Genomic DNA, 288,358 nt, shown 5'->3' with positions numbered 1-288,358 from the left:
CTGGTCCTGCCTGCACACTCCAGTGCTCTGGAGCACAGGCCCTTGGCTGGCAGTTTGCCTAGAGGAAGAAAGGAAGGGGCTCAGGCACACAGGGCCTGCGGCAACTGCTCTTGCCTTCAGCCTGCTTTACGCTGAGCTCGGAGGCTGTGCTTGTGTTCTTCCCCAGTGACGGGTGGCTTAGGTGGACAAGGCACTTGAGCAAAAGAGGGGAGAGGTTCTAGGACGCTCCTGGCAAAGAAGCACGTCCATACCAGTGTGTGTCTTGGCCTTGCGGTCTGGACATCGCTGTCCAGACCTGCAGCTGCCAAAACCCCACTTCTCTCAGGCGTAGGCCAGAAGCACTCCAATCTTCTTGCCTTCACCACAGAGAGTGACCAAGAGCAGGGGCAGCCTGGAGCTGTCACTCTGCTCCTGCTACCTCACACAGCGGCAACAGATTGTGATGCCAATGGCTGTCAGTGACATCAGAGTAGAAAAGGCAGTGCCCTGTTCCCAGACCAAGCTCAAGCTGGCGGGAAGCAGAGGTGGTACTCCTCTTCACAAGAGCCAGTCCTCTGAAATCACGGCCTCTCCTACCAAGTAGAGAAGTCTTTGAAGTGCAGGCCAAGAGGGAGTTATTTGGCAGGCACCAGCAGCCTTGTCCACAGCTGGCTTTTGACACTCTGTTGCCCCACGGCCTTCCAAGCCAAGGCAAGGGAGCCATTGATGGGCAAGTAAAGAGTTGGCATGTGAAAATGCACAGAGATGTTAATGTAGCAAGGACACGGGTGGTGGAAACCACACGCACTTCCCCAAAAAGGCACGAAAAGGCAGGCGGGACGGTCTTGCAAAAACAAAGCGGTCCTGTCTTGCTGGCTGTGCAAGAAATAGCAAGTCTTATGGAACTCTGCTGGACATTCTGGAAGGATCACCCCCTAAGAATGAGCAGGCCGCAGGGACATGTTCCCGCCGTCCTGGTACAAAAGACAGGGTTCAGCACTGACGAGCTGAGCAGGGATCAGGAGCGACAGCTCGCCAGTTCCTCTGGCTGGACCATGAGCAACCCGAACCTGCCCCTCATCTGGGATGCTGGGCTAAGCTAAGCCCCAGTAAGGCGGAGAGTCCCCTGTACATCCAGGGAGAAGAAAGACACAGACATTTGTCAACCTCTTGCAAGGTTGAGAGCCCCCTGTACACTCAGGGGGAAGGAACGCTATAGCGTTTTTACTGGGTCAAGCAGCGTTCTCTAGTCCGTGAGCTAATTGCCAGTCGCTAATTACTGCGGCTATTCCCTACAATAATGGCACCAGTGGATAGTGGATGTTGTTATCACAACAATCTTGCGCTGGGGAATAAAGTTTATTGGTTGATGCCTCGTTGGATTATTTTACTGTCTCCCTTAACAAGCTAGCATGAGAGCAACCACCTCCATTCATCGGTTCTCTGCCACGGACTCAGCTTTCGAGTGCGGGGGCGGCTCTTTCCGCTTAGCCTGCAGAAGACACAATGCCGCAAGACAAGGGCTGAGCCTGCACGTTGGCTCTTGGTTGCTGCTTTGGGCACCGGGCTCTTCACTGCACAGGACACGGAATATGCTTAGTGGAGGGCTAGGCAGCATTCTTGACTCCGGCCGTGTTGCCTCTGTGTCGGCTTGCCAGGGCAGGCAGACACCCTGGAGACAAGGGAAGGGAAAGGGGCACTGTGGTGTCACTCCAGCGCAGCCAGGACAAGAATGGCTGCTGGTCACAGGCAGGGGCTACACAGGGACCCCGTAGCTTGAGCTCCTCTCCCAAGCGCCTGGAAGTCTTTGCGGCATCTGGCTGCACACCTCCACAGCCGAGAGCGGCTGTGCTGGCTGCTCTTTCCCGTACAGCATCCTGCCACAGAGTCAGGAGAACCCGCCAGGCTTGGCAGGCTGAAGCATATTGAGGCAGCAGCTGCTGCTCAGACCCACCAGCCGGAGACTTGAAGCAGCAGGACCCCTGCTGCCCTGAGCTGCTTCAGCTGAGGCCGTGGCACACAGGGCTTTGCGCAGAGACTGGCAGAGCCTCCAGGCACTCCAGAAGGAGGGCAACGCATGCTTTCCCTGTCCCCATCGCTATGCTGCGTGCTCCCGTCTACGAAAGGAGATGCAGGCCTTGGGCTCTCATGCTTCCCTGCTGCCCTGCAGTCTCGCAAAGCAATGATGCTGGCAGAGCTGGTTTCCTAGTGCCACTTGGAGGCAGTCTGTCCCCATGGTCTCACTTGGGTTTGTCCCAGGGCCAGTATCCAAATCAGCTAAATCAGCTTTCCATTAGCAAATTCAACTGCTCAACACGAGGCACTGGCACCCTGCTGTGGTGCCTGGCTGCAGTGCTGTGTCTGGGGAAATACTGAGAGCAGAGACAGGCAGCAGCATTGAGTCAGCCTGCCCCGCCGGTGGAGACGTGGGAGAGGGCTATTTGGGCTTCAGAGGGTGAGGACAGCCCTCCAGCATAAGAGGCGACGCTAGCAAAGGAGGTCGCCGTGGTGGTGGTTAGAAGAATAAGACCTTCAGAGCAGGGATGCCGTGCCAATTGCCAGGCACACGACCCGCTGTCGAGGAGCAGGAAAGGAGCCAAAGAAGGAGAAGGTTTGGAAGAACCCAGCAGGAGCAGGGCCTGTGTGGTGCAGAATCAGGACTTGAGAGCCGTGTACTACTTTTTCACACCATGAGGCTAAAGGAAGTGGGTGAGCGGTCGGAAGGCCTTGGCCAAAGGCAGGAGCACTTATCAGAGGGCCTGTCTGATGGCGAAGCGTTGGACGAGCCTACGAAGGAGGAAGTTGGAAGCCTGTGAGCATCTCCGAGATAGGATGAGAAGGCACCTCCTTAGATTGTTGGGGTCCCCTTTCCCCAGGAAAAGCCGTTAAAGGAGCTAAACACAGCACTGGAGGAGATGCCAGCCACACATCTTGCGCATCTTGCAACCGCTGTGTGCCAGCAGGGAAAAGGGCCTGGATGGGAGCTTAGAGGGTCTGCTGTGGCGAGGGGAGGGTTGAGGGTGACGGAGGAGGACAAAAAGCTTGGGGAACACTCTGATCTATGCTGTCCGTGCAAATAACCCCGAGAAGCTGGTGGGGAGCAGCGCAAGGACGGTGTTTGCCCACGTGCAGAGGGAGCCTCCTCCGGCCGCCAAGCTGCATCACCTCATGCAGCCGATAGGCAACCAGGGACAGCAGCTGCACGCTGGAATGGACTTGGCAAAACCCTGCTGTGCTCTCCCACTGTCCTGCGAGTCCACCCAAATGTTCCCCTTTCCATTTAAAGGAAAGCTCTCTTGCTTTCCCCGCTTTGCTCCTTCTTCAGCAACAGCCCATAGCTGTATGAGAAAAATGCTGGAAGGACTGTGGAAGGCCTACGCCCTGCAGGGCATGACATCTTAATTACGGGAAAAAGTCCATGAGAGGGCCAAGAACACTCTCAGGAGGTGCTGTCAAGGAGGGCGCAATTAGGGTTGGAAGGGGGCAGGAAAGGCGCACTAAGTAGCACATCACGGCAGCTGCTCAAATCTTGCAGGATTTATTCATTATAGACCGCTGCTTCCAGCAGAGTGCCCCCAGACTCCCTCCTCCTCTTAGGGTTCTTGCCCGTGGACCCTGACTCGGTAGAGGCATGTATATTCTGGGTGGCCCCAGTTGCTCAGGACCTCCAGCTTCACATAGCGCACTGAGTCCCAGCCCTCGTTCTGAAATGAGCAGAGAGGAGCTGTCTTTTTCTATCCCTCCCTCCCCAGGTTCTCCCCTGCCACCGCTATTTCTCCCTCCCCCTCTTACTCTCCAACACTTCTCATGCCTCTTTGTCACAGTACCTGCAGCCAGAAAGTCTGGAAAGGATGTTCTGCAGGGCTGTATGTGAACTCTCCTAGGAAGAGCCCCTGCTCCTCATTTTCTGCCTTCATCCCCTACCGAAGGACACAGGCGGAGAAAACAAAACAGTGAAGGAGAGAGCAGGAACACTCGGCTTCCCTTGGGGAACTAATGAAGCGGCCACAACCGAGGCCGAGGTGAATGTGCGGGGCAAGAGCAGTCTTTGAGTGTGCAGGGAAGAGAATTGGCGCCGAGGAGCAGAAAGCAAGCTGCAAGGGGCGTGCTGGTGAGCTGTGAGGAGCCGTGGCTGAGCCAGCGTGCCAGCCCCTGCAACCCAGGGCTCATTTACTACTGCCTGGCCCCTCAAATGGGAACCTTTGGTCCAAGCGTAGACCGCAAAGGGAAGGAGTGTAAAAGAAATGGGCTGACTCAAAGGAACTCCCTTTCGTCTCTAGGCTCGGAGGAAGTCACAGGCCCGAGAGAATCCTCCTACCACTGTGAGACCTCTATTCACACGCCCATGTCCTCCCTGCAAGGCTTAGAAATGCTCCTCACAACTCCCTGACTCTAGCGAAGGCACTTACATAGACAGCAAAGTCCTTTGGAGCACTGCTGATCTCTCCACGAGGGGACACACGCACTGCAATGTGTTCCAGCGTAACAGCGTGTGGAGAGATTGCTTTGGACAGTTTGATGAAGACGTGACCCTGACTCCCGGAGAAGGACCAGCAGTTTCCTGGTTGATTTTCAGTCTGAAAGAGCAGTAATGCACAGCGGCCATGTGGCAAAGGGAAACTCAAGAGCGTATCTGGTTCCCTCCCACCTTGGTGCTTCTCTGCTCCTTGGCACCCCTACCTCAAGGATAACGTCAGGGCTCTTCATGAAATGAAGTAGGGGGAGTCCAGACCAGAAGAGCATTCCCTTGGTCTTGAGAAAGGAGGCAGAGGTCTTCGAATGAATGATGGCAGCCCCTGAAACGTGAATGTCCCCATCAAGCACTGCTTCCCTGGAAGGCTGCCTCTGCTTAGAAGGTTGCCATCTATCTGCAGGAGCTCATGGACCACACACGCTGCAGACCCGTCCTCCGACAAGCAGCACAGGCACTCCCCTCTGTCAATTATTTCCATTCCCCACCTGGACAAACACCGTGGAGACTCAGAAACAAAAGGGCTTACTGAACGGCCCTCGTGTGTGTGAACGGTCACAGCCCTGGGACCTGCCTCCTTTCCCTCCGCTGGGACGGCCATGGATTCCATGTGGTGCTCTCCGAGGATGAATCAAGGGATGCACACATAGCTGTGTCTTACTGGACACTGCCACCAGGATGCCTGTTCCCCTGCACCGCCAACTTGAGAAAATGCCACTAAGTACTGCAAGCTTTCCAGCAGTGATACTGGCCTCCGACTTCCTTGCATGAGCCCCCCATGAAACATCGGGCAGTGACTCATTCAGCTATGCTAATGGGCCGTGGAAAATGAAAGCTAACATAGGCCGAAGCTTAGGCACAAAGCGCCCCGTCTCAGTTCTTCCTGTGCTGTAGCCGCACCTGACGATTTGCGGGCAAAATCCGGCATCTGGACCTGGTCGTATTCCAGCTTCTCCAGTGCTTCGCTGATTAAATTCTGAACATCCTGGGAAGGAAGAGAAAGAGAGCAGCTATGAGAGGCACATCCCAGCTCCTCTACTGGGCCAGCTGAGGTGAACACAGCGGTTGTCCTCTGGCCTAAGTAGCTGGGTGATTCCCTGGGAAGCTGCCAGGTCTGTTGGGCTCTGATGGAGCAGTCTCAGAATAGCGGAGCACTGGAATGAGCAGCAGGGCTTGGAGGGGGCTGAGCAAAGGGCTGAGGGAAGAGACGGAGGAGTTCCTGAACCACATGGGCTGCGCCTTTTCCAACTGCATTCCCAAGAGCAGGAGAGCAGGAAGCCTGGCTGTAACAGCAGCTTTCCTGTGCATGGGCCAGGCCAACATGAACCCCAGGCTCCCAGACGTGCTTCCGGGGACTGGCTTATAAGTTCTCCTGGAGAACTTGTGCCCGCACCAGCAGCACGTGTGAGCTTTGCTGGGCGGGCAGAGACTCTCCTTCCAGCTCCAACCACCTAGGTGCTAGCTAGACTGAGAGCAAGTGGAGCTGAAGACCAGCAAATCTCCCTTCATGGCCCTACAAGTAGAGTGCAGTGATAGCAGAAGCGACTGCAGGAAGCCAGGGTACTTGTTGAGGCAGCAGCTACAGCCCTTTGGTGTGCCAGGACAGGCAACTCTCCTAGGGTCCGTAGTACCCTAGCCTTAAAACTCCAGGTATGAGAAAAAGAGCTGTGCAGAGAGCTTTCTGCGGTGGTTTCTTACCAATCCGGTCATGTCTGGGAGCTCGATGTGCTTCAGGGCTTCGCCGAGAGCACGCCGGGCAATGTCTTTGGCACACCATTTCACGTGGTGCAGGACTTCCTGGAGCTCACGCAGCTCTCCTTGGAGGGTGTGGATTTGGTCAAGTGCTGCTCCTAGCCCTTCATCTGCTTGCCTAGAAAAAGCGTGCCACAGAGACCACTGTTCTTGCGGGCTGGTGCCGTGCCATGGCAATGGGAGTGAGGCAGCAAAGCTCCCTCGGGGGGCCAGGGAACATCAAGCGGCTGGACTCCAATCAGTGGCTGAGGGCCAGAGAAGCCACTGCAAGATGGGCACCCCGCTATGCCGCTTTTCAAGCAGCTGGAATGCAGACCTTCCAAGAGCCCAGCCCTAGGTGCCCGAGCACTGAGGTGCAGCTGACCACTAGAGAGCAAGGCAAGGCAGAAAGGCAGACGGGGCAGTGGGAAGAGCTTTAGAATTGTGTTGCCTGAGGCTGGTGTGACAGGGGTCTGGAGCTTCTCAAACCTCCCATCTAGTCAAGAGGAAGCGATTTTTACCTCTGTCTCTTCACGAGCACGGCAGAGAGAGGAAATTCCTCTTCCTACAGGGACAATAAGGGAGCATTCAGTAAAAAGAACAACAGAGCTGCTGCGGAAACGAAGGTGTGGCAAAAGCTATGCCTGTTACGGCGAAGGAGCAGCCATGTGGCTTAAGAAAGCCACCCTGGGTGCCCTGGAGTTTTAAGAGTGGCAGAAGTTGCCTTGATTTGACGCACTGCAGATGTCACCTGTTGGCAGACGGGTTTGAAATAGGAGAACACGTAGACCCTCAGAGCTGCTGTGCTGGTCCAGAAGCCTCCTGCGTCAAGCAGCCCCACGTAGTAAACACCTGTTAGTCACCAGAAGAGCTCTCTTTACACTTGGAACTTGCTCATGCCCAAAGAGCTGTGTGCAAGTCAGGCTGCAGGCCCTCCGGCAGGCACCCAGCTGACATTACAAAGCGTCAAGTGTGTTGGTGTGCCGCCAGAAGAAGACCGGCAGCAAGCGCTTGTGGGGCTAGAGACTACTGGGGATGGGGGACAACTGCATTGTGGGGATCTCCCTGAAGGAAGACTCTCTTCTTTCTGGAGCAAGCAGGCTAGCCACTGCCTGCTCCACAGGGCTTAGGAGGAGTGGCGTCAGCGCCAGGGAAAAGCGAGCCGAGTACCTCTGAGGCACGTGGAAGCGTTGCAGCCCTCTCTCAGGGACTGCCCGCTCCTCCTTGGGGCACAGTTGTGTACGTGCACCCAGGAGGGAGAAGGAAGTAATGGTCAGGAAGCACCATTACTTGCGGGCTCTACAGACACTCACCAAAAAGGGAGGAAAAGAGGACAAACAGCAGCAGGACAGCCGTCATCCTAGACTTCATTTGCCTACGGAGGAGCATGGAGGAAAAGAAGAATGAAGCTTGCTGGAGCTGTGCAGGCCCCAAGCAGACATGAGAGCAGTAGTGGTGACGGCAGCTCTTGCACCTGGCATGAGTGACTTGGGCAGTCTGTTGTGCTCCTGCACAAGCTCCAGTCAGTGGTCAAGCTTACACCCACTGGGACAAGGAGGCATTTGGGAGAGCAAGGATTAGGAATGCAGGGCCAGACGTGGAGGACTGACTTCAGGACAGCATGAGCCAACAAAAGTTAGGGGGATACTCCCTGCCTCTGGGAGTAGAGGCCATTCTCTGGAGAGGCAAAGGACATAATTCTCCCCTGTTTCTCCTGCCCTCCATGCATTTGGTATACTTGTGCCAAAACAGTTCTCCCCCCTACTCTCAAGAAACGAGAAGATTCCCCCTCAGCTCTACCTTGATGCGCTGCCCAAAGCCTGGAGCACCAAGCGCCGAGGATATGTTATGCTCAGCACCAGGTAGTGCAGGATGAGCCCCAAAACTCCTGAAAAAGAGTCAAGATGGAACAAGCCCAGTGAGCTTGTGCCCTCTTCTATGTTAGGTCTTCCACTGGTTATCTTTGTGTTGGCAGAAGGCAGGAGGCATTCTCCGCTTTTGGTCATTTGCTCCTGCTTCTCTCAGTGGCTGTGCGGCTGCAAGCAGCACAGGGGAAGGGAAATGCATTCCCTTCAGTCCAAGCAGAGCTGCCTTTCACGGTCCCCAGAACCGTGAGGCACAGCCTAAGGCTGGCCTTCTGGCAGCTCCTCCTCTGCCTCTGACAAGAATGGGAAACAGCTCTTCAACAGCTGCACAGAGTAGAGAGCAAGTTGCACCTGGACAAGGAAGCCTGCCCAGGAAGAGGGCAGGCAATCACTCAGTCTTTGAACCTTCCAGAAAATAAAAATGAAATAATAGTAATAACAATAAGAAAGCCTTCTATTGCCACATGAAGCCTGCGCATTTCATTCATGCCTTTGGATGGCTGAGCCATGCAGAACCAACAGCTCTCTTAAGGCACTTGTGCAGGTCTTTCTCATTGGCACTGTACAACAGATTTCTTCCATGAACACAGTCTGTACTTTAAATGGAAATAAGCCGAGGGAGCTGTGCTTAAGAATCGTGTCAGCTTACTTCTGCCATGATGCTGGCGCTGGTGCTGGTCCTGCCTGCACACTCCAGTGCTCTGGAGCACAGGCCCTTGGCTGGCAGTTTGCCTAGAGGAAGAAAGGAAGGGGCTCAGGCACACAGGGCCTGCGGCAACTGCTCTTGCCTTCAGCCTGCTTTACGCTGAGCTCGGAGGCTGTGCTTGTGTTCTTCCCCAGTGACGGGTGGCTTAGGTGGACAAGGCACTTGAGCAAAAGAGGGGAGAGGTTCTAGGACGCTCCTGGCAAAGAAGCACGTCCATACCAGTGTGTGTCTTGGCCTTGCGGTCTGGACATCGCTGTCCAGACCTGCAGCTGCCAAAACCCCACTTCTCTCAGGCGTAGGCCAGAAGCACTCCAATCTTCTTGCCTTCACCACAGAGAGTGACCAAGAGCAGGGGCAGCCTGGAGCTGTCACTCTGCTCCTGCTACCTCACACAGCGGCAACAGATTGTGATGCCAATGGCTGTCAGTGACATCAGAGTAGAAAAGGCAGTGCCCTGTTCCCAGACCAAGCTCAAGCTGGCGGGAAGCAGAGGTGGTACTCCTCTTCACAAGAGCCAGTCCTCTGAAATCACGGCCTCTTCTACCAAGTAGAGAAGTCTTTGAAGTGCAGGCCAAGAGGGAGTTATTTGGCAGGCACCAGCAGCCTTGTCCACAGCTGGCTTTTGACACTCTGTTGCCCCACGGCCTTCCAAGCCAAGGCAAGGGAGCCATTGATGGGCGAGTAAAGAGTTGGCATGTGAAAATGCACAGAGATGTTAATGTAGCAAGGACACGGGTGGTGGAAACCACACGCACTTCCCCAAAAAGGAACGAAAAGGCAGGCGGGACGGTCTTGCAAAAACAAAGCGGTCCTGTCTTGCTGGCTGTGCAAGAAATAGCAAGTCTTATGGAACTCTGCTGGACATTCTGGAAGGATCACCCCCTAAGAATGAGCAGGCCGCAGGGACATGTTCCCGCCGTCCTGGTACAAAAGACAGGGTTCAGCACTGACGAGCTGAGCAGGGATCAGGAGCGACAGCTCGCCAGTTCCTCTGGCTGGACCATGAGCAACCCGAACCTGCCCCTCATCTGGGATGCTGGGCTAAGCTAAGCCCCAGTAAGGCGGAGAGTCCCCTGTACATCCAGGGAGAAGAAAGACACAGACATTTGTCAACCTCTTGCAAGGTTGAGAGCCCCCTGTACACTCAGGGGGAAGGAACGCTATAGCGTTTTTACTGGGTCAAGCAGCGTTCTCTAGTCCGTGAGCTAATTGCCAGTCGCTAATTACTGCGGCTATTCCCTACAATAATGGCACCAGTGGATAGTGGATGTTGTTATCACAACAATCTTGCGCTGGGGAATAAAGTTTATTGGTTGATGCCTCGTTGGATTATTTTACTGTCTCCCTTAACAAGCTAGCATGAGAGCAACCACCTCCATTCATCGGTTCTCTGCCACGGACTCAGCTTTCGAGTGCGGGGGCGGCTCTTTCCGCTTAGCCTGCAGAAGACACAATGCCGCAAGACAAGGGCTGAGCCTGCACGTTGGCTCTTGGTTGCTGCTCTGGGCACCGGGCTCTTCACTGCACAGGACACGGAATATGCTTAGTGGAGGGCTAGGCAGCATTCTTGACTCCGGCCGTGTTGCCTCTGTGTCGGCTTGCCAGGGCAGGCAGACACCCTGGAGACAAGGGAAGGGAAAGGGGCACTGTGGTGTCACTCCAGCGCAGCCAGGACAAGAATGGCTGCTGGTCACAGGCAGGGGCTACACAGGGACCCCGTAGCTTGAGCTCCTCTCCCAAGCGCCTGGAAGTCTTTGCGGCATCTGGCTGCACACCTCCACAGCCGAGAGCGGCTGTGCTGGCTGCTCTTTCCCGTACAGCATCCTGCCACAGAGTCAGGAGAACCCGCCAGGCTTGGCAGGCTGAAGCATATTGAGGCAGCAGCTGCTGCTCAGACCCACCAGCCGGAGACTTGAAGCAGCAGGACCCCTGCTGCCCTGAGCTGCTTCAGCTGAGGCCGTGGCACACAGGGCTTTGCGCAGAGACTGGCAGAGCCTCCAGGCACTCCAGAAGGAGGGCAACGCATGCTTTCCCTGTCCCCATCGCTATGCTGCGTGCTCCCGTCTACGAAAGGAGATGCAGGCCTTGGGCTCTCATGCTTCCCTGCTGCCCTGCAGTCTCGCAAAGCAATGATGCTGGCAGAGCTGGTTTCCTAGTGCCACTTGGAGGCAGTCTGTCCCCATGGTCTCACTTGGGTTTGTCCCAGGGCCAGTATCCAAATCAGCTAAATCAGCTTTCCATTAGCAAATTCAACTGCTCAACACGAGGCACTGGCACCCTGCTGTGGTGCCTGGCTGCAGTGCTGTGTCTGGGGAAATACTGAGAGCAGAGACAGGCAGCAGCATTGAGTCAGCCTGCCCCGCCGGTGGAGACGTGGGAGAGGGCTATTTGGGCTTCAGAGGGTGAGGACAGCCCTCCAGCATAAGAGGCGACGCTAGCAAAGGAGGTCGCCGTGGTGGTGGTTAGAAGAATAAGACCTTCAGAGCAGGGATGCCGTGCCAATTGCCAGGCACACGACCCGCTGTCGAGGAGCAGGAAAGGAGCCAAAGAAGGAGAAGGTTTGGAAGAACCCAGCAGGAGCAGGGCCTGTGTGGTGCAGAATCAGGACTTGAGAGCCGTGTACTACTTTTTCACACCATGAGGCTAAAGGAAGTGGGTGAGCGGTCGGAAGGCCTTGGCCAAAGGCAGGAGCACTTATCAGAGGGCCTGTCTGATGGCGAAGCGTTGGACGAGCCTACGAAGGAGGAAGTTGGAAGCCTGTGAGCATCTCCGAGATAGGATGAGAAGGCACCTCCTTAGATTGTTGGGGTCCCCTTTCCCCAGGAAAAGCCGTTAAAGGAGCTAAACACAGCACTGGAGGAGATGCCAGCCACACATCTTGCGCATCTTGCAACCGCTGTGTGCCAGCAGGGAAAAGGGCCTGGATGGGAGCTTAGAGGGTCTGCTGTGGCGAGGGGAGGGTTGAGGGTGACGGAGGAGGACAAAAAGCTTGGGGAACACTCTGATCTATGCTGTCCGTGCAAATAACCCCGAGAAGCTGGTGGGGAGCAGCGCAAGGACGGTGTTTGCCCACGTGCAGAGGGAGCCTCCTCCGGCCGCCAAGCTGCATCACCTCATGCAGCCGATAGGCAACCAGGGACAGCAGCTGCACGCTGGAATGGACTTGGCAAAACCCTGCTGTGCTCTCCCACTGTCCTGCGAGTCCACCCAAATGTTCCCCTTTCCATTTAAAGGAAAGCTCTCTTGCTTTCCCCGCTTTGCTCCTTCTTCAGCAACAGCCCATAGCTGTATGAGAAAAATGCTGGAAGGACTGTGGAAGGCCTACGCCCTGCAGGGCATGACATCTTAATTACGGGAAAAAGTCCATGAGAGGGCCAAGAACACTCTCAGGAGGTGCTGTCAAGGAGGGCGCAATTAGGGTTGGAAGGGGGCAGGAAAGGCGCACTAAGTAGCACATCACGGCAGCTGCTCAAATCTTGCAGGATTTATTCATTATAGACCGCTGCTTCCAGCAGAGTGCCCCCAGACTCCCTCCTCCTCTTAGGGTTCTTGCCCGTGGACCCTGACTCGGTAGAGGCATGTATATTCTGGGTGGCCCCAGTTGCTCAGGACCTCCAGCTTCACATAGCGCACTGAGTCCCAGCCCTCGTTCTGAAATGAGCAGAGAGGAGCTGTCTTTTTCTATCCCTCCCTCCCCAGGTTCTCCCCTGCCACCGCTATTTCTCCCTCCCCCTCTTACTCTCCAACACTTCTCATGCCTCTTTGTCACAGTACCTGCAGCCAGAAAGTCTGGAAAGGATGTTCTGCAGGGCTGTATGTGAACTCTCCTAGGAAGAGCCCCTGCTCCTCATTTTCTGCCTTCATCCCCTACCGAAGGACACAGGCGGAGAAAACAAAACAGTGAAGGAGAGAGCAGGAACACTCGGCTTCCCTTGGGGAACTAATGAAGCGGCCACAACCGAGGCCGAGGTGAATGTGCGGGGCAAGAGCAGTCTTTGAGTGTGCAGGGAAGAGAATTGGCGCCGAGGAGCAGAAAGCAAGCTGCAAGGGGCGTGCTGGTGAGCTGTGAGGAGCCGTGGCTGAGCCAGCGTGCCAGCCCCTGCAACCCAGGGCTCATTTACTACTGCCTGGCCCCTCAAATGGGAACCTTTGGTCCAAGCGTAGACCGCAAAGGGAAGGAGTGTAAAAGAAATGGGCTGACTCAAAGGAACTCCCTTTCGTCTCTAGGCTCGGAGGAAGTCACAGGCCCGAGAGAATCCTCCTACCACTGTGAGACCTCTATTCACACGCCCATGTCCTCCCTGCAAGGCTTAGAAATGCTCCTCACAACTCCCTGACTCTAGCGAAGGCACTTACATAGACAGCAAAGTCCTTTGGAGCACTGCTGATCTCTCCACGAGGGGACACACGCACTGCAATGTGTTCCAGCGTAACAGCGTGTGGAGAGATTGCTTTGGACAGTTTGATGAAGACGTGACCCTGACTCCCGGAGAAGGACCAGCAGTTTCCTGGTTGATTTTCAGTCTGAAAGAGCAGCAGTGCACAGCGGCCATGTGGCAAAGGGAGACTCAAGAGCGCATCTGGTTCCCTCCCACCTTGGTGCTTCTCTGCTCCTTGGCACCCCTACCTCAAGGATAACGTCAGGGCTCTTCATGAAATGAAGTAGGGGGAGTCCAGACCAGAAGAGCATTCCCTTGGTCTTGAGAAAGGAGGCAGAGGTCTTCGAATGAATGATGGCAGCCCCTGAAATGTGAATGTCCCCATCAAGCACTGCTTCCCTGGAGGGCTGCCTCTGCTTAGAAGGTTGCCATCTATCTGCAGGAGCTCATGGACCACACACGCTGCAGACCCGTCCTCTGACAAGCAGCACAGGCACTCCCCTCTGTCAATTATTTCCATTCCCCACCTGGACAAACACCGTGGAGACTCAGAAACAAAAGGGCTTATTGAACGGCCCTCGTGTGTGTGAACGGTCACAGCCCTGGGACCTGCCTCCTTTCCCTCCGCTGGGACGGCCATGGATTCCATGTGGTGCTCCCCGAGGATGAATCAAGGGATGCACACATAGCTGTGTCTTACTGGACACTGCCACCAGGATGCCTGTTCCCCTGCACCGCCAACTTGAGAAAATGCCACTAAGTACTGCAAGCTTTCCAGCAGTGATACTGGCCTCCGACTTCCTTGCATGAGCCCCCCCTGAAACATCGGGCAGTGACTCATTCAGCTATGCTAATGGGCCGTGGAAAATGAAAGCTAACATAGGCCGAAGCTTAGGCACAAAGTGCCCTGTCTCGGCTCTTCCTGTGCTGTAGCCGCACCTGACGATTTGCGGGCAAAATCCGGCATCTGGACCTGGTCGTATTCCAGCTTCTCCAGTGCTTCGCTGATTAAATTCTGAACATCCTGGGAAGGAAGAGAAAGAGAGCAGCTATGAGAGGCACATCCCAGCTCCTCTACTGGGCCAGCTGAGGTGAACACAGCGGTTGCCCTCTGGCCTAAGGAGCTTGGTGATTCCCTGGGAAGCTGCCAGGTCTGTTGGGCTCTGATGGAGCAGTCTCAGAATAGCGGAGCACTGGAATGGGCAGCAGGGCTTGGAGGGGGCTGAGCAAAGGGCTGAGGGAAGAGACGGAGGAGTTCCTGAACCACGTGGGCTGCGCCTTTTCCAACTGCATTCCCAATGCACATGGCACACAGGACTTTGTGCAGAGACTGGCAGAGCCTCCAGGCACTCCAGATGGAGGGCAACGCGTGCCTTCCCTGTCCCCATCGCTATGTTGCTTGCTGCCGTCTACGAAAGGAGATTACAGTCTGTGGACAAAGATATAGTCAAGTTCACAAACAGTACGATTTATTCAAATGCAACATTTACAAAGCAGGTTTCTGATATCAGCACAATAAATTTTCTACTACAGCGTGGGGTTTTTCGCTAGCTGTGATGTTCAAATGTGCAATCATCACTCACCCCAGAAGATGGGAGAGGACGGTCAGTCTCAAGTCTTTTCAGGCGGCGTCCCAATCTGATGGGTTTTTACGATGGAATATTCCCTCTCACTTCTTAGTCTCCTCAGGCAGCGTTCCAGTCCGAGCGGAGTAAAGGGGGATTAGCCCGTAGACTGACCCAAGAGTTTTTATGGATTCTTCTCTCCTCCTTTTCATCCTGACTACTTTACTTTTAGCTGGAGCTTGAGTGACTAGAGTCATACTTAATATTGTTATTGATCAGTGAAAAAGTTTCTCGCTTTCATTTAAAGGTACCGTTAATTGAAAATCTATAGCGCATGCTCAGTGAGGGGTGGTCCCAACTTTTGGGATGGAGGTGTGTTTTGACATTATAACGAGCAAAGTTCAAGCAAAGTTCATCTGAAAGGAGTGATTTGACACCTTTGCTGGCTCAGCACCGGACATGTTATTGCGTATCTCCCACTGGAGAGCTACTGCGTGGCTTATCAGCAGCCCGGCACAGGGAGTGCAACAGAGTTTGGCCACAGTGTCTTCACTTTCCTCCATCCATCCTCCGTTACTCCCCTTTGCAGCTGCGAGGAGGGCAGATTGTGTTGCGTAGGGAACCGTGGAGGAGCTGAGTCCGTGCCTACCAACCCTCCTGGAAGTGGCAACTGTGTATCACCCCAAGCAAGCTTTTGTAATGCCAAAACTTCGGTTAGGCCCTAGTTTTCCTCTCAGTTGCAACTTTCAAACAATTCTTCCACACCCACGCCAAGCTGCCTTGGTCGGAGGGACCGGACCCGACCGGAGGGGGCGAGGGAGCCGGGCTCGCGGCAGCAGCACCAGCAGCGAACACGGCCGCGCCGCCCGCCGCGGGGCCCGGCCCAGCGCTCCTCCCCGCCGCCTTCCCTGGTGGCGCTGCTGCGTGGCCGCCGCCGCCTGCGTTGCCCGCGGCACCGCCGTCGCCATGGGGACGCGGGCGGTTCGGCGCGCGGAGCCGTTGCGTGTGGAGCGCGGAGCCGTTGCGCGTCCCTGCCTGTCCGGGGCTGGTGCCGCGCGGCGCTGGGGCGGGCGCTGCCCTCGCCGCCTGCCGTGCGCCCGCCGAGGCCCGTGGCCGGGATGAGGAGCGCCGTCGCGGAGCCGCCCCGCAGCCGCCGCCACGCCGCCTGCGGCAAGTACCGCGCCGCCCCCGGCCCCGCGCGTGGGGCTGCTGTGCCCCGTGCTCTCCCTAGGGCAGGTAGCGACGGTGGCCGTTTTCGGGAGACAGCGCCCGGTGTTCCCTGCGCCTGCAACCGTGCCAGGTTGCTCCTAAGAAACCTTTTCCCCATGCACAGCTCCCGGAGTTACGGGCACATTGCGCCCCCGTCAGTGAGTCACTCCGTGGACCTCGGCGCAAGCAGACCTCAGAGACCTCAGGCTGGAGGTTGCTGGGTATCAGGGCCGGGCAAAGTTTGTTGTTTTTTGTAATTCTGGAAACCAAATCTGAGAGGGTTTTGTTGGTGGTGGTGGTGGTAGTTGTGGGGTTTTTTGGGTGGGCTGTGGGGACATCTTAATGACCCAATGTGGAGCTGATTACTTGCCTTTTCTTAGCAGTGGTGGGATAGCCTCATTTTTAAACATTTCTGACGGGTTCCCACCTAACCTACCTCTTTTTTTTAAAGTATTTTCTGAGGTCTAAGCATTTGTGCCATGCCCAAATAATTTTAACACGTCTCTTGTATTTTAAGTTACGTCATTTGTCTGTTTTGCAGAGGTTCACTAGAAGATCATGTGGGAAGAAAATCCATCCTAAAACGCCTTTTATGCTAGTTAAATCCCAGTAGAGTTTAGCTTGTTAGATTGGGTTTACTGATCTCAAAACTTGCAGTCAGTTATTGGCATTTTCCATTGAAATATAAACTCTTCTCAGTCAAGTTACAACTTTTAAAAAACTCTCCTCAGTCTTAAGGTATGAAGTGATTTGGATTTCCAAGATGGTGGTAGCCTAGCAAATTGAATATGAACTTTAGAGATAATTAGGTAGAGTAGAGATAATTAGTCCTGATGGACTAATTAGAAAGTCTAGTGAAAGAAAACAGTCTAATATGTCTTTGCCTCCTGCCACAAAACAAAGTAGGTTTTTCCATTAGTAAGGTTTCAGCGTGGCTTGATAGGATAAGTTACTGTTAATAGGATAAGTACTGTTAATACTTGCACGTATATAACTGTGTGGCAGGTGGGCTCATTTCTGTGAGCTTTCTTTGTGTCTTTCATAGCAAAATTTTTTTTCTTGGCTGATACACTATTTTCACTTTTTTTTTTTTTGAACCCCAGAAGAAAGAGAAAGATTTTTTTTTCTACTAGTGAAGGCTGCAAACAGAAAAATCATAATGCTATTGTTACTCTTCTTAATAGATGAGGAAGAAAGAAAACAGAAGGTAGATGGCTTTATGTAGCTTAGTGCTTTTGGTGTCCTTGGTCTGATTTTCTTCATGAAACTACGTGATCCTGTGTATTAGAATACTTAGAGTGAAAACTTGAAATCTAATTCAAAATTTAAACAAAAGCATTGCTTAACTGCATCTGATCCTCTGAAAGCCTTGTGCACTATCAGCCCCGCACAATAAGTTCAAATGAACTCTCTTCAATCTTGAATAACAAAGTTTGTTACTTTTCTACCAGAGAAGGGATGTTAGCAGCAAAAGTTAAATGCTTTTTTTTCTCTTCTACTGTAGATTGGTACTATCACATGCCATTGAAACAGCCAGAGAAACCGGTGAACTCAGAAATCCCACTTCCTGCAACGTCCCAGATTCCAGGTCTGAGTGACCTTACAGAACCTCATGATGAAAAGATGTTTGGGAGCCGCAGGAAGTGGATCAAAGATACTGATTCAGAATATGTGAAGCTGGCAAAGCAAGGAGGCCGACCTGGTGAACACCTGCTTTTTTTATTATTATTGTTTGTTTGTTTTTCTTCTAGTTTGGTTTGGGGTAGTAAAAGCTTACAGATGTTTCATAAGAATACTCCGGAATTTTGAAAGTTAAACTATGGAAAAAGAGTTATAGATTGAAAAAAGCCAATCTTTGCTGTCTATTTTTAATTTAGCTACTCATTTCCAAAATCTGTGGTCTTGTACTGTCCAATCTACATCTAATCTAATGAGATCAGAACGACAGTTTAGCTACATTATAAAGAAGTCTTTTCAATTGAGATATACTTAAGTAATATTCTGGTAAATATGATCTCATCCCAAAAAGCATTATCAGAAAACTTTACACAGATGTATAAAATGTTTTGTTTGTAATGACATTCAGCACTGTATAGTTCTGTACATGCTCTGGTCTTTTACCAGGATTTTTCATGATTTACGTTACTGTTAAAAAGTGTTAACTCGAATAGGTGGCTTGCACATAAAGTTAGAGTAGAATGACCAATACAGGAAAATAAATTCTCAGGCACTGATATGTCAAAATATTTAAACCAATATACATGGTACAGTTGAAGCATGATGCTGAAAGGTGCTCATCATCCATTTTTATCGAGGAATATGAATAACATTGAATAGAAAAATCTCTCTTCCTGACAAAGCAGCAATCTGAAGATAAAGGTATGCTTTTATTACCAGACAGAAGTCAGACCATTAGCAGCTTTTATCTTTTTATCCTAAGACTTACTGAAGCACCACACTCCTGCTACAAGCAAGTCATCTCCAGTAGCATATGCTGCACCTGACTGGTACTCACACTGCTCTGATCCCTCAACAATCAATGAGCCACAGTAAGTCTGCTGAGATCCCACATAAGTTCTTAGGATTTCTATTCATCCATTGATGTTTCAGATGAATATTTTTAATAAAATGTTTGATAATAATCCATAGTGCCAATAACCATTAAATCTTTGTCTTCAGGAACTATGTTTCTACTATACCAGATTATATGATTCATAAAGAGTTTAAGGCTGGTGATCATCATAGTACTAACTACGAGACAAGAAGAGCACCGTTTGATTTCGATACGAAAAGTGTTTGGCAACGGGATGCTGAAGACAAGGAGAACACAGAGAAAAAAAAGGTATGAATGAGAGACATTTGGCAATGATGCTGCCTGTGTAGAGATTGAGAAGATGTTTCTGATTAACTTCCCTTTAGTAAGGACCAAAAAGTCTATAGTCCAATGCAATTTCTGTATTTCTGAAGCAATTTTCTATATTGAGGTTAGAGAATAATAACAAAATTACATTTTTCCTAAGTGCTCCAGGTAGAGCATATGAGCCAGAAATGCAATTTCCAATCACATTGTATGGTGCATGTGTTTAAGTGTGTATGAAAGTCAATAGTTCTCTGTCTTCTTATCTTTTATTTCCCCCCTGGCAATTTAGTTTATTTTGTCAGTGGAAATCTTGTTCAGTGGTCTTGGAGGAGGAAGAAAGAAGGGGAAAGAAGAAGGAACGGAAGACTGTTCAGAGAAGGGCTTTTGTTTTAGTTTAAGTTTAAAGATGCTCCTGAAAGATACTGCCCTATCAGTCTAAGAAAATGTAGGTAGCACAAAATAAATATAGCATAGGCTGCCGTTAGATAAAAAGGTCTGCGTGATCTCTTGGTTTCGTCCTGGAAACCTGTCTTTCAGCCTCTCTTTCCTCTTCCCATCCTCCCCATTTAGGTGTTTAAGCTTGATAGGTTTTGTTGATGTTGTTTTATTTTTTACCATGCCCTCTAATTTGTGTGCCTCAGTTAATGTAGTTCTTCAGAGCACCCATGGGAAGACTTTTGATATACTTGAACAACAGGAACTATCTTCAACTCAAATAAAAGTGAAAATGCTTGACTTTTTAAGAACATCATTTGCAGACGTAACTAATACAAGTTCAGGTCAATGGCCTACAGAAGTAGGTAGACCTCATTTCTCAGAACAGGCTTGGGAACGTCCTCTTTGTGTAAACAGTCAAACACACAATGTGTGCTTAAGCTATAATTTGCCTGATGTGACTAGGTGAAGCTTTATCTCTGTCAGAATCTTAAAGTACTGATAATAGAAATAAAAATTACTACAGAAACCCTTTACAGGGCTAGAACAGGAGAGAGCTGAATCACTATCCCTCTCTCTTGTAGTTAAGAACCCACTCTCCTTAGTGCTCTGAGTAGTCAAATTTGATTTTGACAAGATTAGATGAAATTCAGGTCTATGTGGTGGCTGTTAAAATGAGATTGAGATCTATCAGAGGTGGAGTTTGACCAACACCTAGTTTCACATACAGTCAGGGTAGGTTCCATTTGTTCTATAGCCACTATATACCCACTTTTTTCTATAAGCTAAGTTTCACCCAAGATGTTAAATACCAAGCCTGCCTCTTTCCGATCAGTTGCCTAAAAAACAGATTATCTGTGGATGATTCTGCCCCTTAGCTCCTTTTCCCCTACCAACATCTCTAAAATGGTTGTCCTCCTTGGTACCTTTCTTCTTGTACTGTCCTGAGAAGTATCACTTACACCTTGAAACATCATATGGGGCTTTTCTTTCACAGCTACTCCTAGTAGTTGTCTCTTGTTATAAGAGGTTTCTATCTTGTGTTTTGTTAAGAGCACTTCCCACAGGAATCTTTCACTCAGGAATCTTTCAGTAAGACAATCGAAGGCAAGTAAGTCCTCCAAACTAGAGAGGTATGATGGGGCAACCACGGAGCAGAATCTCAAAGGATGTCCTTAGGGACAAACACAAAAACATTTAAACCTCTAAGGGTAGCAGTTGTGCTCAGTTCAGTAAACATAGTTCCCAAGTGACTGTTGCTCTGGGTCTTTAAGATTTCATGCCACTCTTCTGAAATACTGAAATCTCCACCACTGCTCATATTAAAAATGTTTCTTATGTCTATAATTCTGCGTGGGAGGACTGGAGACCAGGAGGAAGCCACCATATTGTTCTCTATGCCTCAGCATTGGATCCAGTCTCTTCCTGATGCCTTAATTGCAAGCATTCTTCTTTCCTTGGGGAATTACATGAAGCAGCAAAGAATCGTCAGCATGTGAAGGATTCAACTTTCATCCTTATGCTGAAGTGACAAGTTACTAGCCCAAATGGAAACATCCTTTAGCGTACAGACCAAGTGGACCCTCCAGGGTGGGCTGAAAATGCTGAGAGAGACTGGCTACGTATAGGTGGGAGATCAGCTACAGGCAGTATCAGGGTTTCTGCCAGACCTGGGGATTCTTTCTGCTGCACTACTAACACTACTCCCTTGTGTGTGGAATCCTGTATCCTAGACAGTTGCATTGGAATTCACTTTTTTTGTTCAAGGATGCTTTTTTTTTCAGCAGTTGAAAGGAGGAACTTCTTAGACAGCGGTACTATTCATGTCCTAACAGTCAACATGCTTCTAGTAGTAGTGTGGGAAGTTCCCTGTTCATCATAGAATTCACCTTTCATTGCTGTTTTCGCTTTTTAATTGCTATCCTCCTGGGGACACAGGAAATACAAAACTAGATTGTATTATTAAAACTATTCCCAGCTCTGCCACTAGTCTGCTCCATTGGCTTGTGCAAGACACCTCATCTTGCTATATAAACAGAAGTAATAATATCAGAAGTAATACAAAACAGAGATAATGATAGGATTGCTTTTGTAAGGTGTCATGTATTTTTGCAACGCATACCTAGGTATATACTTATTGTCTCTCAGTAAGTGCCAAGTAATTTCATCTGGGTTTTGGTCTTGCTTTTTCTGCCCAGAAATTTTACGAGACCTGTGATGAATGGGCCTTTAGTTTCTATAGGAAATGTTTCAAAGCCTAGCGCTAAGAACTGCATCTGCTCCTTAATTCTGTAGTGTATTTTTATTTTTATCTGCTTTGGAATTTTCTTTTATTGATGTTTTCCTGTGAAATGTTTTATAATGTCTGCAATCCAATTACAGTTGCTCATTATGCATCTAACTTTTGTGCTCTGTTCCTGTATTTTTTAATCTGGTTAATGATATTGTGGTATGTGAGTCCGCTTAGGTTCAGGGTATCTTTATGCCTAATGTACTTTTTATAGCAATATAGCACTTCTAGTTATGCTTCTGATTTCTTCCTTTTAAGTTACTTGCCATCAGTATCTTTTTGTGCTATGGGGTGCTCTCCTGTTTCAGATGTTTAAAAGATAAAATGGTCAAAATAGTACTAATAAAACAATATAATATAGAAAAGGGTTTAAAAACACTTCATAGCATCTTCATTTTTTTCTTTTTTTATTAATTAAGGAAGGTGTAGGTAGCCTTTAACAACTTCGTGATTTACTTTAAACCTCAAATTTCTTCTCAATTATTTATGAAAAATATCTGGTATTAGTCGGGGATATTTTGTTTAACATTTTTGTTTGAAGGAAGTCTCACCCTTCAATAGTCATTGATGAGTGTTAAAACAGCTTTAGTAGCTGTTTAGAAAACAGCTTTCTGATGTTTCTCCATTACTTTTCAATTTTCTAACTTTCACTCCTAGACCTTGTAATGCCATTTTACTAGTTTCCTAGGTGCCTTCGTATCTGTTTACCTTATTGGGATCTTTCACTATAATCAAAGAAGTGAAATCTATAACTGCTAGTCAACACTGGGTTTCTTAACCTGTCCTTAACATCTAAAAAGATGATAAAAGTAATATTTAGTAACATATACTTCCATTGTAGGCTTTCCCTATATATCTGTGTTTGTTGGAATCTCAAACCCCAAATGAATGTAGTCCTATAGCTTTATTATTACATGGGTTATGGTTGCTTTTTACCCAAAAAGGTTGCTGTAATTAAACAAAATTTCTGATCATATTGACTTCAGAAAGACCAGAGTGTTTTCAGAGTTTGCATATGGACAACTGAGCCAAGATGAGAAGTTGCAATTGCTAAATTTGAATTCGAAACATAATTTTGAGAAGAAGCCTACAGCAAGAAAAAGGTCATGAATGACCATAGTCTAAATTATTGCTGGACAGACAGCAGACAGCTGATCTCATCTCAAATAAAGAAGTGCTGTATTACCTTTTAGTATTGCCTTATATTCTTACATGTCTACTGCTAGAAATAATATTCCTAAAATGGTAACACTGAAAGATTCTTAGCCTCTAATATGGCTCTTTCCACACCTCTTACTCATTTTTATCATAACTTACTTTACTAAATTAAGGTTTCTGTAACACAGGTAAAGCTTCCAGCTATAAATCCTAAATATCAAAGCAAAATTCAGAATGTTTCTACAAACAAGGAATTCAGTGGGAAAAATAAGCTTACCTTTCCACCTATGTAAGTCATATATTTATTAAATTCTTTAAATTCCTAATTCTGCAGCCATTTGTGCATATTAGTAATCCTATGAAATTGTATAGATCTAGATCTGTGAATGTATTTATGGAATTTGTGTGTCCTTATTGCCATTAAGCATGGTATCATCTGGAGTACTGAAATGGTTTTATAAACAACAGATATAACAGGCCTTCAGCTTACCTGGCAAAGATACTAAATAGGACTTGGCTTTATGAAAAGTAAGCATACAGTTGTATGGTAGAACTTCATGCAACTCAGTGTTTTTATCATATTCTAAATTGGTTTTGTTGTTCTCAATACCAGTAAACAGGTACCAACTGCTGTAAACTACGCTCAAAGACATAAGTGTGACATTTAAAAAAATCATATTAACTATTACCTAGCATAAGGTGAGGTACAACAAAAACATCTGGTAGTGAACACCTGGAAGATATAACATTTCTCTAAGCAAATGATTACACCATCAAGCTGTGTGCAACACTGTGTGCAAATTTTAAGTCTTACAAATATATTATACATGGACATCAGTAATCTCAGTTTGGTTTAGAAATGTGTTAATTTAGAAATGTGTTAGTGTAAACTAAGTGATTAAATTTGGAGATAAAATACCATCCACATAGCATTATAACAATACTATTATCAGTCCTTTTTACTCTCTCATTCTTCATTGAACTTCTTTATTTTTTCTAAGACCATAATTCTGTAATTATTATACATGTAAAATTCCAATAAAATGCGTGAAAGCATGACTCTCCTTATATAAAATTATACAACTGTGTTTTGTGAATCTGATCTAGATATGGTGTTTTTTTTATTAGATCGTTTATATATTGGTTTATATATTATATGATGTATTTATGCTTTTCCTCCCGATGTATTTTGTTGGCTTTACAGGCCTGCCCAGAGAAATGGTGAAGCAGTAAACTTCAGCAAATTAATTAGCAATGGTTATGGAGCTGACTGGATTCAGCAGCACACTGAAAGAGAAAAAAAGGTTCAACAAACATCAGAAAATAGTGAGGAGTTGAAAGGTATTTTTTTTTGGTCTTACATTATTATTAAGAATGAATATATCTATAGTGAAGAATGCTTTGTCTTCTTTGCAGAGCCTCTTTCTCCAGGTGAGTATACGAAGGAAGCAGGAGACCAAAAACCAAAGTGATGTTTTACCATTCAAAGGAAAACCTGCTACAAAACTAAAGGATGATCCTAGATTTTCTCTGAACCTGAAATAGGGCATCTAATCTGAGAAACTGCTCTTCAAAATCAGCTTCAGGATCCAATCTCTGATCATGCAGAAGATGCTGCCTTAAGAGAAATGAAGACTTTGTAGGTCAATCCAGAAATGCTTTTCCTTAACATGAATGAAGAAATTAGGACTCCTCTTTTGCCTTCAGAACCTATTTAACATTCTAGTGCACTGAAATTTCTCTTAATTAGATTCTCATTTTTGAAGCAAACCATTTGGGATTTGCCAAGCCTCCAAATAGGTTCACGTGGTTGTTGCTGATTTATTTAATGTGACATTTGGAAACAATGAAAACTGGAGATTTTTCAGGGTAATAGTTAAATTGGTTTGGTTATATCACTGAAGCAAAAACAGATAATGAAATGATGGGCAGACTGTGAATATTGGTGAAAAATGAATATGCTACATAGTTTGATATACAGATGCATTGTATTTTTGAAAACCTTTTCCTTCCCAAACTGCTAAAACAACATGTTTTTTTTTTTGTACTCTTCTGTCAACCACAGCTATTCAACCTGAGATGCATTATGTATCTCAGTGTTTAAAAAAGACAAAAAATTATTGCCCTGATCAGTGTCGTACTTGATACAGTTTTGACTTTAGCCTCTTCATGTGTTCAGGTGTGTGCTGAAGGCAGTGCTTGCACTTTCCTCAAGTTTTTCTTTCTTTTTTGCAGATTCAGAACCGTCACAGCCTGAAACAGCACCTGCAAGCAATGAGTGAATGCCACAGCTCCAGGAATGCTCCAGACTATTCGGAAAAGTAAAGCATCATAGGGTTTAGCTTTTGAAGTCCACTATTTATTTGCTAGATTGCATTTATCTGATAAGATTACATTTCTAGTTGAACTGCTCCTTTCTTGAGCGTTTCATCTCTGAACTTCATTGAGGCTCCGTCTCTGGAGATCTCCAAGGGCTGCCTGGACGCAGCCCTGTGCCACGTGCTCTAGGTGACCCTGCGTGTGCAAGGGGTTGGACTAGATGATCCCTGGAGGTCCCATCCAACCTTAAGGATTCTATGATTCTATGATTGTGCTTGATTACAGCAAGTTGTAAAGCATAGGCAACAGCTGTCAGTGTGTACACTTACACTTTTTCTTCATATAGTTTCAAGGAGCAAAACTGAAGTTATCTCTAATACGAGACTAATGCTCCTTTGCTGTTGTCACATAGGATTACCCTGTTGCTGCTCATCTGTACTATACATGAGTACTGTATCAGTATAGTTGATGAAAAACTTGCTGATTTGGATATAATTGTACTCATCATCTATCTCATAAAGATGAAGTGGAACTGTTTGGGACTAACTCTCATAGAAACTGATAAACTACTGAAACTGATAAAGCTACCTTGGGTAGAAAATGAAATCCTTCACTGGAAAGGTGGCATCTTAGTCCCCAAAGTAGATTTAGACCAGATACTCAGCTTGCATGATTCTTTCACTACACCTGCTGCATAAGAACTGGGCATAGTGTTTGGAATTAATGTATAACAATTATTTTGATATTCTGAAAGTTAGACACTGACATTTTAATGTTTACTCTTTTATCTATTTGAATGAGGAATTATCCCTGAAATCCTGTGAAAATAGAAATATTTTAAAGCCTGTTAAAATTCATCCATTTTCTAATAAGATTTGTTTATACTCAAAAAGTGAAGTTTTTAATAAATGAAATTGGTAATTTGGTAATTTTTCTTTTCAGAGTATGCTCTAAATACAGTCTACACCTTTGAATCCAGAGCTGAAGATTTTAATGTATTATTGAATCTGCATTTCTACAAACAGAATGTTAAGAGAGCTTGATTAAGCAATACATTTTTATTACAGTTTTGTTATGAAAATTGATTGGAAATGTATAAATCTGTTGCTAATCCTAAACCCCCAAAATTTCAGTGAAAGCTGATGCGAGTTTTACCATTGATAAAAAAGAGCCAGTATCTGAGTCTTTGCCATTCATTTTAACCAATAATTCAAGTGTATGAGTTGCATTTACAAAAATAAAGGGCTAAAACATATGGCAATGGCTAATGTGTGTTATTGATTAATCAGTACGTTTTTCCAAATATGAATAAATTTTAAATTGCATCAAGTGGTATCTGAGTAAGAAAATACAAAGAAATATTAACTGAAGTGAATTTCCCTTTAAAACCCTTAATTTTGGTTTGAAAGCAATGCTTATGATGAAATCTAATTCTCTAGGAGAGCTAAAACTGGAGTTTCTACTATTAGAACCTGATCAGTAGAAGAACTGTCATTATGGGGCAGCATTAAATAATATGTTTGTATGACAAAAGCGTATATTTATAACAGACAAATTGTTGATATTCACAGGATTTCAGCTATCAAATTTCAAAGTTAATGCAGTTAGCAGCAGTAGCTCTACAATATTTTCAGGTAAAATAAGTACCATTTTACGAGTTCTTCAGAATTACCCAGTCATATGAACCTCTCAAAGAATTCAGCTATGTTTTTGGTACAGTCTTTGGATAAGATTATAACATTTATTACTAAATGTCGTAGAGTCCTGTAGAGAGTGGGAATTGCTCTTCTGCTCAACAATGGTGAACTGCAACAGTAAAATGAGGGTTTACTGGAGCTTACTTAAATGTCATTTACTATAAGCAGTATTTTTTAGTCCCTTCTTATCTTCTGAAAATACAGAAGTACTTCCTGGGATATTTTACTGTAGGAAACACTGCTCCCTATTGCATGTTTTATTGATAAAAAGCAAAAGAGAAGTAAGTAGATGATGATAAAACTCCAGAGTTACATTGATTAAGACCACCATTTTTTTTTCATCAACTGAGTAGTAGGGGGTTTTTTTGTACTCTTAGATGTGTATAGAATCCATTTCTGTTTTTTTTTTTGTTTTGTTTTTGACTTGTCTTTAAGGTGTTCAGTACAAATTTATCAAAGAAGTTGAAGACAGTAATACTATGAAACAATAACAACACAAGTATTTAATTTTTTTTAAGTGTATGGCTCATTAATTCACACGGATCTAAAGGTGCATACTGTGTCAAAGTTGACTAAATCTGTTCCATAAAACATGATTTCTTATGTAGGTGTAACTCATAATTACTTCATAACTACTGCATAATACTGCTTATCTCCTGAGGAAAAAAATAATAATCCTGTTTTGTTATTTGTTTTTCTCAGGGTTTCCCAAACCAATTTTATTACTTTGAATTGTTTCATGATGAAATGCTCTTTGCTTCTGAACTCTTCCTCCATTTTGGAATTCTTATCCAAAGATGTTCGATTTTTGTTCCGTTTTCCTTTCTCTGAATTGTTAGAGAAAGGAAAACTGAGGTCTTAACTTGGACACTCATTACTGTTATCTTGCTTTACTATAGAAGTGATCTTAGTTCTTTTTTCTTTATTGTGTGGGCTTTCAGTGCACCATATCAGATTTCAACAATTGTCTCTCTTTTTTGCTTGATTCACCACTACTTACAGCCTACATGGCATTCCTCAAATTCTTAAAAGTTTGCTTGAAGTGACATTAATATATATTCAGTTTTTCTTAGTCAAGCCAAGGAGAGGTTTGATCTGAACTGTTAGCCAGCTGAGTCTTCATGCATTGAGTTTGAACACCATGAGATAGAACATTAACAACCTGAAGTGCTGCTTCAGGCTTTCCAGATTTCTCATTATAAGAGCACACAGAGAACCTTGGAATTTGTGTTTTTGTGGTCAGAATTAGAGAGCTACAGGAGAAGTGTTAGATAACAGTTGAGCGAAAGACATCAAACCAGAGTAGCTTATAAAAAAAAAAAAAAAAAAAAAAAAAAAGAAGCTTTAAAGCTTTAGGATGGAAATATTTTGCTTAAGTTGGCCTTATCCCAATAATTGTCTTTTGTTTTATGTACTTTTGAGTCTATGTGGTCATGGAATTGACAAGATTTTTAAACTTGTCAGCAGTTCCAAATCAAAAGTACTGGAAGCTGCTGGATCTACAAAACTCTTGATTTTGTTGGTATTGTTGTTTTGTTTTGTTTTCAGAGAGCACTAAAGTGAAAAGCTTCTAGCCTTTCTCATTTTAAATGCTTAAGCATTTATTTAGTTGTATTGTGTTTCATCTCTGAACCAAATAGCTTTAAATAGTAAATGAAATTATTATTTTTTTGGTATGGTTGTTTTGCAAGCCCATACCAAAAACCAAACTGCAGTTCAGTTTATAATTTACGTCCAAGCCTACTTAATATGCAAGTATCTTTAAAATAGAATTCCAGATACAGATTAATAAATAATTTGAAAGTTTATTTACCTAAGAATAATTTTCTTTTTATATTTCATTTAATTGCAGCAAAGCTGAATACTTTACAGTTTGACTGTTTGACTGTACTGTTTGACAGTTTGACTGAATGTCCTTTATCACTTATACCTTGCTAAAACAGAATTAAATATAAATGTCTTTTCAAAAATCGAGGGCTTAGATACATTAATTTTCTCTGCATAGCAATCTAAGCAAAATAGATTGAATTTGTCGATCCATTTCTTTAGCATCTAAAACATCATTGAATGTGTAGATTTGAGTAAGCAAAGAATGTAGAATGTAGGCTGAGGCTCTCTTTTTCTGTAAACAATAGTGTGGTATTCTAGTTTTGCAGTTGAGGGATGTGTGTGTATATACACATACGTATATCATGTAGTTATTTTGTAACAGCTTGTATACAAGAGAAATAAAGCTATAAAGGTCAGGTCTTTTTGCTTTCCTATTAATAATTTTAATGATACTAAACAACCTAAATGACTAGAGATTATATGAGTGTCTGAACGGAATTAATTGGTCAATTGACAATAAGAATTTTTGTGATGATCAAGAAGGGTCATTCCTTGAGGTATAAAAGACAGCTTTACTTTCCATAGATGCAAATTTCCACCCATGCAAAATAAAAACCTAAAAGGTAGGACAAACTGAAATTTTTGAAATTTCTTTTTGCTATAATGACAGCATGCACTGGTGTGTTTTTCACCTTTCCAAAATAACATTTTTGAACATACTTTGTGCTTTTACTAAATTATCTCTTTTCTAGTAATATAAAATGGATATAAAAGGACAAAGATAGTTATAAAAGCAAGAAGCTTAAAACCAAATTAAATTTTAATGTTTCCTAGAAGTGATTGAGAGCAAGGATTACTACAGTACTAGACTCAGAAATATATTATTTATTAAACCTTTCAGTCAGAGTATCTATGGTAACCTGATTGTACTTCATTTACAAATTAAGTCGTTTACACTGATGATTCTCCAAGCAGTTGAATGACAAACTTCTTGAAACGCAAAGCAGGTTTTTCAGCGGGCCCTGAGAGGAAGGGGTAATTATAAGTATTTAAAGGAACTGTTTCTTCCACAAAATTATTTGGGGTGAGATTAAAAAAAAAAAAAAAAAGAAAGAAAAAATAGGAGATTTGATGCTAAATGTCCCAGTACATGTGTTTGTGATAAATATATCAGTGTTGGGACTCTGTTGTGTTTGTTTGCCTCCAGATGTATAAATGCGAAGTACCTTGCGGGAAATGAAATTTTAGTCATCCTGTCCCCCGAGAATTCCCCACACGACAAACTGCCGCGCGGTTCCCGCGGGAAGCGCGACTTGCAGCCAAACACGCACAGCCCCGGAGCGGCGCCACCCGCCCCGGGCGCGTTCCCGCCCTCAGGGCCGCGGCGCGAGCGGCTCCGTGACCGCGGCGGGAGGCGGCGCCCGGGCCGCCCCGGCTCGAGCCCCTCCGCGCCCGCCACGGGCGCGCGGCCCCGCGGGCCTTGGCGCGGGCAGAGGCGCTGCAGGCGAGCGCGCACTTGCGTTTCCCGCCGCGCTCCTCCTCCCTCCTCCCCGGCTCGCTCCCTCCCCGCGCGGGCGGGTGAGCGGGGCGGGCGCTGCGCCCGGGTGCGTCTGGAGGCAGCACCTCGTGCTCGGCTGGGGCTAGGGGGGGCGCGGGGGCGTGTAGTCAGTGTGTGCTCAGGCACTGAGGTTGGTGGCTTGGTACGAGCTTTGTCTGTGAGCCGCCACCTACGTGCTGCAAGGGTCTGAACTGCCTCACGCTCCTCACGCTTTCTCTTTCCCTTTCCCCACCCTCTCCCTTTTTTTTTTTTTCTTGCCCAGACATCTCCTGCTGAGATCTCGCTCTTGGAGAGAGTACGCTGGACCCGCGGACTGCCAGAACTCGGTGCTACTCTCAGGTGTTTGAAGCGCATCGTTGCTTAGGTGAGCGAGACCCACAAATACGGCTAAAAAGCGTGTGGTTACTTATCACTGTGAATGAGAGACGAATATGCGCTTTGTGCGGAAGCACTTGTTCTCGACGTGCGTAAAAATCACTAGTAAAATATTAATTGTATTTTTGCTAATGTGGTAACTCGTGCTATTATAAATCATGGCATTCGGTTTTTGTTTAATTATTATTTTTAATAGTACCAGTTGAACAAATAGTATATTTTGCTCTATTACATATGTAATACAGTAGGATGAGTAATATCCTGTAGTATAAGAGTAATTTCCTATAGTAACTGACTGATCTTAACAACCACAGGGTTGCAAGAAGTCTTGTGTAATGACTCTTATGGTCTTATATGACTGTCTTTTAGTGTAGATTCTTGTATATATTTAAGTAACCCCAAATTTATTACATAGTAGGTAATAAGATTAAAAAAAAATCAATCTTCCTTATAATTTTGAATGCGTTTCCATTATTCAATGATTTTCAACATATGGACTTACGTTTTATTTCAAATGGTTTTCTGGTCCTTCTGTTCCTCTTTCAAAATACACTCATCTTGTAACTCTGTTGTAAAACTGGTTTCCCTGTAGAGTATGCCTAGGTTGACTTTCTTTTTAAGGATTACAATTCTATCTATGTAGTATGTATGTGCTGTCAAGCTCTTTGCTAGGGAGGGTAGGACGCAATTTTGTGATTCAAGACTTCCTGGAAGGGCATTCCCAGAAAATACTGACTTTTGCACGTAGCCTTAGTCAGTTCTGAAAAATAACAACGTATTAGTCATTCTTTAATTATAATTCTGTTACAGTATTGGCATTTGGTGATACATTTATCTATTTGTGAATTAAGGGGACATGTTGTGAAGTTTCATGAACTAGTTTAGGGGAATAGGTTAGAAAATGATGGATGACAGACTAGAATGCCTTAGGCTGCTGCCGACAAATGTGATGTTAAGGTCAGTAGGAGTTTAATGGAGGGGATGTTATGAATAAGATGCTTCTTATGGGGCTCAGATTTTAGGTGTATGACAGCTGGGGAGAACTTCAGAGAACTTCTGAGAGACAGAGGTAAAAGGGTAAAAAACAAGTTCAGTACCAATTGTCACTGTGAGGATACAGAAGATAAGGACTAGTTTGTTAGCTGTGAGTCTTTCCTCTGGCCTGTGAGCCAGGCATTCCTCATACTGAAGAATAAAACTCACGTGCTCATGTGTGTGTGGATGGTAGGAAGCAATTAGTTGAGATTGCACTGTATGGTGATATTTGGCCATAAAAATAGCAGGTGTTCTTTTTGTTAGAGTTAGAAGTGCTGTACCGAAGCTAGATAGATTTTTTTTTTTTTTCTGGTTTTAATATTCATGACAGTATTATCTACTTGGAAGGTTTGTATCACCTTTAATGACATTAGCTTTAGATATGGGACTACTCTGATGTAAATGGATATGTGACACATCTCTGCTGCATTTACATCTTGTTTTTAATACACTTCTAGATATAAGCACACATGGCTCCTGGTATCTCAAATGACAAGAAAACTGAAGATGAACAGTCTTCAAAGTAAGGTTCAAAAATCAATTAAATATTTTGTTCAAGTTTACACTTTTTCTGAAAACTCTAAAATCCTATACCATTCTTTATATGCTCATTTGATTTAGTGTAAACAGTGTGATACAAAAATCGAGTAGTGTAAGTAGATCTGTGCTGAAACAGTTGTTGAAATAACAATATAATTTAATGATAAGACTATTGCTAACCACAGTCCTTTAGCAGGTCACATACATTTAGCTGGGTATCTACTAGAAGCTCTTTTGACAAATTATCTGTGTTAACCATCCCAGCAGAAATGCCTCTTCTAGATAGCTATTTTGGTTTATCATATCTTATCATATCATAGTTTCTTTTAATTATTTTTATTCTTTTCAGTGGATTGATTAAATATTGACTTTGATTTCTACCTACAGCTAGATCCATCTGCTTCAAGATTTTGATCAAATATTTCAATCTGCTTGCCTCTTCCTGACTTCAGAATTTTTTCAATGAAACCACATGTATAGGATTATTCTCAGATATTAGTGTTCTGTATAAGTGAGAGCACAGAAGTTGAAGGTGCTTTAACAATCATGCGAGTTGAATAAATGTGAATAAATTTTCTTATCCTGAGAGATACAGCCCGAGATCTTTATCAGGCAAACTTTGCCTTTACTGTAAATACATGGCATTGGTCCTATGTACACACAATAACTTGCTCGAGTCTTTTTTTTATTCATTTAACCCTAGGGTCCAAGTCTGCAATTAGACTTGGATTGGCAGATAACAAGTGCCAGTTAGTGACAGCACATAACTGCAATGAGACTGTAGGTTGAAGAGTGTTACTGGTAGTGTATGAGATGAAAAAGGCAAACTGTAGACACAACTGAGGAAGGAAACTGTATTTAGGCCAGGCATGAGGACAGAGGTGTTGGCAAATGGCATGCGAATCTCATTGTGCTCTTAATATGGGCCTCGCCTTTTTCCAGTTTATTTCCGTGTGTCCAGGAGAGAAGCTCTTTGTTGCTGGTATGCTCTTAAAGGAAGTGCTTTTTGCTTGCCAGAGAACAAATTGTAAAATGATTTCCAAGCATACCCCATTTGTATCTAAAAGCCATGCCAGTAAACATTAGCAGAGCCAGCTATTCGATCTGCATTAGTAACATTAAGTAGAGGTTGAGATTCCCACAAAATCCAATGAGAATTAATTCAGAGGATGCAGCCTGAGGATTCTGCTCACATGAGCTGGCAATCTCCTAGGCCAGCTGTACCCAGAGGGAAGAGCAAAGGCAACCAGAGCATTTGGTTCCAGCGCAGACAGGATTTGAAAAAGGGAGGCAAATGGGAGATGAAAAGAATTTAAACTTGAAGGAGCAGACAAGTCACCTGCTTTGTTAGGCTGCTTTTTCAGTCACTCTTGCCTCAAATAGAAAATGTTTGTTAAATTTCATTCAGAGGAGTCTGGTCAAATCTTTCTTCCTTAGCTCCTCTTGCATCAGTAAGTTGCTTCTCCAGCAGAGACAATTGGCACCCTGGGATTCTCACATCACCAACCATTGCATGAAGTGTTCTGTGTGTGCCAAATCTAGACAAGTGATTTCTGCATTCAGCTCTTTCCCACCAGTGATTTAGTGCCCTTCTGTCTTTTTCTTTTCTTTACGTGTTTTTTTTTTGTTGTTTGTTTGTTTGTTTGTTTGTTTTGCTGTAGTATCTCACTGTGCTTTGTATGTATCTGTAATATGAGCAAGGCTGAAAAAACACCTCTTTTAATATTAGGTTTCCAATAACCTGGTTATCGCATGGATCCAGACTACGGCATATGTAGGCAGCAACTAAGGTGGTGTAATCAGGAAGACAGTAGTCTTTGGTGAGCAGGGCCAAATAGAGTGGAATAGAAACCAAGTGCTTTGGTTGTGCTTTGGCTGCTGGGCAGCTAATGACATGAGAAAATTTGAGGAACAGAAGCACTTGATATACTCAGAATGTTGGCTTTGTAACTATTTTCTTTGTTTTTGAGGAACAAGTTAGTGGCCTCAGTTTGGGCATCTAGGCCTGTAATCTACAGGAAAGTACTGCCCTTCTGCTTAGGCACTAGAAGACAGGCAAGGTAACAAGTATTTAAAACAATACTAAACTCCTAAATTTGGGGTACAGAGTTGTTCCTGAAAAATATTAAACATTTATTTTTTGCATAAACTCCAGCAAATTGTTTCTTTTTTTTTTTTTTCCTCTTCTGACGAAGCAGTTTGAATTTGCTGAGCCATAATGTGAATGCAGTCAGCCTTCATTAAGCTAATGCCATCTTCTTTTTCCTGGAAGATACGGGTTTCATCTCTTGGAAACTACTTTGAAGTATTTGGTTTAGCTTGTGGCTTTTAACTAGTGATTCTTGCCTGTTTTGACTGAACTTCAGACACCAAGCACAGAAGGCAGTTTTATGAATCATTTTGCTTTCCATTTCCATCACTAAATTTTCCGTGAAGGTGATCCCACATGTTAAAAATAGTTTATCATTTTCTCATTACCTTGACATTTCCTGGTTCTTCAGAAAGACTTTGTTTTGACCTATCCCTTTCTGACAGTAAATAGCACAAGGAGTATTTCTAAACAGTCTGATTTCATTTTATCTTTTTTGCCCCTTTTAGTTGCATTCTTTTCTGTGGTTTTCTCTTTGCTTCTGATGTCCATTTGCCTCTCTCGCCTAACATTTTTTTGGACATCTGTACTCTTGTTACTGTTTTTTTTGCCATGCCAGATTTTTTCCTTCCTGGCTGGTTGACACTGAGATACAGATGGAGCCAAACTACCAGAAAATCCCTCTGCACCTGTGTAAAAGCCCAACTCTTCCCACCCCTCAAGGTGCTAGGAGGATCAGTCAAAACCCAGCACAAGTTTTCTTTTTAACTCTGATAGGTTGTCTATGCTGTAAGGTGGTCTAATGAATATTCCATGAGCCTAATCCCATTGCTCTGCTCATCATAAATCCTCACCCTCTTTCAAACCATGATGTTATTAAAGGTCAAATTCATACTGTTGCAAATGCTTTCTATTAGCTGGTATTTATTCAGCGGTTTTATACTGGGAAGTGAATAGAACAGACAGTGCAAATTGTTTCAAGACTTAAGGTGGTTGTGGCATTTAGAATTTCCTTAACCTAATGCATAAGGAACCAAAATAAGGTAGTGCAGGCAGCCTGAAGTTGTTTTGTTTTCCAGATGTTGCTTTTTGGCTTTGCAAAAACGATGTCTGATTAATGTAGGCTTCTGTATATATTTAATATTTTCCATTATGCCATTCCAATAGAGAGAATTTTATTCATCTCTGCAACCCTCACCTCGAGAAAATGGAAGAAGACATCCTGTACCATTTTGCCCTTGGGACTGGTACCCATGATCTTCCTGCATTGTTTGGGGATGTAAAGGTAAGAAGCTTCAGTTCATTTAGCAAGTCTAAGTCTTTCTGGAGCAGACAAAAGTGTAACTGTGTCCCAGATGAGATTGAACATGTTAGCACACCATGAGTTGAGGAATGAAGAAAAGGGGTAAGCTTTGGCAGTGTCTTACTTGTTGCTGTCAACAGCAAGCAGAATTAGGGATAATTGTATCTGATTTCGTCCTTTCATGCAATAAAAGACAAATGCTGCAATGTCTATTCAGGTAGAACTTCTTTTTGGGGAGGTCCTGAAGTCAGTATTAGGCTTTTACTACTTCCCTCTTAAACCGGGAGAAGGCCTTTGAGTGATCTGTGTATTTATTCCTTTTGAATAAGCCATGTTCTCCATTCTCTTTGTGGCCTTTTAGAGAGATTATGAGAAGCACAGTTGAGAACATCATTTTTTATTAAATTAAGGCCTTTGCGTGCTTGTGTTTATATTCACCTGCTTTTCAATATACCAAGTCAAGAGATCGATTGTGTTTTATGGTCTGCTCTTTGTCTCAGTTTGTGTGTGTTGGAGGAAGTCCTTCGCGGATGAAGACCTTTATCACTTACATAGCTGACGAGCTGGGACTTGGAAGCCCGGGCTCCGAGCATCCGAACATCTGTGCGGGAACCGACCGTTACGCCATGTACAAAGTGGGGCCTGTCCTGTCAGTCAGTGTAAGTGACCATTCTGAAAGCAGAATCATAATGTGAAGATGTTGTCCTACTACACATCAAGTGTACAATTTAGTTATGGTGTTTGAAGTAGATGATATGAACACACACTTCCTTTTAAGGCCTAATAGATAGAGTCAGCTTGTAAGTCTGTTGCAGCCATATTCGAAGTAGTCCATTCCAGTGCAAGCTGAGGTGGACTTGCACTTGCCAGACTTTGTGCTTAAACCATGATGTCTGTGTTTCAAACAAATTTAGCTCCAGTACAGTTACCAGCACTTCAGGTTGGTAAAATCAGAGTGGGGTGGTTCTTGAGTGTAAGAAGAGTTTTGTGATGAAGCACAGTTGCAAGCTATTAGGAAATGGCACTGCTTATGCTTTTTAGAATGTTAGTAATTTTAAAGTCATAATTTGTGGGAATAATGAACTTTATTCATAACCAATCAAAGTTGGTGGGAGTCTTTCTGTTTACCTGCAGCAGCCTTCCAACAGGCCCATGGGTTAGGCCTTGTATAGGAATCAGTTGAGTGACTTTTGGAAAAAAGTATCATGAAAGAGCTACTGTTTAACTCTTTCCATATTATTTTGTATTGTTTATGAATATTAAATATGGATTTCATTCTTTTCAGCATGGTATGGGCATTCCTTCTATTTCGATCATGTTGCATGAGCTGATCAAACTGTTACATCACGCGAAATGTTCCAATGTAACCATTATTCGCATTGGCACCTCTGGTGGAATAGGTATTTCCCTGCTTAATTCTCTTCTTCTTCAAACAAAAAATAATCTCTATAGGAGAGTAAAACATTTCTGTGGAACTAAGCGATTGATGGCCAGAACTGTTTTCCCTCCTCTTTGCTCATAGCAGTAAATTGTTTCAATACACTCAGCCCTGTATATTTTCCTATTTTTTCCTGGGTCTTAATTAGCCACCCACATAGAAGAATTAATTATTTCATTTCTTCCATAATTTTGCAACAAAAGGCAATCTCTGCCTCTCTAGAGAGACAAAATATGCTTGAGATTTGAAAAACTGAGGAGAAGGCCACTCCTGCCCTGTATTAAGGTGTTTTAGCTAAGAAGGAATATACAATGAAAATTTTTGTTTGTTTTCCAATAAAAATTTTATAAGCTGAAACAGCTCAGCATGCACAAAAAAAAAGCTTCTGGTGAATTCAGGTGCAAAACTTAATGGCGTTTTAACAGGAGCAGGCTTTTGGCTGATGGTATGTGTATTAATGCTTCATTTCTGCACGCACATAAACTATGTTATGTAGCTGTCTCTGTTTCTTCTTACTGCAGGTCTGGAGCCAGGGTCGGTAGTGATAACTAGGCAGTCTGTAGATGCCACCTTCAAGCCTCAGTTTGAACAGGTTATTCTGGGAAAGACTGTAATTAGGAGTACAGACCTAGATGAACAGCTAGCTAAGGAGCTGATGCAATGCAGTAAAGAAATCAATGAATTCAATACAGTCATTGGGAACACTATGTGCACTTTGGATTTCTATGAAGGTAGGTGGACTAACAGAAGTATTTTGGTAAGCATTAATGGTTACATACGGGCTTGGATTTTAACACTTAAGACTGTAGTCCACTGAGAAGTGTGAGTTCCCATCCCAAACTTTGTCTTATTACCCATAATTGAGCTATTTTTCAAGCTATTTAATATGAAGAATTGTGCTAAGCATTTTGCTCTACTGATTTTGCTCCATGATTTACTGCAGCAACCTACTAGATTAGAGGAATGAGAATTATTCGTGGCTGTCTTCATTTTTTTGTACTAGTTTAGAAACTACAGTAAATCTTTCAGAAAATGCACACCCGCACACAAACGTGCGCAGGCAGTACTTCCATCCAGCTTCATATTGGAAATGGTGTCTTACATTTTTCCTGTTTATGAATTTGATAGATAAAGCTGGAGAACACAAATGCTTGTGATTTGCATTGTAACAAATGCAGGTAATTCATAAAAGCTCTAGTGGTAGCTAAGAATCATTTTGTTCTATTTATTTTGCATGTGAAGACAAAGAGCAGTAGTAAAAGCTGGAAGCTGTATAAAGGAAGCAGCAATAATCAGGTGTTTTAGAAACTGAATTTGTTCTGTGATTTCGTCAATCTGAAAACTTCTATAAATTGGCTTTGTAGGACAAGGCCGGTTAGATGGTGCAATCTGCTTATACACTGAAGAAGAGAAACTCCAATATTTGAGGGAAGCTTTTGATTCTGGAGTCCGAAACATTGAGATGGAATCATCTGTCTTTGCTGCAATATGTAATCTCAGTGGTGTTAAAGGTAAATTAGCTTAAAGCCACTTTATTGAAGCTGTGGTGTTTTCTACAATACAGGCTCTACCATACCAAAAAGCAAAAAGAGATGATATGCCTTCTGTGTGTGTGTATGTGTCAGCTCAGGATTGCATCACTTGTCATTTGTATTCAAAATTCATCTAAACTTCTTCATTTAATTCTTGTACAGTTTTAGTCCAGATCAGCTGCAATAACATAAACGTACCTAATTACCATATAGTGCTAATTTGTTTTCTTTAGTTAGTATTTACAAGAAACAACTAGTTAATTTAATCAGTCAGAAGATCACAGAATCATAGAATCACAGAATGCTTAAGGTTGGAAGGGACCTCTAGAGATCATCTAGTCCAACCCCCCTGCACACACAGGGTCACCTAGAGCACGTGGCACAGGACTGCATCCAAGCGGGTTTTGAAGATCTCCAGAAAAGGAGACTCCACAACCTCTCTGGGCAGCCTGTTCCAGTGCTCTGTCACCCGCACTCTTTTAAGAAATTTTTCCTTAAGCTGCTGTGGAACTTTGATGCTTTAGTTTCCGGCCGTTTCCTCTAGTTCTGTCGTATAGATATATGTGTGCATATATATAGTATGTATACATGTGTATACACACACACACACTCACTCTATATAGTATATAGTATGTATACATGTATATATATGTGAATGTATATATATGCATGTTAGATTATATATACACACGCACATATTCATGAAAACATCCATTTCTCGTGACAAGCAGTTCTGATTGTGTTCTGTTGGTGGCCACCACTGAAAAGAGGCCAGCACCATCCTTCTCACTGCCTCCCTTGAGGTACTTACAGATACTGATCAGGTCCCCTTCTCTTCTTCAGGCTGAACAGGCCCAGCTCTTTCAGTCTTTCTTCATAGGGCAGATGTTCCAGGCCCCTGATCATCCTCGTAGCCCTACACTCTAATCACTTTCTAAGCTTGCATATCAAATTAAAAAATGTATTTTATGTAGCCTTATGATTATAATTCTCACATAGTCAAAGTAATTAAGTAGTATTATGAAGAAGTTCCCCATAATGTATATAATTCCCTATAATGTTCCTCATAGTCTCTAACTTTCCTTGGCAAGACTTAGACAATGAACAAGATATTCAGTGAAAAAGATTTGGAATATTAGGGCAGTCTGAGAAACGTGAAACACCTTCAGTTCCTACTGACTTAACTGAGAGTAATTAAAAACTCACCCCATTATATCACTATGTCCTTAGGGAGCATGCTCTCTTTTGCTATCTGCACATTGTAGGTCTGTAATATACATATGTGTGTGTGTGCATATAAAAAATAATTGCAGAGTAATATATATAATATTATATACACTCTGCAAACTGTCACCAGATGCTTCAGATTTGAAAGGGAAGTGGAAGAGCTCAGTTTGAGTGAAAGGAAGGATTTTAGCTTTGGGGCTTTGACTATGTGAATGGCTGACAACCTGAGGATGGTCTAAGCGTTCTTCACTTACTTGCTCTGCTCAGCCTCTGTGAGTGGCAAAGCAGCTAATTTGTTGTGAACTCTGTCATTCAGGGTCCAACATAGAGGTTTGTTTGTATTGCAGAGACCAGTAACTGTCTAGTAGGACAGTGTTTATAATCATTTGTTTCCAGTTAGGATTTGGGATACTTGTGAAATATAATTCCTATTCAGGAAAAAAGCTGAAAATCAATGACATAATAAGGAATGTCTGCACATGCCTGAAAGCACTTGCTTTGTTAATGATTTTTCGCTTCCATTAAACTACTGGTAACTTTTCAGTATCATCCATTGCTGCTGTGTATTTTCTCCCACTTCCCCTCCCCGCCCCCCCTCCATATGTGCTAATATCCTGTCTGTTTGTTCAGGTTTGTGCTTCTGGATTGTAAGAGTACCAAAATGTCATTCCTAACTTAATACTGTCTTTCCCTTTCCAGCTGCAGTGGTGTGTGTCACTCTCCTGAATCGACTCAAAGGGGATCAGATTAGTAGCTCACATGATGTACTTGTGGAGTATCAACAAAGACCACAGAAATTAGTGGGTTATTTCATTAAGAAACGTCTCGGGAAAGTATGAAACGGTCATCTTTTGTTTCATAGGAGCAGAAGGCTGGTGTTTTTTCATAGCTGAGTCATGGTCACAAATCCTGTGCAATAAAGGTCATTTGCCTTAGAATAGCTTACAACACTCTATTTGTATGTGGAAGTTAATCATTTATATCAGTATACTCTGGGAACAGAATATCTTGAACAGATCTGAATTAAGATTAGCTTAGTTATGTGTAACGGGACTATAATGTTTTCACTTTTCTGTGGGTTGGAAAGTGGATCTGTTGTGAGGGACCTTCTTGCTGTAATGTATGAAAAAGCTTTGTTTAACCATGCTGTTAAGGAAAAACTAAGGAAAAACAAGTTTTATGCTAAGTATTTTAGACTCCCAAATTAAAATTAAGTTAAAGTACATTCCTTTCTCTTTGTTTAAAAATATATAAGTTATTATAAATGCCTTTGCTTCACTTTGTAAAGAAAACTTACAGTGAATTCATTTTATTTTCTGCAAACTTGGACAAATTGACAAATAAATAGTGCTATTTCCGTATATTTCATGAAATTTCAAAGTGTGTGACTGATTTTCCGAAGCATTAAGGACTTGACTCTGAGCTGTTGAATATCTGTGATTAGTTCTAGATACCAATCCAACACTGCTATTTGTATTACATTTCAAGTATGTGATTGAGTCAGTGCCCAGGGAACTTCACCATATAAATAACTTTGCAATGTAGATTTTTAAATATCTTGCTGTATCAAGAAGAGGAACCAAAGGCACTCAGAGGAGATATACAGTATGTTCACAGGACTGCATAAGGGTGGCTCATTTTCTTATTATTTTGTTTCTTTTTTAATTTGTTTTTCGCCTCCCTTTTCAGAACATAACCCTTGAAGTGCTTCCTAGAACGGGGAAACACCTATTGACTGTACATGACACCACACCCATTACTGCTAATTTTTCCATTACCGATGGCTTAGTGGGTGTGTGTTTATTTTTATTATTATTATTATTATTATTATTATATTCCTAGCCACTTTTCTGTTGTGGGTAGAATATAAATATGTGCTCAGCTGAGAAAAACGCATTAACCTCTCTCTTCTGCAATGGATGGTCTAGCTCCCTTGGGAGTAACAGAATTTTTTAGACTCATAGTTTGCAGTACATGGACAACTTGTTACAACTGATCTAAGAGAGAGCGATCCAGTAGTAGGCCTATTCATCAAGAAGTAGCAGAAACTCCACAAGCAGCTTGCTGAAAATGTTAAAAATGTAAGGAACGATTCCTGGGGGTGGGAAACTGCCAAAGGGCATTAATCTCTGAAAATATGATGATCTTTAGACTGTGGGAAATAATGGGGGTGGATACTAGAAAAGATAAAAATACTTATTTTATATTTGGGCTATAAAATGTAGAGAGAATGTTCAGAGAATGTCTTTTTTTTCTCCCAAAGTTTAGGGAAGGAGTCCAGTGGGGTGGGCTCCGTATCTGAATGGTTTCTGTTTTATACATTAAAAAAAAGCCTTTATCGAGACAGCAATGAAACATCTGATATGGTTGTATTGAGCTTTGGGGGAACATAGTGCAATAGCTATAAATTAGAGATACAGTCTGCTGTGAATTTTTTATAAAGGAGGAGTAGCAGGAATCTGGAACATGTGGTAAACAAAAAATCCCAAATCATGTAACCGTGTGTAACAATGGAAACTACAAAGTTTTTGTATCAGCAGTCATATAAAACAGGTACTTCTCTCACACAATTCGTAAGCTCTCCTAGGAGAGATGTTACGTAATACATGATGGAATATAACTCTCAGTGAGGTGTGGGATAGTTGGAGCTAAGGTTCAAATAATTGGGGTGATTCTACAGAAATAAGTACACAAGACTAATTTTACAGTCCCCAGCAGAAATATGTGGGAGACTTCAACCATTCACTTTCTTCTGATGTGTTTTCTCTCCTTCCTCTGGTCTTTATAGCAGTGTCCTTTTTTCTTTTTTTTCTCTTTTCTTTTTTTTTGTGTGTGTTGCAGTATTTTTCTTCTGTGTTTACAAAAATTTGGAGCAAAGAAATGTATGACACCTTGAAGAGGAGGAGGCGGGGGGAAAGGATGCAAAGGAAATGGCGTATCCTGTGGTTTTCCATTAGTGGCCATCCTGAAATACTGTATTCCCCATACAAGAGGGTGCTTTATAAACACATCTTGCAATTGCGCTTCCGTCTAATTCCCCTAGGAGCAAAAAATAATTTTCTTTGTTTCAGAGGAAACTCTTACCATAATGTAACTTTGATAAGAACAACTGCACAGAGAGATAAAGATATGACTCAGCAGCACGCATCCACCATTAAAGTTACCTTCTTTTAGATTTTACAGATAGGCCTATAAGGAATTACAGAATATTTCACTGACTTTTATATGCAAATCAGTTCTTTAATATTAACTGTTCCCATTGTGTCTGTATTATATAGAAAACAAGGTCATGTAGGATGCAGGATATGAATCAGGGTTTGCAGTGTTGATACTGAGGGCACAGAGAACTTGCAGTGTATCATTGCTAATACATAGTGCAGCATCTCCTGGTCAGTTCACAAATTCTGCCAACTCCCGAAACCTCCATTTCAAATCCAAGGCTGACTTTTTCTCTTTGGTGCTGCTCCATACCCAGCAATACTTAACTGAATCAGTTTATTCCAGATATATGATGGGAAAAAAGCAAGGGAGGAAGGTGGAAGATATGAATAGCATAGAATTGTAAAAGGGAAAAAAATATTGGTTCTTACAAATGATCTGTTCTTCGATTATTTATCCTTTTCCAACCTGTTTCTACCTTTGTATTAAAGCCAAGGTTTAGGCAACACTGTAGATGTGTTAGAATAAAATAACTTCTGCTTCACATTTGCAATAGACCGAGAATGAGCAGTAACTTGATTAGTGTTTTTAAAAAGTGAGTATTTGTTTTTGATATCCGGATACACTTCAGAGAAAGGTCATCTTTAATAGAAGTTATGGAAAATCCTAAAAAATTAGCTCTCTGAAATGATCTGCTGCCAACAGTACTTAATTTAAAAGAGTTTATTACCTTTTAAAAAGCAAGCAAAATAATTCTTACCTGAGGATATTTTCAGTATTTTCTGAAAATATAATAGTGCTTAATACGTAGTTTCTTTTTTTAACCTACCTCATAAGTAATTGAGATCAGTGTTATTTTATGGCTCTGACTTTAGAGGATTTTCTGTGCACTGTGTTATAAAACTGGGTATTTTTCCTCAAGTCCTGCTCGTTCTGAATATATTCTTAAATAAAGTGCACAAATAACTGAATTTTATAAAGTTGAAAAAAAGAGGTGTGCTTCCTTTCTATTGGTAAGGTAGGTGAAAGAAACTGAACAGTCCATGTTTTTAGATTGGTCCATCAGTAGTCAGCTCTGCTCTGAATGTGTCTCGCAGGACTGGGAGCACCAAACTGGTAGCTTTGGAAGGTGAGTCTGCATACAACTGTACCAAATACCAACTAAAGCTCCGCGTAGTTTAACGAGACCATTCCTGCTTGCAATACGATGTAGAAGTTCACTTTCATTCAAATTTTCTTAGTGTTTAATTTGGATTAACTTTGCTATATGCATTCTAAAAAAATTTTGGATTACTGTTATTTTTGTTCTTAATAAAGTAGCAAAGTAGCATATGAATTGAAACAGTCATTTACTCACTGTGTAACGAAGAGAAAGGAGGTCACTGAACAGAGCAATAGTGCTGACAGGGGTGATGCTTCTGTTCAGGCTCCAAACAAAACGCACAGGCAGAAAAAGGCAGACCAAGCCGGCTCTGTGTGAGACAGAAACCTGATTCCAGATGCTTCTTGTCAGTTCTGAACATGTAACTGTGAGAAAAATTTTGGAAGCCTACAACCCACCTGGCGTATCACAAGAATAAAATTCTTACAACTCCTCAGAAGCTCAAGCCAGCCACTGTCTTGTTTGGGAGATTGGCAGGGTTTGCTTCTCTAACCTGCGCTTCCTTTTCAAAGCACCCTATTACGTGACCATGCCCATGTCTAACATTTCTTGGCCTCAGCTTTACAGAGAGGAAAGGTGCGGCTAATCGGTGGCATCCTCAAGGTGATTGGCCTCCAAAACAGGTCTATAAGCTCTAAATGCTTAGAAGCAGGACTCCTAGCCATGTTTAAAGCAAAACTTGTAATCACAAAGTAAACATTGTGAAACAAATTGAGGGTGGCGGTAGGAAAATACATCAGTTGACCAGATTCCCAGCCATGCTATCAGCACCACCAGGCTGCATTCCTGCCTACCACGCAGTATTTTTCGCTCCTGGGCTTTAACCAGTCTAGCCAATAAACCATTTCTTTGAATGTGCTTGCCAATCTACTGTAATTAGCACATATTAAAAGTGTAGACTAGATAAGGCACATAGATGGTATCTTTTTATGAGCAGTGGAGTTTTAAAACCAAGGGTAATTGGTAGCAGAATACTCTCTGCCTTTCCTGCCCCAGTGGTTTTGAATATCCTGCAGACTGTAACAAGAAACTTTTAAGTTTTAGTCCCAACAAGGCCTACGAAGGTTAGGCCAAACCAGACACGGGCAGGTTGTGCTGCCTTATCCTCGCTTGGAGATTTGATTCTGTACATTTGTTTTTCCATTCCATAAGGTACAAGTGGAGCACATGATGAAACACGTGACTTTCTAACTTGTCCATGTCAAGCGTTGCTGCCGACTACAGCCAGTCTGTCAAAGATGTTTAAAAGTACGTAGTTTATTTAGCTTATCAGCAATTGCATGGCAATTGAACCTTTTTAAGCTCCTTGTACATGGAGCTCTTAAACCAATTGACTTGTTAGTTGATGAAACTTAGATCGTTCAAAAATGTATTCATAATGGCCGCAATAAAGCTGAAACTTATTCCCATAAGTATTCAGAATCAATTTGTTTTCACTGTCTGTTTGCTTAATTTTTAGCATCACTGTCTGTCTTCTGTCATTGGCTTGGAGTGGTTGTTTTCATATTTTTATAACATTGCAAAGAATGCAATCAAGCTTATTCATCCTTTTTCTAGAACCAATTTTCCATGCCACTATAGAGAGAATTCCTGGTTGTATGTTTATCAGATACCTTTTACTTTACTGTTTCCTGGAAAAAAATAATCAAATTCTACTATTGGGAGATGCTGTCCTAGGCAAGAATGAAACTCTTGAGGGAAGGACAAGGATATATATGGGCAATGAAGTAAGCAACTTACTGGTGAAAGGACTTGCCTATTGCATTTCTTACGTAGTGTAACAAGGAGACTAATTCATCGGTACTGAATATTAATTACATACAAAGTAGTTGTTCCATATATACACAAAAAGCTGTTCAGCATAAAAAAGCAACATTTGAGAGTATATAATTATACGCAACATAACATATTATGCATATGAGCAGAGATTTTGCAGAATTACTTATTCAAAAAATTTCGCATGTGATTCATGGGAGACGTTTTAGCTTACATATTAGTCAGCAACCGTCCTCCGTGTCGGCTGGTTTGATAAATAATCATTTGTAATTCACTTTTCCTATAACTCGCACAATACAGCTTTCCAAAATTACTATATGAACCCATGAATATTTTCACAGGATTCAAGCAGTGAGAAATACTGTTTTGAAAATGCATATTCAGACTGTCCACAGAAATTTCATCTCACCCACATATCGGGGATTTAAGCATGCCTTGACTAGAAGCAGAAGCTTCCCTTATGCAAGCAGCGGACGTGAAGTGACGCTCCTTGGTGAGGCACATCCTTCCTTTTGGGTCCTTGGCCCAGATCCACTGTGCCTCCTTAGGGAGTGTGATGAGGGGAGCTCTGCAGTGCAGGGATGATGGGACGTGGGGCACCTTCCAGGGCTGCTCAACAGCTCTGGGGGAAGCAGGAAGGTGGCAATGTGTTTGCTGGCAGCAGGAGGTGTCATGCCGAAGCCATGAAGGAGGAACACAAGTGAGATGTGAGTTAATGAAAACTGAAGCAGTGCTCAGTGGGCCCGTTATTTTACATAAATTAATTAATTCTGCCTTAGAAATACAAACATATTTAAACCAATACAGGAAAATGCTGAAGAACTTAGGTTATTTATATATCCTGAGGACCTAAATTTATATTTAGGCAAATGCTTCAGTAATCAGTAATGTTTCAGTCTCAGGAAAACCCATGATACTTGAGGTATAAAGGTGTTCAGCTAGTCATATTATAGATCATAGAATAGAATCATAGAATTGTTAAGGTTGGAAAGGACCTCTAGAGGTCATCTAGTCCAATCCCCCTGCACACGCAGGGTCACTTAGAGCACGTGGCACAGGACTGCATCCAAGTGGGTTTTGAAGATCTCCAGAGAAGGAGACTCCACAACCTCTCTGGGCAACCTGTTCCAGTGCTCTGTCACCCTCACTGTTAAGAAATTTTTCCTTAAGTTCCTGTGGAACTTTTGGTGTTTCAGTTTGTGGCCATTACCTCTAGTTCTGTCAGTGGCCACCACTGAAAAGATGCTGGCTCCATCCTCTTCACTGCCTCCCTTGAGATATTTATAGACACTAATAGGTCCCCTCTCAGCCTTCTCTTCCCCAGGCTGAACAGGCCCAGCTCCCTCAGCCTTTCCTCATAGGGCAGATGTTCCAGGCCCCTGATCATCCTTGTAGCCCTGCACTGGACTCTCTCCAGCAGCTCCACATCTCTCTTGTACTGTGGGGCCCAGAACTGGACACAATACTCCAGATGTGGCCTCACCAGGGCTGAGTAGAGGGGCAGGATCACCTCTCTTGACCTGTTGGAGACACTTGTCTTAATGCACCCCAAAACCCCATTGGCCTTCTTGGCCACAAGGATGCCAATGACTTCAATAAGAGGCCAATTTTCTGCCATGACTTCATCTGTGGTTTCTGCATTGCTAGTACAAGATTTTTACTGGTATTCACGACAACTATTTAATTTGTGTTTTATTAATTTCTCTACTCCTTGCACCCATGGCAAATGCACGGATTAAAACAGCAACATGTACAGTTTCAAACATTAGGATTTTAATAGGATAATGAGTCAAGTCAGTCTGAAGTGGAGTAAAAACAAGAATGCCTTTTCAGCTCAAATCTAGTGGAAGCCAGATTCCTTGCTAACGGCTTCTATATCCAAAAGGTTTTTGATTTTTGTGATTTAGTCTTGATGAGGAAAAATACCTGTGATTGTTAAAACATCATTTTCATTCAATAGTAATATATTTTGCAGAGAAAAAAAAAAAAGAAAAAAAAAAGGATGATGAGATTTATTAAGCACTATTGAGAGATGCATAATATTCTGTCAGGCGTACCACTGTCCTAACCATGTGTGATGCATGATTCAGATTTTAAAAATGGGCTATCTCGCCACTAACTGTAGTGAGAGCTTTGGCGGATGATATCCTGAGTCTTTTCCTAGGCCACCCTTTTGTCGAGAACCAAACGGATGAAAGGTTTAATCCTCTCCTCAAAGTAACAGTCCCAATCAGGGCAGCAGTCATCCTTTCCACATAGTAAAACATCAAAGCTATGTAGTTAAAAATGTGCGGAAAATCTTGGTGTCATGAACTGAATGTCCAAAAAGGAGACAGAGGAGTCCTAAAACTTTATTCAAATAAAGGGAGAGTCCACCGGGCATATCCCTGTCAGGTCTCTCAAATTGCTGGGGGACGCATCCTAATTTCCCGACCGAGGGACGCCCTCTCCTTTTCCCCATTGGCCAAGGTACTCAGAAGTTACAGCCTTCCCGGCCCTCCTACACCGAACTCCGGCCTCCCGCCATCTGTTCTCACCTGAGCTCATCAACTCCTTTGTCCCCCTTGCTGAAGAATGTGGGGGAATTGCCCTATTTCCCTCCTTTGTAAAGGCCCCCATCTCGTTGCAGATGGCTCTTTTTGTCCCACTCGCTCATGGCTCCGCTCAGTCTCCCCTCCCTTTGTCCTGCTCTTCAACCAAACTGTGGAGAAACCCCCTTATTGATGAATACAGAAACTTGAGCATTCCGCTCAAAAATATGCACTTATTTTCTGACTGTTCTCTTTTCACTAAACTAAGAGTAAGCACACAAAATGAAATTAACAATGACAAATAGTCACCCAAATCTAGGAAAAAAATGAAGATGTCTTATATACTGTTGGTGTTTTGGGGTTTTTTTGTTTGTTTGTTTTGCTGTTACTTGCATTCGTTTTTACTCCAGCAAAGGAGAAACAAGTGCAGAATATATGCTGAAGAATAAAGCACCCTGAAGGCATTTATATAAACCCATCCCCTTACTGTTCATCGCACTGAGAAGCAAGTGGAAAGATGAGATCCTCCGTGCATGCAAAACAAGAGGCAGAAACATAATCTAATCTTTTCTCGGCAAGCAGACAAATCTCTTGCACCACCTTGCTCTTGTGCTGGAATAAATCTGCTAGTGAAGCATATGCCCAGACAGCTTGGTGAGATGATTCTTAGTTAGAGAGCCCTTAAGAAGCCACTCTCCAGGTGGAGGAAGAAAAGACAAGACAGGATGGGAAATGCTGTTCACCAGTTCAAGGTTCTGTTTTGGAAGAATTGGCTCTGCCGTGTGAGGCAACCGGTGAGTTTCAGGAAATTATAAAGCAAACCATATATGTGTGTGTGTATATATATATATATGTTAATTTGTTGGAAAGAATGTATCTCTATTTCTTGATTTTCCTTTTTCACTACTGACTATTAAAAATCAGCTGGCTGCCAAAGCTCTGGTTTTGCCTTTAGGCTTCTAATTGTCTGAAATAGAATGGTGAGTTTTAGCTCTAAAATGGCTGAATATAGCAATGCTCGCCTATTTGTAAATGAGACAGGAAACCACATAAAAGTTTCTGAAGAGTCTCAGCTTCCCTGTTAATTACCATTAGACACTACTGGTGCTTGTAGCAATGGTGAGGATGCAAATGAATTTCCCTCATGTTTTGGGTCTTGCTGGTGATGTAATAAAGCTTGTATAATCGAGATCAAAATCTAGATATGGTGAATGCCATTATGATATCTTAAAATTATATATACTTTTAGATTTCCTTTCTTATCTACTGTACGAAGCTTTTTTTATCCTTTTAAACTGCAATATGCAGACAAAACGGGTGGCTGCTTTAAAATAATACGCTAATAGGAGATGAAATTTCCTGGTTTAACTGTGATGGACATGTGATTTATTTTTTAAGATGGAAGGAAGGGAATTCTCTCAAGTGAGCTAACATTTTTTGTGCAAAACAGATATGTTAATGTCACTACAATTAACTGTTTGTCATTGATTTCCCTCATCTGTGATGTTCCAGAGATTTGCAAAGAGGAATGCTGGCTGCTTCAGATAAGATTACCTCAATTACATAAATCTTTAGCTCTTCCTATCAGAAATATTTCACTTAAACATATCAAAAACTTATGATTTAGAGAATTATTTATTTAGATAATCTTAAGGGTTTGGTTTTTTATATAATACTTATTTAAGGAAGGACATGGCTGGTTATTTTTTGGTGTGGTCTGTGGAAGTACTTTGCCATTGTGAGAAAGCCTGCAGCATTAGATGTTATCACATGCAGTGAGGGGTGAAGGGGCCATACTACAACACTGTAGCTGTTCTGCATACAGGAAGTGTTTTGACTCAAATACAGGCACCAGCTTATTAACACGAACAAAGGCAGAGTATGTAATAGCTAAGTTTGGACATCAGTCAGAGTTTGAGATTGCAGTTGTGTAGAATGTACCTTCACACTTGCTAGTTTTCAGAAGTTTGAGCTTTCTGAACTAGGGATTCTGTGAGGTCAGGAGATACATACTACCAGAAACCGTATTGTTTAAATTTATTATCACTGCATTTCCTAGTTATATTTTAATTTAAGAGAAATATTTTACTGTTGAGATTAGTGTTTTTTTATGTAGTTTTTACTAACCAAGTTTGCTGCTGGGACAACACTAAAGCTAAACAGAAGATAAAATGCAAATCCTAAATGCTTTTGCTCTAATACATGCTTTCTCCTTATATAAGTTAGAGGAGAAAAGGGACACCAGAATAGCAGTCTCTCACTCTGGTTCCCATCAGTGCCTGGGCAAAGCGGTGGCTCAAGGGACTCTGTTCTTTAGGATTCCCTTTCTTTGAACCTATTCTTGTTGCGGTCTGTCTTGTTTGAACACAAGTTTCCCTTGTATAACACATTACTCCCTACCTCTACTGGGAATAGCTTGCTAAATATGGTCACTAATGGTTCATTGTGTCCTCCCGATGATTTTCACTTCAACCCGACCTATTGTTGTTGCCTCTGCAGCCCCCTTCTCAGTTCTTGTAGTTACCCCAATTTCTCCATATCACATACTCTGCTAGAAGTCAGCTGCTTTTCTTCCCCGCCCCCCCCCCCCCATCTAGAAATCACTATCTCACCAGAAGACCATTTAAGGCTTTTTTCAGTGCTTGGGGACAAATTATTTCGGAGTCCCTCATATCCAAGCACTTGCTGTATGGTTGTTGCTGTTGATGTTCAGGCAGTTCTTGAGATGGCAGTAAGGCCAGCTGGAGGCTGCTAAGGCAATGTGGTCAAAGGAATTGCTGTTTAATATTCCTACAATCTTTGCAATTACTATTATTGCCACCTATGCTTGGTACTATACCAAAGAAAGGCATAAACATTTTAGACCAGAAAATCTACCTTTGATAAGTCCTTGATGCCTACTGAAATACCAGAGATAAACTGAAAATGGAAAATATATTTTTGTTTTTCTAAAAACCTTTCAAACAGCAGAAGTAAGACTAATAGCCCTGTACTTGCCTGGCTAACTGGTATTCTCCAGTCATGAATTTGGTATGTTTATTAAACCCTGAATTTTATAAATTTGTTAAGAATCATTGCTATCTATCTTTTTCTTTAGGCGCAATGAGGTTTCCCAGGGGAATGACAATAACTTAGGGCAATTCAGCTGAGAAGGAGTGTAACAACCGTTTATAGCTCCTATCATTTCATTAGGTGCTTTTCTGCTGCAGTGACAAAGCTAGTGGCACTGTGAATTGTTCATTTTGATCCCTAGATCTGAAAAAAAAAAAATCCAGAGAGTGTCCATTTTAAAAAATGCTGCTTCTGTATTTTAAGAATCTTCATTTTGTTAATCACAGATTTGGGATTAACCCTTTCTTGCATGCAAGATTTTTGGATATTCTGAATAAGCAAAATTCCTTTAGAAGAGTTTGAAACAAAGAGATTTCTCAGCTGTAATCATTCTATAGTTGGCATACCCTGCTGTATTACTGTCTGTGTAAGTGATTGACTCACAGAGTATCCTCTTCTATGGAAACAGATAACATTTATACCTATAAACTGGTTATTTCTTCCCCTCTTCCTGTTTTGCTTATTAAGTAACATTCGATTATCCAGCAGCAATTCTCAATGGGTACAAAATCTTAAAGTACAATATATTTTTAAAATAAAAGAGCAGGGAAAAAAAATAAAGCCTAGGAATGGGTCCAAATCAATTAATTAAAGACTACCTTGGATACAAGGCCCATGGAAATCTGCAGGAAGAATACCACGCAAAGTTTTATCCCAAATTATAGATCACAGCCTGTGAAAGCAGGACCTTTGATCTTATGGCATACCAGAGGGAATTTCAATGGAGAAAGTCCAGTTAATTTCCAGTTACCCTAAATATGAACAAATGTGCTCAAAGTAACCTAAAATGAGAACGGGGGGGGGGGGGGGGGGGGGCGCAGGAAGTCCAGAATGAGTGTATTTGTGTACTTGTTTCAGTGAACTACTCCACATTTTGAAGTCAGAACCTTGCTTCATTGTGAAATGTTGGAAAAAATTTTTTTTTATTGGAAAGCTTTTGTTTCGTCCCTGCTAAGGGGAAATATCATATAATACTTCCCTGTAACGTTCCCCATGATGCAAGGAAGTGCTCTAGGTAAGGAGAAGCAAGGAAGGGTAGGTGATACGTGACTCTTGTATCTGAAAGACATTATTAAGTGAATACCTAGATGTACCTAATTGCTTTCAGAGACATCAGGGCCCTGAGGGCACTAATAGACCCTAATTGCCCTGACCAGCCTCACCTGCAGCCTCTGCTCAAATCGCCTCGATTAGCTGCACCTGGAGCCTTTGCATAAATGACCTTGACCATCTGTCCTTAGAGTCTGCACCTACCTCTTGCTCATGGTTTTGGCATCTCCTGTTCAGTTAATAATAAAACTTTCAAGTCTTCAGAGAAATTAAAAGTCCTTTAAAATATCTCCAATTTCATGTTTAACAAGATTTTTTTGTCATTTCTATTCTGTCTTTGTTAGTAAATAAAGTATTTGTGTGTTCATTGTACTTTTATGGTTAAACCTAGAAGTGCTTTCCAAGTTGTTTGCATAGCAGCCTCAGAATCGCACAGAGAATGGGTAAGGTTGGAAGGGACCTCTAGAGATCATCTAGTCCAATCCCCCTGCTCAAGCAGGGTCACCCAGAGCACGTGGCACAGGACTGCATTCAAGCAGGTTTTGAAGATCTCCAGAGAAGGAGACTCCACAACCTCTCTGGGCAGCCTGTTCCAGGGCTCTGTCACGCTCACAGGAAAGAAATTCTTCCTCACGTGGAGATGGAACTTTCTGTGTTTCGACTTGCACCCATTATCCCTTGTTCTGTCCCTGGCCACTACCGAGAAAAGTTTGGCCTCATTCTCCCATCCTCCCTACATACCCTCTCAGGTACTTATATATAGTTCGTATTGTCTCCTTGTTTTGCAACTGAAATGGCTAGGAATATGTGTTTGTGTGTGTGGTTTTTTTTTTTTTTTTTTTTTCCTTTCTCTCCTCCCTGCATGCAGCTCAATCAAGGATCCCAACCTCCCTGCCCATGTGGAGGGACATGCTATGTATCATGTGAGTATGACTTGTTCAGTCTTTCTTCACCTTGCTAGTGGAAATGGGAAGGCAGGGAAGCAACAGGATGCCTGTAAGATGTCTCAGAGCTGCTGCTGAGGATGATAAAGATGGTTTGTAGATGAAAAAGATGATAAAGGGATGACTGTGTGTAAAAAGTAAGCATCTATTGACAAGTGTCCTGGATCTAGGGAGCAACAAGGGCATGATGCTGGTCAGAGTCCAGGACACCAGGCTTCAGAGAAGTATAAGGGATTGCAGAGAGATACAGAATTTTTTGTTTGTTTGTTTGTTTGTTTGTTTGTTTTTAAGTGGATCAGATATTGGAAAACTGGAAGCTGCTGTAGTAACACTGTATCAGAGCTAATTTTGTATTGATCAGAGGAAAGCATGTACAAACTTTGTATATAGAAGGAGAAGAAAACGCTTTTGTACTCTGAAACCAATGTATTTAACTAAGTTATATTTTTTAAAAATAGCCTTAAATTAAATTATTTAATTTTTCATGATTTATTTCGCCTTATGTAGTTGTTGAGTGTATATTTAATGTTTTTCTCATTAAAATATATATGAATTTAAATTTATTTTGTGAATAAATAATTCTATTTAGCAGTGTTTCAACTTCCCTTTTCAGGTCCTATCTCTCTCTGAAATACTCTGGCCGTGTGTACTTTTCCTTGTTCTGGCTGCAATCCGCTTCCAGGAGCCTCCAAAATACAAGGAAAACTGTATGTTGTGTTTCATCTGTACTCTTCTAGTTCAATCCAATCTGCCTAAAGTAGTTAAGAGCTATTAGAAAAATAAATGAGAAGGTGCCATTTCAATGTAGTAAAGGCAATGGAAAAAAAATATAGTGAGATTCAATTTTGTCTAGCTGCAGATCTGAGCTAGTCATGTTGGACTGGGGTGAAATGGAGAAATACCTAGTTTTAGGTGCAATTAATTGGGCCAATTTTAGACTGTGGAATAAGGCAAATTATTTGGCTTCTAATTATGTTTATTTTTCTATGCATATTGACAACACATTGAATTTAGATGACTGACTGAGAGGCAAGTGATTATGCAGTAGATCTGCTCAGTGAGATAGGGTGAATCTTGCCCCTGCCTGCTTGCTTGGTATTTGGCATGAACACATGGCAAAAAATAAATGCTCTTATTTCCACTTACAATTCAAAAACTTGTAATGGCTTCCTCCACACTGTAAAGTTCATCTTGCTCTTATCTTGTCCAATGTCACATTTATTCAGAAAGCAAGGACTCATGATATCATGGTCTATTCCATTTTTTTGCCTAATAATCACTTCTGATATATTCATGTTTTATGTTATTACAGGGAATAGCACCTTTGGTTAATTTCCCTAATTCAGCAACTTCACAGAAAAAAAAAAAATGAAGTGCAGTACTAACAAAAGCCAGGAACAGAAGAGATGATAGAAGGGAGGTGGGGGACAGGGAGACAGAATCTGGATATATAACAGCACGAGAGCTTAAACTAAGCTCTTATTTAAGGCAAGCACGTATGTTTTGGGCCTCTTATTATGTGTGAATTAATTATACTTGCTGTACAAGAGCCTCTGGATTTATTATCTTGAAGAAGGCTCGGCATGTTTATAAAACAGTGATAGTACATTCTTGGTTTCAGTGCTTAGTTTTCTGTATAAATAGTTTGCTTTAGGAATGACTTGACTATTTCTCAACCTTCCTCTTTTTACCTAAATAATGAAAAGCTTGTCGATTTGGTACCTTTGCACATATACAAAGGGGAACACATTAATTTGTGTCACTTTGAAGTCACTGGAGGACAAACTAGCTTTAGCAACCAAGTTGATTGGAACAAATGGAGAGCCCTAGAAGGAGGCAATCTGTCAGAGTCTGAGTCCAATAGGGGTGTGTTTGGTTCAGTGGGAAGGGATCCAGTGCACGCCCTTGGGGAGCTTTTTCACAAAATGACTTTGTGTGCTAAATAAGGATAAAAATAATCTGCAATTGACACTAGTCATTCACAATTTGAAATTAATGATCTTATACATCAGGCACAGTTTCTAAGAACTGAAGGCTGGCTTGTCTAATGGTGCAACTTCTAATGGTACATGCCTCTTAAATATTGATATCTGAATCTAAATAAAAGTAGGATTTGTAGCTATTATTAAATGTAGCAATTTCTCCATTTCTGCATCTTTCCATTCTGAATATTCAGCAAAAATTCTAGCCCAGTTGTTAGTTTGGTGAACTATATTATGTTTATTTAAACTTGCCTTAATATTTTTCTTATTTCCCTCCGTTAATTTTGAAGTAATAGTTATAAAAAGGTCAGCTGAAGGAAGAGTGGGAATGGTCTTTAAACTATTTCTCAGTTTTGACTATTTAAAACAAAGAAATGAGCTGAAATGGGAGCCCTGTGACTAGTAATTATATTGTAATTACAGAGGTACTAGTAAGGAATAGTGTGTGGTCTTTTTTTTCCTTCTTGTTTTGAGGTTTATGTTCTCGTAAAACATGGAAAAGTTATTGTTTATCCAAACAATATGCAAACTGAAAGACCACTGAATATCAGTTTCTTCATCTTGTGAACACCTGGGAGAAAAGAGGAGAAATACTGCTTTTGTGAAGATTTCCAAATTCTAATCTAGGTCACTAGGCACGTTGGATAGACAGGCTAGCAAGCATGTGGTGATGTTGCAATGTTGCAAGTGTTGTAAAAATTGTCTTTCCAAAGACTGCTCTCTAATGCCCCACTGTTGTCATAGTCCAACACAATAGTTCTTCACTCTCTGTGCTGAATTAGTTGTTCCTAAATGAAGCACTTGCTCACTCACAGGTGAGCACTTGCTCACACTTGCTATGAGAAGGGCACACAGCATCCTTGTACAGGCTTTATAACTGGCAACGTAACTGGCTTTCATTCTACTACTGCTTGTTTTTAGGCTATTTGGAAGCTCGGGATTTGCCAAGTCGAGGCCTTTATCCTTTCGTGCGGACTCTTTTCTGTAATGTTGGTTCAAGATGTAGGAACACCAGTTATACAACACAGCAAAACAGACATTTACGGTAAGATATATAAACTTGACACAACTCAGCTATCCAGTGTGTGTCTTCCAATGTACAAGCGAAGTTGTTGTTGTCTGCTTGTCCAGGACAATGTTTACTACTACAGACTTAGAGTTTCTCTGCAACTGCCACATTCATAAAGATGCGTGATCTTGCCTCTGAATCTTTGCCTTGTTTTTCAATGTGTTAATGAGTACAAGAAGATCTTGAAGTTGCTTTTAAAGGGGCTAATATTTTAGCATTCTCAAAACCTTTTTATTTTCTTATAAAATAATAGTTTTTGTTCATACTGTTACATTTAAGTAGCATCTAGATCATTGCTTTAATAAGGTATAAACTATTTTGAAATTCTGCATGATTACTTACACTGCTTTGAATAAGCTCCTAGAATTACATCTTGTCTCAAAAGGAAAGCAGAAAAAAAATTTCCTGGAGGCAGTCTTAGACCTACTTAAGAGTCAAGGGACATTCAATATATTTCATTTTCTTTTTCCAATTGTAAATGAAATGCATTTATATATGTATATTTATAAACTCTACATAATGGCCACGTAACATTAGTAGCATATAGCCGAGGTCAGAAAAAAGGTTAAAAAGGTAACACAAAGTTCATTGTGAGGTCAGTCTTTTCCAGCAGGTCTATCAGTATAAATTAGATCAACCTAAGGGATGTTTTGACTTATGCTGGCTGCCAATAGCCTTAGGGATCCAAATTGTCAGCTTGAGATCGACCAAAACATAACTGAATCCTAGTAATGCTACTGTGTTGGCTGGAAAGAAGAGTTGACATAGGAACCGTAATAGCAATTATCTTTCCTCTGTGGATCTACTTTGGACCATAGCCAGTTATTTATATCACTTTATATGCATTAACAATGTTGCCTTTATTAAGGATAAAGGCACTTTATCCTCACACTTAATTATTTGTTTTCACAGTCTGTACCATGCTATCAGTTTGATATATATGTTATCTTCTACTCTTGGCAAAAGTTATGCTATGGCTTCTGTAGATCCTCCACCATAAAAATGTTAGACCATTCAAATAGCCAAAACTGTACAATTACAGCAGAATGCCATTTTTTTGGAAATGAGTTTTGCACATCACATCAAGATGCAAGTTTTCTGTGCACAAAGCTGTTAGGAAAACCACCGTCTGACTGAAAGACAAGAAGACTTTCAAAGAAATGCCATGATAAGCGTAGCTATATTGAGGTACTGATAGCTACTGATAATCCATAGCTACTGATGAGTATGTACCTGCACATCTGCTTATAATTTAAGAAAGTTTTTGCTTGTTTGTTTCCCTCTAGTTTGGAAGGGTTATAATACAATGTGCAGTGTGGTGGGAAAGATCCTGCCTCTCTACAAAAGACATGCAGTAAACTGTTGTCCTGTGCATGTGTTGGTGTCATGCCTCCAAGCTGTTCTGTGACAGGCTGAGTGGGAGCCAGCACAGCTGTGGCTTTGCTATTTTAGAGAGAAATTTTTAATGCAGGGCCAGGGGCCAGGTTGAATGAAGAGTTTGCTGTGAAGCTTACGAAAAATCTCCAGTCTAGATGGCATTATGCATCATAGTTCAGATCTTAGACGAGTTCTGAAAGAATCATCTTGAATACCTGGCTAATTTGTCCAGAATTTGTTTCTGGGTCATAGCTTTAGGAAATGCCAATAGCTTTTATATGCTCAAGCAATACAGAGACTTGTTCTTTTGTGGTGTTTTGTCATGGTCACAACTGATATGAATGTTTCAATAATTGTATAAAGAAAGAAGTGTACTCAAACTATTTCTGGAAAGGCATGAAGAGTTACTATTGAAATTATATAGATAGCGTCTCTTAAAACCATGGTTCTAATCACGTGTCCTCTTTTACAAGCTACTGGAATCTTCATTTTGTCATTTTATGGTTTTGCTCTCTATTGGTTCTAGCAACTGCTGCTGTTGATTTCTTTTAAACGAATCCTCATGTCCCTCTCCTGCCCCCTAAAGCAGAAGAGCCCTGTTGTACCACACTTGATATTTTGACTGGCAAACTGTCTGAAAATCACTTGTTTTAACTGTTCTTATAGCTGGTTTTGAAGTCTAGCTTCACATCTCTGCTGGCACAACAGTGATAGTTTTTTATAGCTCCACCTGTAGATTCACTATTAAGTTGCTTCCTTGCTTTCCTCAAAGCTCTCCCTAGAGCTCAAAGCTGCTGCACTCCAAGGCTTACCAGGTGTTTTCTTCAGTGTTTCTAGTCTTTCTACCCCTTTGCTCCTCCTTCGAACCGCTCACGGGAGGGGGAGCAGTTGGAGTCCCCTACCCCCTAACCTGGAGGCAGAGGACACGGGGTGACCTGCCGGCCTTCGCCCGTCCACGCAGCCATTGCCATAGACATGCGCATAGAGCATTGGGCAGCAGGACTTCAAGGAGCTGCTCGTTTTCTGAGCAGTTTTACAGGTAGTAAAGGGAAGCTTTACAGGTAGTGAGGGAACATTTTGAAAGTAAAGGATGAGATAGCTGTGGGGCTGGGGGTGTAGACTTAAGTTCTCACTTAAAAAGCTGCTGCTAAATAGGTTCTTTATCACCCGCTGATTGCTCCATAATCTCCTCCTGCCTCAAAACCCACCCTGTGAAAACTGGAGTACTTTAATTGCTTTCTGAATAGATTTGTGTGCTGATTTTTCTTGAGTTGAGTGCTGGCCACTTGTTCTTAAAAAGTTGATGGCTAGAATGTCCTCTGCAATTAGGTCCTGGGCTTCTTTTTCAACTGTCATTACTTATAAACCTTAGATTTCAGTCTCTGTGTTATTGGTATTGGAATTTATGTAGTATTTTAAAATACAACAGCTAAAGTGCACCTATTAATCGCTCTAAAAGCCTCCTCCTGAACAACAGAAGTCTGTCTTAAAACACTATTTAAAGGAAAAAAATGTGAGGAAATTGTGCTGCCTTTAATTCACCCAAATGTTACATTACTGGAAAGATTTATGTAAATCTTGCCGTCTGTCAGCCTAGCTGGGATCCAAATAACTGTGCTGAAGTAGTTGAGAACTTTGTTTTAAGATTAAATTTTCTCTTCATCCCTTGCTCCAAAGTTGCGGCATATGAATAAGAATCGGGGAGGAGGCAAAACATGCTGCTTCATGTGTCTATAATTTTGTAGCTTTTTTTTGAGAGAGAGTATTAGACCTATCTGATCCAGTGAAAAAGCAAATCTGTACATGACTTGTGACTCTGATTTTATCTTCCAGCTTAATCCATCATTAGGAGGAAAACACTTCAGTAATGTGGACTCCAAAAGATTAAAAAAAGGCCTAGATCGAATAAGAAATCAAAGTTAAATAGTTTTTACAATGTTATTTTCTCTTAATTTTAGCCTCTAAGGGAATAAAACTATTTTCAAGTTTTTTAAAAAGATGCAGTGTCCAAGTAAATGGTAGATGGTCTCAAACTGTTTTTCTTGACCCAATGATTCTTTGGGACCTTAGTAATTTTTCAATTTATGGAAGAACTAAGAGACTACAGCAATGTTATACATAGTCTTCTAACAGTAATGTTATGTTTTTGCTTTGCCTTTTAGATTTATATTTTGCTTCATTTGTTGTTCCTAGAGTCTCAACTCAATTCTTTCCTCCTCCCATTTTTGTGTATGACTTTTAGAACTCTGCCTTGTTTTTGGCTTATTGTATGTTGCTGGTTGTTTTCTCCTCCACACTCCCTCACCCAACCCGCCCCGGCTCTGTCCCTGTTCACCAAAGTGGCCCTAGGGTTTGTGTGACTTTGAGCTGAGTTACCGCTGCTACTGAAAGCTTCTATGATCTATGTCAAAAAAAAAAGTTTGTGGTTTGAAAATTGTACTTAGAGCATGAGAACTCTTGATGAGAACTGTGAAGAAGCACAACTCATCTTGCTGAGCTGCATTGCTTTTGAGGCGCTGTTTGTGGGATTTATTGTGGTGAGGGGTAGTTAATTAAGGTCATGGTAGTGTTGTCAGCAATTAGCTTGAAGAAATCAAACAGGGTAAATCAACTAGGGATAAGGCTGGAGGGTTTTTTTTTTTTTTTTGCACTTATGTACACATTTTTTGAATCTTGTCTCATCAGATTTGGGAACTGTAACAAAAAAATGTATATACGTCTGACAAAAAAGGAATGGAGTTCTTTTAAATTGAGATCATAAAACAACTAATTATGCATTCAAAAAAAAAGTGTTCTTGCTGCACAGAGTTTCATCATAAGATAACCTAGACTTTCTATAAGGCAAAATATAATTCAGTTGCAGACTAACATATTAGAGATGACTATTCCATTGTTTTTGATGCCTTGGGGTAGCCTAAGTAATATTGTTTCTTGGAGAAACATAAGCAATTCTGATTTCACTTTGAGGTAAGCACTGAATTATTGTTAGAGACAACATAATGTTATGAATTTAGTTGTAACTTTCTGAATTAAAATCAGGGAAAAGCTAGTAGCAATATTACTTGAGTTACTGAATGTACTTAAACCTTATACAAAAAAAAACAAGTAAAACCATATACAAACTGTATAGATTTTTTTTTCCAACAACAAAGATTTGCTATGTCTTTATCTGTTTCCAAGGGAACAAAGTGTCTATAAACCCAGGATGAGTCGTGTGTTTACTTATGCTATGCTAGTTTAATGTGGGAGTCAACATAAAGCAAAAGTACTTAACCACAGATGTTGTTCTCCTATCTTTCAAATAGTAGTGGATCTTAAGGGGCATGTTCCTGGGAATGGGCATACAGTGTATGTGCTGCTTTTTTATTAAGATGGCGGAGTTAGTAATGTAGTTTTTTTGCTCTTCAATAACCTAACTGAAGCACCAGCTTTCTTCAGGTCCTAGAGAGAGGAACTTATCCGTATTCTCTGTGCTGACATTGAGCGTATTTCCTGTTCTGGCTAACAGTTGTGTTGTATGTTGCCTTTCTTTAGATACAGTAGGGAAACTGGAACTTTATGGTGTTCAAGGCATGAAAGATCCATCTGCTGGATTCATGATAGACCTGGGAAAGACTTAAATATGTTCAGATATGGTAAAGACTTCTTGGATTGTGTCCTCCTTTGGCTGCTGCCAGAATAGGGTTATTTGGTATAGGTGAACTTCTCCAGCACATCAGTTCTCACTGTCCTTCTCCCTAAGATTTTACAACTCAGTAGTACATTTCACATCTGATGAACTGAATAAAATAAGAATTAGATAAATGCATCCTAGTTTATAGAAGAGGAGACAGAAGGAAAAAAACAAAAGGCTTGAAAGTGCTGCTGTGAGGTGATGCATATCTTTGAGCTATTTGTTTTCATGTCTTAATTCTTTTTTTCCTCTTTCTTTTGTGAAAAGTACTTCTGGCTTTCAAGGTGGTGAGAGGAGCTATATAGGACCTGATCTTGCTTTCATGAAAGACATACAAGAGCTTGCAAAAGGGTTTATTGAGACCACAGAGAAAGCCAAGGCTTTGGAAAAACTATGGGAAGAAGACTCAAGGTTTTCAGGTAAACTATGATCTTTCAGATGAATTCCTTTGTCAGATAGTGAAAACCACTGAACTTGGGAATAATTATCGTAAAAATCCTGTCCTCTCACCCCCTTGCAATTTTACCTAATCTAGGAAAAATGCGTTGTTATGTTCTGTGGCCATCATGAAATTCCCAGTGAAAGTCACCTTTCACAAATGGTTTCTTTGTTGGCTAAATCAGTGCTCAGTCTAATGTGCATTCAAATGTAACGGTCAAGATTTAGGAAGAAGGGTATGTTCTAGGGAATGACCTAGATTTCCCCCTTGTTGGAGTCTATGCTGTATTAAGAGTAAAGAGATGATAGAAAGCCACACCAGCTGATAACACCTGGTGACTATAGGCAAACAAATCAGTCTTTGTGTGGGAAGAGTGAAATAGAAGTACTGAGGTTTTCCCTCTGTCCCCCTGCATGCTGAGCAACTTCGTAGCAGGTGGACAGGCCTTGGGGACCCTCTCCTACTTGTCTTTCTGGCTGAGGGTTTAAGCAGATCTGGGCTTTGGTAAATCGGGCAGCTTCACGCTTTGCTGTCTGAGCCTGCTACGTTCTGGAAGTTGTGGTGATGATAATTCTCTTACTGATGAGTCAGTGATAAACCATTTCTTTAAAACAGTTTATTTGATAATAATGAAAACAATGGAAAGCACAGAAAATTAATGGGTCACTAGCTTTCTAGAGGTGTTACAAGCCTGATATGTCTGTTCTGTACTACTTGCTGTTGCTTATAAAATGATTTTTTCTGAAGTTAATGATGCCTCTCTGTAAAGGAAAAATATTTTGATTTTTACAGGGCTCCATAACAGCACCACTTTTCTCACTGTAAGTATTTTTACAGTTTATTTCTAAATTGCAGTTCTGGATTTTGAGGCAGCTTTATTATAATGGTTAGAAATATGTATTCTGTCAAGTTTTAGTAAAGTATCTTTTCAAAAAAGTACCCTTTTCAAGGGAAAAACATTGGAAATATGATTAAAAAAAACTGTTAAATTACTGATTTTAAAATAGTCTAGGCTGTTAGTTGCTTTAAAAAATGCTGAAAGGCTATTTATTAGGTTTATGAAAGTGCATCTGCCAGAGCTTGAATAGCCATATGAAATCATGTTATAAAATATCTTACAAGTTGCTTTTACCTTAATGTGTGCTTAATATTAAAAATCGAAAATATGGGGATGCTATTTGGAGGCGATTACTTAATAAATCGCAAAACTGAATTCTAAATATGACAAGCAAATTCAACTGGGCGTGACAGAAGGCAGATTCACAAATACAGCATGATTTTTTTCCAGAATATCTCTGACTGTATATGTGGGTTAGCTCTTTGTGAAATCCTGATAGATCAGTCTTTCACTCTCTCAATTACTTGGTAATCTTTGCAGGAAAGAAAAAGGCAACCGAATGGGCACATTAATTTGTCACTGTTGCTGTCACTTCTGTACCTTTCGCAAATCACTGGCTTCACTTTAAAAATACTTACAATAGATTTTCTACATAGTTGGGTGATGGCAACTGATACTTCATGAAACCCAGATTTCTGATTATAATTTTGAATTGGATAACATTTTAGTAGCATCAAAACTTTACATTGCTCATGTGAAATTTGATTGAGAAGACTTGTATCAATATGAAATTTCCTTTCTGGAATGGAATATAAAATAAAAACAATTGTGTTTATCAGCATGAAAGTGTTGAAAGTGGACTATCAGTTACAGAGCATTTACACACAAGCCTCTTTTGTTGTATAAGCCATGCTCTTGTTGCTGAATATTATCCAGAAAAGTCCTACAGAAATATTCAATTAGAGAAATAAGGCTTGTTCAATAAAGTTAAGCTAAATCCTGTATTTTGTGTATTTTGTGATGGTGTAGTCCTATAATACATCTTTTTTTACCTCAGGCAATTCCTCTTTAAAGAAGTCCCATCAATTAATCTTTGTTTTTTTTACTTACTATTTTTATTTCCCCAGGAAGAAAATGTAAGGAAGATGGGATGTCCCTGTCAGAATCCTAGTCTCTATTACCCACACTTAAAATCTGATTGGAGGGCTAAATACTTCTATGTTGGTTCTTAAAGGCAACTCTTCTTTAGAAAGTACAGCATGTCTTGTTATGCTTCTGATCATAAAGTGATAGCTTAGTGTTTCTTCCAGCTCTGTAACAGGCAGCTGCTGCTGTTGTGTGTGGTTTTATTTTCCTTCCCCTTTGAAGAATTGTCATGTTTTAAATATTTCCCTTACATAAAGGTGAATTTGAATGAAGCAGAGGAAATGATTTCCAGAATAGAAAATCTGTATAAGCAACCTCACTTTTGGGACCTTCTCCATTCACTCCCTCGGCTTAAATTGAGTAGCTTCTACACGAAAGATGCATTAGATGTGATAGCACAGTTTCTCAAGGGCATTGAAAAGTAAGTACGAGTACTTGCTGAATTTAAGGTGCTCTTTTATTGAAATCCATGATGTCCTTACAGCCTATTTAATAACAGAAACCTTCGTATCACTATAGGGATGGTGAGATTTTTCTTCTCTTGATTGTGTGCTACTTTCATAGAGATGTGGTAGGAGTTAAAGCCATTTCAGTTTTTCTGGAAATGTGTCTCTTATCTCTCTCCAGCTTAGTAGAGATTTCCTAGAAGTATGAGAAATATTTCATATTAGCAATGGCTCAAATGATCCCTATCTTATCATCAAGGTATCTTATAAGATAGCTTTAAGCTATCATGTACTTTGGGATTCCTCAGAAGACATGTAAGGAAATATTGATTTGGATTTTACATAGCTTAATGCATTTAGCTCTTCTTTTACATGAAGAAAATGAAGTCTTACTATCAAAATAGCTTTGGTTATTGCCTAGAAGTAGAGCAAACAGTAAAAAAAAAAAAAAAAAAAAAAAAAAAGTGGTGGTGGGGATTGTAGTTTGAGTATGAAAGGAGCTTTCTGCCTCAGGTAAAGGACAGCTGGATTCAGAGGAAGACATAGGATATCTATGGGAATTTTCAGGTGAAAGTCAGAAATATTTGCCAGCACTGTTAGGTAATAGATACAGCAGTAAACTAACAGGTGAGGCTGGAGTAGCCAGCTGAGTTTGCTGCTTTTGTAAGGCTGTGTGAAAATGTTGCAGTTTGAAAGCCGTAGTGGTGGTGGTGGTGGGAGGAAAGGAGATATCAAATCAGTATCGGATTCACAAACAGTCTGTGGACCGTACGTCCGATCGCCTTCTAGGAGCGAATCGAGTTCCCAAATAGAGTAATCACCTATAAGTTCGACTCTGGCAGTATTGGATTCACGAACAGCCTGTCAACTGTAGGTCCGATCGCCTCCCCCCAAAAAGTAGCCGAGTTCACAAACAGTATGATTTATTCAAATGCAACATTTACAAAGCAGGTTTCGGATGTCAGTACAGAAAATTCTCTACTAGAGCGTGGGGTTTTAGCTAGCTCTGATGTACAAATGTGCAATCATCACTCACCCCAGAAGATGGGAGAGGGCTCTCAGTATCGAGTCTCCTCAGGCGGCGTCCTGATGCAAGGGGAGGAAAGGGGGATCAGTGCATCAACTGATCCAGAATTTATTATGGATTCTTCCCTCTCACTTCCTAGTCTCCTCAGGCAGCGTCCCAGTGCGAGGGGAGGGAAGGGGGCTCAGCCTGTCGACTGACCAAGGAGTTATGATGGTTTCTTCCCCCCAGCTTTACATCCTTAGTTCACCTTTTATACTTTTCTTTACATTCAGGTGGAACTTGAGTCACTAGAGTCGTACTTAATATTGTTATTGATTGGTGAAAAAGTTTCTCGCTTTCATTTAAAGGTACCGTTAATTGAAAATCTAGAGCGCATGCTCAGTGAGGGGTGGTCGTACCTCGGAGGTGGGTAACTTTTGGGATGGAGGTGTGGTTTTCACATTATAATGAGCAAAGTTCAAGCAAAGTTCATCTGAAAGGAGTGATTTGACACCTTTGCTGGCTCAGCACCGGACATGTTATCGTATATCTCCCATTAGACAGCCACTGTGCGGCTTATCAGCAGCCCAGCACAGGGAGCGCAACGGAGTTTGGCCGCAGAGTCTTCACCCCGCTCCATCCTCCATTACTCCCCTTTGCAGCTGTGAGGAGCGCAGATTGTGTTGCCCAGGGAACTGTGGAGGAACTGAGTCCGTGTGCACTAGCCATCCTGGAAGTGGCAACTGTGTATCACCCTAAGCGAGCCTGGTAATTCCAAAACTTTGGTTAGGCCCTAGTTTTCCTCTCGGTTCCTGCTTTCAAACAATTCTTCAACAAACACTTCTTCCACAGGCTGGGCATGAGCTTCAGCAGCTCACCCTGCACTAATCCTGTGGGGTGGCAGGGTCCCAGGCACTGAGTGGGAAATGTCTGGGCTGAGTCTGTTGCTGCTTAGCATCTCACTCTTTTTCACATTTGAAGTGATATGAAGGATCTTTTGTTTGTGCTGTGTGAATTGTGCCAGCCTCTATTTCCTTCATGCCCTAGTAGCTTGTAACCTTATTCCAGTCTCTTTTATGACTCATTAATGTTCAAAGCTGTATTAGCCCTGTGAGGTGCTTAAACCTCAAAAGCAAAATTGCTTCTGAAACACAGAATTTATGAGATAAGACAGGACCTTGATCAGTGTTTCTTAGTGTTTTTCTTCAGCAGCAACACATAGTAATTTTTGGCTGATCTGCTCGATCATTAATCTGTTATAATCTTAACAATCATTTCTTTCCTGGCCTATAGCATGGACTGAGTGAGATGGGCCAAAGTCCTTGGCCAGCTGAGGCAGATGGAGACACTCAAGGGCATCTATGCACAGGGAGCCCAGCACATGCCTGTGGAGTTGACATGGATGTCTGCAGTTTTCCTTGTGACTTGTTGGATGGTTTGCACAAGGGCGGTTCCCTAAGAAATATAAGGCAAATGACCAAAAATGAGTAACACGCTAATCTATTTATAATATTTTGGTCTTCAATGGCAGAATTTGTCATCAGTTGTCCAATTTTAGGAAACAAGCCAGAACAAATGTCTGTCTCTTGACTGGCTCTGTACTTTTAACATGATTCTAGAAGCTATAGTTAGGTAAACTTTGTCAGCAGAAAGTATTCTGAATGTGTGATTCCTCCAGCTTCCTAGGCTGTGCCATCTTTGCTGTGACTTTCAAAGATACATAGCAGACTATAGCCTACTGTGAGGGGGGGAGAAAAAGGCTACAAAATGCAAAGCAAACCTAATAATTAAACAGCAAACAAACGAAACCCACACAAAACAACAACAAAAAACCCTATTTGCTTTGTGTGTGTTTTTTCATGTCCCCTCTTTATGGGGTGCCCTGTCCACTCTTGGGTGAGATGCTTCAACCTCCCTTCTCCACAATTTATTTCACAGTTGTTGGAAATAATTTTTAAGACAATTGACAATGCCTTCTAATCAAATTAGAGTGTTATTTGCATAAGAGCAAAGGAGTAAACTATAGGAAATAAATTTGCAGGAAACTTCTAAAATTATCTACAGATACATTAACAAGGAACTTTGCTCCCCTAGATGAGATGAGCAAAACTGAGATTTGCAAGAAATTCAGATATCTTTTTTATCGGTGTTTTATATAATGTGTTTTGTGTGTGTGTTCTGCTGCTGTACTTTTTTTCTCTCCTGCAGATTGGAGGATAAAATAAGCATTCTGTATCCATCTCATCTTGCTCAGGGATGACTGGGAGAATCCTGATGCTCTTCATTTTTTTTTTTTTTTTTTTTTTTTGCTTGTGAATGTTGATTTCTTTAATCAAAATTGGATGAAACTATAAATGTAAAACCTCAACTTGCATTTTACCATAAAAATGTAATTTGGCAAAACTCTATTTTTTAACACTCTGTATTTTCATATGTAGTCACTTGAGCTTCATCTTTCTCAAATCCCTTTCAGTTCTTCTAAGACTATGCAGATCTTCTGTTTGTTTCTTTTTTAACTTTTTTTTTTTTTAAAACTTTCAGTACTTTTGCTCCCTTGGAAGATTTAGCTGGCATGCCTTTGGGACAGAGTTTCTATGAAATAGTGAAGAGAGTACTGAATTTAACGGCTGTGTTGGTGCACTTTTTGCAGGACAGGGACTTGGAAGGTAAGGAGTTTGCTTCTAATTTTCTTTTAAGTGTGATAGGAACTCTTTTTGAGCATGATGGCAATAGCTGTCTGAGTTCCAGCTAACTCGATAATCTAAAAGGTTTAAGAATTGAAATGTGTTGCTGTAGTGCTTACCTGTTTCTCTACTGGTCTGCTTTTGTGTCTGAATAACTAAATCAGACGATAGCAGTGTTTTAATAGAACAGCATTGTAATGGTTTAATACATCACATTTACAAGGATCTCTCAGCAGTGAGTTTGGGATTTTTCTTTGTAGTGATTTAGGCTGGCCCTTACATTTGAAAGAATTATCTCTCGTGTTGGTATGTGTGGTGGTGTCCTGTGGCTTTTGTGCTTTGACCTTCTTAAGTTGCCAAAAATTCTATCTTCAGCTGTAGGGCTACTTTTATCCCCATCTGCTGCTTGAGTTTGGGAGATAATTCAACTGAAGAATGTAGGCTGCAGCCAAGACAGACCTTTGAGATAAGGGCAGGAACAAATCTTATTGCAAACTGTAGATGAACAGTTGGATTCTAGGTGCAACCATCTGCTCTTGAAAAGACACCCCAACAATTGTATATGGTCCACGTCCCACTTCAGACATCAAAAAATGGGACTGAAGTGATGCAAAGGTGATATGCTGGAGCCCTGCATGAAAAGTGTGCTCTAATTCCCAGGGTCTGGGCTCACATCATTATTTGTTCTTGTGTCTTAAATATTAATTGATAATGAAAACAGAAATGAATAACAGGGTTCTTGTAGGTGGTTTTTAGGTCAGTCTGACATTTTACATTTGTGGCTACCCTCAAAGCTGTAACAAATGTGCAGACTGATCTGTGTAGAACTGAGTCTAGCTAGTCCTTTGAGAAGTCAACCCAAAGCAGACAGGATATTTTGGCAGCTTTCACAAGTTTGAGGAAGTACTGGCTTTGTGAATGAAAAGGTAGACTAGAAACTCCCAGTAAGTACTGGCAAGGTGGGGAAGCTGCAGCCTCTTTGGATATATTCTGTTTGTGAAAAGTTGTGTTTGTGCTGCCATTTATGTTAGATTAAAAGGCCAAAATAACTGTAGATGTGCAATGTAATTGTATAAAACAAATGTTCAGATACTTGGATGGCTTAGGCTTAAATATAGAGAATGCACAAAGTTTTAAGCTAGGAGTAGTGCTTTTGTAGTGCAATTAATAGGTGCAGTGACCATGAAGTAGGCAGATCTGATGATGTTATATGTCTAGTTCTTACTAAGGTGATAACTTATTTCCAGCCTGGATGTGCATGTTTGCATGTCTACATGTTGAAGTTAACACACAATTTAGAATGGCATGCTGATGAGTCTGCTGGCAGTTGCTACACAGGGGCATCTCATCATGCTGACATCTGGCTGAATGCCATCACATTAGCTCGCCTCACCATACTACTAGTGAGATCATGAGTTTTATTATCTTGAAACCGGTGTTTAGGTGCATGCACTTAAGGTGAAAGCTTAGTGCTTGGATCCCATGAAATACAAATAAAGAACAGGAACAAAAAGAAAGGATAAAATACATGTTTTTCTTCTAGGTTTCCAATACAATATTTCTCTGGGAGATGTGTTGTGGGATCCACATGTTGTCGGAGTGGAACTTAAATCCAGGTTTGATTTAGATGATCTCCACATTGAGAAGCTTCTAAGTTATGCCTCTCAGCTACCTGAGGTAAGACATTTAAATTGCAGTTCTACTTTCACCTTCTTGTTTTTATTGGCAACTGGAAGGGTTCCTTCATGCCTTAAGCTATAATATCCTATGAGGGCAAACAAAAGCAGTATTGCATTTGCTGTAACATAAGCAACTTGAGTGAATGTTGCCAGCCTTGCTTTGAAAACTAAACTCCGTCTTTGATCAGCAAGCATTTGTGCTGTAATTCATGATTAGCTAATGGGAGAATATAATTAATCACTTGAAATCATCTATAAATGAACAATGGTATTTTTCATGTTGGGAAACAAATCATGCTATTTAATAATAATCATGTTAGCAGGTTAAGTTGTCCCTCTAAATTATGTCCCTTTGCATAAGTTGAAGATACAATTAGAAGGACTGCCTTTGTTAGTTGGTCCTTTCAGTATATATTTGTGTCTTGACAAGTCACCCATTTTGAATTAAATAGGTTGCAAAAATTAAAAGTACAGGTATATTAAAAAAAAATCTGACTTTTTTGAGGGGAGTGGGGAACATAAATGATAGGATGCAAAGTAAGGAAGCAGCTACAAGTCTGCTAAATAGGCCAGGTTTGTTTATTTTTAGGTTCAGCTGCGTATTCTGCACATGAAGATGCTTATAGACTTTTTTTTTTTTCCTTGCATTAATGAGTTTATGCCTCCCTGGAGACAGTAGTGAAAGGCAAACATTGCTGCTATATGAGACTGAGTATGACAAAGTACTGAGTAATGAACTCAGGAGAGGAGATTGACTTTTTGGTCTAACAAGTTTTAAAAGTAATTTCAGCATTTGAAGCTACCTGAACTCATTTAGCACTTTTTCATGTCTTAGAGATTTACTGAGTGCCTAAAACTCAGGCAAAAAAAAAAAAAAAAAAAGTGTGACCCAATTCAGTTAATTTAATCATTTGTGATTTGACTCTCAGAATGTTAAGTTCCTGAAATGATATGGGTTCTCAGTAACAAAAACTACTTTCTCTGGACACAAAAGAATCTTTGCTAAAGAAAAATTATTGTAAAATAAATCCCAGGAAGACCTCCAGCCAGCTTATATTTATTAGACATTGCTATCAACACTACATGCTTCAGGTATCGTATTCTGCTTGGCAAACACTTCAAATATAGTTGCTGCTTGTCTTCAAGGGGAAGAAAATAATGTCTCTAAATTAAACCTTGTGTAATGAATTTGAGTAGGTTTTCTATCCTCTGACATGACTGGAACCTGGCAATTGGTAGCACTGGAGTTCTAAGAAGCACTTTATTTCATTGGGTAGATGGAATTCAGTGGGGTTCACATTTATATTTGAAAACAGACACGTGCTCAGGAGTTTTGTCAAGCTGTTACAGTTCACTATTTACCCATATACTGCAGTAAGGAGATCTGAATTTCTTTACTTTTATCATTAGCTAAAAAAGCATAAGTTATTCTGATCTCTCACCTTTCTTTCTCCATTTTCCTCACTCCCACCACACAGAAATCAGTACTGCCAAAATAGGGAGCTTCTTGGGTAGTGAGCTCTATCTTAGGTACTGAGACAGTGCGACGTTGTATTTGCTGTTTGTCCTTACCATTCAGATAACTTTTTAAAACATGTTAAAATATGGAAGAAGTGAAGGCAAGGTCCAATTATGTTTCTTGTTTGGGCATTTTAATTAAACTTGGCTCTTACATCAAGAGTCCTTCCTTTTAGCGTGCAGTCTGAAGATGAATGTACTTGAGTGATGATGAGCCAATGAGGCTATTCAAATTTTGAAGAAAATCTCTCTCCAGTGAGCTTTTTTCCTCTTCCTTCATGCAAGAATGGACTGCATGATTGTCTGGGTTGACCAGCAGAATACTTGAAGCATCTCTTGAAATTCTACTGAAGTCCACAGTTTGTTTTTTAAATAGCCCGTGCTTGCATTCATCAGAAGTGTTTTCTCTTTGCCAGGTATAGTCTAGAGTCATAATTCAGAGGCTGTCATTATAAAAATAGTTTTGAGATATGTAAGCGGGTGTATTTTGAACAGTCTTGTAATGAAATTATCTCTGACCAAAGTGATTAACTGAATTGATACTTGCTTGGTAGGTGTGGCTCACTCTAATGCCAGGCAAGTCGCTTGTTAGTTGCTTATAGATGACGTTAATAACTCCATGTTGTACGCTTGTGTTGGAGCTCTCAAGACTCTCAAATAATGTGAAAGGGAATAGGGAAGCCTGGGCAGTGTCTGCCTTGAGCACTGTTGGATAGATGCTTGAATTTTATGTCCAATTCCTCAGCTGTTTTTCTGTCAAAACATCTGTAAAAGTTCCAAGCAATTTTCTGGCACAGTTGAAGAGCTAGAAGAGCAAGTACCTCAAAGACTTCATTAAGGAGAACTAAGATGTACTAAATGATTTTTTTTTTGGTAAGTTTTACCAAATGTAGTTATCTTTAATTAAACCTGTATCATGGGAAAAAAAAATAACAGTAAGTTCAGTGGTCAGCTTGTGAGAAAAAAAATCTGGCCTTTTGGCCTATTTGTGTATAGGCAGAAAACCTATACACGTTTAGTTGAAAGCCAGTCTGCTGTATGTTCATATCAATGTTTGATTTGATTCATGCTCTCATGGGGCACCTGCATGGAGAATAATTAGAAACAGGTATTGCAGACTGTTTTGCAATAAATGAGCTTTGTTCTCACTAAAACAGGCTATGTGGTGTTCCTTTAAACCAGACAAGTAAGTTGATAGGAGAGAGGATATTTGGTAGCTCTCTGACGTGCTCATCTTATTTGTTGTGTCTGTCAGATTCCCACAGAAGAGACACTAGAGCAGTTTGTGTGCTCTGCCCTGTCCAGTGTGCCAGGGAATGAATCAAATGGAAAGCATAATGATGAAGACTGCACTTCTGCATGGCACGAGGCCAAACTCTATCTTGTCAACACTGTCAGCAAGCTGAAACTCTATTCACAGGTATATTTCAATAAGTCAAAAGATCAAATCCATATTTCTTGCAGATAGACTGTCAACAGCGACTTAATGAAAAGGTCCGAGTGTGCTACTAAATACTACTGTCATGATACTTTTCAATTTGCATCAAACTAATCCTTTTTAGTAAGGAATCATTACAATGGGAGAATAATCTATTGCCCTGTGTCTGCTTAATCAGATTTTCTCATTAACTCAAATGAACGACTGAAACCTAATAGGGACTCTCGAATAAAGTCTACTGCACTGTAGAGGCCTGAAAGAAGGAGGCCTATTTATTGCCTCTCTTGAATTTTGGGCAAAACTATAAGCCGTTTACAGGTCTGTAGTGATACAACATATAATTTATATATTTTCTTATCCACCCTCTACTTTCTCTTGTGATAGTGGCTAAAGGATGTTGAGATGGATAACAGTAAATCTCAGTGTAGCATCTTAAAATTCTGGTCTAGCAAACAGTATCTGGTCTGTATTAGGATCACCCACATGTAGCTGTACAGAGATGAGGATAAGCCAATTCAGGTATTCCTTAAAATACTTATCTAGCTGCCTTAATGATGGTGTCTTTTCACTGAAGCTTGTTTTCTTTGCATGAAAAGAGAAATACTAGTGGTATATAAGCCTGCTTAGGGGACGTTTGAAATACGATGCAAAGTATGTACAGCTGAGCTTATCAGGTATTTCCTCAGAAATATAGACTTTAGTTTTTGTCTTGATAAAGGTTTATTAGAGTTATCTGATGACTTGAAATCATTATTTAATGTGGCTGTCAAAATTAGTTCTTATTCTTGTTACAGGAAAATGCAGTAATCTTGGGTATGGCAGGTGCTAATATCCTTAGAGCACTTGAAGTGGCCATTCTAAGTTGCTGGCCCCTGGGAATTCCCTTGATGAACAGGACATCTCTCCTAGTGCAAAATCTGTTACAACTACTTGGCACTTAGAAAGCATAATGGTGGAGGAAAGGAGCTCAGACAGCAGTTTTGGTCATGTACTTGATGGGAGCATGTTGTCTCCTCCATTTTTTGGCCTGTCTCATGGGACCCAAGTGCGTTGACATCTTCTGCCTTCCAAGTTCTGGCTTCCAAGTTCTGGTGTTGGCAGTGGAAGCAGAAGCCTTGGAAGGGGGAAGGCAAGACTGAGTAGTTGCCCCAGGAGGCCTGTCTTTGGCTGCAGTCTTAGGCCAACTTTTTACCATCCCTGGGTTTCTAGACAGAGCACAGCATTGCACAGGGGTTAAGTCTGCTGCATGATGAAACATTATATTGCTGACTTGCAGGTCAGTCCAAACTGTTGCAGGTTAACTTGTAGGGCACCAGTTGCTTCAGAGACTGGTATATTTCTATGTATTGGCTAAACAAGTAGTCTTTGTTTCTCTACAGATCTTTTCTGTTTTCCTTTCCATCTGCTAGGTATATCATCAATGGTTCACCAGTAGCCAGCTTCAAAAGCTTCTTTCTGAACTTGAAGGAATGATAGCTGACTTACTGTCCCAGTTTTTAGATGAAAGTGAAGCCTGGAAAATTGTTTCAGGGATAAGTACCCTGATGCTGCAATGGAATGAGAAATCAGAAGCCCATTTCTCAGAAGGGCATACTGCATCTCATGATCTGTAAGTTATGCTTACCTTATTTCTGCAACTTATGTTATGCAGTTTCTCTCAACTCGAATATTTGCTTTCGTGTGCCATTTATTTATTTCTGTCTGGTTTTAAATTATTCTGTAATTTGAAACTTCATGTTCTGTCAAATAGCTGTTTTAATACATGTACATCCTGGAAAAGATGTTTAAATATGTGTTTCAGAGTAAATGAGCCTATTTAGAAGTTCGGCAGAGAATCTGGGCACATCATTAGGACTCATAGGAATTGGCAATTGTGTACAGGTGTATTTTGATGAACTTGGGTCTGAATTTTCTACCATGTCCTGTAAAGTCTAATTCTTATAAGTAGCTGCTGTGAATCAGTAATGCTTCTCATACATGTGCTATAGAATCAGTCTATTTCTGCACAGCAAGTCCTATGCACCTAAAATATATGGGACTTTTGAGTTATATACATATTAATTTGTGCAGATCCTGAGCAGGAGCCTACTATGGAGATCAGAATTACATACATATATATATATATAGGATTAAAATGTATGTAGTTTCTAACTGTGTTTGGGGCACAATAACATAATAAAGCACACCATCATAAGTCTCACAAGCGATGAGGAAGAAACATAATTTCTGTCAACCTGACCCTTTGTGTGTTTTATTTGTAATGCTTTTGTGCTTTTCTTGGAGTTTATCAATTAGTGGAAATGTAAGGAGTTTGTAGGAAAGCAGGGCTGTAAGTTCTGCATCTAGGCAGAATGATTTGATCTTTTGTTGAATATGCCTAAATCTTTTTGGTGCAGTAGAACTGTCCATTTGACAGTTGGTTACTCATCTAGAAGTTAGTTTTGTTACAACTTTGGAGACTTGTTTGATTCCTGTCTTAATGCATGACATTTTACTTAATGACAATTGTTCTCAGGTGTTCGGGCAAAAATAAAGTGGCTAGGACCCCATTTTTGGGAGGATACTGAATGTGACTTACGTTTGTAGATATATAAAAGTAGTAAGCACTCCTGCTTTTAAGTGTACTCCTTACACTTACTAAGCACTCGTAAGTGCTGATATTACTCTCACAGAAGTCCTGGGTAAAGCAGAGGCCAGAACCGTTTTCTTCTAAACTCTGATTAGGATGACTAGCATCGCTTGAGAGAGATGGTGGCCTCTATTTGGGTGTAGCTCATAGTAGCCCTCGTTGTTCACATCTAAAAACCGTCCTTTGTTGTAGGAGGTATAATGCATTCTTTATAAACCAGCTTCTGAGGACAATCCTGAAAGATAATACTGTACAGCACATCCCTGCTTTAACTGTACCTCAAAAAAGCAAAAAAATCTTCCCAAAGATGGTGAATGTATATGGGATTCTAATCAGATGTGCAAGTCCTGGGCTTAAACTTTATCCTGTTGAGGATCATCTGCTTTTTTTTATCTCCCTCTCCCAGATTGAGTCTTCAGAGACTTTTCATTTGATAGAAAATGAACTCCTCTTTTTTTTTTTAAGAATTTCTCCATCTTTTGTTTCTAAAGGAGGAAAGGAGTGTATTGTAAATAATTTTTCCATGAAAATAAATTGTAATTCTCATCTGGGAGATCGGACAATGAATGCTTAGTCAGAAGAATCTTACTTTGCTTTGTTTGTATCTTTCCAAATTTTTTGTCAAATCCATCATCTATTCTCAACAGAGAGAATGTGGTCAAATTGCTTAAAAACTTAGTAATATGTTTTGGAATTGTGTCTTAAAAAAAAAAAAAAAAAAGAAAAGTCGCTTACATCACTGTTGCCATAACAAACTGCAAGGTGGATGATATTGTGACTGCACCTCCAAGAGTAGCATAGCTCTTTCACAACCTTACCATCTTGTTGACAGCACACTGCGTATTCCTTTCCTGTGATCTGCTTCTCTTTTTGTCTGCAGAATCCGGTATCTGGCGAGAATGCAGGCTGTGCTTCGGGATGTGCCTCAGTGGCCCCTTGCAAAGAGATTGCTTCTCATAGATGGAGCTATAAGGAATGTAGTAATACACAACTTACACTTCACTGAAGGTAAGCTGCATGGTTGGTACTTGTCACTAATACTCAGCTGACTGCCACAGGATAATGAAGGCAATGATAATATCTACGTTCAGAGCAGTTGTCATCTGTCAGATTTGTTTCCTAGTAGCTGTTGATTAAAGATCTAATTCAAGGAAAGGTCTGTTTAAAAACAAACAAACAAAAATCCCAAGCAAACAAAGAAACCTCTAACTTTTGCAATGCCAGAGAGGTGTTTATGAAGCCATCAGTCATGTGTTTTTACACTTGGAAGTAGCTTAATATCTTGTCAGTCATTGCAGAGAAGCAAAACACATAGCTGGGCATAAGGATACTTGTATTCCTTTAAGTAGGACCTTGACTAAGGGCTGTGGGAGTGCAGGAATGGGATGCTTATCCCTCCAGGGGTTACACTTCTTGGCCCAAAGCTAGGCTAGTGGTAAAGGAAGCAGAAGTTGCCTTCCTCAGAAGAACCAGAGAGGGAAACGGAGAAGGCCACTGGTACTGTTTGTGTTTGCATGAGTACCTACTGTATCTGCCTGTGCTGATTGTGTAGTAGCTGTGTGTAAATGCATGTATGTATTGTAATTGTGTGCATGTCTGCCTGTTGGGAATACATCCTTAGCCACACTGTTGGCTGGACCTGGGGACAAGGTTTGCCCCCATCATGCTGTGGATTCAACAGCTTCCTAATATTGCATTCCAGAAATGTTACTAAGTTAAGGTTGTCCCTTATTTCAGAAGGATGAGACTACAGTTTAGATTTGGTACTTAGAGAATTAGGCAGACTTTCTGCATTTCAAAATAATTCCTTTGCCTCTCAGAAGTGCAGAGTGCAACCACGCATGTCTTTTGTGCAACAGGAGAGTGTTATCTGGGCACGAAGGTCATCTAAGCCAAACTGGAACATCTGTATGCCTCTGTTTTTCAACCATATAATGTGCAGTTTTCTTTTCCCGAATGGTGTCTCCTGCTGTACGCAACCTTCCCAAATTATTCTGTAAATTAAATATATTCTTTATTGTTGTACAGAAGTTTTACATAATCTGGAAAGACTGATTCCTTTTGCCCCAAGAGATGGATCTGTTCATCCAGACATTGAAAAGCTCTTTGTCGATTTAAAAAAGGTATGTTATTTCTTGGTTGTATATTAATGTACACATAGCTGCAGAGGTCTAACTTTTTTTTTTTTGTTTAAAAAAAAATTGGTAATTTTTTTTACTTGGCACTCAGCAGCATCTGGGTCCAATTGTGTGCGTTTCTTCCCCTGTCTTATGACATTTCATTGTGAAAATTAATATGGAGCGTGAGTTGAATCTGTTCCTTCGTACTGATTTCATTTTCAAAGTGATAATATATTGATTAAATTCTAGATGCTGTTGAGCAATGCTTCCTATATATGCAACGATGTGCTTACAGTGTTTGAGAAGGTCCTTAGGCTTCCACAGGGCTCAGATGGCATCAATGTTTTAGAAATGTATATGTGCCCAAGCAATGACTCGGATGTGACTCTCAAGTTAAGCAACCAGCTCCAGTCTCTAAAGGAATCTGTAAGTTTATCTGGAAACTTTTTTTTTTTTTCCACATTTAAAACTTGCTTTGCCTTTCTTTTGGCTGTTAAAAAATAAAGTAGCATGAACTGTAACTTTCTGCTTAGTGTTTACTATTAATTTGTAATTGGTAACTAGTTATGTAATCTGATTAAGATGCCCATTGGGGAAAGGCACGTGTGGACTTGCTGAGACTTTTGAGTGGCTGTGACATTTTAGATAATCTATCAAACTGTGGCTTAAAGAAAAGCTTGAATGTTTCAGGGTGTGGTGGTTTAATCTATTTTGTGTTGGATATCAGTAACGTTGTCTTCTTCATACCTAAGAAGCAAGGCCTAATTGTCAGGAATTTTCCTTTTACTGGTTACAAACTATTGCTCTCTTTATTGAAAAAGGTCCTACTTCTGCAGAAAGTTATTCAAGGTCAGCAGAGCATTCCGGATTCAGTAACAGATGATGTTTTGGGATGGAAAGAAATAGAAGAGCAGCTAGCTGAAAGTTATGCTCATTACTGTGGAATTTATCACCTATGGAGCACAGAGATGCCATCTGAGGAGGATGTCTGTTTCGACTCTTGTCAGGAACACCTGCTCTTTTCACTGTAGGTATTTTGTATATGTTTTTATCGATAAACATCCTGACTGTCTTCTTGCAACTAGCAGCTTGGAGTGCAGTAGATAGAGCTGTTAACTTAATAGCAAAAAGGGTCAAACCACTGATTTTTACTTTTTGATTACAGCCTAATCTCATTAACTTTCTAGAAAGCACAAGTGGGAAGATAGAGGGAGGTGTTTTCCTTTTTTTTTAGGCAAAGAGGAAATTATCTAGGATTATTAAAGCTAATTTCTTCTTCATGTCTTCTCACACCCAAGCATTCTGTTGCTTCCTCAGTTTGCTTCTTGTGCTTACTGTACTGTGCTACTTGGAAAGCTTGGAAACTTGTATGTGAGACTCCTGGGAGATGCACACGCACAGACCCTCCAAAAAAAAAATCTCCCCAAAGAAAAACGTTAGTGTACTAGCAGGAGTATTGCAACCTCAAACTGCTTTCTGACTTGGAAGAACATGATGTCATGTGAAGTTTTCATCATGTGAAATTATAACTTGATTATGATCTGCAATGATACAGCTTGAAATTAGTAGAATTGCTTTATATGAACTTGGCATATGTTAGAAGAAACCTCTGTATCAAGTATGTGCTTTAACATAAGTTCTTTTATCCTCACTCTGGAAGGTAAAATAGGAAGTTGCAATTATACTGAATGTCCTAGATCAAACTTGTCTACCTTCTACATGTATTTCATGTGTTCTAGGTATGTTTATACACATTACTTAGGCACATGAGAAACTTCACAGAAATATTTGCATTAATAGTATTAAAGCAGTAATACTATTAAGGCTAAGCATTCAAGAGTCTGACTGAAGTTCCATGACCTGCACCAGCAGGAGGGATCAAACCTATTGATTGTAATAACATCTTAGACACATCTTAGAAAACTTTTTCCTGCCCCTTTTTGATTCAAGAAAAGCATTGATTGCTTTCCCTCTCTCCATGTGTTTCTAAATTAGTATGAAGTTGTCAGGAAGAGCTAAGTCTCATTTATGAACATTAAAAGCATTGATAGACCTGAAAGCATCCTGGGAGAAGAGGCTTCCCTTTAAATAACATTCCAGAGCAAACAAAAGCAGTGTAAACTCAGTGCAAAATGCTTAAGGTCAAGAAAAACATTTTGCAATAACTGTCTTCCATTTAAAAATATTACTTTTTTGAACTGAAACATCTTGTCAGTGTTTAAAGGCTTTTGAACACTTTCTGTTAGCACACCTCTGTTAACTAGAAAGTTAACTTTATTTCTATATTAGTGATGTGATAGCTTTGCTGTTTTATCTAGCAAAGGGATTGCCCGTTAGCCTGCTTGTCTTGGTCTTTTGCTGCCAGTAGTGTTGTTATACATAAAATAATAGATTTTAGTTAGAGACTTGCAAAGAAATTAGAGGTACTCATAAGGATATTTAAAAGAGTCACTGTCTTAATCATGATAACTTTCTTTTGTTTTCTATCATTTCAGAATTAATAATACCCTTGAAATTGGATTTGCCTCTGAGGGACACTCATACTGGAAGGATTTAACAACTTTTGTTGGGTGGATGTGTGAAGTAGCTCAGTATGTGAATAAGGAAGTCGGCTCCCCAGGTGAGTCAGATGTGTGAACCTGCTTGTGTTGTCCTTGGTCTTAGGATTTCCCCTCTGACTAAGTCTTAAGCAGGAAAAAATAGTAACATGTGGAGTCTGATTTCTGTTTTTCCTCTTTATTAAGTAATAGCTTTTTTTTTTTTTTTTTTTTTTTTTTTTTAGTACAAGGTGGAAAATTTTTTTGATTCATCTCTGATGAAAAAAATCTAAATGGTTACCTCTATTTAGAGTCTTTTAACTACTGTGTTGACAGGAGGGCTTTTAAAGTCAGAGTTATAAATAGAGAGGAGACCAGACTGTCTGGTCACGTGGTAGAGATGTTTCTAGACTAGTATCATATTCATGCAAGATCTTTGTATTGATTTACCTGATTCCTCTTGTACTAGGATATCCTAGACCTAGGAGAATAAGCAGCAGATGGGTCAGGACTTCACTACTTCATTAAAGTAGCTTGATGATTAAAAAAAAAAATAAAGTAATGCTGTTTTTTTCATTCAGTTCTATAGAAGTCTGCTTACTGATGAAGCATTCAGTACATATTTCTGATTGTTCTGTGGACTCCAGAAGTTCTCCAATTCCTCAGCACAAACCTGGTACTGGGGAATAAGCAGCAGATGGATCAGGACACCTAGGATTCATTTGCTGGTGGAAAACTTTCCAGTAACAGGTTTGTCCTGAAGGAAATGGAAAGCTTTTGAAGTCTGTAGTGGTCTTTTTTATTAGATGTTTGTGGTTATTTAGTTGATATTTTATGTGGTGTAAATGCGTTCTGAAGCAGGGTACAATATGGCTCATCCAAACAGCTCTTTTTTTTTAAAAAAAAAAAAAAAAAAAAAAAAAAAGGCATCTTCCAACATAACCCATTTACTTCCTTTAAACCTTTAAGAATTTCTCCACTCGGAACAATTCCTAAAAATAAATAAATAAATAAATAAAAGGCAGATTTTTAACAAGGTCTTCAAATATATATACATATATATTTACATTTGTTCTCTACTTTCCTGTTCATAGAGCTCATAAGAAATATCTACTGAATACTTCATCAGTAAGTAAGCTTCTATGGAACTGAATGGAAAAACAAGCATTATTTTATTCATTTATTTATTTTTTAAATAACAAACTACTTTAGTGAAGTAAACTAATGTGAGATGACTGTATAGGTTTTCTTATCCATTACAGTCCCAGATATCTTTAGTGTGTTAGATAGTAATAGTGATTTTTATAAAGGTATCTTCTCTTTATTGAAATCCCAAAGAAGAGATTAATGATAATTTCTGGGCTGAGGGCAGAACGAGGTGCACTATTATAAAATAAAACTAATACTCTTTTTGCAGTAGTTCTGCAATACATGTATAATTCAGAATATATTTTCTATTTTTCCTTTATCCTCTCAGAATTTTGCTTATACGTAGAGATGGGCCTTCTGTAGATGCGGTCTTTACTGATTCTGTGTCTTATGCCTTCAAATCATTCACTAGTACTAAGATGAAACCCTTTACTAAAAATTGCACCTTTACTACTTTTAAAATACACTTTATGCATTTCTTTCCAACTGCAGAATGTGACTGTAAATCTCTGCTTGCATTCAAGTCAAAGTCTGTAAATTGGGAGTTGATAAAGTTGTTCATAGATGCTTATCAAGACTTTCTTGATTTGTTTCATTATAGTGAAATGTATATATTTTATTCTCTGCAGGTGGTTTTGAAGTATCTCTATGTTCCAGGCAAAAGCTCAGTTTGAATACCATCTTAGGTTGTTTTTCAACATTTCTGCGGAACTTATCAGACTATTCCTCATTTACTTCCTGGACACGGTAAGATTGAACTAATCCATTAAGTGTCCCTTTTTAACTCTTCTCGACCAATCTCTTATCCCACTTCCACTTCAGACTTTTGTGATAGTTGAACAGTTAACCTGCTTTATATTTGTCGAGTTACTAGTGTTTTTCAGGGTTATTGGGGAGAAATATAGTCCTGCAAAGACAGAAAGATATATCTTTCTGGCTGTCATTCAAAAGCATTTAAAAAGATAACGTCACATCTGGTATATGATCAGTAGTAAAGGAAGAGACGGAATCTGGACAATTGCAGTAGAGTTAGAATGGTTCTATTTTTGTTATGCCTTTGAATACCAAAATTATTATCACTTGAACTATTGCAGGTCTGATGGCAATTAATTTGATTGTTATTTAAATGATATTTGGATTTTTCTTGACTTTATTTTAGAGTTTTAGTATTTATATATGTATATGAACTTGTCTGCCTACTACATAACTAACAAAAATCTTGCTTAATATTTCAGATTTTTGACATCTGTCAAAGAGCTTTTGAAGAGAAGAGAAAGCTTAGATTTCGTTTCCACTGGAAATCCATATCTCTCATACCTTGCAGAATTCATAGAAGCAATCACAATGCCGAGATTCTCAGCCCCATCAAATCTCCAGTCTCTTGTGGAAGCCGTCTTGAATAGTACAATTGCATGGATAAGCAGTTTTGCTCAAAGGAAGGAAACTGTCACAGCTTTCTCACCTGCAGTTTCTGAACTCTATGATGAGCTATTAAAACACTTCCGCCCTCTTCAGAGATTCTGGCAGAAAGGGAAGAGTCAAGTGGGAGAAGTAGAAGTATTGGATACCCTGTCTAGAATATTTTTATCCGTACCAGAAAATGAAAAAATCTTTAATAGGAGTATGCATTTCTTCCAAAATATCCCGACTGGTTGGCCAGATTTAAATATTGTTGATATGAGCCATCTAAAACACCTAAGCGAAGACTTCATTAAACATCTCTATGAGGTTGGGTCATTGACTGGAGATCATGGTAGTACAACTTTCCGTCCAATTCATGGAGTGAGTAATGCCTCCTCCTCCTCATTCTCAAATGCAAGTTTTCTGTATAAAATGCAAGAGTTAGGAGAAATTGTATCTGACCTCTTCAAAGACACTCAGAAATTAAACAATGGTAGTGTTGCCTCACTTTTTCAGGTACTCTTCTCTGTTTATCAGAACATTGATCTGCTCTTAAGTATTGAGAGCAATAGTGATCTATTAACATTTCTTTATGGGACCTCAAAAGACATTTTATCTCTTGAGTTATGGTATGATTTTGAAGACAGGGACACAGTTTTTGATCTTCTGTCTGAAACCTTTAATCTACTTTTGAACTTATCTGGGCAGCCTCCCTGTGAGAAGTTATTAATCATTTATAACTTCACAGAGTTTCAGGCCCAATCTCTTGCACAGAAAGACAGAGAGATGCAAGTTGTCTATGACACTCTGAACAGCCTTAAGACTTTATTAATGGATGAAGAGATCCGAGCAACTGCCTCTTGTTATTTAGAAGAATTCTTCAGTTTCTCAGTAGAATGTCTGATAAATAATGGATGCATTGATTTTTATCTATCAAACACTACTTCTGTAGAGAATTCAGTAGAGGCTTATGACTTTCTTCTGTTTCCATTGGACAGTGTTTTGTCTAACATAACAAAGCTAGGAGATAAGATAAATTTGCCTTCTGCTTTGCACTGCACTTTTCTATGGCTTCAAACCTGGACAGGGATTTTTGAAGAAGTGTCTGAAATTTTAAGTTTGAATTCAACCTTTTTTGTCACTCTAAGATATGGTTTGGCAAATGTTTCTGAAGGCATTTTAAATACAACGCATTCCGAACTGTGCAATAAGACAACTATGCTTATTGTTGAAGCTGCAACAGCAGTGCATCTGTTAAAAAACCTGGTTGAGGATGGCAATTTAAATGACTGGGAAAATTTTGAAGCTCTCATTAGTAATCTTCAAAGTATACTTAACAATGCAGTTGATGTCACAAGCTTGCTTACGAGTAACAGCTTGGAGAATGTTCTGGATATTATAGGAGATAGGATTACTGAATTACAGGGGTCTGTGTTGAAGGCTGATATTGGAGATTTTTTGATTTCTTGGCTTGATACTTTCATCTCGGGAGGATTTGAGGGAGAGCGTGGAGATGCCAATACATATTCCATTAGAAATTCCCTTTCTACTATTCTCAACCTCTCTAAAAAAGAACTTGGAATTATTCTTACAGAGATAAAAGACACAACAACTTTTTTAAAAAGTATATCTCAAGATAAGTATTTGGGTTGTATCAGTATCTTCCAAAATATTACCAAATTAATTTTGGACAATATTCTGAAAGAGAAGAGTCATTCACAGATTAATCTTTTTCCTCATCTTAACTCCTTTCTGAACTTCAGTGCAGTAGCTGAAGCAGTAGAATGTGACAAATGGATGCATATCCTTAGTAACTTTAGTGAAAAATACAAGTCACCTTCCCATCTTGAAAGTGCAAAACATGTGCTATTTCTACTGAAATCTCTGGGAAACACTGAGAGAGATGTGAAGCTAAGAAACATGATGGATTTTATTAATTTTGTTTTTAATTTGCTATTCCCTGAATGTTCCTTATCTGCTTCTCATGTTCTTTGTGTAAATATTTATTTCCATATTATAACAAAAACTTTAAAATTTATTCTCCCTGAGTTTTATGGAAAAGGTAATGTTAGGATGACTGACTTTATTTTTACGCTTGTAAATAACTCAGGGGAGCAAATACCAATGCTTGCCAGCAGTTCTATGGGACACTTGAAGTATACATCAAATGAGACACATTTTACTCAGTCAATCCATGGATCTAACAAGAATTCCAGTATACTCCTTCATCCCTTTCATCATCACCATCTTTTCTTAACAGAATTATTGACAGAAATTCAAAATATCTTGAAAAATAAAACTGTTGATATCCAGCAAACTGGCTCTTCTTCTTTGAATACCAAGTTTGAAACTTTCTTGCATCAGAAGAATTTCAATTTGTTGATGCAGTTCTTTCAACGTATGATGAACTACCTTGGCTTAAGATTGCCTCCTAAGTCGCAAAGTGAATACAACACACTTAAGGCACTAATAAAAGCATCAGCTGTGAATGTTGAACTGGTAAGAAAGGCATTCGATACTTTCAAGTCTTCTCTCCATACTGATTTTCTGAGAAGAGATTATGAAGAGTTCCTAACTCTTATAGTGGCTTTGGTGCAAAATCTGGAGCATACAGATCTAGAGTTCTTGATAGGTCAATTCAAACAAGTCCAGCAGAGCCTGGATCGTTTATTTAAAAGTATCAAAGCTTTGTATGTTGAGAGCTTGGCATTAGGAATGTTACCAGACTGGTTGGACACATTTGAGAACAATCTGTGTAACTGGAATCTGACTGTTTTCAAGCAGCTGTCAAAGTTATTGCAACAGCACAAGCTCTTAGATGCAATAGGGATGTTCCCTCTTCTTGATGTCATCAGCCTTACAGAAGGGTTAGCTCATGGAAATGTCACAGAGTCACTAACTAATGTATACACTTTTATACTGACTCAAGAACCAAAAATACCTATACTTACCAAAGAAGAATTATCAAATCAAGTAGAAAGTATCCTAATGTTACAGCAGGCACTGAGTGATATGTTTCAGGAACCTGCAGAGGCCTTCATTTGTATTTCTGCGGTGTTCTGCTGGACTCTCACAACCTCACCGCCTCAGAATGATCCTGCTTTTAAGACTTGTGACTTTGCACACAGCAATTTTTCTCTTGCTTACAATGTAGTCATTAACATAATTAAGCAGCTGAAAGTGATTCCTCTGGAGGACAGTTCCTCCTGTACCAAGGAAGACTTTCAGACTGATATCATGCGCAATATGACCTGCTTTTTTCATCACATCAGAGAATGGAATTCTCTTCTACTGAAGTTTTCTGAGCTCCGTCATTTAAATGCCTCAGTCCTCAAAGAGTTGCTAGACTTTTGGAATCAACTGTTTATATCTCTTGTACCTTTGGAGGCCAATACTACAGACTCAGTCACATGCTCACCCACGCTGAAGATGCAGGCCGCTTTACAGCTTGTAGAAGCACTGGATGGTATGACAATGATAGAAATGGAGACAGCCAAAGCTGTTCTTGAGCGGTTGGATGATCTTTATGATATCCTAAATTTGAGTGGAGACAGAAAAATGTCACTTATAAAGACTATTCTTTCAAATTTTAAGAACACAACCAATGAATTGTCTGGATTGCTGGGTACAGAGCCTGTCTTTTCTTTTTTCTCTTTACTTCAGCCTTTAATAGCACTGTCATCTTTTGGAAACGAGACTTATTTGGTGCTTATGGCATTATCAGCTTTAAATGGAAATGAAAATACATCTAATAATTTTGAGGATTTCTGGTTTCACATAGAGTCCAGTATAGAAAACTTGTTAGTGAATTTTAATGTTAGGCATTTACTTACGGTGATAGAGCAAGACTTTCAGATATTAAGGGTAGCTACTGGACAGTCAATGGATCTTGATGTTCCAATACCTTGGCTTAATATGTCATCTGTTGATGCTATGTTAAGAAATTTTGAAGACATTCAAGAGAGTGTGAACACGTTTCTATGCGAGTGTAATGCCAAAAATTACTCTAAAATACTGCATATTCTGATCTTCTTAATGACTAATGAAAAGTCAGCTGATGACCTACTGCTAGTTTTTGAAGATATTGTTGACTTTCTGGAATTCTTCCAAAATCAGTCTAAGGAAGATTATATATCTATGTTTTATGATGATCTTAACAGTGCAAACATGAATAATACCCATACTGCTGACTCAGTTTTGCAGAATAGTCTCCTTCATATGATTGCTGACCTTGCTATTACACAAACAGCTCTGCATTTAAACAATACAGAGCTTCACACAGTGGACTTCTTTGATTTATTTTTTGATGATACACAACATGGAAACTATGGAAAAAACACTAATCCTTTCCAAAACACAGCTCTTGAAAACATGCAAGAGGTCTTGCAAATGATCTTTCCATCTTCTACAGAACATGACAGGAACAGACTTGCCTCCTTGCTAAACTACTTGCATGAGGATATAATGGCAGAAATGAGGTGAGCATTTTCTATGTACCTGTTTTAATCCTGTGTACAGGGACAGCCGTGACAACTGATTTGTGCTTGTGCGTAATTGCACCTTTTACTAGGCAGTTAATTACTGTGTCAAATGTTTACTGGGGAGCAAAACCATATTCCATATCAAATTACATTGTGTGGACCAGATTATTGACATACTTAGTCTCCTTCCTCTAGAATTATTAGAGACCAGATACTTGGGAGTGTTTTAACATAAAATATTTGGTGTTAAAAACCTTGCAGCTCTGAGAACTGAGATCACAGTTAATGGGTGGGATGTCATTTGTAGCGTTAAGAATTAAGGAATTTCTGAGATATTTTTGCCTTTATATATAGTCTAAATGTACCTATATTGTATTCGGAGTGTCTTCTGTTATCATTCAAATTTCATCTAAAGCCCTTTTTGTTTTTCTATGACTGGATTTAGGGGCTTACATCAAGAATTCCCTTAAATTTCATGCAGAATAGTTCCAATATACTTCAAATAGTTCAGATAAAGTCTCAAGACCTTATTTTGAGCTCTTGAAACTAGAAAATAGAACATATAGGTACAAAGAAAAAATATTCCCGTAGTAATGTTTAGCTTCAGTTCATATCCATTGGTTTTGTCCATTATTAAAAAAAAAGAATGTCAGCTTAAAAACTTGGTACTATTGTGTGAATGTATCAAAACAAAACGATACAAACAACCAAGAAAAAGGATTTAACCTTATCATACTTGGTTATACTCAGTAAAGAGGGGTTTTGTGTGCTTTTGTCAAGTGGAAGAGAACATGTATGTATACAATTTTCAACATTAAACATTTGCTCTTTCTTATTGAAATTTAAAATAAAACCGGTATGATCCAATTAGAGGAAGGGATAGGTGAAGCTACTTAAATTTGAGAAATTATTTGACTTTCTGAAAGTTTTTCTTGCTTTGAGACCATAAATGATGTTGCTAGAAAAACAGTTTTAATTTCTCAGTGGAGTCATGCTTGCAGTCTTGGATGAGAAGATCAGCTGCACAGATTTTGGGAAGTTTTTACCTATTTATACAAGAACTAAATAGGAAAAAAATATGTTGGTGTTGTAGGTAACTCTTCCTTTGAACCTGTATCAACACGGAATGAAAATGACTTAGCTGGTGACTTAAGCACTCAAGGTCACCTTCTAGGAGCTATGGGTATATTAGAATGTTGTTCTGTTTAGAAAATATAGCAAATACAGTTTTCTGAAATTCACTTCTGTCTGATTCCTAAATCAAATATAATCTAGCAACAAAAGAATCTTCGCTTTTGGAAAACCTTTTCTGAGGGATCAGGAAGTAGCAAAACTGCTACACTGGAGTTCATGTATTTAAGTAAATCCAGTGAGTGAATCACTTGAAACAGTTGCTCTAAACCAGCTTTGGAGTCTCATGCCAGTGGAATTCAAGTTTTGCTTGCACAGCCTAGATCTGAAACAGTGTACTAAAGTTGATTCATGACTTTAATGTGGGGTGTAGACTTTTAGGATTCATTTTATATAAATATGTTAGACAAATGATCAGGGGCCAGGTTGAGCATCCTGATCTCTTCCCTCAAGTGAGGAGGTACTATGAGCTGTTAGTACTTAGAGCTCTTAGTACGTCTGCAGCCAGGCTAACAGTAGTTATGATTTTGCTTATTTTGCTAAGGTACCTTCTTTGCTGATGACTTGTTATCTTTATGAAAGCTAATTTTTAAATATGTCATATAGAAGTTGCATGTCCTGATTCAGAAATAGTTCACATAAAAGAAATTGGATGTGGGGCTACTGGTTGGTCATGTAACTGTTGATACTGAGATTTTCATATTTTCTTGAAAATTGCAATTGTACATAGTGCAGTTGAAAACTTTCTTCAATACCCTGGTTAGGAAAGTAATTATATTTTATTTATTTTTCCATAGAGCATCTAAGATATGTCAAACTCTTCAGAAACATTTACCCCCTGCTATTGCCCTGCAATTGCAGAAGCTGCAGCTTACCATTCTGAAAGGTCTTAAAATCTTTTCAGGTTGGTTGTCATTGTTGTATTGATGATTTAAGTTGACATGTATGCCAGTATTATAATGTTAATGATTTACTTGGAGGATTCCATTGTTGAACAAATTCAGTTTGATGATAGAAAGCAGAAAGCAAGACAAGTATGCTGGTGCCTGGAAATTAAGGTAACAAAGGCACAGAAAAACAGTTTGCCCTGGGTTGTGCAAGGGGCTTACTTCTGGAGAGGCTGAATTGATTCAAAATCAGTAAAAGGAGGTGGCCTTACAATTTGTCATTTTAGCCAGGTGATATTTTCTTTCCTTTTGTGCTTGCTCTGACATGCCGTGGCTTCTTTCCATCATTTAGTTCACTAACCCAGCCTCTTATAACTGAATATTTTCCTGCTAGGTTACTGAACTGGGGTTAGTCACAGAGGCTTTTTAATGAACCAGAGTTGACATAAGGAGGTAGCATTTTAGCTTGGCAGTAGGGAAGAATTGGGTAAGTGTATAATGGAATTGACACTTCCCTCTTCTGGCCAGGTAATACCAGTGGATTGGCTTGCTGTAACTGAGTAATTTCACCTGCAACTAATGATGTAAATTTGGGTGACTAAAGCTTTTCATCTTGGTTGTATATAGGTTCACAAGATGAGCACTTTGAGAAATGCTGTGTACTGACCTAAAGGAGTGATTTCATACTATGCCTGTTTTGTTTTCTGCTTTTAAAACTTGAATTTCAATAATTCACTTCATACGTTAAACCCAGTTTTGTAGGGAATAATTTCCAAAGAACTCCTCCTCTGTTGTTCTAGAGTAAGGGTTGAATTTGGTCATATCCCAGCTTCATTTTGAAAGAAAACAGATGTCATTATATTCCAGTTCTACATCTCCTGTGACTATTGTTTCCAGAGAGTAAAATAGTAACATTGAAATCAGAATGAAAGATACTGAAAATATGTACTTAGGAACTGGGATCTATTAGTAAACTCAATCATCTATGTATTGGGAGGACTGAGACTGGGGTACTGAATTTTTGTAGTCTTCATTTCAATTCTCTGGTCAAAGGGATATTTCATAATGCTTGATTTGATTTAACTTTTATGATGGAATGACTGGTTTCATAGATGAAGGGGGAGCAGTGGATGCTGGCTATTTTGACTTAAGTGAGATTTTTGATAGTCATCCTGATAACATCCTCATAGGCAAGCTCAGAAGCCATTGGCTAGATGAGAGGTCAGTAAAATGGATTGAGAACTGAGTGAATGACAGAGCTTGGGGGCTGTGATCAGTGATGCAAAGTTCAATTGGAGGCCTGTGGCTTGAGGTATACCATGGGGTCAATACTGGGTCCAATCTTACTGAACTTCTTCATCAGTGACCTGAAAGAGGGAATATAGTGCACCCTCAGCAAGTTTGCTAATGGTACAAAAATGGAAGTGTGGTGGATGCAGCAAAGGGCTGTGGTGCCAGAGAGACCTTGACAGGCTAGAGAGGTGGACAGAGAGAAATCTTATGCAATTCAATGAAGACAAATACATGTTCCTGCACCTAGGGAGGAATAACCCTATGCACCAGTACAGCTTAGGGGCTAATCTGCTGGAAAGCAGCTCTGTGAAGAAGGACTTGGAAGTCCTGGTGGACAACAACATGAGCCAGCAGTGTGCCCTTGCGGCCAGGAAGGCCAATGGTGTGTTGGGGTGCATAAAGAAGGGTGTCGTCAGCAGGTTGAGGGAGCTCATTTGCTCCCTCCTACCCATGGGTCAAGCCACATCTGGAATCTAGGCTCTCCAGTATGAGATATGGAGCTACTGGAGTGAGTCCAACATTTGGCTCTGAAGGACTGGACCATCTTTCTCATGAAGAAAGGCTGAGAGAGCCAAACCTGTTGAGCCTAGAGAAGTGAGAACTGGGGAGGGGTGAAGGGATCTTATCAAGATGTATAAATATTTGAAGGGAGGGTATAGTGAAGATGGGGCCAGGCTTTCTTCAGTGATGCCCAGTGAAAGAACAAAATGCAGCTGGCGCAAAGTGCAACAGAGGCAGTCCCACCTGAATTTCTTCACTATAAGGGTAACTGAGTGCTGGATCAGATTGCCCAGTGTAGTCTGCATTCTTGGAGATGCTCAAAAGCTGTGTGGACACGGTGGAAAACATGCTTTAAGTGATCCTGCTTGAGCAGAATGCTTCAAATAGATGATATCTAGATGTCCCTTCCAACCTCAAACCTCTGTGATACAGTCAGCATTGTAGAAACTTAATGAGAAAAGCATAAGATCATTCAACCTAGTTTGTTTTTGCTGAGTTGCATTGTATTTCTTCTGTGAGCAAGATGGATCTTGGATCTTCAAGGTCTGATTGTTTCTGATGTCTTGATGAATGTTTATGGCTTATGCCAGTGGCTTATGGACCAAACAGGGAAATGTACGTGGAGAAAGAATGCAGGAGGGGGTGAAATTCATTCTTGCATAAACCAGAGTTCAACCACCAGACCAAACTTTCCTTGGTCTCCCATGTGCAAACCTGCTACAGATAAGGGAATTAAGCTATCTTTCAGGGACATGAGTACTGTAAGCTTGGGTAAAAACTTCCTGGGTGCGAGATAAGGTGACAAACATCCCCTGCATGGGTTCTCTGTTGAAGGGATTATCTCCCCATTGCTGATTGTCTAGGTAATGCCCTTTGCTTCCCCTCTGCAGCTAAGAGTTTAAAAGCTGTTAATTGCTTGAGTATTAGTAACATCCTGATGTGTCATCAGGGAGAATATCAGGGAAACTGTTTGAGGAAAAGGTAGAGGTGGTTAATATATACAGCTGCTCAGAGCTCTGTTTCTTGCTCAGAAGAATGAAGTATTCTGCTCTGGTTCTGTTCTGCAGCAGGTGTTGCTGTTATCACTATTGGTCAGGAAAGTGTAGTGAAGAAGAATAAGGGGAGATAAATCAACCTAGTCCTCCTTCCTTTTTGTAGTGGCAAGTAAATTCGGCTGAGATGTTTTCCAGTGCCTTAACACATCAGACTTTGTCTCTTAAAACCTTTATTTTCCTTCTTATTTGGTCAGCTTTTCATCTGATTAAAAGCAAACTAACTGATTAAACCTGGACATTTTTGTTTGTTTTTGTTTTCCTTGCAGAACAATCAGCTGTCATCAGTAACCTTTTCTGTGTTGTTACAAGGTGTAAAGATGGCTTAACAAGTCACTTCCTCCTCTTTGTCTTTGAAGGAATCATTCTGGTTCAAGATCATTATCAGGTTTGGGTTGTTTCCACACTTACAAGTGTTCGTTGTGTTATGTGTTAATATCACATTGAAAGTAATCATAGGAGACCTGTTCTTTTTAATCCAAATGATCAGTACAGTGGCTATGACAAATTTGGGAGTTTTTTTTTATGGTTATAGTTCTGACACATTTTATAATGATACCTAGAAGGAATCACCCAAATAAGCATTGGTGAGCTTTGAAAGCTGTATGGAGAGTAACGTGCACATTCAGTGCCAAACTGTTCATATTTTCCTCCTTTAGATCTTCTGATACTGACAAACTCATGAGTCAGAGTACATGTTTTCAAATCTTCTCAGGAAAGGCAATGAAATCAAACTAAAAACAAATAAACCTTTTGATCTGAGTCATTCAAGCTAAAATAGCAGTGGTCACCAATTGAGGTCAGTCTGTGTTTCTTTAGTTCTGTAAGAAGTGAACAATCTTGATCTGGTGAGCATAACACTTGGTATTTAGGCTTGTACAGAGCTAGAAGCAGTTCCCTGGAAATCACATGAACAAAATAAATTTCATTCACATCAGAGTGGCCAAAGAGATGGATTTTTGTACTATCCACCATCCTATGGCATGCTTTTTGCAATAAATGTGATTATTCAAGTGAATATTTAACCGTCATCTGAGAGTTAAAACGTACACAGGCACAGTGAAAGTAGGCCTTTGGGTAGGGGTAGAGCTGAGGAATTAACATCTTTCCCTGGCTGAACCAAAGAATTGAGAGTATATGTATTTGAAATCAACAGAAATTGTTGTTTAGGACAGTTTGGGCAGGAGGGAAAGGGGGAAGAAAAATGGTCAACTTAAATGAAAATCTTGTTTCATGTTGAAATGAAATTTCAAATGATATTTTTAACACTTCCATTCTTTGCTGAATCTCCTTGCAAGGCTAGGTTCAATTTGCATATATTCTTGATCATTTCCAAAGCTCAAGTATCTGAGAATTCTGTTTTCACTATGTTGACAACTCTTTTTTTTTCCTTTAACAGTCACAAATAAATTGACTAAATAAATATCACCTTAACTATATTATCATTTAAAAATATGTATCATGTAATTGCCAATATTTTCATTTCAGTAATTCCAGACATCTTATGTGAATTTAACTGCCTGATTGCTGTCTTTTGCAGGATATCAGAAGAGTGTGGTCTGCTATCAACAAGGGGGATTGTGAGAATATGGCATATATAAATGAGATTTTTTTCAATACTGTGGAGAGCTTCCTCAGAGTTGTACAAAATACCAATGATGGGAGCTGTGAATGTCACCTACTGTTAGAAAATATCCGGAGACACTTGCAAACGTAAAGTTTGTATTTTCAATACACATCATAGTTCTTGTTAGGATTACTTCATCATGTGGGTTCTAAATTGTGTGATTACAGGAAAAATGCTGTGTGTCTAAGTCCCTCCAAGCTTTGTTCATTTACCTGAAATATCAGCAGAAAAAAAAAAGTGCACTGTAGTTATTTAGATATTTAGCAAAATTCTGATTATTTCCAATATCGTTATACTTTTTATGAGCACTTGCAGCAGATGTTGCTGCTCTATGAAGAGAAGCTTTTGAGTCACAACGCTGAAAATGCTAAGTTTTCAATAAGTCAAGTCACTTTTTTTTTTTTTTTTTTTTTTTATCTAAAGCCGTTTGCTATGGCATGGTCGTCTCAGCAGCTGCATATCTTTGCAAAATACTCAATACAGGTCACTTAGCAGTTCAAACAAACACTGGATGGTGCTTATAACCTGACAGGAAGGAGTTGCAAATCACTTCAGATATCTACTATTTCCCTGAGGAAAAACGTAGCAAGTTTTAGAATAAATAAAACTACTACCACATAGTATTTGAGACTTAACTGTCACTTAGAAGTAGCCTTTCTGCTCTACTGGCTTGTCTGTTATGTTGTTTTTATAAGGCTTGAAAGCCCTGTATGAAAGAATTTGAACTTTGGTGCTCGTGTGGACCATTAACTTACACATGGTGTTTTAATAATAAATAATACTCAAACTGTGTAAACTTTTCATTATTCAGATTGGACTCTGATAGCTTCAAACTGCTAGGGGTGTGTATATATCTCTATTAATTTTTTTTTCTGGAAACAAAGTGAGACTTTAGTAGACTTGGTTCTCTCTAAGCTCTTGTTAGGGCACATTACAAACGTAGAGATCTTACCATGAAGTCTTCCTTCATTTAGGTAAGAAATCGATGATGCATGCTCAAATGCAATGCATACATGCAACATGGAAAGCTCTGCAGGGGCTCTTACTGCATGCATGATGTATGTAGAAAGAAGATGATGTGACCGTTTAGCCTAGTTTAACGTCGATTTTGCTATTCCTTAGTCTTTCTATAGATGGTAATGTTGATGACTTAGTTTTGGTAACTTATAAAATTAAAGCTATCATTTCAGGTTGAGTGAAAATTTGGAGACATTTTCAGAAAATCCGGTGCTAGCTCTTCTCAGCAGTTTCAGTCTTTTGAATGGTGAGTCCCTTTTTTTTTTTTTTTTTCCAGCTCTTAACAACTCTTTTTACTTCTCCCCCACCCCCAACACAGTAACTTGTTCTGATAAGATTAAAAGGTTAAAAGGATGTTGCTTGTGGAAATTACTCTCTTAATGCAATATATTCTTGCTCTATGCACATATACATACATACATTTACTAGTCCTCTCCCAGGACAGTGCAATTCATCTTGTCAAGGCCTGTCCTAGTATTCATTGGAAACAAGGGTGAGTGCAAATAGAAAATAACTTAAGTGTTAAAAGCTGCTTTTAGTTTCAGGTGCTCTGTTAATACAGAGGTTTGCTTTATAATTTTATAACCCCTCAGCATAAATCTACAGGAGATGCTGCTGTCTGGGCAACTTGATTAAGCAGCTTGGTAGGATTTTGCAGATTGTTACTGTTACTACTATTTTCCTTCTGTTCAAGATGTGAAAGTCAAAGACTGTGTGAAGAATGCTACTGAACTGGCGCTTAACATTCGTTCTTCTATCAATATTTCTGAAGAAACAATCAAGACTGTTTTGGAAGCTAGTATCTCCCATTCAAAGGTAAAAGATTAAAAAGAGGCTAAAGTGCTAAGTGCCAAATTAACACGTTGACCTATTGCCTATTGTGCCAGCTGAAACAAAACAAACTTGTTTGTGTGGAATCTTAAATTTTTACTTGTTGCTTCCATTTTTTTTTTTTTTGGGATTTTGTGCGTGGGGTGGGGGGAGGGAAAGGTGAGACATTAAGGGGTCAACTTATAGTACCACTAGTTTTCTAGTTTTCTCCTGATCCAGATGTCATGGCTTCGTTACTTTCAGTAGGCTTACCCAGTTGTGCTGACACCAAATTTTAAAGTCCACTGCCTTGAAACTGGAGAGGTGAGGCTTGAGGCTTCCAGAAGAAATCATTTTGTATTTCCCCCAACTCTGAGCCTCACAGTGCTGAATTATCTGGTTTCTTTTGTTCCTTGAGATGCTACTCACTGTTCTTACGTTTTTACCTTTTTGCTGTGCTTTATCTGCCTGCTGGCCACCCAGCATTATATAAAGTATTGACTGCGTAGGCTTTCTGAGTCAAGGAGAGTGTGTGTTATCATTGTTGCTGTTTTCAGTGATCCCAGTAATCAACGCAGAAATCCTGAGAAGTGCTAGCTTAATTCCATTCTCAGGTTTGTGTGATGGAAAAGAGTTGGAGAAGCTTTTGATATAAACTAATCATCAGATTGATCAACCAGCCACTGGGTGTCACTGATGCTCCACTAGCAGAAACAGTTCCCAGTTTTGTTCACAAGCAGCATGCCCGTTTAAGAAGGCACTTCAAGTTATCATAGCTGCTTACAGATTTGTTAGTTCTGCTGCCCCTTTGGCAGCGTAACTGCCATTGTTATTTGCTTGTTATTTTGATGACAGTAAATAGTAATGGGAGAAGTCATCTAGAAGTGATTCAGTTAAATGGGAATCTTGCATCTTTGCTCTGTTAGAATAGCTCTAGCTGACTGACTCTTCAAATGAGTTGCTATTCTTGTTTTTGCAGAAGTCCTGCAAGCAGTTTGGATATACGTGCACATCTTGCCTCTGCATACCTATGCAGAATTTTGGCTGTGCATAAGTGCTCGAATTCTCCAGGCCACTTAGAGTATTAAAATCTATGTCTCTACTTGATTATGCAATATGTGAGAGTACTTTCTTTTATGGTATAATTTTGACCCACTATGTGTATGGTTTGTATAAACTGTCTGATAACCCTGATGATATCTGCAGGCGCCTTTAGTTCTGTGGTTCTATATTGGAACTGATGCTTGCCCCTGCGATAGTAAGACTAAGTTTGAGAGTTCCGGGTGCTTGTTATATTTGTCCTTGATTTCTGCCTCAAGATTATGCTCTGGCCACAGTCATTGCTATGGGATTGTTGTGTGTGTTTATTTCTTTTAGCTGCTCAAAAACATAAAATCTGCGAAGCTTGTAAACATTTGTTACTCAGGATAGCAATATGACATAGTTCTAATGCAGACTTTGCAAGGAAAGTTGAAAGAGGCTAGATCTAGTTGGTAGTGTTGAGTGGATTAAAGCTGGATTGAAGTGGAAACATTCATCAGGAATTTCAGTGTCAGAGTCACTCTCACACCCCTGCCCCATACAAAATCCCAGGTGGTATCTTTTTTACACTGATATCAAAATAGTGTTCATGCTTAGTTCGCATGCACTGTATTGTGTATGTATGTATACAAACTTACACATGAAAGTAAATATTTTAATATATAAGAAATGCTTTGGAACTACAAAGGCAAATTAGACTTCGGTTCAGATTTTTTTTCAAATTGATATATTAAAATTTAAATATTGACATTATTTCAAGAAATGCAGTTTGATTCTTTACCAGCTCTGGCTCCTGATATGACTTGCTGAGCATGCCCCAGCAGGTGTTGATACTGGCTACAGATGCCCTCAGTGGAGAGGGCACAGGCAGGTTCTGCTCTCAGGAGTACAATGGCCCTCTGAGCATTGCGCACTGGATCATCAGTAATGAAGCACCAAGCTTCTGCAGGCTCTGGAATAGTCATTTTCCTGGACTTGCTGCAGTTATCCTTCTTTGAGGCATTTCCTGAAAAGAGTAATTAAGTGATATCTGGGATGCTATGATTTTGCTTTTGGCCTTGGATATTTTCATAGGAACGAAAAAATCTTATACACAAGGAATCCGAACTAAAGAAAAAAAAAGGGGGGGGGGCATGTTTTTTTTTTTTTTTTGTTCTTTTTTTGTTCTTTTGTTTGGTTGTTTTAGTAGTCTTCCCCAAGATCTGCTGTAGGCATTTGTTCCATTTTCTACTTTTAGCTAATGTTACTTAAAAGAAGAAATGAATTGAAGTGTCAGATGGCTCGGGGTATGCCGATACATTATAGCATTAAGTGTTGAACTGGTATGACCTCTGAAAAAAGTCTGTTATTCTTGTTTCTTTACAATGACTCACACATTTGCATTTTGATCTTTGTGTTTCTTCAACAAAGGTGTATGTTCTCTTCAATGTCTTCTGTATTGTTAATATGACTATTCATAGTAAAAATATCTATAGAATGAACAAATGACCCGTGCAAGTAAAAAGAAATGATTATAATATACTTCATTTCTTTATAGGCACATTTATATGTTTGTTCTCACTTTATACTCTATCTGATAGAGCTGAATAGGTGTTTCTTTCAAGTCTGTTGATGACGACTATACATTGTCATGCTATTGGGACACAAATTCTCACTTTATTGCCTATAAAGAAGCTGATGTCTTTCAGAAAGAAAGAATATTAACACACATACTTCATGATAGTTTTTTTACAGTGCCCTTGCAGCAGCTTTAGCTGGAAGATGTGACGAAGAAGTATTTGGCCTGCTGCTAACGTTACCTGAAAACAGCAGAAATTCCCTAGTGGTAGAGGAATTATGTTCTTTACCAGCACTGGACTTGTATATCATGTTTGTATTATTTATTCAGAATTTGAACTTACGTCATATCATTTACAAGGTAAGATGGGGTGAGAGGGAAGTGTTCATTACCTGTGACTTCTTTTGAAGGTAATCTAAAGCATTCAAGACAGATTGATAACTCAATTCAGAAATAGGTATCTTCTATTAAAAGGAAATGCTGGCCATGTGACAAATTCTTTGTCATGTGGAGGAGGATTGTTGAAGGATAGACTTGCGGGATGCTACTGTATTACACCTCTTGTTTCCTTGGGAAAATTATCTCTAAAAAGTCAATTATGAAAGCTTTAGAGAAAACACGGAAAGTTACAGATTTATAAATCTTTAGCAGTGTTTGTAGATTGTGCAGTTGGCCACTTGTTAGTTATTAAGTGTGAAACACTGTGGCATCATTTGAGATAAAACAAGCAAAGAAGCCCCCATTATGAGAAATAGTTGTTTTCTAGCAAAATTTCATACCTCCCACCTCCCCAGAAAAATGTGATTCAAGTGATACAACTTAGTTGGACTTGATTTCTAACTCTGCTTCTTGATGCATAAGAGTTGAACACATCTGAATTATGATTTAAAATGTCTGGCATGCATTCTATGTAATCCAATTAAAAAATTGCCATTATTTACCGAAATAGGAAGCTTGCAGAGGACTGATGATAGTGATGGATAACTTTAGTGTTTATATTATTTTGGAAAGTAATGAGAAGAATACAGTGATAAAGCTATAATGAAGGCAGTAGAGAAGTTTGCAGCAAAACCTGATCATCTGTGCAACTCCATATAATTTATCATCTAATCTGGGGTTTCAGTGAAATGGTATTTTCAATTATAAGAACAAAATAATTAGATGACACTTGTGATAGATAAGAGGATTTATTCCATTTCTTCCCTGGTGAATGATTGACAAAATGTGAAACGTACAAAAAATAGAAATACATTGGTAGAACAGGAAGGAAGAAAATTTGTTCTGAAGCAATTGTTTCTGGATTATATTCTGGAGGATGCATGTGAGTGGCCACGCATTTTTAAAAAAGAGAAAAATGCCTAGAATATGTAAGATACTGGAGGGAAGAGAAGATTTCTACTTTCTGAAGTCATCTGGCAGCTTGGAGGGAGGATAAAAGAAAAAAGGAGGGTAAAAGTGCTTGTTCTTGGCAGTTCTTCTCTTGAACCCTACCCTATGAATTCCTAGTACAAAATAACAGATGTGAGCTTATCCTAAATTATTATGGAAGTTTTGCTAATTTTTAGAAATGAAAAAAAAAAGTTATTGCAGAGTATTTTTGAATATGTAAAAGCAGGTGAAGTTTGAAAGGAAAATTAGGCACAGACATTATAGTAGGAACTGCCTTAGTCAAATACAGGTGGAAGTAAAGATAATCAGAGAAAGCAGCTGGAAGCATAAAAGCAAAGATAATCAGAGAAAGCAGCTGGAAGCATATAATGAGATTATATTGTTTTAGTTATCATGCATAGGCAGGTAACTTAATAAATCAGTTTGCATTTATATGACATCTAAATGGCCAATAAATGCAAAAGAGATGAGAAAATTCTTGATGGCAAAAGCAGAAGGATGATTGAACTTTGGTCAAGTAGGAGTAGAGATGCACATAATTATTTTACCTAAAAGGCAGTAAGTATGAAAAATGTGAAGGGAGGAACAGTATCACAGGAAAGTATCCTGTCTAATGTGATTGCTCAAACAGCTGAAGGGATTACTGTATTCAATTTATGAGTTGCATTAAAAATTTTCAGCTTGTTCTGGACATCTAGAGTCTGCTGAAGGGAAAATTCTCATTTATGCTCCTATGCCCCTAATTCCTAGGGGACAGAATTTCACAAATGTCATCAACAGCAAGTTGGGATGAGAGCTGCCTTCCACTCTGTAGGTGTCAAAGTCTCTGTCTTGAAATTCCTGCTTTGTCATAGTCTAGTTGTAACAATTCGAGATATAAGTACCTCAAGGGAGGCAGTGAGGAGGATGGCACTGGCTTCTTTTCAGTGGTGGCCACTGATAGAACTAGAGGAAACGGCCACAAACTGAAGCATCAAAAGTTCCACAGGAACTTAAGGAAAAATTTCTTAACAGTGAGGGTGCCAGAGCACTGGAACAGGCTGCCCAGAGAGGTTGTGGAGTCTCCTTCTCTGGAGATCTTCAAAAGCAGCTTGGATGCAGTCCTGTGCCACGTGCTCTAGGTGACCCTGCGTGTGCAGGGGGGTTGTACCAGATGACCTCTAGAGGTCCTTTCCAACCTTAACTATTTTATGATTCTATGAATTTGAGTGTTTTTATAATTGAATTTTAGTATCATGATTTCTTGCCTCCTTTTCTTTTCCAAGGTTAGGATACCATCCGAGATAGACACCTTACTGAACACGTTATTGGATGTAATTTCTGGTATCAGCTCCCTTCTCGATAAAGCCCAGCGTGTCATGGAAAACCTTCCAGTGTTCCTCCAAGCTGTTAAAAACGTTGGTGTACGTGATATTTCCACTTTGCAGCAGGTATGTGTATGAGTAGTAAAAGGCAAGATTAATGCCTATTGTAAGATGTCTTGTTAGGAATATGTGCTAAAATAGTGAGGAAGAATGCTAGTGCAAATTGTATCCTGGAAGTTGGGCACTTCGGTGAGACAATGATCTGTTGTCCTTCAAAAGTTGCCTTTCATCTCTTTGAGTGCTCCTGTGATCTTGGCACGGTACTAATGAGGTGTTTTCATCATTGTTGTTTTTATAAACTCATGAGAACGCATCCTAAATGAATAGTATGCTACTGGTATACTGGAAGATATTTCTCATGTCTTCCTCAAGGAGGGTTGTAGTATGTGCATCTCTACAGCTGACATAGTGGTGTGAATCTAGTATCAGAGCCTCTCAGAAGGTCCTATTGGTTAAGCTGGTGAAGGACAGAAGCCAGCAACAGAGACCTGTCTGGTCACAGCTTCAGTCTTGACTCCGTGGCATCCTGTATTGGCCTGTAATGCAACCTGGATTCAATCCTGAAATTCTTTGCTTTTTGCATCTTGCAACACAATCTCCATTTCTTTAAGTTTTGTTTTGCTGTTTCCTTTTTGTTGAGCAATCGATGCCCCTTTCTGTCACTGAGTGTTCTCTGGAGTATTTAGAAGATCAGTGTCTATTTCTTTCATTCATAAATTATCTGTGCTCTAGTTTCAAGGATGCTTCTGTCTCTACAAACAAATTTTGTTTTCTTTTATGGACTAGCAAAAATGGTTTATTTTTAAATGTATTTTTCTACCCCTTAGATTCTACTGCATTTTGCTGCTTTCCAATACATATCTTATAGTTGTTGATGATTTTGTTTGCTGCTTAACCTCTTTATGGGGGCTGTGCTTGTTCTTGTTAATGAATTTGTGGTAGATATTGTTTAGACACTTCTCTTATAAAATGTTTTCTTCAGTTTCCAGATAAGTCCTTCCATCTGGACATTTTCAAGATAACCAACCAAAAAGTAGTTCATAGACCTAGGAAGATTGCAGAATAAAATATATAGATTTTTAGGATATAAAACAATGTAGACTTTCAGCAGAGATAGGACAGATTCTTTCTTTCATTAAACTCTCACTAAAGAAGTTACTTTGAAGTATGAAATTAAAAAGAAAAGATTTTGTTACTTCATTACTCCTATAAAGAGATTAACTTGTCAGTTATGCACGTGAGTGTTTTGCCTTGAAAGGCCAAACGGAAAACTCTTCAAATATCTGAAGTGTGACATTGCATGCTACATAGTATGTATTAAGAAAGCAAAACAAAACCGTGCATTTTCAAACTCAACATTGACGACACAGTGTAACATTTCTATGCAGCATTGAGTTGAATGGATAATGCCCTTGAAAAAACATCGCTGTTTCCTGCTTGTCAGCTTGCTGTTAGAAGTTATCTGCTTATATTTCCCTTACTAATTTTTGTCCTGTTTGTCCATGAGTATATAAGCACAGGCCTGGAAGGGATTGCTGAGTACTGAAAGCTGTCACTCTTGTGAAAAGCAGCCTTGTTGTGTAATCCTTTTGCTGAATTTATCAAGCTCTGTGCTAAAACTAGTTAGGCTAGTTTTATTGGAAGACTTCTTGGAGTTATAAATGTGTAAAATTCCAATTTAACTTTACTCATGACTTAGTACTGTTATTCTCGTATCAGAAATGTCCTGTAGCTTTTTAAACACTTGATTCCCCTGTATATGTGAAGGTGAGTCATAGTCCCTCTTCATTTTGCTAGGCTAGATAAGTTTCTTCTTTTGCTGTTCAGAGTGATTTTGTGGGGGTATTATTATTATTATTTTTTTTCTCCCCTCTTCTGTAAAAGGATCTCACTTGTCTCAGACATGCCAGTGTCATTTTCACATGCCATGTTAAGAGTTAATCTTGAATGCTAGGGACAAAAACTACTTACAGTTTTTGAACAGAAGTGTGACTGGTGGTTCTTGTAACTTTGTTAATTCATGGCTATACCAAATGAAAAAACTTGCTTAATTTTGCATTTGCCTGTTTAATAAATTGCATACATTTGTGTCTATTACTTCATCAAACAGCAATAATATACCTAGATATCATAACATGCTATTCTAGAAATGGAGCTTTTTGGTTGCTAAATAATGATTTACCCTGGCTATCATTTAGTTTAAATCTTTATTCCTGATAACACCAATCTTAATTTGTCCTGCGATGCCTTCTAGTTTTAGGTTATATTCATATTTTAGTAATTCACTTCTCCTTTTGGGACTAACAATTGCACAACACTGGAGCCAAGATCAGTCTCATGGGAACACTGCTAGTAACTTCTATGTGATCCAGTGTTTTCACCAGACACATTGACATAACTTCTTAAAGTCACTCTTTACCCACCATATAACAATGCTGATTAATATGTTCTAGTACAACATTATCTAGTCATTAGAGGTCACCAGTTTTAGAGAATGCATTTTTTTCAGGAAAAGTGCACACCCTCCCAAATGAATATATTGGACTAGTCTGGAGGGAGGAATCTATAATTTTAAATTCCATTCTTTATCTGTTTTCTGTCTAACTGTTCTCTTTAAAACTTACTGTGGTATCTTGCTGTATTAAACATCATGATTCATTATTCCCTGGGATATTATTGCACTTGCCCTTGAGTATAGATGTCATCTACTTTTCATTCAAGTCTTGCAATCCAAATTTCAGACTTCTGAGAAAGTTTTACTGAATTTGAAGTCTTTTGCCAATGTTCTGTTATTCTGCTAGATTCAGTACAATGAAGACTTTAATTAGCTTGTGTCTGCCCAGAAGGTATATCTGTTCCTCCATACTTGTTTCTGTTTCTTTTAGTCATTCAGTCTCAACCAATTTTGGATTATCTTCAATCTCCCTCTAATTTAGCAGTAAAAATGGCATTTTTCATCTCTTTAGGCAATATTTCTTAATTTGTTTTAATTTTCTTTGCAAGCTGTAACTTGGCTTGACTTGTAGGTTCTTTTCTGAGCAGATGATTTTTCCAATTTGTGTCACTTTTTTTTCCCCCCAATATTCTCCTTAGGAGAAAGATTGACCATTTGGGTCCAAAGCCATCTTCATTATGAGTTTTTGGTCCTCATTTGAGAATCCAATCCCAGATTGTTTTTTAATCATTAGACTCTTACTTTCAGAGCCTTGCTTGTAATGGTCTTTTTGGAACCAAAAATCTTAATTACAGACCTACTTAGTTTAAACTAGAATACCTGGATCAAAGATAACTTTTTGTGAACTCTGTGAAAATCCTTTCTATACTGTTCTCCCACTTTATCAAAACCAAAGTGGAGATAATGTCACATCTTTGAGTCAGAGGTTACTTAAGTGAAAGACAGTAAGTGGATTCAGCCTGTTGTTGGCAGCTCATTGCATAAATATTCATCATTTGGGTTTCAAGTTTTGATTAGAACCCGAATTAACTAGTCAGCTTCTGAACTGAAATAAAGTCTCACCCTTCTAACGCAAGTAGTCATGAATAGGGATTCAGAAGTGCTTTTATTTGGTGCTATGCATAAATAAAGTTTATTTCCCCCAGTGATGTCCATGCTAACAGATTTTTTTTTTCTTCCCCGAAGAGCTTAGAGGATAGTCATATGAAGTCTAGATGTTATGTATTTACTATGCTGTACACAGAAACTGAGTGGTGCTGCTGGTGGTGCTAAACAGTAAGCTTGGATAACAGTTTCTAATATTCTTCCAGGTTTACTAAAAAGGCATTTGACACTATAGTTAAGGTATTGATCAGGACAAACAGTTTATAATAACAAGACCACTAAACTGTCTGCAATTTATTCACTTAGAAGTTCTATACTGTTTTGAAAATTGCTGATCATAATTTATTTTTGTGTTGTAATTTGTATCAAATAAGTTTGGCTGACATGTCAAAGTTCCATCTGCCAGTCTTGCAGTCTTAAACTGAAATCTGGAAGCCCTAGTTATGTTTTTCTTCCCATGCATCAACAACAGTAATAAACATCAGGCAAGTAAGATGCATCCTGGAATTTTGCAGCAGTTCTTTTTCCAGTCATAGCTGAAAAAGCTATAACTCACCAGCCCCAATATTTAACAAGTTAAACGATATACTTGAAGAATTAGTTTACAGAGTGCATTTGGTTTTTTTATAATTCTCAACAGCTGTTTTCACTGCAAGCATTCATATTGTGCAAAATGATTTTGTTTTTCTGTTGCCTTCATGACTACAGGAGTAATCTACCAGAAGAGAAGCCTTTGGAAAGTGACATGGTAATCCAGGAACCATTGCAGAGGTTCAGTTGTCTTGATATTTCTATTCTTTTTGTGCCTAAACAAGCCATTGATACACAGTGTTTTTCAAACTTTTAAGTAACACACTCTACTTCTCACAGGGTATCCTGGCCTTGGACAGGTGATCAGGAGAACAGAGAACAGCAGAGCAGGCACTCATTCTTGTAGGCAGTTTCAGCAGTGTAATTTTGTTGCTCTCCTTGGATGCCATATTGAGAGAACACCAGGGCTACCCTTGAAGCTATTGAAAGCATCTCTGATTCATCTGTATTTGTTTGTTTTAGCTCTTACAGGGTGGGCAGTTCAGGCGCTCACCTGTTGGATCCCTAGAGTCTGTAATCAAGGCAGTGTGTAAAGAAGAGTCTTCATTTTTCAGCAAGGCGAACATGTTCATTGACATGCCCAGAATCACAGAGCTGTTGGAGGGCAACATGGCAAAATATGGCATTCCTGAAGGATCAAGTAAGAAAAGCATCAATCATAAGCTACATATGTACATTCATCATTTGTAGAACTGTTTCCCTCTTAAAAAGAATTATATGCGTGCACATACACACACACATGGCAGTGATGATTGTGAATAAGATGCAGGTTATTCCAATTACTCTATCTTTGCAGATAGCAAGAATATTCATATTTTAACCCATATTCACTAACATTTTTAAAGCATTCTTTATTAAAATAGTACTTTAGATATAAAATTGTTATTTTTTTGCTGCATGCTTTTGTGAGCATAATGCTATGGTACAACAATGCAAGACCTTTCTGCCTCTGAAGATCTGAGTCATATCCCTATGAGAAGGACCTGTGACTCAGGCCGACTCTGGGTTTCTTTGGGGAAGCTGATTCTGTCTTGACGGTGAGCAGACAAAACTAAGGTCTTGGCTGTACCAGAAGGTACTTTGAGGAGGGAACTAGAGGTCTGTCCTAGTCTTTTCATGGCTCTGATTTTCCTTCCCATTTGCAGCATGGAGCAGCAGGATGGCTGAATAGAGAGATTATTTGGGCCTTAGTCTCTTTGAAAGTAGCTTATGCTCGAAATAAGATTTCTTTCTTGATGATACATATTCACAACTCTGAATTGCCAGAAGACCTTTCACCCTAGGACTCTGAAATGCCTTTACAGCCTCAGCTTCCTCTAGTGTTACGATGAGAAAACTGTTGCTTTTTTACACATTTCCACATGGGTAAATAAAGCAAGGGAAAATGAAAAGTTATATGAGCCAACAAAACTTTGATTTCCAGTTCAGTGATTAGCATGTGTTAACCTTAGAGTTTGCCAGAAGAGGTTTTCTTAAAACTCCTGAAAAAATGGTTGATACTCAAGATACATGCGTCTTCTCAGTCCTTTAGCATATTGCTTTGTTTGCAGATGGGCCACAATAGAGCCTCTGATGTTTCTTTGCTCTTTCTTAGTAGTGATCATTTTCAGCAATGATTGCTTCCTTGAAGAAAGTAATTTTGGCCAAAAAACTGTCTGCTGTAAATTCTGTTTCTGATACTTAACCCTTGACAGGATTGAAATGTTTTTGGCTTACATTTTCATTATATGCAATAATAGTTGTCTTCCTTGAAGCTGTTAATTACATTAATGCTACTGTGTGACACTGGAAATGGAATATTTCTAAATTCACTCATGATTTGAAAAAAAATGCACGAGTTGAACATAAAAATAAAATGTTTCCCATAGGGAATCCATTGCCTGTACTTGAGTGTCATGCAAGTGAAGCAGGATGTCCTAGGGGCTATTGCATAGACCAAAGTCATGAGAACATTCGGGTGATCTAGAAACATGATTTTTAGTTAAGCACGGAAAAGTGAATTTAATGGACTTTCCAAATCAAGAAGTTAAATGCCAGAATTTTAAGCTGTATGTATGTTTTTATTAAGCTATTCAAAATCATTTATGAAGAATATATATATTTATTTATGAAGAACTATCATTATTTCTTAAATAGGGAAGCAAAGCTGTGAGGGTCTGGAGTGAGTCTAGTTTCTTAGGTGACTTTAACTCTGTGGGCCTTTATAAGATGACTCTTCAGCAGTCATTAAGCAGCACAGGAATTAAGTATAGGTACTTCTACTTTAAGATACTAATGCAGCTTTCAGTATAGATGCAATTCACAAATTGCTCTGGACAAATGTGATGCTCCTGGGACTCAGACTTTCATGTTTGGAATTGCGCGTCATCAACAGCATCAAGGATTGAATGAACCATTTTTCTTGAGAGATGTGTAGTGATTTCTTAGTAACAATTGATGATATTTGGCACCCTGTGATTAAAACTCATGTTTATTTTTTATTGCTTGTGTTTTCTTAAGTGTGAGCCTTCTTTTTCCTTCAGCTCCATTTTGCTTGAAGCTTTATCAGGAGATTTTGCAGTCTTCTAACGGGGCTTTGTTATGGACTTTCCTGAAGCCTTTATTACATGGGAAGATACTGTACAATTCCAACATCAACATGATTGACCTGGTGATAGAGAAAGTGAGTGTCATTGTCTACAATGCCTGGTACAATGATATTTTGGTTTGTGACTGACTTTGAGGTATTTATATGATAGAAGGAATGCCAGGTTATTTTAAGTGCAACTTAGAGTTCTCTGCAAATTCTACATTTATCTTGTAAAGACATGGTTCTTATAATGGAATGTTTATAGAAAAATGGTAATTTAAGTCCACATAAAATCTAGAAATAGCATTATTGCTTATAAATGCTACACAAAAACTATTATAACCTTAAATGGGATGTTAACTACTTTTCATGTAAATGGAGTACATTGTGGTATCCTTTCACTTGCTGGAAAATGTAAGCTATTGAAAATAAAAAAAACCCAAACCCTATAAACTAATGTAAAGGGCACATGCTGGATAGAACATACTAGATACTTCATAGCTTTATTTTTTTCTGTAAATCAGAAATAATGTTTCAGTGATTTCATATTTTTCAGTTAGCCCAATTTTGTCAACGAACTATTTCTGAATTGAATGTAATTCACTTTAAAATTTTAGTCAGCTAAAAATGAAGCTCTTTTATAACTTTTCTGTAAAGAAATTCTGTAAAGAATGAGTTGTGATAAATGATAAAAATTCTAAATCCTTCTGAATGCTTAATTGCATTCTATATTATAATGACATTGAGAATAATGCACACTTAAGACATTTCCACATTATTTTGCCAATTAACAAGACAAAACCACTTTCTTAAAAGAATCTATAAGACAGATAAATCTCCTAACAACATACACCGTGTTCCTGTATAGATCTTTTAATGAAATCAAGGCTCAGTAATGGTGTTGAGCATACCATTTTGCTTTAAAAGAAAACTTACTTTTTTATGCTCTGGAACAAAAGGAACATTCTGGTAGATGCTTCTACAACACCGTCTGTTAATGTTCTTCACCCAAAATATTCCATTTGCTTATGTAGGTTTCTGTGTAACTCCTTGCACTACCTACCAAAGCCCCCCACTAATCCTAAGAACTGACAAGAAATTATGGGCGTCTATGTATGTCTATGTGTAAATATGAAGATAATAGAAAAGCTTCTACATAAATTTTCCTTTGTTTTTGTATTTGTTACACCACACAATTTGGATTTGTTATATTGCATGAAGAGAAATAAATTTTAAATCCAAAATACTGATCCAAGTATCCCAAACACAAGTACTAAAACCTACTCTATCACCCTTATATAGCAAGTGTGTGGTCTTTGATCCCTGTTTTCACAGCAGAACTCTTGCCACTGATGAATTGAAACTGTTCTGTGATGTAAAAGATTCTCAGAATTGATTTTATGTACAAGAAATCATGCTAGGATAATTTTATGCTATTTCTTTATAATTGGAACAGTCAGAATGTGTATATAAACACAGCAAAACAATTTAAAAGAAAGATAGTCTGTTGTATTAATTGTTTTAGTTCATGCCTTCTATTCTTTAGAAAAATGATGATGAGTTGAGAAAGTTCTTATTCTAAACATGCATTGCCTGCCTGATTTTGCATAAGCATACTTTTCATCCTGCTGCTAAGCAGGCTCAAAATACATACTTGTCTGTGAGTGCTTCAGGAAGAAGTTTATATTCAGTCCAGACAGGCACTTGACACTCAAGTCTAATTCTAATCAGACAGTGTGCAGCCTGGATGTTGAAAAAAAATGTTTATTTTAATACATTTCTATTTATCAGAAAGAAAAGGAGAACTTGAAGATAATTTTTATTGAACAGCAAAGCCCAGATAATCATTAGAGCGTAAGCTCACCAAAGTCATTTTACCAGGTTAGATTAAGGATTTAACCTATGCCAGATCTGGTCTCTGAATTTGGCTGGCAAAGGGTGCATAGGGAAGGGTTGATGAACATGGTAGCACAGCGACGATTCTCCAAAATACTGTGCCAGCTTCCAACAGCTTGTGACTCAGAGGCTGGCCATGATTTTACTGGTATAATTTATTCTTTTTTTTTTTTTTTTTGAGTTTATGGAAGCTCTTTGCATCTATAGCACTGCACATTTCTCATTTGCATGTTCTTTAACTTCTCCAAAAAATGGAGACACATCTTTTCTTTAAAAATCCCACATTGTAATTCCTGACTATATGTATTTTTTCTACAGCTATTCTTTGTTCTAATTCATTATTTATTATAGGGGAATTAAAATTTGCTTAGTAAGGTTTTCAAACTTATTAGTCTCTAGTCCCCTGGTCCCCCTGCATCTTTTCCTGTGAGTAGGGTTGCATTTGTTATCCTTCACTTCCCTGATATCAAGGCAATTTTAATCAAGAGGTTACACTATGGTGAGTACTTCATTTCATTATAGAGTTCTGGGCTGGATATTATCTACTGCTGGAAATTAGTCATTGTTCATTTTGTTAAATTATTTGACCTTTACTGACGCTTTAGTCTGAGACGGATTCTTTGAAGTGTCCTCCATGTAGACAGATTCTGACATGGAAATTTCCCTAAGGCTGCTGTGGTGAGAAGAAAAAAAAAAAAAAAAAAACAGACAAATTGTAACTAATCCAAAACAACAAAAATATCCCGCATGTTTTTTTTTTATTTTCTCACCTCACGTGGATTCAACTTCATCTTTCTAAAGGATGTTTTCTAATAGCTTCCCTGCTGAACAGTGGTTTGTGTGTAGGTATGTGTATGTATATGGTCTTTCTTGAGCCTTTTTAGATGGACAATTTGTATTTGTTCACTTTCCAATATGCTGCCTTTAATCTCTTTACCTGCTGCAAACCCTTGACACCTTAAGCTGCTTTTAGCTTCTTTCTAATAAGTTTCTGTACTGTATGAAGTTCATCTTCTTCAACAATCCATAGTGCTGTTGTAGATTTCTTTGACTTTTGTGTAATATGCAAGCATACTATATTTAATGTGACTCTTTAGTCACTAATGTGACTAAAGGAAAAAAGTCCTTTGTGCGGCTCAAAATCAAGTCAAGAGGCACAGAGATCTGAGTTCTGAGCACCCTGACGAGCTCCTCTATCTAACTTTTTAATCATGTCTGAAAACTTAATTTTATCATGTTCCAGTGTGACCTACACTTCTGCACTGGGAAAACTCAAATCTCCCATTTCTACTGTTTGCTACACTTGGAACCTTTCTCATCTCCCTCAACTTTTCACCGTCCTGCCTCGTCAGTGAGTTAAATAATTCTAGTGTTCCGACCTGGCCTTTCTGTATTACCTGTGAAACAGAGAACTTGTTTAGCTGACTTGGCACAAAACATCAGTGTACTTTTTCTTATTCCTTTGGAAGGTGAACTAAGGACTGTCATTTATGCTGAATAAATACATTTCTTCAGGAAAATGAAACTGGCTCCAAGATTTCTTTAGAACTTACTGTCCTATGGCTAGGATGAAAGGACAGCTGCAGCTCTTCTCCTGTAGTGCGTGATGCTTCAGTGTACCACTAGCATATGCTAGGGGAAAAAACCCATCTACTTTCAGTGGGAATTATCGCAAAAAGTGTGGTCCCAGTTACAACGTCGTATCGTTTCCAAGCAAAGACTTTCTGCACCATTTCTACTGTAATAATGGCACTAGCTAGTAATGGAGAGATCTAGTTCTTAAATACATTTACATGACTGATAATACTAATTTAAACGAAAAGATACTACACTATTTTTTAGACTTGAGATCACTTGTGACTTGCCAAATCAGCCTGGAATAAAGTTGGTAGTTATTTACCAGTGATTGAGAGAGAAGCTATAGCTTATATTTGACTGTACAGAGGATGTTTTGCTATAGTCAAGTCATTCTCTGCAAGAATGTTTGTATATGCAACAAGTAACAGATGACCCAAAGTGTTTACAGAGGTTTTATTTTAAATATGCTCTAAATTGTCTTTCTAAAGTATCTTTATACTGTCTGTGTCAGAGACAGAAAGTAAATAGATCTTGCAGTTTTTATAGATGTACAGTTTTTATTTCACTTGTCTCCATATTTTCTTTTTTTTTGCCCTTCTCCCAGGCCAATTTCACCTTTGCTTTTGTGGAAAGTTTGAGGACTTATTCTCAGACGTGGCTTAGGATGTCCGAGGTTTTTAAAAACAGTGGAAAAGACCTTGTGGTCTCTCGGCTGCAGGTTTGTGAATATGATCTGTGCAAAATTCCCATATGTATAAAGTTTTCTACCTGTCTGGAAATAGGTTAGAAAAGGAGCGAAAGAGAGATTTGTTTTAGATCATGTGCCTACAGTGATAGACCTTCGGAGCTGAAAATACTTAAAAACAATCTTACATCATTGTATCCAGTACTACAAAGCAATAAGGGAAATAAGTAGCGGAACCTGCAAACCTTATGCTATTTAAGTTTGTAGGAAATAAGTATATTACAAAAAAACAAAAAACCACTTTTTCCAGCAGTGTATACAGCTGATACAAAATAGCTGTGGAAAATAGTGTTTGTTTTAAAGTAAAAAGTAATTTTTACTCACCATTTTTTATATCTATCTATATATTTTGTTATGTTTTATTTCTAAAAGCATGCATAGCTGCTACACTGCAGGGAAAATAAGCAAATCAGCTGTAGAACTGTCACAGAATCACAGACTGGTTGAGGTTGGAAGGGACCTCTAGAGATCATCTAGCCCAACCCCCCTGCTCAAGCAAGGACACCTACAGCATGTCACAGAGGTCACATCCAGGCAAGTTTTGAAGATCTCCAGAGAAGGAGGCTCCACAACCTCTTTAGGTAGCCTGTTCCCATGCTGTCACCCTCACAGTAAAGAAGTTCTTCCTTGTATGGAGATGGAACTTCCTGTGTTTCAGTTTGTACCCATTACCCCTTATTGTATTGTTGGCCACCACCAAGAAGAGTTTGGCCCCATCTTCTTTACATTTTCCCCTCAGGTATTTATACATGTTGATTAGATCCCTTCTCTATCTTCTCTAGACAGAAACAGGCCTTAAATGTCACACTTTCAGACCCCAGGATGCTCTGGTAGACCTAACGCTTTTTCTTCCCCGCTTTACAAGTTAGCAAATGTGATCAAGTGGGAACAATACAAACAAACAAATAAAGCTAGATTCCAGTTTTTGAAGCTGTTGATTTTACTACTGCCAGGGCTAATAGAGCAATGGCCCAGAATTCTGGAAGAAAAAAAATGTTTTTTGGTCCCAGCAGACTTGCAAGAACCTTAGAACTGACTCTCAGTTAAAATATTTGGAGCAAAGGCAGATAGTAGGGAGGTACATAAATTGTATTTTAGACATGTGGAGTTAACCTCATTAGTGGATGAAGACTGAAGGTGTGGAGACTGTGCCTTTTCCAGTGTCATGGGAGTAGTCCTTGTAGGGGAACCGAATGTGAATCAATAGATATATTCTATATTATTTTAGCAAGGATTAACATATATAACATCTTCTGACACTTTTTATTTTAGGAAGCACTGCACAACAAGTTCATAAAACACTTTGTAGAAAGTCACTTAAATATTGACATGGGAAAGCTTATTGAAGATATGCAAACATATGGTATGTATGTGAAAGTATATGCACCAATTACCTTATTAGACTTTCTAAGTCTATTTTATCTTAAACTTAGGGCTGTTTATTTGAAATTGAATGTTGTTCCCACCTTTGTATTCTCTTGTTGAATTAGTGTCATTTTTTTTTTTTTTTCCCTGAGGGCCTGGGTCATTTCCATTTTAAAATACTAAAGACCTGAGCTATTGAATTACAAATTTGATAAGAAATTAGAAGTGGCAAACTGTCATGGAGGAGCTGTTAATATAGGAGATGTATTTAAAAGGAATGAAGGGAGAAGTGATGTTGGTAGCTATAGTTTTATTAGGTAGTAGTAAATTTTGGTAGTAAATTTTTGAAGAATCTATGTTTTAAATGGAAATAAAACACACTGCATTTTTTAAAATTTTCTTTTAATCTAGGCTGCAAAAGCTGTCTATTTTTCTCTTTTTGCCAGTGATTAGTTATGGACAATTGTCCCAGAACTTTCTGAAACCCCTGGGAGTTTGCTTGGGGCCCAACAAATCCATAGGAGAATGGTTTATATGAGGAGATGAGGGGGTGGTTATGAGTGATTTGGGGTATGCAGGGACTAAACAAAACAAACAGAAAAAGAGGTAAAGACCTGTGCTAGAAAGTTAAGCCACTTAAGCCACTTTAAAAGATTTGATAATGAAAAGGTTCCTTTATCATTAAGTAGAATGTTAATTAAACTTGGTACTGATGGTGTTGGAAAGAACCGTCACCACAAAGGCATATTATAAGTCTTTTAAGAATTTATGAATTTCGAGTTTGGAGAAAGGAATAAGAGGAATAAGGAATAAGAGATCTGTGTAATATGTTATCAGGGAGTATTAGAATAGTTAGGAGCCTATCACAAATTGTTTCAGTGACATGATAAAGACAGGCTGTGATGAGCTCTCACATGCCTCCATGGCTGTGCTAGGAAAAAATGACTTTTGCAGCATATGTAGATTATGCTAAGACTTTTTTTTTTTTATCTGTAAAGGAGCGATAATAAAATTTACATACTTGAAGATAAAATTTATGTTGAATTTTGGTACCTGTCTCTAAGTAGAAGATGCACCAAATCCATGGAAACTCCTGAGTGCTTGTAAATGCTGGTTTATTTATTTATTACTCTTTGTCTTAAATTCTGCTATAGCCCTGAGCTGCCAGCATCATGGTTGGCATGACCTGAAGTTCTTGTTTTTCTATTTGCACCTATAGGATAGGAGATGCTGAAAATGATGGCCTTGATTTGGAAGCCATGGCTGAAGGCTTTCACTATGTGCACACACTTTCACTAAGAAACATGGAACATGGTGTGCAAAATATAATCCAGGAGTAAGAGTTCTCAACTCAGTGCCATTAGCCTGACAGATTCTAACTTATGTCAACCATTTTTTAGGGAGATTTGCTTAACCATTGCACTGTAAGGTAGTCTGGGCCAGGCACAGTTCACCTCAGTGTTAAAGTTGGACCACAAGAGAGTTAAAATCATACAACTGGAAAGATAACAATAAGAGAAAGTGCATGTCTTTTAATCTATATTATCTCCTGGAAACATGTCTGTCTCCATATATTACTTGGGTAATAGATGGATTTTTTTCTTTATTGTATGGGTTTAACATAGGGAAATGTGTGGTGGATTACAAGCAAGTAATATTTCATGAAGTAGGTAACATGAATTGTCAGGTTCATCTTCACTGTTGGAGGCAGAGTTGTCACAGAAATCTGTGTGCATGTTTGTCAAGCTCTGGCTTTTGAAATAAATTAAAGGCCACTCACTAGCCAGTGTGAAATAAACGGTTAATATAGCTGGATGGTGAATACAGGAAATCATTTAAGTAGTATAGCTTATTTATTTTAAATTTCTTAATTTTATTGTTTTACAATTAATAAAATTAACTTCATATAAAACCCTCAAATCAGTATAAACTGTGGGTCATAACAGCATGCATGCCTCTGAAACTGATCTTCGTCCATCTCATTGAAATCAGGTACCAGGCTTTATTGTGTGTTAAAGACACTGTTCTACACTAATATTTGATTGCACTTTTTACATATTAATCATATCACTTTGTTCTTTGAAAAATAACTGTGCTTTCTTATTTTTATGTTGTTTTTGTTCATGTAAGTGCTTTTAGATCATTTTATTAGTCTATAATCATGTACAGCTGTTTATGCAAACCTCCGTTCTTTTTAAAATATTTTGTTACTTTTCAACTGTATCAGTGTTCTCGTTTCGTAATTATCTTGCTTGAGTCCAGTTAAGATCTTAAATGTATCCACATATATTGTTATTTTTTCCACTCACAATCTTTTATTTTCATCCAAGTTTTGTAAAATCACCTAATCTGTGTGATTATGTAGTTCTCTTGTCACTAAGGTAAATATTCCCTTAGTTTATTATATCTTCACTTGTATTAAGCTGGTTTCTAATTATGCTCAAATCCTAGGTGTTTGTATTTTTTATTATTATTTTATTTTATTTTATTTTATTTAAGCACAATGCTATAAACATGGTTAATAGTTTTAGTGATGTTTTATTTGCTCTGCTGCTCTTATTGGAAAGTATCAGGGGGCACAATGTTACGTGGAACTGTTCCATCTGTTCTATAAAATGCTTATATGATATCATTATAGAATGATCAGTCAAATTTATTTATTTTATTGTTGCATTTCTAAAACTGTATTTTACAGAGTTAGTGTCTGTTATGCTCAGTGTTTTGTTGTTTTTTTGTAGGGAAGATGTTTATTTTTAAAAAACTGATCTCTCTTTAAACTAGCCTCCAACTAAACTCCATTTCTCTAGCCTTGCTTTCCAACTGAGCAACTCTCAATACCTTCCTGCATTTAACCAATTTTACATAATCCCTGTCCTGATGGGACTTACAGGCTCCTGAGGAACCTCTCAGGAAGCAAGGCGAGAGACAGGTATGCCCTTTGCCTATATGAACTGTATGTGGGCTTATAATCTAAAGCAAGGCAATTTATTCTTCTACCTAGTAGTTTCATGAGAAACAGTTATATTCCTTCCCAATTATTTAATTTATAGGGTAAGCAAGCCAAGTGGGAGGTAAAGGCTGAGTTTGTTTTTAACAAAATACAAAGATATGAATAAAAGCAGCTCTCGGAAGTTTGTTTGTGCTTGCTACATTTATAAATGAGAAAAATACAAGATGGGTAATCCTAGAAATCTATATTATAAAGTTGTAAATACTTCTATATATTCTAAAAGTTCACCATGGCTATAAGTCTTCATATTATCAAGATGACTTTATGTAATATAGATGAAAATTTAACGCTTACGATTAATGTTAAAAATATTTGATTCTTGCTGCAGTACAAGTGCAAGGGTATATATTTCCTTCATGTTACTGAAAGACAGCAGTTAATAGACATATGCTGTATCCATATTCGGAGCTATTTTCTCTCAATGCATGGTTTAACTTATCATTACTTGCTTTTCCAGACTATCAGTTCCTTTACTGCCTCTCCTCATGATCTTTCTTTATCTTTGCCTGTATGTCCAAGTGAGTTTTGAAAAGCTGAAGAAGGAAACCTGTGTTAGATATTCTGTAGCTTGTTTATTTCTTGAAAAAATGTGGATTTTTAATGACATACAGATGAATTTAGGTTCTAGCTCATGTTATCCTAATTATTTTCTCAAACTTAAGGGCATCTCTGAGAGTGGATGGAGATTTGAAGTCCTCCAAAAGCTCAGTATGTTTGGACCCCAAGCCTTGGATCAGTGTGTACCTTCACACTGAATCCATAAATAAGATCCAGGTGGAGATGGAGAGTTTCTCATTTTATTGCTTTTTAAATGTAAGGCTTCAATCTACATGCTTATGCCCTATGTGACAATCTGCCTGAAACTTTAGCAATGCCAAAGAGGTAAGAACTGGCCAATGTATTTCTAGAAGAAAAAGGCAGATGTCTGTTCTGGGATGTCCCAAATGGAATAATTTTCTCACATATGAGAGAGTAGCTATGTCAGGCTGGGGAAATGTTATGCATGCTATAGCTTTTTGGACTTGGTCTTTTTTTTCACTAATACTCCAATGTGTTTGAAAACTGCTCCCCAAATGTTTTTTTTGCAAAGGATGTTTTATTCCTAAGGGATGTGCAGGAGAGAACATACTTTTCTATTCTGTTTAATTCGTTAAACCTAAGGCAGTTCGATTTGTTTCCTCCTCTTAGAGACTATGATGGACAAGATGCTCAACAGCTCTGCAACTAAACAGATTGACTTGTTGTCACAGCTCTTAGTAAATATCTCTTCCTGTGTGTTGCTGGATCGTTTCCAGCCTTTTGAATCTGTTGATAAATTGGAGGAGAAGGCTCGTGAGCTCATGCAACAAAATAATTTTTTGGCTAGTAAGTATCTTAATTAAAATGTGTATTAACAGAAAATAGACTTTGTAGAAATGTTGTCAGTGTTTCTTGTGAAGCTTGGTTAAGTTTACTTCAAAATCTATGTTGAAACACACATAATATAGGTAAAATAGTGCCCATTTACTTCAGGTGTTTCCTAACATCCGAGTGCAGTGAAATATTCACAAACAACAATATATTGTAGTTTTAATTGTGGAGTTCCAACATAAATGCTTGGATTTGTTATTTCTAACAAATTATGATGGAATAGAAAGAACTGAAAAAATATACACTACTGAGGAAAAAAGACTCTTTATTATAGCAAAACCTATTCACATCTTCTCCTTTTGCATTTTAATTTTCATCTTCTTTGGCTTATGAAATGGAGGAAATAGAAATTTTTTTTCAAAGTTTTGTTCTTAAACAAACACCTTAGAGAAATTAACTTGTTTGTTCAGAATAAATTGAATTTTAACCAACTGATGTTATTTCTTTTTTTCTCTGGGATTACACACTTTAATCTTTTCCTGCGTAACACTCTTATTTCTGAGAATCAATTAATTGCACTGAAAAGAGTTTAAAAGACAAAAATGTTTTTATTACATACATTAAATCCTTGGATGAAATTGTTTTAAAATTGCATATTGCCTTTCCCAAAGAAATCAAACAATACTGTTATTTAAATCAGCATAACATGCGCCGTAATATTTTTCTCCTAAATGTTTTGGTTTTCACAAAAGAATCCCTTTCACAAAAGAAACCTTATCAAATTGGTTTGAAAGAATGATACATTAAAACTGTACTATATATAAGAATATAGTACAATATGTAAGAATATAAAAATAGTGCTTAGATGGTCCGGTCTCCTGTGCCTTTTTTGTCACCCATGCAGTCCATACCCTTGCAGAGGGTGGGAATAGCCACCCTGCATCATTATAAAGCCAACAACTCATACCTGCCATAGTAGAAGGAGACCTACTGAGGAGTATCTTTGTTGGGATGAAATTGCCTTACGCTTAATGGGAAGAGACTGATGGACAGATCCTGGCCCTCAAGCAAATGAGGTGTCATGCTGGGGATGTATTTTGCGTCCACTTCATATACCAATACACAGCTTGCTTTCAAGACTTTGAAAAGGTCCTAACATGTTCAGTCTGTCAGTATTGCCTTTTCAGATGTACTCTTATATTCCTTTCCATAAAAAGGCGTGAAACTGTAGCTCACTTGTTTTCTTTGTTTGCAACCTTCATAGCCTCGTGGAACTTCTTAGAAAATTGTTTGTACAATATGGGGAAATTTATTTGATTAGTTGAAAATTAAACTATGCAGCAAAGACTAAAGTATTCAGTGGTTTTTGACTTTTTGAGAGCTGAGTGATTAGGTGATAGATCTTCCTCCTTTTCTAAGGAAAAAACAGCTTTTCATATCATCAAGAAATCCTAAAATGCCTTGGTCATCCAGTAGGAAGATACAGTCAATCTACTATATTTGACTTAATCTTTGCAGCTGAAATGAAATGTGGATATGTAGAAATGTGGATAAATCTTTTAAAGAGCTAGAGAAAATATTAATTAAAAAGAAATTTGTTAAGCCAAGAGTTATTTAATTAACACTGAAATTAATAATTGGAGTCAGTTATACTGAGTTAGTCCTTTTTCAGTCACTTCCAGGGATGGTTATGCTTTCTGGTTGCTAGTTTGACTGTGGAATTGAGATCAATCCCCCAAAATGGATTAAATCTAGAGAGAAAGAGAATAAACTGCAGTTCTGAAAGGCAATCACAGAAGGGTTTTTCTCAGATAAAAAAGGTCATTTCAAACCCATTTATCATGTGACTAAATATGAATGTAAAATGGGTTGCCTCTGTATGAAACCTACCATTTTTGGGTGTCAGCCAAGAAAGCACTGTACTTCAAAAATGCCTGTTCTAAGAGAGGAGTGGATCCTCTATCCTACTGTAATTTGATAGTTGGCCACGAGTTAGCTATGTATAAAAAAAAAAGGCAAAAAAAACCTCAAAAAACAAACTTGAGAATTAAGTGTTTTTCCTTGTTGTGTCAGGTATCATCTTCAACATGCCAGACAACAAAACACAAGATTCTAGAAGTCTTCCGCAACGCATTTCATATACAATTAGGACCAGTGTTCTCTATAGCATGAGAACAGATTTGGTAAAAAACCCCATGTGGAAATCTCATCCCCAGAACTTGCCAGCTGATGGGTTTAAATACAACCATATCTTTGTTCCTCTGCAAGACATGATCGAAAGGGCAATTATTTTGGTACACACTGGGACAGATACCTCAGAGCCAGCAATTCAGGTGCAAGCCATGCCTTATCCTTGTCATACCAGTGATTTGTAAGTACATTTTCTATATTATTAGGTTAGCACTGAGTGGAAAGTCTCCGGGTTTTTGTAATGGGTGAATGTATATGCTTGCATAGTATTTGAACCAGTGTTCCTGGTTCCTGAATGTCACACTGTAAGCAAAGTTGTTGAGCTGTGTCCACAACACTCTATGTAACCTGTACCCAGTTAAAAGCTGTTTCAAGCTATACTGCAGAGTAGCCTGTTGGGTAGAGGCAGCATCAACATCTGTGAAGGTAGCTTAGAGTATGATAAAAAAGTCACTTTCTATCCTTAGCTATCAAACTGAAAGTTGGTTCCTGGTGATGAAATATAGTGCAAAAGTTATATGAGCAAAAGAAAAAGTATGGGGTGATTCTCTGCAAAATCATCAAAACACTCAGTATTATTATATAAGTTGATTGGTGAGAAGCCTGCTCTAATGAAGCAAAAGTTGACTGGCTTATGATCCTTCTTGCACTCCAGATGTGTTCATTTGTGACTGACACAAATCTGAATTTTCACATCCAATGAATTGGAAGCTCATCACCCCAGAGAGGGTTTAATGAGTTTTACTGTTGACAAATGCTAACATAAAATTATAGTACTATTACATGGACTTAGCTAGTGGAATGAAAAATAAATACACAAGTTGCCTTACGTGAGTAAGGATAAGTTTTAGTGCTCATCTCAAATTTTGAGAATAGTCCTGCTACAAATATTCTGCTTAAAAATGTTTTCCCTTTGAGGCTGATAACTATGCATTTTTTATAGATTCTTGAACAATATAGGGTTTTTTTTCCCACTGATGATGATGTTAACATGGATGGTCTCTGTTGCTGGCATGGTTCGCAAGTTGGTTTATGAAAGAGAAATTCACCTCGAAGAGGTAAGAGAAAACTAAGCCTCTGAAATCAAAATCACTTTGATAGAGTATACTGAAATACACAGATTAAACAGAGGTACTTTTGAGTACTCACAATTCAGCTATTTTTATTTACAGTTATTTCTTCTGGGTAATAAGTTCAATTTCCAGCTGCCAACTCAGATTCACACAATTGTTGCTTTGAGTTTAACTATCAGTCCCCTCAGTAAGACATATATTTCCTGTGATAAAGAAAAAAGGAAAAGATTCATAAAATTTGCTTCTGGAATTTGTTGTTGGAATGAGTTCTGGTGGTTTGAGAGTCTGTATTTCATAGATACTGATTGCATATAACTACTGCTGTGTCCATTCATAGGTAAGAATACCGTACAGAATTGTAATGAGAATGATTTATTTTGCATATTTTACGATATATTTTCTGAATGGCTAAATATAACTTTTCTTTGAATAATTATGCTGTCCTTTATGCTACTAGAATCTTTTTTTCTGAGTCTGGGAAATTATCTGATTTCTCTAAACTTTGTCTTGTAGAACAAGCATTTTTTTCAATGTTTTAAAATAATTAAAAATTATTTAATTCAACATTGTATAAAAAGTATGTTTTGATCACATTACAAAGAATTCTTCAGAAGTCATATTACCTTATTTTCAAATACTGTTTTTTTTTTAAATAGTGATAATCCCTCATACCCACCTAAATTATTATTTCCATGATAATGCATAGAGGTTTACACACATATTCAAGTTTTCCTATCCAGAAAGAAAAAAAGAGAGAGAAGTGGTTGCAAATTTGAGTGATTATAAATTTGTCTCTCTGAAAAAGATGTGGTGAGTAGATTGTCATTTTAAAAAATACTACTTTCAGTTCAAGAGCAGACTGAGAAGAACACTTGTTTATATAGTGTAGTTATACTCAGTATTTTTCAAGAGTGTATAAAGGCAGTCTCATGACTAGAGGACCCAGTAATCTTGCATACAAAATGTGTTATGCATTGTTATTTGGGGAAATAGTAGTGTCTTGGTGGTGATGTGTTTTGCTTAAAAAGAGAGAGAAAGAAAAAGAAGGCCTCTTAACTTTGTGTCTTTGTTCTGTTGCCTTGCAGTATATGAAGACAATGGGTGTACATCCAGCTGTTCATTTCTTGGCTTGGTTTCTGGAGAATGTCATTGTGCTTGCAATAAGCAGCTGTGCTTTGGTTGTCATCTTGAAAGCAAGTGGCATCTTTGCTTACAGCAACAGCTTCCTCATTTTCCTTTTCCTCCTGGATTTTGGAGTGGCAGTTGTTATGTTCAGCTATCTGTTGGGAGCATTTTTTCACAGTGCCAATACAGCAGCACTGTGCGCCAGCCTTGTGTATATGATCAGCTTTTTACCCTACATAGTTTTATTGATCCTGCAAAACCAATTGAGTTTAGTCAGCCAGATTGTTACAGTGAGTATTTCTTTTCCATTTTTAAATCTCTTCCTTCTCCAAGCATACTGTACATTTCCATAGTTTTGAAAATGCAGAATATGATTTTTCTCCGAGGTTTCTCTTCAGGTTTTGCAGAATATATGGCCAGATGTTTTGAATTAGACTGGTATTCTAGAGGTATTCTTTAGCTGTGTAACAGCTGATCTGGGCAATACACGTTATCCTGAATAATCTATCCAAAGCCTCTAATATTTTGGTCTAGAGCAAATTGTACAGTCCAGCATCATGATTGGGTTTGCTCTTGCTGTCTTTCTTCTATGCCCCAGTTCAATGACATGTTTATCAAATACATTAGGCTCACCTTCTCCTGAAAAGGAGATCTGAAATTCAGAGTCTAAATCTACATCTAATGTTTAGAAACTACAGGTTGCAGCTGCCACAACTGCAGGGAAAGCTGGGGATGACTAATGACTAGGGCAATTACCTGGTTGTGGTTACAACCTGTGTTTGCACATATGCCTTAGGTTACTTCATGTCAATCAACAGTGGATGGAGTGTGCACTTGTGACTACTGCAAATCCTAATGTAGAAATTTACTGTTAGGTAGAAACAGAAGTGTAATCTATGTTTAAATATTTCCTAGTTTTAATGTTGCAAGACTTGCATAGAGATACAGCCTTTCTGCTGTTAATTTCATTTTAGACCGCTTTGATTTTTGTAGGAACTTGGTTTTTCATTGAGTGCAACAGGGATTAGATCAGGAATTTATCTAGTGGTTAACTGTTTTATGCAGTCTGAAGCTTCTTGTTACTTTATCAATTATTTCACATCCTTTCCTGTTTTATGTATGCTATAAGTTGTTTTATATCTGTCTTAATATAGCATATTCCTGCCTGGGACATCCAGGTATCCCAATTATGAAATATGCAAGCCTGTACTGCACATGTAATGGCTTCACTCTTTCAGAAGAAAACATATGTAACATCAACTTAAGCTAACTGAACAATTCATACTGCATAAAATAATGAAAAGGTGGCCTGCTTTATGTCTTGTTACAGTGCTATGCATTGTATGTTTTCAATATGTGGTAGATTTGTGTTGGTCTATAACTTGTGCTAAAGCTAAATAATGCTTTCCAATATTAGCAACTAAGACAGTGGAGCTCCTTACAGTGGAGTGAATATTACTGCTGTGTGTGGAGGAATTATTGTTAATATCTGAAAGAAAGAAATGACTGCTAGCCTGTATGAAACAGTGTACTATTATTTTCTGTTTGTTCTTTTAATATTGCAAGTTATTTTGCTGTGTGGAACTTGTCAATGACGTGTTTTATTGGATGCTCATATCCTGTTTATCCTCTGGTGTTGTAGTGTCTTCTGTCTACGACTGCCTTTGGGCAAGGCATATTTTTCATTACATTCTTTGAGGGCCAAGAAGTAGGTAAGATCTCCAGTTAGAGAAATGTTTTGCAATTATGCTTTCAAGTAACTAGATTTAGGAATATTTTTCATTTACTTTGCTCTGAAAGAAACTCAAATCAGCTGTGAGCAGAACGGATCATTAAGGGAGGAACATTGAAACCAGTCAAGCTTGTGTCACTTAGTTTCAAGCAGTAAATGAAAGTGAGCTTAGACTTGCTCTGTCTTATGACTGGCAATACAGTTTGGAAGAAAGTCTCCACAGCTCCTGAGAAATGGTGGAGTAAGCATGCTTGGCCAATGAAAGAGTTAAAGATGCAGAACCAAATTTTAAGTTCAGTGAAATCCAGTAGAGCTATGTAAGGTTCAGCATCTGGAGAGGCTAAAACAATCTTTGTGAAAGCTGGTTTTCTCAAGAATTGTAGAAAAAGACTTGTGGAAAAATTATCACAAGCTACTGCAGTGCAAATTTGAATTTTGCCCCTTTTTAGAAAAAAATGCAATGCTTATATCAATTGTTGATTTAACTGATTTTATTTTACTTTTCAGAAATGCCGTAGCTCTCTGTAGTGCCAGTGTTTGTTTTTTAATTTCATGTCCTGCAAAGGAGTGCTTTTTTCAAATGATTATTCAGACAATTAATGTTTGTATCTCTAGTTAATGTCTAAACAAAAGCAATGCACACAAATGCCTACTCCTTAGTTATGTTTTTTTTAGATTTAGCATTATATGGATTATTCAAAACTTTGTATAACCAGCTTATTTGAATATCAACAGTATGTCAAAAGTGTCTGTTATTAAACAGTTCAATGGAGCATTTTGAGAGTCGTAATTTTTTATGTTGCCAAATTAAGGACCAGCTGAAACTTCATACACAGCCCTTTTTGTAACAAGTTCTCTGTGTTTTTCTCAACAGCAGTGTCACCTGCTGCTCTAAACAGAGGCTTGGAAAGGATTGGCAATTCATTTTTTTCAGTTAAGATTACTGTTATTAACTTTGGCCTATTTATTTATTTATTTATTTATTTTTCTGTCAATGCTTAAATGCCCTTGACGTGTATGTTGTTGATGTGTTTGTGGTATTTAATGCTGTACTGATTTAGCTTTGACCTTTTAAAAATCATTATTACTACTACTACTAGGAATTCAGTGGAATAATATGTACCGGCCCATAGCACAAGGAGAATACATGACCTTTGGATGGATGTGCTGGATGATGTTCTTTGACTCCATTTTATATGCTATAGGTGGCTGGTATTTCAGCAATATTTTTCCTGGTGAGAACTTAGCATTCTTTTAATTCAGTCTGTTATGTTTTGGAAGCATCCACAGATGTAGCCATTGAATGAAATAAAGTTGGCTTTCCTTATTCTATGGAATTAAAATAAAATATTTCATCTGAGTTGAAGCTTTGACATGTTAAACTGCCTTATTGACTTTAAAGACTTTGTTGAAAAAAAGTCTTTCTTTGTAAACAGAAATCAAAGAGCTAACAAATGGACTAGAATTTGTAGCAAAACGTGAAGTTCCCTTTCTTTTGTAAGGATAGCAAATATCTGAAAGAATAATTTGGGATTTTGTTGAGACTCCACAATAACACAGCTCAGTCTTAATAACAAAATGCCTTGTGAAAGTGCAGGAATCTTCCAAGTCATTACTTAATAACAAATCCATGAACAGCAGTATATTTTCATGTAGCTAAAAAAAAATTTGAGTTGCCTGATTACTTTATCTCATTCCCCATCATTCCAGAGTGCAGTTCATGATAAAAAATAATTTTTTCAAGCACATTTTTAGAAAGTTGTGGGATATTTTTTAATATTCAAATTTTATGGGTAACAATGAGTTGGACTCTTGGTGTCATATCTTAGGATTTGAAATTTACCTTTCCTCCAATTTGCATGTCATCTTTTCTTCCATCTGTTCTGTATTTATTTTAAAAAATGTAAAAATGAAAAAATAATGTTTCAGCTAAGTGACTTCTTTTTTATTCTTTATTAAAATTTGTTCAATGCAACTCAGAATTTGAGCCAATTAAGTGATCTAGCCAGTTCTGTGCAAGTAATGAGTCATATTCTACATATAAATATTAAACTATGAATTTTGTAACGTTTCTATTATGCCTAACATCTAGGAAAATTTGGAATAAGGAACCAATGGTACTTTCCTTTTACTGCTTCCTACTGGAAAAACCTGTGTGGAAAGAAACATGATCTGAATTCTAACATGTTTTTCTTCAACGAAAACTTCCAAGAAAAAGGTTTGTAGTAGTTATAATAAATATTATTTTTTAAATGGTTTGCTAATTTTGATCAATATTCTGTTATCACTGCTTGCACCTAAATTATATCTTTTAGGTCTTATCCTTTTCTCTAGGATGTGATATGTACTAGGTATGTTATACTGTTAACTAAGCTGTCACCTCTAATGCTTCCGTTAAAACTCTTGTATAGAAATAGTGAAGAAAACTTTTTTAAAAAAAGAATTGTAGTTTTATCTGGGCTTTTGGCTTAAGCACCATGTGGTTGAGTCCATCTTTGTGGATCTGGTTAGTCTAAGTTCTCTGTTTAAACTGGTAAGTATGACATATTTGGAAGGAAATGCTCATTTGTAAACTCTAACCATGATGTGTGTGCGAAGTTTCATGCTCTTTCATAACAATTGAGCTTTATTGCACCAGTAGTGCCATAGATTCACTATGATAAATGCAGTTATGGGCAATCAGCTCAGCTCTGGACTTTGTTTTTCTGCAGAGTTCCGGGCTGTGCCTAGAAATTTAGGAAGCAGCAGAAAGGACAAAAACAGTGGTTTGTAGTTTTGCCTGATCGAAATATGAAGATGCATGGATTCACCAAGGGGGAATCTTGCTTGACTAATCTGATAGCCTTCTATGATGGAATGACCGGCTGGATAGATGAGGGGAGAGCGGTGGATGTCATCTATCTCGACTTCACCAAGGCTTTTGACACCGTCCCTCACAACACTCTCCTGGGCAAGCTCCGGAAGTGTAGGATAGATGAGTGCACAGTGAGGTGGATTAGGAACTGGGTGGATGGCAGAGCTCAGAGGGTGGTGATCAGCGGTGCAGAGTCTAGCTGGAGGCCTGTAGCTAGCGGTGTCCCCCAGGGGTCAGTCCTTGGTCCAGTCCTGTTCAATTTATTCATCAATGACCTGGATGAAGGGATGGAGTGCTCCCTCAGCAAATGTGCTGATTATATGAAACTGGGAGAAGTAGCTGATACCCCAGAGGGCTGCGCTGCCATCCAGAGGGACCTGGACAGACTGGACAACTAGGCCGTGAAAAACTTCATGCAATTCAACAAGGCCAAGTGCAAGGTTCTGCACCTGGGGAGGAATAACCCCAGATACCAGTACAGGCTGGGGACTGACCTTCTGGAGAGCAGCTGCGCAGAGAAAGACCTGGGTGTCATGGTGGATGACAAGTTGACCATGAGGCAGCAGTGTGCCCTCGTGGCCAAGAAGGCCAATGAGATCCTGGGGTGCGTTAAGAAGAGCATCTCCAGCAGGTCGAGAGAGGTGATCCTGCCCCTCTACTCAGCCCTGGTGAGGCCACATCTGGAGTATTGTGTCCAGTTCTGGGCTCCACAGTACAAGAGGGATGTGGAGCTGCTGGAGAGAGTCCAGCGCAGGGCCACAAGGATGATCAGGGGCCTTGAACATCTGCCCTATGAGGAAAGGCTGAGGGAGCTGGGCCTGTTCAGCCTGGAGAAGAGAAGGCTGAGAGGGGATCTAAACAGTGTCTATAAGTACCTCAAGGGAGGGAGTGCAGAGGATGGTGCTGGCCTCTTTTCAGTGGTGGCCACCAACAGAACTTGAGGTAATGGCCACAAACTGAAGCACCAAACGTTCCACAGGAACATAAGGAAAAATTTCTTAACAGTGAAGGTGACAGAGCACTGGAACAGGTTGCCCAGAGAGGTTGTAGAGTCTCCTTCTCTGGAGATTTTCAAAATCTGCTTGGATGCAGTCCTGTGCCATGTGCTCTAGGTGACTCTGTGTGTGCAGGGGGGTTTGGACTAGATGACCTCTAGAGGTCCCTTCCAACCTTAAGCATTCTATGATTCTATGAAGAAGCTCAATGGAAGAGAGCTTCATGGACAGAAGGACCTCTCAGAAATGTCACAGTGCTTTGTAATCCTTGCTGGAACATAAACTCAAGTTTGTGGTAACAGCTTTTTCTAAACTTAAAAATGACTTCATAGTCTACCCAAACCACTCTTTTTAAATGATAATCTCAGTTTCTAGATGGTGCATGCATAGTTCTCTCTTAGAATTCTTATCCACAGTAATCTCAGTTTATTTGAAATAGTATTCCCGTTTTGCTTTAAAAGAGTCTCACTGCCAGAGTCCTCAGTTGTAATGAGTCAACAATGTTACGTGTCTGATGCTGGTTTGCGCCTGTGCTTAGGAAGTAGACCTACACCATAGTTAATGCTGGCCTTTCCTTGGGTCATCTCAGTTTACTGAGTTGGTTGCCTCAGTTGTTAGCAGAAAAATATTGGGTGTCTACTTTTATGGAAGGCATTGGATTATGTTTGAACTAGACTTCTGCTTTCACAAAGACGTCTACTTAGATTTATTGATTGAAGGAACTAAGACTGGATCTACCAGGTGCCTCAAAGTGGGTGACATCTGTTGAGTTCTACATGGTTTGAATTTTCTTGTGTTTATGAAGTTAATATTCTAACCAAAGTGATTATTAGCATTTTTTTTTCTCTGATAGAAATGAAAACATAACATCTATTTTATGACGTCCTGTCATCTCCATGTGACCTATGGAGATGCCCATGTGCACAGACACACTTAGCCATATTATTTTAGGAAGCTCAGAAAATCTGTGCTGGGAATTTTTAATTTAAATATTTAAACTAATCTAAACTAATTTAAACTTAGTATTAACTGGCACAAAATCTGTAATTTCCTTGGAGCTTATGGTATTATGAGCATCTGTTCCACTTTTTGATGGATGGTACCAAGGGATAGGTTAATATATATATATATATATTTGGAGTTCTGAGGCCTTGGTCTGCTGCTGTTCCCCATACAGACCCAAGACCTCCAGGTGAGAAAGGTGCTAGTGCAGAAGGAGCCACCATTGGTGTCATATTGCTGTCACTCACCAAGAAGCATGTGGATGGCCAGCAGACTGCTGTGAAAGATCTCAGCCTCACCTTCTATCGAGGCCAAATAACAGCTCTCTTGGGGCCTAATGGAGCTGGGAAGACAACAGTTATGTATGTTTATTGTTTAATGGTACTGCAGTTGCCTTGATATTTCCTAGCTTTTCTTCACTTTAAAATATTTGTAATTTCTTTCATCTATCCTTAAAAAAATTAACTATATACAGCTATGACAAAAACAGTGTATAGAATACTGTGCATAGTACTGTTGTACCTCTGTACCACTGATAACAGTGATACAGTAGCTCACAGAAGCAACTCAAATAGCAGCTGGGGACATCTGACTGGGGGAATGAATGCGTCCTCAAAATGTTCTTCTCTGGTATCCCGTGTGTGCTCCTATCGTGTAGAGACTATGGAATCTTTAAGGGTTTGCATGCTTTATTCCTAGATGTTGAGAGAGTCTTCTTAACAGCTGATTAGAAAGGGAAGTATCAAAATGAAAATGATTTTTTTAATGTCTTAATTAAGAGGTTAATGCCTTTCTACTTTATATTTATCTTGATCAACTTTAATCAAATCAGTGATGCAGAATGTGGATTCCACTAGGAATTGTTATTCATCTAAAATATACAGTTTCATAAAGAAACAATGGATATTGAATTCGTCTAGGAAAGTGGCTTTTGTTCTGGAAATAACAAGATGAAGCAGTGGTTAAAGGAAGCAGGGGTGGGAGAAGACCCAGATACTCTTGTTTTCCTATAATTATGCTCGTTTAAACTGTTCTTGCCCCAGTGATGCTAGGAAAAATGTACCAATACAGATCAGTTGAGAACATGCCTGAGATTCACGTCAGCTATATAATATGGCCTAAGAGGTTGCTGAAAAAAGAAATTCTTTTCCTATATTAGTTCACTGTTGACTGGCCTGTATCCGCCCAGCTCGGGTACCATCATCATCAATGGAAAGGACATACGGACTGATCTGGCTGCCATCAGGACAGAGCTGGGCGTTTGTCCCCAGTATGATGTTCTATTTGACACGCTAACAGTGAGAGAGCATCTACTGCTGTACGGATCAGTGAAGGCTCCCATCTGGACAGCAGAACAGTTGGATCAGGAAGTCAGTGGGTAAGTGTTTTTCTTCCATTTCTTGAAACCTGTCCAGTAAACCAGTAGAATGTCTATTGGAGGACACTCTAACAAGAAACTGAAGAAGCTAAACTTGCAAGTAGAAGTGAATGTAAACTGCTGTCTTTTCATGATTTTTGATGACACTTTGTGTTCTAAAATTCTACCCTGAATTAGATATTCTAGTTTCATCCTTTATCCGAATAGAATTATGGTGGAACTGTCAATATTTTAAAACCTGGTACCATCAAATAATCATGTTTTGATGGGAGAGACTGGCCTGTAGTGCTTCCTCTCTTTTGTTCTCCCTGCTGCTTGTTTGGGTACCTGCCATTACTGCGGAGGCAGTTCAGAAGGTAAATTGATGCGCTTTTCACCCTGAAGTTTCAGATAAGCCAACACTGTTATTACTTTTTTTTCTTTATTCTCTCATATTACCTCATCTGCAGTAGAGAGAAAAGGGAGAAGAGGTAAAACGGCTGATGGTAGTGATTTTTGCAATGATTTTATAATAGGCCATCGTCTCTTTCCTTTCTTCTCAAATTCTAACTTTAAGTGTTTTTAATAAGTGAAGGGGTTTAAAAGCCAAAAATCCAAGAAGAAAAACAAGACAAAGTTCTAATGGAACCTGAGATGACTTGCTGCTTGTCAGCCAAAGACTTTGCTAGTGTTTTTGCACTGTGATTTCTTTGCTGTAAAAATGATAATATTTGTGCCAGAGTGGCTTTTGTTATTCTGGAGTATCAAAAAAAGCCTCATCTTAAAATTGTGATCTGAAAAGTTGCTTGTGTGGTACACTGCAAAACTCTCCAGAAACAGAAAGATGCCTAGAACAACAAGGAAATACCAAATTTGGTGTGTTCTGTAAAAATTTATGGAAAATGATAGTCAGCCATTTATCGTATTTAAACAAGTCAATTGTAATTACTACAGCAGTGTGTCCTAGAAATGCCACATAAGCATACTCAGTGCTCTGAAAGCTTTGCCACTAAGAAGAATTTTTGTTTTGTTTATGGAAAATAATACCTTAAAACTACGTCATAGAAATTAGTAAAATTAAACAAAATCTGTGATTTTTTAAAGCAAAAAAAAAAAGCTTCTAAAGAGATTAAGAATCATTTTCCTGGTTGTACATGTAAAATAATTGTAGAGCTTAGTTTTCTTAAATGAAAAATTTCCTCAGGGTAAATGGCACAGTCTACAGATTGCATATTCAGTCAAATGAATCAGAAGATTATTTTACGTTATGGAGTCTTTTGCCTCTTTCTTGCCAGGTTGATATTGACAGTTTTGGTCAATGAACAGGTAGTCAATGTGATGCAAAATAAATTGGTGATTGTACAGCACAGTCTTTCTTGAAGATGAGTACACATCTTGCTTTAAAGTGAGATCCTCCAAGGGGAAAGGCTGAATGGGCATTGCATGCAAACTCTCTGCTAACAGGAATACACAGGCACTTCGACTATCACTGCTGGAAATTTGCTCTTGTGCTTAAATACTGTTGCTTTTGTTGGCTGCAACGCTCCAGACTCTCAAATATAACATTTTTACAAGTATTAATGCAGGTAGTGTTATCTCGCCTAGGGATCATTCATCTGTAAACATTGCAGGAATATAATTTTAAATTAATTAAAAAATATAGAACAAATATATAGTTTTATATGTTATATATTTATATACATGTCATCATTTATTTCAAATGATGACACACTTCAAAAAAATGTGAGGATATTTAAATTTGTGCAGTTCTAAGAACTGAAGTACTGTTTTGAGTTCTCAAACTGACCTTCCTCTCTGCATTTAAAGAAGTGGTAATCCATCCAATATTTGCTGAAATTAGTGCTCAATCTGGTGTTTGTTTTATTGGACATAACTTCAAAATTATTCTGTGATCTTACCCTTCACAGTAGTTGTCCAAAACTTAGAGTTCACATGGCAATGGGTATTTTCTAGTTTGTAAGTGAAATTAGTGATTTTTTTTCCTCCCAAATGGTAAGTTTCTTTGACTATTCCTGCTTCAGAGCTCTGGAAGATGTGCATTTATCCCAGCATCAGAACAAACCTGTTGGTGTCCTTTCTGGGGGAATGAAAAGGAGGCTGTCGATTGCCATCTCCTTTATTGGGAATTCCAGGACAGTTGTTCTTGATGAGCCCACTGCTGGAGTAGATCCGTGCTCTCGACGTAGCATCTGGGATGTTCTTCTGAAGTACAAAGCTGGTACAAATATATATATATATACATATATATATATACACATATGTATGTATGGAATTTTGTTCCAATAGATTTGAACAGGAGGGTCAATATATTAGCATTGCCATTCAGTAATTAAGTACATTAATTTCAGAGGTAGCATTTAATCAACTCAAGAAATTTGTAAGCAGTCCAAGTGAAATTACAAGATCTGCCTGCTATCTCAGAGAAAGATGCCAGGGCTGACTGAAGGTTCAATTTAGTTGTGAGTCATATCCCAAAGCTTCTCTTTTCTTACATATTTTGTTTGTTCTCTAAATTATTTTCTTGTTTTCATTTCCAGTTTTGCATGTATTTATATGCAGTTGCATGTATTTTTCTAATGAAGATAGACTGATCAATTAAGCTACTACATTAAAGTGCCATGAGCTTAAAAATGGGAAGCCAACTAACTTAGTGCATCCTCAATCAACTTGTAATAAACTATAGTAAATGGTCCACTGAAATGGACACTGCTGTTGCTTGATTTTCAGCAATCTCCTTAAGCTCATAAAACAGCTTGAAATTGTAATGGCTTAATACTGTCTACTTGGTATAATTCAAGCCTAAACTTGCTTTGACTTGTATCTGACTTGGGGAGTACCTAGTGGGTGTGAATATGAGTACAGGTTTTCCCTGTGTTTTGCAGTTATGTTTTGAAGGAACCAAAAATGTTCTGTCAGGTTTTCCTTGAAAGAAGGATAGGCTTCTTTGGAGACCAACTCATATAGACGTGTCCTGTCCTGATCTTTCTGATACAGGTTGCACACTGATCTTTACTACTCACCATCTTGATGAGGCAGAGGTGCTCAGCGATCACATTGCCATCCTGCAGCATGGCCAGCTGAAGTGCTCAGGTTCTCCTACACATCTGAGAGAAACATATGGCCAGGGACACAGTTTAACACTCATAAAAAAGGTATAAAAGAGTGCTATGTACAGAATGTAGTGCCTCTTATTCATTCCTGGGGAGTAGTCTGTGTCCCAGGTTAGATGCAGTTTCATGAGTGAATTTTTTCCGGTATCTGTCAAGTCTTATGCTTCTGCTACTATTTATGCTTTTCTTGTGTACTTATTTTTCCTCTCATGCAGCCTTCTGTGTTTGAAATCCAAGACCCTAAGCATATTGTTCACGTCACCTCTTTGGTGCAGACCCACATCCCAGAAGCCTTTCTGAAAGACAGCAGCGGGACTGAACTGACCTATGTGATCCCTGAAAGGGTAGATAAGACCTCCTTTAAGGGTCTTTTTCAGGCTTTAGATGAAAATCTTCATCATCTACATGTGACTGGCTATGGCATTTCTGACACCACCTTGGAAGAGGTACTTTAATTTTCTGTGTAATGGTGTTTGGTTGCTTAGAAAATTCTGTATTACTTTCCAACTAATCTTGCTTATAGCTTTTGTATTTCACAACCATTTCTTATGGGAATAAGGATTTAAAACAATCTCATCCAAAATGTACACATTTTTGCTCTAATATTCGTTTCTAGAGCCACTCTACTACAATATTTTATTTCCAAGAATCTGGAATTTGTGAACCAGAAATCATTGCATTTTAAGAACTCTTAAATGCTTTTTTCTGCATTCACCTAAGGATAATTTAATGTATCATTTACCTAACCAGAACTACTACTATTGTCCTAAATCTATAACATCAAAATGAGCTTTGAACTCGTAAGGAATTTATAATAGTAGAGGTTCAGTTCAGATGGCTCTTGGGAGGGGAAAAAAATAATCATTTCATTTGAATACATTTTGGAAAGACCTAAAGCTTAGGACATTGCAAAAAAGGGCTGAAGACATCTAAATAATATTTCTTGTGCATAGGGGTATGTATGTGTGTATTTATATATATATACACACACATATACATATACACATGTGTGTGTGTATGTATAGGTATCATTTGACCAAATTTGTCAGAGGAGGAGACTATTACGATTCTTTATCACTTCTGATTTAGCTCCATGTAGCTTGTTATTTTGGAGAGAAGTTATTTTCCTATAAGTAAACTATAACCGTTCATTTCAAAACTTATTAAACCACCATTGTTTAAGTGCTATACTATAGATCCTTTTAAAAATACTATTCTTCCCCTTCAAGAGATAATAAAAGACCAATACCAGCATTTTTGATATACAAAACACACTTTTTTTTTTTTTAATTTAGTGACATAGTCCGCTAAGTATCAATTTGTGAAACTCATTTCTCTAGCCATTTCATTTATTGTTACAGACACACAAGTTTGGACTCTTTTCTAACAGACAATTTAGTATGTGATAGAAATTAAAACAGATTAAAACATATGAAATGCAAGTTCCTGTAAATTGATATCTTTCTAGAAAGGAATACACCTAGTATAAAAAATAAAATGGTGTATCTCTTATCCCTCTGTTCTCTGAAACATATAAGATGTTGTGATGTAGTATTATGGCCAGTCTGGAACACAAGAGGCCCAGGGAAGATACATGACTTATGAAGATGAGACTGAGATGCCTGACATGCATTAATTATGCATTGTTTTTCTGCTGCTTGAACTATGCATATGGGAATTAATGGCATCTGATACTTGGAAGTATCAGCAGTTCTGGTTTTGTTGTTGCAAGTTTAGAATTAGTGATGCTATATAACCTCTGGGAAAAGAAATACAAATAAAAACCCCACTGATGTAAATAAACCTAAACTGACAATCATTCATCGAATTCATTCAATAAATACACCACTGAGTGGAGCTGCTGCATCCTAAACTGGTCCACTTATATCCTTTTTGGACTGTATTGATTTCCTACAGAAGTCTTTAGAACTCTGCACCAACATAAATGATCTGTTTTTGCAGATTTGCTTTTAAACTGCAGTCGGAAAGAATTATCTACCAGCAAATATAGGATTTCCTTTGAAGTTAAGATCCATATAACTGAATTATTTAAAAAACAAAACAAAAAGCAAGAACAAAAATCACAACTCCCCTGTGCTCTTTGGTGCTGCTTTTCTATATGGCCACTATATATATAAAAGGGGCGAGCCCTTTCTATGATAATGGGAATTAAAAAAAAAAAAAAAAACAGAAAACATGCAATTATCTGCATTAACATATTACGTTTTACACACTGTTGTCAAGTGAATTATCTCCCTGCTATACAATTCTATGAGGCGAGTCAAAAGCTTATTGAAAAAGCCTGTTTTCTTTCAAGTTATATAGAATGTTTAGCGTACTATAAGACAGTAGTATTCACTGCCAAACCTTATATATTTTAAGGTAATGTAAAAATACTGACAGCCTTTTTTTTAATTACAGCCCTATGAGATACCATATGATGTTTTAGAATTTACATCTGTAAAGTAAACATGAAACCACAGAACATATGGAAGCTTCTCAGTGCACTGCATCTGTTACTCAGTTGATGCTTGATTGTTTTTTTCTTTTCTTCTCTAGGGGAGATTTAAAAAATCCAAAACTTTAAAGACAGTATTAGATATTGATATACTATTTTTCAGCTTGAAGACTTAATGCATTAATTTGGCATGATTTCTGTCATCTCTGCATCTCACGATTAGCCCTTACAAAATCCATTCTCTATTTTCTTATCAAAAGCCTCTTTGTGCTGGCAACTAAACGAATAGCACATAATAATAGCACATAATAGTGCTATTTAGTCTATTCAAACAATTCAATCCGGAAACAAAGAAGTCTGACTTTAAAGGGGTAAAAATGTGGGGTTTTTTTCTTTCTTTTTTCTTTTTTGCAGTTTTTTTTTTTTTTTTTTTTTGTCTGAGGGCCACTGCACTCTCTAAAATCTTACTCCTCAAGAGAAACTTGACTACCATTCAAACCTCAAAAGACTCTTGAAGATCTAACAAAATAGGTTCATGACACTTCAAATATCATTACTGTTATGTTTGCTTCAATTTAGATTTAAAAATCTTTTTCAACTGTTTTTCGTGTATTTCATAATGCTTGTAATCCAAAGAGTAATAGAAGCAGGAGGAGAATGGGAAAGGATAGTTAATTAAAATAAGTGTGTATTGACAACTCTCTGGGGAATGATGTTTAACTTGGTGGCAATTTTAAGAGTTTCAAAACTTGTTTTTATAGGTTTATTTCTCACTGAGAAGAGAAAAAAAAACTTTGAAACATCTTTGTGCCTAAGTAACTTTCACTGGAGTGTTTTTCTCAAAGCTCTCTTCCATGAAAGAGTCTTTGCTCCAGAACTTCCTGGGAAAATCCCCATCTTCTTGAAATATTTCGGCCCTTAAACACCAGGCATTTTTCAAATGAGATTGTCTTTTGTTGAAAGTACTCTAATGATGGCATGATCCTGTTAATCTGTTGTACTGTAGTGCTGCCATCTAGGTAGAAGCTTTTACCTAGAGGCAAGTTCCTTCTTGTAGCTTCTCATAATTTGGCAGTGCAGAAGAAGCAGCTATGTTCCAGTGTCCAACATGGCCACCCACTCCCCCAACCTCGAAGGTGGCTGGGGTTGTCCTTTGGTCCTTGGCGTGCAGTTGTCTTTCAGGAGTAGGGTTAGAAGTTGCACTTACTACTTCCCTCTTATTTAAAGTGCTTTCCTTGAAGGAATGGATAGTCTCCAGGGTCTGAATTGTGCCAAGTGTGTGTTGATGTGTTGACTTCTCTTTGTTTGTGTATGTAAGGTTAGCAGTTAAACAATTTACTGTTCACTTCAAAGCTGTTGACCAGCTTGCAAAAGTTCCTCTGTGAACCTGGTCATCTATAATGAGTGGCTCCCCAGCTTGTTCCTGCGTTGTGCCGCTTCATGAAGTGCTTGCTGCTGCAGAAGGCTATAACGAGCAGGATCTGTCTGGAAGAAAATATAAAAGCAACACAAATAAAAAATGTAGCAAGAGGAAAATTTGGTCCTGGAAAGCTCCTAGGAAAGCTATTCAAGGTAAAATGCAGGTTAGGACTGTAGGTTTAAAACTTACAAACTTTCCAAGGAAACTTGCTCTGGTATTGCTCAGTTAGTGAAGAAAATGCAGAGATGCTGGCTTATGCAAGATGTAAACATTTCCCAAAAGGAAGATGAACGTTTCATAAATGTGGGATTTTCAAATTTAGGGATTTGGTGCTTACCTGTGCTGTAAAGCAACGAGTATTTAACACTGTGATTACTGGGAGCCTGCTGTCAAAGTGAAAGCTAATAAAAACCTCTGGGAGAAGGTAAAACACGGCTTCCATGTGGGTTCTAATTCCATGCGCTACTTCATCTCTTTTCCCTCACATTTTTTGCTATTCTTTTTGCAGGTGCTTGTTGCCAATTAACTGAGAGCAAACAATATACACTTTCCACCCACCTCTTCTCTGGGATGCACGTGGGCTTTGTGGAATAGGATGGACCAGAAATGTTTCCAAAATACCAGTCAGATGGTTTTAGATTATAAAGGAGAGTCTATAGGTTTTACTTAACTTTGTTTTCTCCCACCAATCTCTTTCACTTCCTTCACTTTTTTTCCTTTAAGGTGAATATGTGCTTAAGAAATGATTAGAAAGGATGATGGAGTTGCCAGGCTCTGTAGTGGAGAATCAGGGATACTGTCTCACTGTACTGGTGGGCCAGGTTCATTTTGCATGATGCTGTCTCAAAGAAGGAAGTGGGAGGGACTCGACTGGGCAGTAGCTGCCATGCGCAGTTAGCTTATGTGTATGCACAGGAAATGTCCATCTCTTCATGTTTGCAGTATACAGCCATCTGGGCACATTCTTGTGACAGCACATTGATTTGCTGTCTAAGAATCTTTAACCTGAGAACTGCTATGACATGTTGGGCATGGGATGTTCTACTGAAAGCGAGAAGATATCTTTTCTCAGTAATTTTATTCAATCTTTTAGGCATGGGGAAAGCACGTTGTATCTCTGTCTTGATGTCCAATCCCAACCTCCCCAGATCTCTTCTGTGACGTTTGGAGGGTGGTCACAGTGCTAATAACGTTCTCACGCCAATACTCCTGTGGAGGATATTCTGTGTAATATTGGATACATTACTGGTACTTCTGTACCACAGGGTCACTAATAATTCTCATCATTAGCACAGGGTGTTTAAGCCCTGCCTGGATGCTATGGGGAAGATCAGGCAATGCAGCTGGCCTTCCGCCTATATGTTTGTGTCAGAATAGCTGTGGGGCAGTGCAGCTACCTCCAGTAGGCAGGGACAGATTTTCTGAGGGTGTAGTGACAGTTCCTCTTCAAGTGACATTACTTGTGATCAAAGAAGAAAATGTTGTCCATCTGCAACCCCAGCAATATTTTTTTGGAACCAAGCTGATAATGTGCAGGCAGCGTTTGGTCATGTGGTCTTTGTCCTCCTTGGAGAGCACCAGTTTCTTTGTGGCTTTAACTGGCCCAGTTTCAATGGATTTGCTTGACAAAACTGGTGCAGCATAACCATCAGCAAGCAAGCCCCAAGCCGTCAATTAGGATGTGCTTTGGGCAGCCTGGATCTCCCTCCAGGCTTTGATAAGGAAGTATCAAGAGACATTAAATTTCTTCAGCGCTTGCAGTTGTTAATGGCCAAATAAGGCATTCAGCAACTCTGCTTTTTCTGTGTTATTCGTAACCAGGGTACCCACCCCCTTCACCAGTGGACCCACGTTTTCCCTGATCTTCCTTTTGCTGTTGATATATTTGAAGAAGTTTTTCTTGTTATTTTTAATGTCCCTTGCCATATTGCGTTCCAGACATACCTTAGCTTTCCTTGTCGCATCTCTGCTTTCCCTGACAACGTTCCTGTATTTCTCCCAGGGGGCCTGTCCTTTTATTTCACATTCTATATACCACCTTCTTCTGCTTGAGCATTGCCACAAGCTCCCGGCTCATCCACACAGGTCTCCTGCCCTCTCTGCCTGACTTCCTACACACAGGGATGCACTGTTGCTGGGCGTGGAGGAAGTGCCGCTTGAAAACTAACCAGCTCTCTTGGGCCCTCCTTCCTTCTAGAGCTCTAGCCCATGGGATTCTTCTGAGGAGGCCTCTGAAGAGGCTGAAGTTGGCCCTCCTGAAGTCCATTGTTGCAAGGCTACTTACAGCCCTGCTTCCTCCTCATTGGATCCTAAACTCCACCAACTCATGGTCACTGCAGCTGAGGCTACTCCCCAGCTTCACATCTCCTACAAGTCCCTCTCTGTTAGTTAGCATGAGGTCCAGTAGCCCACCTCTCCTCGTTGGCTTCTCCACAACCTGTGTCAAAAAGTTATCATCAACGCACTGCAGGTACTTCCAGGACTGTTTGTGCCTGGCTGTGTTGTCCTTCCAGTTGATGCGAGGGTGGTTGAAGTCCTCCATGACAACCAGGGCCTGTGAGCATGAGGTAATATCCAGCTGATTATAGAAGGCCTCATCAACTTCCTCATCCTGGTCAGGTGGCCTGTAGCAGACACCCACCACAGTGTCTTCCATATTAGCCTGCCCTTTAACCCTTACCCACAAGCTCTCAACTTGCTCATCATCCACCTCCAGGTTGAGCTCCATGCATTCCAGTTGCTCTCTCACATAAAGAGCAACTCCACCACCTCGCCTTCCCAGCCTGTCCTTCCTAAAGAGCACATAGCCTTCCATGACAGTGCTCCAGTTGTGTGAGCTATCCCACCACGTCTCTGTGATTCCAATGAGATCATGACGCTGGGACCGCACACAGATCTCCAGTTCGTCTTGCTTATTCCCCATGCTTCTCATATTGGCGTACAGGCATTTCAGGGAAGTAATCAAGCCTGCAGGTTTCCCAGGAGAAGTGAAAGAGGACCCTTTATAATCATATCCTATCCTCACTTCCCCACTACCATACTCCCCTTGGATGCCATCTGACTTTGGCTGTGTGGTACTGATTGCCCTGTCTGTGTGACACTCCCCTTCCCCCTTCTTGCCTAGTTTAAAGCCCTCCTAGAGTTATCATGAAAATAAAATGCCCTCCTAAGGCAAAGCCCTCCATAGTTGTCATGAAAATAAAATGCAAAAGGATATCTGACAGGAAATTTCTGAAATTTGATTTTCATTTGGTCTCTCAAGAAGTGAAATGGGTTTTGGAAGTGAAACAAGTTTTGGTGTTCAGTGATTCCCCCTGTAGAGAGGGGTTTTCTCCTCTGTGTTCAGTGGAATTTCCTGTATTTCAGTTTGTCTGTGGTCTCTTGTCCTGGGCACCATGCTCATAGATGCTCTGCTATTTTGACCATCTTTGTGGCCCTTTACTGGACTTGCTCCACAATATCTGCGTCAATCAAGGGCAGCCATTCTTTTGCAGATAGTAGCGTACATGGGCAAGCAATGCTTTGTGTAGGTGTATTGGCATCCATTGGCATTCCTTTCCCTTTATCCTCAGAATTCCTCTCCTGTAGACCTTGCATAATTTTATAGTGATGTTCCAGCAGGGTGGCTACAGCAGGCATGACTCTTATCTAACAATCTGATTTATTTGGGATTAAAAAAAAAAGTAGTTCATAGAGAAAAGAATCTAAATTACTTTTTCTATTTTGTAAAAGGTATTTCTGAAGCTACTGCAAGAGTCGGAGAAGATGCCCTGCATTCCACAGACAGCGCACCTGAACGAAGCAAATGGTGTTGACTCAGCCTGTAAGTAGAAAATTACATACCTTTTAAAAGCAGTCAGATATGTGCATTTCCACCTGTGTGCAAATTAAAAAAAAAAAAAAATCACAATCTGCTGCTCCACATCAATCACCTATCCACAGTAGTAGATGACTCCTGTTCTATCCAGTGGCATGTTAAGCGAGCTTTTCTTAGAAATTTATTTATCTTTTAAAATGATCTTGTTCATGCTTTCTCCTTTCCTGTCTAACATGCTTAGGTGGCGCTCCACATTACCATTGGTTAAGTAACTTCCCTGGTTGCCTTAAGCACTCTTCCTGGAAGTCACTGATATGATGCTTTACAATGTTTCTTTCTGTTTGATTTATACCTAGATGATAAAATTCTTGAGTTAGATGTCAAACATCCTGTTTTATGTGCAGTGCTTTTTGTTCTGCTTTTACAGAGCATTGTATGGCACAGTGAGGTCCTGGTTTGTGAATGAGGCCTTTCATTGTTTCCAAAATGGAAATAATAATTTTGAACTGAGCTTTTATTGTTTGTTATGAGAAATTCAATTGGATCTGCCACTAACGTGTAATTAGTTCCAAGGAGAATTGTGGCCTGTGTGAGTCCATTTTCACAAAGTGAAAACTCTATTGGATGACACTGTAATACGATCTTACTGGTGGCCTATTTCAGTCTCTACTAAAGTAGTAAAGATTTAGGAATCCAGAGAGCCCTCACCTCAGTAAACAAATAAAATATCCACTCTCTGTGATTGCAGAGAACAAGGCTTCGATTCAAAATACGTTTTTAGTATCCCTTTATTTTATAACAATAAGGTATTTCTTCAAAGATTGGATGGGATATTTGAACTTGTTTCAGATCAAAGCAGTCTGTCTTCTCCATGTTACATTTTCATTAAGGAATAAGACTTACAGTTTCTAAAGTAATGAAAAAAGAGTGTAATGTACCTAGTGATTTGGTGGCTATTACTATCCGCATTCCAAAGCATGTATCTGAGTATTTGAGTTGTTATGTTGGTACAGAAGCCAGTAATAAGAGACTCTCTCTTTTTCAAGTCTGATAAATTACAGCAAGAAAACATGATGATAATGCCATTTCTTTAGCGATGAGAGTGATAGAAAATTTTCATTCAGTGCAGATGACTGTCATTCATCATTACGGGCAGTTGTGAAGTGTAGGCATAAGGATTTTGGGAACTGGTCATGAAAGGTATCCATCATTGTCAAAGTTAACCAGAATATTCCATGGGCAATAACTTGACCTGTATAATTTTGTCTTTGAAAGCAGATTCAAAGGCAGGCAAACTTTCCTTTGTCAAAGTAGTTAAGTAATTTTTCTTTCAGTGTCCCCCTTACCTAGAGCAAACAGCTAGGTTATTGAGAAGATCATAGGATGCTGCTATATGGTTTGTAAAATAATTTGGATTAGAGAGCTGCTTTGACAAAGCATGGATCTGAGCAAAAGCATTGGTTATTCTTTACTGGAACCAAAGCCCTGAGGCAACATCAGAGCATTGTCTCTTAGTTTCCCAGACCAGAGCTGTACTGGAGCGGTATTCAGGTTCCCTCTCAAATCAGAGATGGTCAAATAATTCTGAGATTACTTTACATAACCCAGTATAAAACACAACAAGAAAATATAAAGTTCTGACTTCAGTGAGGTACTCTCCTATTTTACCGAGCTGCCTGTTTTTGTTCATCATTCTAAATCATGTAAGTGCATCTATTACAGTGTTCCTCATTAGATGTAAATGGTAGAGGGAAGTAGCAGTTCCTTAATCTCATTTTTTTAAACAATTTTAATATTGATAACTTTGTCTATAGGTAAAAACAGTTCGTGTAATTTCTGTTAATTTTTAGTGTTTTAAGTTTCCTTTACAGAAAGCTTGCTCGCATTTTTTGATCTTACACCAAGTAAAAAATTTAATACCTTTTCTTTTGATGGGAACAGCTAAGGTTTTCTTTTGAAAAATGCATACATATGCTGACATAATGCATGCATACGCTATAACAGACACACATTATAAAGTACTAGGGCACACAAGTAGTTGTTGTTATTTTATAGAGGCATGTAGTCTATGCAGAGAAAAAGAGATTAAACAGAGCTTTCCGGCATCCGACAAGATCACTGGGGCCAAACAGCCTTGAGAATATGGAGAAGTCAACTTTATAGAGGGCAATAATAATTGCCATAATGTACAGCAGGCAGGATATATGCAAAAACAACCAGGAGAGCTGAGAGCGAGCCTGAGGGATAAATAGGTAACCATGGAAAAATAACAAAACATTTTCAAAATAAGTGAAAAGCAGGCAGTAGGCTAGAGAGTGGGTTTATTAGACCATAAGGGACCAATACGTTGTTTTGAAATGAAATAACAAAATGAAACAACTTTCTAGAATTCTACATCTTAGAATATTTGGAATATATCAACTTTGGATGTAATATCTTCTGAAAGTAGAGTACAGTTGATGCTGGTATAGTGCAAAGAATTTTAGTGAAATTAAGCTAAAATTTAAATAAAATAACATGTTACGGCAGTGTGGTTTAAATGCTATATAGAGACTGAGACTGTGATGATAATATATTTAAAAAGAAAAGTAGTTATTAGTGAATCTGTTATGAATAGTTATAAGAATGCTATTAAAGCATCTTTCTGCTTCTTGGGTAAGTAAGTCAACAACTATGATTTTTGGAGATATATTTCCTTGGAAGCAAGCTGATTCATAACAGAAATTTTTAAGGTTGATTAAACTTTTCTCTGAGGCAGCTGGTATTAGCCATTTGGTAGGATGTTGGGCAAAACATTACATTTCTCCTATTACAATTTGAAAGAAACACTATATAGTACTTATAATGCATATCAGGAAGGTAATTTGACTAAGAACATGCTAGCTGACACATTGTAAAAAACAGTCTCAGTAGAAAAACATTATCAAAGCAATGACTTTTTAGTGAGCTTTCACTGGGTTTGGAATTTTGCCTGATACTATTAGGTATTTTCATCAGTGATATTGAAGTAAATATGAACTTGCTCATAAAAAAAAACTTGACTATTGCAAGGCATTGGCAGAATGGTAATGAATGATGACTCAGAACAGTCCTAAAGTGTTCACTTGGATCACTTAGATCACTTGAAAAGCTGAATCAAATCTAAATAAAATGTATTTTGATTCAGCCAAATGCTGGGTAAATATGCAGAATGGGGAGTGATAGCAGTGACTTTGAAAATTGCCTACTAATCACGGTGCAAAAGCATTTTAAGACAGCATGCGTAAGAAGATTAATGTGTCACTTTAATGTACAAAAGGACATAGGCAGGTCATTTTAGCTCTATATTGATGAGACTTGTGTTACAATACAATGTACAGTTTTTGTTTCAGTTTTTTTTTTTTTTTTTTAAGAACACTTCAGAATTTGAAAGGGAATGTAAAAGTATCAATGAATATTGGAAGCTGGAGGTGAAGTCCTTAATTGAGCACTGATGGTACCTTTATAATGTGATTAATCAAAAAAATAATAATTTGAAGCTAATTTGTTCAAAGAGCTTAAGTAATTTTTATAAATAAAGAATACTGGCCATTAGGGTTTTGGTTCTAACTATTATAGGGGAAGGTATGATAAAGGGCTCAAAAGGAGAGATAAGAGGAACAGATAGCCAAAAGATAAAGGCAGACATTTCTAGAGGTTCATTAACAGCCGGAGTTATCCTAGTTAGAGAAGTATGTCCCCTCCCATGGTGAGTTTGACACAAGGCTGGGGGCCTTGGCAGAAAATACACTACCATCAAAGGTGTTACTGATTTCTGCACATGGGTAACAGTGAAATTTTATGGACATTGATGCGTGATCAAGTGCACTTGTGAAGAGTCGTTAATCCACTAAAAAATAAAATTCTGTGTTCCATGTAATTACAAAATAAAGAATGACAAAGTGTTTGCTGTAATATACTCAGAGCTATATCACATTATTAGTTTTGTGAAACTCTCTTCTTTCATTTCCAAAAATTCCACTTGAAAGGATTTTAATAAACTTCAGTCTTGCAAGTTCTCACTTAATTTCTAACCAGTAAACTGGATGCAGTAAGTAGCACTGGCTCTGTTTAGAAGTAGTGGCTGCTTGCAGTAAGACTGCTATTAAAATGTTCATAAGTTTTCCAAACTACTGAGAAGCAGAACACACTGCATACACTTCAGTTTCTAATAATTTAGCTGTGTATGTGGCACTTTACCACTTAGATTCAGCACAAAACACCTGAGAAAGATGTGGCCTCAGACTGACTGGTCTAAAAATCTTGGATACATAATGTTTTCTTTTAGCTTCTCTGTTGTTTAATTTCTTACAGGGAATCTTTGACTGATTCTCACATAAATTGAAAAGTTAATTTCGCCTTTTTTATTTATTTGGCTTTATACTTCTCAACTTTTTTTTGGTCTATCATTTCTGAAGCACAGAATGAGTCAGAGCTATATATCATCATCTGTCAATATGCACAAAAAAAGACTTCTGATCTAACAGATCAGATCAATCAGATTGTTTAATTGAGGTTTACACAAATTTGTTCTCTCCTTAAGCGCCTAAAATAATCAGTCAGGAAAGTACCTGCCTGGAAAAGTACTCAGTTAAAAGCATGGATATCGTGTGTTGCAATGGCCAAAGCACTAGTGGACAAAACAATAATCCCTTCTGAAATTTCTATTTTGAAAATTGCTTAGGAATGTGTTCTATTGGTTAAGTTGAATCTGTTCCTTAGAAAAGTCACTCTTAGTAATGAGTTAGTAGCAACTTTCTTTAACAGTGCAATTTGGTAGTTTTGCTTGTCCTTAAAATGCAGGGCACTCATTTCAATAGAAGTGCTTGAAGAAATGTGTACAGTGGATAAAGATTCAGATTGCAGATTTTGCTTCTTTGAAGTTTACTGAGTATTTCCAGATCCTATGACCAATTTAAAACTTAACAGAGAAAGGTGCAGCATCTGCCTGTCTTGTGATGGGAGAGATGGTGGTATTTCTATCCTGCCTAGAGGAAACAGGATCATCCAGAGACTTTTTTTAATGTGTGACTCACCAGAGTTGGTATGCTTGTAACTTGAATGATGACTGAATGTTGAATTTCTGCACATCTCAAATGCGGTCTATAACTTTGGATGCACTAAGGTTACTGTGTTTATCCAAAGGTAGTTGCTAAGGTATAATGGCTAGATCTTCCATAATAACTTGAAAAATAAAGCGGTCAAATCATATCAACTGTGTAACTGTCTTGTCTATAAGCCATTGATTTCCCTTTGACATCATATTTCTCAGTGCAGACTCTGTTTTCCCTCAGAATTGGTAAAGCTCCCTTCTCTCTCTCATTAGTATCTACCAGATCTCTTTTTCAAGATTTCTTGCCACCATCTTTGGGTCCCTGTATTTTGAGGTTGTTGTGACAGCAACAGACAGGAAAAAGGTTGTTGCTAGCTTTAATACTTTTTCACAGTATTATTTAAACACTCTCTTTTAATGAAATATTCAGGAGGCTTGTTCCCCACTCTGCAGAACTACTTGCCTTGCATTTTGTGTCACAATGATTCCTAAGTAGTTATTACCAAAAAATGAATTTAAGAGAAGCAAAACTTGCCCTAGGAGGACAGATGAGATCTGGGAGACGGGATACTTGAGCTGAGTGGTATCCCACTTCTCCCCACCCAAACACATCAAAAAAATTGTTTTTCATTGTACAAGCTATGTGATCATCTGTTATCTGAAGAAAAACTGAAGGTTGAAAAATGATGGATTCTCTGGTGTAACATCAGTGTGACTTTTGCCATGCCTGTAGTTATAGGTACTTCTGAGCATCAGTTGTGAAGTTTTTTGTGACTTATGCTCTTTCTATCGCTCAGGAGTATAAGTTTTCCAAAGACAGTACTCAATTCTCATGTTCAAGATAAACTGATTATTTGTCTTGCTTTTAATGTGGAGAGTGTTTGAGGAGATTTTGATTCTTAGGTAATTAAAAGAAAGACTCTGAGATTTATTGTAAAGGGCTAGCCTTAGGAGTTGAAAATTGTTATCAGTTTTATTAGATGATTTGTGTCCTTTTGAAAGCATCCCATTTTGCTGACACTTTTTCAGTCTTGCTTATATATATATTTTTTTAATCCCCCCTTTTAAATGTTAAATGTTCAGTATGTTCTCTTGAACCATCGTGGACAAATATGCAGTGTTGCGGGTAGAACTGATATAGCTGGACCTATCTTTATAAAGAGATATCCATGAATTTAGGGCAATGAGTGTTCCATATTATGAATTTAGGTTACTTTATTAAAGGGGATAAAAATATAGTGGAGAGAGAGAAAAGGTATAATAAAACCTAATGCACTGTGAAATAGAATGATGTTTGTAAATCAAGGACGCTCTTTGGTAAAGCATTTACAATGCGTCATATGAACATTATAAAACATCAGCATCAAAAACTTTGTGTTCACTCATCATGTAAATTATCCATCACAAAAATGCATGAGGTGATTTAATTTATGAACTACACTTGAGACACCTTTCTGAGAAAAAACAAGCACATTTGACAATATGCACAGCATTTTTTCTACCAGCCTGGCTGTGTGAAGGTTGCTCATTTTTATAAAGACAGCTTTGTTAGTTAATTCTCTATCAAAAAAAGAAATTGTTGTTGTAAGTTGCAGGCTACAGTGATTTTAAACAGGTTTGAATGAATGCAGGGGGAAAATCCTGTTTTGTGGGAAGAGAATTTTGCAGTAAATGATTGCCTTAGTATCTAATGTCTTCAAGAAGCAGGGACAATCACAGGATCTGTGGAAGGCCTGCTCTGCAAATAGATCACTTATGTTACTTCTAAGAATAATTTGTACCGTTAAGAGCTGTAGTTTGTGGCAGCAACTAAAGCAATGAGTGTGACTGGCTGCAGAAATATGTAACGAGCCCTGTTGAGTTTGTCTAATATAATGGGAGCATGGACCAACTCAGATGAGGTGGTTAATGTGAAATCCCGTGGGATTTGTGGAGGGAATGGATCATGGACAGGGAATGCTCACAGGTCTTCAAGGGAGGTGCTCATACCCTGTGAAGACAGGAAACTGAGAGAAAGTAGTGCAAAAGTTTTTGAAACGTGAGGGAATACGTAACTCCCCCTGTGGGGCGCCTCATTGTGAGATGCCATTGTGAGGCGGGGAGGGCCCCATTGTGAGGCAGCCCATTGTGAGGGCCGAGGTGCCCATAGTGAGCTGTCCCATTGCAAGGCGGCCCACTGTGAGGGGACGAGGGGCCCATCGTGAGGCGATGAATGTGAGGTAGGGAGGGACCCACTGTGAGGCAGACCATTGTGAGGGGGCGAGTGGACCATTGTGAGGCAGCCAGTTGTGGGGCGGCCCATTCTGAGGTGGACCATTGTGAGGTCGTGAGGGGCCCATTGTGAGGCAGCTGCTTGTGAGACGACCCATTGTGTGGCACTGATTTGCCCATTGTGAGGTGACCCATTGTGAGGCAGCCCAATGTGAGGTGGGGAGGGACCAGTTGTGAGGTGGCCCATTGTGAGGCTACGATAGGTCCATTGCGAGGCCGCTCATTGCGAGGCAGCAAGGGGCCCCATTCTGAGGTGGCCCATTATGAGGCGGCGAATGGCCCGTTATGAGGTGGCCCATTGTGAGGCATCTCATTGTGAGGCAGGGAGAGGACCATTGTGAGGCAGCCCATTGTGAGGCAGGGAGAGGCCCATTGTGAGGCAGCCCATTATGAGGTGGCGAATGGTCCATTGTGAGGCAGCGCACTGTGAGGAGGGGAGAGGCCCATTCTGAGGCAGAACATTGTGAGGCAGTGAGGGGCCCATTGTGAGGCGGCCAATTGTGAGGCAGCCCATTCTGAGGTGGCCCCTTGTGAGGTGGCGAGGGGCCCATTGTGAGGCAGCTGCTTGTGAGGCAACCCATTGGGTGGCACCGATCTGCCCATTGTGAGGTAGCCCATTGTGAGGCAAGGAGAGGCCCATGGTGAGCCGGTCCATTGTGAGGCAGGGGAGGCCCATTCTGAGGGGGTGAGGGGCCCATTGTGAGGCGGCTCATTGTGAGGCAGCAAGGGGCCCCATTCTGAGGTGGCCCATTATAAGGCGGTGAATGGCCCATTGTGAGGTGGCCCATTGTGAGGTAGCCCATTGTGAGGCAGGGAGAGGCCCATTGTCAGGCAGCCCATTGTGAGGTGGCCTATTCATATCTATTCAGCCAAGATGTTTCAGCTTAATGACCAGGAAAAGCTTTCTGGTGGGGAAGCATCATGAAACGGTGGGCTAGATACAAATCTGCATGGTTTAGAGCCTTCATTATAGAAGAGTTTCAAGAGTCAAACTGTCAAGCACCTGATATGTGGTCTGGATCTAGCAGTTCTCCCATGGTCTCTCAGGGTCCTGTCACTCAGACTTGATTAGGATTAAAAAAAAGAAATGGCAACCTCATTCGTCACACAGCTTTCATCTTCCAGATAGCACAGTGGCTGACTCAGAAGGACTGCGTAAACAGTTTTGTTGTTATGTAGTTAAGCAGGCCACAATGCAGAAAGTCTGAAAATACCATGTAAACAGCTAAGCCTCCTGCTTTCCTTATTTTTTCTGTAATATCATTTTTTTCCAAAGCATTTTATGACTTCAGGTTAGTACTTACAATGTAACTGCAGCGTTGTGGGATTGTTATTGGGAAAATTATTCTGTCTTTGCACTGCTGAGATTTTTGGTAAGATTCTGAGCTGGAGTATTACTTTTTTTTTTTTTTTTTTTTTTTGATGTATATTGTGTACTTTTGCCCCTAGAATCAGAGGGCATTTCTGGTAGTTACACGTTTGTTTTCTAGATAGTAGCAATGTTCTGAAGATCAAGAGAACAGATTTTATTTTCTGAAGCCAACAAAAATCTAGTTCAGGAGTCACGGGAACAATATCCAGGGTAGATGTAGTGTGAAAGACAGTATGCCAAGCAGCTAGGACTTAGAGATGCACGTTCTTTTGCTATCAGTTTCAGTAATAACTTTATCTAGGTCACAAGGTGACAACTTGATCACTTTTGTGTATGGTGGTGTTGCCAGTTAATTCATCATATGGAATATGCAAGTGGAACTTTATATAGACCTTGTGTTGGACTTGTGTATAAATGGAAATTTTTACCAGTACTCATTTTTAGCAGGGTGTGTCCGTTTTGCAGGTTGTTGAAGTTACCATATTTATTAAAGGCATTAAAAATAGTTAGTGGTTGGTTCTGTTAATCAAGATCCTTGTAGCTTTTTAGTGCCGCCATTTATGATATATCAAATGCTTGAGGAAAAAGATTAGTTAATCAAATACATTTTTCAACTGTTTGCTGTAGTTGTGGGTGTGCATCAAACATGTCTGCTGGAAACCTGCTCATCTTTCAGTTTTGAATGGTTTCCCTGCACATGTTCTGATTTGACTTTATTGCAAACAGAATAACTTAATTAGAGATACTCTCTAAAAATATCCTTAGGTTAATTATGGATGTTTCATTACAATAGACCGAGCACTCTGTTAATATTAAACTAATTCTTACCGAAGTTGTCACATGAAGCTTGTGCTTGACTATCGGAATGAGATTTTGGCCCTGTTGAAGTCTCTTAGAGGTTTCCTCCATTTGTTAGGTCTGAGTTTTTCCAACCAGTTGCAGGAGGCTTGTTTCAAAGTACTTTAAACAGTTCCGCTGGGGAAAACCTTTCGGTGGGTGGGGTGGCAAACAGAGCAGCTGCCTGCCAACATTTATCTGCAGCACAAAGCTGGAGAGCTACTGCTCAGAAGCTCCCTTGGTAGCAAGGGGCAAGTTACCGGTGGGAAGTACTTGAGTGAGATAGGTTTGAATATACAGTTTCTTCAACCTTTGCTACATTTAGCATTAAATCATGCATTTAATGTTTTATGTTGTGCTAGATAGACTATTCAGATTGTATTTGTCTCTTGTTCTTTCATTTCTTAATCTTCACCAAGCATCAAAAATACTGTGGACTGCAGTCCTCTTGGCTGCATTAGATTCAACGTTAAAATGTTGTAATGTGAGCCTACAGGTGTAGGCTGCATTATAATAGCTTTCTGATTATTCATTTACACTACAGAGAAAAATAATTCCTCTCAAAAAGTTTGCTGTTTATTGTAATAGAGGGTTTCATCTAGCCCAGGAGATGTATGTGCTGTATGTCTGCATGTGCATTTATGAACATATTCTTTCTTTCTGCCAAATCTGGTCTATTTATCAAATCACTAGGATCTTCTTTGACAATTCAAATTGACTCTATTTCTTCTGCTTTTTTACTTTTTTAAAAATACAACATGGGAGATGAAATTGGGTGTTGTAAATAGGCATCCATTTGATAACCACTATTCTGTGCTGATTTTTAATCTCTCTCCCTCCACCTTCTCTCATCTTCACCTCTATCTAGCAGTTCAATGCAGGTGCACCACTGCAGGGAAGATAGTGCAATAAAAGCAAATCTATTTGAAAAAAAAATCATTGGAATTTTACATTAGCATATTTGTTATTTGTTCTGTTAAGCATTGCAAGTCACAACTGTGGGACCAAATGAAACCCCACATTTGTGAATGAAGAAAGCAGTGCACTCGCCAGTGTCTGTTTCCTTACTGGGACTGAGCTGCTTTGCCACTTGGGTTGGCTTAGGCTGCCATGTCCTGAATCAGCCGAGACATCACAGCAACACTCCTTTTGGGTTCTCTTCAGGGTCTGCAAGATGATGGATAGGAAGGCATCACTCTTTTATACATATATAAGTATATATTTATGCTTGTGCAATATTTATGTGCTTCATTTTCCCAAAATGGCATGTTCTAGAATGTCTTCATACTCTGGATTTTTTTATGCTTGTACATACCTACCCATTTTGGTACTAGGAAAAATGGCCAGTACTGTTTCAACATCAGCTAATACTTCTGGTTGAAAGCAAAACTTCTTCAAAACTGCTTCAGCAACAACTAGAGTTGATTATTTTCCTAACCTGTAATGACTATTAGTGCTTGCAGTGCTACTTGAGAAACTCAATCTAAAGCCAAGCACTGGTATGTCAGATACCCTAAGGACTAAAAGTAATAATAAAATCAGCAGCTTCTCACAACCTTTGACAGTTTGCAGTCTAGTTTTAAGGTGAATGCAGTGAGTAGGTGAGCAGACAAATACCTTTGGGAAGGTGAGTTTATAAATCAGGTCTGTAAATTAAAAACAGAGGTCTCAGTTCACTAACTACCATATTTACTTACTAAATGACATTGGGGCTCTTCTACTTTCCCAAATTTACTGTTAAACTGGACTGGCTGTAATAGGAATCTGTTTTAAAATTCATCTATTACCACACAAAGGGTGCTGTTGCATGATGTGGCATTTATATTTTGAGAGGTTTGTCTGTTACTTTGGTGTCAGTAACGAGAAAACGTAATGGATTTTTGCAGTGGTATGAGATGGGGTATTCTTGCGTTAAATCAAAGATAAAGACCATCAGAAAATGTTCAGTATACTACACTATTTATGTTACATGTGAATTTTGGAGGCCTGTTTTTCTTTGTGTCTTGTATAGACATTAGAGATACCTAAATTAATACTTAATATGATATAACATATCTACTTTACACAATCATAAATGGCTGTGAAAATGAAAGCAAGGGAAAAATGGAGTCTAATTTTAGCCTCTTTGCAATTTGTATTAATTGCTGACAAATTTGATCTACGTTCAAAGAACCTTAGATATTTATCTGTATAATATGTAATAGTATATTCCAACTTTGAAAATACTACATTTGCAAAAATGAGTAAACATCTTGAGGTGGATTCCTCCACTAATAATCTCCTATTCTGATTTCTTTGTAGATGTTTGCAAGTGTGTCAGTATTAAAAAAAAAATCAATGCTGATTTCATCTAGGGTTTCTGCCTTTTCCTTTTGTGAATCATTTTCATAAATCAACATGCCATCTATTGGAGGCATCTCTTCTGTTGCACTATATACACTAAAGTGTTTGTTTGTAGAGGAGAGTATGCAATGATGCAATAATGTAATAATTGGAAATGGACTTTCTCTGACATTGGACTGTCTTAGAAAGAGATGGATTCAGATGGTCTCTGGGTTCAAATTCATGTAGTAAACCATACAAAGGTTCTAGAGGTTTTTGATGGAGGGCTGGAAGAGGGATTAATCTCTTTGGGGTACTTGCTGGGGAACAGCTGCAGTGTTGAGGGTGTGATTTCACATTTTCATCTCTGTTGCAGCTTAACCAGTAATAGTAATAGATCCCTTTCGTGAGCTATTTAGAATCCAGGAAATGGTTATTTAGTAGTAGCCAAGAAATAATCTTGGTTTTAATTATTTCCTAGTTTGCTAGTTTAACCATCCTGAAACTCTCTCTCTGAAGGTAGCTCTAGTGCTATCAGTATACAAAAAGAGTGGAATGGAGTATTTCAGATCTATGGTTGATCCAAGTGATCAGTCATACTTCACATGAAACAGTGTCTGTAAAATTGCTTGTTTAACTGTTTCCCCTTGCTCAGCGAAACAAGGAGCACCCCTCATTCGTTTGTTAGCAAAGTGGCAAGAGTATCGTGTGTGGCCCTGGACATTTTTCAGTTGCTTTGTAAAGAACTAAAATAAAAGAATGGTAAGGAGGGGGACAAAAAACAACTATACTATGTTTTGTGTTTTCCCTTGTTTCATAGTGGATATTAACAGCATATTTCTGATTGTCATTTAATTAGATGCCTTATGTGGATCTGTAACACTTGTTTACTATCTACAACAAACCTGAATGAAAATACTGGAGGCAAACAGTCCAAGATTGAATGCTCTTGCTTGGATGCATCTCTGCCGCTAGAGAGACAAGTGGATGACAATCTAGCAAAAAAGAGAAACCCTTTTAGGGGAAATAGAGCTTAGGTGTGTTGTCCCTTAACACTTGAATGTTTTCTTTCATTTGATTTTCATTCTACAAAACAAGCTCGTTTATGTCTTCTCTTTAAGCTAGTAAAGCTAAAATGTTTCTCTTCAAGCAGTTGGCTGAGGATATTGTGAGGTACTTTTGTCACAGATTCAGATACAGTTGTGTCAGTTCTTCAGCATATTTCAGATTGCTCCTGGTAGGTCGTATAAGGACCCAAATTCAGTATATTAGAGTTTTTTTTTTTTTTTTTTTTTTTTTTTTAATTAAGAGAGGTAGCTTGAGTGAAGTTTGTGAAGTTTCTGAGCTTCTTGCTTTTAAATGAGGTTTTGTGCACACCTCTTGAGAAAAGCAAAAGCAAAGAGCTTAAAGATAAGATTATATTAAAAGTCTGCTGGTAGCATCTCTGTGGTTTTGTTTGTTTGTGTGTTTCCCAGTAGAAGTCAATTACATCATGCTGTCCTTTCAGTGGGCTGCAGTTTGCTGTACTATTAAATATGTGACTTATTGAGCAATAAGAATATCTTGAAGGAAGTAAATCCTCTGATCAGTCTGGCTTGAGGAAATGAGCTTGGTAGACCTCAGTCAGGAAGGTGACTTTTCTACCATCTTGTGGAGTCACAGGTATCAATACTTTGTTTTCAGAATGTGTTATTTTACTAAGGATCTCCACAGCTAGACAGAAACTCAGTAGCTGCTGTCGCATTTGTGGTATGCCAATTAATCTTCTTTGAAACATAACCCAGTTTCACAAGAGCAAGCTCTACAGTCTTTCAGTCTATTTCGTTTCCAGGATTATCATCTCCAAAGTCTGATCTCCTCTAAATGAGTTGTCTAAATGTCAGAGTGGCTGAAACAGAACTTAAAATGTCTGCTCTTAGTTGTTAAGACAGTATTTATATAGCTTTTCTTATTTTTTAAAGACATCAAGGAAATACGGAATTATACAGTTGTTTCATAGAAAAGCAAAAAATGGAGACACAAAGATCTTTTTTAGCTGTTAGTCTCTTATGGTGCTTGGTTCTACTTCTGATTCTATACTTGCTCCTGATCGTAATTCTAGCATAGCCAATAGATAGAGATTTTGCAAGTCTTCATTCCTAAATTTTAGGACTTATACTTGACTTCACTGCTCTGTTTCCCAGGACCTGTTATTAACAGTGTGAACCTGAAAATGCCAGGAATTTCTTACCAAATATTAAAGGAGAATCTGGATGAATTTGGAAGTACAACTTAATTATGAACATAATTGCATTTCTTGCATATAATTGCAATCATAAGTCAAGCAAGACAGCTTCTAGTAGTTGGGTCCAATTTTTAATTTTATGATCTAAATTATTCATGTGACTAGTTGCATAAGCTTTCTGCATAAAAATTGGCTTCCTAACAGAGAGATCAGCTTATCTTGTTCTAGCCTTTTTGATTACCAGCCTTTTTGATTAATGGGAAACTTTTCCATAAATATACATGTCATTTATGCCTTCTGACATATATTTCAAATATGGATGGTGAATTATTTCTAAGCTTTATAAAACGTGTGTCACCAAAGTTCTAGTTAGAAGAAAAATATTAGATTATGCATGTAGGATAGAGGAGCATGAAGGGTTAAATGGCAAGTGGACACAGAAATCCAGTTCAGGTTTTTCTTTTTCCGTATGATTCAGTATCTTTGGAATTTCAAAAATCATTTTAAGTCAATTATGGAAAGTTGAATGCAAGTTGCAGTGCAGCTGCAGTCAGACTGAATGATAGGATGCATAGAGAACACAGGGAGCTCAGTACAAGAACGCACACTGCTATTACACTCAGTAGTACTCCCACATCTGAGACTAAGTAGTGCTAAACACAATATATATCAAGACTGATACAGCAGTAATATAAAGTGACTTAAGACAAGTGGTGATAGTGATTAGGTCTATGAAGATTTTTATAAGAGGAGACTGAAAGAGTTGTATTTTTTAGGCAGAAGACAGCCTGGGATTTTTTAAAAGCCCTGTCTCCTAAAGAAAGACCTAAGCTCATGTGCAGTACCATCAAATAGAATAAACTAAACACACACACACACACACACACATTTATATATTATATGCAAACCATGTAACTCAATGGAATGTAAGAATTCAAGGTCAAAGATTGAAATTTAAGGTGATTCAGGAAAAGATTTTTGATACATTTCTTGATTAGATTTTAAAGTATGCCTTTAAAAAAAATCATTAGAAAGTGCTTGAAGTAAACATCTATTTTTAACATAAGTGTTTCTTGCATTTTCTTGTGATGTATCTGGGCTGGCCAAGGTTCAAAATATTTGTATAAGTCAGTATATCGAACAAAATTTTTATTCAGGATGATGGTTTTTTTTGGTGGCAATTTGAATTAATTTGTCTTTTCTCCCTTTGTCAAGGAAAAATGTGAATGCTAGCTTTGATTTCCCTTTCTGCTTCCATAAGTAACTTTAATAATCCTCTTTCAAAGGTCCAAAGGGGCATTTTGAAGCATCTTTCATTCACATTTCATGCTTAAAAACGGGTCCAGGGCTATGACAAGTATGAATCTCATTGTGTGCTTCCTCTCTGTCCTTTTCTGACATTTTGCTACACTTTGAAAAATGAGAGATGATGTATTTTGCAATTTCAGAGATGCTCAGCTGGAAACACAGGACCTGATTTATTCTACAAACACTCATTCCTTAAAGTATTCTACAAGTGTTGCAATTTCAGTCTTGTGTCAAATATTGAAAATCTTACTATAATTATTCAAAGAGCTTAAAACATTCTTAAGTTTGCCCTTAGGAAATCTTTTACTAACCTTGTGTTCTCCTAGACTAGAAGAAAACAGTCACTCATACTTCTTTAAGTGTGTACAGGCAGCTATGGTGATGAGATGTAATATTGGTTGAACATCTGTTTTCCTTTTACAGCTAAAACTAATTAGTTATACTATGGGGATTATGGCACTCCATCCTGAGGAAGAACGTAGGTTTGTGTAGCTATGTCAAGGAGACTATTGTGTTCTATATTTGAAAATGAAGTTCATGAAAGTTTAATTTGATTTTTCTTATGTTTGTCAAGAGATTTCTCTCTCTCTCTCTTTTTTTTTTTTTCCCTCAAACATTTCAGTTATGGGTGCCTCAAGTGTACGTGGAGCCACTCTTGTTCTCACTCAAGTTGTTGCACTTCTGATGAAGAAGTTTCACCATGCCAGGCGAGACTGGAGAGGGAGTCTGTCAAATGTTCTGCTGCCCGTTCTCTTTGTTGCAGTGGCGATGGCCTTGTTCAGTGTGAAGCCACTGGCTATTGATTATCCTTCACTCAAGCTGACACCAGGACTTTATGAGAATGCAGAATCCTTCTTCAGGTAAAGAGCTTATCCATCATCATTGATAATCCAGGCTTCTGGGACCTTTATCCTTGAGTTCTCATACTTTAAAGACTGTTTGCTCTCTAGAAAGAATAATAGCTCGCTCTTTCACAATAAATGTTTACTTTTGAGTTGTTTAATATGTTTTTAGAGATCATCATAATGGGGACCTAAAAATAGAAAAGCATTACAGAATTTTTTCTGGAGGGAAGGGCAAAGAATTTGAAGTCATCTGGGTTGGGTATTCTGTTTCACTACCAGTTACGAACATTTGTATATAAATGCATAAGTGTATTAAAAAACCCTTTTTGTGTTTCATCTTATTAAGCTATTTTTGTCTGAAGGCACTTTCTCAATAATTTTCCTTTTGTATGAATTTTTTAATTCTTTAATTTCTTGCTAAGCATGTAGGATCTTGAAGGTGAGAGTTAAAATAACTAGGTATAGTTCTGTTAGAGCTCTATCTGAGTTCTGCTAGTTGTAACACAATATTAATGTGTTTGGGTTTGTTTTTGTTTTCTGTGGGCCACTTTGAACAGCACTGGAGATGATAACCTTGGAGACCTTTCTCAGATTCTGCTGAGACGCTTTGCTGATTTGGACCATATGTGCACACATTCACAACAAGGGTAATTGTGGATAATGTAACTAAAAACTAAAGCTGCTCTGTTCTTATTTAACTTTTGCTACTAATTTGACAGGTCTTCGTGATTGGTGAAGAAATCAATAACAACAATTTAAAACTTAACGGTAAAAAATCATTAGCTGTTATTTGGGACTAGGAATAGTTTTTACTGAATGTATCTGCTAAAAAAAATAATTTAAAATTATTGATGGCTCTGAAAGTAAGAGGATGGGTAAAAATAAATGTTGTAAATAAGCTGTACATTCAATATTTTACTCTATACACTATGGACTATCTTAGGCTTTTTTTGACATTTTGAGATAAGTAACAAATATCCTCTGATGAAGAAGCTAGGTACAGGTATATAAGTAAGCGTCTTTAACAAAGGTCCAATCCAAATCCCTTATTAGTCAGTGATAGCTTTCCTATTTATTTCAGGAGGACTTTGATCAAGTCTGGTGTCTGTATGAGTGAAGGTTAGAGAAATAATTACATTTCTTATTAAGAGGAGTTCCAGATTTCCAAAGTTAGCAAAGTTAGGAGTGGTGGCTATACCTTACTTATCTTATGCATGGAGAAAAAAAACAGGTGTGTGGCTAATTCATTGCTTACATATTTAAGTATTTTAGTGACTCTGCTTTGCTCTAAGGGAGTAAAACAGACATAGCCTCACACATAACTGCTCTCGTGACAGAATACTAAGAAGGTAATTAGTTTGCCACATCTGTTTGTTGCCCTGTAGATTTTCTCTGCTAAATAGTATATTTTTCTCTCTTAATGGTTATTTTCTGTTTTTTTTTTTTTTTTTTTCCATTAGGAAAAATAATTCGTGTTGGCAGGTGGAATCTATTTCACATCAATATTCCTGCGGATGTGTGGCTGAACAAGAGGTATGTCATTTTATATACAGTATGCACAGTGTGTAGTATGCATGCATAAGGATCCATGTAGTTATGTGTGTGTGTGTGTGTATATGTATATTTGTATGTCTTTTCCCCCTTGATTCTTTCCTTTTTGAAGAGGAGACAGTTCTGAGAGAAGCGGATAAGAAAGTAAACCCTCAGTGTACTGGCTTTGTTATAACTGGAGTTTTCCTTCTCCAATTTCTTTTTTTCCTGACATTTGGGCTGTGTGTTCTGAAGTCTTCGGGGAAAGGACTTGTGTAATCTCAGTAGAAAGTCTGCAGTCATTGTGTTAACATTGTAAAACTATTGCCTCTTCCAGAAGTGAATTATTGTGATGATATTTTGTGTGAAACAGATGTCTTAGAAACAAATTAACAAGAAAAAAAATGAAGTATATACCTTTCTGCAAACTATATTGAAGTACAATTTTGCATAAATCTGAATGTCAAGCATGACTAAAGCAATACATAACAGTCTAGTGAATTTAGTCAGTAATAGTAGTAAAAATGGTACCTGTGTGTAGAACTAATCAGATTTTGAGTTTTCTTAAAGCTTTGCATACTGAACAAAGGCAAACTTGGTACTTTTTGAAATTAGAGGGATATCTTTCTTACACTAGAACATACTGCCATGCTTACAAAATGGAATAGGCCATGACAGGTGGTGACTAGAATTGGCAGGACCGACATCCCAGAATATCCTGGAACCCTTTTAATGCTTTGATTGGGGACAGTTTGTTTTGGAAGGCTGCCTTACAGCCATGGAATATGGATGTCCTGACTTCATATATCCTCAGGGAAACCATGCATCCAAGGTGTTTTTTTTTGTGAAATACTTTCAGTTCATCTGCAATTTTTAACAAAACTTCTGCATTGGAAAGTTTCCGAACAGTTCTGTAGTATTCGGTGGTAACTAGATAGAAAAACAAATATATGCACATTAGTGATAATTCTACGTTCATCTAAAGTAACAAGAATGAAGGATGGCTGAGCACTTAGCAGACATAACTTTACCTTAAATGTTTGCCTGAATGAGACCATTGCACCTAATATTTATATCCTTACGAAGCAAAGAAGTTATTTAGCATAAAAATTGCATCTCAAGTATAGTTCTTATGATGTGGGGAAAGCAGAAGGGAGGAACAATAATTTTTGACTTCCTAGCTAGGACATGTTTCCTGGGCTATACTAGCAAGAGAGATATTTAGAATGTAAGCAGATGAAAATGGGAAGAGTAACTTGGCCTCCAGGTGAGGCCTCTCCTGACTGTAAGCAGGAAGAAGTCACTTAACAAGGGAGCCAGAGTCTTCATCTGTGAGCTGTGGAAAACTGGAATCTCCAGCAGAGTGATTTGTGTATCGTTCAATTATCACATAAGTATATATTTTTTTCTTTTGTTATCCTTATCTTTGAGGATCTCCCATGCTTCTTACTACAGTATTTGTCTCCTTTTCTTTGGTTCAGTGGGAATATTTCACAAAAACACTGGAATGTATCTTTCTTTATTTTCCACCTGTTGTCCATTGGGGAAATTTGCTTTTAAAGAGTGTTCTGTGGATTAGAATTTTCATTTCATGTTTATCTAGGGTATTTTTAATATTTATTTTCAGACCCAGAAGGTGAGTAATAACAACCATAGAAGTCTTGTTGCCTTTTTCACTCCTTTCCAAACTTGATGCTTTCAAAACACAGCTGACTTAACAGGGTTACAACAGAAATCAAAGTTGGCTGTGATAAGTAGGTGACAGAAACAGTTACTTGAGATGTTTTATAAACATAAAACCGTACATAACTTATCTAAAAGTTGTCAAAGCAGAGAAAGGCAAATACAGTTGAAAAGCAATGCCATGAATTCCGAGTACAACTTCAAAAATATGGCTAAACCTAGGCCAAAGGTTTTTAAGAGTGTTTTAATGATTCTGTATATGTTGTTTTCAGATGTGTTCAGGTTTCAATGTCTCTGCTCCCTATGTGAAGAATAAGAAAGGGCAAATTCTGTATAATCTTTCAGGATTCCTTGTGGAAGAATATTTAGTCCGGCCTTCCAACAAACCAAGGTAATCTTAAAATTCATAACATATGTTTACTTCATGTATAAAACACATTGTCCTTCCTGACTCAAAGCATAGACCTGAATCCCTTGGAGTATGATGGGTAGCTGCCTTTTTCTGTTAGTTGTTATTAAGGTACCCAAGCTAAGACAACATGAAGCCTCCATCTCATGGACTTCTCAGTTTTCCACAACAGTTGTCTGTAGCATGGTCTGGGTTCTTGTTACACAATGAATGTTTTCATCGTCTCCGAGTAGGAAGACTTACATGTCTACGCAAGATAAGCATTCCTCATGGATTCTGTCAGTACTTGTGCTTTTACCAAATTGAATCTTGTCTTTGCACTAGTAAGGCTGGATGCTTACTTTGGGTTCTTCCCTCTCTCTCCCCCAAAACCAACCCCCACCTTCCAGCAAGACTTGATATTCTCCGATACCAGTTCAGAGGGGCTAAGTTTTACTTTCAGTTGGAATAAATAAACATTAATATATGTATTAATATAAATAAACAATAAGAGATTTCACTCTTATTGTCAGAAAAGACTGCTAAGGAAGACAAAACTTAAGGCAGGTGACTTACTATTACCTTATTTTCTGTTATTAGATATGGTGGCTGGTCTTTTGGAGAGAAGACAGCCTTTGACCTTCAAAATCTAAAATTGAATAACACCAAATACAAGTCTGTGGCCAAGGTAAGGGATGTGTTTGTATGTATGTGCATGCATGTATCACTTATTTGTTTGGGCTCCAGACTTTACAGTGCTTCACAAATAATAAACTGTTACATAAAATCCTGGTGGTAGAAATTGGGAGAAATCCTATCGATCTTGCAGTTCATTTTTCTGTTTATAATTCTTGAAATTTTCTCCTGTGTTCTAATACAGTTTTAAATGAGTCAAATGATATAGTTTCTGCTATTTTTCCTGTGAAGTTACTTTAGAATGTAGCTGAGCTCACCTTTAAAATTTCTTTGCGTAGTAGTCAGCCCAAATCATCATCTCTATTTTTTCTGTTCTACAAAAAGTCAATGTAAGAATTGACAAAAGTCCATTGAACTTTTTTTTTTTTTTTTTTAAAAAAAGATTTGTTATCAATGGCTCTCTCATTCCTGCAAGGGATATTTTTCTTTGTTAGATTTTCTTTCTTTCTTTTCTTGCTCCTTCAATTTCATTGCTTTTTTTAAAAAAGTAAAGGTTTAGGTTTAGGCAGTATCTACTTCTGCATAACAAATGTACCTCTCAACTCATATACTTGCATTGAAGTCATTCATCCTCTGTACCCCCGGTTTTCTTCCAGCTTTGAAGTCCAGTTACATCAATCCTCAATTAGGAAATTGAAGTCCTAGAGGATTACACTAAGATGTGTTTTTCTGTCTACTGTTTTTGTCCTATGTATCTTTAATCATTTTAGAGATTTGTTTTGACACGCCTGCACGGTGTTTTTTATAAGAGTCCTTTCCTTAAATGTCTTTGGCACACAGCTCTGCCTGTCATCAACATGAGGATAAATTATGGTTATAGTCTTAGTGAGTAAGCTTCATATTTCAGAGCCAAAGAAAATAGTGGAGTAGATTTATAAAGGGCACTATGTTATCTAAAATACCTCCTGGATGTGGCTTTCAACTGATGCAATGTCAAATTATTGCATTAACCTTTCAGTAATTAATGACCAAGCTTTTACTTTGACCTTTCAGGATGTTCACAAGGCAGCGAATGTAGCATTTACATAGCCTGTTATGAGAGAAAATGGGAAATTTGCATCTGAAGAGACACACAATGTGATTCATTTCATTTTAGAAAATGTCTGAAGCCTAATGTTGTTCTCTTCCACTGCAAGAGCCAACTGCATTTCTCCAATTCAAATTCAGAATTTGAATAGGCAATTTTAAAGAGATCTGTTGCTTTAGCTATGGTACTGTGCTGCAGATACACACAGTGTGTGCATGTGTGAGAGAGCATATCTACCACATGCCAAACAGCTTTGATTATGAGCATTAATCCCTGCTCATTGATCCCTGCTCCATGGCAAAAGTGTAACAACTCTACTTTGTTTTTCCTGATTTTTGCAGACTTGCTGACTCAATGTTCCTTTTCTTTTTTTTAATAAGATAGGCAAGGATAATGATTCCATAATGATTTCGTAGTTGCTGTTTGCAACATTATTGAAAACAGGAAGAACAAGTGGTGAATTAAATAGCTGTAAAAGGTAATTTAGCTGTCATTTTGAAGCCCTGATCTGAAAGGCTGAGATTTGAGTCTTTACTGTACAGTGCTATTAGAAGTATCTGACGAGTGCTGCATCTCTCCAGTAGAACACCCATTTTGTCTACCTCCCCATAGTGAATTTTGCCCCCATATCCTCAGGAATTTCTCTTTCCCTCCTCACCCTTTTTTTTCTTAGTCACTCAGTATTCTTGGTAGTCTGTAGGTTAGTCAGCTAAAACACCAGTGTAGCATTATTCTGGAACAGGTGTAAGGTAGTTTGGAACACATCTTTGCACTATGTCTATCTGATGTGGAAGCGGACCATGTTTTCTCTGGTGAAGGAATTTTATCAACTATGGGTGAAAGATGAAATGATAAAATCTCCCAAATCAATCATGATAATCTGTATCTTTTCCATTGCCTATCTTTATCTTACCCCTCCTGTAAGCAAATATTTGTGAGAATGCAGAGAACAGGAGAGAGTCTCAAAGACTCTTTTCTTTCTTTCAGATTTTGAGCAATTAAACATCCATCTTTAGTTCAGTTATTTCCTAGTGATTTGATTCAGTTACATAGTGTAGCTTGAATGAGGATTTCTAGTTAGTGTGGGATATTGAAATGTATTGTTACATACAATGCTCGATTGTGTTCTATTGTCTTTTCTTTTGAATATTGGTCACACTATTATGTTTCTAAGGTATTCTGTGAATACTTGAGACCTTTCCCCTGCTTCAATTAACTGAGGATGTGTCATCAGAATTTTGATTTATTGTTTTTTTTTATTTGCCTTCTTCCAATACAATGAGTGTAATTGGAGTAAATTTTCATTGTGCATATTTAACTAGCTGTTCTGCACAAATCATTCCAAACATGATAGAAAAAGAAATGAGGGTGTGGAGGTAAAGAAGATTGGCTACCTTTGCTTTAGGTATATCCAGGAGTGTAAAAACTTGCACTTTTTCCTGGATACTTGAATCCTATTTTTCATCTCTCATGGGGCCGCGCTCTTGTTGATAAAAGAATGAGAAACTTAGAACATATAATAATTTGGGGGAGCTGAACTGAAGACAAACAGAGGAAATACATTAACATTTTTAAAGAGGAAGGGAGTTTGAGAACTTGTTCTTTTTTATTTTTTAAAATTTTTTTTCTTTGGTGCCCCTGTGCTTGGCACTAATTACTCCCACACCTTGACTCCTGTGTTCAGTTTTGGGCCCCTCACTACAAGAAGGACATGGAGGTTCTGGAGCGTGTCCTAAGAAGGGCAACGAAACTGTGAAGGGACTGGAGCACGGACCTATGAGAGGAGGCTGAGGCAACTGGGGCTATTTAGTCTGCAGTAAAGGAGGCTAAGGAAAGACCTATTGCTCTCTACAACTACCTGAAAGGAGGCTGTAGTGAGTCAGGGGTTGGTCTCTTCTCCAGAATAACCACCGACAGGACAAGAGGAAATGGCCTCAAGTTGTGCCAGGGGAGGTTCAGGTTGGATATTAGGAAAAAATTCTACATGGAAAGAGTGGTGAAGCATTGGAACAGACTGCCCAGGGAAGTGGTGGAGTCACCGTCTCTGGCAGTGTTCAAGAAACATGTAGATGAGGCACTTAGGGACATGGTTTAACAGGCAGGGTGCTGAGGGGCTTGCAGTTGGACTCGATCTTGAAGGTCTTTTCCAACCATTATGATTCTAAGAGTTCTGTCATTTTTGCAGATGCTACCATTGCAGGTGTAAGTTTGAGAGCAAACACTACTTGCAATGGTGAGGCCCAGATTACTGTGAATGAATTGCTGGATTGAAATATGTTTAAGATAAAAGTGAAAAAATGTTTAGATCTAGCATCTGAAGAAGTTATCCCTTCCCTTTAGGGAAGGTTGCAAGGTGTATTTGTATGGATAATTATTTTCAGAAACAATTTAGGACAACTGAAATCCTAGGAGGAAGATGTTCATCACAGTAAGAAAGCCCTGTCTTAAAATATGAATACAATGCAGTCACTGTTTTAAGTATTGAGTAAATGCCTAGGTAGCTATCTTGAGTTATTGAGTCCTGAGCTCTGTGCTACTTGATTTGTTCAATTTGGGGACATATCCTAGTACATGGAAATTTCAGACCTGCAAGTGTGGAATTTTGGGTGTGTTTATCAAGTGTGGTTGTTCCTGCATGACTTGAGACAACAACAAATGTTTCAGCATAAGTACTTCCCTGTGCTCCTCAGTGAGACTGTCACCCTTCTCTTTTATTTTTAAATTTGTCTTCTTATTCCCTTTCTTCTGTGGTTAATAAACTACTAATAATTGCTGTGGACCCACAGCTTTGTCCTTCAGAATAATTTCATACTCATTGCAATTGGCGAAAGTTACTCTCACATTGTTTTGCCTCCTTTTTGACCAAAAATGTATTAAGGGTGGCGGAGAGTGTTCTGTTAAACCACAGAATGTCAGTTTTAATTAAGAGAGGTGATCATCTCCAGCAGTGAAAAACAAGCTGCTGCACTCTGAAGGACCTGGACAGATTACAAGGTTCTGTTTTGCCTAGGTCACCTAGGTCACCTTTTTCTATAAATAGATGTCTTAACCCAACCATCCATCTCAGATGTCTTCTTTCATGCAATTGTTTAAAATGTGGAAGCTTTCAGATCTGGTGTTCTGATTAAAACCATTTTGATTTACAGTGTCCATTTTCTCTTTCAGGTGTGGTACAACCAAAAAGGTTTCCATTCACTGCCCTCCTACTTAAATGAACTAAATAACTTTATTCTATGGCTGAATTTGCCTCCTACAGTGGACTGGAGACAGTATGGTAATAGTCCTTCTTAAGTGTTTGTTAATATCTTTTGAAAATCAGGGTTTTTTTTAATAATTTTCAATATGAAAGCATCAAAATACAATGATTTGCACTATGAAAGTATCATGCCTTGGTATAAAGGCAGGTTACAGAGTAAAATTTGAATTTACGGTTCACTTTCTATGCCCTATGAATTGCAGAGGACATTCCTAAAAAATAAATAAATTAGTGTGCTTCAGTTGGGGTATTGCTAGGTAGAACCTAGGGCTGCTGGTAAATGCACAGTAGTTTATGAATTTAGGGCTCATTCATTACCTATCTCTGTCTCCTGTAAAGTCACATGGCAATGTGACATGTGTCTAATGACATTCCATTTCCCAAAAAAAAGGAAAGGCTGGTACATCGTACTATGCTATATACCAAAGGAGAGATGGATATATTTGATGTTCAAAATCTCTGATTTGGAGATCCCTGAACCTGTTAGGATTCTTAAAATCCTCATTTAATGAGCTGACACTTTTTGCTAGTGATTTCAGCCAAAGCATGGGCTCTTAACACAGGTGAATTTTTAGGATGTTGAACTCTTAACATCAGAGCTTGACAGTTGAGGTTGATTTCGTTTCATGCCGGTTCCTTTCATTCTTGAAGTTATATTAAAGGGGAATTAGTTTGGTATGGAGACATTTGAAACAACTTAAGGCCAGTTTTGAACATTTTTTCTTTTTAAAAGATCATGTATGGTCTGATGCTTGAAGGGTGAAATGATATTCAGAGATTCCTTTCTCTTTTCCTGAGATAATGTGTTGTAGAACAAAGAACCTAGAGTTTGTTGTTTCTCTCCTTCTTTCTGTCTGGTTTTCTCTGGGGGGAGGGATGTTTGTTGTTGATGATTGTCATTTTGATTTATGCATTGGGTTTTTGTCAGCAAAACAAAAAAGGTAATATTGCATTTTCAGTTTGAAGACTTTTAAAACTTTTTACTCATCCTTCCTAAACATAGCAGAAAATGTGGAGAGCTATCACAGTTTCCCAATTTTTATATTAGTCTGATATTTTATCACTTCTGTATATTTATAAAAAAGAAGGGAGAGGGGATGAAATAGAAACTTACAAAGTTTTTAGAATGTCAAGTGAAAGCAGAATAATGCTGTTCACTTTCAAAATGGTTAGGATTTTATTTATTTCTTAATGAGTGATGAGCACAAACCAAGGATAATGTATTACTATAAAAAATTCAGATTTCAATGAAATCAGAATATTTTAAAGTTTTTTTTTAAACAAAAATCAACTTTTAATGAAGTTTCCCTGTTCTCAATGAAAAGCATTGATGCTGGTTTTTCTGTAGCACTAGATATCCCATTCAGGAACTTAAGCATTTAAGTACCTTTTGTGTATGTCATGGAGATGTAGGGATTTACTGTTCAGATTAAGTTTGGAGAAAATCATAGGTTTCACAAGGATTATGGAAGTGTTGTATTTTCTTTTTCTTTTTTTTTTTTTTTAATGCATGAAGAAACAGAATAACCAAAACTATGCTTGGTAAATACTTGAGATATCTGACTGCCAAGTCCATATTTATAGAAATATGGACTGTTTATGTACTCTACTGGCTGAGTACCTTGGGCAAAAACAGAGCTCATGTAATAGAGAGCATTTTAGTTATGTGCATCATCATTGGACATGTGCCATAAGCAAGGATTGACCAGGCTCTTAAGACCTAATGGAGAAGGACCTGATAGGGAAATCTTACAAAGAAAAGGAAACCAAGCTGGTATCAAAAAGGGGCATTTTTCAGTGATATAAGGAATTCATCTTCATTCATTTTGACTTTTAACTTTTCTTATTTAAGCATGTTGCTTTTGTAACCTACTTACGTGCTTTTCTTATTAGCAGGTTCTGTGCAGTCCTGTGTAGTAGTGGTCGTACACAACTGTATTTCAAGATTGAAATCTATTAGTTTTGATTTTTTATTTTAATCTTGCAAATGTTAACTCTATATGCAGGTCTATGCGTTGTATTGAAGACAGCTGCTGGGAAGCCTGTTAGGAGGCTGTAGAAGTGCAGTTCAGTAATTCTTGCTCATACTACAGCCATGTTTGTCCTAGGATAACTTTTTCCTATCAGTGGAACCGGTCCTTCTGAATTAAATTATTTTTGTGTCACTTAAAAGTAACTGTGTGAGGACAGTCTTTTCTTCCTTAATAAAAATAGATCCTGCTTTACTGCACATCTTATCTAATGTCCTTTCTTCAGTTAGAAGGTTACAGCGAAGAAAAACTTTGGAGAGTTAGGAGTTTGTTGTAAGAGTTTGTAGGAAGAAATGCCTGAGGATAGGAAGAGATATGTTACCTTATGTTGAGTTATATCCTGAGATTTGTATATGATCAAACAAACAAGTGGAAAAAATGATTTTTTCATCTCCTGCTGTGTCACTTCAAGTTACTAGAGCCTGACTCTCGATCTTACTGAGCGTGCCATGTGCCTCTGGGCAGCTAATGACTATTTAGTGACTGGTAGAGACTTTCCTTTTATCAAGGTCACTAGCAACACTAGTAGCAATGGAAATCCTTTTTTTTGCTCATGGTGAGAATATTTTTTTTCCTGAATGATAGCTGCCTGCTGGAACTGTAAGCAAGCTCATCTTTGAGGATGTTTGGAAAGTCAAATTTTTTTCCCATGTATTTTTAATAAAAAGAAGGAGTTAGTGTGAGGTGTTTTTTTAAGAAAAAATGTGTGTGATAGCCAGAGATGCTTCTAACTAGACGGACAGAAATTGGTCAGATTAAATTCCAAAAATTTATCATAATTAAATTAATGGATCAGGTATCTATTTTGGTACAGCAGGAATAGTTGTTATCTGAATAGGGTGAGGACTCATCTTCAGTACTATGTGGATAAGCACCTCTAGCATCATATAAATCCGTTTCCTAGCTGGTTTAATAAGGCAGTACTATTGACTGAGACTTACCACAGGTTACAAATTCAGTGATGGAGAATGGAAATTAATGTGCTAAACAGTAAGGGTCTCTGAGAGGTAAAAGAAAATTCAGCAAGATGAGATATGCTGGGTTTCTGGCAAAGCTCTTCAGTTCTGGTTGGTTTATAAGCCTATCTTAAGTATCTTTCTGAAATATGCATTTCCAGAATTAGATAAAGTAATTGTGAACAAAAGAGATAGGAAAGTAAGACAAATAAACTAAAAAGTAACATTTTGACTAGAGCTTGAGATAGAAATGCTGATCAAGTAAAACTGTGACACTTTTCATGTTTACTTGTACACAGTAGCATCAATATGTTAAACATGCTGTAATATATGGGCTATATACAAGCTATATAAGGCTATATGAAGGAAAAAAGTAGTGAAAGTTATCTGAAATGATTTCTGTAATATTCAGGTGTAAAAAGAGTTCTCATAACATTGTTCTAAGAAGAGAAATGTACTAGTTTAAATAGACTTTGTGTGAAGTGGTCACCCCATCTGAGTACTTCTATTGAAATAATAGCTATTAAAAAAACATACCTTTCATTCTAAGGGCTCATTTAAGGGCTCATAGAACATGGTCATTTATTTCAGACCCAGTTCTTCAAAAGAGCCTAAGGGATCAAGAGACCCAGTTTCAACTGAAGTTTTGTTGGTGGCTTTATAGTCTCCTGATCTCTGTGCAAATTGCAATTTTAAATGTCCTTTTCAAAGGAGCCTGGAACATGCTGTTTAGTGGGTGCCTTCTCATCCCTGCCTAGTTAGTGGGAGAAAGATAAAATATAAATCACTAATGAGGTGCACATTAACATGGCAAATATGATGGCGACAAGATTCTAGTCAACAGCACTGCTCAGTGCTGCTGAGAAATGCTCTATAAAATAGAAATGGTAATTTTAGTAAATAGCACTGTATTATTATGCACAAACAGAAATACCTCCTCCTTCCCTTTCCCTTCCCCTTCCCCTTCCCCAAGACTATTTTATAGTCTATAACAGCCTACCTCTGTTCTTGTTATATATACAGTCTTTTCTATTTTATTCTAATCTGGAACAAAATATTTGTATGCTTTTATTCATAAGGAAACCTAGACAGGTCTTTCATTCAAGTCGTTAGCAATTATGCTACTTATGATGAGTCATATAGATCCAAATAATACAGATTGAACTACTCTAGACTCAACAGAAAGAACAGGTACTTTGAAGGTGTGACACGATACAGGCTCAGTCAGATAGACATAAAACATCCCATGGAAGGTATTTAAGTACAGCTCTTCTTAGCATGTAGAAAATGAGATGCAAGCATGAAGACCCCCAGGGTTCTTCACCTCTATCTCCCACTACTATCTGTAGAACAAGTACCACCTGCTTCATATCACTGTCCTTCTCATTCCTGCTGCAAAGCCACAGATTTCGCAACATATCATTACATGACAGGGTGTTAGATGCAATCATTCATCAAGTTATTTTGTACTAGGAAGCTGTTAATGAAAAAAATAGTAGAGGTTATCAATTTAAGTTTTTGTTTGTTTTGTTTTAAAATAAAATTCATTTAGTATATAAATATATCTCTTCAGTCAAAATGATGTAATTCTCCAAACTTTCCACAGTAGAAAGTGTACGATGGCAAATATGATGGCAACAAGATTCTAGTCAACAGCACTGCTCAGTGCTTGCTTCTGTCATCAATGTACTGTGTCTGGAAATGTCTTCTCTTCGATTATAACTATAAATAATATATTCTATTTGACAAGTGAGGAGAAGAGACTACCAAAGCTTTATATTTCCCCATCTTTCCTCCTTAATGTGGCTTTCAGGCCTGGGAAAAATGAGTATGCCCTTTTGTTCCTCAGCAGTGTCTTGCACTGGGCGATACAAAGAATGCCAACTTTTCTTTTAAAATAAATAAATATATAAATAAATAAAAAAAAGGGAAAAAGTTTGTGGCAAACTGGGTAAGGGAAAAAAACAGCACAGGAAGAAAGGAAAGGAATTTTCTGAAAATAAACTAAACAGCAAAAAGAACGTTGGAACTTTTCACCTCTGCCTAACACCTTTTACCTATGATACCAAGACTGACCTAAATTGTTAGTATAAGAAAGAAAATAATGTTCACCAAGTGTCTATTAAGGATATACCAGAAGGTTGTTACGGGGCAATTGGAAAAAGTCAGGAGAACATAATGATGATGGTAATGTAGATATGAAACGATTCACTTTTATATAAGAAATAAGAAATATGTGAAAAGGAGCAGACAGGATTAGAGCTGGATCACATTTGTTAATAGTACGTGTCATGTTCTCCCCTTTGAATGCTGATTTGGTAGAACTTGCCCTGAAGGCTGTTTGCACAAGTCTTGCAACTAGAATCCTTAAAAATCCCTTGCATAAACACCACATTTAACAAGGGCTTTGGGCTTTGTTGTTTACAACCTCTTGGTTAATCTGTCATTTGTGTTCTTTGTTTTGAGTTATGATTTACACTTTATTTTTGCTTTTAAATCCTTAAAGGTGTTGTTCGGATATCCAGCAGCTTTACATAATAAAAAGGTACATAATGGCAGGAAAGGAGCCAGCAAGTGATTTTAGCTCAGATTACCAGCTGCATCAGGGCAGATACGTAAATACAGTCTAGGTGGTTAGAAGGGGAAATTGAGGAAGAGACAGATTATACAACTGTCCTGTAGGATCTTTTTATTAAAAAACATCTGCTAGCAAATAGATTATACCAATTGTGTTAATTTACTTTGCGACAGGATGATATTTTACAATTTTCTCCTTAAGTTTAAGGGAACTTTTATTCCTGAGAATTATGAGCCAGTGTGTTGGCTTCATGTAAATTCACCACCGATGTTTGGATAATGGTGGAGAAAAAAAAAGGAATCATTTTGCTGAAAAAATGTAGAAAATGCAGAAACCCCTCACATTCCAGGAAAAAAATGAAAAAATAAAATACTGAATGGCAAGCTGGGTATATTTAATGCTTTGACAGGATTTGGAACTGAATTAGCTTAACAAGAATATTGTTTTAGTAAATTACATGTAACAATCCTGCAAAGTTTCATTGCCATTCTATTTGTGAATTTTCAAGATTTAATTTTTTTTTTACTTACATCATTTGAATGACCGTTAACTAGAAAATGATTCTACTCCTGCAGTTGAATCTACTCCTGCAGTTAAAAATGTAGAAAAGCAAGTACTGATTATATTTGTTCATTAGCCTTTGGTGCATCCAGACTCTAGAAATCACTCAACAGAAGATGGTATTTACTTAGGCAGCTTGATAGCTAAGCTCTTTCAGCTGCTTATTAAGGATTTAGCCTTTTCATTCATCTTATTTAATGAGGTTTCAGCAAGAGAAGGGGTCGCTTAGGTGTTGGGTGGGTGATCTCTGTAGCTAATGACCAGAGTAAGATGACAGATGAGGCCAATGTTCCAGAAATGGATTCAGATCAGGGCTATTAAAAACTTTGGTCGGGGTTCTCCCTGAAGGCTATGCCTGGGAAATGTAAAAGAAAATAACACTTCAGTCTGTAAACCTGAGAGTGGAAGAAAAAAAATCCCTATTATTATTTAATTATAATGTTGTATTTTCTTATTTTGTATTACATTATTTATGTGACATATAACAGCATGTTGTTATGTCTCTGTTCATTTGTCAGAACCAGTCCAGTTTCTTTCTTTCTTGAGGGCAAATGCTTAAGGCTTAATGTTATGATTTTGCATAAGCAAGAGTCTTTTGTTTAGAGCAATAGTAAAGCCAAAGCATAAAAAACTAAATTTCATAATTTTATGAGACAACTTAGTCTCATAGTCATGTATGAAAAGTAATATTTTTCTAGTAATTGTGATTTTAGTGGTGCTTAGCAAGAAGCTAAAGATGTTTTGTTTTATTTTCTTTTGCCATGAAAATGATAAAACACTGATCTTAAGCAAAATTGTGACTCTTCTAAATGGGAATATATCTCATAATGGTTCTGGTTTTTCTTTGTTTATAAATTACCTGATGAAAAGAACAAAACAGATCTATCTAATTTGAAATAGCATGTCATAAATATTCAGGTGGTTGTTGATAGCAAAATAATATTAAGATTAATAGGGAAGAGCAACTAAGTTCTGTCGCCTGTAAATCTAGCAATGTCTTTGGTTTACAGGCAAAATCTTCAGTTTGACTCATAAGCTCTATATTGTGCTTTCACCTAATAACACCTATAGAGTGGCAGTTAATTCCACCTCTCTCTAAAGGAAGAATAAGAAAAGTATATCTAAAAAACATTGTACCTTCATGTTCTTTTAATTTGGAAAGGAAAGAGAGGCAACATGGAGCCAAATCCTGGTGCTGCTAACAGATGATGCAACTTGAAGGTCCAGAGTCTGTTCAGTTGCCCATCCCGACCAAAAAAGGGGTTCTTGTAAAGGCAGTAGGAAGTTTTCTTGCACAGTGTTGAAGGAGTTCCAGTGCACAGTTTGCAAGGTTGAAGCTTCATTTCCTGGTAACAGTGCCCACAAAAGCGAGATGGCTACAGTTCTCTTGCTTTGCTTCTCTTTCTTGAAACTTTTATTTTTCTCCTAATTTCTTTTTTATTCTTCCACCTTCTTTTTTTATTTCTTCTTCTTCTCCCTCTTTGGTTTTCATAATTTCTGCTCCAGCAATGCTTGTTTTACCTGATTTTTTTTCCAGAATGCTTTTGTGTTCCTGGAAATCCAGAAAGAAGGGAACTATCATGTGAATTTCAAAGACTGTGTTCTCTAGAACTTAAAAGCATTGATCTAATATTTATAATTTAATAATTTATTTTTCTGCTCATAGGGATCACACTTTATAGCCAGCCCTATGGGGGAGCCCTCCTGGATGAGGACAAAATGTGAGCAACCTCTTAAAATATACAAAAAGCTACAGTGAGCAGACAGTCCAAACTGTGCAGGCAATAATTCAGATATGTTGCATGCAATAGATGTAGTAACTTGAGAGGTACTTGAGAGTACAAGAGTAACTTGAGAGGTACAGTTGAGTTACAGTGAAATATTTTCTCCAGTCTGTTGTTTATATATCAGATCTGCTGTTTGTGTCAGATCTGCTCGTATGATTTTGTGGAGAAGAATAATGAACTTATTCTGTCCTTGAAAAAGTGTTTGTGAGCAGGTCATTCTCAAATGCACTAACTGCTGGAAATGATTGCCATATTTCTGAAATTTTAACTTGCTGCAAAGCGGAAAATACTGGCAAACGCGCCACTTTAATATTCTCACTTTGAAACACAGACTGTGTTCTCTAATTAATGTATCGTCTTGTAAATTAAGATATCACCTTGTTCCACGTCTCCAATGAGATCCTGAGAGTGTGCAAGCATGGTGTTTGCATGCAAGATTGGGGTCCAAATGTCTATTCTCTTCCTCAGGCAAGACCTGTATTGCACAAACAGATAATAATTACATATTTTGCATATATTATTGTAATAGTTTTTCTTTTTTTTCCTTTTTTCACCACTTGACTTTTGCCCCTAGAATGGAGAACGTTCGTCAGTGTGGCGTAGCACTGTGTATCATGTTGGGTTTCTCTATCCTTACTGCATCCGTTGGAAGCGCAATAGTGAAAGACAGAGTGTCTGGCGCAAAGCGCCTGCAGCACATCACTGGCCTTGGATACAAAACCTACTGGCTTGCAAACTTCTTCTGTGATATGGTACGTACCATGCATGGCAGCATGTGTCTGTGATCTCCTGACTGGTTTGATGTAACTTAGCCAAAGGGGTATGGTCATAGTGATTACTGAAGTAGGATTTTTGATTTGCTTTTCTTCAAACCCAAGAAATTGTTCTCCATTCAGACCTATAAGCAAAGGTGGGGAAATAGGATAGACTTTCTGGCTGGTTCCCAGTTACAGATTTTTTCATCAGCAATATAAATGGATCCAAAGGACTCCTATCTCAGATGGATTCCATGAAATTCTAATCTCTTTTGCAAAGGTGATTTTTTTTAAAGCGAATCTATGGAATTTCTCTAATATATATGAAAAGTGCATGTATATGTCCCTTCTGGGGGACAGAAAAAAGTCTGAAAGATTTTTGCATAATTCATTTGTGATAAGACTTGCTATATCAGTGTGTTTGCAGGAAAATTGAGTTAGGCTATCTACTTCTGGGAAAGGTATAAAGTTGCTATTAGTGGAGAACTTGGGCTTTCCGTGATGGAAACTTAAGAACTGTTTTTAGTAGTAGGAACTCTCCAAGAAAATGGGGCTTCAGCTTGAGAGGTTGCTGTCAGAGGCAGGAGTGAACAGGTGGAATCAACTGATTATTCCAAAGATTTCTGGCTGCAGGAGAGGGGCATAAATCTTGTGCGCTTTGTTTGCACACTAAATGGGGCTGTAGCATAGGCAATGCAAAGGGCTAGATGAACTTCCTTGCCAGGGACAGAGTTTTTCACAGCATTCCCTTCTCATTCAGACTATTCTAAATCTGAAACACTAGAGCATCAGCCATCCATGCTTTAAAATCCGGACTTCTACACTTGAGGAAGCCTGAAGTAAGAGAACATTTATCCAGAAGTTATTTACTTAGGCAGTCAATCTTTGTATTCCCTTTGCTGCCGTTGTGGCAAGCTTCGGTAAGAACTTGATCCTTCATCATTCAGCTTCTCCTTGTGCAGCAAAGCCAGCTCCTTGTTATTTTTTGTTAATCTCTTCCTTTGAAAATGTTCTCACAAATTCAGTATCGTACTGAATGATCAGTCATGATCTGAGAAAGAACAGACTCTGCTTTAAATGCTAATTGTACTGCGGAGCACTTAGGGACTCTTGAACACAGGAATATAGAAACTGTTAAATTTGAAATCCCTCCGCACATTAAGTGTTACAGGTTGTGTCTGGTGTTATTTATAATGTAATCTTTACTGGACTGAAAATGTATTAGATTTATGAAACTACTGTCCTGGGAATCTGCCTGTTCTTGGTGTATTTATGCATGTAACTGGTGTTCATTACTATGTTCCTCAAAAGAAAAATGCATAAATTTCATGACAGATAGAGTTACTTTCTATAGATTAATCTTGTGTCACTGCAAGGGTAAAATTAAGATTTTTATGTTGGCATTTCTACTTTGTGCATTCTAAACTTTTATAACTTACTGCTCTTTTGGGTAACATCTTTAACAGAATTTAATTCTAAAACTTATTTATTTTTAGAGAAAAAAGTCTGTTAAAACATATCAGGACTTAGCATATGTTTTTCAAAACCTTCAGAAAAACTGAAATCTATATCTGTGCAATAAGGTGGCTAATGAACAGGATCAGAATATTACATTTGTGTTTATGTTTTGCTCCATTGTACTTTTCTTAAATCTTTAAAAACAAACATGCTGACAAAGAAACAATGCCCTCTGGGTTAAGTCTGAGGTTTACATTGTACTTCACTATGAAAATGAGTAATTTTACCAATTAGGATATTGGTTTTTATACTCTGAATATTTAGACAGACCTTGATTAATAGTCATTTCTTACTTTTATTGCAGTTGCATCCCAGTCTTGCTATGTTAGAAGAAGGTTAGATGTTGTATCATACACAGAAAGGGAAGCAGTCACTGCCCTACAGAACTCAGAGCAGGTAGAGTGAAGGGAGTAGAGAGCAGATCTTACCCATCCTTCACCTCCTGTTAGATGAGAGCAGAATCCAGCTCTCTTGAGTGCCTGGGTGTGAATCCTCTCTACCAGTTTCATCCTCTGCTAAGTACTTTGCTAACATTGTATCAAGAGACTGTTATCAAATGATTATTAAATGTTGTCTAGTAGCTATAACTCTAAATTCTTTGTCTGTTTCTGTTAGAAGTTGTTGTTTGCTTCATCTGCATGCATTGTCTTTCATTGAAGTCTCTTTTGAAACTGTATCCTTGATAGTCTCCTATGACTGAAGAATCACCTATGACTATGAATCAGTGAAACTGCTGCTCCTGGCTCCTAACCAGTGTATTCACAGTGTAGTTGGGGCTTTGATTGATAGTCACATCTGAATCCTTTATCTGGGAGAATTAGCTTGTTAAACAGACGTATCGAAAAGGTCGGTAGAAATAAAAGTGAGAAAAATATGTTGTTTTTAAATTTGCTAGGGTCAGTTACACATGTACATTTGTGTGTGTAAGGGGGGCAGTTTCACTGCCACTGTGAACTTGGAAGTATCAGTGTTCTTCTGCTCAACGTATAGGGTAATTATACTGCAAATCTGGAAATGTTAAATGGTGAAGCCCTTCTATGCTGAGTAAGACCAATAAGCAATGTTAACCTGCAAGTCCCTTTTTCCTTGTGTTCCTAGCTGTTCTACATGGTTCCAGTTGCCCTGTGTGTTGCTGTCATTACTGCCTTCCAGCTATCAGCCTTTACTTTCCGAGAGAACTTGGCAGCCACTGTTCTCCTGCTGACACTCTTTGGGTATGTGATTGGGAATGTTACTATGGCATTACATCTTGTAAGAAACAAGCAAAAAATCTTTAGGCTTGGTTTGCACCTGCTGCTGGATGCATGATTTTCTGTTGCTGGAAATGGTTATGATTCTGCAAAAGATGGTGAGAAAACAAGTTGAAACATGAGGTTGAAAGCTCCACAGCAACAGGGAGCCTTATACATAAAACACTGGAAGTGTCTCAAGGAAACACTCAGCCTGTATAACAATCATTTACTGTTAGAAATTGATTGTATGTTATCTTCTGGAAAGGTAGTAAAATAATAGCAGTCAGGCCACGATTTCAGTGGATAGCTGTGGAGAATGTCATCAAGAACTGAAGAGGACTGTCTTTTATTGCCATCTACCTCTTACCTACCATCTTACCTCTTTCTGTAATTCTGTAATTTAAAAGAGCTTCGGGAACTTGTATTTCAGAATGCTGGCCAGCCTGGAGCTCTGGACTGGTTGAAGAATCATCTTAGCTGATAGTGTGAGACTGGAAAAGTTCTTCCATCTCACCCTCTCACAAGTTTTATGTGACAAAAAGTTACTATAAAAAAAAAAAAGGAACTTGTTAAACAGAGGGCTAGTTTGTCTATATAATGAGTGTACTCTGGGCTCAGTCTAGCTAATGATCTTACTGTGTGCAGTCCAGGTGATGTGTGAAATGCTGAAGATGAATAATTAACGGATAAGCATTTTGAAGACGAATTGTCTTCCTTATCTCAAGCAACTAATGGTTTCTGTCTTTGTAGGTGGGATTGCATATCCTCAGAGGCAGATGCTTGGATAATGAAATACAACTGTGCTAATTAGGGAATCACAGGGAAAGAGAATAGAAAGGGTCAGGGCATGGCCCATCCAAGGAATAATCTCAGATGAATGATTTAAAAAATGTTACATCTTGAAACTATTGTGTCAAGATTTCATGCCTCCAGTGACTCTTTTTGGAGGACTGTTTCAGAATCTCAGAATCTGAGTGCATTCTGCTGACTTCTGGCCTACGTTTGTTTGGAGCCATGCCTGATGTGTCATTAAACATCTTTTGCTAGGTCAAGCAACATGTCTCAAGGACACTCCATATCATAAACTTCAGAGTTGCCACTCTTCCTCTTTCACCCACTGATCATCCTAACTAAATACGAAATGTGATGAAGCATCTTATGGCCATTTCATCTTTCTCTATCACTGTGCATTGTATATTTAATTCTCACTTAACTGCATTCCATAATGCATTTCTTGTATTTTGAAATTGCATTTTTCTCTTTGAAGTACACTTGTGCAACTTTTGTCATCTAGAATAAAGGCAGAAATAGTCCAATTATATCAAAAAAGTCAAACCACACACCAGAAAAGTGTATGCTTGAAGGAATACTCAACAAGTTCCTAGTGTACTACTTCAAAGCAGATTTACTAGTGCTTTAAAAGATTTAGTCTCATAATTAGACTGCATTTATTTTCCTCTTAGTAGTAGCAATGCTGTTTTTAAGCACTTTTGTACAATATGCTCTAACTCTACTGCTCACAAAATAACGAATTATAGCTAAAGTTGAAGCTGACTTTTGCAGTCAGGAAGTAAGGGTTAGGAAATGAAGATAGGCTTGACTGGCAGTCAAGTTATAAAGTTATATGATGTGCTTCAACATCCTACAACAATATATTTGAAAAAATCTTACTCTCTCCTTAGCAGCTATAAGTGAACAACTTAAATTTTCCTTTCGTTTATGTTGGTGTAACATCACTTTAAATCATGTCTCTCTCGTCAGCTCTATTTCTAAAGTGGGCTTATCCTGTATTTACACTGTTGTAATTCAGAGCAAAACTTAGAGCTGTGATTTCCGTATGTGCAAGAGGGGAAGAATGTATGTGTGATTCAAACTGTCACTAGGATGCTAAAAAATATCTTGAACACTCTTAACAATCTTCCTTTGAGACCCTAGTCAAGTCACTCAGTCTTTATGTTGTTGTAAACTCTGGGTAACATCAATATTACTTCACAGCAGGATTGGAAAATTTGCTTCCTAAGGTTTCAGTGTTCTCAGATGACTAAAGTTTGTCTATAAAACACAAAACACTGAGCTGAAAAGGGACTTTTATGGCTCATAGGCCATAGGCTAAACTACTCTCTAATGCACTGAAGTCACAGATTTTTGATTAGTTGCTCTGCCATTGATAATTATTTTAGTAACAATGTATACACATATTAAGAGTATAAAAAAATACTACTCATATTTTTGGCCATGCATTAGTGTGTGCTGACTCCTGTGGTCCTTGAAGTCTATATGCTATTGGTTTTTCTGCTAGGGATGTCCCGCACTAATGGAAAGCTAGTTTCCTTCACGTGGCACTTCAAACTCATCTCATTTGTCTGGGATATATTTTAGCCTAGACACTGTCTCACTGTTATTAATAGAAAATATGACTTCTACATTTTGGATGGGCAGCAACTGACATGACTGAGCTCAGGATTCCTTCCCCATTACTTTAAATATTTGCACAGAAGATAGTGTAACTAGGAACCCCTTGTCCTGCTACTGTTGTGCTGTGTGGCAACTCTGGACTCATTTTTTATGGCAAACACTCTACTAACTGACCATCTGCTGTGATAGTTTATAATGCTTACATAAATTTAAGATGACTTCACTGACATAATTCAATTCTCAGTTCAGTGCTTAGAACTGCCAGTTCGCTGGCGGTGTTTATACCAGCTCAATGATTTATGGTCGCAACAAATGGTTGCTCAGCATCTATGGTTTAGTTTTCGAATATTTGGTTGTAACTTCAACTGTATCTCTGTGCAATAGGATTGCTACAAGTTGCATGGTTTAGTGATTATTTAGAAATTAGGGTTGTGAGCTTTCTGGAAGAGTGAAAGCAAAAATATGCAGTTGATAAAAATGGAACGTGTCTGCTAATCATAACATAGCTCCTAAGTATGCATCTACAGAGTAATAAGGTAAGCTGGTCAGGAAAATATATTGCAAACTTGCCAGTCCTTCTCAGTGGTGGAAATGCTCTCATACCTTAGAAACAGGGAGTAATCTTTGTTCTTTCTCTTATTATATTATGTTGTATTATATTATACTTCCTTTTTTTTTTGGTTGTTTTTTTTTTCTCTTTTGAAGGCTGAAACATATTTTTTGTAAAAAGGCTTTATTTTGTTTTGTGTTTTTAACTTGTTTCAGATATGCAACTCTACCATGGATGTATCTTGTATCCAGATTTTTCTCAAGTTCAGATATAGCTTTTATTTCTTACATCTCCTTAAACTTTGTGTTTGGCCTTTGCACGATGCTGGTGACTCTCTTACCTCGTTTGTTGGCTATAATTTCTAAAGTGCAGGTCAGTATAAACTTTAGCTTTATGTTTAGTTGTGAGAGGTATATATGCGCACATATGTGTATATGTACATACATATATGCATATATACATCTGCACATATATATATGTACATAACACTTTTTCCAACCAAAGAACACGTGTATTAAACATGTTTGATTTTTCTGTGTCTGTGTATACTGTACTTCTTGCTACCATGTTTAAGTCTGCAATTCTAAGTTGTTTATAGAAAAAGAAGAAAAAAGGTGAATTCTAATAATGGAAAAGCAGCTTTAATTGAAACCTTGACATTTTTCCAGACCATTAAGTTGTAATTTGTACATAATGGGAGCTGTTCTGGTGCATTGAATAGATTATATGTATTGTGAAATGTGTTTGAAAAATATTGACATAAGAGATAAGCTGCTTATTCTTAGGATCTGTAGTGTGCTATATTGAATAGTAAATATGCATTCTCACTCCATGTAAGAAATTACCATTATTCATAATGGTAATTAAGCAAGCCGATGGAGAAGGAGAGATCCAGACCATGTATGTTTGTATATCTATGCATATTCCACATGAAAAAAATATTGACGTTTCAAGCCAAATCTGGGAAATATGTCACTCAACTTTGGAAGCAGATTTGATGCTGAGTAGGGTTAAGAATGTGATTTTAAGTGGATAGCATTTAAATATTAAAATTTTAACACCAGAGAGTTAAATACTTAGCCACACTCATTCTGTGTTGCTTCTGTACTGCAGACCACATTACGTGGTAGGGTGCACTGTAATTCTTGTCAAATACCAATTTACTGGTTAGCAGAGGGATAGTGTAGTTCCTCAGCATTGCCTAGTGTGTTGGCAGTGCTCCTGGTTCTGTGACAGGGAACAGACACAAGGCTAAACACAAGTGTTGTGGTTACATCTACCCTACTTCCAGGTTCTAAATATAAAGCTGCTTACATGGTTTTGTTTTGTTTTTCTTTTCCCCCTCTGGCACCATCTTCTATTTAGTAACTATGCTGAAAACCCATGCTAGCTTTATAAGTGTGCTTAATAAACTGTTGGAGAAAACTAATTTTTTCTCTCCTTTTTCTTTTCTTTTTTTTTCTTTTTCTTTTTTTTTCTTTTTTGTTCACTGAATCTTAATACAGAGTTTTCAGAGTGTCTACAAGATCCTTAAATGGGCATTTATTATATTCCCACAATTCTGCTTAGGGCAAGGTTTGATAGAACTTTCCTACAATCAGATCAAGTTTGACCTGACCAGCAGGTTTGGAATAGACTCGTACGTGAGCCCGTTTGAGATGAACTTTCTCGGGTGGATTTTTGTGGAAATGGCCCTACAAGGAACGTTTCTTCTTCTTTTACGGATTTTTCTTCATTGGGATCTCCTCCAAAAAGCAAGGTATAGAGTGTATTATCATTTGTGTTCTTTGAGAATGGGCACTTCACAATTTCTTGAAGAAAGAAAATCATGGAATCATTTGTTCCTCTGATGAAGTTATGTTACATGTTCTATTTCTGTACTATTCTTGGTCATGAATCCATAGAATGAATACCTCAAAAGACAGGCTGGTAGTACGAAAGGGAATTTATTCGATTAACTTTTAAACTATGCAATTTGGCTTTAGTTTAGGTTCAGTGGTTTCATCTAAAAGGAAACGTTTCTAGTGTAATTATGTTTTAGATATTACATTTTAGTTATTTTCTCTATTTTTTTTATTTCTGTTCCCCAAAAATGGGGTATCCTGGAATGCTTTCCTTTTCACCTTGGTTTTTTTTTCTTCTCCCCGCCCCGCCCCCCGGTGTAGTCTGGCTGGTAACTTATCAAACTTCTTCCACAGTGTCTGCCTCATTTTTTGGCACCATTTTTTTCCAGAGGGACCTCAGGTGTTTTCCTCATCAAATTTCTGCAAGGTATAGCTGTAACAAGGTTAAGCAGATGCCTCCAAACATCTGATAAGCTTCCAGCCATGTGAAGGTAGTGTGCATGTATGCTTGGTCATCTGAACAGAAACAGCACAAATATCCCTTGATATGACAGGCATGTTTAGGACCAAAAAAAAAAAAAGGACCGCGTAGAAGGAGAAAGGGTAGGCTCTAGGACCCATCAGAGAAGTTAGGCTATCTACTTTTTTTATGGGATCACAGGCAGCACCATGGTACAGTGGGCCCACTGCAGATTCTGGTAGGTCTGTTTTATGTATGGATTTATACAGCACGGATCAGCAGGGAACTGTTCAGCTTGTCCGATGTTGCTCGAGAGCAGAAGGGAAGATACGCGGCTTCCAGGTCTACACTTTGTTTGAGCTGTGTCCTTTTCTGAGTTACACTCTTCGTTTAGACGGGATGACACTGCCTAAACCTTAGCACTGGTACCACTTGAGATCTGCTGGCCCCACTCTCACCTCAGAAGGGCTGAGGTCTCCTGCATGTCTCATGCTGTTTTGCTGGCCCCTGGAGGGTGCTTCAGATGGCCTACTCGAATGGGCACTGCTTGCCCACATTTAGGCAACTGAATCAAATCCCGTGTGCCTTCTACTGTGGGTCTGTTTTTTCCAGGAAGTTGTTGCAAATTGTATGGAGATTGAGCTTTGTGCTTCCAGCTTTTCTAGCAGCTTTTCTTCCAGCTATTGCTTTTCTTTCAGCTTGTCATGGCATCAGGGCTTTAGTTAGACTTTCATGTTGAAAATGGACCAGAGTCCTGCTTCTACTTTGATACCTATTTTACTTATATCACAAAAGAAGGTAGTCTTTTTGTAGTCACCTTCTTTCTTAAGAAGGCTTTACTATTTGCTTATTTCAGTTCACTCAAGTGTTATGTTTGCTTCCAAGTTATTTCATCCAGATGGTTCTATGCCCCCATGCTTCCATTTTGAAAGAACCTCCACATTTCATTATTTCATTTCTGACTTAAATTCTTTTTTGATGTGGAGTTTCATGTTGGCCCAATGTCACCATTCATGTTTGCTTTGAAGAGTGTAGTTGCATTTTAGAAAGGGGAGAAAAGAAATATGAATATGGCATGTAAATTAGTGAAAAATTCAGGAAAAAAAATGCTTGCAGTTACAGTTTGTCTTGGTTTCTGCTGAGATTTGATCACTGAACTTTAAGGGATCACAATCAGGGAAATAAAGCAGAGTACAGCAGTGTCCAATTTGCCATGTGACGTTTGTTGTCATCTTCAGTTGTAGAAGTCAGTGTTCAGTTAGCAGCATGGTCAACATTTCAGAAGATACTGATGTAGAAATGGAGCGGCAGCGACTCTTTGGTGGAAGAACGGCTAATGACATCCTACTGCTGTACAACCTCAGGAAGTGCTATGGAGGGTTCAATAAGAAGAATGCAGCTGTCGAAAACATCAGCCTGGGAATACCAAAGGGAGAGGTAAAGAGGTCTTTTGTCTTTTTTTCTTTTCAAAAGGAGGTTTGATTTTGAACGATTGTTAAAGCACATTCAGCATGTCGGCAATCAAAGCTCTGAAGATAGCAGCTGAACACTTTCAATTGTGGTAATTTCTGAAAATCAATAGCAATATAGAAGTAAAGCTGTGATGATATTTGAGAAGCAGCTGTTCAGTGGCTGATAGATTTTTTTGACTGATTTGGTGTATGAGCCTTAATTTTTTTCTTGTTATTTCTCTTTACGAAGTTAGAGTTTTATGAGCTAACATTAAAAAAAAAAAAAAAAAAAAGGTAGTGTGGTGACTTCAGTGCCCAAAGAGAAAGTCAAGAGCATCTAGCTCAGTCACAAGCTGTGCACAGAATCCTTAATTTATCCTCAAGGCCCTACTGAAATCATCATCATTACTGAAATCTGTCAGTAAGAAAGTTCATAAAGCAAGCATTAAGACTTGTATTTATTTTCTGTGGAAAAGGAAGTGTACATTTTATATATATATATATATGTATATGCAGTGTCTTAAAGGTATCAGACAAGAAATAAGAAAGGGAAGGAAACACTGGAGATCAATATTGCTTATATTTCAGAGCAGCAGATGGATAGCAGTTTTTCACTCTTGTTTCCCTTTTATTCCTGGTTAGTGCTTTGGTCTTCTGGGAACAAACGGAGCTGGGAAAAGCACCACGTTTAAGATGCTGACTGGAGATATCATCCCATCTGCTGGGCGTGCTGTTATCAGGACTCCTACAGGGTAAATAACACAGGGTTTGATCAGAATAGTGCTAACAGATAATGCCAATGATTGAACACTCAGGATGCCTCGAGTCCTATACTCTAAGGACTTTTTTTGTTGCCTTTAAAATGTATATGATGTTATTACTTGGGGCGGGGGGGTGGAGAAGAGGGAAGAGACAAGGTTGCTGATTAGGTTAAGCAATTTAGCACTGTTTAATCCTGTGTGGCAGCTTAGTTGAGAACAAGCCTATTAGGTAGAAAAAGACCAGTCTTAATAGGCATTCTTATTTAATCTGAAAAAAATATTAATCTTCCCAGGAAAATTGAAGGGGAAGTAGAGTTATTTTTGAGTCAAACCAAAGTGAGTGTGCACACGGGAGTGCACCGCCACATGTGTGCACATCTGTCAATTCCCCAGATGCCTCTCAAAAATTGTTAGGCATTTGTAAGGACTCACTAAAGTGATTACCTTTGGAAATGTGATCCGTAAGAGAATTAGATGTGAGCTATACAGTGGTTATACAGACACTTAGATACTTGCTTTCATTTATGCCTGAAGGTCATTTGCTCCAAACTCCTGCTGAAACTCAGTGTTTTATGGGCATGTATGTCAGAATGCACATGCCTTTATGGATTTTGTATAGTTTCATCTGTACAACACGGCACTAGTCTTTGTTGGAAATCTGCACGCTGTCTAAAATGGAATGTGGAAATCCCACAGAGCAAATGATTTGATCTGATCTGGCAGTTCCAATATTTTAATATCTACTTGAAAGCAAGTCTGCTTACAGAGTTTTAAAAATGAGTCCTAGGAATTACATTATGCTTGCTAAGTACATGAATTATGTTATCAGCACTCCTAAACATAACTATTCAAAAAAAAAGTGCTCTATTCCTTTACTTAGAGATATTGGTAGTATACTTGTGGCTAAACACTTTTTTTTTTTTTTCTCAGATCAAGTTTAATTTGCTATTGGCATTCCACAACAGGTTTGAGTACGCAGTAATATCTATTTCTGGCTACATAATGACATAATATTTGTAGCATTTGTAGTGGGTAGGTGCTACCCGCTCTCCTTGCACGTTTTGTGTGCTACTTTTATTTCCCCCATCTGTAATGTATTTTATAAATAAAACATGAAAGCACAGTTTGAGGTGCATATACTAACGCATGGGTAAAGAAATGTGACACAGCTAGAAGAATAGATGGACACCTTTGAGTGTCCGAAATACTCTTGACAACATTAAATATCACTCTATATTATGGTGTCAATCCAGGTTACAGGTTTAAAGTTTCCTGAGAGGCTGAAGATGTAAGCATATAACTGAATATTAAATTCATACTTCTGTGTTCTCAAGACTTATTGCTAATCTGTTTGAACACTGTAAAGGCTGCATTCTCAAATAGGAGCTACTGTTGAGCAGTAACTAAGCTTGGGAAAATGAGCAACCTTAAAGCAGGGAGAAGGCTTCTGTGTCTTCTTAGACTTTGTTGATTTTTTTGTGTGTGTCTTGGCCACTGCTGCTAAGTAATAAGCTTCAGAACAGAGCAATAAAACTAACTTTAAGATTTATAGTGCTCCAGGAGCACAGCTCATCAATACAGGCAAAATTCTTCGACTCCTCGGTGGGATTATACCCATAAATATACCATGAGTCTGGAGATCCCTTCTTCTGCAGTTGAACTGCTGTTAAAGAAACCCATCCAAGGTAGAATAACATTTTTGAATGTAATTGATTTATAACCTCAAGGCAAAAAAAAAAAGGTGATGGCTATCATCTGTGATCCACTTCAGTGAAGACATTTTGTAAAACAGTGAGAAGATATGAAGATGCTTGAGGTAGGGAGGATTGGACATCATAGACATTTTGTTCTATTCTAGGTATTACTATTTTCTTTTTCACCAGTGGTCAGATTTTTACTGCTTACTGCTTTTTACTGCTTGGGATATTAAGATCCCAAACAATGCAATGGAAAAATATATATTAAAAAAATTGTCTTGGACATCTTTTAGTTTCAGATGTCTCTAAATGGCACTTGTTAGTTACCACTTTAATGAACAATTGTTAAAATGAAATGACTATGACTGAGTCTTAAGTCTTTGCTACCACATGTAATTCAGTATTTAGAAGTAAAAACAACATGAAAGTTCATGAAGTCATGGAAATGTTTCCGTTCCTCTAGTTTGCTGGACAGTGCTATAAGGCTTCTGAGGAATATATAAGCATATATGTTCAAGTATATGTTCACTATATAACTTGTTAAAGGAGAAAGTTATATGTATCTTTCATAAATCATTCTTTTCTGAATTTAAAATTCTGTTTGCTACTGGTAAATGAATATGTATGTCTTTATAATGCATGAAGGAACATGGCTCTTTCATACTTGCATATCAGGTGCCTGCGGGGTTTTAGGTCGATTGATATGTACCTAGACCCTCATGGGAGACATGAATGGAGGAAGGGGGCTAGAATGGCAAGAAGTCTTCTGCTTTTCTCGTTCTAGCAGCATGCACAAAGGCCAGGTATTCCTAGTGCACAAAAAAAGAGGAGAAAGCCCATGAAACTGTTGCTGCTCACAGCTGCAGAGAGCTTGATGGTCTGCAGATCTAGATTTCTTTCATTTAAAGCCTATGTCATGACACAGTCCCTGTAGAGGGACCTCTTATAGCAATTCCTGTTTAATTTGGGAAGCAGCTTAGATCATAGAATCATTAAGGTTGGAAGGGACCTCTAGAGGTCATCTAGTACAACACCCCTGCACACACAGGGTTGCCAAGAGCTTGTGACACCCGGCTGCGTCCAAGCGGGTTTTGAAGATCTCCAGAGAAGGAGATTCCACAACCTCTCTGGGCAGCCTGTCCCAGTGCTCCGTCACCCTCACTCTTAGGAAATTTTTCTTTACATTCCTGTGGAACTTTTGATGCTTCAGTTTCCGGCTGTTTCCTCTAGTTCTGTCAGTGGCCACCACTGAAAAGAGACCAGCACCATCCTCCTCACTGCCTCCCTTCAGGTACTTACAGACACTGATTAGATCCCCTCTCAGCCTTCTCTTCTTCAGGCTGAACAGACCCAGCTCTCAGCCTCTCCTCATAGGGCAGATGTTCCAGGCCCCTGATCATCCCTGTAGCCCTGCGCTGGACTCTCTCCAGCAGCTCCACATCCCTCTTGTACTGTGGGGCCCAGAACTGGACACAATACTCCAGATGTGGCCTCACCAGGGCTGAGTAGAGGGGCAGGATCACCTCCCTCGACCTGCTGGAGACGCTCTTCTTAATGCACCCCAATATGGGAATCCCACCCCAATGGGAATTGGCCTTCTTGGCCACGAGGGCACACTGCTGCCTCATGGTCAACTTGTCATCCACCATGATGCCCAGGTCCTTCTCTGCAGAGCTGCTCTCCAGAAAGTCAGTCCCCAACCTGTACTGGTGTCTGGGGTTATTCCTCCCCAGGTCCAAGACCTTGCACTTGGCTTTGTTGAATTTCATGAGGTTTCTCACCGCCTAGTTGCCTAGCCTTCTAGGTCATTGATGAACAGGACTGGACTGAGGACTGACGTCTGGGGGACACCACTAGCTACAGACCTCCAACTAAACTCGGCACCGCTGATCACAGCCCTCTGGGCTCTGCCATCCAGCCAGTTCCTAATCCACCTCACTGTCCACTCATCTACCCCACACTTCCAAAGCTTGCCCAGGAGGATGTTGTGAGGGACGGTGTCAAAAGCCTTGGTGAAATCCAGATATGTGACATCCACCGCTCTCCCCTCATCTACCCAGCCGGCAGGTTAGTCAAACATGATTTCCCCTTGGTGAATCCATGCTGACTACTCCTGAGCAGCTTCTTGTCCTCCACATGTTTGGAGACAACAGCCAGGATGAGCTGCTCCAGGACTTTTCCAGGGATGGAGGTGAGGCTCACTGGCCTGTAGTTGCCTGGGTCCTCCTCCTTGCCGTTTTTGAAGACTGGCGTGACATTGGCTTTCTTCCAGTCTTCTGGCACCTCCCTCATTCTCCAGGATCTTTCAAGGATGATGGAGAGCAGCTTAGCAATAACATCTGCCAGCTCCCGCAGCACTCTTGGGTGCTTCCCATCAGGACCCATGGATTTGTGGATGTCAAGTTTCTCCATGTGCTCTCTGACCCAATCTTCCTCTACCCAGGGCAAGTCTTCCTCTCTCCAGGCACCTCCTCTGGTTTCTAGGGTCTGGGATTCCAGAGGGCTGCCCTTGGTAAACACTGAAGTGAAGAAGGCGTTCAGTACCTCTGCTTTTTCGGTATGTTTGATAACGAGGGCACCCACACTGTTCACCAGTGGGCCCACATTTTGCCTGATCTTCCTTTTACCATTGATATATTTGAAAAAGCTCTTATTATTATTTTTAACATCCGTTGCCAGATTTAATTCCAGTTGTGCCTTGGCTTTCCTCATCACATCCCTGCATTCTCTGACAACATTCCTGTATTCCTCCCAAGGACCCTGTCCTTTTTTCCACTTTCTCTGTAATGCCTTCTTCTGTTTGAGTTTTTCCAGCAGCTCCTTGCTCTTCCACAGAGGCCTCCTGCCCCCTCTGCCTGACTTGTTACTCAAAGGGACGCACTGTTCCTGGGCGTGGAAGAAGCGCTGCTTGAATACTGACCAGCTCTCTTGGGCCCCCTCTTCCTTCTAGAGCCCATGGGATTCTTCCGAGGAGGTCTCTGAAGAGGCCAAAGTTGGCCGTCCCGAAGTCTATGGTTGCAAACTCAATCCTAAACTCAACCAGCTCATGGTCACTGCAGCTGAGGCTAGATATAGATCCCATCTATCTTGAGTTTGATTTGAAACAGCACTACTTTTTGTTTACTTTAATGATTGATAATGATTGATAAAAAAATAGCTTATTCTTAAGAACCTTAGATAAATTGGGGCTGCTCTTTTTAAAATAAAAATAAAAATGAAAAAAAAAAGCCTAGAAAAATGCACAAAAGCTAGATGTTATATAATGCTTTCCAGTATTATTTGGGTTCAACTAGGCTGGGCATTGCTAATGCAAAACATGAATGTTTATTAAGTGCTAGAAACAAATTTAATTCTGCATATGAGAGTCTCTTGGCATTCTCTTTTGGGGAGTAGACAATATTATTTTTGGGAAGGGCAGGACTCTGATCTGTTTTTATTGAGCTTTTTTGGTTTGATACATCACAAGTTAGTATTTTAAATGGAGTATATGCTTAAACTCTGGATATTACAGCTTAAATGCGAAATGCATGTTATAGTACCCAAGCTGAGCTGCATTTTTAAAATTTTCATATTCTTTCTTCATAAGGCTTTTATGCAGCTTCTAGCCTTTGTAGTCCCATTCTAGTTGTAACTGTGCTCTCATAAACAACCTCCAGTAAGAGAAATAAAAGGAAGTTATTACCAGCCAAAGCCAATCTTGTGAAGATAATAGCAAAATGTTATTTAGAGGTGATTTTTGCCAGGTTTTTTGTTATTTTATATACCTTATTAACACTGCCATTATCAGTGTCGTATCTGCCCAGATGAAACATAAAAATAATTACCACATAGAGCCCGTGGCGCCATGTTAGGGATACTTGCAACACCAGTATTAATGAATGCTGAAGGAAGAAGCAGTGCTGAAACAGTTACTCTGGAAGATGTGGAAATGAAATTCTGGTGATGAAGTATCACCAATCCCTCTGATAAAGGTCAGAAATGTTAAAAGCAGAAAGGAAAATGGTTACCAAAACAAGGCTTTAATGCTTATCTGCATTTATAAAGAACAGTGCTCCAAGACCTCAGGAAGCTGGCTTTTGAACAACACCGATGCAAGTGTAGTTCTCAAGCATCAGTATGAATAATAGTTGACTGCATGGTCTCCTTGACATTTCGAGGGCTTTTTGCATTCTCTCAAGTGCAGCTGTTCCTCTTTGGGGGTACAAATGGACTCAGATTAGCCTATGCTTGGCTCTGCTGCCATGACTAGGTTGACACCTGTTACCTGAGCTGGCTAACTGAAAGCTAGGTTGGAAATCTTTAAGCCTGTATGTGGTTACTTTTTCAATCAAAGAGCTTGAATTAAGATCTGTGCTAAATATATACTGCCAAAAGCTGATAATTACCAAAGCAGTACAAGAAAGGAGAGCAAAGTGAACCCTTGTAATCTATGAATTGCTCCTGGGCTGATATATGGGCAGATGTGATACATTCTACTATTTTGCAGTCATTTTTATTGGAATCTTCTGATCAGAGTTGATTTTAAGCTCTTACATGGAGCAGTCTCACTTGCCATGGAGGAATAAATAGGGTGGGCCCTGCCTTGTTAATAAATTGCCCCACTAAGGCCCAAAGCATTTAGCACACTTTCTTATGTGATTAATTAATATTCCATGAAATTGCAACTTCCTTGTGCAAGAGACCCTCCACTACAGCAACTCTCCATTCAACTTGAATTAAAAGTCAGTTATCTCTTTTGTTGGATTATGAAGTCATAGGACCAAAGAAGAGTAAGAAAGTAAAATATTTCTCTATAGCTAAAATGTGAGCTCTTTTGATAGTTATGATATTCAACTTGATAAATAATTAAAAGTGTAATTTAAATAGCTTTACTTGAAAGGCAGAATAAATTTGCATCAATATAATGGGTGAGATGACTGTTGTTACACTGTATATCAGTATAATTAGTTTAATTATAATTAAGCTATAGTTACATTAATTATATTTTTAACCTTGATTTTTTATGATGTTAATTGAGCATTAGTATGCACTGCATTGAATGTGCAGTTATAAGCACAATGGAATGTCTAACTACTTTTGCAGTTTGTAGATATATATTTCATTTTGACTAATTAATGGAATTTTTCTCTTTACTGAAGCCATTTTGAGTACCTTATATATCATTGCTTTTATTTTAACTGCTCTCATGCAAAAAAAAAAAAAAAAACTGAAGGTAAGTATGCAGCAGAGTCAATAGTAAAACAAATTTTTAAAAACAGCCAAAAGACAGATATTAGTGAAGGTACTGAGCTGTTGCTAGGAAGTTGATGCCTCTGAATGTCAAGCCACAGCTACCTAGGCTGTGCTGCAGGTAACCACTGTAACAAATAGGGACCAAATCTCTCTGTATTAACCTGTCTCTCAGAAACCACCTGCCCAATTCACATGAGGAGGAGGAGCAGGTATTATCCAAGATTGTTCCACTGTTTCTAGTGTAGTGTTTCCCAGTGTCATCAAAGCCTTTGTCGCTGGAGTGACCCTATCGTGGCTGGCATCAGATTTCAGAGGTACTGAAACACACAACAGAAATGGTTTGAAGAAAAAGGTCTTAAAATGATTATAAAGGAAAAGCTCTGAATCTAAAATTTATCCTTGCTGAGGTTACTAAGAATACTTTGCCTTGCAAGGCTCTAATTTGCTTTCTGCAGTTGTCCGAATCTTTGCAAGATGAGAACTCTGATCTAACAGAAGTCTCCCTGTGTCCTGGATGATTTTGAAAAATGCTTTGCACTGAAGTATCATCACTCTCCCTGTATAAAAAGGAGACTAAAGCATTTAGGCAGGGGAGGAGATATAAATTTTTCCACATTTCAAGTGACAGACTCAGCTACTCTTCTTAATGATGACAAACATTCTACTGACCTTTTCAAATAGTGAAGCAAAAATATAATATTGCAATTTTAAATTTGCATTCAACATAGGAAGTGTTCTCAACATATTCTGTTCGTTCCATCAGTTTGGCTTTACAAGAAAAAATTAGTGGTAAATGGAGAGACTAAGCATGACAATGTGGCCCAAAAATTAAGTCATCACTAGGAAGGAGAAGACTGATGTTCTATTTCAGTCCCAATGTCTTAACTAGATCAGAACATGTAACTGGTTCTCTACAGAATTTAAAGATAACTATTACTCAGTGTTTTAATGATGACACAGAAAGTCTTGTTTCAGGAAAAAATACCTCTTTTCCTGCATATGCTTTTTACCTATTGTACTGGCATTTATTATGACTGCTGCTGTATTCAGTTACTACAGACAAAAAGACTGAGAGGTTGGAATCTGTAATGATATATTCTTTCTCTCTCTATTCATAAAACAAATAGTTTCTTTTTTTTTCCTGTCTCTCGTTGTTTACATGAATGGCCTAATGAGAAATGCTAGTAGGCTGGTAATAAAAGGGCAGAAAAGACATCTGTTTTTCTCTAGCTTGAGGAAAAAAAAATCATATTGTTGCTGTATATTAATTGATCTTTGAGGAAAATGTAATATGTATTTGTACTTTGATTTCAATGAAATAATACATTAAGTCGTTTCTTAAAGAGGAGGAAGAGCATAAACAGTATAATAAATACCAATAATTTTATTTTAAGTGAACCACCATGTCATGACAAGATTTTTTTTCCTCTTATAATACCACAAGTACTTGAAAAGTTCATTTTACCTATGCACATGAAAATTAGATTTGAAAGATTAACTGAATTCTAAGGAAAATTACTTTTCAGAGATGAGTGCAGGTTCCTTTCCCAAGGTATGTACTGTGGTTTAAAATTATACTGTGTTTTTCTTCCATCAGTTCAGTCTTCAGCAAAACCTTAGGACTTGGAAAAACAGAACTGAAGGCTTATATCCAGCCTTTTTGATTTGGAAATCTGCTCAGTGATACTGCTGAGGGAAGAATAGATGTTGTACTATGTAATCTTCATATGGCTTTTTTTTTCTGATCAGATTTTCTGTTTTATAGCAGATACACAGTCATCTAGAGATGGAGGAGAAAAATAGTTCTGTGAACTAATTTGTGAATATATTAGAATTTCTTTATTAATAGGAACTTGTAAGTGTTCAAGGTCAGCACTAATGGATATAGTTGCAAAATAAGGACCAAATGAAAAGGAATATTAAACAATCCGTTCTTGCTATCCTCTTTCTTTATGGAAGCTGAAGGTCCCTGGATGGGGTTTTGTGTGCTTTGTATGAAGCCCAATGCTGACATGATATCCATACAATTAGCATTCAGTACCCTGAAGTATTTTGTTTTCTGATGCAAACTGAGTGACTGTTGCCTAAGATATTTTTATCTAAAGAAGATGGCAGGTTTTTTTTGTAGTCGTGCTTGCTTATTTTCTGTTCTTCATGGTGTAGACTCATTCCAGATTAGATGCATTAGATGCAGATTAATGCAGTTATTGGGTTCACGCTGAGTAAATGTTGCAGAGATTATGCTGCATATAAGTTGTTCCTCTGTGACTGAATTTGGCATTTTACCAAAAGCCCAAACTTATTTCTCTGAAGAGAGTAGCTGCACCAAAAGGAAGTCTTATTACAGTGCCTGAATCTTCCCACTATCATAAACCTAAATAGATATCTCTTTCAGTCTTCAGCAGGACGTACGTAGTTTTGCACTATACATAACATGTTTCATCATGTTAGAGTTCATAAAAGAAAATATTCACTCCTCCTTACTGGTTTTCCAAAGAATCTACATGAATAAATCCATCCCTTATATTGAAGATGGCTTTAAAAACTCATTTAATTTGATTTATGTATGGCTGGAGAATTAACTGGAGAAAAAAAATATTGCTAAACTTTGTTTAAAATAACCCCTAAGTGGATATAAATTGATGAGGAAGTATACTTCTGGCATCCTCTCCCTCCACTCCCTAAGCTTTTTCTTTTTTGCTAGGTCTTTGTGTAGAGACATGTCCACAGGCAGTTAACTTCCTTTGGCACTGTCCAAATCCTCAAAGGTACTAAAATTTTATATCCTTGCCTTTAAGAGCAGAGGCCCATTCTAATTAGTCTCCGGCAAGGTTCATCACATCATGGTAATCTGCCTTTTGACAGCATTTAAAATATGTTTTGATGTTGTGGTTCATCATGTAAAATACAGAGTTTATATTTTCTTTTTCTACTTGGACCCCTGAGTCTTTTTAAGGAACAGGATATATATATTTATATTTATACAAGTGCTGGTATTAGTAGGCCCTGACATTTATTTTGTCTAAATTAAGCATGTATTTATTTCTGTCACTCAGAAACCACATCTTCATGAGAGTGAAATCATTCTGTAATTCAGAACATTTAATATTTGTTTTCTTTCAAAGCTCAGATTTTTTATTATCTTATTTTCGACAGGCCTTTTCTATAAATCTGCATCACTTGAATGTTGGTGTAGATGTTGAAATAAATAAGATAGATTTAGTATCATTATGGTTAATGAGACACCCTTGCAATCAAGCTTGCTTCTTAGCAATGAATGCAATTTCTAGGCAAGCTTTACAGCTACAAAGGGATGACCAAAGTCGTCTCCGAATGATTTTCTGTTTTTTTTTCCTGGGTTGCTTTTAAAAACACTAAACTTTAACATTCTGTGTTTCGTTTTACTTTTGCTCTTTGGAGAAGGTGTGTGTGTATATGTGTTTATAGATGCATAAACACAGACACATTTCTTTGTCTTGTGACGATGCCTTTGATATTGAGTGCAGTGCGCACAGTCTGGTTTTGAAATATGTCGCTGTAGAGCAAGGTCTGCCAAAGACATGGGCCTGGAGTTAAGTCTGGTAAGAAGAAATTTTCATAGATCTGGCCTCCTTTAGTGTTGATCTCTTCACCATGATGCACATACCTCTAGGAAAGTAAAGTTTGGGTGTTGGTATTAACCTGAGAGAGAAAGGGACAAAAGGTACAGGAAGGCTGTTGGCACTACTGTGATAAAAGATGAGAAGATTCAAACCTTTTTACCTTAGAGTTGAAGGTGAATGTCTTGAAGAGACTCCACCCCAAGGGTGAAAACCAGGACTATATTTTTTTTTAATTTTTTAAGTCTTTTGCTTTTTCTTTAACCAGGTCTGAAATGGATATACAGTCTGCTAGCTCTGAAGGCATTCTCGTTGGCTACTGCCCACAGCAAGATGCTCTGGATGAGCTGCTGACTGGTCGGGAGCATCTTCATTATTACTGCACCTTGCGTGGAATTCCAAAACAATATATCCACAAGGTAACTATTACTTCTTCTTAAACAGTATGGAATTTTTCCCCCCATTACACCAGTTTAAAACACAGTAACATTGCTGAGAATAAGAGAACTACTTGAATGTGAATATAGTCTTGGGCATATAAGCTCTCAAGGAATATTAAGAGTTCCTTGCACACAGCATAGCATCACTGAGCTGGACCAGTCCGCATCCCAAGTCATGCACCTCTGAAAACCTCTTCTTTTCAGCAGACAGGATTTAACTCTGAAGGAAATCTGTTGCACAGCAGTCCCTAGAACCTTCTAGTTACCTTGTTAGACCTGAGGTTGTTCAAGAAGAGCATGTCAAACCCTTGTCAGGAAATGTTTTATCAGCTTGCTAATATAGATTATTACAATATCTGGGAATATCATGGGAAGTATTTTAATTTAGTGATACAGTTATAGCTTGTTACAGACTATCTCGCAGGCACAGCTCTTTATCCATAAATAGCCAGTCACTCAGACAATATCAGAAATGAAGTTATGCACAGACTTTCTTCCATGGGGGCATAGTGTAAAACATGTTTGTCTCTACAGGTGAAAGCTTCTGATCTTGCCTCGACTCAGGCAGTTCAGTCCGTTGTGTTTAATTACATTTTTATTAGCATGTGAGAACTGGATTATGGTATCAAATCAGTGTCATAATTTCCCATTTCTGCTGAGTTGGTTGCGTGTACCTGAACCTAAATCATCCTTGACACTTCCAGAATGTTGCCTGCCTTCTTCCTGTGGCAGCTTTTTCCAGAACCCATGGAACTGGAGTGTCTTCTACTCTAGCTAGAAGATCGTTGTCCTAGCTATTGCTTTGTGGCCTGCTAAGTGGTTTAAAGTCAGTTCTTTGTCTGTGTGTCAGAGTGGATGTTCTTCTTTTGGTTCTTAGTACTTTCCGCAGCTAGGTGCTATTGCAGAAAAAGATGTTTTTCCTGCCCTGAATCACTGAGTATTCAAAAACAGTCAGCTTCCATCTTGCCCTAATTAGCAGCATGATGTTAAGCAATATGTTGAATGTGTTTGCTCCCAAGGTGATCAGCTGAGTGCTCCTGAATCAGAGGTTTGTCCCGATCCACTGTTGGAGGAGGTTTCAATATGATCCCGAGAGCGAGATTAAGACACAAACGGGGTCAAATGCCATATAACCTCGTTAGGTTGATTCTCATAAGCGTGATAGGACAGAGAGAAGAAGAAGAAGAGAAAAAGAAAGATAAGCAAGCAAGCGGGAGAGATGCAACAAGTTTATAGCTACCACCAGGAGCAGTCCAACTAGGTTTCATTGTCTCCGTCTCCGTGCAGGTCCCTCGGAGCCACAGAACAGGTGATGTTCTGGGGCAGAAGGTGCACATGCCGGTGCAGGTGATGTTCCAGGGTGGGGGGAAGAAGGCCGTGCACCCCAGGGGAGGAATACGTAGCCCTTTAATGTCCCTCTTCTCAAAGAGTCAGCCCTCTTTCTTGAAGATTTCTGGTATGTGTTCCTCTTCACCCAATTTGAATGCAAGCTGCTCTGGTGGGCACTGCTGAGATTGTCATTGTTCAGGTCTCCAGCTGATCTTCCCAGACACAGCACGCAAGTGCCAGGTAGACAGCTGGTATTAGAGCCTTCCCAGAGACAGGATGATGGGGTTGAGAAGTGTAAATGGTGAGAGTCTTGAGCTGATCTTCCCAGAGGCAAGATGCCGAGGCATTTTTCAGGTAAATGGTGGGGCAACAATGTCCAATCTCTTACGAGGCTGAGGGAGATTAAAGATTCTTCCAAGACTTTGCTCCCTCCTTTGGGCAGCATGCTTAATAGATCCTGGCTGAATGTAAGTTTATTGCCTTGCCAAAACACTTCTTGCTGTCTGCTTAGATTTTCTTAACTCATTTTGATATTTTTTTGCTCCTAGTACTAGCAAAGTACTTCAAACTTGAACATATTTCATTTGACATAAAAAAAATATTGTTATAATTGTTATTGCGCTAAACTCCTCAACTGTAATTACCTGTCATCTCCATAAACTGAAAACTCCTCTACAGTTGGGCTAAAAGCCCATCATAACTGGCATCTATTTTCGTAGTGCTTTAACAGGCACATAGGTGGCAACAGATTCTGGCTTCTGTCCCAGAACTGTGTAGTCATTCTAAAGAATGCACTTAGCTATCCATACATCTTCCAAAAGTTATTGAATACTTCTCATTCTAAGTGAAATTTAAAGCAGGAAATTGAAGTTTGATTATTTAATTATGCAGCAGTGCTCCTAAAATGGTGTTGATTTGACTCTTAAGCTTTTTCTGTCTTACTATTTTCATAACAAAGGACAAAATATTGTTACAATGTGTGTATTGAAATGGTACACCATTCCTATAAATGCAGCATTTTTTAAGACAGTGTAGGAAGGTTTGGAAGAATCTAAATTATATAAGTACATAGCTCTAATTAAAATTCAGAGTATCCCCTTAACTCATCAGTGCTGGTGGGTCATATACAGTACAGTGTTGCTCTTTCAGCAAGCTGACTCATGGGTACCAGGTAGACAGGCTCTTCTTTTGTGAATAGATTGAGGCACATAAATTTGAGGATATGATGATCCTCAGAGAGAAATGAGTAGGAAAGAGACCTGGGAGGCTAAGGAGGACCTCCCCACAGTTCAGAGAAAAGCTTGCTTGAAGAGTAAGAATTTTTATAGCCAACTGGCATCTGCCAAGAGGGTTGACTGAGTAAGAGCCAAATAAGGGCTTTTAGTACTGGGCTGCTTTTGTGACTCCCGGAGTCAGGGGTTCTTAGCAATTCTTTTATTTTAGTACCCACAGCTGTGAGTGTAATCTGTTAAGGTGGTTCTGGCAGACACCTTTTTATTGATAATTCCTGATCTGTGGACAAAAGGAGACAGTAGCTTTGATAAGTGTGAACTGACCCATGCATTGCAATATGCTATTAATTCTTTAATGTTATATTCCAAGCAGGCCTTGTCAACACAACATAATAGAGTGTGTGTGTGCACGCACATGAATCTTGCTGTTATTGCTTACTTTGTGACTCTTTCAGATCATTTGGCTGCCCAGCAACAACTCCTTTGGAGACAGCTTTGCTGTCTGGATGAGGAGCAGGATGTAGAATCCTGAAAATGGGGATAGATATATGGTGTGCTTAAGGACCTAGATTTCATAAATTTAGTACTACATGGGAGAGGTAATTTATCTCAGGAGTCTGAGATAAAAAGTCAGATTGCAGTGAGCAGGATGATACCAATAGATTTGTATGCTGTGCCTGCAGGGTTTTTCTCTGCATGTGCATATGTAAATGAAAACAATTGTAAATGCAGTCTGCTGTCTGTGTTTGGTAAGGAGCCACATGGTTACCCTGGCTTCACTACTAGTGAGAATTTTGCTCTCTGTGAAATAAATGACATTCATAAAACCCACTTCAAATATGTACGTATATATGAATAACTGGTGTACCTAAGAGCTTCTACTTTATATTCAGGTCCTGCTATTTTCTGGGTAACTTGTATACAGATACTGCCATGGCTGTTCCCAAAGCCATTGAGAGAATAGTTCCTCAAATAGTGCAGGAATTCACATACCGCTTCTGCTTCAAATAGATCAAAATCAGTTTGTTGTTACACAGAGATTAGTTATGTTACTGCAGTGCACTGAGAGAGGACAGCTGTTAATCTTCTGATTATCCCAAACCTAAGACAATTTAGGTACTTTTACTACTGTAATATTGAGATCACTATTCCTTTCAGTCATCGTATTATTTTTGTCTTGATAGACTGCAGGCAGACTTTCCAGGCTTTCACTCAAGGTATTGAAGGACTTCTGCAAATAAAATTTAGTGATTCTGGTTTGACTTCATCAAAAACTGAAATGAAGCTATCTCTGAGCAGGACAAGTGTTTTTGTCAGCGAGCCCTTCCTGTTGTGTGGTATTGCTGTGACGTGTTGAACAGCTGCTATGTATCAACTCACAAATGGCTGATACCTGGAGAAAGTCTGTGTTTTAGTTGCCTATAAAGAAAATAAGGCCTAGGAATACATAGCAGCAGCTGAAAGGAAATGCAAGCTATTATTTTCTCATTCCCTCCTGTCTATGATGTGATGTTCCCAGCCTTTCTCTGAGAGCTTATCAGTAAGTCCCTATGTTAGTATGAGTGTATAGATATATTTTAGGGAGTCTGTGGTTTTAATTCCAAAGTAGAGAGCAGTATCTCTCTCCTTTTTTTTTTTTTCTTAATAAATTGGCCAGCAGGCAGGTGACTTGCAGGATGTGTTGCTGCTGAAGAAGTCTATTGAAGCACAAGGATCAAATCCGTTAAGCAGACTTAGCAGGAGTTAAGTGTCTGACATAAAGTAGAGTGCACTTATAGTTCCAAAACAGTAATTAACTGAATGGGAAAGGAGGAGAAAAAGGAGTCATTTGCAAATGCGTCAATGTTAAACTTCATGCAATGCAAAGTTATACTTTATTTTTCAAAGCTGCTCTAAAAGTAGCTTTTTGCTGCGCAACTGTGGGCTATTTAGGCAGATACTAGATTAACAATATTTTAAAATGTTTTCTATTTAATACATAAAGTTTCAATATCTCAATTTGTTACAAAATATATGATATGATTTATTATCAATGTAAAAAAGCTAATACAGCTATATTTGGTGTCTCCCACCCATATTTAACTTATTTATACATTGCATATGTCAAACCAAACATTATCAACCCTAAAGGCAACTTCTTGCAATGTGAGTATGACTTCTCTTTTTCTTAAATTCATTCTGCAGATTGAATTGTTACTGCAGATTTTTGCACTAACTTTGGAATCCCTTTAATTTTCTTACATGCTACATTTTATAGCCACTGGAAACAGGAACTTGCTATAAAAATTATGTAGTCTTTGGTAGAAAGGGGTTTGCCTTCTTGGGGCCTGGGAAGAATTTGGGTATAGAGTTTTATAAGACTGTGAGATAAAGAAAAGTTTTCCCTAGGACTTTGGCCATGAGTTGTATGTTTTTCCTAAACATAAGAAATCCAACATTTCTAGGTGTAATCTGAAGCAGAATTAATACTGTTTTGTGTGCATCTGATGAATGTTTTTTATTTAGGATATTAAATTTGTACAACAAGCCTGCACAGAACTTGAAATTTTAACCTCTGTTTTGAAAAAGTGCAACTCATCTCTGAGTTATTTTCAGGAGATGCTAGAGTTCATCTCAATTCTTATTGCTCAAAATAAAATAATGAGTTGTGCGGTATATATATTATTTTGGAAATTATGCATAATTAATATACTGATGGTTGCAATCTGTCAATTTAGACTGAGGATAAATATGCTATGATATTTCTACTCTTCTAATATATATAATATTATTTTCCTCTTTAACTTTTTTTTTCCTCAGCAATAGACAAAATGATAACTCTCAATATCACATGTGGGTTTTTTTGTTTGTTTTTGTTTTGCTGTGGTTTTTTTACAACACCTCTGGGGAAAACATTGTGAATGTTTTCTTCCCCTTTTACAGAAAAGTCACTGAAAAGTGACGATCAAAATAAAGTTAAAAGGTTTTGGGTAGCTACTCCAAGCTGTTTATGGCTGAATATTTTCAGTTTGTTGGCCATAACATGGTATTTGGTACTTTAGAAGTGGAGCAAAAAGGGCAGGACCTATCAATTTCACCTGCAGTTGTGTTTCTGAAAATACTTTGATTTCCTTCTGTAATTTGGAGCCCAGGGTCTCAAGGTAAGGGGTCTCCCGTAACGATAGGAAAGCAGATGTGAGCGTGTGATCTGAGTTATCACAGATCACACTTTTTTATATTTTTATTTTTTAACCTCAATGTTAATGGTAACTTAGAATGAAAGGTAGGCACATGGTATCACATATTTTCAGTAAGGCAGCGGGACCTCTTGGTTTGTTGATGGATAGAAAACACCATGCCTACTTTAATCTGTTTAATCTCTTTTAATCTGTAATCAAAAATGTTAACATATATGCTGAAAGTCATGTGACTTACTTCACTGCCTCTTATGGAATTAAATGAGGTCTTTAAGAAGTGCACAATGTGTTGAGGGATTTGGCTTAGATTTCACAGATTAAAGGGCCTATCCCAAAGTCGGTGGGAATTATTCCAACTCAGTTTGGAGGGAGAAGAGTTTAAAGAGTTTAAATGCATACTACAGAGACATAATTAGACTTAAATTATTATCTTTGTGGTGCAAAGGAAATCACAAAATATAGATTTGCATGCAACTCTTGTGTCTTTTCATTTTCATCCTTAATACTTGCTAAATAATTTGATGAATCTCCTCACTCTTCAGTATTGAAAGTAATTGAAACCAGAAATAGAACATCATGATGAATATGACAAGGTGAGGGGAAGGTGATTGTGTATATACCTCACATGTACTGAAGTGAAATATCACAACTGTAAATTTCTTGCGTAATTTTGTGTATCTGTTTGAAGATTTGTCACTAGTCCAAATCTATTTCTGATTTTCTAATTTCTGTTCAAATAGTTGGAGAGATGTTCATTTTTTCTTTATAGTACGTTATGACACATGCCACAAGACACCACAGATTATACAAATAAATGAAGTTAGAGAGATGTACAGGCTACTCCATGATATATCTCATATATAATATATATAATTTCATTTGGATGTCATCCTCATTAGTATTTAGGTCATAGTAATGTAGCTGAGGTTGCTATTACTGGAAATATGCATTAAAGAGGAGAGAAAAAGAGTAAGGGTCATCTCTTGAAAAAAAGAATGAGCTCCACATTCATATATTTGCTGAAGCAGCCTCTGCAATGCTGCTTAGGAATGTAAGGGTTGTGGAAGATGGGAGGATTGGGAAACTTTTTAGGTTCAGCTGGGAAACTATTAGGAGTAAGAAAGCCAACTAATTCTTTTGCCTTTGTTGCTCATGTGATTGTGCTCTGAATTTGTTCTGATTTGGATAGATATTTTCCCCAAAAGAAGTGTTTCTAGATACCAAGCCAGACTGTGGCATGCACACATACCTTGTTCTGCAAGATATAGATAGCTTGGAAGTTCAATCAAAGCAGCAGCAGGGTGAGCATGATGAAATGATTCCTTTTCCCTTCCCCTTTCACCTTTATTGAACATCTGTCTTGCAGAATTTCCATGGCAGAGGACTTGCCAGGCTCAAGCTCCTCCTCTTACAAAGCAGGACATCATGTAGTCCTGCATATGAGGGCGGTGAACACTCTTGAGTAACCACCAAGTAGCTGGGAGAATTGTAGAGTTAGATTGCAAATCGGGCTAAGTTGAACTTTTTCAATGTTGCTTCCTGAAAAGAACATTATGTTCCTACCGTCAGTTAAAAAAAAAAAAAAACACATAGGACTGCTGAGCTTTTAAATTGTTACTGGGCTGGCTTGCTAAAAGCTTCTGATACATGACTAGAGGCTACAGCCTGCAATCTGACATAGCTTCCTTGATTTATTTCTTCTTCTTTCTATGGCAGTTTTCCTTAGCTTTCTAAATTCTTCCTAACACAATGTTCATTACTTCTCTTGAAGAATAGCTTTGATAACTTGCCCTATCAGGGTAATACTTCAAAGCAATCTTAGAAAAAGTGGTTCTAATCGTAAGCTAAGGATAGTTTGCGCTTCATTTAAGTTCTGGAATATAGTGGTCTTTTCCTTGTTACTTACTAATTTCTGAAGTGTGTGGTAGTATTGAATGTATGTTCTATACAAACAGGAGATCACACTTTTTTATCCACTTATTTACAAATTTTATGAATCTTTCTGCACAATATTATCTGATATTGATGGATTTACTGGAAGAAAATTCTGTTGTCAATAATGTTCATACATTCCCAGAGGTAGTAAAGTCTGTCAGTTTAATACAGCAGATAAGCTGTCTACTATATTCTCAGAGGTAATGACTTTAAAGGCTGATTCTGTAGGTTTTTTTTTTTTTTTTAAGGTGCTGGCTGGTGTTAAAGAAATTGGTTACATAAGCTTTTGTGTAACAAGGCCTATGTTTGAGAAGAAAAAAAAAAACTGTTCAGCTGTCATATTTAAGTCTTTGACCATTTCTAAAGCCACTACTGCTGCAACCCTACTGTTATGTAGCAGGAGTGTCTGCAGGAAAGCAAAAGAGGTTGTGAATTAGTTCGAAATAAGAGAGGGCATGGACTTCTCCACATAAAATTGTCTATGGGTGGTTTTCTGGTCGCTGATTAACTTTTTATGGTGGTGGTAATGATTCTGTTTTGAACCTCTGCGTTTAAAATATTCCGAGACATGTCTATGAAACACAGTTTTGGTCCACATTACTGTCAGTTTACACATTAATGTACATACAAGCACAAGCAACTTTGCATTCCAGGGCCAAAACACATACAAAAATATTCCACATTCTCACACTGCAGCATTGTGCCTGCTTACAAAGAAATTCCTCTGGATTTTAGATATATCACTGAAAATCTTGCTGCAAGAACCATGAATGATTTTGCATAAAATTCTTAACAAAAACATGATTAAGCTCGTAGTTTATGTGAACTGGATAGTGAATAAATGGTCCTTATTGGCAACTGCTAATTCAGCCAAATACAACGGAAAAAAAAGAGTTAGCATCAACTTATGCCTCTGTATTTGTAGGTCGGTATGTTAAATGAATCCTACATTACCTTTGATCTTTAAGAAGTTCCAATTCCTTGACCTCTGACTTTCTTTTTGCCTTTTTCTTCTTGGTGGCTGATGTAGAATCATGTTTCTTGAATTTTCTATCACTAAGTTTACTTGATCAAATAAATACTGGAGAATGAGGTGGAATGAGGAGCATTTTAAATTATTGACTTGGCAAACCAAAAAGAATACAAATGACTGTTACAGGGATGACAAAGCAAAATATTTACATATAGGGAAATTTTTATCCTTTAGAGGGAGGGAGGAGGGCTCTTGGGGCAGGTTCTTTTTTTGTTTTGTTTTTTTGCAAGTCTAGATTCAATAATAATGCAACACATGAGAGGAAGTAAGGAAATAACTTGTACTTTTTTAAAAATATGAACAAACTGAGTATTTTTTTTAGGTTAAACACAGACACTACCTTGATTTGCCTTCTCTTTGCCAACTTTCAAGTTTCTGAATTGCAGGTAGCAGAGGACCTTGTTAACCAGTTACACTTGGGTGCCCATGTTGACAAACTGGTGAGGACATACAGCTGTGGCACGAAGCGGAAGCTCTCTGCTGCTGTGGCTTTAGTTGGCAAACCTCAAATACTTTTATTGGTGAGTAAAGGCAACTCTATGGCTACTTTGGGAGAGTCTTAAGCAAGCACAGATACAACGATAACATCCTGTGGACCCATATAGATGCTTTTAAAAATTAAGTTTTCTTTATACAGAAAATAGAAATATCATTTACTGTAAAATACAGTAAAGTATTATGTATTATTTGTGTATTATGTATTCCTTATTGTGAACATAGCATAATATATACAATATATATTAATATATATAATAAATACATAAAATAATATATATAATACATATAAAAATTTAAATGTTTATACTAAATATGTAAATGTGTATTTACATATATAATAATGTAATAACATAATATAAATATGTAAATATAAAATATGTAAATAATGTAATAATGTAAATACAATATATTACTGTGACTGTAACATAATAAATATATACAAGTCAACAATTCTACCGTCTTCCTCACCAAAAGATTTTGATTTTAATAATTTGTGCTGCAGTTTTTAATTAATAGGCTGTCTTTATCACGAAATGTATGCTACGTTTGCTATATATTACATGTTTGCTGCATGTCAAGCTCCATACATTTGAATGTTTTTTATATTTTCACTTTATATGCAAATCTTGCCCCTAACTAAAAAGTCCTGAATGGGGATATATTATCATATGCTGTCTTGGTGTGTACATCCTGCTATTCCAAAATATGAACTCATTTAGACCAGTTAAACTTTATGGTTAAAACAACACCTTTTGTATTGAAGATTAGGGAAATATGGTACTATGGGAGTTGTATCATTATTATACTATATCTTCTTTCTTATCATTGCACACAGTTCACTAGAAAAGATTGAAAATATATTTCTTAAGCCTTGGATGGGAAGAACTAAATCAGTTCGATGGTGAAATAAACCTTCCAGAACTCCCAAATAGAGGTGGTTCTTATTCTCCAAAGTCAAGAGGGAAAACAGTATTTCAAGATCAAGATAACCACAGATTAACTGGATGAAATCTGTATTCTCATGAGATTCACATTTCTGAAGTTGGTGTCTGAAAAACAGATTTTCCTGCTTCTAACTTCTTCACTTTCCTTAACTTGAGAGTTACGTTAACTCTTAAACTTAACCTCACTTCTAAGTTGAACGATTTTGTTTGCATTTTTTTTTTTGCTTAAACTGATCCTGCTTCAGTTAGTAGAAGATGATAATCTTAAATCAGCGCTTTTTCCTCATCTTAGAAAATGCTTCCAGTGTTTTGTAATGTTTTTAGGACATGCTACTTGAAGTAGCCATCTCAGCTCACTTGCTGCAAGGCACGCATTAATACACATATAATGACAAGAGGAAATAAAATACCAAAATATGTCAGTGGTTTTAAAGATTTAGGTGATTTTGCAAAGCTGTGAAATTGTAAGGATGTTTTTCATTATTTTGAAGGATTTGCTTTGTCTGAGATTCATCAGCACTAACATAAACCTCTGAATGCTTCCATCTTGCATTTAGGATCTCCTAACTTTAAATTTAGGTTACAGGAGGTGACAAGATTTTTGTTTGTTTGTTTTCTAATTATCTTGGTTGCTTTTTCCCAGTATTTTATCAGATCTCTTCATGTAATAAAAAAATGAATTTAATTTGTTTTCTCCTTGGCCATTGGTTGCTAAGCATCAGAATTGGTATTAAACAGGATGCTCCGTTCCTTGACAACTCTTTTTTAGAGGCTTCAGCTAGGATTCTGTGGTGCAAAATACACCAACCAGGCCCATACCATTGTAACAAATGTTGGTGCTCCTCCTGAAATTCTATGTTTTTAGAAGCATCTTGAAGAGTTTCCTTCTCTTTAGGTGTGAAGAGCCAAAGAATGGCTTTTGACAGTGAAGTATCATTCGCTTTGCTTCCACGAACAGACAAAGTCAACAGTTATTTTAGTGAGGATGCCATGATTAGATGGGATAGGGAAATGAAGTTTTGTAGCTGCACTTCTCTGCCCATGGAAGCCATGGGAGCTAGAAATGGGAGAAGTCAAAAGGTTGCATGAGTCCACTAACTGGATTGGGTTTTTCTAACCACAAATGAGGATTGCTCTTAAAGGGGAGGTTTGGGAGCAACTGCTGGGGGATTTTTAAAATCCAAACATACCCACCATAGCTGGGTATAGTATGGGTGGTGGCAAGCAGCCTTGAATTTATAGGATGTTCATGTACATACATGGCAGACATGCACATAGGTGGGAAGAAACATCAACCCCAGCCCCCAAGGTGAAAAAAGAAACTGCGAATCTCTCCTACAAAAATGTATGAAAATGTTTGAATAAAAATGTACACTTTTAATTTAAAAATAAATCTAGAGGAAAAAAAAGAGAGAAAAAGAGTGCTTTTTAAGTGATCTCCTGAAATCTGACCCTTTTTAGAGAAAAATACATGTATTTACTATGAGTTCTTTTAATTCTTCATGCTGGGCTTGACCCCATGGTATGTTTTTCCTATGATTAATTACAGTATTATTTTTTTCTTTTTTTTTGTAGGATGAGCCCAGTTCTGGTATGGATCCCTGCTCTAAACGCTACCTTTGGAAAACTATCCTGAAGGAAGTTCAAGATGGTTGTGCCGCTGTGCTGACATCACACAGGTGAGATCCCTTATCCTAACAACCAGCATAGTCCTTCTTTCTCTGCTTGCCCTTGTTGACTGAGGGCAGAAGAGCATATTCTGGAGGTATGCTGGCTGTGAAACTCAAGAGGTATCTCACTGTTTCATGGCCTTCCTTCTTGCTTATGAACTGAGCTGGCATGAAATTGTGGTTGCCCACTTTACAAACCTTTCAAAGAAACACTGGGAGGGAAAACGCCTGTTCTTGCTTTTTCAAAGGTCTGGTTTGTATCAGGATATGAAAGTATTATTCCATGATATCTTAGAGACAGATACAATAGAAATTCTCTGTATGCACTGTTCAATTGCTAAGAATGACTGTATCTTCTTGAAAGAGTGGATCTGCATTAAATATCTTGTCAATTCTCTAATATGGTCATATTGGTCAGCTGCCTCAGTTTAAAGAAGGAAACGCTGAAACTGTTTTGCAACATATAAATGGAATAAATTACATGTTCTCTGTAGAGAATATAGTCTAGTATAATTATATACAAGATGGCTTTAGTTGAGGGAGAGATCCTGAAGATATGCCTGGAAGGGACAGAACTAACTAATCAAAACAGGAATGTAGCATTTTGGCCAAATGAAATGGGAGGTAGTGGATAAAATAATATACAAGAATGCAATAAAATATTCTGTTAATACAGATATTGTTAAATTTTTCAGATGTTGTCAAAATGTGCTTCTTGTTCCTGAGCATGTTTGTATTTCCCTTCCTTCCATGTCTGTGCACTGGCCCTAGGCCCTAACCCCTAGCCCTAACCCTAGGCCTTAACCCTAGGCCCTAGCTCTGGTCCTAGGCGGTAGGCCCTAACCCTAGGCCCTAACCCTAACTGTAGGCCCTAACCCTAGGCCCTAGCTCTGACCCTGGACCTAGGCCCTAACCCTAGGCCCTGGCTCTAGGCGCTAGGCCCTGGCTCTAGGCGCTAGGCCCTAGCCCTAACCCTAGGCCCTAAGCCCTGGCCCCAGGTCCTGGCTCTAACCCCTAGCCCTGGCCCTATCCCCTAGGCCCTAAGCCTGGCGCTGGCCCTAGACCCTAGGCCCTAACCCTAGGCCCTAACCCTAGGCCCTAACCCTAGGCCCTAACCCTAGGCCTAACCCTAGCCCTAACCCTAACATTAGCCTCTAGCTCTAGCCCCTAACCCTACCCCTGGCCCTAGCCCCTGGCCCTAACCCCTAGCCCTAACCCCTAGCCCTAATCCCTAACCCATACCCATAATCCTAGCTCTAAACCCTAATCCTAACCCTATTCCTATTTCTTCAGTATTGCTGAACCTATTGCCTAACCTATTTCTATAGTATTGCTGGAAGAAATGCTCTCAAAAATGTTGACTCAAAATCACATAGGTATTTAAAATATATATTATACATGAACCCTGGGTGTTTACCAGGTCTTTCAATTCAGGAACAGAAGTTATACAATGTGGGCTATATTGAGCTGTCTTCAGAAACAGTGTGGTTTGACTTTTCAGTCCAGATTAAGAACCTTCTAGTGTCAAAAAGCAGCTAAACAGAATGTAATTGTGATTTCACTACCAATATGTTGTAACAAGAAATAAACTAAATCTGTCGAATAAATTCTTACTAATTGCTCATTTAGCTTGACAAATGAATGACTTGCAGCTGAAACAGTTATAATGGTAGTGTAGCAGTCCACATAGATTTCATTTCTAATTAATAAGATCTTCTTGTGCCAGGTGTGTTGAAGGAGAGATTATTTTGTATATGCTGAAGGCTGTTGCAGATATCTAAGATGCTTTCAAACTATAGAATCATAGAATTGTTAAGGTTGGAAGGGACCTCTAGAGGTCATCTAGTACAACCCCCCCCTGCACTCGCAGGGTCACCTAGAGCACGTGGCACAGGACTGTGTCCAAGCGGGTTTTGAAGATCTCCAGAGAAGAAGATTCCACCACCTCTCTGGGCAGCCTGTTCCAGTGCTCTGTCACCCTCACTGTCAAGAATTTTTTCCTTAAGTTCCTGTGGAACTTTTGACGCTTCAGTTTCCGGCCGTTTCCTCTAGTTCTGTCGGTGACCACCACTGAAGAGAGGCCAGCACCATCCTCCGCACTGCCTCCCTTGAGGTATTTATAGACACTGATTAGATCCCCTCTCAGCCTTCTCTTCTCCAGGCTGAACAGGCCCAGCTCCCTCAGTCTCTCCTCATGGGCCAGATGTTCGAGGCCCCTGATCATCCTTGTAGCCCTGCGCTGGACTCTCTCCAGCAGCTCCACATCCCTCTTGTACTGTGGAGCCCAGAACTGGACACAATACTCCAGATGTGGCCTCACCAGGGCTGAGTAGAGGGGCAGGATCACCTCCCTCAACCTGCTGGAGACGCTCTTCTTAATGCACCCCAATATGGGAATCCCACCCCAATGGGAATTGGCCTTCTTGTCCACAAGAGCACACTGCTGCCTCATGGTCAACTTGTCATCCACCATGACGGCCAGGTCTTTCTCTGCAGAGCTGCTCTCCAGAAGGTCAGTCCCCAGCCTGTACTGGTATCTGGGGCGAGGTTACTTACACACTGAAGTAATGCACATCCACAAATAAATGAACAAGGTATAGAGATGCTTTCACATGTAAAAAGAAGTGTTTGAGGTCTGTTGGCTTCATTTTCCGAGAGAACATATAACTGCTTTGTTAGCTTTGTTTTAGGGAGATGTGCGAGGTTGTATTAATTGCACATACAAGCTTATTTATGTTATTTTGCCACAGCTGGTGAGTGTTTTCGAAGGTACTGCACTGCAGAGAGACTTGCAGCTAGATCTCATCTCCTGTTTTCTGGGAAAATACGCTAGTAGCCTCCTCTCCATTCCTCTCAAACATATAATGGCTTTTGCTTTAGCAGTTCTTACCCTGTCTCTCCCTGTCCCATTTAACAAGTGAGCCTAAGGGGATACTTAGCTGTAATTCACATGCTCTCCCAGGTAAAAGTGCTAGAATTGGGGTTGGTCTAGGACTCAGTCCATCCCAGAGGGCCTGGGGACTCCACACAGTGAACTGCAAGGAAATCTTTGACCTCTCTTTCGTATGGTGAAATACATCCTCACTGAAATCCTAAATCCTGTGTTTAAACCGATGCTTTGGAAAAACTGCTCATATAATTCTGTGTGATGTGTAAAAGGGCAGCCCAATTTGCCATAAGCTTTACAAGTCAAGATTACTTGTTATCATTTCAAGCAATCACTTACAACAGGATTCTGTTCTTCAGCAGCAGTTTGTCTTAAATTCTGTTTGGTTTATCATTTTTTTATATTTTTTGCATCTGTTCTGCCCAGCACTCAGACTGAGGCTAACTTTTCTTTATAAGAATATGTACCATGCAAAAGGCAGCTGAGCAATGCATCTCTTAGCTCAAAATGATCATAAGTAGGAAGTAAGGGGAACAGTTTTCACTGCCGTCATTCTCAGTGGCATTGCTGAGGCTGCCTATCAGGTATTTGACTTCACTAATAAAACTTTTGTATTGTGGCCAGAATTGTCCAATTAGTTCTTGACTATGAACATAAATTCATTTTTATGACTTTGTTCTAGCTGTCATGTTGCAATAAATTTGGTATGTGCTGACTAGGACTATAATTTGAACTGCTGTCTTAATAGCTGGATGTTTTTTGTAGCAATTTTTGCAGTGATCCAGTTTCTTTTTAATTAAAAAGTGAAGTATAAATACTGTTTTGCTTTCACTATTGTTCTTTTAATCTTTTTTTTTTCTCCCCCCCCCAACTTTGTAGTATGGAAGAATGTGAAGCCCTCTGCACACGGCTTGCGATTATGGTCAATGGAAGTTTCAGGTGTCTTGGTTCTCCCCAGCACATTAAGAACAGGTATTATATGCCAACATCAAACCTTTCACAGCTGCCTTCAGTAAAAAGAAATGTTGAGCCATTTTAATAGTGCCAATGTGACTTAAATGGTTACAGTTTGCAAGCACATCTTTCATTTTCTCTTCCCACTAAAGCTAAAAGAGAACCAATTAGGATATCTTAGCAAACTAAATTGATATATGACATTACTAAAATGCTTTGTAGTTTGCACTGGTTGTTGAAAGAGGCAGATTTGAATCTAAATGAAGTGTTTGTGCACTCAATCTGAGAAATGCATTGTGAGAATTCAACACTTTGTCATATTATAAAATATTCTTCTGTTACCTGTTCCTGGACTGAATGAGCCCCCTTGTCCTTTAGCTCCTACTCATAAGTCTAATTTGGCATCTGTGAATGGGGGTGTTTATTCAGAAGGTGAGCTCAAATGACCTTTAAGAAAGCAGGTCCAGAAGTGGTGAGGGAAATTGCTGCAACTTGGAGCTGAAACATTTACCTTCAGTATTAGAAGGGGTTTGTGACACAGACAGTCCACTCTGCAGAATGACACAGCCTACTTGCAAGCAGAAAAGCTACACTAATTCATACCTGCTCAAAATTTAATGCTCTGAAGTGCACATACAATTGACAATGTAAACAAGTTCTAAGTAATGTTTCAGAGTTATTGCCTGTGATGGTTGTCAGGCAGTCTGTGTCACAGAGAACTTTTGTCCCTCTTCAGGGCAGTTTTGGCTTTTTGTCCTTCACATCGGGTAGAACTGCAGGCCCTTGTTTTGTAGGTACATTGCCATGGCAGACATGATTCATGTTGATTTTAATAAGGTCTTTCATTCTAATGTGTTTTTAACCAGAAACAAAGACTTTCAGCTAGAGGCCTTAAAAAGTGGATGACAAAAATGAATCTGCATTTCTCTGTGGGATCATAGCTGCCTTTACAAGATTGCATAACTTTCAGAAGGTGCTTGCCTCCATTTCTGGAAACATGAGAAGTCAATCGCCTCTAGCTCTTCGCCAACCTGCCAGCTCCTCAGATTTTGCAGATCGAGTGCCCTAGCACTAGCTGAAGTGCTTTAGTAGGACTTCGGGCATTCTTTATTCCCCTTGGGTGGGTGAAACTGCTTTTTGAAGATGTGTCCTCTAATATGAGTCTCCTAACTAGCAACCTTAATTTAAGTGCATAAAGGTAGCTGATTAAATCTGGGTCTCCCATTTCTCAGGTCCTCTAGAGTGAGGATGTGTCTTCTCAGGCAGACTTTAAAAGGGGAAAATCAGGCATCTGCAAAGACTAGTCTCACCTTTGTCTTCAGTGACTTTATCATTGTTTTTCCTCTATTTGTTTTATATCAGATATCTTTTCATCTAACTTCTTAGGAAGTAAGCCAACATAAACAAATGCATAGCAGAGATATTAATTTCTATATAATGACTGTGCAAAAATACCTCTTTCGGATCACAGTAGGAAAAACAGTGGAATGAAATAAACTATATGACGCACTTTGAAGTATCTTCAGATTAATTCTGATGACATCCAAATATTCATAAACCAATCATTCAGAAATCAAGGCTGCATGAGGCTCCTCTTTTAAACTCTCCAAAGGAAAATAATGATAAAAGAATATTTGAGGGTCACATTCATAATGATTATTTGTTGGAAATAATTTTAATTTTAAAAAGGAAAGATTTTTCATGCCAGCAGCAGGTTTGCATTCTTTATATTGTCATGATAGTTCTTTATATAAATTTATATCAGTGGTGTTCATTTGGGATTTTTTAGTATGTGCCCTGGTTAGAAATATTACTGAGACTTTCTGCATAAATGCTATATCTGAAATTGCCCTGAAATTTTCATTTAAGGCAGAAAGAAAATACCCTTAACTTTTACCTGATTGGTTGATTTAATTCTTTAGAGCATTTTATTAGGAGAAAATACTAATTTTACCAAAGGAACAAATTAAAATCATGCAATTCTCAGAATTTGCTCTGCCTGCCTAATCCATTTTCTTGGCTTCTGGAAGCAAAGCCACTGTAGGGAATACTGCCTTAAAACTCATAAACAGGAGGTGGTTAAAGCAGCTTGGCATGGGTATAGGCTTTAAAAAAATTATTATTATTATTTTAAATAAGCATGTATTAATTATTTTTTCTATTCTTTCTTTGGAAGATTTTTGATAAATGCTGGGAGAAGCCAAAGAGAATCCTAGTATTCCTATTATTTCCTGTTATTTTCTTGCCTACTCTAAGTTCGAAATTTCCCTCCAGACACAGCTGCACCTGACTGTGGTTTTCTTTACCTGCCACTCCAGAACAACCCTCCTAAGCCCCAGGCTCTTGCACACGTGATAAATAAGGTCATCATTACAGGATTAAGAAATCCGATGTAGTTCCTCTTTTCAATCTATTTGAAGACAATTTCCAGATATTCTAAAATATACCTTGCAGAGAGCTCCTGAATCATGATGAGAAGGAAAAGGAGAAGCAGAATGATTATTTTACCTAATATTCCAAAGAAGACAAATGAAATAATTAAGCTTTAACTTGTAATTTTTTTTTGGCACTTTCTATTCCACCTAGGAACTTTCTCAAAAATTTCCAGGATCTGAAAGCATATCTAGTTAGTTCTTCCTCCCCATTTTTTTTCCTTCCCTCTATATGATTTAATTACCCTGTCATTCTTCTATACACAGACAGATATTACTCCTCCTTAAGCATTCCTAAATCTCCTGTTCAGGAACACCTACCTAACAATATCATTAACAGCCACCTTCGCTGTTGTAATCCCTTATTTTTCCCCCCTGATTTCCTACATTAGCACTCTATGCTAATAGTTGCTGCTACCATCTGACTTTGGCCTTATGCTTTTTTTTAAAAAAAAAAAAAAAACTTTCCACTAAATCTAGTTGAAATAAAGCATTTTTAAAAAGTTTTTTTTATCTGATTTCATCTGATTTACTTACTCCTACCATAAAAATTGTTTCTTGATGGTGTGTGTTTTAATTTGCTCCTACTTAGAAGCAGCTCTTGATATCTTTATCTTTAATTTGTCTCTATAAATCAAATTCAATAAATATTTAAAAATCAATCTCAATTTACTTGATATAGGCTTCACTGGGTAAAAGAAAGAAATCACAGAATCACAGAATGGTTGAGGTTGGAAGGGACGTCTAGAGATCATCTAGTCCAGCCAAGGCACAGCTAGAGCACAGGGTGGCATCCAGGCAAGTTTTGAAGATCTCCAAAGAAGGAGAGTCCACAACCTCTCTGGGCAGCCTGTTCCAGGGCTCTGTCACCCTCACAGGAAAGAGGTTCTTCCTCTCATGGAGGCGGAACTTCCTGTGTTTCTTGTGTACCCATTATCTCTTGCCCTGTCACTGGTCACCACCAAGAGCCCCATCCTCTTTCCATTCTCCCCTCAGCTATTTGTACGTTTTGATAAGATCCCCTTTCAATCTTCTCCAGAATCTAATTATCTAAATCTAAAGATTTAAACTAAAGAAAACCTTCCTATGTCTTCTGTGCTAGAATTAGACCTCTGTTGAAAGAAATAACAGTAAGAGCACCTTTTTTATAATATGTAATAATATTATCACATGTAAAAATGTTTTTCGTATTTTTAAGTATAGATAAATTCACATTTTTCTACCTCTTGGGGGTTTCATCTGTCTTAATGAAAATCCTCAAAATTATTTTTTTTGGTGTTTTTTTTTAATACCATTACAGAATATGTAGTGCAATTTTTTTTTTTTTTTTTACTCTAGATCAATGTTGAAGACCTAATGTGTCTTTTTTGAGTCCATGTTAAATTTGTTTCTTAGCTGTGGTAGGAAGCTTCCCCTCTCAGTGCACTTTCAGCCTTTGACATACCTAAAACATAGTCTTGGACTGAACACAGTTTGTCAGATGCCAATACAAAGTTCCCCTATGAAGAGTATGGGTAAGCTCCAGGAAGATGCTAATGTGTAGCATAAAAACTTCACAGGGATTTAAAAAAAGACACATGTTGCTTCTAATGTGAAAGTTGATTCATTTTTCCAGCTCTTATGTAAATCTGTAAATTGTTCATACAAAAATGTTTCCTTTCTACAATCGTAGGTCTTTGGGTTTTTACTCTCAGTTGTTGAGCCCTGGCTATATTTATTTTAAATGGATTTAAAATGTCTTCAAATGTTTCTCAGTAGTATAATAAGTAAGTGCTGGGCTTCCTCAGAAGGGCCTTTCATTGCAGGTGGCAAATTTCGGAATAATACCAAATAAAGATAACGTTAGCTGGAAAGACTGAGTTGAAGGACAGTTTCCAAAGAAGTTAGTGTTTTAGTTCTAGATGTAGTTTATGTGAGATAGATGTGCTAGCAGTTGTGCCCGTTAAAATCTAATTTGAGTTGACTCCTGCCAACCAAGTCAATTAATCTAGATTGTGAATGGATTACATTTAAATGCTCTCTCCAGTATTCTCCATTACACCTAATGCTTTTTTAAAAATTTGCAGAAGCATTTCCATGTTAGACACAGCTGGCCAATCCTCTGGGAACAACATTTTGAATGCTGTCCTTCATTTTAGGGCCATCTGGACAGACTTCTTTCTCATAGCTGAAAAACCCATACCAATTTTTCAAGTGCTGGACACGTATCAAGTCTGTGCTCAAATAGTATCAGCAAGGCATCTGATTAAATTACCCAGCAATTAATCTATTTGTTATAGCAGTGGAATGGAAAATGTGATGCCAAGCTATTTACATTTTACATTTTTCTTAATGGTTGGTTAAGAGTGTGTTTTTTGTCTGTTTGTTTGTTTTTTCCAAGACAACTCACATGTAGATTTCTTAAATAGGAAAGTTTAAGGATCTCATGAATATTTCAGCTCTCAGTAGAGACAATATTATAGTAACAGATATAGCAGTGAGTTTGTTTATGTCATAAAGTACACGAGTGATTGTATTCAAGAATGTAATTTTTATTCCTATTATCTAGAACACTATTTTCTATATAAAGAGGTATTTGGGCAGCGGATGTGTACATGTGCAATATAGCTGTTTGTTTATCTTCCCAGAAGAAAATTTGAATAAGAACTCTAAAACCTTTATAAAGCATAGTTTAAAGATTTGCAAATAAGCAATATCTGCATTCGTATAAAATTTTGCAGCATTTAGTCCTAATATGCATGTACCATCAGATGTAATTTCTTTTTGTCATTTTTATACTGTGTTTTCCATATGATGTGGGAATATAATGGTGTACCTATTTTAATGAGTAGCAACTAACTAAGATTTCATATTTTTAGTGGCTAATCTGTGTACTGTCTTTCCTTGCCATTTCTTCAAACCTCTTTGTAAGAGCAGTATTCTCAGCATTCATTGGGGCTGTATTGCCGTGCTTAACAAACACGGTAAATGTCAGTTTTCAAAACACCTCTGGGGAAAACATTTTGAATTTTTTCTTCCCTTTTTGCAGAAGAGTAGCCTAAGGTTTTGGGTAGCTAGTCCAAGCTATTTATGGCTAAACATTTTCAATTGTTTAACATTACATAGTGTTTAGTACCTTAAAAATGGAGTCAAAAGGACAGGGCCTATTAACTTCGCCTGTAGTTGTGAGTGTTTCTGAAAATACTTTACAACTTACTTCTGTAAGTTGGAGCCCATGGTCTCAAGGTGGGCACTTGTAAAGACAGGAAAACAGATGTGAAAATAGCCCTCATTCTAGCATTTCATAACTTGAGAACTTAACTTTGAAATCTTGATAGTTATTCCAGTGGACGTTTTAGTGTATAATATCCTGAACTGAAACAAACAGACAAACAAACAATAACAACAACAACAACAGAAAAAAGAATCCATTTGATATTACTGCATTGCAACCCAGATTGTTGGAAAAGTTCAAATTTGCACTTCACCCACAAGATTTAATAATCACAGAATCACAGACTGGTTGAGGTTGGAAGGGACGTCTAGAGATCATCTAGCCAAACCCCCCTGCTCAAGCAGGGTCACCTAGAGCACGTGGCACAGGGTTGTGTCCAGGCAGGTTTTGAAGATCTCCAAAGAAGGAGACTCTACAACCTCTCTGGGCAGCCTGTTCTAGTGCTCTGGCACCCGCACAGTAAAGAAGTTCTTCCTCATCCCAAATTTGATTTATTCCAAGTTTTAAGGTAATACCCACCTTAATCTTCCATCAGGATAAAATTCAGAAATCTGAATTTGAAATACTTTCAGTCCAACTTGTGCTGGTAACAGCTACTTGGTAAGTTCAGACACAAGGAAACTAACCACTTAAACTTTTTTTTCTTCTTCTTCTTCTTTTTCTCCAGTCTAGGGCAAGAAATATCCTCATGACTTTGATATGAAGCCAAGGCAGGGGGAAAAGAGAAAGCAGAGATAGTATTTGAATTCCCTAAGATCAAACAAATGTTGTTACCAAAGGAAGAGACTGAAGATCTCTTTCACCCTCATTTTTGTAGGCCTTCAGCTTTGCCGTGGGGTAGTTTTCTTCGTTATGCAGAAACCACCTGTTGCAGATCTCTTTTCTGGGCAGATTTGGGGCATGATGGGAGCAGGATCTTCGTAGAGAGGCTGAGCTTGCTGGAACCTGCAGCAAGGAGCGTGCATGACCTGCATGCAGGCATCACCTATCCTTCAGGGGAGATATGGGGCAAGTCTCTTCCTGGAGTCTGTGAGCTGCATCTAGATTAGATTGAGGCTTCTTATTTTTTTATTATTATTATTATTTTGCATTATTTCCTCCTGATTTTCACTGTTGAGTCCCAGAAGACGCTTTGAAGAAATAGTTCTGGAGCGTCATAGGCTCTTCCATGAATGCTATTTTGGTGCTGATGTGCCTGTGCCTCAACCAATGTGATATAAGGGTAATATGGAAACAAACCGCATTCAGTTGGTCTATATATGCTAACGTATGAACATGTGTACATACATAATTCAGAGTGGGGCAAAGTTATACCTTGAATTAGGCATAACCTCTGGCTATCATTGTCACAACGATAATATTATTGAATATAGATACTAACTGTAGGTGATTTGGTATGAAAGTCTGGAGTGCATGTAAACAAAATCATATATTATTTGTTCCTTTAATGTCTGTCTTTGTTTTCACATTGCTACTCAGGAAAAAACATTATCAATTTAGAAAAGATAAAAACAAAACCTACCAACAGTATATGGAAGACAGATTTTATGATTAAGTTTTATTACATCTAATCAAAATATTTTGTTTGTTCAGTAACACTGAGATTGTTCCATATTTTAATAACCACAGAAAGAACTGGCATTTTGCCGGAGATAATATTTTTGTGTTTGATATTAGCAGATTTAAAAAAAAAATAATAATGCAACGGTTAACCTCAATTTTAAAAACTTTTCTTTTTGCTTTCTGGATGTTGTCTCTATGTGTCTAGAAGATGAGATCATAAATATAGTGTTAAGTTAAAATTTACTTAATCTGTAATGTGTTTGTGTTGATTTATTTTTTATCATTTCAGGTTTTTTCAACCTTTGTTTCCTGTATTTTTCACTTTTGGATCTCTTTGTACATTTTAGTTGTGTCTATAAGAGGAATGCCTTAAACATATGTCCTAAACTTGAGTAATCATATTGAAATAACTACATTACCCTGCCTAGATGAGACCTATTCATTTAAGGAAAGTAGAACCTTATCTGTCTGCAAATCAATGCAAACAAAGCATTGCGCAAACAGTACAGTAACAAATTCTTCCTCCTCTTTGATTTATGGCATATATTCTAAAAGATGCATTAAGTACTGATGTACTTTTTAATTTTGTTTTCATTCTATTTTGTTATCCGCTAATGTCATTTTGGAGTAATCTTTTGATCTATCAGACTAGCTCATAAATAAAGTATGCATGTTATTTTTCCACAAGTAAACTTTCTGGCAGCTGTAATTTTTCTGATGCATATATAGACACATAGATGCCAGGAATCGCAAGCACGATATTCTCCAGGAAATGTGCTCTTTGATTAGTGGCAAGAAATGTATGGATGATTAGATGCTCTGCTTTAATCATGAAGAGTTACATTAGGGTCATGTTCTTGATTTGCAGAGGGGATGAAGAGATGGGAAATGGTGGTTGGGAATAATGTGATTTAGGATCTGGTAATTCTTGACTCCACTGTTAAATTTAAATCTGTGGTTGCTAGTTTTGGTTTTGTTTTGTTCTTGTATGTTTGTCAACACGAGGCATTGACAGTGTTTCAGCATCTTCTTTTCCCATTCAAACCTGCACTAGGACCTCTGATGGATGGACAAAAGGGTACAGTAAGGTGTTCGTATTACCCTATTTGCTCCAAGTGGTAACTCCTCTACTCAGTATTTATGAGAATTTTCAGCTTTTGGAAAATTAATTCATTGCTGTTACCTTTGCATGGTTGGAAGGAACACCAAGGAAGCCTCCAGGGCCCTTCCTCACCTGCACAGGTCTGGCCACATGGAGGATATTTCCCACATTATTCAGTCAGCCTCCAGCAATTCATAGGTTAGAGGCTTGTTAAGCCAGAGGTGATGTATTAGTGGATATTTTTCTTTTTCCTCATGAATTTGTCTAATCTCTTATTCAACTCATGTCAAGTTCAGGAACCCAGCACATCCTTTGTCAGTTTTCCGATGTGCTGCACAGAAAATTACTTCCTCTTACTGGTTTTGAACTACCTTCCTTATAATTTAATTTGATGCCTTCTTTTCTTGCATGAAAAACAGCAATGGTAGGGAGTGAAGAATATTCCATAATCACTTTTGTGGTCCCAGCCACGATTCTGAGCTCTGTCAGAACACTTTTCCGGGCATCCATCTCCTTGGCTGAGAAGTTTTAGCCTATTTAGTAACTGCTAATAGAGAAATTTTTCCTGTCCTGTTGCCATTTTATGCTCTGTTCATTCCTTCATTGTTTGACCTGCTCAGCTTGCTTGAGGACCTCAGTAATTATGTGAGTGTGGAGTATAGTCCAGACCAATAGCTTCAGTATTTATCCATCGGCTTGTATGTGCTTTGCACTGCTTGCTAAGATCATGGATTTGCAGTAATATTCCAGGTGATTAGTTTTTAAAAATCTCCCTGGGGATTTGTGTGTTAGTTTCAGTTTCATGGTAGTGTTTTGGTAGGTGATGTCTTGGTACTGTACTGAAGAAACAATTCTGCTGGCTAGGTCAAAGTCACATTTGAACAACTAACTTGACTGGGAAGAGAAGAAAGGAAGGAGAGACAGGAAGAATAATTTGTGTTAGAATATGTCTGTGCAAATAAAAATGCAGGTGGTGTTGAAGTGATGCAGCAAAGGAAAATATCTTTGGATAGCTTGGAAGAGATGGCGGTTCCTTTGCAACAGATGGCTGTGGAACAGGTGTGCTGGCTCAGCTTATGCCGTTTTAATGATAACTTTTCCCTCCTTAGGTCTGGGACAATCAGATGCTAAAGGTTTGCTTCTAACAGAGCCAATCAAGCCAGTTTGTGCTTCTCTCCGTAATTCTGCTTTGGGTTTCTGAATTAATTATATCCCCGAACCAGAGAGGAAAAGCAGAAAAAATGGTACTCCATTTTCACTGCTTCCGTTGGCTGGCCAAAGCAGTTCCCTGATTACAGCAAGGAGAAACATTTAGTGCTGATTGACTTACTCTATATAGAGGGCTGTCATTCTAAAATAAATTATAAATGCAAGGTATAGAAGCTGCATAATTTCACTAGCTAAAAAAAATCTTGTTTTTGTTTGTAGCACACTAGTATTTACACCATTCATGATTTAGTTTAAGAGCAAAGTTGCACAGACTTCTCTGTCTTTGCTAATGAAAGTTTTAATTCTTTTCTTTGGAAACTTCACTTTAAGCAACAATTTCATCTTATGGTCCTGTTAAACTTCTCTGTAAGCCAACATTTTTAAGCTATAATTCAACAATGGTTGTGCAGAGATGCTAGAAAATGGATCAGAATTAATGATGGCTTGTAAAATGTTGCCTCAGGTTGGCTGTCATTTAAATTGAACACCCTTGTTAATTATATCTGTTTTTGTAGCATCTTTGTTTCTTTGTTATTGTCACATGCATTTCTACAGGGATGATGCTATGCATTTAAAAGATTTAATTAAAAATCTATCATATGTTAGTAAAATATTGCAAGGCAAGGCATCCAGTCACTGCTTTGAATCCCACCTTGTTCTGGATCCCCCTGGTATAACAGCACTCTTATGTCACCCACACCAGTTGGTGAATACTTGGTGAATACTTCAGCATGACCTAGATGGGATTTAATTCAGTACATTCCCTCAAGAACCAACCAATAAAGCTTCCTTCTCCTTACTCCATTTTAAGCAGTTCAGTGTCTGAATTTGACTGAAATGAGAAAAAAAAAAGTTATTTATTTTAATGCAATCTTTTGTATAGTGCAATTTTTTTTTTTGCTATTGTTTTACCTAAAATGTAGCAACAATGGTTTTATAGTGAAAGATAGGATCTAGTCTGGTAAGATCCTTGGAAATTATACTTTGTTCTTTCATTCCCTTCAAGGTCTTAATAAAATTAAATTTGCCACCTACCATTTTTCACAGTAAAACCAAGTCAGTGAATGCTATGATATTAACAGAGATTATAATCTGGTTCAATAATAAAGAAAAAAAATGCTAAAGCCCTTGCTTTTCTATCCATGTATTATTTAAATGAGGAACTTGAGGTGCTTGATTGCTTGGAGGTACTCAGATTGTGGTTAAACTAGAAATATATCTTAGATTAATCCACTTCATTTCTTACTACATTTTGATTGAGATTCCCTGGACATTTTTATTTCCTGCCTTTGAAAAAGGCCTGTTGCCACTCTACTTACTTTTGCTTTGATCATATAAAAACGTACTTCTTACATGTCAGATGGAAATAACCCAGCTGCTATCCTAAAGTACAAGTTGCACACACAAAAGATGCGGGAGGGTATAGGCATGAGTGCTGTTGAAGTACTGTTGAAGACAGTCACTGAAAACCAAAGAACTGCATTAAGTGATTTGGGGATTAAATTGTGGAGCTGAAGAGTAAAGAAAAATAAATAAGGGCCATGGCTGGTGCCACCATCTTTTATGGTGCCTTGTCCCTGTCATCAGCCTCAACCTGCACTGGGAATGGGTGCTGCAGGTCTTCAGATGCATGAGCAATTTGCTCGAGGATGTGGTTGCCATTTCAGTGTTTATGGGTTTACTTGCTCAGCTAAATATTAGGAGTGAGTAAATCCAATAAAAATATAATGTGTGAATTAGATTGCCTATGCTTAACTTTATCACTATGTATTGAGAGAGAGAAATGTATTGCTTAAATTATTCTCTGAGACAGACTGTGTAACTATAGTGCTAAAGAAAATCTATGAACTTTGGCATCTCTTTAAATACCCGTATACTTTGTGTATATGAAAACACAGTAGCACTCTGATCAGCTAAAATAAAAGCTGTGCTGCTTTGCTAAGAAAAAGGCACTGTTCGTTCTCTTTTTTGCTCAGTAAAACAGCTGAAGTTAAGGATTATTTTTCATAGTTTCTTTTACTTAACTACTGAAAGCATAATATATTTGTATATTGATAATATATTAAGACATACTATAAATAACAAAACTTTAGGTACTTCAGATAATGAATCATACTATAGTAACAAACAATAGATAAGGAAAACAAGAATTTTTGTTTCTTGCTGTTTATTAAGATTAATTTGACAACTTTCTAATAGAAATAAGTGCTTCTTTGAGATATATATATATATGTGTGTATACTAGTTATATATATTTCCAGAATTCTAGTGATGGTACAATAGGGAGACATGATGCTTATTGACGTAATTGTCGTAGGAAAATCAATGGAAACAAATGTTCTTTCTCTCTTTGTAGTATAGACATTTCTGTGTCTCATTCTCAGGTTTGGAGATGGCTATTCCATCAAGGTTTGGCTTAGCAAAGAAATAAACTATGGAAGAGTCATTTTGGACTGTCTGCAACTATATTTTCCTGGAACACATTTTAAGGTACAACAAAAATTTCTCATCATAGCAATTATTCTATGTCAAAATTAAATATGAGATAATAAGAATAAAAGATGTACTCTTACTGCATTATTTGGTCTTTTTTTTTTCTGAAAAAGTATATATGATTCTCCCTTTTATTTTCTTGTTCAGCCATTCATTTAGATCTGACTTGTGACATTGATCAAGTTGTACCATCCACGTCCAAATAGCCTTTTTATAAGCAAACAGGCATGACTCTTGAGTCATAATTTCCTTTTGCTTTAATTCTTGACCTGGCTGGACTTTCCTTTGTGTTAACTTGAGGCAGGAATGCGCTGCATTTGCTAAGAGTATTTATTTTGATAGCAAATGGCTTCCCAGTAAGTTCATCACGCTTTTTTCTGAGATTGTTTTATTTGATATGGAGCCCTACAAACTAAATGTGGTAATTCGATTCTGAGGAAAACTCTTGAACGCCATGAGCTCATCGTTTTTCTTCTTTTGTTTTGTTTTGTTTTGTTTTCCCTCTGTTGGTGGTTAGGATTAAAATTATGTAAGCTTATTTTTAATAAGTGTCTGCATGTATATGTGTAAGTGCTCACGTACATGTGAGCTCATGTGCTCATGTATATGTGTGTGTGCTCACATGTATTTATAAGTATATATGATACATGCGCAAATGCATACTTTCTCTGTGTATAAGTGTATTTATATATGTACATCCATCCATCCATAAATATGTACAGACTGTTTCAGAAAAATTACTCAGTAGTTAGGGCTTATTTGGCCAGGAAGCTTACCAGCTTACCAAATGCATAGAATTGAGAAGAGGATTCTTTTTAAGCTGAAATAGAGTTTAAAAGGAAGAGATGGAAGGGGATCCTAATGGAGAGATTACACTTCTTAAATATTTTTTAAATCTTATCCCATGACCATATACATTTATTTTGTTTTGTATTTTTGTATTTCTGTGCCAGTTCAATTCAAGGATCAGAGGCAATCTTATGATGGATAAAAACTGAAAATAAGAAAAATAAGATATACAGAGACATACAGAGACACAGATGTATGGAGGCCTTTATTTTTGTAGATTCAGGTTTCTTGTTCACATAATGATGTGGGAATCAAGTATTTTTTCTCTTTGTAAAATATGCAATTATGTATATTTAAAGTGTGTGTGTGAAACATATTGATGAATAAGGTTAACTTTGCTTCATTGTCTCCAGCTTTTACAGACTTCTTTGTGATAGGGGTAACTCATGTGAAATAAAAACCTATAGCATAAAACTGTTCTAAATTCATATGTCTAACAAAGTGTTATCTCAGAACACATAGAAAATGTGTGTTTTCTGAGTATAAGCAGCAAACATTATTATGCTGCTAATGTAAACAAAATTTTATTCTTGATTAAAAAAAAAAACTTATTTTCCTACAGTGAATCTGCTTACTGAAACCAGTTTAGTTATAAAGTATATCTTCATCATCATCAATATGCATTTATTTTTGTCTCTTTTTGTTGTTTTTGCATGTTTCAAGGGACAGCATCTTAATCTGCTGGAGTACCATGTACCACGAAGTCCAGGATGTTTAGCAGAGCTCTTCAGAGTCCTAGAGATTCACAAAGTCTTTCTCCAAATCAAACACTACTCTATCAGCCAAACCACTTTAGAGCAGGTAGCATTTCTTTTCTTTTTCTAAACGTGCTGTGTTAAAGTGAGTATATATTGCAGCAGAATATTGATTTGGTGGAACTAACTAAATATTTGTGATAAACCAGTAGTTGCAGGACAGATCAGGTGCATACAGTAATTTTACAAGCTCAGACGCTTTTAAACTGGAGAAAACTGGGGTGAGCAGTTAAAAGCAGCATGTGAACCCACACATTTGTACTATGCTCAGACTTGGTCTATACTTAGATGCATCTAGACCTGTGGACACTTGAGAAGGTTGGACTGTGAACTGCCTTGTCAGTATTTGAAAGGCTAGGATACTGTCAGTGTCCTTGAAATGGCAGAACCATTCTTCATAAGTTACAGTAAATCTTAAACTTACAGGATATTTTCACAGAATGAATATTGTGCTCTCCCTTATGGCACACTGGCAATGCATAAGGAGACAGAAGAGCCCCACCACTAATGACTGTGAAATCCTATTTGGGCACAAGGTATAACAGACGATGGCAGTGGTGTAGTTCTAGGTAGCTGTGGTGTGCTATAGCGTCTTTATATGCAAATTTTCATTCAGTATTCTAGAAACTGAAGGAGTGGCATCTGGTCAAAATATTAATTATATATGATGTATGGCATGTACTTGCTACTTTGTCCCGTGTGCAAATTGTTACAGAAATATTCTGGTTTGTACTACTCTGTGAATTGCCTGTAAACAATCTTTTCACTGAGTGGCTCTATGTAAGGTAATTTCAGTTCAAGGATTGTTCCTGAATTGTTTACTCAAGCTCTTTTTCTCTCTATTATTCATGATGATTCATCACCTCAGTCTCCTACTATCATTTCTGCACCCTGACTGTATGAGTGTCAATTTTAGACAGGAAAATAGTTTTTCTGAATAACAAACACTTGTGATGCATCCTAAGTTTGTTTGCGTATGAATATGATTGTTTGATTTAGGCTAGCCATCTTTTTTTCTGCTTTCCTTGCTGTCAAAGAGGTCTGTGATTAAAAAGCAAACAAACCTTTCTGTAGTAAGATCTGTTTTTTTTTTTTTAAAAAAAAAAAGTATATTAAGGAGGAACAGAGGCACCTGAACTAAAGGATTTGCTGGATTCAGAAGTATACTTTCACCTTTAAATATCTGGACCCTCATCTGTAGAATGGTGACTGACATTCAGCTCACGTTCCTCCTGTCAGTCATTTCAATGCAAAGAAAACAATTGTTACGCAGTAACTTGTGTAATGGTAAAATAGCTTTTTGAATATTTTACCATTGTTCTTTTTTCCTCAACCACTGGTGAGGTGAAGAGAGATTATTTATAGAGTTGACAAAATATGATTCTAGAAGTGTTTCATTGATGTTGACATTGGGTGTCTGCTACCGGCCACCTGACCAAGACGAGGAGGTTGATGAGGCCTTCTATAGGCAGCTGGATGTTGCCTCACGGTCACAGGCCCTGGTTCTCATGGGGGACTTCAACTACCCCGACATCAACTGGGAGGACAACACAGCCAGGCATAAGCAGTCCTGGAGGTTCCTGCAGAGCGTCGACGATAACTTTTTGACGCAGGTTGTGGAGGAGCCGACAAGGAGAGGTGGGCTACTGGACCTCGTGCTATCAAATAGGGAGGGCCTAGTAGGAGATGTTAAGGTGGGGGGTAGCCTCGGCTGCAGTGACCATGAGTTGGTGGAGTTCAGGATTCAACGAGGAGGAGGCAGGGATGTAAGTAGCCTTGCGACGATGGACTTCAGGAGGGCCAACTTTAGCCTCTTCAGAGACCTCCTCGGTAGAATCCCATGGGCTAGTGCTCTAGAAGGCAGGGGGGCCCAAGAGAGCTGGTTAGTTTTCAAGCGGCACTTCCTCCACGTCCAGCAACAGTGCATCCCTGTGTGTAGGAAGGGAGGCAGAGGGGGCAGGCGACCTGCGTGGATGAGCCGGGAGGTTGTGGCAATGCTCAAGCAGAAGGCAGCGGTATACAGAATGTGGAAAAAAGGACAGGCCCCCTGGGAGAAATACAGGAACGTAGTCAGGGAGTGCAGAGATGCGACAAGGAAAGCTAAGGCATGTCTGGAAGGCAAGCTGGCAAGGGACGTTAAAAATAACAAAAAAAAATTCTTCAAATACATTAACAGCAAAAGGAAGATCAGGGAAAACGTGGGTCCGCTGGAGGACGGGATGGGCACCCTGGTTACAAATAATACAGAAAAAGCAGAGTTGCTCAATGCCTTCTTTGCTTCGGTGTTTACCAAGGGCAGCCCTTTAGAGCCCCAGGCCCTAGGGACAAGAGAAGAAGCTGGTGGAGAGGAAGACTTGCCCTGGGTAGAGGAAGATTGGGTCAGAGAGCACCTAAGGAACCTCGATACCCACAAATCCATGGGCCCTGATGGGATGCACCCCAGAGTGCTGCGGGAGCTGGCAGATGCCATAGCTAAGCCGCTCTCCATCATCTTTGAAAGATCCTGGAGAACGGGGGAGGTGCCGGAAGACTGGAAGAAGGCCAATGTCACGCCAGTCTTCAAAAAAGGCAAGAAGGAGGACCCAGGCAACTACAGGCCAGTCAGCCTCACCTCCGTCCCCGGAAAAGTGATGGAACGGCTCATACTGGCTGTTGTCTCCAGGCACATGGAGGACAAGAAGGTGCTCAAGAGTAGTCAACATGGATTCACCAAGGGGAAATCTTGCCTGACTAACCTGATAGCCTTCTATGATGAAATGACCGGCTGGATAGACGAGGGGAGAGCGGTGGATGTCGTCTATCTCAACTTCACCAAGGCTTTTGACACCGTCCCTCACAACATCCTCCTGGGCAAGCTCCGGAAGTGTGGGATAGATGAGTGGACAGTGAGATGGATTAGGAACTGGCTGGATGGCAGGGCCCAGAGAGTGGTGATCAGCGGTGCAGAGTCTAGTTGGAGGCCTGTGGCTAGTGGGGTCCCCCAGGGGTCAGTCCTTGGTCCAGTCCTGTTCAATTTATTCATCAATGACCTGGATGAAGGCACAGAGTGCTCCCTCAGCAAGTTTGCTGATGATACCAAACTGGGAGGAGTAGCCGATACCCCGGAGGGCTGTGCTGCCATCCAGAGGGACCTGGACAGACTGGACAACTGGGCGGTGAAAAACCTCATGCAATTCAGCAAGGCCAAGTGCAAAGTCCTGCACCTGGGGAGGAATAACCCCAGACACCAGTACAGGCTGGGGACCGACCTTCTGGAGAGCAGCTCTGCGGAGAAAGACCTGGGTGTCATGGTGGACGACAAGCTGACCATGAGGCAGCAGTGTGCCCTCGTGGCCAAGAAGGCCAATGGGATCCTGGGCTGCATTAAGAAGAGCGTCTCCAGCAGGTCGAGGGAGGTGATCCTGCCCCTCTACTCAGCCCTGGTGAGGCCGCATCTGGAGTACCGTGTCCAGTTCTGGGCTCCACAGTACAAGAGGGATGTGGAGCTGCTGGAGAGAGTCCAGCGCAGGGCTACAAGGATGATCAGGGGCCTGGAACATCTGCCCTATGAGGAGAGGCTGAGGGAGCTGGGCCTGTTCAGCCTGGAGAAGAGAAGGCTGAGAGGGGATCTAATCAGTGTATATAAATACCTCAAGGGAGGGAGTGCAGAGGACGGGGATGGTCTCTTTTCAGTGGTGGCCACTGATAGGACTAGAGGAAATGGCCGGAAACTGAAACATCAAAAATTCCATAGGAACTTAAGGAAAAATTTCTTAACAGTGAGGGTGACAGAGCACTGGAACAGGCTGCCCAGAGAGGTTGTGGAGTCTCCTTCTCTGGAGATCTTCAAAACCCGCTTGGATGCAGTCCTGTGCCACGTGCTTTAGGTGTCCCTGCGTATGCAGGGGGGTTGGACTAGATGATCTCTAGAGGTCCCTTCCAACCCTAAGCATTCTATGATTCTATGATTCTATGTAAATTCTTCTTCTTTTTTTTTTTTTATCAGGAAAGCTTAAAAAAACAACTGAAGAAAATTTCTCTAGCTACGTCTCCAAAGTATCAGTTCAAATACTGTTGTTTTGTAAGTCCTACTTTTTTGTGTCTTTCAGGTGTTTATTAATCTTGCAACGCAACAGCAAGGAGTCTCGCATCCTACACAGGAATCTCCTGCTGTTCTTCACGACTGTCTGCCAGTCTAGGTTCAGAAAACAATACAGAAAACCTACATATATGTATATGCATGTATGCATACATTTTATATGCAATATCCATTATATGCAATAAATCCTTTCCGCTTTTACCAGGTGGTCTGTGAGAAACCTAAGGAGATGAAATGAGCAGAATGACGGTGAGTTTACATCTGTAGGCCAGAAGGAATGCTAGCAGTTCTTAGTAAGACAAGAGAATAGGCACATGAAGACCAAAGAGGACCGCCAAAAAGTAATACTATTTAATGAAGTAGAATTTTGTAGTACAAACTGCCTTATGAATGCAGATCTATGTTAAAAAAAAAAAAACTGATCTCTGATGTCACTGGGTATTGTAGATTTTTTCTGTGGTGGATCTATATTCATTTGACTACTGTAATTTTCTCTTGCATGCACACTTAATATCTGTAATTTTTACATGACAAGGCAAGAAAAACCCTTTGAATGCTAGAAAGAGCTAGACTATCACCCAATATTTGTATTTAATAGCATAAATTAGAGCCTTTTGACTTCCACATTAATTCAGTTCTGTGTTGTGACAAGCTAAATTAGCCTTTTTTATTGCATAAAGGACACACTATATTCCATAAGGGTTCATTCTAAAGAGGGTATTAGTATACTAGTCTGTCTCTGAGTTATGTTAAGTAAATTTAACAAGGTTTCATAAATCATGCTTGACAATGAGTTCTCCCTTATGCCTGCTGGTTGCTGCTGGAGGAGTGCTCAAGCATCTTTTTAATGATCTGTATCATTTTCTTAGAGTTTTGTTTCTTTTTTTTTTTTCCTAAAAGAATGCCACAAATCTATTTGAGGGGCATGTTGAAAGAAAGTGAAATAAGAATTCTGATCTGTAAATTTTTCGATAAATGTATATTCTGATGTTATTTCAGAGAAAGCCATACCACAACCTTCAGCCTACACATATGTAAAAGAAGTGAACATTTAATAAATAAATCAGCTTGCTTTGTGGTGGGAAAAAAAAAAGAGCATTGTGTGGTAAACTACTGACCCTCTTCCAAAATAGGTCCTTTGGGAACCCTATAAAAGGCAGCTGATACCACTTTTATTGCAATGTATTATTTAACAGTTGAAATAATAGAGCATGTGATTCAGATGTGTACTGGTACAATATAATTTCTGTGAAAATCAAATAGTGTGCTTTGAGATTAAAAGAAAATCTGAAATTACCATTTTTTACGGTACTGCTGCTATAATGCCCTGCTGTATGAAGGTGAAACAATAAAAAAATTACATTTGTTCTTTCAGCTTTGTGAACTGACTCAGCTGTTCTTTGATGTCTTTATTTGTTCGGGATTTTGCCCATCACACTTTCTAAAATCAAGATTTATTTTATTTGTTTATAAAAATGTGAAATTAAACCCTATAACCTGAAGAAAGTATATAAAAAAATGTACAATATTTCATCTACACTATGTATATGGAACAGACTGACATTATGAAGTTGCTTTATCATTGAAATCGCTGAGTATTATGTAGAGTGTGCTGCATGATGTCAGAGCTGTGCCATGCTCCTCAGCATCAAAAGCATTGAGAAGCCATTAAGCCCTACCAGGTACCATCCAAGGGGATATGGTCGTGTTCTAGGTATGATCAGTTCTCTTTAATTTCTGCAGGAGGCTGGTAGTAGGTAGTAGGAAGTGTCTGTTGTCTCCAAACAGAACAAAATATATAAGTCTTAAAAAGCAGAGTGTGAAAGAAGCAGGAGGAGAAAGAAAGAGAAGGCAGTTGAAGGAAACATGAGCAAGACCCAGAGTATGCCATCATAAAAATGTCCTGCTCAGCATCTTGAAGTGGAAGAAAATGAATATAAGAGGAACAGAGAGATGAGTTATTGTCTAAATGGCTTGACAGGAGAATGGTCTTGGAGTTCTTGCCCAGATAATGCAAAAAAAAAAAAAAAATTGGGAGGGCGGGGAGAGGAGGAGGAAGGACATATGTCAAGTATGCCCATAGGATTTTATTATATCTAGATCTTAAAATGTTGTTGTTATGATACAATATTGCCTTTCTTTGCCTTTTTTCCCGCCCTGCAAACTCTAGTGTCTGTCTTCAACCATCACAGTTTCCTAAAGAATTGAACTGCCAACCATGAGTGCCTCCAACTCAGGAATGCTTAGCGAGGGTGTGTTCTGAACTACTAGGAAATTTGAGGATGGATTTAGTTAAGGAGATAGTGCGGATTTAGTTAAGGAGATAGTGCTTCTTCTTGGGGGGGTCTAAGCGAGCTGAGCCAAAAGGCCCCTTTTGTATAGAATTGTGGCAAGAATGCCTGTTCCTGCCTAGGAAACGTGCCAGGCAGCTGAATGAATAAATCAGTGCTGCAGCTTGCTTAGAGCAAGGAAAGTATTAAAGCATACAGGACACTGTGGTGAGACTGCAAAACAGTGGCCAAGCTGAATCTTAGCTGGGGGGGGCTTTTTCATGGCTTGGCTGTGTGAGAATAATTAAATGCCTTCTTTTTTTTTTCCCCCTCTGATTAAGATGTGAAAGATTATATTAGTGTAATAGATGAATAAAGTAAATAAGGTTTACTTCAGACTGATGGGTGAGCAAGTTCAGTTAACAATGTTTTTCTTCTTTTAAATTGCTTCGTAGGTATCTCAGGAGACCCAATTTAATTCAGGCAAGTAGCAAACAATGTCTTTCTCCCAGTCCTTTATGGCTGAAGAAGGTCAAAATCTAATTGAGTTCCAGGGTACTGGGTTAAGTCTCAGAGGACATTTTCCCACTCTCTGAATTCCAGAACTCTGTACGTTTCAAGACTAGACTTTTGAAGATTCTTTTTTTTTTAGTTAAAAAAGAAAAAAATCTAAACTGGAAATCTGGACAGATAAGGACATTGGTATATTAATGATGAGAGTCTTGAATTCATGAATCACACAAGTATTTTTCTTTTTAGGACCCTGGATCTTGAATTAAAGACAGATGAGAATTGTAAATAATATCTTCTTTTTATGTGATCTCACCTGCAAATTTTTCTGAGCATACAAGTGTTCCTTATGCTTCAAAGGATAAACCAGAATCAGAAAAAAAATAGATTTAGAAAATTAGAAAAGCGACTGAACATCCAAAATGCTTAATGATGAAAAAGGGGAGATTAATTTTCTACTTCAAAGGGACCATCTAAGTCAAGAGAAAGGCTTTTCGCAACCGTGGTGTTGGGATTGTTTCAACCCCTGACTTAATTTTCATACAATTATAAAGTGAGATGAGGAAAACCTGGAGATCAGAACCTTAATTCAATGGGCTATAAATTCAATGGAGGTAGAGGGGTAATGATAGGAGGAGGCAGGAAGGTAAATCCTGCTGCATTTTAACCTTCTACGTAGGTTTCTATCTAGAAAAAAAATGGACTTCTTTCTCCAGTTTGGTCAGGCATGATCAAAGTTGGTAAATTCCCCCAGGGCAGAGGAAAATGTGCAAAGTGATTTCCAGCAGAGAAGATGGGACCTTTTGAGTTTCTCTGTTCTTGTGAAATTTGCATCATTGGAGTCTGACATTGGCTATATTAAAAAATATGACTCTTGCTGGGACTGTTAAATCCCTAGATCAGTCTAAACCTAATTTAGGAAAAAACACTGCTTTCCTGGTTTCCTGGTAAAATGACAGTTTCTTTGATTCAACTGAATGCGGTTTAATCTTTTTATGTCAGCACTTTGATTTTCTTTTTCAAGAACAGGGAGATCAAAGCTAGCAGAATATCTTTAGCTTTAAGTGATTGGGGGCTGACTAGGTCAGGCAGCTTTCCTGAGACCTATGTTAGCCAAGCAGAAGATGCTTCCTGAGTTGCGTGTTAGATACTTGCATTTCAAATAAAATGGATTCTGCAAATTCAGTGGAAGTAAGCAGCAAGTGCGAAGCAGCAATCACAGCTATCTCCCTCTTGCAGAGAAAGCAACAGTCTGCTGCTTTCAGAAGGCAACCTTAATGCTGAAGGTTTCAATATGTGAACAGTCCATACTGAATAATGATATGGATCACTGAGAAGATATTTGTTGGAACCAGTGCAGGACAACTGCACAGGCCTTCCGGGAGCTGAGCCGGATTACAAGACACAGACTCAATATGAGGTTAGGTCTTGCTCCGTTTATTAGCCGAAGTGCGCGTATATTTATACCTACAAGCATCTGAGGGATTTCCAGGCTATCTATGATTGGTTGCTAGGAGGGTTGCTAGGTCCCGACCGCATAGGCTCTTCTCAGTTCTGCAAAGTTGTTTACCTGAAGCGGCTAGCTCCTCATTCCCAGCCGGCCAAGGACAATTCGCTAACACTCCCCTGTACAGTATCAGCAAGGCACAGGTGGTGCAGATCCTCAGCACAGCATTTCTCTACAGATATCAAAGCATATTCTTCATCTTTATTAAATTCTGGCTTCTTTACAATGGCCCTATGAAAGCCATACCTAGAGATCTGGGCACTTCAAAAACATGCGTATGTCCTTAAGCTTTGGCAGATCGAATTAACGAGGTGCATATCTGCTTTCCTACAAAGTGCAAATGAAGAAGGAGGATATGTAAACTACAAGCAAATGATTAGGTCCACAAGTAGGGAGACCCAACAGGAAAGGAATAGGATGCACTAATATGCTACAGTTGAAGGCAAGATCAAAAAGGAGCCCTTCCACCATTGCACAGAGGGAATAAATGCTGATTTGTAATGAAATATACTGCATAAGAATGAAGAGATGTATCAGAAACACTTTCTTTTAAAACTTGGGCTGAAAAAGACAAATGGCAAGCTTTATTCCATATAGCATTTGTCACCAGTCAGCACGTTTTTATATGTGATAGCCAGACCCCTAGAAACTTTAACTTTCCTCTTGGACCAAGTTCTAGCAGATTTAAATCCAACTTCTACAAAAGTGAAAGTCTTTTTTTTTTTTTTTTTTTTTTTTTTTTTTTTTTTACCTCAGAGCTAGTTCTTACAACTTTAAAAAATTATGCCTAAGGACAACAAAAGTAAGTGTGTGACATTTGTTCCGAGTTTTATTTGTTTAGAAGTTTTACTTTGAATTTATTTTAGTAATGTGTAAGTCTAAAATAGGTGAATCTAGAGAACAGAATTCTAACAAGATGAAAGGTAAATACAATGTTTTAGAGCCTTTTTTTCCTTCCAAAAATTAAAAGATGGTTAGAGATGGTGCTTGCCAATGGTTAACTAGCCTCTGTGTGTTAGCGCCCCAGAGCCAAGCTTGTTTACTTGGTCATTGAGACAACTCCATTACTCCATTTTAGTAGCACTCTTTTTCTTTACTAACTTTGTGTTTTAGGTCAATTATTATTAAAGGTTCATATTTTTAAGATCATGTGTGAAATCCTGATCTTGCAATCCTGAAATCTTCTAGCTCTTCAGCAGTTAGATAGCTTTGAAGAATTATGGAATTTTCCTTATTTAATATGTCTTAAAATATTTTTAGGAGGATAATGCATGAATTATTGCATATATAGCATATAGACTTTGTACTTAGTTCTAAGTGTACATAAAAATGTCTATGGTTACATATTTCTAATTATGAAAAGGATAGAATTAGGTCTTAGCAATATGGACAGTTCCAATTTTATACTTTGATAATTATCCAAACCACTTCTATTACCCATCCTAATTGTAGAAAAAATATAATAACTACTTTCCTCTTTAAATTTCCAAAACTTAGGAATTGGGATAGTTGCTGTGCTGGTTATTGAGAAGATATGAGGAGGGGTGGAGTGTTCTTCAGTGGATAGATATGTTGTCTTGAGCACTACAGTGCCTTTAACTTCTGGGGAATGCAGAACTAGCTATGTGTAGCAGTGCTAGGTATTATCCAAAAAGTTTTCATCAGAAATATGCACTGTTGGAAGACTTTGTAACAGCTGTGATACATAATAGTTGCTTTGTCTTTTTATCCATACACTTTTGCTCTCAGAGAAATTCAAGACAATTGTCCAAAGAAACTTACCTTTTTTCCCCCCCATTATAAATTCTTTGTTGGACATAAAGAGTTTGCTCTACAGCATAGCTTCAGGTATAATATTAAAAAAAAAAAAAAAAAAAAAAGGAAAAAAGAAGTTTTCCAGTGCTAGTGTCAGACTAAATACAACCATATACTAACAGTTCCTTACAGATCTGATCCTTCATACCTACTCTTTTATGGTGCCAAAAAAGGAATGTTGGTTGGATCAAAAGGAGAAGTGATTGGAGGCCTTTTATACAGCAGTGTATTCTTATTTTAAGCAAATTGTGTAATTTCAAGATGAAGACTGAAATCCAGTTGTCTGATGTGCTCTGAAGGTATAAAGAGAGACAGTCCATGATTTCAAGAACTCCCAGTAACAGTCAGAATATTTTACAAGCTGAGAAGTGAAACACTAGTAATAACTATAATGCATCTAAGTTACTTGTCAGAAGTTGCACAGGGAGATGACAAAATCAGGAGAAGAATGTTTTGGGGCATCCAGATTGTCCCGTAGAAAGGACAGGATGAAACATGGCCATGTCAGGATGGCGTAATTCTGTATTCCCGTTAAATATGAAGCAGCAGAGAATTTGCACCTGACCTTCAGGGGCAACTGAGCTAGGTAAGGGTCTTGTGGAGATGGGCACTGTGCGTTCTTACTCCAAAGGTATTTCTTCTGCTTCATTTTGTTGACAGTTGCTTTCATAGTGTTTCTCAGTAGGCATCCTTCTGCAGAATGAGAGTGTTGGATTGTGTCGTCTTAGGAGTTTAATGCACTGTGTTCTCAGATCATTCAGTCAGCACCTGGAAGACTTAACAAAACAACTTATTCCACACTCCTTGTTCCACAAAGGTGGCACTTGGTTTGAACCTTGCCTCTCAAAGTGTGGGGAAAGAAATCCCATATATTCCTATTAACATAAAATATTGTCATTTCTACTCCCTTGATTCCTTCACATCCTTTTCTTGGATTCTGATCATGTGATCATTGGTTGGATTTAATCACACATATATACTCTATTTGTGATTAGAGCATATTCATGCTCTAATAAAGTTGTGGCTGCAGATAAGTGACCAGGGATGTGACTTTTGTCCATAAGAGAATGAAGAAACGTGATCTGATGTTTAGGAAAGAGCTGACTACACAGCTCTTATTAGAAGCTGACTAGAGGCAACAGTTTCATTTCACAGAAAGGTGTAATGGAAAGATATAAAGGGCAAAGACCAGGGACATTCAATATCTGCCGAGACTAACAAGCCCTCAATTATTCATGTGCAATTACAGTTCACTGAATTAGCTACATGAAAACAATAAAACAAGGACCCTATGAGGCAGATGCTCAACAAGGGTATTAGAAAGGGTGAAGGGCGAGAGTACTGAGGCTTTGATCTTGTTCAGTAAGTTGATTCAGCTTGTTTTTCTCCCCATCCTCTCTCCCCTCTGTCCTGTCTTTGACTTTTGTGCCTTGCACCTTCAGCTGAGAGAGTAGCAGGAACACCAAGCATCTGGTATATGTTTGAACTCATGGATGGAACCTAACAGCAGACATTTAATGTTACCCTGTACCCAAAAGGTGGAGGTCTTTAGAGAGTAGAAGTAATCCTTTATTTTTATTTATTTATTTTTTAAAATCCATTTCCTGTGACAATTCTTGGGAAGAATTAAAAAGCTTCTTGCTCTGGGGCTTGCTCTCTTGTAATACCTGTGGCTGTGCATCTACAGATATAACACAAACATAGCAGAGAGACTGCTTAGAAATTTTCAGGAAGGATCAGATTTGTCTGCATCAAGGATTCTTAAGCAGCATCCTAGTAAATCAGTATGCTTATTTTTATATGCTTTTATCAGTCTTTTCTCTTGGGTTTGGGTTATTGCCCCACTGTTACAGCTCACCTCATTTTTATTGGTACTGTGTGTTACACAGTTCTTTAAACACAGCACAGCTGGGATAGCCTTAGGAAATGTGAGGTGTGGAAGGAGTTTCTCCCAAATTGGTTCTGTAGGGATGCTAAAGATTTGGGAGTTTTTCTCTGGATCATAACTCTGTCCGACTTCCCCTAAATTTCCAGCAGACAGTGCATCAGTAGATGGCAATTGTAAAACACCTTCCCCAGGAAAATAGATTTCAGTTGAACTAATAGACTTTTTTCATGTAGCTTTTGGAAGTTCTGGGGAAAAAAAAAATCATATTTGATAAGGAAAACATCCTTACTAACGCAACTAAGAGCCCAAATGGTAAAAGTGTTTCAGAACCTATCGAGTAAGTTTTAGGGTCTTCGCAGTGGATCTGAGCAGAGCTGTGAATTGAATTCACAGCTACTATTGAATTCATTTTTTTTCTGTTCAAGGCTTGATTCTCCTGCAGCCAGAGTAGGTCAAACTGCATTTGCCTTCTGCCTGCGTTCAGTTCAGTCCTTTAGTTCTAAACTGAATGGAAACTGTGTAAGTATCAGATGTTGCAGGTGACTCCAATTGCTACTGTGTCTGCCCAGCTGCTAAGTAGTGTATAAATTAGTAATGATACTGCCTTAAATCATAGTAATGTACAGTGACCTAAAGGCAAATATCATGTTTTTTGTAGTCCTTTGGCTTTAATGGAGACCCGAAGAGATGCAGAAGCCCAAATCTTAGTTTTATTATGATGCCAGGGTCTGGTGGCAAGAGCCAGCTCAGAAAGACAATATCTGCTGAGCAGAGACACTAAGTGTAAAAGAGAGAGAAATCCAAGAAAACAACTATAGTGTGTTGGAGAGCATGGAGAGACAGCAGTTGTAGCAAACCAAAGACCATGCCATCTCTTCCAGCAGAAAGCATTTGTGTTAGCTGGCAGGATTACAAAGACAGCACCATGACTGCTCAGGATATAACTACTCCATTTCTCTGTTACTGAGGTTTGGGAAACAGCAATCCTAACATGGAATTTCCAGGTATTGCAATTTGTTCTTTTTCCAGGTCATCTGGTTTGCAATTACCATAATGTTTTTCCACCATGTAGGAAAGTAGAAGAGGAGGAAGGGAAGAAAAGGATAAAAATAAGAAATGGTTTTGGCAGTGAATACTTTTACAAAACAAAATATTTATGAGATATGAGCTTTAAAACAATATGAACCCTCTTCTTTTTGTTGGTCTACTAAATGAAAAGGCTCTGCAAACTAATCCCTTTAGTGTCTTTGAAAAATTTATACTTTTTTTTTACTACCGATTTGACCAAATAAATCCTCATTTTGTTATTAGATATATTGCAGATTCTTGTATTTCATTGCTTGCCCTTATAGAAATTTTGTTTTTATCTTGTGGGTGCAGATAACATATTTACTAAATTTAAATAAAACTCAATTTTCAGCAAATAGACTGTATTTTGTTTTCTTACCAAAACACAATAAAAATATATAGAATAATATATAGTAGGTAAAGAAAAGTATATTTCTAGTCAGACATGAATAACAGATTAGAAGTATCTTAAAATCCCTTTTATCTTGCTTTGATCTGAAACCAGACTGTGAGCAGCCATAAACACTAGACGTGGGGGAGGGAATAAGGATGACTCATTTTCTTGATTCAAATGAAATTGATTTTCTAAAGAAGGGACTATGACCCTGTTTGTTAAGGCAGCATTACATTGGCCCCTTTAAAATGGTTTGAATTGATTTCTCAAAAGTACATCTGTGTATCAAAAGGATCTATCGCTATGTCAGTGATTTAGTCTTAGACGTGAAACTAAAATTTAGCAGTATTCATCACTTGAAAGATGCCTTTTATGCAGAAATTGACTTAAAACTGCCTTCTAGGACTCAGACAGAGGCATAGATAAGAGAATTTGAATTTAATTGTGCAAGTGCAAAACTTTGCTGTCTGGTATATTGTTACAGAATATGACATTCAATTAAAAGTGGTAACTTGAAGTAATATTTGTTTATTAATAAAACTGTTGTCTTTGGTAAGGTTGATATATTAACTTTTATGTAGGAAAAAAAAAGATAGATTTTATTTGTTATCTTTCTGATTCAAAATGATTCCTTGCATAACAAACAAAGCTTTTAAAAATGTCTTTGAAACTCCTGGAAGAAAAGAGTCTTCTCAATCCCTATTTTAAATAGTGGCAGGATTTTGCCGATGCACCAAAAGGCAGTTTGGTTCCTTTGAGTTTTATCACCTCGGAATGTTTCTACCTTGCCCCCTAGCAGAAGTCAGACTGAAAAAATGGCAAGTCCTAGTTCTCTAGACTCTGCCCGTGTTTTGACACCAGAATAATCTGTTTTCCATACTAGGTTGTGCAGATGCTTATGCTCTAAGTACTCATGTTCATCAGGAAGCTAATTAACAGAGTCTTGTCTTCCTAGCTTGATGCTACAAAATTTATCTTGTTCCACAGAGATGCTAGAGGCAGCATTGCTTTAGCACATTGGGGTTACAGGCAGGCAGTGTCGTGTATATTAATGTCTGCATCTTAGGTTTGCCACTTCTGTTCTGAAAACAAGGAGCATTTAACAGGTTATAGCAGTGGTGTTTGGCAGCTTCTGTAATTTTGCTGCTTACTATCCTTTACAAATGTAGCAGTACTGCTTTTCATGTATAATCAAGTGGTTGAGACATTCATTATTCAGTAAGATTACCATCTTCTAGCTGCTAGCATGAAAGTAGGCTGTATGTGTTAACAACAACAGCTAGTGGTTTTTTTGTTTGCTTGTTTGTTTTTTGTCTTTTTGTCTTTTAAGCTGGAGACCTGTTTTATTGAAGCTGAGCCTCTAGTTTAGCAGTCTTTGCTAACTGAAATAGTGAAGTATGACATGCAGACACACTCTTGTTTATAGGACGTTGTAGTTGCTGCTCACAGCTGGGGTATATGATGCCAAATTATGATTAAAATATGTCTTTACCAAGTAGCTGTGGTAATGCACATGTTTGTGCTCTGCCTCTCCAAAGTCCAAATATTGCATTGTGTGCCAGTAATAAACTGTACTAATTTGAGTGATGTAAAGGATCTTACTTACGGTATGGATTACTTAATGGCATACCAGGTGAAGGTTTACATTTCCGGTTATTGCTATAATAAAGTCAGTCTCGGTGTCCCTTCCTTTCAAGTCACTTTGCTGGACGTGATGAGAAAGGAAATAATGAGAAAAGCATTTTGTGACTAGGGGCAGGTGAAGCTATGCCCGGTGTCTCAGGACACTAGAGGGAGCAAGAAGGCCAAGTTCTTGACAGAGCTGCTGGTTCCTTGGAGGTTGCCTGCTCTGAGAGGGGGGCTTTTGCCATACCGGCTGCGTAATTAACACAGAAGCTGTGATACCATTTGAAAACAAAACCAAAGAAATCGCTTATATTTTTTTGTTTTTGTTCGAATTATTACCAGCATTCATTTTTTTTCCTCATTTTGTTTATTGTTTTGAGGAGATAGCATAGGAGTTTTCATGTCTGTGAACATTCTGAGCGTGTGTTCATGTTGGCAAATGCTAATGGACTGATTGTTACAGAAACTGAAGTCTTCGTTTCTCTTCATCAGAGACCCCTTTAGGCAAATGTTAACCTGCCAAGAGAGCAAGCATTCCAAGCAAGAGCTGCAACTAGCTAGTTGTTACCCGTGAACAATAATTCCTGACCTAAATCTTTCTGTGCTAGGAAAAAAAGTACACAAAGCAAGAAAGGGGATACACTAAGAAGCTATTACAGATGATGGAGTATTTCCTCTTGTGTTCCCCTTCTCCACTCACATTAAGGTTTGCTAGAATATGATAATAAATTCTGGTGAAATACAGCATTGCAGTGTGATTATACATAGAACTGGCCCTGTGCCTATAAAGAGATGTTTTAGCTAACTAAACTAACCCACTTACATATTCTTCTAAATAACAATCTGTTGGTAGGGGGACATATCCAGGACATTCAGATGAGAATATTACTGGCTGGGAGAGAGTATTTCCTTTTGGGATTTGGGAAGAGTATTGCCCATACAATGAATTGTAAATGCAGTTTACATTTGCAAGTGCATCATGACAGTAAATAAGTTTAACTACTCCCTTTTCTGTTCTCCTATACATTTAGTGAAATCTTAAAGCACTGAATTGGATGCTGCCAAGTTTGCAGCAGTAGTTTGGTAATTGGGGCGGGAAGACCTCAACCCAACCCCTATGGCCTGCAGGGTTTTGCAGGCCTCTAGTGAAGGCCTAATAAGGCCTCTAGTGAAGTTCAGGATAAGCAGCGGTCTGTAGTCCTTGCTAGAATAATAGCATTAAAGGAAAAGTGTACTGGGTACTACCTAGTACTGACAGTCTAATGTCTGATCCTCCTGGGTTGCTGAGAGAGGCTTTGTTTAGACTTCATAACACTATGAGCAAAGGACAGGATAAGTTGTGTCTTCCAGGAGCATAATGGGAAGCAACATTTTTTTTTTCCGCTATCCATTTCACTTCCACAGGAGCAGTTTACTTCACAACTCCCAAAGTGGTTCTGTTGGCCTTTTGCTTGTCACTGGCTGTCAGCAAGACCAGATTTTCTTTCCCCCCTTCACTGTTGCTGCACCACCTTGAATTATTTCCTTTCCTCAATTTCACACACATTCAATATTCATAGACAAATAAGAAAAAGTTTTTTCAATGATTCAGCACTTCTATAAAACAAGCCAGCAGTATTATGGCCAGGAAAACCAGTTTTAACCCTGTATGGGTAATGGTAGTAAGGAAACCAGTGTGTAGCAAGATGTGGAGCTCTCTTTAATAGTTCTCTAGTGCATGCACACAGTCTTTTTGACTTCAGTACTTGTGTACTCATTGTGTTATTCAAATAACTTCTTCCTTGCAATTAAACTCTTTCTTAAGGATAAAAAAGCCCACCTTTATACAAGCTTGAGTTTATTTCTGGGCTATATTTGTTTGTTATTCTCCAGCTTCCTTTGCCAATATTGCTGCATTAAATAGAAGAAAGCCAATTTAGCAGCTGATGACTGGTCTTGATTGCCTAGTTTTTCAGTTACTTCCCCAGTTTCTCAGCAGCTGTTAAGGAGCTTTGGTGAGTTCAGTGAGTCCACAGAAATTGAGGAACTGCTTTCATCTCCACTGGTGTGAGAACGAAGAGAGGCTTTAATTTGAAATGCACAGAAGTTTGATGTCCTACTCCTGGTCATTAAAATGCTTCTGTTTTATAATCTATAGTCTCCTGTAGCTCTTTCCTCTAAATTACCTAGAATGTCTTCAGACCTGCATTTTAATCATCCAATAGTTTTCTGCCGTGGCTATTAATGTGAGATGTGATAACCAAACAGAAGAGTCTCACTCTTCCTATCATCTTACCTAGCTAGTTTCCTAGGACAATATTCAGATAGCAGGCAGACAGCTAGCTGGACTCAGTCCTGTGATTTTTACTGTAGTCAAACACATGATGTGGCAAAGTCTTGATATGCTGTGCAATGCCCTGGCATGTGCTTGGTACCTCCCTGCTGCAGTGCTGGAACTGCTGCTGTGATGTGGTCCCCTCCACGTGCAGAGGTCTCTTCTTGAAGTGGCAATTCTCTCTGCGTATTTCCTGGCATGATTCATGCACTTGGCCATCCTTTAGCACTTTCATCTAACTATACTCAAAATAATAGTTTCTAAGCATCCCTTTTTATGGAAATAAGGCTCTTGGCCTGATTCAAGACTTGAATTTGATATTGAAGTTTAGGTTTGATTGAGAAGGTAAGACAAGAATCGCTACTATTATCATTTAGTGAAAGTTTTATGCTGAAGCCTATTTCTCCCCAGGGTAGTTCAACAATCCTACAGATTAACTCATTCACTACAGGTTCAAGTTTAGGAATATGCTCCTCTTCAGGACACCATTAAAATACAAGTTTAACCACAATACTTACACCTCAATGAAGAGAAGGGGAATTCTTGCAGGCTTGAAATTTAACTCTTAAAATGTTTCCCCGGACGGGAAGGGCTTTAAGTTCATCCACAGAGCATTTCCTGTCTCCAAAGACCATCATAAATTTACCTGAATCCTGTATCCATTTCTGAAGTTGAACTCCCTGTAGGCCACTATTGTCGCAGGTTATGGATTGTTTATAAGACTATTAATGAGCATAAGTGCAGGTCAGATCTCAACCGACCTCACCTTCTGTGTCAAGCCTACCTGCTGGGTTGGAGCAGATCACAGGAAAAAGAAGGCAGCTGAGTGTCCGGTGGAGTGCAGGAACTGCCATAAGCAGTAAGCATAAGCGGTAAGCTCTCTCCATTATTAATTACTTTTACTGTTACATATACTTTTAATACACCTTTCTTCTCGTTTCTACCTTCCACTCTTCCATGAGGCACCTAAAATGATGTCAGCATTTCCAGATCTTTTGTTACAGACAGTAGTCTTCCAAAGGTATCTAGGGTTCTGCTTCTCTCTCTACTTTTTCTCCCCTGCAATTTTCTGTATGAACTGATGGAAATCATTGGACAAGAAATCTTAGATTGAATAGGTCTCAATATTTGTAAATTATCCAAGATAATAATAAAAGATTTCCTCCTTGAATGCACTTACAGCCTCTACGTATTTCAAAGCCACAGAATGCATTTTCTTTATATGTTTTCATTATAATGTTGATTAAATATTTTTCATAAGTACAGCTTTTTTAATTATCTGTTTCTTATAGAGGAAAAAAGAATCATATTTTACTTTCAGATATTCTGATTAAAAAAGCAGAGGAGTTTTCAAATATCCTAGTATGAATTCCTAATAATTGTTAAGTCTAGCGTGGCAATTCAACATTCATATACTGTTGCAGATTGAAAAGTTTGGAAAAAAACAACTGTAAGAAGATTCTATTTATTTAAAGTCATGCTAATGACTTGTATGTGTTTGTGGATCATAGAAGCAATAACTGTGGTGGAGCCACTGAGTAAGTTACTTGTGTTTGTGACTTTTGCATATACTTGCACTTACAGAGCAGTGATCAAGTGAACTTGCTTTCTTCAATATAGGTAATGTTTTAGACCATCATATTAATATTCCAGATACCAGCTGTTTTGATAATTGCAGGCCTGTTTTTAAAGATTTTCAGAGAGAAGAATTTGGCTCTTTTTTGTCTGAAAAAAATCAAACTTCACAGTGTTCATTTGTATAAAAGCTGCAGATGTGTAGCACTCCTTAAACTCAGGCAATACATCTATGATTAAAAAAGAAAAAGCTCAATCTTTTTATCTCTATACAGTATCAGATGAAGTTTTTGCCACAGACTTAAAAGATCCAACCCTATGTCCCTTCTTTTGAGTTACAGCAAGAGAGAGGAACAGATCTTGTCCTCTTTTATCTATGTATAGACAGATACATTGCAGTTGGATCAGCTTAGTTCTGCTTGAACATTTGACATCCCAAATGATTCTTGCCTCTAGTGATTGTCCTGGACAAACATAAAATGATAGCATTTCTTTTTTTTTTAACTTAAGGAAGGCCATTCCTTTGACAAGATAAGTATTCTATGATGTGCTTTGTTTTGATGCTTAAGACAATCATGTTCGGCATGCCTTTTAAAAACACTACTTGCTTCACTGTCTGCCTTAGATTCTCACTTGCTTCCCCTTTCATCTATCCAACTTATTCGCACACAGCACCCTGGAGCTGCAGCACTGCTGCTCACTTGAAGTGCAGAATCGTCTCTGGCCGGCTCAGTTCGTGGAAATAAAACATGGTGCTCACATGTGCCAATCCCAGTGCCATGTGGGCTGCAGTGTTTAAGCTGTTTATGGAGTGTCGAGAGTGCCTTTTTCCTGGGCAGTATGCAGAATTTCAAGTGTGGAGTTACCTTGACTTGATGCTGTGTCATCCATCACTGCAGATTTGTGCCATTTGTCTTGGAAAGAGTCAAGTTTTTTTCTCTTAGAAATAGTCAAGCTTTGGATTTATTTGCCTCATACTCCAGGTGACTTAAACTGTGTCTCTAATATTGAGCTCTACCAGGATGTAAATGTTGCAAGAGGACATGAGGCAGCATTTGGGATGCTAGCGGTTCCTAGTGCAGGTATAGTTGCCCTAGCCAATCTTGAAGTCATGGTGGGTTTGGAGGAAGAAAAATAGTTTTTCTACTGTGCAGAGTATAGCTTTCCACCACAGCTGGACCCCTGGGTGACTCAGATCTGGGCACTGTGTTTTTCCTATAGCTTTTATGTTTTCTAAATTTAGGTTGGGATTTTGATACGTTATACATTTTTTGCTTTTATGTAATAGCTTATTATTTACCTTTTCTACTGTGAAGTCTCCAAAATGCTACTTGTATATATTATATTTTGTATGCCGTCTATCATGATAACATGCTATCCAATGGAAGCATCAATAAATATTCTGTTATTTTGCATTACCTTGACAATAGAAGACAACAAGCGATTTTTCCTGAACTCTCTTTTTAGCATCAAAGCAGACAGAATTTGAAGAAATGTTTTCACTAAAGAAAAAGTTTCAGATATAACTGAGTTTTTAGTGGCTTTTTTGTTTTTTCTTTTTTTTTTCCCTCTTCATCTATTAAAGGCGGTTGCCAATACCTTTGATCTGCTAATGTTTATTGCAAAGATCCACAACCTAATCAGGTTAGCATGACATAACATTAACAAACTGTGAAAACCATCAAGATACGGGTTGTTCTTTAATGTTTGAGAATGAAAATGACAACTCACAGTGGTTTGGTCTTTTTTCTTAGCTTTTTCTCAAGCAGGGTTTTAAAAAGCAGGTGCCTTAATAAAGAAGGGATGCCTGGAACTCTAGGATAATAATTGTTTGAAGGACAAGTTTGTGTTATGTTTAACAGATTAGCAATCTGGCTATGACCAAACAATGACATCTTTTATAAATCTGCAGAGATTAACTGATACAACATTGCTTACAAATAGCTTAAAGTCAGATCAATGTGTAATTGAAGTGTGTTACTTCATGCCTGCTTTCACCAAGGTTTGTGATGGATAGACCTCCATTAGGAAGTGAAACCGTATCATCATTTTTGTTTCAGTGCTTTAGGAAGTAATAATAGAATTGGTGGTGTGTGAGTTAGTAACAAGGGAATTAGGTCTAACAACCAGTTTACCTGGGGCAAACAAGGAATTGAAACACTTGTCTTCACAGTTAACTGATGGCAATGCATCTGTTAAAATGAAATATGGGCCTTATTAAAGCTAAACAGAGCACTTTGCATTTTGGTGTTTGAAATTATGCTCATAAACAGACTTACTGCCTATCAACAAGCCCTAAAAAAGACTTTTCAAGTAAGTTGGAGTGCTAAATGTGAGAATCCTTCCCCAGTGATGTTGACAAGGGCTGTCTTTTGAAGACATTAAATTTAGTACAAGATTTCCCTCACCCTTGCAAAGAGGGTTCTGTGCTAGGGAATCTCATGACCGTAGGGTAGCTCATGAGCTCTCTATCTGCAAGTTTTCTCCAGCTTATTATTTTTGTTGAGGATTTGCACAATTCATGTTGTTGCCAAGGTAGAAGGTATGAAGGATTTAGGTCTAAAGAAGAAATATGAAAATGAATTTGCTGTATTTAATTTTGCTTATGTGGGTTAGGCTTTGAGAGTTTTTTAAAATTCAGTTATTATTTTTTTAAGAGTTTCTCTATGATGTTTGTAAAGATGCATTGATCCCTGAGATCTATGGATGAAATTCTGTTTTGTGGCTCTACATACAAACTAGTTTGAAAAAATTCATTTATTTTGGTGACCCTCATTTCCTAGAATGGTTATCTTCATGCAGACTACCTTTATGTGACTTGGAAGAAGTGGCCTTCCTGGAACTAGTAGGGTTTTTTGATGCTTCTATGACATTTTGGGGATATCCAGGTTGCCTTTTTCGGCCCCCAACTAAAATATTCTGACCAGCTGTGTCGTCAGTCTGGACAGCTACCTATTTCCACCAAATATTCTAGATATGTTAGATACTAAATTACTTGTTTAACCCTGCCTCCCCCACCACCACACACACTATTTTTAATGTTGCAACAGTAAAATTCCAGTACTTTTTAGCATTAGTATTGTGTGTATGTTTTTTTTTCCACATCTTTAAAATTAGTGCCAAGAATATGATACTGAGAATAGCTGAAGAACAACTAAGTGAATAGTATTGTAACACAACAGGAAAAGCCTGTTCTGTGAGAGAACTAAATGAGCAATTCTACTTTAAAAATAGTATTTTTCTTGCTGTTATCATAAAAAAGATACCTTAGAGATGTAATTTGACCTTTTATAAGCAAATTTTATTGTTTGTAATTTCAAGGTAGAGTAATTGAGCTACTGAGGAAGGAAATGGAGAAAGATGAAGCATGAACTTGGGAGAGCTGTTTGGGGTGAACCATTATACGGGAGTATGATTTCAATTTAAAAAGTCATATTTTTGTACGATATATTATGTGGCCTTATATGGTTTGTGTATGGAAGTAACTAGATAGGAAAAAATAAGCTTTTGATGCAGGAGCATACAAAAAGGGAGTTGCAATAATATGAAGATATGCCTGAGGTTTGGAGGTGCTATGCTTTTCAAAGTGTTCTTCATATATCATGTTTCAAGGAAGGAGGACCCTGACTAAGAAAAGGATAATTTTCATTTTATTCTATAGAAAATATGAGTTCTGACAGGCATGGAAGCAGTCGCTCATGTCAGTTTCAAGAGGTTAATAGATATTCTGGATGAACAGAGCATTTTAAATGAGATGGCAACTAGGGAAATTGTACAAAGGCTCCATGAGTCCTTTCTAGATTATGTGCGGTAATACTGGAAGTCTCTTCTCCAATGTGGAAGTTAGATGTGAGCAAGAAAAGCTGCAAAGCTGCTTTCTAGCTGGTTGTCCTCCATCCTAAACTGGTGTACTTTCCTTTGTTGATCCCTGGCTTGTGGAGGTGCCTCTAAATGGCAGCACAACCATCTGATGCATCAGCCACTCCTCCAATTTTTATCTCATTGAATAGGCCCTTTTTAAATTTTGTGAGGTTCTTGTTGGTCTCTTATTCCAGCCTCTCTGGTTCCCTCTGAATGGCAGCCCTGCCCTGGAGCACTGTTTGTCTGTTACCTCCAATTTAGTATCATCAGGAGTGCTCTTCATCACCTCCTCTAGGTCGTTAAGAGATGTTAAACAGGGCAGATCTCAGGATAGATCCTTGTGAGATATATATATATATATACATTTTTTTTTTTTTTGTTACAGGTCTCCAGGTAGAATTCAACCCGTTAACCACAGCTTTCAGAGCCTGATCATTCCTTTTCCCTAGCTTGCTGTCCACCCATCCAGACTGTAATATCCTGACTTGGCTAAAAGAATACTATTGAAGAATTTTGCATGCATTAAGCCTTGTTAAAGTCAAGGTAAATGACGTTGACTTCTTTCTTATCCACAAATACTGTCGTTTTATCATAGAAGGCAATCAGACAGGTCAGGCATGATTTGCATTCACTAATCTATGTTGATGGTCCCATGTTAATGGTCTCCCAACTTTTCCCTTGTGTGTCCAGAATTGTGTTCCTCTAATGAGAAAGGGAAACTAGTTGTTTTGAAACTAAAGTAGGTTTTCATATTTGAAGTCAGTGATGATGAGTGGCAAGCATGTGTGTTATTATGAAGAGCAAGATATTGCATTTTTTAAGTTGCTGGGAACAAGTCAGGCCAATAAACTAAAAATGGTTCTGTTTGCTTGCTAATAAAAAGCTTTTCTGTGTTAATCATAGTTAAGGACAATAGATTGAGGACAATTTCTTTTGAACAAAACCCATAGGCCATACACTCATAAAGAATGATGTATTGCCCTGAGAGCTGCTTCACACAGCTGCTCTTTGAATTGAAGGTCATATAAAGTGGAATGCATCAGGAACTAACCATAAAGAACACCAGGGATATTTCTTTATCGTAGAACTCATAGTTAGAGGGGCTTTTAACTCTGCAGAACTCAGTAGTTAGGAATGGCTTGAGGGTGAAGCTTGGCATACCCTTCAAAGTATAGCACCAATACTGAAACAGAGAGCATTGTATACATGTAAGGATTTTTTGTCTTTTTTTAATTTTATTGAGATTTGCAGTCCTTTATCCATTTGAGACTGCATATGCTAATGTAAAAGAAAAAGGCACTGAGACAAACCAGCAAAGCAAATATCATCTTCTTACTGATGAACAGGATAAGCTTTTTATGTGTATGTATTTCTTTTTTCCCTTTACCTGTATTTGATTCTCAAATATTATATGAAGTTAATTTAGATTGTGCACTAACATAATCCTAAAAAAGAAGGAGACCTTTTTTTTTCCACTACATAAGGAGTTTGTGCAAACATTAGTGCTTAGAAAATAATGATCACCTATTTTATTTCTTATGCAGGCTGTCATGTTTTATGACTAGTGCAGCTTTACATCACTTGACCAAAAGGATTCTCCTTGACAATAACAGAGTCTGTGCTCTGTTTGTCCTCGCAAATCAGAGACATTTGGTGATTTAGACCCTTTATGTAATAGAAGCTACTTCCACAAAATGGTTTTGCTCCTTGCCTCTGTTTAAAAATATGATGATTTCATCAAATCAAAAACTTAAGTTCTTAAAAAAAGATTTGTGTGGTCTGACAGTATTGGTTGTTATTAAGAAATATATAGACATGCAAGTTATTTCCTGATGCATAAAGCTAGATTTTCTTCTATGAGCATAGCCAAGGATTAAAAACTGTAGAAGCTGTGACTGCATGAACAATGAGCTGTAGTAAGTAAGTATGAGCTTTTGTATCAGCAATGAGGTGTATCTTGGGAATTGATCTGCGCCTAAACCTCTTAGAGCTGACAGATGTTTTGATGTGATTTTCTAATTGGCTCTTGACTGTGTATTAATTTGTCATATTAAAGATTTTGTTTTCTTTCCTTACTCTGGTCCAGATTAATCTAATCTAATATGACATACTTAGCTGCAAAACTTCGGAGGCATGATTATCTTAGCATTGCTTGCAACCAGTAGAAAAAGATAAGCACATCTCAGGAATGATTCAGCCCAGCTCTTTGTCACTAATGTGGTAAAGCTTTGAACATCTAAACTCCTACTTGGGTGTGTGTCTGAAGTAAAGGTGTTTGCCCATGATTTCTTCTAGTCTAGGCAAATTTCATTGCAAACAGAGAATTACCAATTCCAGCTTTACACGTCCAACAGTTTCAGAATATTGTTTCCTCTGTTTCCTCCCCTAGGAGTTTCCCTTAAGGGTCCCTTCTGTTGTCCTAGAAAACAACAACAACAACAAAAAGGAAAGAGAACTGTTTTCATGAAAAAGTAGTTCACTGAGCAGGTTTTAACATTATGTTGTTGTTTTAAATGAATTTCTAATTTGAAAGGCAAGTTTCTGTCTAATATTCCTCTTAGCACACTTTTCAGCTAAAAAGCCATAAACAAGAACTTCTGTACAGCTGTGAATGGCCATAGTGTAATACCAGAAGCCTTCATGGTACTACTTCCCTGACTGAACATGCCCTCTTGGCCTCCCATTTCTTTGGTTTGGGCTCCAGAATCAACCTGTTGAAATCACAGAAAATAATTTAGCCTAAGTACAGCAACATGGACTTTAAGATGTAGTGTAAATATACTAATATAAGGCAGATACCTTTAGAAAAAAAAGTTTTGTGTCTGAAAAAGGTTATACCCTTCCGAGGTATATAACCATGGTATGGCGAAACTAGTCACGGCTGGGGAGGAGCCGGGTGTTTTTTATAGTAGGCGACTGAGTAGGGTTTGAGGGAAAAGCTCAAGGAGAGGCCAGTGTTCATGGGAGGCATGGTTGTGCGAGAGGAAAGGTCTGTTTTCTGTCTGTTTTCATATAGCCTACCCTGGACAAGGGAAGAAAAAAAGAAAAGAGAGATTTATATTCTCAAGCTATTTTTGGTGTGTTTCTTTTTAAGGATAAACTGTGCTTGAGAGGGATTTAGAGGAGGACTGGGGACTGGGGTATGGAAGGTCCTCTTAACTTTGTATGTGTACCGTATAGTGTATTGCACAAGAGCCAAGCTCATGTCAGCTGCAGCCTCTGGTTGTTGTTTTTGTGAACTCAGAGTAATCATAATCTTAACAGCAGTACTCTGACACAGGAATAATGAAATCAGAAGGTCTGATAGAAAAGACTACGTAGGCTTCAGCTCATTATTTTCTAATAACCTTGTGAAGTACAGAAGTACTGTTATATTCAGAGTACTGATAAGTACACTAAAGCCTGGAGATACTGGTTTGTTTATGCTTAATCCCACAGTGAAGCAGCAGAAGAGCATCAGGAGAATTTATGAGGATGACTCCCAGCTTTCCCTCTAAGATGCCTCATCGCTCTACTCAACTTCCAAGCAATGAGTCCTTCTCAATTTTGTGGGCACACTGATGCAAGGTGTATTTTCTCTGATTTTATTCCATTGCATTTTCCTGTCCCAACATAACAAACTAATAGTTACTACTGTAGAGTATTGGAATATTTTTATCCAAACAAAGAAAGAAACAAGACAAATCTAAGTTTTAGCAAATTCTGCAGCACTACTTGAAAATATACTGTTTCGCAAAATGTACACCAGTTCTCTCGGGTAGTATCCCCACACCATCATTACAAAAGTTCCTTGGTTTAAACTGAATCTTTTCAGTTTATCTTTTGCAGTAGTAATTTTCTTGCTTATCTAATCTCATCCTTCCTCTCAGCTAATTTTCTAAGATTCCTCTTGATTTGCTCTCTACAGCTGTACTCAGGAACGGAAGAAACAATATCACATGGTTGTATTTTTCTCATTTCTTCTTTTATATGACGTTAAAGAAGCTCCCAATGTTAAGCAGCAAAAAATTCTCAGGAGCTGGTTTTCATTAAAACTCTGCTGGTAACAACATCTGTGCCTCTGGCATTGAAGGTTGCCTGTGCTTTGCTCAGCTCTATCAGTTGCTCTAATAGACTGCATAATTTCTTCTTGTTTAATTGAGTTTAATTGAGGGAGGAAGCAACTTTGTTTCCTGTTGTTGTATTCTGTTATTTGATAAATGATTTAAATCTAATACTTTTAATGCCTTAGAATGTTGCCAATGTTGTTCCTGGAACAAGGACAGAAAACTTTTGTGGATAAGGTGGTACTTATAATAGCATTTATACTTTTTTTACGTACTAACAGAGAATTCCTGCTGCTTTAAAATCTCAGACATGGAGGGATGCCCACCAACTAATGAAGCTAATAGATTTAAATATCTATTTCTGAAAATGCCAATTAGAATTTTGAGAATCGAGTGACAGCAGATTGGAGCACAAAGAGGTAAAGTAGAATATAGATGAATATTTTATTTTCCCTGTGAACAGTTCTGAGGAAGGCAGAAACTGGTAAACCTTCAGCTAGATTTCTAATTTTCACATGTTTACAAGGAACTTTATAGAGAGAGAAGGATATGTCTCTCTCAGTTTAAAGGCAAACTCTTCCCATCAAATACTGCCAGCTTTCCTGTTTTAAGTAATTTCTTTACTGCATTATTCTGTTGCATAAAATCTTATTCTTCAGTTGATGAGCTTTGTTGTACTAGGTTTCAACAAGCTCCCCTTGAGAATTTTGAGGCACTGAGTCGTCTTTCTCTCCAGATCTTCTTTGTCAGGAGTTGAGGTAGTTAACAATGGGGTTTAGTAACTCTACCTCTTTGTATGTGCAAGCATCGCTGTAAAATAATCTAAGATATTTCAGAAGACTGTATGAAAATGTTGACATATGTTGGGAGTACTGTGATTCACTCTAACAAACAGACTGGGTTTTAATCAGATTCATAAAGTGCTTTATTGTTGTGACAAATGATATCACAAGAGAAACTGTCGATGTAACTGCACCCTTTCTGTCTGTGCTTGGGTGCCCGTTGTTCCTTATATTTGTGAATTCTTGTAGTCAGCAACAGAAGAGAAATTCTGTAATGTGCACTGACTTTTTATAGGCTTTTTATCTTGAAAGTGTATTTTGTGCTGCGACATCACAGGCAGAAGGGAAGGGGATGGGAGGCTTTCATCTTGTACATAGAGACAAACAACACAGGGTCTTGTCTTACCAAAGAAACTGAGAACAGAAATGAAGGCTTGGAGAAGAAAGACCTGATGGGAGAAAGGTGGAGGAGACCCAAAGAAAGTTTATGAATGCACAGGGGTGCGATACCCAAGGCAGCACATTAACTTGTGAAATCTTTAAAGCAAAATAAAGAGAGAATACAAAGTGTGCTCAGGAATCTGGAAAGGGGAAGATTTGAGAGTGTTGTTTGTGTTTACCCTTACTCCTGATGCATTTCATGAGGTGGTTAGGTTGCCACCTCCTTTCCTTCTCTAGGTGAAACGTGTATGCCATGGTGTGTGGAGCTTGCAGTGTTGTGAGATGAGGTCTCAATTCTGCTGAGTTTCTCAGAGTGGGAGCAGAATACTTTTGCAGTTATTCCCAAACACATATGCCCACCAGAACTACTCGGGATTTCAGCAATCCCTGGAAAGATCTGACAATATACGCTGATGAAAAATGAGCTCCTTGTTTGTCAGGTGCACCTAGATATATAAATAATATCTTGCTTGTACACCTGAAGAATATCCAATATTCTGACCCTTTATATAATAAAATCTTCCTAAGGACCTTGGTGTACAAAAATTAATATTCTCCTGTGCTTGGAGTAAAGAATTTCCTGATGATATATGAATCACAAGTGTGCAATTTTATAAACTGAGTTTGTTATCCAAAAAAATACCCCAAGTACTTTCTTTGTAAAAGTTACTTGGTACTGCACAACCTTGGTTCTTCCAGCTATAAAGTGAGAGTCATTCTACTCTATACAATTATTCTTGGGTCTCTTTCATGTCTTGTCTCCAAAAATTAACTGTCATTATTGAAACAGAAAAAAAAAGTATTTGGCACTTAAACTTTCAATGTGTCCTGTGAAAATGCAGTAGTACAGTCATGTTGGAGTGCATGAAGGACAGCGTATATACCACCTGATGAAAATTCAGAGTGCATCCACTCAAGCACTCAAATATCCACTCAATATTTGGAATGGTCCCCTGAAGGAGATTTACTTCTCTCCTCTTAAATCCTAAACCAACCTTAAGCTTGAGGTTATGTGATACATACTCAGATAATCCTCAAGCATATGTCCCTGTCCCTTCAGCATTTTCTGAATTAGGTCATTTAGCTTATTTTCTTAAAGAATAAAGTCTTTAGATTCTCTCTTTCTTTCTCTTTTGGCTAAATTCAGTGAGTCCCTTAATCTTTCTACATGCCATCTGCTCTAATTTCTCAACTGATCGTAAATTTTATTGACCAAACATCCTACTGGTGTAAATTAATGAAGTCCTATTGAGTTCAATGAAATAATACAGGTTTGCAGCAGCTGAGGATTTGGCATTGCATCTTAAGTAAATAAAATTCAAGAACTGCTAGTGGTTGTGACATATCCCAAGTATACTCTTAAAAGTTGTTTATTTTTCCCATGCATGCTGTTTCAGGTTTTCTAGTTCCAGCCAGTATAATCTGCTGATCTCTTCTTTATTTGCCTCGTTTTTAGAATATGCAATTTAGGAATAATGTTCCTTTACCATGATGTTATTTCCTGTAGTAAATTGTCTCTCTAGCTTACTGCCTTTCATCATAAAACAGATAGGATTCATCTTCTGGGGAGATTTAAAGTGTCTCTATCACCGCTAAAGGAAGTATATGTGAGTAGACTGGATAGGGATAGTTAGGTTAAAAGCAATTCTGCCTTTAGTACCTACCTACCATTAGTCACTACACCAAAGGATTTTTCTGTGAGCATATGCTGATAATTTGACTTAGTGTGAGGAAAACAAAGCCCTCAGTGGTTTTGTATTTAACTGGAGTGTGGAGAGAAGAGAAGGAGAAGAGAAGGAGAAGAGAGGAGAGGAGAGGAGAGGAGAGGAGAGGAGAGGAGAGAGAGGAGAGGAGAGGAGAGGAGAGGAGAGGAGAGGAGAGAGAGAGGAGAGGAGAGGAGAGGAGAGGAGAGGAGAGGAGAGGAGAGGAGAGGAGAAAAGAAAGCATACGCTGTTTTGAATGATAACTTCACCATCAGACTTGTGAAAAGTAAGACTCAACCCACACCACTCACTCAATCATCTAATCTATCCTTATAGATGCTTGAAATACTTTCCAGTGCCAGAAGGGTACTAGAACAACTCAGCTAAAGCTCATATCTTGCATGCAGCATCTGGTTAAACTATAATGTTCTTTTCTTGTTGTTTCCGCTTTTCTTTCGAAAAAGCCGTTCAGGAGAATGACTTCAATTGTGGTTTGATCTTTAGATCTTCAGACCTGCAGTCACGCAGTTCCCTCTGCTGTCTGAGAGCATGGTACGGGGCTGTCCCATTCTGAATTTGCCATTAGTTGCTATCCTGAACAGCGCAATTTGTAATAACGTCTAGGGAAGTTCCAACATGATAAGCATTTGAAAGCAAGAAATGAAAATTATCAAATGGCAGTAAATAGGAACATAATTAAAAGTGCACATGGGAAAAAATAGGTGAAAGTAGGTCAGGGATGATGCTACTGATGCAGTCAGAGAATAACTGCTGAATATACTGGAGGCTCTTTCATTTCCATGAAGAGTTTTATCCTACAAAGCCAGCAAAAAATAGAGCTGAAAGTGCAAGTGGCATTGAGTGGTTTGGAGCATATTTGCATTTCAGAGCAATAGTGAAGGAGAGCGATGTGCATCTCCAGTCAAGGGTTGGAAACTGCAACAGAAACAATTTAGAAAGCATAACTGGTTGGACATACATGTGCTTTGTTTTTGTGTAGTGGATTGCACAATATATCCCTCTCCTTTCACTTGTGATTGCTTTGTGCTACTTCAATAATGCAAAATAATGTAAAAATTTCTAGAGCAGCTCTTGGGCTCCTATAGGTGCTCTTTGCCAAGGGTAATATTTTGGAAGTGTGGGATTTTCCCAAAGCAAGCAATGAGGTGGTCTGTGCCATCAGAAGAAGTCACAGAAGCAGCACTGCAGTGCTCCAAAGGAAGACATGCTCCTATGAAATGTCTGGGTAAGTTCTGTAAATCTGTGTACAATCTGGATAATTTATGTTCAGGCAGAAACATGTATAAAATCTGAATACATTGTTCACTATGAATAATTCGCACTGCTTCCACTCTCCAACTGCAGCAAAGTCATATAAACTTAATAGCGTTGGAGTTTTTTTCTAATTAAGCTTTTGTTTTATGACTACATTCAGGCAATGGCGAACTTGCTTTTCCATCACCTGTGGAATATTTTTCATTCTGAAATTCATATGCTCTGTCTTTTTTTCTCCTCCCCTCTTCCAAGTTTCTGATCAATACCCTTTGTTTCTTCCTGAACTCATTATTTTAATGCTTTACTAATTGTCAGCCCAGATCATTTGATTAGTAGGCTTAAAATTGTTCAGGATCAATCAGTGCTATAATTCTGATTAGCATTTAAAGGTTCAATCATTGATCCTCACCTAAGCCTCCTCAATTACAGTGCGTGTCACTTCAGGTTTCCAGTCAAGGTTGTATCTATTATGAAGAGCTTATGTTAACTTTGGAAGACCTTTATATAGGCAATTTTTCCTGCCCAATCCAATCTTTTCTTTTCTGTTTGTCACGAAGTTGAATTGCTATGGGAATCTGCTCTATATGCCCACTAATAAAATACTCAGTAAGGGCAGAAATCTGATACCAGGTTCATTTGGGGAGACAAAAGTATGCTTCTTATTAAAAAAACTTAATTATCAGAGGCTTTGCCTGGAAAGCCTGCCCATGTCTCCTCTATTCCTACTCTCTGTAAACATTCCCATTCTTTTTCATAGATAGATTCTGTGCTTTCTGCAAAGCATTTCTCTAGAATGTTCAGTAAAGAGCAGCAGATTTCAACCTAATTATAACCATCGCTTTTAAGTATATAACAGCAACTGCTGAGAGAAAGTGTAGCCTTTAAAGTCTTTTCTTCCCCCTCTTTCTTCCAGTCAATAATAATTCTTACTGTGTATGTTCACATATGCATGCACATTCATGTGTAAATAAGTAGAAACTGTTGATATTTTGCTAGACAAAACTGATAAGTGTAATGGTTTTGATTCAATATGACAATGAGGAAATGTAACATGTAGTTAATAACCAGACTCATTTTTGTGAGAATCCAGGACAGCACTGGTCAACTGTGACTAATTTGGGTCTCATATATTTACAGCAGAAACAGTAGGGGGAAGGTAGAAAATATTCCCCGGATTTTCCTCTCATCTTAAACAAAGTCCTGAAACTGATTTAATATTCAATGTTTAGTGAGTTCAAGTTAAAATAAAAATAATAGTTACAGTACACCAGAGAAACAATTGCAATTATCAAGATAAAAAGCAATGAATTGACTGCTTTTATTATGCTAAATATTATTTCTCAAAGTTAAAAAAAAATAGCAATGTTTTAATCTAATCTGGCTTTCTTTAATAAACCTACATACAAATTTTTACTTGGATAAAAAAAGAACATAATGAAGTCCTGGTAAAAATAAGTAAAAATAAGGGTCATTTCTGTGAATTTCAAAAAAAGTTGCTGTTCAGGATATGAAAAATAGCTGAGCTTTGCTTATTTTTAGTGTTTTTATCCATCACTAACTGTACTTCATTGTATTTCAATAATGAATTTCTTTGGTAAAGTTCCTTTTAAAATTATTGTAACAACTCTGGTCTGGAAATAATAAAACTGAAGGCTTTCCGTTCCCTCCTATAATAGAAGAACTTGGTGTGCTAAGGAATAACTTTAAAAAATCACTTTATATGGTGCAAAAATAACCTGCTCCCCAGCTCTTCCTCTTCCCTTAATTCTAATGTTAACAGTAAGAAACATATTGCAATTTTCTGCTAAATACAAAACACGTGTGAAAGGTGTCATAAGAGGCAATGAATATACATCAGCAGCAATGGAAAAGTTATATCAACAAATAGTTCCTAAACTTACAGAGTAAAGTATAAATCTTATCCTTTTCTGATGTCTCACTCGCCCTTACAGAGTATTCCTTATATTTTCCATATTTTCAAATTTAGCTAAGGTAACTGTTGACTACGTGGGATTGACATGTGTTGTTCATATATTATACATTCCTCTCCATGGTGCTTCTGCGTGAAAAAGAATAACAACAAAGCAAAGAGAAATCATAGTACCAAAAATGAAGATGGGGATCCAACCGTTCTTTGTATCTCCTTTGCTTGTCTTGACAATCTGTGAGCATTACCCTGTGTCACCTAATCTTTAAGGAAGGTGTTTGAACTCACAGAGCAAGATGCCGAACTTGATCTGTGAGACCAGGGATGTTTTTCAATAGAAAGTAAAGCACAGTGCAAACTCAGAGAGACAGGGATGAAATAATAATCCTCTATACAGCCCTTCCAAATATTCTGCTGGTTCTGGTGCCTAAGGGCAGCCTAAGAATTAGATTTGTTCCCAATACAACTAGGCAGTCCCATCCTTTTGATTTTAAAATTCAGTTTGTGTTCTTTTTAGCATAAGATGAAGGTAGCTTTTAAGCTTGCAGACTTTGTTTATTTTTGCATCATCAGGGCTGACTTCCTAAACCACCAGTTCAAAGCAATGATCTGAAGAACTGTATTTTTGTCATTTTTTTCATATAAATTGTGTCCCCATTGCGCATCTCCTTGAAAGTGAGAGCCTTTACTCTTTGAATGCAAAATGTGCAAAAACAAAATAAAAGCAAGCATTTACTACCTGTCTCCAAGGAATTCAAAATGAGCAAACTTGTTGTATATAATTTGATGTCATTAATGTTATTTTTTCAAATACAAAGGAGAGGGCTGATTTTTTCTTCTTAAAAGATGCATAAGTGATCTAGCAAAATTGATGATGGGTTTGTGTTTTTTCCTCAAAAATTTCTCAAATATTTTCAAGCATTTTCATATTGCCTGAAAATGCTTGAAAAAAATGACTTGTGTCCTACACTCATTAACATCGGAGTATAAATCCAACAATCCCTTTTATGAGATGGTTAAAATGCAAAACCTTTTTATGTGCTCCAGGAAATACATCTTCCCCTTCTCCACTCCCTCTCCCCACAGTGCAGCGATCTTAATCAGAAGCATTTCAGAATCTGATGTTTATCCTTCTGCCCTTACCTTCAAGCAAATATGTCCTCCAAAGAACTTGCTTTCTGTGCTGGTAGACACTTAAATCAAAGAGTCAGGATTTGCCATTAAATAACAAATTGCTACACCTGCCTAAGTTTTTGTTTGTTTGTCTGTTTTTGGTTTTGTTTCCTACATAGATTTTTCAGCACAAAGATGCACATAAGTTATTCGTGCACTGGGACTATTAGTAAGTAATTAATCGTGTCTGCTGAGAGAGGATATCTTAAATGCTGGGCTCCACACACAGACCCAGTGTGTGGGTTAAACCAGTTAAACCAGTGCCCTTATGTTCCTTAACACATCAGCAGTATTTTCAGGGTTTATCTGGAACCCTGTTATTTATCTAGGAAGAGAAACAAACTAACAGTTCCCACTGAAAGTGAGAGTCAGAACGAAAACTGAACCTCTGGCATGTAGAGTGTATTATAAAGGTTGGACATATGCACTGTCATCTCTGCTCTATGGAGACTTCTGTTTTCCAGGGAACTCCAGTGGTGCAAAACCTATGCGATAAATGAAACCCTCTTGTTTTCAAGCACTGTGCTGTGCTGAACAAACAGGCTAAGGTTACTCATATCCACTCCCCGTAGCTCCTGGCTGAACTGAGAGTCAGGACTGCCTGGCAGGACCGCCGCAGCTCCAGCTCCTGTACATCATCTGAGCTCATCTTAACAGAGCCGGTTCAGATACTCCTGGCAGCATAGCCAGGGCAACGTGGAGCTTAGCCTTGGCTAATTGCCCAAATATTTACAGCTTCTCAGGAGGTCTTTGTAGCCTGTGCTGAGCTACTCTGCCTCCTCTATCCAGCTTCTCTCATTTAAAGCTGCCTGAGATGTGTCTGCACAAGCTGCAGTCCCACCTTTGACTGCAGGGTGGATCTATACCCTGTTTTAGGGCAATCAGACTAAGCTGGAGGAGTCTGGTAGCCTGCAATTTAAAGTAGCAGGTCAAACTCCGACTGACAGTCTGGCATTATATAAATCAATAGTGTGGCCTCCTGCCTTCTGTATCAGTCACTCTCAAGTAGCAAATGAAAGAAAAAAAAAAAAGAAAAAAAAAGGAAAGGAAAAAAAAGGAAAAAAAAAAAAAAGAGGGAATTGAGAAGCAGACAGAAAACATGAGAAAATGTTCCATGTGAAGGGAGATGGAAAGATCTGAATGTTCAGCTAGGAGACTGGATGTGTTAATGGGTGATAGCATCTGGAAGAAGAAGCAATATGTAGAACATAAGTCAGATGTTCATATTAATCATATCTCAGGATGATGGCTTATACTATTATCACCTCTGAAATAGTTTCAGACCTGCTTGTCTCCTGGGAGTATGTAACAGGGGATGTTGCATAAGCCTTGTTGCAAATACTTCTTCCAATGTGTAGACTTCAACTATTTTTGATTTATTTTTATCCCTGTCTGAAGGTAGTGCTTGCTTCAATTTCACAGCAATATACACTGAAGCCAAAATAGCTTTCCTAATATTCTCAAGTTTATGTTCCTGCACCTTGTTTTAGATGGTGGGATGCTATTTTTGAATTAATTTTTGATTAATCTTGATTAATCTTTTTTGATCTTGTGAATTTGATGCCTTATGTTCATAAGTATGCCTAAGTGTTAAAAAAAAAGAAATGGCCAATAGCATTTACATTTTTTGCAACTTCTATTTTTATCTTTTAATTCTCTGTTAACTTTGATTCAACAAGTTCAAGTCTGAAAAAAATCTTGGTGGATCTGTAGATTTTTTTTTTTTTTTGTAGAAGGTTTTTTCACCTTTTTTATATGAGTTCTATGGGGATGAATATGAGCTACAACAATGATCAGAGGGTTTATCTGTAAATTATGGAGACTACATAAACTTCCCTGTTTCAATGGGAACTTAATTGTTGACAGCTGAACCAGGCTCCTATATGCCCCTTCCCTTTTTCACTCTGGTGGTTTGATATCTTCATCAAGCTACATCCGATTTTAGTGCAAATGTTTATCTCCATTTCTGTCATAATTTTGTTGTCAGTGATAAGTAATAATTGCAATTTTTTTTGTGTGTATGGTAAGTGCTTTTTATCAGCACAAGATTGTTAACTCTTGTGGAGGGAATCTCTTTTCCAGAATGAGACATGAAATCTGTGCTTACTCATTGCCTCAGTAGTGCAGACTTTCTCTGTGTGTGTGTGTGCGTGTGTGTATGTGTGTATGTATATATAGATATATATAAAAATGTATGGCATTTTCTAGTTCACTAAAAATATATCAGAATATACTACTCCATGGTAACTCAAATATCAAAAAGTACCAAGAATATTTTTTCCTGAGATCTGACAGCGATGCGTGATGAGAAATATGCAGTGAGTGAGAAAGTGCCAAGTTAATTCAGTAAAGAAAAGAGTAGGATGCTGAGTGAGCACATAAGATGCGTTTGTGAATGAAATCCTGCTGCAAGTGAACACACAGCTCTGTGTCTAAACATTTTGAAACCAGATTTGAGATTCTCAAATAAGTCTGCATATTTGAAAATTTTTGAAATATAAATACATGTTGTTTTTTTTAATTATAATTATGCATCAGGACCATTATTGCCACATATTATTGCAGCTTGCCAAAAGGTACAAAATGAAAAAGAGACCGTGACTGTGGTCACACTTTCAAAATCTAGCCTCAGGTACAAAACTCATCTTGTGCTTTTGCCAGTGCTAAAATGTATGTTTATTTTGTTGAATATGATCTTGAGTAGAATGAAAGGATAATTTTGTTAAGGCCCTTTCCCCCTCGGCTCATAGCTGTAAAGTAAATCGTCATGGTAAGCACTGAAGATGCTGAGATAGCTAATGTTTGTGACAGTTATGGAGCAATACAGGTCACAGTTGTTAAAGACAACATAAGACATGCTGAGTAGTTTCTGATTAGACTTATTTAGCTGCCTGAACTGCCAGCTGTAGCATTTAGGAAAATCACTTTCTTTCTGTAGAGCTGCAACTGTTTTGTGATTCAAAAGGAGATGTTGGAGCAGTTGGAGTCCTTGGGAGCAGGAGTGAGACTGGTGCAGTCCTGCAGCCAGACCCTTCCTGCAGCACACATGCCTGGTGAGCAGTTCAGGGACAAGGCCAGGACATTCACACGGGCAGGCTGGGGCAAGGCTGGGACATTCACACTGAGAAAGGGCTGGGACAAGGCCGTGACTGGGTTGGGATTGGGAGGCTGAGCTTCACGTATCCCCAAGCAAAACCCAAGGACGCTCTTTGAGCTTGTTCCCACCCATTCCCCCAGGTAGTTTAGAGAGAAGAGGGCTGCCTAGGCACATGATAACCACTAGCAAGGCAGAGAGATCCTTTCCCCCTTGGTCCTACTACACCCATCATGCACCATTTTCTTTGTGTGTTTCTTTCCCATGGTAAGGAGATCACCTAGTCTGTGACCAGACAAGGTGAAATTCAATATTTCCGGTAGAAGTTTCCATGAAGACCAGTAAATGTTTGATGACTTTAACTGATTATTGGATCAAGTTTGTCTCAGCACGGAGTATACCCGCAGAGTAATTGACTCCATCCCTAGCAAAATGTTTTATTTCTTGGGAATTGAGCAAATGCTTGACAGGACAAGGATTGATTTTCCTCCTGCTAGTGTTACTCACTGAGGCTGTTGTAACTCTAGGGTTTCCTTGTCTCAAAGCCTCTGTCTTTGCTCCTGATCCTGAAAGACCATGGCAATGCAGCTATTAAAAGAAAAGTGTTGGTACCCGTATTACCTTAGGCAGCTGAAATGCTCTCTGTACTTTTGAAACCACTACTTGACTGTGGCAATCTTACCATTTATCAGCCTGTACAAGGTTTACCATGTTGAAAAGATCATCATACAGAATGACTTGGGTACATTCTTGGAAGTATTTTCAGCTTGTTTTGAAGATATGTTTACAGAACTTTGAGGGTCATCTTTGAGGATCTAGTCGTCTTTGTCCTGCTGGTGGCGTCTTGGAACCTAGTGGCTTTAATGTTGAATTTTGCATCCTGAATGTTGACCAAAAGTTCTAAGGTAAGCACAGTAGCATTGAGAGTATATTTAAGCAGTAGTACAGCTTACTGTGGGAAAAGTTAACTCTACAAGTCAACATCTTGTTTTGATTGAGATAAAATAGTTTAAACTAGACTGGGAAGTATGTAGGTGTCTTTAGTTTATGATGAGATGACAAAGTCCTCAGCTCCAGAAGGCAAAATCTTCCCTGAGAAATCAGGCAGTGTATTACTTCTTATTTCTTTGTGTTCTTGTCTCACCACCTCTTGAGTTTTGGTCATGGCATTTCCTCAACCCCTACCCACCCTTGAAGAATAGCTAGCTATTGTGAGAAAGGTTTTTAGTTAAAAGCACACAGAAGCAAATATGTTCTATCCCAGTATCCAGCATCATTAACAGCCTGATTGAGCCCTATTGCAAGTATAATAGAATTATACCCACCTCCATAACTCGCAGTGGTCTGGAACATTGATTTCCTGCTGAATATTCACCGTAGCTATCAGTTATGACAAAAATTGTCAATCAGCTTAAGATAGAAATATGTAATTGCTTTCCATCATCCTTATCATGTTTGGCTTGGGGAAGACAGGAGATTTCATCCTGCTTTCTTAGCTATGCCTATCCTATTCACAAATTCTCTTTCCCCAAACAGTGGGATGTAACATGGAGAAGCAAAAATCCCAAGAACAGTGGCATGCAAAAGAAAGTTATTTTAAAAACTCTCACTGTTCAGAGGTAAATGAAGGACACCATGTTTCTGTGAGAGGCAATAGACCCTTAAGCCAAATTATATACAGCTACATTTCAAAGCAAGATGTTTTTAAGCATTATAAAATATCATTCCTGTACTATGTATGTGTTTTATGAGTCAGCCTGCTAACCTATTCACCTGTTCCCACAACTAAGAGTAGGGAATTCATTAAACTGAAAAACTTGCTTTACCTGGAGAAATTCCATGGAAAAGAAATGACTAAATCATTAAAAATGGAAACCCTTCTAACAAAAAAGGAAAAAAAAAAACTTGCCTGTGTTCATAATACCAAGGAGCAATAAAATAATCTAAAATGAAAATGAAAGCTTGTTTGGCAAGAGGAACTTATGAGGCTCGTTGCTTAGCGATCATTAGGGATCCAGCATTGAGGTTGTTAGCTCGGGTCATGCAATATTTCAGAAAGACAAAATACGAGGGGAGAACAAAGCCTAGTAATATTCATTAGATGTATATAATTAAAAGAGTAAAGTGAATCAATCTATTACAGCTTACACTACAACAAAGAAAGACTAATGGGCAAAATCCAAGATTAGTCTGTAGGCGTCTAAGCTGGTATAATTTACATTTTACGTAAAATCTTCCCTCCAGGCCTGATTCATTTAGAATCCTTTTAGCCTATCTGTTCAAGAGAAGGTCTTTAATTCTGGATTTGGAACATCTTTCTTATATCCAAGATGCCTGTGGCATGGAAGCCAGACTAAAAAGTGCTAGAGCATTGCTGTGTTTGGCTTATCTCCTGCAGGCTGCATCCTAGGCTGGGCAATTGGGCATGTGTCATAGGGAAGTCCTGGAGTTTTTTTGTGCCACGTAGCTCATTCAGAGGGCAAACTACTGTTATTTCTCTCTCTTGGAGATGATGAAATGAAAAGTGCTGAATTAAAGTTTAAATTAGTATATAAACGTGAAATGGTAAATGTTTACCAAGGAAGAATTATTGGCAGAGAACAGGGATAGGAATGTCTCTCAATATGATGTCTTGGAGTACGGAAATTTACTAGTATCATTTCATTCCTTTCTTCAGATTTTACACCGTAGTCATTTGTAGCAGTGGAAAAAAAAACAAGCAACTGAAACCTCCTGGTGAACTGAAATGAACTTGAGTGAATCATGAAGGACTCTGCAATAAATATCCTAATTAATGTAAATATCAACTCAACATAAAGAACAATCTTGCCTAAACAGAAGAGAAAATCACTAGACCAATTTAGCCAAGAATAAAAGTCAACCAGCATGTGAAAAATGTAAGCAACAGCAGAAGAGGACATTAATAATTAAAAGAATGTAGGCAGAATACTGGAAGCAATAAAAAAAGAATGCATTAGAAATACCAGTAAAACTAAAATTAGGCATATAGAAACACATATGCAAAACTGTATACTGTTTGAGGTAACAAAACAGAGAGATCTTTGAAGAAAGAAATTGATTGCAACACTAGATGACAGGACTAGAAGAGAAGATGGAGAATGGCAAAGCAGACAATTATGTAAATGATCCTTCCATGTATCTACTTGGAAGATCAAGAAAAATATGGCATCAACTGTGCAATTGTCTTCTATGCCAGACAATATAAAAGCAGATGGTCTATTTTTGTTCACAGTGTTTTGTTCCTGGTAACTAATAACCTCATACAGGGGCTGCTCATGTTACATAGTGTCTCCATGTGGCCCTTTCCAAACTGCATAGCTCTCCTGCAGTTTTCATGATTGCTGCAGGTGTGTGCTTTCTAATTGGACTTTAAGGACCAAAATTCTCAGATATATCACTCTCTTGACATTGTGACCAACTAATGCTTTTATTTTCACGTACGCATTTTCTTGCCAGTTTGAAGCTGGCACCTTGCAGTTCATAAAGATACTTTCCACTCTTCAATATGTTTTCCTGATAATTCTGCTGTGAAATACATCATGGAGACTATGTGTTGTAAGAATTTAGCTCTTGCATCACCCATTCAATTTTAACAAGAAACATTAGCCTGGGAGTATACTGGAGCAAGAACAAATGTAGCTGGTGTGTAAGACCCAAGGTTGAATTTGTAGGTTAAGTAACTTCATGGAACCTTGTTTTCACTTCTTCATGCAGCAGATTTTTTCCCCAAGGTTTATGAAGTCTCTCATGGCATTTATGCAGGCATTTCTCCTAGTAAAGACAAATTTTGCCATTTTCTGTACTAAAATCAAGAAGGAACAAGAGCTAGCACTAGTAATTCCAATTGCTTTCTGTTTTGTTTGTTCATTTGTTTTGTTTTTGTTTATTGTTTGTTTGTTTGTGGGTTTTTTCATACCAGTTCGCTTTTTCCCATTTTTTTTTAAATATAGTAATCTCTGACCTTTTGGTTGCTATTTGTCATGTATGTAGAGAGTATGAGGAAATGTGAAGGGGAATATTGCAAATGTTGACACAGTATCTTGTATGAGTGGACCATGATTTCATTATGGGCTGGCAAGAACTGCAGTAATATGTACCACAGTTCAGGTGGTCTCCTAAAGTCCATATACAAGCTGTAAATGTTTTCCAGAAAGAATCTGTGAAATTATCAGAATTTAATAAAAAATTTCTGTGACAAAGAGCCCGAGTGGGATGTTGCCCTGTACCAAAGGATCTAACTTCATGTGCAACTCTAAGCATGCAACCAATGGTCATTTATTTTTTCTTGAGGTAAAGAAGCCTTATTCTATGTGTGGGTGTCCTTTATTATTAAAAAAACTCTTTGATTTATGAATTTTAATATTAAACAAGACAGTTATTTCAAGTGAATTGATCTTGAAATAAGTAAATATGTTGTCATTTAACCATATGCTTAATGGTATGCTACTTATAATTGTAATGATTGTTTGCCAAGTGTAGTTTCAAATAAAGAAAGAAATGCACAGATGGTTTTCTTTTTTAAGTGCATTAAAATGCATACAGAATGTTTAGAAATGCAAATCCTTTAAATCAACTACTTGACAAAATCAGGCTTTGTTCCAAGCTGTTGTAATAGAGTCTCTTGCATATAAATAAGAGATTGTGTTTCAGAGAGAGAGAATAAGTCATCTGTAGAATGGCAGTCAAGTGAACTGGAATATGAAGAGGGCAAAAACAGAGGACTTAAATAGTATGAAACAGAAAGACTGGAGAAGTAAGTTGTCCACAGTTATTTCTGTGGCTGATTGTACAGTAGTGGCAAGATTATGTTGATGCATTTTCCCCATTATAGTGACACAGAGGGAATTTACTCCTTTTAATATCTCAACTCCACAAGCTAGCATTGCATTGTTTTGATTTATAGCATTATTAGCAGACTTATATTTCAGTGTTCTCTCTTAATCTTCCCATTTATAGTGTTATATGAGTTCTTGTATTCTATCAATGCCCTCAGAAAGACAGGATTTTCCAGAGGAACAAGTGTTATATGTGCTTAGCATTGTTTTAACAGTCACGACATTTGTGATGATAAAAGCATACCATTGTGAGGGCATATCGAAGATGGTCCTGTGATGGAATTGCCATTTATTGTGCTAGAAATACTAATTTTGCTAGAAAACTCAGAAGGGCTCATGTTTGGATCAATCACATAAGATAAATAAGTAAATATATAAATAAATAATAAATAAATAAGTAAATTATCTCCTGTGGTGATGGGAGTTTTGAGGTAACCTATGAGAAAAGTCTGAGGAAAAATCAGAGACAAAGAATATGTGAGAGAGCTGTTCTTCAGAGAAGGAGCAAAGATGAACTAGAAGAAATAAGAAATGAGAAAGTCGATGAAGGTAGAGGTAAGATTTTGATCACCCAATTAATTGTGTGTTTTTATTGGTTTCTCCAATTTTGTTTTGTGACAACACTTTTTTTCCCGTGTTTGTAGAAATTCATCTAGGAAAAGTTGCAAGCAAGTAAATAAATATTTTGTGCAGTCACACTAGAAAGGAGTTTATCCAAAACATGGTGTGAAAAACTGCCATGGCTCTTGGTGTGGGAAGAACTCTATCATGTTTCAGTTAGATGAGAAACTTGATGGTCTGTGACTGTAATATGAGTCAGTGGTTTATCTACTAGTTCAGCAGCCTTACAGTGAGATTGGGTTTGAGAAGGCTATGTTTGCATTTCTATATTGAGTAATTTAAATAATGTCGACAATGGAAAACTAATGTTTCAGAATAAAGAATATTCTTTGTTGGTGCTGAAAATGTGAAAAATGAAAAATATTGGAACACAGGCTTTTGTCAGGGACTGTTTGATAAAACAAAGCAGTTGAAATAACTGTCTGAGTAGGCAGAGGTCTATGTAGCTGTATCTGTCAGTCTTCCAGTTGGGTCATTTTGACCCACTGTTCTAGCTGGTGACTAATAATAATTGGCATCACTATTTAGTGTTATTACAAATAGGAAAGTGGTTAGTACTGTTTTCCAGACTAAAAGAGCCTAGAAAGAATGCCTACTGTCTGTTTTGGTGACCTTTTTGTTTATATAGTAAAATTTGTTCCCTTTTAATCTCTGTCAGGAAAATAGTTGTATTGCTGCTGTCTGCATTTAATGCTAAAGCAAGAGACCAGTGCTTCAGCATAGAGCTAATATGTTACAGTGGTTATTAACAATAGCATATGCCTTGTAATAACTTTCTTGTGATTCATACAGCCATCAGAGGACAGAATTTACTTCCTCCAAAGAGCTGAGTTGTTGTATAGAACAATCAAGTGAAAAGAAATGCTGATTTGTTGGGTCAGCTGTTGGTTTGATAAACCCATGGTCAGTGAAGACAAGAACTGTCACTTTGTTCTATATTCTTGTTTGTTCTATCTAGCTATAGTAAAGTAATATCTGTACAAATGAAAACAGTGCTTTGTTGCTTCTGACAAGTTGCATTGTATATCCAGCTTGATCTCTCAGAGTGAGATTGAGAGAAATGGAAATACTCAGAATAAAATTTTGACAGCGTAAGCCTTTTTTAAACAAAAGTTCCATGTGACAGTGATATGTAAACTCTTTCCTTTTTTAATATGGCATGTGTGTTCCTGGTGGGAGTCTTTTAGTTCGCAGGATATTTGAGCTTGAGCTAGGATATGGGCTTGATGGGGATTACTTTTTTTTTGTTTTTGGTTTTTTTTTTTTTTTTGGTTTTGGTTTTGGTTTTTTTTTTAGGTTTGGGTTTCATCCACTCAAGATAGAGTGGAGATAGGCAGAGATAATAAACTGTAAAGCCAGTGATCAAGGATGGATAGGAAGTACCTGGCTGTGAATAAAATGCTTCTGAAGTTGCTATCAGAAAAACAGCTGTACTGGGCTGGACTAAAAGATTGTTTTGCCCAGTACCTGTTGCTAACAGTGCTCATGAGCCAAGGTTGCCAAAGGAAGATTAAGTACAGGAAGGCATACTCTTCTGTTGGTACTTCTCTAGTCTCCTGAGCTAAATCTCCATTCAGTATCAAACAATAGTTGTCTTCCATGAACTTGAAACAGTTAAGCCTGGATAAATGTTTAACATCTTTCTTCCTGCTGGCTTTGAACCTGGCTCCTCCTGAGATGCTCATAGCTTATGTACTGGAATAGGACCATTTCTGTAATCTTATTTCTTAAATTTTGAGTGTTCTGGTGCTCTTCTAGGCATCGCATTCAAATGTCATTCTGGAATTTCCTATAAGTGTCTATTGACTGATCTTCATGAGCAGCGAATTTCCATGCTTTTCCTTTTAAGAGAAATATCACTGCAAACTACATGATCTTTCATGTCTGATGTCTTTTCTGCACTTTCGTGTGTTTAAAGACACTGGCAGTAATCTAGTACATTAATGGTCCTTTTGAAATCCATCCTTCCTCTTTGGCATCCCTTTATCTGTCCTTTATCTACATAATTCATGAGGCAGTTGTGACAAATCATTTCTCAGTGACATGAAGACTGTCTCCCACTGCAACTTCAGTTCTCTCAAGAAATACTCAAAATATATTTTTGAACAAAAATTCATTGTGGTCCTCAGTGCTGTTTTTATGATACAACTGATAGTTTTGTTCTCACAAAGTATCCACTAATATATTGTATCAAAATCCTCCTTTTTGAAAGAAATGTGGATTTTGGCTATTAGAACTATTTCAATTGCATTTGGTCCTGGCAGTATTAAAATAGAATTTAGTATAGATTTCATATATATATATATATAATATATTATATTTCCTTACTGAAACGGCTGCACGGCTGCCCGCGCTCCGGGTCATGTCGGCTCAGGGCACCGCGGCCTCCGCGCTGCCGGTGGCAGCGGGCCCAGCTGTGTACACGTGCCCACAGCAGCAGCAGCATTCCCATGGTTTGGAATGGATATCGGAGGAACCTTGGTTAAACTGGTCTACTTCAAACCTAAAGATATAACTGCAGAAGAGGAACAGGAGGAGATGGAAAACCTGAAAAGCACTAGGAAATACTTGACCTCCAATACAGCTTATGGTAAAACTGGCATTCTTGAATTGAAACATATTTTTGTATCAGAGATGCTCATCTTGAATTGAAGCTAGTGGAAGGCCACCTTAGAGACCCCCTGCCCAGTTTGACAGTAAGCTAGAGTGCAAAGAAAGTGTGGTCTTAATGTGTGTGCACCCTTTCCATGGGGGCAATGTTTTACTTGTTTTATGAATTTACAGAGCTATGTTGACTCTCTGTCTGTCAGGAATTAATTATTAGGATATGAATTTTGAAGTTTCAGCAAAGCTGAGTGTTAACCAAATTTTGGTGCTTCTTTTGCATTATCAGCAGCGTAGTTTGCTTGGATTATTTTCATGGTCAAAACAAGTTAGTGCCTAGTCAGGAAGCTAGACTCCTGAGGCTGTAGCTGATGGAGAGAAAAAATCTCTTCCAGCTCAGCTTACAAATTTAACAGTCTCTGTTTTGCCCACTGAAGGGTGCTTCTCTGTTGTCAATAGAGAGAGTGAAATAGCTGGTGAAGCTGGAACTATAAAACTACTCATTGTAAATTCACAGTGCTTTTCTGACTTTTTGGAGTTTTTCTCAAAGATGTTGCTTATCCACTGATCTGTGTCAGTACAAAAAATGATTATACTTAGGAGTAAAGAAACAAATGCATGTAGAGCAATTTTGAAGTTAGGAAAAATGCTTTTGCATATGAAATGAGCACATCCTTGTATGGAAATTGCTGACAGACAATGAACAAGTAAAACAATACTGAGTCTTTTTCTATTGCTTTTCAAAGCAAATCTTTATTATCCTTACTTTTATTACAGAGTAACAATTAAAATAAATAATCTTAACTTCTCTTTTGGACAGGACTTATTATCTTGTTATCTCGATGCATTCTAATTTCTCTCTATCAGTTATCTGCTTTCTCATCTGAAAAAGTCTTTTCTTAGTGTGCTTTAGTGTACTTTGCTATTCTGACAGCTACAAGGATCCTTGCTAGAAAAGCAGTGAATGCTCTTTTTTGAGTGAAGTTGATATAAAATCACGTCAATATATAAATGCAAAAGCTTAATGTATAGGAGCACATGTCACTTAGTGTATAAGCCTGTATGTTATAGCACTTATACTGCTAGGAGAAGCCAATTTATATTAATGCCGTACATAAATACTGAGTGCACTATATGTAAATTCTGAACAAAGAACCAAATGTGCAAAATTTCTATCCTTTTTGAGTATTTCTTGTGACTGTGACTTTTCATCCCATTCTAGCCAAGTCATTCAAGGAACTTAAGTTTCAATCTCTCTCCCTCTCTCCCTCCTTCTCCCTCTCCCTCTCAATTTGGGACTTGTAGAAGGTGCAGCACAGCCCTACTCTTCAGTCTTTACAAAATGATTTACAAAGTAAGATCAAATTTTACAAAGTAAATCATTTTCTGTGAATCTGACATGTAACTGTGACTTAATTTGTTTCTTCCTAATTCTGATACAGTGTGCTTTGATGTCAGAAGGCTTTTTGGCTGAATCGAGTTCCATGTCACAATACACTATAAAGGCATACAACTTATAGAAGGGGATTATAAAAATTCTATGTGATTTTAGTTCACTATATTCTTTTCATCTGAGTGGCCATAAGAGCATGACTTGCAATATGCTTTTGCAATGAGTGTTAGAAATCATATTGAAAATTATTGTAGTTTTCATTAGCTATTTTCTCTTTCTCCTTAAGAAAATAGATTTTTTTTTTCCTGAGCATATTGCTTATTTCCCTCCAGATTTTGGGGGGGCTTTGATATGTAGTAAGTGCATCCCCAAAGATGAGATGGTTCAGCTGTATAGACTTTTTATTATCAACTCTGCTTGCCGTTGTTTCCCTGCAGTTATATCTCCAAGGGGATATCATTTCCCAAAGTAAATTAAGAGTGTCTTAAAGGTAGATAAACTTCTTTTCACAGAGTCCTACTCTTTGGTGGAACTGTAATAAATAATAATAATTATACATTTACTGTTAAAATATTCAATTCTATGAACTATATACAAAACAATTGTATATAGTTAGGTATACATCAGGCCAATGAGATCTAATATAACATCCTTATAACATCCCTATAAATGATGACATGATAAGAATTGTAAAGGGTTTCTTTTACTGTATAGGCATTTTGTGTTATTTGTCTTGCAGTTTTGGTGTGGAAACATACTTTTGGTGTTAGAAAGCTACCTTTCAACTATTATCTCTTGACGCTGGGAGACAGGATTTAATAAAAATAGTCAGATCATAAGCGTTCATGATAAAATTATTGGATTTTAAGCATACCTTTTGATTAGGACTTTTATTACCATAATGCTTTTTCTTTTTGTGATGAACATTTAGCGTGCATTGGAAGCATTGGCACAGGCTGCCCAGGGAAGTGGTGGAGTCACCGTCCCTGGCAGTGTTCATGAAAAGTGTAGATGAGGGACAGCAGTTAGGGACATGGTTTAACAGGCATGGTGGTGATGGGCTTATGGTTGGACGCTATGGTCTTGAATGTCTTTTCCAACCATAATGATTCTATGATTCTATGCATAACAAGAATATTTTATTTTGATGATACAGTGTGTTCTAATCCTCTATTGTCTTAAACAGATTATTTAGTTTCAGTGATGGATAGTAATTTTTATCCTTTATTTGCTTTTATTGTGTAAATGTAGCATTAAGATCAGCAGCATTTCTTTCCTTGATACTCTGTTGGTGAAGATCTTGAACACACAACCGAATTAGAATGTCATTTGAGTAGAAAAAGCTAGCTATGCAGCTAGCTATATTTATGAAGTAATTCCTTAACTTAAACCTTGACTCAATGCTCCAAAAGCTGACAGAGGTAAGGTTACAGGTATCACGACATTCATGCCCCCAGATCTCCTATGAATTTCTAAATCTGTTAATTTGTTATAGTAACTAGTCCCTGCCCAGAACCACTATCAGTCATATAGAGCATTCTCCTCTTATATGTTCATGTAAAAGTGCTTCTCAAAGCGTGTAAAGCAAAAGGCTGGACTCTAAACCTTTTCTAAACAGGGCACATTACCAAGGTTATGTGGAATATTTATAAATAGAACTACTAAGTGGCAGAATGATCTGAGAAACTTTTCAATCCATCCTGAAGTAAAGGTTGGATTTTTTTTTTTTTTTTTTAATAGGGAAAGTTGCCTTCATCTTTGTTGTTGCCCCCTAAACATGCAGCTCAGATGCTTCAGCAGCTTGCTATTTATCTATTCTTGTTATTCTTCTTTTAAAGCTTAAAAGCTTTTAAGTGGCTCTGAAAGAGACACCCCACTAAAATTACTGGGTCCATCTCCTTTCTACTTATTCAACAGAGCTGATCTCATGAATAATACCCATCAACTCTGTCATAATTAGAGAGCCTTTTTTGTTAGTGTAAGTCAGTTTTTCTGAGGTGTAGTTATAGAGGTGGTGATGTCCCACATTTGAAGAAAATGAAAGAACGTTGGGAATTTGTGGTTCATTTCTGAGCAAGCTGGGCGATAGGTGTGCAGACACAACATTAGTAAAACTGTTGTCAAAGAAAATACTAAAAGTTACTGATTTTTCTTTAAAAAAGATGCTTTTTAAAAAATTATAGTGCATTTCTCATCTGCAGAACTGAGCCATACCTGTGTTTTACAGGAGAGAAGTGGAGTCAGCACAAGCAATGTCTTTCATTGAAATCACACAATTTGCGGTGCATTAGAGCCAGGATCTTCACCCTTCTTAGATATTTCCCTGTAGCCTTTGGAGAAGTCTGGGCCATCAGCAGAGAGAATCCATTGGTTCTCTGCCTGTTAATCTTCTTTTGAACCTGCTTAAGGATATTGCTTGTGGTTATTTACTTGAAAGTCACAGATGTGCTTCTTTTAGTTGTGATGTGTAAAAAGATATTCAACTGTGTATGTAGGGGTGAGAAGGCTGCCTAGATAGAATAGCTCGGATCAATAATAAATATAATGGAGGTATTAAATGACAAAAAAAAAATATTCTCTAGGCCCTCTGCCCTTTGGTACTTGACACAGATATGTCCCTAGAAAAACTATTTTCAGTCCTTGTTCCTTACAATGAACTGGCAGTGCCACACAGTTCAAAGTTCAATTTTGGTTTGATGCAAAATAAAAGGGAGGAAGGAAAACTGAGAAATAATGCAAAATGTTTAGATAAATTATAATTAAAAGAAAAATGTCTGATTTGTTCTTCCAAGATAAGGATTCTTATACTCTGGAAATGTTGTCTGAAGGGCAAGTGACAGAGGGAAGCCAAAGCTAAACTAGATTTACACATAATATTGCTTCTTAGATTAATAACAAAACCTATTAGGCAGCAAGCTTAGGGGGAAATTGTATGTGGAAAGGAAGAGATTATTCCACTGGGTCTCATGTTTTACTTTATTTCCTTTAGGTCACTGGGGTATCTACTCTTCTTACTACTGATGGTTACTCAGAGTGGGAATAGGTGGGGAGATAAACAGTCAACATCTGAGTAGCAGGCAGGTCTCTTGTCTCCAGATTTTCTCCCTGTAATAATTTATTTTGTGTATGTGGCAACCATGTCATTCAGACTAACTGTGGATTGTTAGTTGTTGAAAATTACAATTTTACCTCCAAGCCTTTGACTCCTGATTACATTAGCACAAAAGCATTAGTGTAAAAGATCTGAGATACAAAGTGTTATTTTGCACGCCTGAGAAGTATTTCTGTTTTTTGTGCGTGTGTGTGAAGTGAGGGGAGAAAGAAGACTATTATGATGGGGATACAGTACTTTTGACATTAAGCCTCTGGCATTTTCTTGCTATAAAAATGTCATCTATTCTCAAATGCCTAATGAAGGTTCGTTAAAGAGATATTTCAATGTACTTGTGCTTTCCAGCACACATCTTATCTCAATAAACAAGTCTTCATCCTGTCTCTGGGCATTGAAGCTCCTGTCACATTGCTGAAACAAGTACCAATGATAGCTGATGGAAATGCCATTCAGCAATTATTTGCATCTTTCATCTCTCATTAAATACAAAGAAGAATCTTGTGGAAAGATTTGAATGTAGCTGCAACTGTCACATATGATATCTGTCAAAATACGATAAATTGACAATCTTGCCCTATCTCCTGTTTGGACTGAAGAATTAGAGGAAGGCTCTGTTTTCTTATGAATTATCATTACACTTATGAGGTAAAATGCATTAACTGTAATCTCTTCTACTGACATATGAGCTAAGGGCACTATCAGAAACTAGCACATATCTTTTTAGCTTAATCAGATTCCGCTTTTCTATCCCCTGTGTATGTTACCTTAGTACTGGGATGAATTTGCAAAATTTGTATGATAGGCAGCTGTGGCCATTCAGTGGGTAGGTGGTAACTTATGAAGCATTTATTGTTCTACTATGGTCTGTCATGTCCTATGATCTGAGAAGATCAGATGGCTCTCGGTTTCAAGGATTTCTCAGGTATTGCACAGAATACATCAATAATGTATTCCCTATAGCCTGTTATTTCACCCAACAGTGTTACCATTCTGAATTTTCCTCTAGAGTGAAGAGAATTGTGTAGTTGATTAATAATCATTTTCTGGTGGAGAGGGGATGTCTCTCTTTTTTTCCCCTTTTTTTTTAACTGTGAACTGTTTGCTCCCTTAAAATGGTGTGAATTGCCCATTTTTTAAATTCTCATTGGTTGTGTTTAGGGGAAAAAGTGAAGATAAATATTACAGACATTTGAAACTGCATGGGGAATTGCAGACAGGCAAAATGAAACTTGCAGATTACATACTTGATGGAGATGCTGGAGGCCCTTTTTTAAGTCATTATGCTGGATCATTCTTCCATTTAGTGTAATTTATATTCTGCCGCTTGAATCTGTGCAGATATATTAATTAAGATACTGTATCTATTCTAAAATAGGTACACGTTTATCTCCAGTAAAATTCCATGTGCCATATACTAGACCAGGTGCTTAATATAAATGATATAGTCCTTCTGATTTTGATTGCACGGAACCTAAGTGATTTGCAGTGTTTCTATGGTACTTGCTAACTTGATTTTTTAAAATTTATTTTTAAACTGTAAAAAAAAATCTCATTCTTTAAATTTACTGCAGGCAGAGCTTTCTGCAACCTGTTATAAATACAATTTTATTTAGTGGTATACATTTGAAGACAGATTGATCAGGAATAAAAGTACAATCTCATGTTAATTCTTTGACAAACCTGGTGACCTATACGCTGTTTTACACTTAAAGTCTCTAGAAATGTAAGCACTATGCCTAAGCCTCTGTCTAGGCTAGGCTTTGGATGGACCCTCCTTCACATACCTGAATGAGCCATCATTCAGGTACGTGAAGGATTTCAAAAGTAAAAAGGTAAGAGACTCTCTTAACCTACAGTGAAAAACTTTTACGAAATACAGAGTCAGTGAATACTTATGCTCAACAGCAGAATACTTCATGATGTTTTACTAGAGGAAACAGCCAGAAACTGAAGCATCAAAAATTCCACAGGAACTTAAGGGAAAAAATTCTTAATACTAAGGGTGACAGAGCACTGGAACAGGCTGCCAAGAGAGACTGTGGAGTCTCCTTTTCTGGAGATCTTCCAAACCCACTTGGACGCAGTCCTGTGCCATGTGCTTTAGGTGACCCTGCGTGTGCGGGAGGGGTTGAACTAGATGACCTCTAGAGGTCCCTTCTAACCTTAAGCATTCTATGATTTTACTCTGTCATACAGGACACTTAATAAAGTGTATGGGAAAGCACCTTGGGGACTTACTCCTCAGTGAGGCAGTGACTTGCACAGTCATTGTCAACTGAAGTAGGGAATGTGCTATTAATTGAATCACCCAAACCATTTTTCTAAACATATTGGAATTGGAATTTCTAAACATATTAGACTAAAAAGAAAAGGCATACACTTAGCTGTTGCCTCTTCTCTTTGTTTGCAAAACCAGCCAAGATCACATTACTGGAGGTACTCCCTTTTAAATTTTCAGATTGCCATTGACATTATTGCATATGGACATCAAAGACCCAACCAAAAAGATATGGACGTCAAAAGACCCAACCTCTAATTTTACTGCTGATAATATTTCATGCATTTTCTTAGAGGAATCCTGAAAGTATACCTGCCAACCCGCCTTCACCTAGTTCTTTCTTTAAAATGTTTACAGCTAGCATTATGCTTTGGTTGGTGTTCTTGAAAATATGAATGCATTTTGCATCAAAAATGTTTTTATTATCTGGATATATTTTTTTCTTTAGCAAGTCTTTTTCATCTCATCTCCTAAATGTAGAATCTATAACAATAAACTTCAGGCATCAACTCTGTCAAAAGCTCCCGCAGATATACAATCCTCCTATAAGTTTCTCATTACTCATTTACTGTTTCAGTGATGTCCTACTACGATGGTAATGAACATTACCTGAAGAATGGAGGTCTGTTTTTTAGCTGTTTGTAACATTTATTTTCTATTAATCCCTTTATGATTCTTTGACTGCCCTGAAGAGAGAGAAAGGTTTCATCCAATTTCTGAAATCTCTTTGCCTAACTTTTGCTAGTTTCCAGTGAACTCTTGCAAGTGAACTAAAAATAGCATTCAAATGCACTTTTCAATTCCTCTGTGGTTCTCTTGTCCCTTCTGAACTGTATCTAAGAAGGGAATTGAAGAGAATTATATGTTTTGCTTTATATCTATAATGTCTGTGTTGTTTTCTAAGCCAATGCAAATTTTACATTAACAGAAAATCTGAATGGCTTCATAAAGGTAGAACAAAGCAGCTGATACTTTATAAAGTAAATCAAGATCCTGAGCTAGTAAATTCATTGCTAAATTGATTTATAAACAGTAAAAATGATCACACTGGAGACCCGATAGGTTCAGTGAAATCTAAGATACTGGTGGTCCTGGAATTGCAGATTTGGAAAGGACATTAAGAGATCCTGTAGTCTGTATGACTGTCCTAGAGCAGAATCAGCTCTACCCAAGTCATTTTATGAATGTGACTTTCCCAGCTAGCTACTGAAGGGGTGTGCTCTAGTGCTTTGCTAACTTTAGTGTGACAATGTCTAACTGGAAAGGTCACAGAGCATTAGTTCAGTGTATGTACGTTCCGCCCCATCTGCCCTGGCAACATAAGAAATGTCTTGCTGCATAATGAAATGTTGTTTAATAAGAACATATTAGTTTAGCTTCTTTCTACAGGCCTTTGTACTTGAACTTCTCTAGAATCTACAATGGTAGATGGCCTGCTGGAGGTGATATGTCTGGCCCTGCAGTCCCTTAGAGGCCACAGTAGTCCAATTATCTGCTTGTGGACCTGTTATCCATGAATTTCTCTCATCCCCTTTTTGAGCCTCTCCCAAGACCTCACTGTTTGCAGTGTAAAGTGATGCTTTATTTTGTCTGTTTTAAATGTCCCTTACTAGTTTATCTACTTCCCCTGCCTCTGAAGACTTTTATGAAAAAGAGTTTTGCATTTGCCTTATCTACCACCTTCATGATGTGGCTGATAATTCTGTACAGTTGCCTTCCTTTTTCTTTTCTACATTTGCGTGAAAGAAAGTGTGTTCTGTGTCACTTTATCTTTCAGCTGTTCATCTGAAAAAAATCTGTTTTTCTGACTTTTATTCCGCTTTGCTCACACAAATACATTGCTTCACAGGAGGCATGAAGAAAAGCCTCCTACTTGAAGTCTTGCTGCTGCTGAATAAAGCAGAAGGGTCACTTCACGCATCTCATGCCATGTGACTTTCCCTGTCCATTTGCTTGATTTGCATTGCACTGTTGACTTGTGTTCAGGTTGCAATTTCCAGATCCTTTGTTAAAAAACTTCTTTCTTTAGCACTTGTTCCCCTTTCCATATATGCCAGTGGCTATGGCTGGCTAATTATAGTAGTTTGCTTTTGTCGCTATAAATGTCAATGTACTTGTGATCCTTCTCAAATTTAATATATATAGAGAGAGTACACATAGACTGCATAACATCGTCTAGGAATGAACAGTGCAGGCCATTTCAGAATCCAATTTGGCAAAGCTGACAGTTTTAAAAACTGGAGTTAAGATTTATTGCTTTTTCCCTGCCTTTCTACCATAAAAGGAGATAGTTTGGTTTTGCAAGAACTCTTATGTTTTGTTTTCTTTATCATTTCTTTCCTTCTTTATGTTTTCCACATGGTCACAATTGTTCTAGATTTTTCATAGGAATTCCTCTGATTTGATAATACTTCACTTGAACCCCTTCTATCCTTTTCTCTCTTTATTGCCCTTTTCAAATCATGTACTTGTTTTTAAGGAGGTCCATGAGCAGTCTTGATTTTGTTTCCAATCATTCCTAAATATGCTAGGATGAATCACAAGTTATATTAAAAGCATTGAATTTATTCAAATACTAACCTGTTTTTTCCCCCACATATCAAGTTATTCATGTGGCATAATTTGTGCTAAACACAGGCTAATATTTAGCTTAATAGTAAAAACTGATGCAAAAAGAGTATTAAATACCATGGCCTTGGGCTAGCTGATAATAACTTACGTTCTTTCTGACCACTGGGTTAATTCTCACTCTCTATCTGCCTTTTCTGTTGCTATTCAAGTATTCCAAGAATAATTTGTTACTATTGAAATTTTGTTCTGGTCACATGCTTCTTTGTATCTTAGGCATTTTAATTATTTTTCTGATGTGCTTTTCCTAATCTTTCATATCTGCCCCTGATAGCCTGACGTAATTCTTGCTTTTTCTTGCTCAATTCTTATGTTTGAGGTCTTGTAGAACCTGTGATTTACCAACTGAATGGCAAATCCTCATTTTGCTTCTAGGAGGGAGTCAGCATACCTCACCCTCTTCTGGAGGGGAACACAGCTGCTGGTCCAGCTCCCTCCAATTTTCTTTACCAGCTTCTTCACCACAATTGGTTGCAGGGAATACTTGGAAGAGATGATAGTTATTGTACTGTGCCTATAGGAAGTTCAATTGTTAAGTTTTATTCAATCAAATAACTCCATATTTATGTTTTTAGCTAGTTGCCGCAGGAGTGCACAGCTGTATATTTCCCTTAATTGCTAGGAAATTAGTTTGACTTTTTGGATTTCCTTGCTGACCTTGGTATTTCCACAGAAAGAGAAGTTCTGGCACACATAAGGGTATATATGGAGTGTTGCTTCCCTGGCACAAATATGGGTGTATTCTTCAGTAGAAATTGTTGTAAGTAAGTAAACTGTAGTGTCATATGATCTGTATAGCTCAAACTGTGTAAGAAAGCGTTCTCACAGAGACAAGGGACAGAAAGGAGAGGCTTACTCAGAAAAATACCTATAGTCCTCTCTTTAGCTGCTATTCAATGCTACAACTACTGCTTAGGCAATAACTTTTTCCATAACTGATATAAGACTGCAATCAGCTAATGATAGAGATGATTACCCTGTGTTTTAAACAGAACAAAACAAAACAACAAAAAACAGTGGTTGAATACTGGACTGGCATCATTCTTTTTACTTGGTTTTAACCAATTTGGTTTTCATATTCAGAAGAATCAATCCAAATAAACATCTGAATTAAAAAGGATCATTAAGGATTCACAGATGCTAGACAAAGTGTCTTATTAAGAAAATTCCCATCTTATAAAGTGCTTTATAGTTTATAGTCTATAGTTATATAACTTTTGTTTCAGTTTTTAAAATAAAGACATCCAGTGCATTTGGTAAGACTCTTGAAGTATGTAAGCAAAAAGAAACAAGAGAAAATTGAAAAAAATCATGCTGAGCATTATTTGCAAGTGTTATATAAAAGAATATATTCTTACTGAGATTTTCTTCTAGTTGTGTATCCAAAGAAATCAAGTGTCCCTCAAATATCACAATCTTCTATCTTTTATCTTTTTTTTTTCAATTACACATAATTTTAAGAAAGTGCTTTCAAAATATCAAAGGCCATCTTTCAAATAATAAAATCCCTGCATGTGCTTATACAGTGGCTATTTGTGTTACTTATGAACTGTGACTTGCCAGCTTGTGTTTGTGAGTGTTGTGGATAGCTGGGTTCTAATCCTTGAAAATAAAGCTGTGAAAACTAGTAAGATTTAAAAAAGGTGGTGGTGGGATAAAGAAAAGAAACCCATCTTCAAAAACAAAATACTTGTCATTTTATAGAGCAGTTTCATATGTAGTTTTTTTTTTAATAAGAAATTGTCTGAACCTCTGGAAATAAACGTAATTGCCCCAAATATTCTATAAAACAGAATATCAGTATGCAAATGTACTACTATGTCACAGACAAGTATCAAAGAATCATTTGCTCTTGCTAAAGACTATATTATATTGTTTTTTTTTTCCAGTGCAGTCTTCTTGCTTTTGCCCATCAACTTCACTTTTATTGTACTTGTAGCTCTTTCCAGTATCGTTTGTGCCAAGATTTCACTTTCAGTAAACTGCGGCTACAGAAATTTCTCTCCTTGTTTAACTGGCGTAAGATTTGTTGTGATGTGTTTTTTAATTGTCTGAAGCCCAAATGTGATTCACCTGCTACCACTTGTTTGATTTATTCACTCTTGGATACTCAGGTTCTTAAATATGGACATTATATGACATTAAAAATATGTTATACCTTTTGATTTCTACAAATGAAAAGCTGGCAAATATGGCACCTTCCCCCCCAAGTCTCAGAACAATACACATGGAAAGGGACCTCAGCAGGTCTCTAGTTCAATCTGCTCAAAGCAGAGTCTGCTGCGAGGTCAAACCATGTTGTTTAGGGTTTTGGTCCCCCTTCCCTCATCAACATAATTCCTTTTATAGATATCTCTGCAAATTTATCACTTTAATGTAATTTTTGGCTTTCAAATTTGAATATGCATATCCATAATGCTTCTGACTACTCAAAAGGCTTCAGCTAGAAGATTAATGACCCAGAGAGTGGTACCTTATGTTAGGCTGTTGGCTAGTTGTCCGATCTAGCAAGGCACTTCAAATGAGTGAGCCCCCCATTGCTTGGGTCAATATGCCTGCATGTAACAGTGAAATGGCAAGCTACTGCAGTAAAGTCACTGATCTTCTGAAATCAGAAAATGAGATGCTTGCAAGGAAAAAAAGGTATTTTGGAGCTTGTCTTAGGATATTACACTTAAGAAATCTTTATTGGAAAACTGCTGTCTACTCAGTTCTACATCATTTAGTTATGAAGCTTATAAACAAGTTTGGCTTCTATAATATTTTGCTTTTGTGGGGTTTTTTTTTGTTTGATTGTTTGTTTGTTTTCACATTGTTTTCTGTGTTTAAGAATAGTTCCTTTATTCATCAAAGTTTTATGAAATGGGTCTCTGCGATGAGAGCACTGAGCAACATTTGCGACCTGCCAAAGTGGTGCAACTGCCTCTATAAAAGCTGCACCATGAGTTAGTAAAAGAAAGCTGATATATATTATGCTTTTTTAATGACCTAAAACTAAGGGAAAACAAGGTAGGAGAATATACAAAATAAACCTGTTGAGGTACAGTCCTATTTGTGCAAAGTGCTTTGTTTTTGGTTGTCCATCAAAACAAGTAGGAAGATAATGGGAGAAGAATTCATTTATTTATAGCCCTCTACTAGCACAAATTACAGTCACTGAAGGAGTCAATAGCTTCTGCCCCTTTGAAAATGTATTTTTTCTACTTATACAGGCCCTCCCTGGGTTTGTTACAATCAGTTATAATTACTGTGTAGAGGCATCACATAGAGTAAACCTGTTAGAACTGAAACATGCTCATTCAATCTCTCTTGAATCTCAATCTCTTGATAACTCATTTCAAAATGGGAACTGACACCTCATCTTTTTGTCTTACCTAATCAAATCCTTTTCTTCTTTCATAGACTGCAGTTCAGGGGAAATTGCATTTCGCTGTGGTTTCAGTGACTTCTGGAGCTGTGTTACAGGTAAAGAGTTAGTTGAAGATATAGGGGCTCAGTTTTGTCCTTGTATGAAGGCAAAGTCAATTTGGTTTGTATCAAATAGAGCTCAATAGAAGTTTCATGAGTCCAAGTAAAAGAAAAAAAAGAACTGACTCCAGTTGCTTTAAATTTTGTTCACTTTAGATGTTGAGGGGTTGGTAAGAATGGTGATAGTTTATACAAAAGACAAAACTTTTCACTGCAGGTTTGGTAAAGCATCAGAAGCTCTTCTGGTGGCATTTTCTTCTTCCCAGTCAGAATCTCTACTGCCCTTCTTCCTTTTGCACCTAATACTAGCAGCTCCAAATCTGTACCTAAGTCATAATGATGACTCGAAAGAAATATACAAAAATCTTAATCTAATATATTTTTAATGCAAGAATCTGGGCCCTTTATTGCAGGCATGTGAATAGACAAGTTTGCATCTACTTCCCAGAGCTGAAGTGCCTCAGGAATGTAGTTGCTGTAAATTCCCTTTCTACTCAATGGGGAGAGAGAGTCCTGACTAAAAGTATTGAAAGTATTGAGTCCTCTTCAGATATGAATTGCCTTTGTGGACATATCTCTGTCTATAGGTGAGAGAGTGAGTCCAGCTTCATTAACCTCCCCAAAGAGCATGAGTGGAATATGATGAAGCTGCATCATGATGCAGAACCGAGTGCCAAACTGTGGGTACAGACCTGAGAAAACAAAGCCTCTGTTTTACAGAACCAAATGCTAAAGAAGGACCTAAACTAGACCAAAAAAAAAAAAAAGGTGAAAACAAGTGTTGTTTTCATCTGTCATGTAAAGCCTGATTCTATCTGTTTCAAAATTCCTAGGACCAGTGTAGAGATTAGATTTTTTTCCTTCCTCAAAATGTTTATAGTCTAAGTGAATCGCTGAATAACGTTGCCATTGTTGGAACTGCCAAGTCTTCTGTTGCAAAGGATTAGATTCTGTAGTGAAAACTGAGGATGGAGCCTGCTCTCTTCAGGTTTGTTTCTTTAGCTTTTCTCATGAGGTTGAAAACAAATAACTTGTTTAGCATGTGTGTAACCTCAAAGCCCGCCCAGTTGTGTGCTGGGTAGGATGATGCTGACTGTATGTGTGATACAAACTCCAGGGCTCCCTAAGAAGACAGCTTGCTGAAGTGGCATCCTGACAGAAGGAGATTCTGTAGGAAGATCTACTACAGAGTAAAACTGCTGAGCCTGTGCTAGTTTGAGTGAGATTCTTCTCCACCAGCAATAAACCTTATTTTTACTCAGGTCAGCTGGAGACTGTTCAGGGTAATACAGATTACTTTTCTCTGTCCTTGTAATGAAAAAATAATACCACTTCCTTACAACTGAATTAATAAAAAAAAGTGCAAGTTTTACACAGTGTAAAACCCAACTCTCCAAATCCATGAGCTGTTATACTCAGGTTTGGGAGAGCTGAATGGACAGATTCTGCTGTGACTGCAGAAGAAACCACTTTCAAAAGTGGAAAGATGGAGGGTAGATACAGCAGTGCGTTTAGTATGCATGATTATTTTAATAGGCTAATTCATGCTGTTTCCTTTCAAAACTGGATGTATTTCATTCTCGGTGGACTCGTATGGACCATACGTAATTATGTTCATGTTTGTTTTGATCTGCCATATGGAGCAAGAGTGATTCTTCTGCCAGCAGGGAAAAAGCCTAGCTGATAGTTCTCCTGTGTACTTAGAATGCCAGATTGCTATGAACTCTACAAACACTGGACCCTATCTGAAGAAATAAGGTCCTTCCTGTTGCTTTTTTCTTACATAGACAATTTCCCTGATAGTTCCCATCATGGTTTCTTTTAAGGATATTGCTTTCAAATGTGCATGATGTCTCCTATGCCTCCACATTCGCACTAGTTTACCAAGAGAAACTCATTATTCATTTTGGGCAATTTATATGGAGCATGGTAAATGTGAACATCGCACTAAGTTGCACTACTTTTTCATACTGTTGAAATCTGAGATTTATTGAATACTGTTGGAATCATAATTAAGGGATAGTCATATTTTCCCCGTTATAATTTATTCTGTCTTTGTAGTGAAATATGAGAAACTTCCTCATAGAGAAGAAAGATGTGACAGATGTGGAAATAGGTGGAAGTCCCATGTGGGACCACACTAATAGCTACAGACACAAGATGAAACATGATTTACACACAAGCAGGATGGCAAGGTAGCTGTGAACTTGCAATACTCCCTTAAGACTGCCTCTCTTTTGGTATGCAATTCCCGTTTTTTCCTTTGTTACTGGTTAAACTGGAATGATATTTTACCTAAACCAACTAGCAAGGATATATGATGAAGCTTACTTCACTATTTTTGTGAAGTAATGAGCATTGAAAATTTAAGTATTAGGCTAAAAGTGGCACAATGTGCTTAAGGGTTCACATTTAAAATATCTTTCTGGATAAAACCAGAAGTCCAATTAGATGAACTGGTCTACATGGAAGAAACAGTATTTTTCCCTTCCAATTTCCCCATGCAATGTAAGGGAGGATCTAGTCAAACTAATGCACCTTGAATTTTTAAATCTTAAAAAGGCATGAGAAAATCCAAGGTTTCCAGATATGCATCCAAAAAGGGTTTTAAGTACATGAAGAGTTGATTAGGCCTTACTTAATAGATCATTCCAAGGTTATCTTGCGCAAAGCATGTAAAATAATAAAAGGTTTTTGTTTTTTTTAAAAAAAGTTGTTCTTATCGATGGATAACTTATTTAAAGATCACCAAAGGAAAAACAATCTCTGCCTTTTTTGTTTTCCTTAAAGTTTTTTTTCTGGATTTTCATATTATTTTTTTCACTGGGAATTGCCTGGGATTTACTTCTGATTTTTCCTTCTGTATTTAACAGGACAATTAAATTCATCTAGTTTGCACAGGTACAAATCAAGCTTCTGCACAAAATCCTATCAACTCAAAGACAGAACATCTTCAAGAGAATGAACTGTGGAGCTGGAGAAAAGTGGGAATACCACTGTTGTAATCTTCATTAACCCTAAGAATTAACCATAACCCTCTCCCTATATAACAGTCTTTCTAGAATACCCTACAGGGAAATTTAATTAGAACAGACTATTGGACTCCACATTGTGGTTTTTTTCAACAGTAGTTTGAAAACATAGAGTGGTAGTACAATTTTGCCCAGAAGATTATAGTCTTAAATGTTTTCTTTGGAAAAGATATAAGACAGGATTTATAATCTTCCCTTAAGTCCTTTCATGGCTAACTCCTTGTAATTAATAAGGTAATAACATGATAATGATTAGGTGACATATGTAACTACTAGGTTCATCTCATAGGAGTGGATGCTAAATTTAGAAGACTGATTTTTGTCAAAGGTTGTAGGAGAGCAGAGGTTTGAACCTGTGCATTTCAAATTCCCCAGACTGGAGGCCAGCAATATTAAGGAAGATAACTGAAAGGAAATCTCGTGCTCTGCTTGTAAAATCACTACAGGAAAAGTGTGTTTGGTCTGCAGCCTATTATATTTTAAATGGATTACTGTATTCCGACTTTAATTAACAGAGAGGAGCAATTCACTGAATGTTGCTGGAAGACCACAAGACATAGGATTTTTTTATTTTATCCTGTGTGAAATAGCACTATCATTCCACTGGAATGTATCACTTCATTCTATATTTCAAGATTTCAATTGGAATCGATTTCATCCTGACTCCCTACCAGATCATGAGAAGACTACAGCAGCAACCGTGCGAATTATATTTTGTGCAAAGTGGGGCTCTAGTCGTGAACTACCATGGAGACTAGTAAATTCTTTCTCACTCTTTGATAGAGTGGTCCTCTGAAGGAATTCTCAGAAGAAAGTGTAATTGCTAGCACTACTTGTGAGATACTGACAGGAAAAAGGGACCTCTTCATATTTTGGCACTAATTATTCCCTTTGAAAGCTATTTTAGCTTTGTAGAGAAATAAATTACAATATCACAGCATGTTTTTCATTAACACTGAACCAAGGTAGCCCTTATTCTGCATAGTCAGAATGGATTAGCCAGCATAATTAGAAATACCCCTGTTTGGGTGTGTCTCTCACTGGGCATCTTTTAGAACAACTATGAAAACCATTGGATAGTCTTTTTCTTTTCCTTTCTTTATGTATTATTTTTATTTTATTTTATTTATTTAGTCTCATCTATGTCTCATACTGCAATTTATATTTTTGGAGGTGAAGCAGTAGGTGTAGAAAGCCATCAAACTGCATGGTAAGATTTTCACATTCAGGGCAAGGATGATACATATACATGAAACAACTTCCTTGGAGGAGTGGAAGGATGATTATTATTATTGTAAACATCTATTTTTGTTGATCTGGGGTCAGCTGAATTTAGAGCAGGCCTGATGGGGCTTTTGTTTGATTTAAATCTTCAGTTCTGAACTGTTTATTTTCAATATATATTGATGATACTTTGTTGACTTCTGCCTGTATTCCATAATGAAAGAAGTCTCCTTTCTACAGTTCGTGTTTGCAGTGCTTTACCACTGTAGCACTATGCTATTTATTAGATTTATCTCCTTCCTTTATTTTCTTTGGTTAACTTTCTGCTACATTATTTATATTTTGTTACACATTTACTGTGTTTTCATCTGATTTCCTCCAATGTCTTTCCTACTGCTCTGTGTAAACAGGATAATAAATTGTACATTTAACAGCTGGCCCAGATGGGGAAAGGAATATCATAATTCCCTCCGCTCTTACACAAATAGTCCTGTTTGTTTCTTCTTTCATTAGCTCTTCTTCTCTTATCAGTACTTTTTCCTGAGACTGTGGTGCCTTGATTATTAATACTAAATCTGTGCTAGACCACGCAGCAGAACTAACTCAATTCAGATAAGCATGGTACATTTTTATTCCCATTTTTGGTGGGATGTAACACGCAATGTGAAGTTTATGCTGCCTATGTAATTTTATTTTTGTTTTAAAACATTTTAAGAGAATGGGAAATACACGATATGGTGTAAAATCATTTGGCATCAAGAGATGATACTGATCCATTTTAAAAACTGATTGTACCAAGTTAAGCTGTCAAAAAATTGGGGGCAAAAGATAAGAATTTATCAGCACTGCTGATGCATATGCTGGTGTAGTATGTTAAAAGACCACAAGGGCATTTGACCTTTCATAGTGCTTTCTAGGGTTGTAAAGGTTTTAATCCACTGACAGGAGCTAGTTTGTTCATAAATCTATTTTTGGAATATATATAGCATCTCTGTATCTTGTTTATGCAATTCCATCCAAACATAATAACACAAATTCTAACCAGTTTTTAATTTCAGAAGAAGGCAATGACTGAGCCACAGCAATGCAAGTCACAACCCTGTCTTTTACACATTGCAGTATCAGTGTTCTTTGAGGAGAACATAGGAGTGAAGGGAATGTTCCCTACTGAAAATCACAAATGCTAATTCCTGAAACTGTGGCTTTTCCTCTACCTTTCCCCTTGCTAGTTGTAGTATCCCCATGGAGGAGGGAGCCAAAGTGCGAGGCAGATCACAGTCTTTCTGCACTGCTCCAGAAATTCTGACATAAAATCAATGCTAAGAAACCAAGTGACATAGTAGAGCAGCAACACAGCCACACAGTAAATTAATTTGAGTGTTTTCTATTGTATTTAATAAA

The 288,358-nt window shown here is 38.4% G+C and overlaps 6 protein-coding genes across 6 annotated transcripts in view; 3 read left to right on the top strand and 3 right to left on the bottom strand.

The window, feature by feature from the left end:
• The window catches only part of LOC148592699 (SUN domain-containing protein 3-like), a 5,430-nt gene extending 5,147 nt beyond the window's left edge, over window positions 1-283 (bottom strand). The window contains exon 1 of the mRNA XM_088534084.1: window positions 252-283. Within this exon, the coding sequence (XP_088390210.1) occupies window positions 252-283 (32 nt within the window). The remainder of the gene's footprint in view (window positions 1-251) is intronic.
• Window positions 284-3,572: 3,289 nt separating this feature from the next.
• Window positions 3,573-9,003, bottom strand: LOC148592698 (SUN domain-containing protein 3-like). The gene is made up of 9 exons (XM_088534083.1): window positions 8,972-9,003; window positions 7,982-8,069; window positions 6,703-6,746; window positions 6,149-6,320; window positions 5,351-5,435; window positions 4,660-4,775; window positions 4,389-4,556; window positions 3,807-3,899; window positions 3,573-3,683 (listed from the first exon to the last, which is right to left on the bottom strand). Exons 1-9 carry the CDS (start codon window positions 9,001-9,003, stop codon window positions 3,573-3,575), a joined length of 909 nt encoding a protein of 302 aa, XP_088390209.1.
• Window positions 9,004-12,292: 3,289 nt separating this feature from the next.
• On the bottom strand, window positions 12,293-14,166 carry LOC104567490 (SUN domain-containing protein 3). The gene is made up of 5 exons (XM_088534082.1): window positions 14,071-14,166; window positions 13,380-13,495; window positions 13,109-13,276; window positions 12,527-12,619; window positions 12,293-12,403 (listed from the first exon to the last, which is right to left on the bottom strand). The coding sequence occupies exons 1-5, from the start codon at window positions 14,096-14,098 to the stop codon at window positions 12,293-12,295; spliced, it is 516 nt and encodes a 171-aa protein (XP_088390208.1). The 5' UTR covers window positions 14,099-14,166.
• A 3,228-nt stretch (window positions 14,167-17,394) lies between these two features.
• Window positions 17,395-26,222, top strand: CUNH7orf57 (chromosome unknown C7orf57 homolog). Its single transcript, XM_088534086.1, has 8 exons — window positions 17,395-17,607; window positions 18,346-18,454; window positions 18,585-18,747; window positions 22,837-22,937; window positions 23,853-23,989; window positions 24,065-24,079; window positions 24,884-24,969; window positions 25,910-26,222. The coding sequence occupies exons 1-7, from the start codon at window positions 17,424-17,426 to the stop codon at window positions 24,928-24,930; spliced, it is 756 nt and encodes a 251-aa protein (XP_088390212.1). The 5' UTR covers window positions 17,395-17,423; the 3' UTR covers window positions 24,931-24,969; window positions 25,910-26,222.
• Window positions 26,223-31,763: 5,541 nt separating this feature from the next.
• On the top strand, window positions 31,764-40,440 carry UPP1 (uridine phosphorylase 1). The gene is made up of 7 exons (XM_010226515.2): window positions 31,764-31,985; window positions 35,259-35,376; window positions 35,895-36,053; window positions 36,680-36,794; window positions 37,354-37,563; window positions 38,197-38,343; window positions 40,291-40,440. Exons 1-7 carry the CDS (start codon window positions 31,933-31,935, stop codon window positions 40,428-40,430), a joined length of 942 nt encoding a protein of 313 aa, XP_010224817.1. The 5' UTR covers window positions 31,764-31,932; the 3' UTR covers window positions 40,431-40,440.
• An 11,883-nt stretch (window positions 40,441-52,323) lies between these two features.
• Window positions 52,324-228,596, top strand: ABCA13 (ATP binding cassette subfamily A member 13). Its single transcript, XM_088534081.1, has 60 exons — window positions 52,324-52,365; window positions 53,938-54,031; window positions 56,228-56,351; window positions 61,693-61,844; window positions 62,657-62,685; window positions 64,106-64,269; window positions 67,842-67,966; window positions 69,528-69,661; window positions 72,437-72,601; window positions 74,029-74,228; window positions 76,129-76,256; window positions 77,277-77,371; window positions 77,618-77,794; window positions 78,190-78,395; window positions 79,864-79,988; window positions 82,379-86,933; window positions 88,865-88,971; window positions 92,070-92,188; window positions 93,341-93,513; window positions 94,618-94,691; window positions 95,139-95,260; window positions 98,019-98,213; window positions 100,508-100,672; window positions 105,219-105,396; window positions 107,279-107,418; window positions 111,404-111,517; window positions 112,817-112,907; window positions 117,108-117,284; window positions 119,343-119,640; window positions 120,403-120,517; window positions 121,618-121,947; window positions 123,300-123,369; window positions 124,490-124,624; window positions 125,482-125,607; window positions 128,416-128,602; window positions 129,400-129,618; window positions 131,640-131,836; window positions 132,613-132,770; window positions 132,944-133,174; window positions 140,339-140,429; window positions 156,442-156,688; window positions 157,231-157,320; window positions 158,134-158,206; window positions 160,159-160,277; window positions 160,875-160,962; window positions 165,163-165,271; window positions 173,045-173,099; window positions 173,740-173,917; window positions 176,537-176,652; window positions 179,851-180,007; window positions 181,141-181,394; window positions 183,184-183,376; window positions 184,033-184,142; window positions 194,948-195,098; window positions 204,211-204,345; window positions 206,842-206,945; window positions 210,703-210,795; window positions 222,682-222,787; window positions 224,303-224,440; window positions 228,483-228,596. Exons 1-60 carry the CDS (start codon window positions 52,324-52,326, stop codon window positions 228,570-228,572), a joined length of 12,933 nt encoding a protein of 4,310 aa, XP_088390207.1. The 3' UTR covers window positions 228,573-228,596.
• Window positions 228,597-288,358: the final 59,762 nt, after the last annotated feature.

This window comes from Tinamus guttatus, unplaced genomic scaffold, assembly GCF_059628265.1.
Source record: "Tinamus guttatus ecotype Peru unplaced genomic scaffold, ASM5962826v1 Tinamus_guttatus_pri_ptg000535l, whole genome shotgun sequence".
In the NCBI taxonomy this organism is placed as follows: domain Eukaryota; kingdom Metazoa; phylum Chordata; class Aves; order Tinamiformes; family Tinamidae; genus Tinamus; species Tinamus guttatus.
The sequence above is the reverse complement of the archived record's forward strand: the minus strand, read 5'-3'. Positions and strand labels throughout refer to the sequence as shown.

Excerpts from the sequence above, each read along its gene's own strand:
- LOC148592698 (XM_088534083.1), bottom strand. The coding sequence starts at position 9,003 with ATGTCCAGACCGCAAGGCCAAGACACACACTG. Across the intron at positions 4,557-4,659 it reads GCCCTGACGTTATCCTTGAG|ACTGAAAATCAACCAGGAAA; the intron begins GTAGGGGTGCCA and ends CTGCTCTTTCAG. Across the intron at positions 3,684-3,806 it reads TCCAGACTTTCTGGCTGCAG|AACGAGGGCTGGGACTCAGT; the intron begins GTACTGTGACAA and ends TGCTCATTTCAG.
- LOC104567490 (XM_088534082.1), bottom strand. The coding sequence starts at position 14,098 with ATGCCGGATTTTGCCCGCAAATCGTCAG. Across the intron at positions 13,277-13,379 it reads GCCCTGACGTTATCCTTGAG|ACTGAAAATCAACCAGGAAA; the intron begins GTAGGGGTGCCA and ends CTGCTCTTTCAG. Across the intron at positions 12,620-13,108 it reads CAAAGGACTTTGCTGTCTAT|GGGATGAAGGCAGAAAATGA; the intron begins GTAAGTGCCTTC and ends GTCCTTCGGTAG.
- CUNH7orf57 (XM_088534086.1), top strand. The coding sequence starts at position 17,424 with ATGCCATTGAAACAGCCAGAGAAACCGGTGAACTCAGAAATCCCACTT. Across the intron at positions 17,608-18,345 it reads AAAGCAAGGAGGCCGACCTG|ACTTACTGAAGCACCACACT; the intron begins GTGAACACCTGC and ends TTTTATCCTAAG. Across the intron at positions 22,938-23,852 it reads AAGCTTACCTTTCCACCTAT|GCCTGCCCAGAGAAATGGTG; the intron begins GTAAGTCATATA and ends TTGGCTTTACAG.
- UPP1 (XM_010226515.2), top strand. The coding sequence starts at position 31,933 with ATGGCTCCTGGTATCTCAAATGACAAGAAAACTGAAGATGAACAGTCT. Across the intron at positions 36,795-37,353 it reads TGGCACCTCTGGTGGAATAG|GTCTGGAGCCAGGGTCGGTA; the intron begins GTATTTCCCTGC and ends TTCTTACTGCAG. Across the intron at positions 37,564-38,196 it reads CACTTTGGATTTCTATGAAG|GACAAGGCCGGTTAGATGGT; the intron begins GTAGGTGGACTA and ends TTGGCTTTGTAG.
- ABCA13 (XM_088534081.1), top strand. The coding sequence starts at position 52,324 with ATGATGCAAGGAAGTGCTCTAGGTAAGGAGAAGCAAGGAAGG. Across the intron at positions 92,189-93,340 it reads TGGTTCAAGATCATTATCAG|GATATCAGAAGAGTGTGGTC; the intron begins GTTTGGGTTGTT and ends TGTCTTTTGCAG. Across the intron at positions 131,837-132,612 it reads TCTTCTGAAGTACAAAGCTG|GTTGCACACTGATCTTTACT; the intron begins GTACAAATATAT and ends TTTCTGATACAG.